We start from the raw sequence: 288358 nt of genomic DNA on the forward strand, positions 1-288358 counted from the left end.
GAAATCTCCAAGATTATGTCCTCGACAGGTTTCTGAGAGATGTAGACAAATTATGGCTAGAAAACAGATGCTGTTTACAAGGCTGGCAACAAAATGATTCAGCGTCTCATTCCAGCTCCCCAAAAAACATACTATCCTTTTAAGAAATTAAGGGTAAGGGGATTTTGGCAATGAACCTACTTCCCTAGAGTTGGATGAACTTGTGGTTTTATGTCTCTGCATCCAGTATGCAGGAAGTTGCAGGTAATTTTGCAAGCAAATGCTAACTAGTTTCACGCAAAGACTTCGGGTACACCTAGTATGCTCCGTGCCACAATCTTGAACCGTTACCACAATTCCGAACTATCCCTTTAAACAAGTTTTTGAAGAATGAGCATCAGATTGGTCCAGGGTTTTCAATTTAGGAGAGCAAAACAGGGCTATTGTTGAAGTAGGTATTGGGTCACCTTGTACACCCAATGGCCACAGCCAAGCCTCTCAGGAGTCTAACAGTGGAAACGATAAAAACATCAGTAAGTGGTTAAGAGCCCAGGGGCCCAGGTTCACAAAACCTTAAAGAAGACATGTTTTCTTAACTGCCATTTTTTTCTCCCCCTGTACTTTCTATAGTTAAGCAAAGTTGCTATTCCTCAAAGGTTCTTGGAAATGTTCTTGCGCTATTTATGTTTCTCCTTAAACAAAAAGTGTTTTGTGAATCAAGGCCCTGGCTCCTCCGTGTTTGATCGGGGTGCAGTGAGGAGGGTGGGGTGGGAACTCTCCCTATATGTGTGATGCACACTGATATATTGCCTCTCTCTGTTCTGGGTATACAAAACCACTGTTTACTAATATCATTGTCATGATAATAAATACTCCTACACGCCTCTGTTCTAACACGTTGCTTTAGTGACGTTTTTTCTCTCTTTCCTCCAGGCTCTGCGGGTAATGGCTAAGATCATGAGGGAATGCTGGTATGCCAACGGAGCCGCCCGCCTCACTGCGCTACGCATCAAGAAGACTCTTTCCCAGCTCAGCCAATCAGAGGGCATCAAGATGTAGACACACTTTCTCTTATTATATTATTCATAATCTTATTATTTTATTATTACCATCATTAGTTCTCGCTCCGCTGTTCCTCCTCTTGGTTTGAAAGGAGAGGCGGCTCGGTGAAGTTTTACTCTGATATTCCCCGACCACTCCCTAAATGCCGGCATCGTTTCCTCGTCGCCCCACCAACCGGCGCGTGGATGTATTTCCTGTGTCACGGAGGTGATGGATGGATCTGGTGGAGGGATGTTTGCCAGTGCAAACCCCACCCCCCTGTCCTCAAGATTGGTGGGATCACTTCCTCCAGTGCTCGTGAATTACCTATCAGGGTGATTACAGACCGACGTAGTCCCACCCTGCCACAGACCCATCTCTCAATGCTGTTCTGCGGAAATCAGAGGAAAGGAAACAACGACCCATAAGAAAAACCCCAAGGTTGCATGACTGCTGGTCATAACATTCAGGTGACAATGCCTCCATTCCAACAACAAATGTTCTGCCACTGGGCGAGGTAGCTTGGACTCGACGAGAACCGCCCAAGAAAAAGACTGAACGAACTATAGTTTGTTTATTTTTTTACCATCTGGTACTTAAAAACGAGCATATTAATTGAGTTATTATTTGTGTTTTTTCCCATGGAGAGATGCTGGTGTGCTGTTGGACTCATCTCTCCAGAGAATGTTGCATCTTTTTTTAGTATTTCTTTCTCTTCTCCCTAGGTATCACGGTACAGGGGGTCTACAGGTCAGTTTAACTTATTGGTTTTTGTTTGCAAACAGAATGGACATGAGCTCATTCAGTCTTGGCCAACATGCTATGGCATATGCAATATAGATAAAATGTATCTATTTTATATACTCTGCTCTGCTACTACTATGACAACAACAGCTCGACAGTCGCCATCATGCCTTCCGAGCCAGGTGATAACCTGAAAGTGCCACTGCTTTAAACCTACCCCCCTTCTTCCCCTCTCATGTCAGTTACTGTGTGAGGGTGGGTGGGTGTTGGTGTGGGTGGGTGGGTGGGTGTGTAAGATCACATGGAGACTTGACAGAAGCCCTCCCAGAGCTGTAGGAGCAGCAGGGAGTGTTCCTCCTCCTATGCACATGAAAGGACACATGTGGCCTTGCCACACTGCCAGGGGCAGCCACAATACCACCTCTCTGGTGCCATCTACCCACCCCCCTCTCCCCCCCGCTGCCAGCCACCCTCATCAAAACAGCAACAAGGGATGTATTTTTACCCTCGCTCTCTCTCTCTCTCTCTGCTGTATGGGAGAGCTCTCTGGACTATAGAAACTGAATACCAGACTGATAGTGGGGCTAGTACCCACAGGACTACACAGGTCACCTCCAAAGTGGCTTTAAGGAGAAAGAAAAAACAGCGCAAGCATTACTGAAGTTGCCCTATAAACATGCATTGTTGGATTCTACTTTTTTTGGGGTTGTTTCAGAGTGTGTGACGGCACACATTTGTTTTAAATGTCTCTTTAAAGAAAAACAAGGTGAGGTACATTCATTTAAATATAGCAAATGGATATTTACTAAGCCATAGGTTTTCCCTTTTTTGTGCAACTTTTTCTACTACTACAAGAATGTACATTTACGGATAAAAATGATCTGTAACATTATGTAAACTGCTTCACATTTCAGCTTAGCAAATCTTAAGGGACCAATGGAGAGAGGCAGGATTGCTTTTGTTTTGTGAAAAGTAAGATGATAAATAATAACTATTAGAAAGTAGGGTCAATATTCTATATAAAGAAAACAAGTAAATATCGCACCAGATTTAAAGCTGCAATATGTAACTTTTTGGGTGACCCGTCAAAATTCACATAGAAATGTGAATTATAGATCTGTCATTCTCATTTGGAAGCAAGTCTAAGAATCGGTAGATCTGTTCTATGTGTGTTATTTCTGTGCTTCCTGTTTTTAAGTTTCGTTTTTGCTTTACTTTTGGTTTTGTGCACCAGCTTCAAACAGCCGAAAATACACTATTTTTGGTTATGGAAAATTTCAAGTGTTTTTGGTACAATGATTCTCTAAACTATACTTGCTTGTTTGGTCACACAAACTGAAATTAGGCTAACTATTAGAATTTTAGCATCCAGGAAGTGGCAGAGTGTTTTCTGCATAGTGCATCTTTAACAATTGTATGTTTTTGTTTGTATTGTAAGGTGCCCTATTGCCACACACCTAAACCTGCAAGCTGCATATTTATACAAATTTGGATAGTGCTTGTTTTGGTATGTTCAGTTTCCACAGTCTTGATGTCACTGCAGCTTATTGCTCTATTTCAGCAAACTAAGCAAAACCTCATATTGGAGCATGTGCGAAAAATATATAATATTTTTTTTAATGAAATATTGTGTTGTCAATTCTCACAAAAAATAAACAGAACCCCAAAAGATATGAGTTTTTGGCAATAAGTGCACTTCTTCTGACCTAACTGCACGTGAACCTGTGTGGCAATAAGGTTGTCTTTGTTCTTTTATTATTCCTTTGGATTTCTCTACAGTCTGCTGTTTGGATGCATTGTATTTATCTATGGGACACTGTGCTGCTACAAAATGTCTGCCTCTGTTCAGAAACCAAGATGAGGTCAGAGATGCTCTGAGAGAGCCCCGATTGGATGTACATAACATATCCCACATGCCTCTTATTAGATCTGTGCCATGATGTTTTTGTCTCTACATGATTCACCATTGGTGTTCCCCAAGGGTGAGTGCTGGGATCTCTGTCTGTCTCTCTCTCTGTCTGTCTGTCTGTCTCTCTCTCTCTCTCTGTCTCTCTCTCTGTCTCTGTGTCTCTCTGTCTCTCTATCTGTCTCTCTCTGTCTGTCTCTCTCTGTCTGTCTCTCTCTCTCTGTGTCTCTCTCTGTCTCTCTGTGTCTCTCTCTGTGTCTCTCTCTGTCTCTCTGTGTCTCTCTCTGTGTCTCTCTCTGTGTCTCTCTCTGTGTCTCTCTCTGTCTCTCTCTGTCTCTCTGTCTGTCTCTCTCTCTGTCTCTCTCTCTCTCTCGGTCTGTCTCTCTCTCTCTCGGTCTGTCTCTCTCTCTCTCGGTCTGTCTCTCTCTCTCTCGGTCTGTCTCTCTCTCTCTCGGTCTGTCTCTCTCTCTCGGTCTGTCTCTCTCTCTCGGTCTGTCTCTCTCTCTCTCGGTCTGTCTCTCTCTGTCTCTCTCTCGGTCTGTCTCTCTCTCTCTCGGTCTGTCTCTCTCTCTCTCGGTCTGTCTCTCTCTCTCTCGGTCTGTCTCTCTCTCTCTCGGTCTGTCTCTCTCTCTCTCTCGGTCTGTCTCTCTCTCTCTCGGTCTGTCTCTCTCTCTCTCGGTCTGTCTCTCTCTCTCTCGTCTGTCTCTCTCTCTCTCTCTCGGTCTGTCTCTCTCTCTCTCGGTCTGTCTCTCTCTCTCTCGGTCTGTCTCTCTCTCTCTCGGTCTGTCTCTCTCTCTCTCGGTCTGTCTCTCTCTCTCTCGGTCTGTCTCTCTCTCTCTCGGTCTGTCTCTCTCTCTCTCGGTCTGTCTCTCTCTCTCTCGGTCTGTCTCTCTCTCTCTCGGTCTGTCTCTCTCTCTCTCTCTCTGTCTCTCTCTCTCTTTCTGTCTCTCTCTTTCTGTCTCTCTCTTTCTGTCTCTCTCTCTCTCTTTGTCTCTCTCTCTCTCTCTCTCTCTCTTTCTGTCTCTCTTCTGTCTCTCTCTCTTTCTGTCTCTGTCTGATGCATCAGGTCAATCTTCATCCTGGAGAGAAATGCTGAAGTAGCATTTTCTTATTATTTCTGATTAGGTGTGCTTCAGGAAATGAAGATCTTTACATTGTGTTGAACCTTGGAGATTGATTGTATGCTGTGCCATATAGTGATCTTAGTGATCTCTGCTACATACTGAATATGTTCATTGGAAGATTGAAGTTATTGGAAATGAATGGACAGAGGGTGGGAAATGGTGTATATATCCAACTATTGATGTAGGATCTTAATTTGATCACCCCGTTGCAGGAATACATGCCTGTAAATCATCAGGACATGTTAAACTTGTGTATTTGAGGTCTAAAAAGACATCTGAAGTTTACAATTTTCACTTACAAAAGAATGTAACAACCCCTACAAAAATGTCCATTATTTATAATCCACGTAATAACTCACATTTCCTGTTGCTACAGGATTATTTTCCTTCTGTAGCGAACTGGTTACATTTTAAGATCCTACATCTTGTATATCTGGCTGGAAGCTCTGTCCTGCACAGTTGGTCAGTAAAAAATAGTTTGAACAAAAAGGAAGTGAAAGCTATCCCTAATATTAAGAGAGTAACAGATATCGCTGCTATGACACATGTTGAACAAATGGAAGGGGGAAAAAAGCAGAAACGTCATCATGCTGAATTAGGTCCCCGTGCGTGTACATAATGCTAGATCTTAGAGCTTGTGTTTGTGGCAAGGTCAACTCCATTCTCTGGGACATAACAACAACAACACTCAAACAGCAGCAGTTCAGCTGACTACTTCACTATCTATGCCTCCGTTGTCTACACTGGGCGAACGTTCATTCTGTGTCCGGACACATTTCTGTCTTAAAATCACCAGCAGCCTTTCTTTTCGTTTCTAAAATCAAAGGTGACTTATTCTTACATTAAGTGTAAAAAAAACATGACATATCCAGGTATTCCCCTCTCAGTGATATGCAGGTAATTTTTCCTGGCCATACCAGCTTACAAGTTAAAAGAAACAACGACAACAACCATACCGTTGCACCTCTGGTTTTATCATAAAAATAGGGTGACAGTCGCGGCTTTTGGGGTGGTCTAGAGTGGAAAAGTGGGGTTTTAGGTCTCGAAGCGCATTTAGTTTGCCTAGGGGCCCCCCCCTCCAAAAAAAAATTTCTGTGCCTCCTTTCTGCTCATCTATTTCCACCCAAACACAGAAAGGAGAGACAAGCCAGGATGTCCCAGGCAGCAGACTGCCAGCGGCCATCTTTGTTGCACCAGTTATGAGGGTTGAAGGGGTGGGTGTTTGCTGTATGTGCCCTTTTGTGACCCAAATGACCCATATGATCTGGTAATTTTATCACTGGCAGACGAATGGTGTAGAGGGCACTGCTGGATATGCAGTCTGCTCAGACAGAAACTGACAAACAGTACTGTTGCTCCAAGCAAGGAGCAACACTAATGGTTGCTATTTTGATTTGATTTAATTTGTTTTAAATTAATTATTTGATTTATTGTGTGATCTATTTGAGGCCAGGGAGATATGCAAATGATGACCCCCCCCCCCCCCCCCCCAAAACAAATGGAAGCACTGAGATTAAACTGACGTGAATGTATAAACTCAAATGGTTCTACCTTTCCCGAGAGAGGCCGCAAACCGGAGCACAATTTGCATAATTCCTTCAAAGGTCATGCATATGCCCAGTTGGCATGCAAAACCACAACACACGGGTTCCTCTTATAGTTATGCAATTTTTTTGGTCAACGTGGTCCCTTTCTTCGCTTTCCATTTTTCTCTCCTGTCCTATTTGGGCACTGTTTTACTGGTCTCTATCTAGGCTACTATCTGGACCTTTTTTGCAGTACTGTGGTTCAGTAGCGTCAGCAAGCACAGGCATCATCATTCTGGAGACATTTTTAGACTGCCAATTAATGCCCAAGGGAAAGAAAGCAATGGTTTGGGTCACAAAAGGGTCCTGCTTGCTAAATAAAAAGCCAATAGTGGTGCTCTCCACGGGTTCTATGTGGCTGCTGTAGTGAGACCGTTGTGTAAAAGAAGGCTTTATCATGTTTTATTTGGTGCCTAAGTTAGACTATTCTCTCTTCTGTAATTTTTCCACCTAGAATGACGAGCTGCATGTGATTGTGTTCCAATGTATGCATCACTTGATTTATAAATAAACAAAAAAAGCTGGAAAAAAATATGAAGTGTAATTAACAGGATATTAGGTCATTCAAATCTAAAGAAAATACCTCCTGAAGACCAATGTGTTTTTACCTCAATGTATATATTCGATTTGTTTACGCCTAGTTTGAATTTTTTTTGTTTCTATGAAATGCTAATTTGAAGAATACACATTTGTCAATGGTACTTTTTTTGTCAATGGTATTGTGTTTTGTGGTGTTCAGTATATTCCTCTATTTACCATTATCACTTATTGACTTCTGTTCTGTCTCAAATGTAAATGCTTTACCAACGTCAAAACCTTAGTCTTTTCCAAGCCCCTCTGAGCTGTGTTTAAAAATGTCTTGTTCTTTTTAAGTGGTCAAAAAGGAGGCTGCAAGGAGTGACCGGTTTCAGAATCGCCTGTGCCCCCTTCTGATTATTTCTAATGCATATGTATTGACTTTTTTTTAATAGTGTGCACCGAAGAATGAACGATCAACATAGGATAGCTTATGTTAAGTTCTAACATAGTTGGAGTACAAAGTGGTGTGAATAAAATACATTTCTGTAAGACCATGGTTTTGTTTGTGGTGTTGGATTCACATTCACAGGCTGTGTAAGGAATGAGCCATGTGTTTAATTTCTGATGGGGGGGTTCTGGTGTGCCAGTACATGAGGATTAGACCTTCCTATCAAACAGAATGGAATAGACACTCTTGGTTTTGGCTGAAGGCTAGCCTGTAGCCCAGGGCTCTCCAACCCTGTTCCCAGAGAGCTAGCCACCTGTAGGTTTTTAGCTCCAATCCCAGTTGTAACTAACCTGAATACTCTTATCAACCAGCTAATCATTAGCATCAGATGTGCTAGATTATGGTTCGGAGTGAGAAAATATAGGACAGTAGCTCTTCAGGAACAGCTCTGCATGTAGCCTATGGCCTTGCTGGTGAACATGTAGAATGTACAAAAAAAATGCTGGGCCAGCGTACTGTTATCTACCTTTTAAAACATTGTTTTAGTGTATTGCTGCCTGTGAGGGGTATACTACAAAGCAGGATCAATATTCAGAAATGTTTGTTTTTTTATTAAAATGTTTTTTTTTATAGATCATCTTGAAATGGCCATGGTCTAATTGACTCAACAACCAAAAACACATCTAAGTTTAGATTTCTTAATGAACCATAAAATCAATAGTTATTTCTGTTTGTTTATCAAAGCTAGCTGGCTAACTCATTGATCCGGCTATATATTATATCACTCTGGTATTAATCAGATGTTATTTACTTGGAGGTGATTTGCTATCAATCAATACTTTCGGGTACTTCAAATAATTCAACACAATTGGTGTTCACCATGTAATTTCGAGCTAAATAACTGGTACTTTCTGTACTGTTCTGCTCTGCAGTGTCGGGTTTTGAGGCACCATCAGAAATAATTTGTTCTGACAGAGGAAGAAATAATTGCTGTCAAGTCTTCGTTGTACTTGTGTATGGAAGCCATCTGTCAATAGTCTCCCACTTAGATTGTCTAATATAAAATAACAACTTTCTCATTACAAATTGAGCAACAATATCTGTGTACATACCGATTGGATATAGTGGCTAACGCCACTGCCACGAAGCTAGCACCAGTTAGCTGTGAGCCAGGCACATCTCCCGGTTAGCAAACTAAATTCCACAATACCCCTTTCACCATCTGGCTTGGATTCTCTGTCGACACGGCGCCCCGCCGCACCACCACGACTGTGCCTTCATCCGGTCTCCGTCGGAGCAGACGCTACTAACTTTAAACGCCTTGTCGCAAGCGTAGTGGGGCTTCCCTGTTCCATCTACTGCTGCCCCCTGGACACTATGATCACTTGGCTACATAGCTGATGCCTGCTGGACTGTCCATTAATCACGGTACTCCACTCTGTTTATTTTTTATCTGTCGGCCCCAGCCGTGAACTCGGCCTCTGTGTGTAGTTAATCCGACCCTCTCTGCCTAGTCATCGCCATTTTACCTGCTGCTGTTGTGTTAGCTGATTAGCTGTTGTTGTCTCACCTGCTAGTTTTAGCTAGCTCTCCCAATCAACACCTGTGATTACTTTATGCCTCGCTGTATGTCTCTAATGTCAATATGTCTTGTATACTGTTGTTCAGGTTAGTTATCATTGTTTTCGTTTACAATGGACCCCTAGTTCCACTCCTCATACCTCTGATGCCTCCTTTGTCCCACCTCCCACACATGTTGTGGCCTCACCCATTACAACCAGCATGTCCAGAGATACAACCTCTCTTATCATCACCCAGTGCCTGGGCTTACCTCCGATGTACCTGCACCCCACCATACCCCTGTCTGCACATTATGCCCTGAATCTATTCTACCATGCCCAGAAATCTGCTCCTTTTATTCTTTGTCCCCAACGCTCTAGGCGACCAGTTTTGATAGCCTTTAGTCGCACCCTCATTCTACTCCTCCTCTATTCCACGGGTGATGTGGAGGTAAACCAAGGACCTGCATGTCCCCAGGCATCCTCATTTGTTGACTTCTGTGATCGAAAAAGCCTTTGTTTCATGCATGTCAACATCAGAATTCTCCTCCCTAAGTTTGTTTTAGTCACTGCTTTAGCACACTCTGCCAACCCTGATGTCCTTGCTGTGTCTGAATTCTGGCTTAGGAAGGCCACCAAAAATTCTGAGATTTCCATACCCAACTATAACATTTTCCATCAAGATAGAACTGCCATAGGGGGAGGAGTTGTAGTCTACTGCAGAGAGAGCCTGCAAAGTAATGTCATACTTTCCAGGTCCATACCCAAACAGTTCGAACTACTAATTAAAACAATTACTCTCTCCAGAAATAAGTCTCTCACTGTTGCCGCCTGCTACCGACCCCCCTCAGCTCCCAGCTGTGCCCTGGACACCATTTGTGAATTGATCGCCCCCCCCCCCATCTAGCTTCAGAGTTTGTTCTGTTAGGTGACCTAAACTGGGATATGCTTAACACCCCGGCAGTCCTACAATCTAAGCTAGATGCCCTCAATCTCACACAAATCATCAAGGAACCCACCAGGTACAACCCTAAATCTGTAAACAAGGGCACCCTCATAGACGTTATCCTGACCAACTGGCCCTCCAAATACACCTCCGCTGTCTTCAATCAGGATCTCAGCGATCACTGCCTCATTGCCTGTATCCACTACGGGTCCGCAGTCAAACGACCACCCCTAATCACTGTCAAACGCTCCCTAAAACACTTCTGCGAGCAGGGCTTTCTAATCGACCTGGCCCGGGTATCCTGGAAGGATATTGACCTCATCCCGCCAGTTGAGGATGCCTGGTCATTTTTTTAAAGTAACTTCCTCACCATCTTAGATAAGCATGCTCCGTTAAAAAAATGCAGAACTAAGAACAGATTTAGCCCCTGGTTCACTCCAGACCTGACTGCCCTCGATCAGCACAAAAACATTCTGTGGCGGACTGCAATAGCAGCGAATAGTCCCCGCGATATGCAACTGTTCAGGGAAGTCAGGCACCAATACACGCAGTGAGTCAGGAAAGAAAAGGTCAGCTTTTTCAAGCAGAAATTTGCATCCTATAGCTCTAACTCCAAAAAGTTCTGGGACACTATAAAGTCCATGGAGTACATGAGCACCTCCTCCCAGCTGTCCACTGCACTGAGGCTAGGTAACACGGTCACCACCGATAAATCCATAATAATCGCAAACTTCAACAAGCATTTTTCGGGGGACAAAATGGCGCCGTAGAGAGAACACGGTGTTTCAGCGAGCTCTCGTGGCATTCGTAAATTTATATTCTTACATTAATCTCCTAGCTTGAAAAAGTGGTAGAATTGGCTAAATAAGTTACCATATAATGAGTCTTGACGACTATTTTGCAAAAATCTCCGACAACATGCCCAATAGAACTACTAAGAAGTCGACCAAAACCACCACCCCTGTGGATGTGCATGAGGAGCTAGCTAACGTTAGCGAAGCTAACACCATTGCGGACCCGGGCACAATGGACCTGATGATTCAAAAGATGACTGATAACATTACTAAAGTGATCGATGCTAAGATAAGAACGGTCTTGGAAGCAATAGCAGGCCATTCAGCTGAAATACAGAGCGTTGTGAAACGTGTTGTTGAGGCGGAAGGAAGAATTGCTGCAGTGGAAACTTCAACTACATCTATGGACGCTAAGATAAAAGCACTTGAGAAACAGGTGCGCGAAATGGCGGAGCACATTGACGACTTGGATAATCGAGGACGCAGATGCAATATTCGTGTTGTGGGACTCCCGGAAAATTCTGAAGGGACACGTTCAGTAAAATTCTTTGAGGAATGGATCCCTGGCTACCTACAAATGGACACTAAGGCTGGTCATGTGAAGCTGGACAGAGCCCATCGCTCTCAAGCACCGATACCGGGCCCCAATCAACGCCCACGGCCGGTGGTTATAAAGTTCCACAACTTCACCGACAAGCAGCGCGTCATGGTAGTCGGCTCTGATGGTAGTCAACATAAAGGTCCAAAGGTCTCATTCTTCAATGATTATTCCACAGCGGTTGTACGAAGACGCAAAGCGTTTGATGAGGCGAAGGCTCGACTCAGGAGAATGAAGATGGACTACGCACTGTTGTACCCGGCCACATTGAAGATTATGGTCAACGGATCACCTAAAAAGCTCTACACACCTGAAGAGGCTGCTGCGTTTATTGACTCTCTCGGGTAAATAACTTTAAGCTGCACCTCCACAGCATTGAATAACTTTGCTTATTTTTGGTTGAATCTGATCACGAAACAGTGGTGTGAGTCCCCACGTACTCCGGCTCAGTAATATTCGTAACTTTATTATTTTTCTTGCTAAAGTAATAGCCGCTATAGCTCAGGCTGAGATATGTGTGAATCCATATTGGTGCCCAGGCTTGGTTTTAGGTGGAAGAGCCTCAATCTTCTTCTATTGATTTTCTTTTCCATATATATAAAGGATGAGGCTATTGAGCGGCAATGCGGACTTAAGAGTCTACATTGGAGAGTTGAAATCCCCTGCATGTTAGCTAGTGGGAAAACCCCCTTTTGGATTTTTACATGTTTAATTTTTGGGTTTAGTATAGTTCGAGTTAAGGGTTCATATTTTTTGTTTATGCTCAGTGAGATAGAGGAGAGTTCAACACATGGAAAAAGGTACCACCCCACTTTTACAGTAGGATCCAGTCTGAATATTGAATGGTCAAGATACAATGGCAGATAACAGACTGCGTGTATGTACGTGGAACGTTAGAGGGAGCCATAACCCCATTAAGAGGAAGAAAGTATTGTCTTTTTTGAAAAAATAAAATATTGATATTGCCCTGTTGCAAGAAACCCATTTGGATGATAAGGAGCACCTGAAATTACAACAAGGAGGGTTTGGTCAAGTGTTTTTCTCATCATTTACATCCAGAAGTAGAGGTGTAGCAATTCTGGTGAAAAAGAACTTACCACTTAAGGTCTTGAATTGTGTGAAAGATAAATTTGGTCGCTTTGTTATAATTAATGGTACTTTACAAGGGCAGAACATTTCCATAATGAACATTTACTTCCCCCCTGCTCACCCCCCTGATTTCCTCACTAAGGCATTTCTAGACTTTTCAGAATTAAACTCGGACACTGCAGTGGTTGGAGGAGATTTTAACTGCTTGTTGAACCCCCTTATTGATAAGTTTCCCAGCGGTATAGCTTCACTCTCTCCTCAAGCTAAGTCACTTAAAGCTATTTGTGATGATCTGGGGTATGCGGATGTCTGGAGAGCTTTCCATCCCTCCAACAGAGAGTTCACTTTTTTCTCTGCACCTCATGGATGTCAGACTAGAATAGATTATTTTTTTATGCCCAAGACGTCTTTGCAGTCTGTTTTATCTGCTAGGATAGGAAGCATAGTCATATCTGATCATGCTGAGGTGATCCTGGACATAAAACTCAACGGGGCATTCAATCGGTCAAGACATTGGAGGTTGAACACAACCATTCGTAAAGACCATACATTCACATCATACTTTATAACAGAGTTTAAAGCATTTTTCTCTATTAACTCTCAATCAACAGATAACCCCTCGCTCCTTTGGGAGACCTGTAAAGCGTATGCCAGGGGTCTGATTATGTCATACACAGCTACTAAGAGACGGAAAAAGCGGGAAAAGCAAAAAATGTTCGAGGGTGAATTGCGAACTAAAGAGAAGGACTACATTAAAACGCCCACTCCTGCCCTATTAAAGGAAATATCAGTCATTAGATCAACGTTAGACTCTCTCCTAACACAGGACGCTGAAAAGAAAATGAGATTTGTCAGGCAAAAGCTATATGAACATGGCGATAAGCCAGGAAAGTACTTGGCATACCTAGCTAAAAAGAGGGCTGACTCTCAGTCAATTGCTACTATTACTGATTCTGATGGTAATCATTTATATGAAAATAAATTGATAAGTGACTCATTTAAGACATTTTATACAAACCTTTATGCCTCAGAACTGCCAGAGGATGCACCCAAATTAATGGAGAACTTCTTTGGTAAGATTGAGCTCCCTACTATCTCCGAAGAACAGAGGTCCCTCCTTAATGCCCCTATTACCAAGGAAGAGATAATGTTCGCAATTAAGAATCTGCAAAATGGTAAGGCCCCAGGACCAGACGGGTTTTGTAGTGAGTTCTATAAAGAGTTCCATGGCCTGATCCTTGAGCCATTGCGTGATATGTTTAACCACTCATTTTCAAATGACCAACTCCCTCAAACGCTGAGAGAAGCCAACATTTCACTTATTCTCAAAAAGGGAAAATGTCCAGAGTCTTGTTCCTCGTACAGACCAATTTCCCTTCTGAATGTGGATAGAAAATTGCTTTCTAAAATTCTAGCCACAAGATTAGAGGACTCATTGCCACTAATTGTGAAAGGAGACCAAACTGGCTTCATTAGGGGCCGTAAGTCATGCAACAACGTCAGGCGGCTTCTTAATGTAATTCAAGCCTACCAACAAAGTGCTGTAGATGGTCTTGTGCTCTCCCTAGATGCTGAGAAAGCATTTGATCGTGTGGAGTGGTCTTACCTATTATTTGCTCTAAATAAATTTGGTGTAGGGGACAACTTTATAAAATGGGTGAAAGTTTTGTATGATGATCCTCAGGCTGCTGTCCTTACTAATGGGCTACGGTCAAATAGCTTCTCTATACACAGAGGTACCAGACAGGGCTGTCCTTTATCCCCCCTCCTCTTTGCACTCGTTATGGAACCACTGGCCGAGGCCATCAGGTTAACGCCTGCTATACAGGGGCTGCTCATTGGTGATGTTCACCATAAAATAAACTTGTATGCTGATGATGTCCTGATATTCATCTCTAGTCCCAAGACTTCAATTACATCTCTTATTAATATAATTGAATTATTCAGTGAATTCTCAGGCTACAAGATTAACCTAACTAAGTCAGAGGCTATGCCACTTGGTAGCCTACACTCTGTACCTAATACTTCTCCCCCCTTCCCTTTTAAATGGTCTCCCTCAGGTTTCATGTATCTGGGTATATTTGTAACTCCTAAATTCCAGCTAATGTACAAAGCCAATTTTGTTCCCTTGTTTGATACAATAAGACAGGATCTGGAGCGCTGGAACTCTCTCCCCATTTCTTGGTTGGGTAGAATATCCCTCCTGAAAATGAACGTTTTACCTAGACTACTTTACCCAATCCAAATGATCCCAGTATTACTCTCCAATAAGGTAATAAAGGATGTAAATGGATGGCTAAGTTCCTTTATATGGAGTAAACGCAAGCCAAGACTTAAGATGGCAATATTGCAGCTGCCAAGTTCTATGGGCGGCTTGGACCTGCCCAATATCAAGTTCTATCAATGGTGTGCCCACCTTTGTTATATTTCTGACTGGATCACAAATGATGACTCCTCTATTTGGTTAGACATTGAGACTTCTTTTCAAAATACCCCTTACAGGATCTTTTATTTTTCAGAAGTTTCAAGTCTGTAGAAGAACACTGCAATAATCCAGTTACACTTAACACACTCAAAGTATGGAGGTCAGTTCAACGCTTCCTGGGAAGGTCCAAACTAACCTCTGCTCTTACCCCAATTCTTAACAACCCAGATTTCAGTCCAGGATTGCTGGATGCTGGCTTTAAACTTATGGCTTAATAAGGGCATACGCAGGCTAAACGACTTATTTGCTGACAAGATTTTGTTGTCATTTGAGCAGATGGTCGAGAAATATCGACTCCCAAAGCAGGACTTTTTCCGCTTCCTACAAGTAAGACATTATATTCTGGAGAGCACCACCTTAATTGGTAACCCTGATATGTCTGTCATTGAAAGAATGCTTTTTTTCCCACAAAGGAAAATGTCTGTAAGTCTGTTTTATGATACTTTAAGGTCCTTTTCTGCTGTCAACACACAGAGGGTGAAACAAGTGTGGGAGAAAGAATTGTCTGTTACTATTGACGAAGAGATGTGGGAGGACATTTGGAGATATGCAAAAACAATATCTATATGTAACCGTACTAGAGCAATCGAATTAAGAATAATACACAGATTGCATATATCCCCAAATCGCAGACATGCTTTTTACATTTTTTACATTTAAGTCATTTAGCAGACGCTCTTATCCAGAGCGACTTACAAATTGGTGCGTTCACCTTATGACATCCAGTGGAACAGCCACTTTACAATAGTGCATCTAAATCTTTTAAGGGGGGGTGAGAAGGACTACTTTATCCTATCCTAGGTATTCCTTAAAGAGGTGGGGTTTCAGGTGTCTCCGGAAGGTGGTGGTTGACTCCGCTGTCCTGGCGTCGTGAGGGAGTTTGTTCCACCATTGGGGGGCCAGAGCAGCGAACAGTTTTGACTGGGCTGAGCGGGAACTGTACTTCCTCAGTGGTAGGGAGGCGAGCAGGCCAGAGGTGGATGAACGCAGTGCCCTTGTTTGGGTGTAGGGCCTGATCAGAGCCTGGAGGTACTGAGGTGCCGTTCCCCTCACAGCTCCGTAGGCAAGCACCATGGTCTTGTAGCGGATGCGAGCTTCAACTGGAAGCCAGTGGAGAGAGCGGAGGAGCGGGGTGACGTGAGAGAACTTGGGAAGGTTGAACACCAGACGGGCTGCGGCGTTCTGGATGAGTTGTAGGGGTTTAATGGCACAGGCAGGGAGCCCAGCCAACAGCGAGTTGCAGTAATCCAGACGGGAGATGACAAGTGCCTGGATTAGGACCTGCGCCGCTTCCTGTGTGAGGCAGGGTCGTACTCTGCGGATGTTGTAGAGCATGAACCTACAGGAACGGGCCACCGCCTTGATGTTAGTTGAGAACGACAGGGTGTTGTCCAGGATCACGCCAAGGTTCTTAGCGCTCTGGGAGGAGGACACAATGGAGTTGTCAACCGTGATGGCGAGATCATGGAACGGGCAGTCCTTCCCCGGGAGGAAGAGCAGCTCCGTCTTGCCGAGGTTCAGCTTGAGGTGGTGATCCGTCATCCACACTGATATGTCTGCCAGACATGCAGAGATGCGATTCGCCACCTGGTCATCAGAAGGGGGAAAGGAGAAGATTAATTGTGTGTCGTCTGCATAGCAATGATAGGAGAGACCATGTGAGGTTATGACAGAGCCAAGTGACTTGGTGTATAGCGAGAATAGGAGAGGGCCTAGAACAGAGCCCTGGGGGACGCCAGTGGCTTTTAGCCCCACTTCCTCTTCCCCTCAGTGTCTTAAATGCAAAACTAATACAGGCACCCTAACACATTGTTTATGGTCATGTACCAAAATACAAAGATACTGGTCTGGTGTTCTGCAAGAAATTGAAAAGATCCTAGGGGTTGATCTAGAATTGGACCCAGTTTCTTTACTGTTAGGTCTCCCTAGTAGGCATGTTACTTCTGTCTGTAAAAGGAGGCTTTACAACATCCTTACCTTCGCAGCGAGGAAAAACATCCTTTTACAGTGGATTAGTGATAAGGTTCCTTCTATTAAAGACTGGCATAAGATACTATTTGAATGGGTGGCTCTGGAATATCTGACATGTACATTGCATTCTAAAACAGACCAGTTCTACAAAGTATGGGAACCTTATCTAAATTACCTAGAACCTGAGGTATCAGCTATTATGCTGCAAGGATTCTCTTAGAATGGCGGGGATCTATGTATTTCAGAACTACACTGTACGTTCCATGTGTGGAACCTAACCTCTTGGTTTAAACTGAGCTTTTTTGTTTAATTTCTGTTTGTAAGTTTGTTTAAAATGTATGTATTGAGGGACGCAATGATGGTGATGGGGTGAGAGAAGCACAGAGCGGGGAGAGGAAAATGGTGTACGTATGTATGGGTGTGTATATGTGTGTGCGTGCGTGCATGTATGCATATGTGTGTGTATATGCATGGGTATATGTATATGTGTGTATGTATGTGTATGTATGTGTATGTATATGCATGGGTATATGTATATGTGTGTATGTATGGGTATGTATGTATGTGTGTGTATATGCATGGGTATATGTGTGTATGTATGTGTATGTATGTATGTATGTGTATATATATGCACGTAGATATGGGTAAGTGGGGGCTGTTTTTCTTTTTGTTCTGTGTGCTTTGTCTCTGTTGTTGTATCTCTTAATATGGGTGAAAATTGTGAAATTTCAATAAAAATACTGTTACAAAAACAAGCATTTTTCAACGGCTGGCCATGCCTTCCTCCTGGCTATTCCAACCTCGGCCAACAGCTCCACCCCCCCCCCCCCCCCCCCCCTTGCAGCTACTCGCCCAAGCCTCTCCAGCTTCTCCTTTACCCAAATCCAGATAGCAGATGTTCTGAAAGAGCTGCAAAACCTGGACCCGTACAAATCAGCTGGGCTTGACAATCTGGACCCTCTATTTCTGAAACTATCCGCCGCCATTGTCGCAACCCCTATTACCAGCCTGTTCAACCTCTCTTTCATATCATCTGAGATCCCCAAGGACTGGAAAGCTGCCGCGGTCATCCCCCTCTTCAAAGGGGGAGACACCCGGGACCCAAACTGTTACAGACCTATATCCATCCTGCCCTGCCTATCTAAGGTCTTCGAAAGCCAAGTCAACAAACAGACCACTGACCATCTCGAATCCCACCGTACCTTCTCCGCTGTGCAATCTGGTTTCCGAGCCGGTCACGGGTGCACCTCAGCCACGCTAAAGGTACTAAACGAAATCATAACCGCCATCGATAAAAGACAGTACTGTTCAGCCGTCTTCATCGACCTGTCCAAGGCTTTCGACTCTGTCAATCAACATATTCTTATCGGCAGACTCAGTAGCCTCGGTTTTTCTAATGACTGCCTTGCCTGGTTCTCCAACTATTTTGCAGACAGAGTTCAGTGTGTCAAATCAGAGGGCATGTTGTCCGGTCCTCTGGCAGTCTCTATGGGGGTGCCACAGGGTTCAATTCTCAGGCCGACTCTTTTCTCTGTATATATCAATGATGTTGCTCTTGCTGCGGGCGATTCCCTGAACCACCTCTACGCAGACAACACCATTCTGTATACTTCTGGCCCTTCCTTGGACACTGCTATCTAACCTCTACATGAGCTTCAATGACATACAACACTCCTTCCGTGGCCTCCCAACTGCTCTTAAACGCTAGTAAAACCAAATGCGTGCTTTTCAACCATTCGCTGCCTGCACCCGCACACCCGACTAGCATCACCACCCTGGATGGTTCCGACCTAGAACATGTGGACATCTATAAGTACCTAGGTGTCTGGCTAGACTGTAAACTCTCCTTCCAGACTCATATCAAACATCTCCAATCCAAAATCAAATCTAGAATAGGCTTTCTATTTCGCAACAAAGCATCCTTCACTCACGCCTCCAAACTTACCCTAGTAAAACTGACTATCCTACCGATCCTCGACTTCGGCGATGTCATCTACAAAATGGCTTCCAATACTCTACTCAGCAAACCGGATGCAGTTTATCACAGTGCCATCCGCTTTGTTACTAAAGCAATTATACCACCCACCACTGCGACCTGTATGCTCTAGTCGGCTGGCCCTCGCTACATATTCGTCGCCAGACCCACTGGCTCCAGATCATCTACAAGTCCATGCTAGGTAAAGCTCCGCCTTATCTCAGGTCACTGGTCACGATGGCAACACTCACCCGTAGCATGCGCTCCAGCAGGTGTGTCTCACTGATCATCCCTAAAGCCAACACCTCATTTGGCCGCCTTCCAGTTCTCTGCTGCCTGTGACTGGAACGAATTGCAAAAATCGTTGATGTTGGAGACTTTATTCTCCCTCACCAACTTTAAACATCTGCTATCTGAGCAGCTAACCGATCGCTGCAGCTGTACATAGTCCATCGGTAAATAGCCCACCCAATTTACCTACCTCATCCCCATACTGTTTTTATTTACTTACTTTTCTGGTCTTTTGCACACCAGTATCTCTACCTGCACATGACCATCTGATAATTTATCACTCCAGTGTTAATCTGCTAAATTGTAATTATTCGCCTACCTCCTCATGCCTTTTGCACACAATGTATATAGACTCTTTTTTTTTATTTAAAAAGAAAAAAATTCTACTGTGTTATTGACTTGTTTATTGTTTACTCCATGTGTAACTCTGTGTTGCATAGCACTGTAAACAGACAGCTTTATCTTGGCCAGGTCGCAGTTGTAAATGAGAACTTGTTCTCAACTAGCCTACCTGGTTAAATAAAGGTGAAATAAAATAAACATACTGAGATATATCTTTATCATAATTAGATATAGATGTTTCAATAGTTTGAAGGTTTTTATTGGTCCACCATTAGAATTGAATCCTTTGGTATCGATCTCTCTACCATTGGCTCTCCCGGCCCCAATATCTAATTTGAGGCAACATTGATAGTGAAGTGTTTTAAGATGTCTAGGCAGGCAGTGCTCAGTTAGGCTTATACACTATCTATTTGCCCCTCATTGATTTTTGTGACACTGACAATTATGGGCAGCTACTCTCGGCAAGCCCACTAGAAACCAAAGGGGCCAAACACAAACTGGCGATGGAAATGGGCTGCCCCCCGATGCTCAGTTGGCTGCTGCATCCTAGTGGATAGTTCAGATCCTCTTATTTGTTCTTTCTATCTGCCCTCTCTCTCGATGCACATGAAGTACAGAGTAGTGTACAGATACATTTTTCTCAAGAGGAAAGATGCTGTTCATTTCAGAGCTGAGCATTCATGGGTAAAATAATGTGAGCGTCGATCCACTGCCATGCGAATCGAGGATTTACAAGTGTCTGAATGCTGTTGCAAATTCTAGCATAAATGACATTTATTTACCCCATGGGTTGAACATTATAGAATGTTACTATGATGCAGTATATTGACATACTGTATCTAAAACGTTTGACATGATGTGCTTTCGATGCATAATACCCATTGTACCAGTGTTGTATGAGGTGCAGTACAGTTCCGAGAAGCAGCCTTCGTGCAACTCCACTAGGGCCTCATTCTCATTGTAGGAGAGCTATGTAGTCTGAAGGTTTCCTCCACCATAATCCCTGGTGTTTTATAATAGCTAATGATGTGCACACCGCTCTATCCTCTTTGTTTTATGTGTGGAGACGCTGGGGAGCTCCCAAGGCCTCTCGGAGCAAAAGGGTCAATAGCCAAAATGAGGAAATCGATGGGCTGAATCGCAAACTATGCTGCCTACACCCCCGCACCACGGTCTCGCCGCTACGCAGACATTTAACTGTGGTGCTGGAGCTCAGACCAAGCTGAAGACTTGTCCATACAGAATGGGTAAAGGCTTGAATAAAAGAACCGTAACAACAGCCGCACAGTAAAGAAAGAAATTCCACAGACGTGGGCGGTGTCTCGATAATGTAAATGACGTTTCCTCATTTACATGGATGTAGATTAACTGGATTGGTGATAGCAAATACTGTAGCTTGTGTAGGCATTCTCCACCATATTGCTTTCACCTTGCAGTGTTTTACAGCTCAATGCAGGTTAAGGAGAGGAGACGAGGAGAAGAAGCAGCTTAAGACTGAGATGCAACCATTGAATGTTTAATAGACTTGGCTAGTAGATTCCAGTCAATACTGCCTGCCTCTATTGACACTCAAGCTGCCTGACGTGAACCAATCTCCTGATAGCTGCATGGTGGTAATGGAAAATAACTCCTAAAAAATTACTCATTAGCAGCGCATGTCACACCACACATAATACATGCACTGAGTGCACAAAACAGTAAGAAGACATGCTCTTTCCATAACAACTTTCACCTGGTCAGTCTATTATCCCTTATTGATGTTACTTCAATCAGTGTAGATGAAAGGGAGGAGATGGGTTAAAGACGGATTTTTAAGCCTTCAGACAATTTGAGACGTGGATTGTGTTTGTGTGCCGTTCAGATGGTGAATGGTCAAGACAAAAATTGTATTTCTTTATTTCACCTTTATTTAACCAGGTAGTCCAGTTGAGAACAAGTTCTCATTTGCAACTGCGACCTGGCCAAGATAAAGAAAATCAGTTCGACACAAACAACAACACAGAGTTACACATGGAATAAAGTGCCTTTGAATGAGGTATGGTAGGAGATGCCAGGCTCACCGGTTTGTGTCAATAAATGCAACGCTGCTGGGTTTTTTTTCAAGCTCAACAGTTTCCTGTGTGTATCAAGACTGGTCCTCCACCCAAAGGACAAATAGCCATCTTGACACAACTGTGGGAAGCATTGGAGTCGACATGGGCCAGCATCCCTGTGGAATGCTTTCAACACCGTGTGGAGTCCATACCCTGACATTGAGGCTGTTCTGATGACAAAGGAAGAGTGGGGGGGTGCAACTCAATATTAGGATGGTGTTCCTAATGTTGGGCATAGTCAGTGTATGTACACGATACTTCATGTATAATGGAATTGCAGTGATTGGCTGATTCTCCGTACACAAAATCACACACTCACAGAGCCCATTCTAAATGTCTCAAAACAGTCACACTTTTTGCTGCAGTATATAGAAATTGTCAGTGATTTATTTTCTCTGTTCTCCCCTTTTTTAGCAGTATAAATGCAGGAGCTGGAGAAGGGAAGAACATGCTGACAAGAAGTAGAACAGCAACTCAAGAGTCGGGCAGCATGTAGATGTTGTGTCCTTGAGTGCAGGTAACAGAACAGATGCATCATTTAATAGTCAAGCGGAATGGAGCGGATCCAGAAATATTTTATACAGGTAACTGGTTTTGTGAACCTTGTGTTTTTAAGCTTACCGTATCAGTATGTAAAATCCAAAGTTTGATTCACACTATTGATTTTTACAGATATGTAAATGTGCATTTCATCTACACATTAAATAAAAAGACCGATGCTGTGTTTTATGAAGATAAAGAAAATGCAAGCAGGTGTCACATCTCACCATTAATAAAACCACCAGAGGAGGGAGCTGTTGCCCACCAATTCAGCTTCTGAGCCACTGCTGTGTTCGACGGGGTCGACGAGTTTCTTTCTTTGTTCCCATCTTCTGCATTCCGCTGTGATGTGCTCCTTTACACGTATCTTATCCACAAGCCCCAGCTGACAAAATGCTTTCAAACAGGATATGAAAATTGGCATTTTAACAGAAGAAGTTGCGTCTAGGGGACCTACAAAGGAATCATGCATAACCCAGGATACAAACATCCGGGGGGTAGTAATGTGAATTTGAATTACCTTCTACGTGTCATGGTGAAATTTAGTACATATTGGAATGTTTTGCTGCCTAATCAACCATACTTCTTACCAAATAGCATATTAATTGTACAAAGTATATCAGTGTCAAACCTATGCAGACTGAAGATGGAAAACAAATTAAAATGTTTAGATCAGAGGGGCACAAATGTCAAGCAGCAAGATACTGTCGTTCTTCCATCATAACTCGATATTAGATTGAGGATTGAGATGTTTTGAAAGTGAATTCTTATTGGCAGTTATATAGACTCATCTTGGGGCGGCAGATAGCGTTGGGCCAGTAACCAAAAGGTTGCTGGATCGAATCCCTGAGCTGACAAGGTACAAATCTGGACAAGGCAAGTTTAACCCACTGTTCCCCGTTAGACCATCATTGTAAATAAGAATTTGTTCTTAACTGACTTGCCTAGTAAAGGTTAAATAAATAAAATAACAAATATTGTCTGGCATCCAATCCACAAAATAAAGTACCATATATTACATCTGTACCATTTTGGTGATGATACAATTTTCATACAAACTCTATTGGACCTGAGGTAAGTCTTGTCATCAATGCAAGCCAACAGTTTTCTCCAGTTGATTAATATTTAACATTAAGTCAACCATAGATGTGGCTCATTTCCCGTTGAATAAATAATATGTGCACAAAAGACAGATCTCCATGACTATAAGCTGGCATTTACCAGTCCCCTTAGTAATTCCTTCCATTGACGACTGACTTGATCACTGACTGTTGAGAAGTCACTAAAGAGGCGAGAGAAATAAAGACAATGTGAAGGTGGGAGAGGAGATTCATCCAAGTTTGCTTTCGGCCACACAGCCTATTCAGATCTGTAGGATCAGCACTGCTGAGCCTCAAGTAGACAGGGAGGTTGGGTGGGCATTGTAGGAGCATTAAGACAGAGCCTGTCAATTTGCTGTGGCCCAGAGAGAATGCCTGGTCCCTCCCCTGGTGTTCCAATCATATATTTATTCTCTAATCCACATCAAATGTTGTTAGGCATTTGAGGGTAATTAAGGATAATCAATTTAGCCTCCCGGAAACATGTGCCCATTTTAGCAAGCCTCCCTAGGAATTAACACCCATTTGCACACACTCGGGATGGGATGAGGAATTAAATGTGCTAAAGTCTGTTATGATAATAGCACAACTCCCTGTTGTTACTGTTCCTCCATTGCCAGGCTTTGATATTTCACTAATTAAAGTGAGATCCACAGAAGATAAATTCCTGGTTTTACCTCAGCGGAAACTTCATATTATTATTTTTCCACTGAAAAATAGATTAATTGAGATTACATTTCAAGTGGTTTTAACAGAAATTTTTTGTAAAAATCTTAGTGCAGTGTTATTTTAATGGCTCCTCAGATCATCCTCAAAAAGGCATATGTACACGTAGGGGGACGTCTAACCAAAACAAGACGTGTGCGTGCTTGCTTGCAATTATTATGTAATACTAACCAATTAAATCCAAGCAGATCACACTGGTACCAACCAATCAGCTAAAGACATGCACATCCTCTGTAGTGGTCGAACAACCTCACTACTGAACCTCACAATGAGGGGTCAGACACTATGTTGCACCATGGCCATTACACTAATCACAGCTTGATGACCTAATATACTAAAAAAAACACCAGGAATTTTCTTCAGCAAACATCATGAGGCTACAATATATGTAAAAGTCATCTTTATACAACAGTGACCCTGGAGCAGATGCAGGCTTTTGTATTTGTGTGACCTATATTCCCTCCCCTCTGATTAATACCTGTGTGTGTGTGTGTGTGTGCGTGTGTGCGCACGTGTTTAGCTGTTCAATCTGTCTGTTTTCCCTTCCTGCTGGCTGCCCTAAGTATATTTCCTACATTTCTTCACAGAGCGCTGCATCGCCATGTTAACACGGAGATAATCTCCCCCATCTCTTACCACCTGGACGTGGTGGTGGTGCGGGTGTTGCCAGGCAGGAAATCACCATATCAGAAGTAGTGTACTCTGCACGCTCCCTCTGACGCTCTGGTGCCAGATGAGTGATGCATGGTGGTGCTCAGCGTCACTGACTCCTCTACAAACGGACAGAGGACCCTATGAGGCTGTTGACAGGCGGTGGCGGGAGTCGTGCAGCAGCCGTACCATCCCAATGCTGCATAGCCTCTTAAACTATGTGCAGTGCCTTCAGAAAGTATTCACACCCCTTGAGTTTTTACACATTGTGTTGTGTTACAGCCTGAATTTAAAATGTATCAAAGTTAGATTTCTTTGTCACTGGCCTACACACAATACCCCATAATATCAAAGTGGAATTATATTTTAAGAAATGTTTACAAATTAATACAAAATGAAAAGCTGAAATGTCTTCACTCATTAAGTGTTCAAACCCTTTTATAGCAAGCCTAAATAAGTTCAGGAGTCAAACATTGCATAACAAGTCACAAGAGTTGCATGTGTGCAATAATGGCGTTTAACATGATTTTTGAATGACTACCTCATCTCTATGCCCCACAAATGCAGTTATCTGTAAGGTCCCTCAATCTCCCAGAGAAGTACCTATTGATAGATACATTGAATATCCTGTTGAGCATGGGGAAGTTATTAATTACGCTTTAGATGGTGTATCAATACACCCAGTCACTACAAAGATACAGGTGTCCTTCCTAACTCAGTTGTCGGAGAAGAAGGAAACCAACCGTTCAGGGATTTCAACATGAGGCCAACTACAACATTGTAGTTACTCCCCAATACTAACCTAATTGACAGTGAAAAGGATGCCGGTACAGAACAAACATATTCTAAAACATGCATCCTATTTGCAACAAGGCACTAAAGTAAAACACAACAAAAAATGTGGCAAAGAAATGAACTTTATGTCCTGAATGAGAAGCATTATATTTGGGCCAAATCCAACACAACACATCACTGAGTACCACTCTTCATATTTTCAAGCATGCTGGTGGCTGCATCATGTTATGGGTATGCTTATCATTGGCAAGGACTAGGGAGTTTTTTAGGATAAAAAGAAACGGAATAGAGCTAAGCACAGACAAAATCCTAGTGGAGAACCTGGTTCAGTCTACTTTCCAACAGAAATTGGGAGACAAATTAATCTTTCCGCAGGACAATAACCTAAAACACAAGGCCAAACTATACACTGGAGTTGCTTGCCTTGACGACAATGAATGTTCCTGAGTGACCTAATTACAGTTTTGACTGTAAAATCTATGACAAGACTTGAAAACAATGATCAACAACCAACTCGACAGAGCTTGGAGAATTGTAAAAATTATAATGTGCAAATATTGTACATTCCAGGTGTGCAAAGATCTTCGAGACTTACCCAGAAAGACTCATAGCTGTAATCGCTGCCAAAAGTGATTCAAACATGTTTTGACTCATGGGTGTGAATACTAATGTAAATGAGATATTTCTCTATTTAATTTTCAATTCATTTAGCAAAAATTTCTAAAAACATGTTTTCACTTTGTCATTATGGGGTATTGTGTGTCCATTTTAAATTCAGGCTGTAACACAACAAAACGTGGAATAAGTCAAGGGGTATGAATACTTTCTGAAGGCACAGTAGGTGGCATGGTGTCTGTTTGATCCTTGGATGGAAGACCAAGATGCTGCTGGAAGTGGTGTTGGAAGGCCAGTAGGGGGCAGTCTCCCCCCTGGTCTATGGAGACCCCAATGCTTCAGGGCAGTGGTACACCATCAGTGAGCAATAGGGATGTGTTAGTGGCCTGGTTGTAGCCGTGTGGTTATACAGTAAGTCCAGAGGTATTTTCAAGTTTCATGTTTTATTATTATATTATTAGTCGTACGTACGGTATAAGCATGGTATACAACGTCCAATGAAATGCTTACTTGCAGGTTCCCTGTCGACAATGCAACAACAATAAGAAATATGAAAAGATACGAAGAGTAAATGTCTCAGCAGAATGGAATAAACATTGTAGCATAAGTATAATACAGGAAGGCCCAATTTATGGTCCAATATTTCCATGTATACTGGGGATGGGGGGTTGGGGGACAGTGTATGAACTGAGCAATATAATAAGAGTCTGGTAGCAGCAGTTGTGATGTGTGTGTATCATGAGTGTGTGTAGGTGTGTGCATTAGTGAGTGTACTAAAGGTGTGGAAAATCAGAGCAGGTGGTCAATCCAGTTCAAGTGTTCGGCAGTCTGATGGCTTGTACTGTCGATAGAAACGGTCTCTGAGCCTGTTGGTATCAGAACTCATGCTCCGATACCATCTGCCCGACGGTAAGGGAGAGAATAGCTCGTGGCTGGGGCATGTGGGGTCCTTGATGATGCTGCATGCCTTCCTCAGGCACCGGTTCAAGTAGATGTCCTGGATGGGTGGGAGCATGGTCTTAGTGATGTACTGAGCCGTTCTTACCATCCGCGAGGAGCTTATAACTCATGACTCTCTCTACTGCAGTCTCGTCGATGTGGATTGGGACATGTTCCCTTCCTGCTTCCTGAACAATCAGCTCCTTTGATTTGCTGAGGTTGAGGCTGAGGTTGTTGTCATAACACCATAATGCCAGTTCACTTAACTCCCCCCTATAGGCTGACTCGTTGTTGTTGGTTATCAGGCCTACAACCGTAGTGTCATCAGCAAACTTGATGATGGAGGTGGTGTCGTGCAAAGACACACAGTTTTGGGTAAACGGGGAGTACAGCAGAGGACTGAGGACACACCCCTGTTAATCCCTGTGTTAATGGTCAGTGTGAAGGAGGTGTTTTTCCCAATCCTCACCACCTGTGGTCTGTCTGTCAGGAAGTCCAGCATCCAGTTGCAGAGGGTGGTGTCCAGACCCAGGGCTCTGAGATTGGTGTTGACCTTGGTGGGAACAATAGTGTTGAATGCTGAACTGTAGTCAATGAACAGCATTCTCAGGTAGGTGTTCCTCTTGTCCAGGTGTGTTACGGCCGTGTGTTGAGCGATGGAAATGGCATCTTCCATGTGGAGCGCTAGGCAAATTGTAGTGGGTCCAGTGTGTCTGGCATGCTGGCTTTGATGTGGGCCACGACCAGCCTCTCGAAGCACTTCTTGGTGGCCAAGGTGAGCGCGACGGGGCGGTAGTCATTTGTCACCTTGTTTTTCCTGGGCACTGGGACGATGGTGGTCTCCTTAAAGCAGGTGGGGACTACAGCCTGGGACAGAGACAGGTTGAAGATGTCAGAGAAGACGCCCACCAGCTGATCAGCACACACTCTGAGGATGCGGCCAGGGATGCCATCTGGGCCAGCGGTTTTGAGTATTCGCTCAGAGTTTTCCTCACGTCAGCCTCGGAGAGGGAAAGCGCTTGGTCATCCGGAGCAGCGAGAGTCTTCCTGGATGCGTTGAAGCGAGCCAAGAATGTGTTAAGCTCGTCTGGGAGGGAGGCTTCGGTGGGTACCGCACAGCTGGATTTGCCTTTGTAGTCTGTGAGCTCTGTAGTCCTTGCCACGTGCGATGCTCGTCTTGGGTTGTTGAACGTCAATTCAAGTTTGAGTCTGTATTGTCTATTTGAGTCACTTATGTCTTGTGGTAGAATTGTTCAAGGCTAGCATTGGTGGGTTGTTGCGGTGGCAGTAGCTCACAATGTGTAAACCTGTCAGTGAGAGCCATGTTAATATCTCCCATGAGACTGTGGCCCTAGCACCAGGCAGCATCCCTTTTCACTAACCAGATGTATTATGACTTATGGCCCTGGAGTAGAGCTGTAATAACACTTAATTCAATATTGTCTTTGGCAACATCAGGATGCTCCTGGTTGTTTATAGAAAACAATTAGACGCCATGTTGTATTTATACAACTGAAGTCACTTATGAAGACAGAAGCTTTAGCGTTACAAATCAGTTTGGTTTACCACAGCAACCCATCGGCCCTCGAGGTGATAAATTGTTTTAACAGGAGGGCTCCTTTGAGGTTTAAGGTTTGGAAGGAGGCAGGAGAGAGTTTACAGTTTTCTGGTTTTGTGCTCTATGTGGTGCTCAAGCGCTGTGTGGTGCTTCGTTGAAGGCCCTTCGGCCATGTTAAATCATCCAAATGACTTCAGAATGACACTGGCCCCCAGAGCGTGGCAGAATCTCATTAAGATGGGAATCCAAAGACACAATTGCACTGTGTGTGTGCGTGCACGTGCGCGTGCGTGCGTGTGTGTGTGTGTCTAAGTGTGAATCTCTGTGTGTGAGTTTGACTAAGAGCTCACACAAGGGTGTGCTGTGCTTGCGTAATGAGGCTAAGAGAAATTAGTCTGAAATGAACCAGGGCAATGAGCAAATTTAAGAGCAGATATACTGTATTTGGCGGCGTGCTGACATTCGCAAATTGCAGAGGGCATGATTGGTCGATCGAACTACCGATGTGTCACAGGCTCACGAAGTGGAATAATAACTCAAATAGCACTTTTCTATGTAATGCAATATCCTCACATCATTTTCACCTATGAAATATGAGAATATGGTTCATTTGAAAGTAGCGAGATAGGCCCTGCCCGGTTCAGACAGCTTGCGTTAATAGCATTCCCTGAGTAAATGTCTCTCCATTGTTATGTAAAATCGAAGGCAAATTCACTCATAAAAAAAACAGTGATGGCCCAAAGCTCCAACTGAATCGCTAACTGTGACCTTTTGGGGTGTAGGAGAAGTGACAGTAATACTGATATCTTGCAGGACTCATGAAAAAAAAAGACTGGGTTATAATCCGATGGATGGCGGGAAGAGTGGGTGGCGAGAGTCAACCCAGCGAGACAGAGACTGATGCCAGGAAAACGGCATGTAAACACATATAGAGAGCACTGATAGGTTGATTCTGTTATCTTGCCAAGCAAATACCCTCACCAGATTGCATGTGTGTGCCAAATCACATGACATTTCATCGTCATGTATGGATATGAAAATGTCATGCTAGGGGCAATAAACCGTATTAAAAACAGCACTAGATTGAAGGGTTCTCTAGGCACTACAAGACAAGTTGAAACAGAGAATGAAATGCCAAACAGTTCAACATGTTAGTATAGACAGCCGTGCTGAAGAAAACAACAGGCCTGCTATTATACTTCTACTATTTTATTGATCATTGCCTTTAAGAGCACTAAGATGTGTTTTTTTTCTGCTTTAATAACCTATACGATACAACAAAGATGATAATAACAGCGATTTAGCACCATTAAAGTGGACAACAACATAATTTTGAAGTTCCACTAATGGCCAGTGGCCGCTGTCCACTGGCCATTAGTGGAACTTCAAAATTATGTTGTTGTCCACTCACCACTGACGGAATCTCTGAGGATAAATGGTAGTAGGCTTATCCAGGAGTCAAGAAGTCTGGAAGGGGAAGGCTAAAATGCTCCCTTACTTACTGTTTGTTACATCAGGGACTCAAACAGTAGCTCCCATGGTGCAGAGGCAAGCACCCAATGTACTATAAAAGCCCAGGCCACTAAGTAGAACCAGTACACCATTCACATAGTGTGTAACAGTAGGCCTGGGCCTATTCTCCCTATCTCAAGAATCATCATTATGCATGAAGCCCAGCATGCCAACAAGCACACTTCCCAACACCAAGAGGAAACACAGGGATAATCCCACTGCTGCCACCAGTGTAGCAAGAAAGAGAGACAGGGAGCTGCAGTGGGGACTCGAACCGTAGCTCCTATGGCGCAGTCACAATACAAAAAAAGTGCAATGCCTACGTAATGTACAATAGAGCAGTGTCTCAGTCCTCTGTAGCATGGCCAGATAGTGACTAGTAGTACTGCTGATGTGTTGTGCCAGCATCTCCCATTCGTGTTCTTGGTCTGTCTCTGCTCTCAGGGGTGCTGTCCAACATTTAGCTTCCATTTACAGTCGCCTTATTCACCACACTGTGGGTTTAGGGGAGGATTGGTTATAGCGGCTTTAATGACCTTTGAGTGGTTTTTATTTCTGCTCGATTTCTCCTGCTTGTTCAACGCAATGGGACGTTGTTGAATTAATCATGACGGGCATCTCTAGTAAGAATCCCATCTCTCGACAGACCATTTGCTCACACATGTAAGCATTATCACCATGACGATGATAATATTACATGTTTCAGCTGAAATGCCAACTTGGTAATATGTCTAGGATCATGATTCATGTGTACTGTGTAATATGTCGAGCCCAGACATTAATAACACATAATGCATATTGCATTGCCTATTTCTGTTTGAGCAATTAATGTAGCTAGCCTTTTTAATAGGCCTAGTCTTTGCAGTGGGACTATCACAACTTGAAACTTTGCAAGTGTAATATCATCTAGGCCAACACAATTCCCTCCAAGACACAGTTCCAATGTCCTTGAAATGTACCATCCGCATAAATGACAGAGAGAAAATTCTACTTACCAGAACAGCATTTGCATAAATCCAAGCCTTTCTTCTCATTCTTTCAGCAACTAAACTGACACATAAATACTGTGAGTTAAACTTATTTGATGTGACAAACACACAGAATGCTGATATCACACTGTGCCTGCTTCTTTACACTGTCCTGTTGGTTGAGTAAAGGTGTACACTACAGACCTAGCCTGGAACCCAAACGGAGCATATCAGTTTGGATTACAAGCCACAAACACCTAGCCTGGTCTCATATCTGTTTGTGCTTTTGCCTACTTCATTGTCAAGCCAAACATGTTTTGCATGCCAATTTCACAAGGAGTTGGCAAGAGAGCAGAAACAGACTGGCACCCTGGCTAGTCATGTGGTAGACTGGCACCCAGGCTAGTCATGTGGTAGACTGGTACCCAGGCTAATAACAACCCACAACAAATAAATGCCTTGGCTTTTGTGGGGCAGAGGTAATGCCAGTGCGTCATGGTCATACCTTGTTTTGTTATGAGCATGGTCTCAAATCCCAGAGGTACATGAATCACTAGCAGATTAGTAATCCTTAATAATCTATACATTGATCACATTTAAGGGGCACCTGGTTTTTGGATTACCCCAGCTGGCACCCCTAAAATGAGGTGGGATTTCTGGCAGTGTGGAACAGATGAAAAGGGTAAAGCGAAGGTTGGCAGATGGTTGGATTTCAGGCAGGCAGTGCCCACTGGGCCCCTTGGCAGGAGGTGGGAGGTTGGTATGAATTCAGCTCACTGTAACCTTTCAAAGCTAATGAGGGTGGACACGCTGGCATGGGATTGTGTTGACGTGCTGGCATGGGGTTGTGGGAAAAACATCCTCCCACCTATAGAGTGAAGGGGTAGACCATGATGTAGGTAGCCTCACATGCCAGGATTCTAGACTCTGATATAGACACACTGCTGTTGAAAGACACTAACATATACAGTGCAGTTGGAAAGTATTCAGACCACTTGACTTTTCACACATTTTGTTAGCCTTAATCTAAAATGGATTTTTTTTAAATATCCCTCATCAATCTACACACAATACCCCATAATGACAAAGCAAAAACTGAAATATTACATTTACACAAGTATACAGACCCTTTACTCAGTACTTTGTTGAAGCACCTTTGGCAGCGATCACAGCCTTGAGTCTTCTTGGGTATGAAGCTACAAGCTTGGCACACCCGTATTTGGGGAGTTTCTCCCATTCTTCTCTGCAGATCCTCTGTCAGATTGGATGGGGAGTGTTGCTGCACTGCTATTTTCAGGTCTCTCCAGAGATGTTTGATCGGTTTCAAGTCCGGGCTCTGGCTGGGCCACTCAAGGACATTCAGAGACTTGTCCCGAAGCCACTCCTGTGTTGTCTTGGCTGTGTGCTTAGGGTTGTTGTTCTATTGGAAGGTGAATTTTCGCCCCAGTCTGAGGTCCTGAGCGCTCTGGAGCAGGTTTTCATCAAGGATCTCTCTGTACTTTGATCTGTTCATCCGCCCCTCAATCCTAACTAGTCTCCCTGTCCCTGCCGCTGAAAAATATCGCTACAGCATGATGCTGCCACCAAAATGCTTCACCGTAGGGATGGTGCCAGGTATCCTCTAGATGTGACGCTTGGCATTCATGCCAAATAATTCATTCTTTGTTTCATCAGACCAGATATAATCTTGTTTCTCATGATCTGAGAGTGCTTTAGGTGATGCTTAGCAAACTCCAAGCGGGCTGACGTGCCTTTTACTGAGGAGTGGCTTCCGTCTGGCTACTCTACCACAAAGGCCTGATTGGTGGAATGTTGCAGAGATGGTTGTCCTTCAGGAAGGTCTAGGAAGAGTCTTGGTGGTTCCAAACTTCTTCCATTTAAGAACGATGGAGGCCACTGTGTTCTTGGGGACCTTCAATGCTGCAGAAATGTTTTTGTACCCTTCCCCAGATCTGAGCAGCGACACAATCCTGTCTCGGAGCTCTACGGACAATTCCTTCGACCTCATGGCTTGGTTTTTTCTCTGCACTGTCAACTGTGGGACCTTATATAGACAGGTGTATACCTTTCAAGATCATGTCCAATCAATTGAATTTACCACATGTAGACTCGAATCAAGTTGTAGAAACATCTCAAGGATGGTCAATGGGATCAGGATGGACCTGAGCTCAATTTCGAGTCTCATAGTCAAGGGTCTGAATACTTACGTAAATAAGGTATTTCGGATTTTTATTTTTAATACATTTGCAGAAAATTCTACAAACCTGTTTTCGCTTAGTCATTATGGGGTATTGTGTGTAGATTGATTGTTTTTGTTTTTTAATAATCCATTTTAGAATAAGGCTCTCGCGTAACAAAGTGGAAAAAGTCAAGGGGTCTGAATACATTCTGAATGCACTGTATTGGACACATTAAGAATACATTCACAAGCCCCCTGGGTGACTGTATTAACCTACATCCCTGTTCTCACATGTAGTCTATGTATAGGCCTAATACATGACATTCCAGTCCCTCTTTGCTGGTTGACAGCTACAGTGGGGCAAAAAAGTATTTAGTCAGCCACCAATTGTGCAAGTTCTCCCACTTAAAAAGATGAGAGAGGCCTGTAATTTTCATCATAGGTACACTTCAACTATGACAGACAAAATGAGAAAAAAAATCCAGAAAATCACATTGAGGGTTTTTTAATGAATTTATTTGCAAATTGAATGGGGCAGAAACAATAGCTGGTAGAACAAAGCAAAATATAATACCTTGTAACTAGGGACAAACTAACTGATATCTTCGATAGAAGGTGTGAGTGGTCAAATTGCTAATATTGTATTTCACACTGTTATCAACATGCTCATTAAGCACTAGCGCAGAGATAAGGGCAAGTCGAGATGAAAAATGGCGTAATCAAATGCCTTTCGTGTGTTCAGACTTGTTTAATTTGTTTTATGTTAATCCTTTCTGCAATGGCTTTGGTGATGACATAGGCTACCTAACTAAAGAAGAGGTGTATTACTCCCAGACAATGGTGTAAATTACTTAAGTAAAAATACTTAAAGTACTACTTAAGTCATTTTTTTGTGGTATCTGTACTTTACTATTCATATTTGAGAACTTTCATTTCACTATATTCCTAAAGAAAATAATGTACTTTCTACTCCATACATTTTCCCTGACACCCAAATGTAACTTCTTACATTTTGAATGCTTAGAGGGACAGGAAAATTGTCAAATTCACGCTCTTAAAGAGAAAATCTCTGGTCATCCCTACTGCATCTGATCTGGAGGACACACTAAACACAAATGCTTCATTTGTAAATTAATTCTGAGTGTTGGAGTGTGCCCTTTACTAACTGTAAATATATATATATTTTTAAGAAAATCATACTGTCTGGTTTGCTTAATATAAGGGATTTGAAATGTTGTATTCTTTTACTTTTGATATTTAAGTATATTTTAGCAATTAAATTTACTTTTGATACTTAAGTATATTTAAAACCAAAGACTTATATTCAAGTAGTATTTTACTGGGTGACTTTCACTTTTACTTGAGTCGTTTTCTATTACTGTGTATCTTTACTTTTACTCAAGTATGACAATTGGGTAATTTTTCCACCACTATTCCCAGATAATAGTCTGTCAAAGCACTCATCTGTGGAAATAACCTGACCCACAAGAAAGTTGAGCATGCTCCTTTTTGTCTAATACTAAAAACTAAACAAATTAACTTATTTTGGCTGAGAAATGCACAGAGGATGCAGAAGAGAATAGGATTGCATTGTTCAGCAGAATCACGTGCCCCTGTCAATGAAAACAACAGTAAACATGTTGTCCCACACGAATGATGCAGCGCCCCCTTTGGACCAATTGAGATATCGCTTGTGACTAATACATGCCAGTTAATTACTATAGCTCCCGACTGGGGCAAATTAGTGTAAATGCCGGATCTCTATGGTAAGACCCATTATTCAACCAAGTTTCGTCAAAATCGGCCCAGTGCTGTCAGAGATATCGCGGGTGACTAAGGTACAAACGGAGGAACAGAGACAAATCCACAGTCCCCTCCCCGATTTCATCGTGGGGGATCAACTAAAGCCATTAATTAAGGGGAAGGGAGAGCTAGGGAAGGGATGGGGGCACACAGGGGTGTTTATAGATTTGTTTGTGGTAGTATAATCTGTGTGCGTGCGCCAAATCAGTACACAGCAGAAACACCATCTGTTTCCTCAGAGGCTAGGACTCAAATTTGGTCCAGATCGGCACGAGACAGCTGCTTATTGCAGGACTGGTGGGCTGTCTCCCGTAGCTCGTCAACCAGTAGGATTTCTGAATTTAAAAACCTCTCTCACCGACTACGAAAGCGGGATCCCGAACATGATGATGAGAGAAGATGCGAACTAATATCGTTGAGAGAGTAAAGTATTTTACATGCTTTTATCTGTATTCAATAACTGCTTTAATTTCCGAGAATTGATAACGTTTTACAGGACTGAAATGGATGAGGAGAGCCTATCACAAAACTGCATTCATGTGTTAATGCTGAAATCATCCTGGATGCTTTGAAGGCTGCTACGACTGTGGTTCATCAATCCTCCTGCATCGATGAAGCGCTTGCAACGGCTGAAGACAAACGAAATTAATTGCATGGTCATTATTTGATATCAAAAATAGGTGAGCCTGCCGCGTTTTTATGTTCATTAATAGGCCATTTGTGTCGAATTGTGGGTTTGATTTTGTCCATTGAGAATGTACTTGCTGCAGTAACGGACAGTTATACAAAACCTTGTGACATTGTTATATTTAGGATAAAGTCATATGTAACCAAACGTTACATTTGTTAAAGTAGGCCTAGTCTATGTATTCAGGCTTTCATATTTTACGTGTTTGTTTGTCATTAGCCAATATACATACTTCTCCGCCAGTTTTATAAATGCATTATAGAAGTCTAGCAAATTATTTGATAGTAAATGAATATGTTTTATATAAAGTAAACTTATAAACTTGCGCTGATTCAGATTAACTTAACTTTTTATTCAGGAACGGCCTTTTATTGCTATTTGAGTTCTGAGAATAAATTCCTTATCATAAACTAGCTATCCAAGGTGAATGGATAAGGGATAGCCACCATTAGTTTAGTAGCATCGATTTTCCACAGGTGTCTGGACTCCAAATGTAGCCTATTTCTTTTATATGAGAATAGTTATCTCTTATATCACACTACAGAGGCCAATATTAAACTAGGCAGATCTATTCAGAGACACGGTCCACAAGCGAAATCTATTGGAAAATTAGATTTCCTCATTTTGAAACGCGCTTTACTGTCTACCAACAGGGAGTCCGTATACATTTTGGCCTTGACGAGTTGCCGTTAAAATGGGAGACAACATGTCCAAAAGATTGAAATTAGTGTCGGCTACGGAAGCGGAGATGGAGGAAAGATCTTTTATCAACCCGTACCCCGACTGGGACCAAGGAGTCTTCACATCTTCCAATTCAGGAATGGACAGTGACTGCAACGAGCCTTTCGGCGAAAATGGAAAGGTAAGACCCCCTTTGTTAACATTTATTTGCCATAAGTAGCTACTGTATCTGGCTAAATTGTAACGTAGCTGTTATGATTCACTTGCGCATGCCACAAGCGCATCTTTAACATTCTGAAGAGCTCTAACTCAGACAAAGTGCAGTATTAGACAACTCTAGCCCCATTGTGACTGCTATTAGTCAGTAAACACCACATTACTCAGTAATAACAGTCACTCAGACCATTCCTGCACAGAGCCCACACTACTCTGACACATTATTAGCCTGAAGACCCAACGACGTTGAATTGCTTAGAATTCTATGTTGGGCAGAAATGAGCGTTTCGATAAGGAAACTTTCCTCTCGCGACCTCTACAAGCCAGAATGCTAAATAAAATATACTTTACAGGTTGTCTGTGTGGTTTGTCTTTTTGCAGGTATGAATGTGAGACAAAATATCCACAGAGTAGTGTAATCAACCAGACCTTCAGTATGCTGGTTTGTATGTCGTTTGCATTTCCGTTTTTTATTTTCAACACGGATGCAATTCCAATCCCAGGTGACAAACCCTTGCACAATATGGTCGAGTCTAACAGCAAACACTTCCAGCTAATTACGAGGAAACATGCTTAGGTCTACTACATTTGGCTATTGTTTACATATTTTGTCCATCACATGCAATTTGTCAACAGATTGAAAATACAAGCTGACAGAACTCTTTACCGGCGCTACCAAAAGGACCAACAGTGTCCACAGCATTGTGGACACTGTAGAGTAAGTGTACATATAATTTTATTTAACATTCTGCTTTGTAGCTAGAGACATTTGCATCTTTCTTACTGCGACTTTGTTTAGACTGATTTCCATGGAGCAACCATGGTAACAGTGTGACGGTTTGCCAATGGACAAGTGTGCTTAATCCTGTAATTTATGAGCTGTGACCTGGGTGTCACGCTGTTCAGAGGTTTTGGTGCTGAAATTGGCGATCGGCTGTCATTGTTTTGTTGTGCGCTAATGGTGCTATGTTTACTTGTGCGCTGTGTTAATGGCACAACATTTGACCTGTAGCCGTTCCCAATATGACAGATGGCCTCATGGTAGTGCCATCCCACTTCTCACACCAATGCAGCAAATCCCTGGTCCCGTGGAGGAAAGAGTGGTCTGGAGGAAAGGGCTTTTAGAGATGATCTAGACAATTAGCAAGGCTGGTGTAGGTCTATGGCCCTTATACAGTGATGGATTGAATTGTGACATATTGAACTGCAGCTCCCCCTAGGAAAAGTAATTGCATCTAACTGCTAATGAGGCCTTTCGTGTGGATCTGTTTTGGCAGTGGGGTACAATTATGACTCAAGAAACTGTTGTCATTGCCGGCTCCGGCCAGTATTGTGGCTAATCATTTAATGCCCTCTCAGCCTTTATACTCATTAGTATCGTGGCAAGGAAACAAAGCACAAAGCTCGTTTTACTTTTTTAGAAAACAGCCCTAATGTTGGTAACAAAGTTAATTATGTTTCATACAGAGTCACATTTATTTATTTTCCAAGCTATAGCACACAATATTTTACATACAGCAGGTTTTTAAAGGACAAAAGAGTTTGATCTGCATCGTGTTTTCACTTTTGCCATGGAAGAAATATTGCGAAACTGGTATCGTCACAGCCTTGAAATCTATGACATAATGGTCATAACACATCATGTAGTCACGTGACCTAGCCTTGGAGACTAATCATTTTGTCATGCAAGACCACAACTCGGTGGCCTTGTGGTTATGTGTCCGCCCTGAGATTGAAAGGTTGGAAGTTCGTTCCCCGATGCGGCAATGCTTGGCACTCGGGGGTGTACTTGTACATCAAGTTCCCACAAGCTACAGAAACAGGAGAGTGCCTGCTCCTATAAGTTGTGCCGGCTCGCACAAGCCAAGGCTACTTACTTCCAAGACAAAAATAGAGGAGACTGTAGGCCATTTGGTCTCCATCTTTTTGCTATTTTCATTAATACCCAGTGGTTTCCCAAGCCATTTTGTGTTGTGAGTTGTGACCCTCCCCCTAAAGCCTTTTAGAATTTCCCTCTGGCCCTCTCTGTCCAGCACAATGCTTCTTGCCACGGTCACCTAGTCATAAGCCTCCACAGCCTCAAACCTGCCTGTCTAATGACTTGGCCTTTAGGCTGCTGCTAGCTAGTCTGGAGCCCTGGACTGAATTGAGATCATTCACAAGTGTGACAGGAGATACCAGGGATAATGTCATGCTCAGCAGCTCATGCATTCGATTCATAGAGGTTGAGTCCTTACCTCTCAACCTTGATGCTGTTATGGGGATTGACAAATAGGTTCTGCACTTTGAGTGGATAGCCTGCCCTAATACACTGAGACCCGGCCTGACATCATATCTCTTTTCCTGCTCCTGAGAGGCTTGGCTACTGTAGTCTGGTCCTCAGGCCAACATTTTGTTGGGTTACATCAATCAAACAGAGAGGGAAATATCAGGGGACACGGTAAAAGAGCCAGAGGGATCGTCAGTCACCTGTGCAGTTAAAATAAGTTATGTTCTTAACTTAATTCCTCAGTTGGTGTTGTGTGTTTACTCACTGTCAGCAACAGTACCTAGACCCCGGGGGAGAGAAAGGCAGAAGGCTCCATAAAATAACCTAATAAACCAGAATTACACTTCACCCCTCCTCTCTTAGGCGCTCTCTTTCTCTCACTCACTCACTCACTCACTCACTCACTCACTCACTCACTCACTCACTCACTCACTCACTCACTCACTCACTCACTCCACTCACTTGTCTGGCCCAGGGCTACCTGCAGAGTGGGTCGTGGTTTGGATGAGATTGAGGTGGCAACCAGGGAGCAATGAAAGTTCCCACACAGCCCTAGAGAAAGTCATTTTTATATTGTAATTGAGGTGTTCAGGTCAAGGAACATTTGGTGCCAACATGGCTTGTATGAAAAATGTATTTCTATACGGAACAAAACTATAAACGCAACATGTAAAGTGTTGGTCCCATGTTTTATGAGCTGAAATAAAAGATCCAAGAAATGTTCCATATGCACAAAATATTTATTTCTCTCAATTGCACACATTTGTTTACATCCCTGTTAGTGAGAATTTCTCCCTTGCCAAGGTAATCCATCCACCTGACAGGTGTGGCACATCAAGAAGCTAATTAAACAGCATGATCATTACACATGTGCACATTGTGCTGGGGACAACAAAAGGCCACTCTAAAATGTGCAGTTTTGTCACACAACACAATGCCACAGATGTCTCAAGTTTTGACAGAGTGTGCGCATGCCGACTGCAGAAATGTCCTCCAGAGCTGTTGCCAGAGACTTTAATGTTAATTGCGCTACCATAATCCGCCTCCAATGTCAATTTAAAGAATTTGGCAGTGCGTCCAACCGGCCTCACAACCCAGGACCTCCACATCCAGCTTCTTCAACTGTGTGATGGTCTGAGACCAGCCAACCGTCTCAGGGAAGATTATCTGCGTACTCGTCGTCTTCACCAGGGTCTTGACCTGACTACAGTTTGGTGTTGTAACCGACTTTAGTGGGCAAATGTTCACCTTTTGAGGGCCACTGGAACGCTGGCGAATTATCCTCCTTTACGGATGAATCCCAGTTTCAACTGTACCGGGCAGATGGCAGACCGTATGTATGGCGTTGTGTGGGCGAGCGGTTTGCTGATGTCAACGCTGTGAACAGAGTGACTCATGGTGGCGGATATGGTATGGGCAGGCATAAATGCATTTGAATGCACAGAGATAGCGTGACGAGAGCAACAGCCTAATGAACTCTGCGATGAAGGTGTGTTGAGCTGCATGAGGCAAAAGGTGGTCACACCAGATACTGACTGGTTTTCTGATCCACACCTCTACTTTTTTTAAGGTATCTGTGACAAACAGATGCATATCTGACAAACCGATGCATATCTGTATTCCCAGTCATGTGAAATCTATAGATTAGGGCCTAATGAATGTACATTTCATTATATGAACTGTAACTCAGTAAAATCTTTAATTGTTGCATGTTGAGTTTTTATATTTTAGTTCAGTATACATTATAAACTGAGTCTGAAATTCAGAAAGAGTAGCTACTAGTTTTTAATGTTAGGCTTTGCATTGAGAAAAGCTGCAGCTAGGAAGCAGGTCTGAAAGGAGGAAAGCACAAAGCAGGAGTTTGTGTGCTATAAAGTGGACGATCATCCAGCGGCCAAACGTGAAGCTCTTTAGCCGTGATTTATGACCTAACAACCTCTTACAGTCAATCTTTATTCTGGGCAACTTACCTGCCTCCTATAACTCTTTTGGAGAATTTGACAAAATAGGTTCTCCTCGGCTGTATTTTTCCCTTCCCTCCATAAAGCAAACCGATTTGATCCTTCACCTCAAGTGTTTTGATTGTTTTGATTAAATTGTTTTTTTTTCTCCATCAAGATACCCCATAATGACAAAGCAAATTTTAGAAGAAAAAAAAAATATATATATATAAAAAAACGGAAATCACATTTACATAAGTATTCAGACCCTTTATTCTGTACTTTGTTGAAGGACCTTTGGCAGCGACTACAGCCTCGAGTCTTCTTGGGTATGACTCTACAAGCTTGGCACACCTGTATTTGGGGAGTTTCTCCCATTCTTCTCTGCAGATCCTCTGTCAGGTTGGATGGGGAGTGTCGCTGCACAGCTATTTTCAAGTTTCTCCAGGAATGTTTGATTGGGTTCAAGTCCGGGCTCTGGCTGGGCCATTCAAGGAGATTCAGAGACTTGTCCCGAAGCCACTCCTGCATTGTCTTTGCTGTGTGTTTAGATTCATTGTCTTGTTGGAAGATTAACCTTCACCCCAGTCTGAGGTCCTGAGCGCTCTGGAGACGGTTTTCATCAAGGATCTCTCTGTACTTTGCTTCGTTCACCTGTCCTCGTTCCTGATTAGTCTCCCAGTCCCTGCCGCTGAAAAACATCCCCACCTCATGACGCTGCCACCACCATGTTTCACTGTAGGGATGTTGCCAGGTTTCCTCCGGATGTTTACGCTTGGCATTCAGACCAAAGATTTCAATCTTGGTTTCAACATACCAGAGAATCTTGTTTGGGCAAACTCCAAGCGGGCTGTCATGTGCCTTTTACTGAGGAGTGGCTTCCGTCTGGCCACTCTACCATAAAGCCCTGATTGGTGGAGTGCTGCAGAGATGGTTGTCCTTCTGGAAGGTTCTCCCATCTCCACAGAGGAACTCTAGAGCTCTGTCAGAGAGCCCATTGGGTTCTTGCTCACCTCCCTGACCAAGGCCCTTCTCCCCTGATTGCTCCGTTTGGCCAGGCGGCCAGCTCTAGGAAGAGTCTTGGTGGTTCCAAACTTCTTCCATTTAAGAATGATGGAGGCCACTGTGTTCTTGGGGACCTTCAATGCTGTAGACATTTTTTGGTACCCTTCCCCAGATCTGTGCCTCGACACAATCCTGTCTCGGAGCTCTGTGGACACTTCCTTTGACCTCATGGCTTGATTTTTGCTCTGACATGCACTGTCAACTGTGGGACCTTTTTATATAGACAGGTGTGTGCCTTTCAAGATAATGTCCAATCAATTGAATTTACCACAGGTGGACTCCAATGAAGTTGTAGAAACATCTCAAGGATGATCAATGGAAACAGGATGCACCTGAGCTCAATTTCGAGTCTCCTAGCAAAGGGTCTGAATACTTATGTAAATAAGGTACCGTTGTTTTTAATTTTGAATACATTTGCAAAAATGACTAAACCTGTTTTTGCTTTGTCATGGGGTATTGTGTGTACATTGATGAGGAGAGCTTTTAATACATTTTAGAATCAGGCTGTAGCGTGAGCTATCCATTTTAACAACACATCAGCTCTCCGGCAGAATACACTGCAGCATGCAATACAGTAGCACTTCTCACAGCCCCACCCTCTCTCTCCCTCCTATTGTTATGTTAAACAGTGAATGTTTGTTTCACTGTTGAGCACTCCCTCTCCATGCCTGGCTGCAGTGGGAATTGTGAACTCCAGCACAATGTTCCTAGTGGTTAGTAGTCAGGCCCGCTGTGCTCCATAAGCCTATGCTTTCAGTAATATGAGCTGGTCCTTTAAATTGATCTCAATTGTTTGTTTTGCATAACATAGGCCATGTGCCCCCTTGTCCTACAGTGTATATTGTTGATTGGAAATTGGTCCCAAGAGAATGGACGGCATATCCATGATCAAACAAGGGGGTTGGCCTTACCCTTTTTATGTGCAGAACGAATCATAAGGCCATGTTCAAGGCCTGCATTAGATCAGACAAATAGTACTCTTTGTGAATATGATTGGTTGTTGTCAAAATTAAATCCTCATAGATTAGATTTTGTTATCCCTGGATTAACTTTACATCAAGGTTGTGTGTCACTGTCTAAGATGCTTAAACACGGTAGCGCTGCCTTTAGCATTGGGGCACACACTTAACCCAGGCTTAGTTTAGCCTCCGTTCTGACTCTGTCCATGGTGCTAGCAGAATTAGGCTATATTATGTAGTCTTAGACTACACATACAGGCAGGTTACTATTGTCTTGGTTGTATGTGGTATTGACACTGAATAGAAAGTTCTTGGCTGTGTCTGTGGTCTGTCTGGCTGTGCGTTAGGCGTGGGCGGTATACCGTGTGGGGTATTTGGAAAAAGCCACGGGATGGTTTTTCAATACCTTCAATATCGTCAACTATTACTTTGACGTTTTTCTATACATGTGAATATTTGTAGCTACTTTTAAGTTATTACCTGCAGTGAACTTAGGAGATAAAGCAGATTGCGTTCTTCATTTTACCTGTCACATTTATTTTAAATCATGTAGTTTCCATAGTTCCCCAGAACAGTTGAGCCAATCACGTGTTTGTTTGTAAATAGCATAATGGGAGAAAGTGAGCTGGTGAGTCCATAGTGTTTTCTATATCTATCGGCGAGTCTCTGTTGTGCGGTGCACATGAGGGGATGATGTTACTACTAAATATTTGCCATCAGATCTCTTCTAATGGCTTTCCAACTGAAGTCAGGGCTCTGGATGAGTTGCAATCTTGTGCTTCCTACTAGCATTCCCCCCCCCCCCTCTGTTCTTCTCACCTCCATGTACACATGCTGCTCTTCCTTCAGAAAAGCGTGCGTCAACTTAGTTGATTTGCCCAATTTCTCTCGTTCACTTTTGCTTGTAAATGTCCACACTCACCGAAAATGACATTCGGTAGCTACTCGCTATGCTTGTTTAACTTTCTGAACTGGATTTGCCTGCCTTTGCAATTAGTTTTCCGTCAAGATAGAACTACCAAAGGAGTTGCAATCTACTGCAGAGAGAGCCTGCAGAGTTCTGTCATACTATCCAGGTCTGTGCCCAAACAGTTTGAGTTTCTACTTTTAAAAATCCACCTTTCCAGAAATAAGTCTCTCACTGTTGCCGCTTGTTATAGACCCCCCTCAGCCCCCAGCTGTGCCCTGGACACCATATGTGAATTGATTGCCCCCCATTTATCATCAGAGTTCATACTGTTAGGTGACCTAAACTGGGATATGCTTAACACCCCGGCCGTCCTACATTCTAAACTAGATGCCCTCAATCTCACACAAATTATCAAGGAATCTACCAGCTACAACCCTAAATCCGTAAACCTGGGCACCCTCATAGATATCATCCTGACCAATTTGTCCTCTAAATACACCTCTGCATCACTGATCTCAGCAATCACTGCCTCATTGCCTGCATCCGTAATGGGTCAGCGGTCAAATGACCACCCCTCATCACTGTCATACGCTCCCTAAAACACTTCAGCAAGTAGGCCTTTCTAATCGACCTGGCCTGGGTATCCTGGAAGGACATTGACCTCATTCCGTCAGTAGAGGATGCCTAGTTGTTCTTTAAAAGTGCTTTTCTCACCGTATTAAATAAGCATGCCCCATTAAAAAAATGTAGAACTAAAACAGATGTAGTCCTTGGTTCACTCCAGACTTGACTGCCCTTGACCAGCATAAAAACATCCTGTGGCATACTGAATTAGCATCGAATAGCCCCCATAAAACTTTTCAGGGAAGTCAAAAACCAATCTACACAGTCAGTTAGGAAAACAAAGGCTAGTTTTTTTCAAACAAATTTGCATCCTGTAGCACTAATTCCAAAAAGTTTTGGGACACTGAATAAGAGCACCTCCTCTTCTAGCAGCCCACTGCACTGAGGTTAGGAAACACTGTCACAACCGATAATCAAGAATTTTATTAAGCATTTCTTCTACGGCTGGCCATGTTTTCCACTTGGCTACCCCTACCCCGGCCAACAGCTCTGCACCCCCGCAGCTACTTGCCCAAGCCCCCTGCTTCTCCTTCACCCAAATCCAGATCTTCTGAAAGAGCTACAAAATCTGGACCCCTACAAATCAGCTGGATTAGGCAATCTGCACCCTCTCTTTCTAAAATGATCCGCCAAAATTGTTGCAACCCCTATTACTAACCTGTTCAACCTCTCTTTCGTATCGTCTGAGATCCCTAAAGATTGGAAAGCTGCCGTGGTCATCCCCCTCTTCAAAGGGGGAGACACTCTAGACCCAAACTGTTGCAGACCTACAGTGAGGGGGAAAAGTATTTGATCCCCTGCTGATTTTGTACATTTGCCCACTGACAAAGAAATGATCAGGCTATAACTTTAATGGTAGGTTTATTTGAACAGTGAGAGACAGAATAACAACAAAAAAATCCAGAAAAACCCATGTCAAAAATGTTATAAATTGATTTGCATTGATGGGCAAATGTACAAAATCAGCAGGGGATCAAATACTTTTTTCCCTCACTGTATATCCATCCTGCCCTGCCTTTCTAAAGTCTTCGAAACCAAGTTAACAAACAGATCACCGACCATTTACAATCCCACTGTACCTTCTCCACTATGCAATCTGGTTTTCGAGCTGGTCATGGGTGCACCTCAGCCACGCTCAAGGTCCTAAACGATATCATAACCACCATTGACAAAAGACAGTACTGTGCAGCAGTCTTCATCAACCTGGCCAATGCTTTCGACGTTGTCAACCACCGTATTCTTATCGGGAGACTCAATAGCCTTGGTTTCTCAAATGACTGCCTCGCCTGGTTCACTAACTACTTCTCAAATCGAATCAAAATCAAATCAAATTTTATTTGTCACATACACATGGTTAGCAGATGTTAATGCGAGTGTAGCGAAATGCTTGTGCTTCTAGTTCCGACAATGCAGTAATAACCAACAAGTAATCTAACTAACAATTCCAAAACTACTGTCTTATACACAGTGTAACGGGATAAAGAATATGTACATAAGGATATATGAATGAGTGATGGTACAGAGCAGCATAGGCAAGATACAGTAGATGGTATTGAGTACAGTATATACATATGAGATGAGTATGTAAACAAAGTGGCATAGTTAAAGTGGCTAGTGATACATGTATTACATAAGGATGCAGTCGATGATATAGAGTACAGTATATACGTATGCATATGAGATGAATAATGTAGGGTAAGTAACATTATATAAGGTAGCATTGTTTAAAGTGGCTCGTGATATATTTACATAATTTCCCATTATTAAAGTGGCTGGAGTTGTGTCAGTGTGTTGGCAGCAGCCACTCAATGTTAGTGGTGGCTGTTTAACAGTCTGATGGCCTTGAGATAGAAGCTGTTTTTCAGTCTCTCGGTCCCAGCTTTGATGCACCTGTACGGACCTCTCCTTCTGGATGATAGCGGGGTGAACAGGCAGTGGCTCGGGTGGTTGATGTCCTTGATGATCTTTATGGCCTTCCTGTAACATCGGGTGGTGTAGGTGTCCTGGAGGGCAGGTAGTTTGCCCCCGGTGATGCGTTGTGCAGACCTCACTACCCTCTGGAGAGCCTTACGGTTGAGGGTGGAGCAGTTGCCGTACCAGGCGGTGATACAGCCCGCCAGGATGCTCTCGATTGTGCATCTGTAGAAGTTTGTGAGTGCTTTTGGTGACAAGCCGAATTTCTTCAGCCTCCTGAGGTTGAAGAGGCGGTGCTGCGCCTTCTTCACGATGCTGTCTGTATGAGTGGACCAATTCAGTTTGTCTGTGATGTGTATGCCGAGGAACTTAAAACTTGCTACCCTCTCCACTACTGTTCCATCGATGTGGATAGGGGGGTGTTCCCTCTGCTGTTTCCTGAAGTCCACAATCATCTCCTTAGTTTTGTTGACGTTGAGTGTGAGGTTATTTTCCTGACACCACACTCCGAGGGCCCTCACCTCCTCCCTGTAGGCCGTCTCGTCGTTGTTGGTAATCAAGCCTACCACTGTTGTGTCGTCCGCAAACTTGATGATTGAGTTGGAGGCGTGCGTGGCCACGCAGTCGTGGGTGAACAGGGAGTACAGGAGAGGGCTCAGAACGCACCCTTGTGGGGCCCCAGTGTTGAGGATCTGCGGGGAGGAGATGTTGTTGCCTACCCTCACCACCTGGGGGCGGCCCGTCCGGAAGTCCAGTACCCAGTTGCACAGGGCGGGGTCGAGACCCAGGGTCCCAGGGTCGAGCTTGATGACGAGCTTGGAGAGTACTATGGTGTTGAATGCCGAGCTGTAGTCGATGAACAGCATTCTCACATAGGTATTCCTCTTGTCCAGATGGGTTAGGGCAGTGTGCAGTGTGGTTGAGATTGCATCGTCTGTGGACGTATTTGGGCGGTAAGCAAATTGGAGTGGGTCTAGGGTGTCAGATAGGGTGGAGGTGATATGGTCCTTGACTAGTCTCTCAAAGCACTTCATGATGACGGAAGTGAGTGCTACGGGGCGGTAGTCGTTTAGCTCAGTTTCCTTAGCTTTCTTGGGAACAGGAACAATGGTGGCCCTCTTGAAGCATGTGGGAACAGCAGACTGGTATAGGGATTGTTTGAATATGTCCGTAAACACACCGGCCAGCTGGTCTGCGCATGCACTGAGGGCGCGGCTGGGGATGCCGTCTGGGCCTGCAGCCTTGCGAGGGTTAACACGTTTAAATGTCTTACTCACCTCGGCTGCAGTGAAGGAGAGACCGCATGTTTTCGTTGCAGGCCGTGTCAGTGGCACTGTATTGTCCTCAAAGCAGGCAAAAAAGTTATTTAGTCTGCCTGGGAGCAAGACATCCTGGTCCGTGACTGGGCTGGATTTCTTCTTGTAGTCCGTGATTGACTGTAGACCCTGCCACATGCCTCTTGTGCCTGAGCCATTGAATTGAGATTCTACTTTGTCTCTGTACTGATGCTTAGCTTGTTTGATAGCCTTGCGGAGGGAATAGCTGCACTGTTTGTATTCGGTCATGTTACCAGTCACCTTGCCCTGATTAAAAGCAGTGGTTCGCGCTTTCAGTTTCACGCGAATGCTGCCATCAATCCACGGTTTCTGGTTAGGGAATGTTTTAATCGTTGCTATGGGAACGACATCTTCAACGCACGTTCTAATGAACTCGCACACCGAATCAGCGTATTCGTCAATATTGTTATCTGACGCAATATGAAACATATCCCAGTCCACGTGATGGAAGCAGTCTTGGAGTGTGGAGTCAGCTTGGTCGGACCAGCGTTGGACAGACCTCAGCGTGGGAGCCTCTTGTTTTAGTTTCTGTCTGTAGGCAGGGATCAACAAAATGGAGTCGTGGTCAGCTTTTCCGAAAGGGGGGCGGGGCAGGGCCTTATATGCGTCGCGGAAGTTAGAGTAACAATGATCCAAGGTTTTTCCACCCCTGGTTGCGCAATCGATATGTTGATTAAATTTAGGGAGTCTTGTTTTCAGATTAGCCTTGTTAAAATCCCCAGCTACAATGAATGCAGCCTCCGGATAAATGGTTTCCAGTTTGCAAAGAGTCAAATAAAGTTAGTTCAGAGCCATCGATGTGTCTGCTTGGGGGGAGGGGGGGGTATATACGGCTGTGATTATAATCGAAGAGAATTCTCTTGGTAGATAATGCGGTCTACATTTGATTGTGAGGAATTCTAAATCAGGTGAACAGAAGGATTTGAGTTCCTGTATGTTTCTTTCATCACACCATGTCTCGTTAGCCATAAGGCATACGCCCCCGCCCCTCTTCTTACCAGAAAGATGTTTGTTTCTGGTCAGGTTTGTAGGCCTCCTTGCTCGTACACGCTTTTTCAGTTCTGCCCACATATTTTCTATAGGATTGAGGTCAGGGCTTTGTGACGGCCACTCCCAATACCTTGACTTGACAATACCTTAAGCCATTTTGCCACAACTTTGGAAGTATGCTTCCAAGCTTTAACTTCTTGACTGATGTCTTGAGATGTTTCTTCAATATATCCACAAAATTTCCCTGCCTCATGATGCCATCTATTTTGTGAAATGCACCAGTCCCTTCTGCAGCAAAGCACCCCCACAACATGATGCTGCCACCCCCCATGCTTCACGGTTGGGATGGTGTTCTTCGGCTTGCAAGCCTCCCCATTTTTCCTCCAAACATAACGATGGTCATCATGGCCAAACAGTTCTATTTTTGTTTCATCAGACCAGACGACATTCTCCAAAAAGTACACTCTTTGTCCCCATGTGCAGTTGCAAACCGTAGTCTGGCTTTTTTATGGTGGTTTTGGAGCAGTGGCTTCTTCCTTGCTGAGCAGCCTTTCATTTTATGTCAATATAGGACTCGTTTTACTGTGGATAAAGAAACTTTTGTACCAGTTTCCTCCAGCATTTTCACGATGTCCTTTGCTGTTGTTCTGGGATTGATTTGCACTTTTCGCACCAAATAATGTTCATCTATAGGAGACAGAAAGCGTCTCCTTCCTGAGTGTTATGACGGCTACGTGGTCCCATGGTGTTTATACTTGCGTACTATTGTTTTTACAGATGAACGTGGTACCTTCAGGCATTTGTAAATTGCTCCCACGGATGAGCCAGACTTGCAGAGGTCTACAAGATTTTTTCCTGAGGTCTTGGCTGATTTCTTTTGATTTTCCCATGATGTCAAGCAAAGAGGCACTGAGTTTGAAGGTAGGCCTTGAAATACATCCACAGGTACACCTCCAATTGACTCAAATTATGTCAGTTAGCCTATCAGAAGCTTTTAAAGACATTACATAATTTTCTGGAATTTTCCAAGCCGGTTAAAGACACAGTCAACTTAGTGTATGTACATTTCTAACCCACTGGTATTGTGATACAGTGAAATAATCTGTCTGCAAACAATTGTTGGAAAATGTACTTGTGTCATGCACAAAGTAGATGTCCTAACCGACTTGCCAAACTATGGTTTGTTAACAAGAAATTTGTGGAGTGGTTGAAAAGAGTTTTAACATCTCTGGGATAAAAGCTAGAGAAAATGCAGAGTGCCAAATCCAAATAAATTACTATAAAATCATACTTTCATGAAATCACACATGCAAGATAAAAAAAATTAAAGCTACACTTATTGTGAATCCAGCCAACATGTCATATTTCAAAAAGGCTTTTCGGCAAAAGCAAACAATGCTATTATATGAGGATAGCACCATAGTAAACAAAGAGAAGCATATTTCAACCCTGCAGGCACGACACAAAACGCAGGAATAAAAATATAATTAATGCCTTACCTTTGACGAGCTTATTTTGTTGGCACTCCAATATGTCCCATAAACATCACAAATGGTCTTTTTGTTCGATTAATTCCGTCAATATATATCCAAAATGTCAATTTATTTGGCGCGTTTGATCCAGAAAAACACCGGTTCCATCTTGCGCAACGTGACTACAAAATATCTCAAAAGTTGCCTGTAAACTTTGCCAAAACATTTCAAACTACTTTTGTAATACAACTCTAGGTATTTTTTAACGTAAATAATCGTTCAAATTGAAGACTGGATGATCTGTGTTCAATACAGGAGGAAAACAGCTAGCTTTCTGGTCACTCGCCTCTATCTAAAAGTACACTTTAAGTTACCCTCATTCAAGATGGCCGTACTTCTTCATTACACAAAGGAAAAACCTCAACCAATTTCTAAAGACTGTTGACATCCAGTGGAAGCGAAAGGAACTGCAAGAAGGTCCCTTAGAAATCTGGATTCCCATTGAAAAGAGAGTGACCTCAAAAAGAACATCTAAATGGTTTGTCCTCTGGGTTTTGCCTGCTAAATAAGTTCTGTTATACTCACAGACATGATTCAAACAGTTTTAGAAACGCCAGTGTTTTCTATCCAAATCTACTAATAATATGCATATCTTATCTTCTGGGGATGAGTAGCAGGCAGTTGAATTTGGGCATACATTTCATCCGGATGTGAAAATACTGCCCCCTGTCACCAAGAAGTTAATGACTCCAACCTAAGTGTATGTAAACTTTTGACTTCAACTGTAGGTGTCTGTTTAGACTGTAAACTCTCCTTCCAGACTCACATTAAGCACCCCCAATCCAAAACTAAATCTAGAAACGGCTTCCTATTTCGCACCTACGCTTCCTTCACTCATGTTGCCAAACATACCCTCGTAAAACTGGCTATCCTACCGGTCCTTGACTTCGGCGCTGTCCTTTTCAAAATAGCCTCCAACACTCTACTCAGCAAACTGGATGTAGTCGATCGCAGTGCCATCCGTTTTGTCACCAAAGCCCCATATACTACCCACCACTGTGACCTGTATCCTCTCGTTTGCTGGCCCTCGCTGCATATTCGTTGCCAAACCCGCTGGCTCCAGGTCATCTATAAGTCTTTGCTAGGTAAAGCCCCGCCTTATCTCCGCTCACTGCTCACCATAGCAACACCTACCCATAGCACACTCTCCAGCAGTTATATTTCACTTGTCATACCCCAAAGCCAACCCCTCCTTTGGCTGCCTTTCCTCCTAGTTTTCTGCTGCCAATGACTGGAACGAATTGCAAAAATCACTGAAGCTGGAGACTTCGATCTCCCTCACTAACTTTAAGCATCAGCTGTCAGAGCAGCTTACCGATTACTGCACCTGTCCACATCCCATCTGTAAATAGCCCACCCAACTACCTCATCCCCATATTGATATATATATTTTTTGTTGCTCTCTTGCACCCCAGTATCTCTACTTGCACATCTATCACTCCAGTGTTAATGCTAAATTGTATTTATTTCACCACTATGGCCTATTTATTGCTTTACCTCCCTAATCTTACTACATCTGCACACACTGTATATTGATTTTTCTATTGTGTTATTGACTGTACGTTTGTTTATCCCATGTGTAACTCTGTGTTTTTGTCGCACTGCTTTGCTTTATCTTGGCCAGGTCGCAGTTATAAATGATAACTTGTTCTCAACTGGCCTACAAACTTAAATGTATTATTATTTTTAAAATCTTTTTAGCATTTAGCTAAAAGCGTCTATGTGATATCACTTAGTTTGTGCTAATCTTGTTAGCATTCTGGTAATAGAGGCCCAATGAGCTTTTCTTGCGTTTATGGCGCCACCTTGTGTGCTTTGACTGTCATACCTTAAATCCTGATATGAGAGAAGGACGGTATGAAAATCTGGATAACTCCCAAGCCTACTGTGTGTTTCTGTCCATTTCTGTCTCTGTCCTCCTGGCTTCTGGGGCTTCTTCAAGGCCTCACCCTCATCCATCTGGCTCTCCACTATATCCTCTCAGAGATGGAACCATCTTTCACACAGACATGTCTGCTTCTAGAACCAACCCTTTTCCTGCTTCCCCATCTTCTCAAGCTCTGTTGATATCACAGTTTGACCTAGTCGTTGATGTTGTGGCAGCAGCGGCCTCCAGCCATTTTGATTGAGGTAGTATTGACACTTGCTTGATGTTTTGTTTTCTCTGCTTCAGTTCATACAGGATTCCCTTCATTCAGAAGTTTAGACCTGGACATCGCTCTTATACATATCTATTCATCAGTGTTGGGGTTTGGTGCCTCGGGCTCTAAACTTCTCCCTTTCTTTCACCTCAATATTGACGCTTTAGGGTTATTTTTATACTGTAAATCCATTCAAATAAAGTTGTCAACTCATCATTTGACATCTAAAACAATGAACAGTAAAATAATAAGCTTGGTTAAGAGAAAAGCTATTTATTACAGTGTCTTGCACAAAGCCAAGCATGTCAAAGTGATGGCCTATTTGAGGCGTTCGTTAGCATAATACTGATGTTGTTCATGGCCTTGAGTCAAATCTAACAGACACGCTCTAAATAAACACAAGATAAAGAGTAAAGCTTGACTGATCCTGATTCATCAGAATAAACATATTTTATAGGGGCTTAGACTAGGCTATACGCTAAGCCCAAATTAAATCAATGAAGGCTGAATATGGAGGGAAAGGCAGGATGGCCTACATTGGGTGAAGACTCCTGTGAAATTTAAATGGTAGTTTATTTTGCAAGAGGTAGGCTATTTCACAACAGGATTAGTCCATAATGTTGCATGATCGGTGGTTAGGCTATTAGCTGGCCAAAAGTAGGCTACATGAAAAGTGCAATACTGTTAATTACAGTCTCTAGTGTTAGTGAACAATAGGTAATTTAAAGAAATAAAACAGGCTATATACAGTAGCGAGGCTACATACAGACACTGGTTAGTCAGGCTGATTGAGGTAGTATGTACATGAATGTATAGTTAGTGACTATGCGTATATGATAAACAGAGTAGCAGCAGCGTAAAAGAGGGGTTGGGGGTAGAGGTCGACCGATTATGATTTTTCAACACCGATATCGATTATTGGAGGACAAAAACCCCCACTTATTTTAACTTAATATAATGCATCAATAAAATCAATTTAGTCTCAAATAAATAATGAAATGTTCGATTTGGTTTAAATAATGCAAAAACAGAGTGTTGGAGAAGAAAGGGAAAGTGCAATATGTGCCATGTTAAAAAGCTAATGTTTAACTTCCTTGCTCAGAACATATGAAAGCTGGTGGTTCCTTTTAACGTGAGTCTTCAATATTCCCAGGTAAGAAGTTTTAGGTTGTAGTTATTATAGGACTATTTCTCTCTATAAAATTTGTATTTCATATACCTTTGACTATTGGATGTTCTAATAGGTATTTTAGTATCGTCAGCCTCTGGAGTTGATAGGCTTGAAGTCATAAACGGCGCAATGCTTGAAGCACAGCAAAGAGCTGCTGGCAAATGCAGGAAAGGGCTTGTTTGAATGAATGCTTACGAGCCTGTTGCTGCCTACCACCGCTCAGTCAGACTGCTCTATCAAATCATAGACTTAATTATAATAACATACAGAATACGAGCCTTAGGTCATTAATATGGTCAAATCCAGAAACTATAATTTTGAAAACAAAACGTTTATTTTTCAGTGAAATACGGAACCGTTCGGTATTTTATCTAACGGGTGGCATCCCTAAGTCTAAATATTGCTGTTACATCGCACAACCTTCAATGTTATGTCATAATTATGTACAATTCTAGCAAATTAATTACGGTCTTTGTTAGGAAAAAATGGTCTTCACACAGTTCGCAACGAGCCAGGCGGCCCAAACTGCTGCAAATACCCTGACTCTGCTTGCACTGAACGCAAGAGAAGTGAAACAATTTCCCTAGTTAAAAGAAATTCATATTAGCAGGCAATATTAACTAAATATGCAGGTTTAAAAATATATACTTGTATATTGATTTTAAGAAAGGCATTGTTGTTTATGGTTAGGTACATTGGTGCAACGACAGTGCTTTTTTCGCGAATGCGCTTGTTAAATCACCCATTTGGCGAAGTAGGCTGTGATTCAATGATAAATTAACAGGCACCGCATCGATTATATGCAACGCAGGACAAGCTAGATAAACTAGTAATATCATCAACCATGTGTAGTTAACTAGTGATTATGTTAAGATTGATTGTTTTTTATAAGATAAGTTTAATGCTAGCTAGCACCTTAACGTGGCTCTTTGCCAAATGGCAAATGGCAATCTTATCATTGATGAGAATGTCTCAGATGACAACCGAACTGACATCATATTCATTAAGTACCACCGCATATGTTCAATTGGTCGGATTACCAGAATATAGTTAATTTCCCCCCCACCTTCTGATGTTCCCAAAGTCTCTATGGTTTTCAAATGTAACATCAGTAGGGTAGAGAGAGGAAAAAGGGGGGAAGAGGTATTTATGACTGTCATAAACCTACCCCCCAGGCCAACGTCATGACACCAGTGACTGATGTGGTGTACTCCTCAATGCCATCGGAAGAATCCCGGAACATGTTCCAGTCTGTGATAGCAAAACACTCCTGTAGTTTAGCATCTGCTTCATCTGACCACTTTTTTTATAGCCTGAGTCACAGGTGCTTCCTGCTTTCATTTTTGCTTGTAAGCAGGAATCAGGAGAATAGAGTTGTGGTCAGATTGACCAAATGGAGGGCAAGGGAGAGCTTTGTATGCGTCTCTGTGTGTGGAGTGCAGGTGATCTAGAATTTTATTTCACCTCTGGTTGCACATTTAACATGTTGATAGAAATTTGTTAGAACTGATTTAAGTTTGCCTGCATTAAAGTCTCCGGCCACTAGGAGCGCCGCCTCTGGATGAGTGGTTTCCTGTTTTCTTATTTTCTTATACAGCTGACTGAGTGCGGTCTTAGTGCCAGCATCTGTCTGTGGTGGTAAATTAACAGCCACGAAGAGTATAGCTGAACTCTCTAGGCAAGTAGTGTGGCCTGCAATTAATCACAATATACTCTACTTCAGGCGAGCAAAATCTAGAGACTTCCTTAGATTTCGTGCACCAGCTGTTGTTTACAGCTTACAGGAGTGTGCTGTTCTATCTTGCCGGTGCAGCATATATCCCGCTAGCTGAATATCCAAGTCGTCATTCAGCCACGTTTCCGTGAAACATAGGATATTACAGTTTTTGATGTCCCGTTGGTAGGATATTCCTGATCGTACCTCGTCTAATTTATTGTCCAATAATTGCACGTTGGCGAGTAGTATTGACGGTAATGGCAGCTTTCCCAGTCGCCTTCTTCGGGTCCTGACCAGGCATCTGACTCTTTGTCCTCTGTACCTGTGTCACTTCCTCTTGCAAATAACGGGGATGTCGGCCCTGTGGAGTGTTTGGAGAATGTCTTGTGCATCGTCCTTGTTGTAGGAAAAATATTTGTCTAATCCGAGGTGAGTGAACGCTGTCCTGATATCTAGAAGCTCTTTTTTGCCATAAGATACGTTTGCAGAAACATGTACGAAATATGTTGCCAATAATGCGAAGAAAACCACATAATAGCACAATTGGTTGGGCGCCGTAAAACTGCTGCCATTTCTTACGGCGCCATTTTAGTCCTGTGTAGAGTGCCGTATTTCGGATGGGACGTTAAACAAGTATCCTGGCTCTCTGTGGTCACTAAAGATCCAATGGCACTTATTGTAAGAGTAGGGGTGTTAACCCTGGTGTCCTGGCTAAATTCCTAATCTGGCCCTCATACCATCATAGCCACCTAATCATGCACAGCTTCCTATTGGCTTATTCATCTCCTCTCCTCTGTACCTATTCCCCAGGCCGTGTTCTCAGTCACATTTTAACTGGTCATTTTATTTTTATAAAGATGTCTGTTTGGGCCAAATTTAAGGCCAGTCCAGATTGGACCAAATCTGAACCGGATGTGGATGAGATTCCCTAAAAACACGCCACTTCAATGCAGCTATGACCTTTTCGTAGCGGGTTAGGAGATCATACGCAGCATGTCAAAAGAATTTGGTTAAGTTTAGGAAAAGGGTTAGGATAAGAATAGATACTCTCCTAACCTACTACAAGAAGTCACTTGCATAGAAGTAGTGTGTTTTATTTTAAGGGAGTCCCATCCGTGGACGTTGAAATCAAGGCCGGTCCGGTAGCCATCAACAAGTAAAAAAGGTGCGTCTGGGGGGATTTCTTTCTAAATGCTCACTGACAATTCATTCAGTACTTTGAGAGTCACAACTTCTATGTGCTTAATGTAAAGCAGCTGTTGACATTCACCCCCTCCACTCTTTAAAGGGAGAATCCATATGTTTTGCATAAATGCAAATAGTCATGTCTATGAAGTAATAGCCAGGGCCCAGTTTCTCAATAGCGATGGAACTTATTACAAGTGTTTTAACAACGCATGCGCTTTACAAAACAACACGTAGGGAGAACTTTCAATAAGTGAGTCGCTAGAGCATGTGTCGATACTGATAGCCCCGAAAGGCAGCGCTGCTCTCGGATCAGCATTTTCCATTTAAAATCTTACCTTAATGTTAGAGCCTGATAACAGATCAGCTCCTAGAGGGAAATGATCACCTATGGTTGTAAATATTGAGGCAGCTTGTTCTAATGCTTAGGCTATGCACTATCAATTACTTGACACATCATTGCACACATCATTAGGCCTACACATCATGAAATTGAGACTAATTTCGGGTAGCAGCCTAGCTAAATAGAACTCAATTGAACATGAAATTGATTCCAATATGATTGAAATACAGTACCAGTCAAAAGTTCTGACACCTACTCATTCAAGGGCTTTCTTTATTTTTACTATTTTCTACATTGTAGAATATTAGTGAAGACATAAAAACGATGAAATAACACATATGGAATCATGTAGTAACTAAAAGTGTTAAATCAATTAAAATATATTTTTATATTTTAGATTCTTCAAAGTAGCCACCCTTTTCCTTGATGACAGCTTTGCAAACGTTTGGCATTCTCACAACCATCTTCATGAGGAATGCGTTCCAACAGTCTTGAAGGAGTTCCCACGTATGCTGAGCACTGCTGGCTGATTTTCCTTCCTCTGTGGTCCAACTCATGCGATCCAACTTATCCCAAACCATCTCAATTGGGTTGAGGTCGGGTGATTGTGGAGGCCATGTCATCTGATGCAGCACTTCATCACTTTCCTTCTTGGTCAAATAGCCTTTACACAGCCTGGAAATGAGTTTGGGGTCATTGTCCTGTTGAAAAATAAATGATATTCCTACAAACCATATGGGAAGCTGTATCGCTGCAGAATGCTGTGGTAGCCATGCTGGTTAAGTGTGCCTTGAATTCTAAATTAATCAGACAGTGTCACCAGCAAATTGCCCCCCCACACCATCAAACCTCCATGCTTCATGGTGGAAACCACACGTCAACGCGGTTGGAACCAAATATCTCAAATTTGGACTCATCAGACCAAAGGACAGATTTCCACTGGTCTAAAGTCTATTGCTCGTGTTTCTTGGCCCAAGCAAGTCTTTTCTTATTATTGGTGTCCTTTAGTAGTGCTTTCTTTGCTTCAATTCGACCACGAAGTCCTGATCCACACAGTCTCCTCTGAACAGTTGATGTTGAGATGTGTCTGTTACTTGAGCTCTGTGATGAATTTATTTGGGCTGCAATTTCTGAGGATGGTAACTCTAATGAACTTAGCCAGTTTCATCATAGCGCTTGATGACTTTTGTGACTGCACTTGAAGAAACTTTAAACGTTCTTAAAATGTTTCAGATTGACTGACCTTCATGTCTTAAAGTAATGATGGACTGTAATTTCTCTCTGCTTATTTGATCAGTTCTTGCCATAATATGGACTTGGTCTTTTACCAAATAGGGCTATCTTCTACCACCAAATAGGGCTATCTTTTACCACCTCTACCTTATCACAACACAACTGATTGGCTCAAAAGCATTAAGAAAGAAAGAAATTCCACAAATTAATTTTTAACAAGGCACACATGTTAATTGACATGCATTCCAGGTGACTGGAAGCTGGTTGAGAGAATGCCAAGAGTGTGCAAAGCTGTCATCAAGGCAAAGGGTGTCTACTTTATTATTTTGCTTACTACATGATACCATGTGTTATTTCATAGTTTTGATGTCTTCACTATTATTCTACAATGTAGAAAATAGTAAAAATGTTTTTTTTTTAACTGAGTAGGTGTCCACATTTTTTGACTGGTACTGTATATAGGCCTATGTAGACTACTCTATTTTTCTTTCAATCTCCGTTAACCCAGAACAAAAATCTTCCGTAATTTGGTCAGAAATTCGTGTACCACTTTGTCTCCGTAGTCTGACCACGAGAGATTGCACTGTTGTAGCCTCTAATGGCATTTGCATTATGACAGTCCAAGAAAGTCTGTATTGACTTAGCTGTCGATGCTGAGCTGTTCTTTTACCGTCTCAAACCAGTGGAGCAGTGAAATTGAAAATGCATTCAGGATATGCATCACAAGAGAATTGCTGAGGTGGCCTATTTAAAAAAATATATACAAGACGACCCGCTAAGGCAGATTGTAGCTCTGGGGTGCTGGATGGAGGCCATCAGAGTTACCCAAGCTGTCACTCTGTCTTTTTGGCCTGGGAAAGGGAGCTGTCTTTTGGTGTTTGTGTGTTGTTTTGTGAATTGAAGGTGTGTCCCTTCGTTCCTTATTTCCAACCAATGGATTGTGTGACTGAGCATATACAGTTGAAGTCGGACGTTTACATACACCTTAGCCAACTACATTTAAACTCAGTTTTTCACAATTCCTGACATTTAATCCGAGTAAAAAATCCCTGTTTTAGGTCAAGTTAGGATCACCACTTTTTTTTAAGAATGTGAAATGTCAGAATGATAGTAGAGATTTATTTCAGCTTTTATTTCTTTCATCACATGCCCAGTGGGTCAGAAGTTCACATACACTCAATTAGTATTTGGTAGCATTGCCTTTTAAATGGTTTAACTTGGGTCAAACATTTCGGGTAGCCTTCCACAAGCTTCCCACAATAAATTGGGTGAATTTTGGCCCATTCGTCCTGACAGAGCTGGTGTAACTGAGTCAGGTTTCTAGGCCTCCTTGCTCGCACATGCTTTTTCAGTTCTTGTCACACATTTTCTATAGGATAGAGGTCAGGGCTTTGATGGCCACTCCAATACCTTGACTTTGTTATCCTTAAGCCATTTTACCACAACTTTGGAAGTGTGCTTGGGGTCATTGTCCATTTGGAAGACCCATTTGAGACCAAGCTTTAACTTCCTGACTGATGTCTTGAGATGTTGCTTCAATATATTCACATAATGTTCCTCCCTCATGATGCCATCTATTTTGTGACGTGCACCAGTCCCTCCTTCAGCAAAGCACCCCCACAACATGATGCTGCCACTCCACGTGCTTCACGGTTGGGATGGTGTTCTTCGGCTTGCAAGCATTCTAATTTTTCCTCCAAACATAACGATTGTCTTTATGGCCAAACAGTTCTATATTTGTTTTGTCAGACCAGAGGACATTTCTCCAAAAAGTACACTCTTTGTCTCTATGTGCAGTGTCAAACTGTAGTCTGGCTCTTTAATGGCGGTTTTGGAGCAGTGGCTTCTTCCTTGCTGAGCAGCCTTTCAGGTTATGTCGATATAGGACTCGTTTTACTGTGGATATAGAAACTTTTGTACTCGTTTCTTCCAGCATCTTCACAAGATCCTTTGTTGTTGTTCTGGGATTGATTTGCACTTTTCGCACCAAAGTATTTTCATTTCTTGGAGAAAGAACATGTCTCCTTCCTCAGCGGTATAATGGCTGCGTGGTCCCATGGTGTTTATACTTGCGTACTGTTTGTACAGATGAACGTGGTACCTTCAGGCATTTGTAAATTGCTCCCAAGGATGAACCAGACTAGTGGTGGTCTTGGGTGATTTCTTCTGATTTTTTTCCCCATGATGTCAAGCAAAGAGGCACTGAGTTTGAAGGTAGGCCTTGAAATACATCCACAGGTACACTTGCAATAGGCTAATTGACATCATTTGAGTCTATCAGAAGCTTCTAAAGCCATGACATAATGTTCTGGAATTTTCCAAGCTGTTTAAAGGCACAGCCAACTTAGTGTGTCTAAACTGTCTGACCCACTGGAATTGTGATACAGTGAAATAAACTGTCTGTAAACAATTGTTGGAAAAATGACTTGCGCCATGCACAAAGTATATGTCCTAACCGACTTGCCAAAACTATAGTTTGTTAACAAGAAATGTGTGACGTGGTTGAAACACTTAGGTTGGAGTCACTAAAACTAGTTTATGTGAACTTCCGACTTCAACTGTATGTGTGTAAGGGAGCAGCTGTCTGTGTGCCCAGTCTGTGCACGTCTCCCACCCTAAGCCCTTGTTCAGTAGAGCAGAACAGCGGTACGGTGTAAAGCCTAGGTGTGTACGTGTGTGCTTTGGTGCGCGCACATTCTGGCTCAGAGCAGAGGTGTGTGTCTCATCAGCATCCCCCCCCACACACACACACAGAGTCCTGCCACAGAAGTTCGTAATCACCATGGGATCTCACTGCTTTGGCTCTTTGGCTTTGACAAAGCGGCACTGTCTGATCCCAGTCTTCTCATAGGGCTTTATGGCCTATGCCCCTCAAACTCAACTCTGGACCTCAGTGTTTTTTTCGTTGTTCCCCTCCAATCAAGGACTGATTTTAGACCTGTGACACCAGGTGGATGCAACTTAATTAGCAGTTAGAACAGAAAAACAGCAGGCTCCAGACCTTGTAGGGTAAGAGTTGAATGCTTATGTCTCTCTGCTATTTGCAGGTGTTACAGAATATCACTCAGGCCTACACCCTCCACTCTATACCGGTACCCCCTGTATATAGCCTCAGTATTGTTTTTATTGTGTTACTTTTTTTAAACTTTAGTTTATTTTGTAAATATTTTCTAAACTATTTCTTGAACTGCATTGTTGGTTAAGGGCTTGTAAGTCAGCAACTTGCCCACCTGAGTGCTTTGTATTGGGGATCACAAGCTATAAATGCAATGGTGCATATCTCTTCACAATTCCATGGCTCTCGACTTCCTTTCAAGACTATAACACTGGCTCTGGCTCGCAAGCTCTTTTCAAAACTCTAGTTTGACTTTAAACCCCATTCCAGCACCCTAGTCTAACCCTAGCCGTTGATGTGATTTTAACATAGGCCTACCTGGATTTAGTTGTCCTTTTAGGTCTGGCCTCCTCCGAGCGGTTTGTGTTTTACAAGGACTGTCCGTACCAATTTGTGTACCATTGTCTCCCTTGTATGCGGTTTCATGGACTGGAACTGGAAGATATGGTGTGGTCATGTGTTCTACCCTCCTCCTCTATCCCGCCACAGATCAGCGAGGTGTTCCAGAAGAAGGTGCAGAACAAGATCAAGGACCTGCTGCAGCAGATGGAGGAGGGCCTGAAGACGGCCGACCCCCACGACTTCTCCACCTATACGGGCTGGACAGGTCAGTGAGCAGTGGCCAGACTGATCTTCAGTTATGATTTAGAGACCTCGATTGGATTGAAGGTGAGAGACGGTTAATCATGTCTCAAGGGTAGAAAAACTAACCTCTGACTCCTACTCAGACTCCAGTCACCCAAGTCATAGACAGTTCTCTCTGCTATCGCGCGGTACCGGAGCGCCAAGTCTAGATCCAAAAAGGCTCCTTAACAGCTTCTACCCTTAAGCCATAAGACTTCTGAACAACAATCAAATGGCCACCCATACTATTTACATTGACCCCCCCCCCCCCTCTGATTTTACACTGCTGCTACTCAATGTTTATTATCTATGCATAGTTACTTTACCCCTACCTACATGTACAAATTACCTCGACTAACCTGTACCCCACACATTGACTCGGTACTGGTACCCCCTGTATTTAGTCTCGGTATTGTTATTTTGCGTTTACTTTTTATTACATTATTTCTTTTACTTTAGTTTATTTAGTAAATATTTTCCTAACTATTTTCCTAACTATTTGTTGAACTGCATTGTTGGTTAAGGGCTTGTATTCGGCTCATGTGACAAATACAATTTGATTTGATTTAGGGTTATAACCCACTGTTTGATCTAAGGGTGAAGGATGTTGACATGGAGAGGCTTGAATGTCGAAATGTTCATAAACACAGTACCAACAACGACGAGGCGGCCTACAGGGAGGAGGTGAGGGCCCTCGCAGTGTGGTGTCAGGAAAATAACCTCACAATCACAAAAGGAGATGATCGTGGACTTCAGGAAACAGCAGAGGGAGCACCCCCCTATCCACAGTTCCTCGGCGTACACATCACGGACAAACTGAATTGGTCCACTCACACAGACAGCATGGTGAAGAAGGCGCAGCAGAGCCTCTTCAACCTCAGGAGGCTGAAGAAATTTGGCATGTCAGAAAAAGCACTCACAAACTTTTACAGATGCACAATCGAGAGCATCCTGTCGGGCTGTATCACCACCTGGTACAGCAACTGCTCCGCCCACAACCGTAAGGCTCTCCAGAGGGTAGTGAGGTCTGCACAACGCATCACCGGGGGCAAACTACCTGCCCTCCAGGACACCTACACCACCCGATGTCACAGGAAGGCCATAAAGATCATCAAGGATAACAACCACCCGAGCCACTGCCTGTTCACCCTGCTATCATCCAGAAGGCGAGGTCAGTACAGGTGCATCAAAGCAGGGACCGAGAGACTGAAAAACAGCTTCTATCTCAAGGCCATCAGATTGTTAAACAGCCACCACTAACATTGAGTGGCTGCTGCCAACATACTGACTCGACTCCAGACACTTTAATAAAGGAAAAATTGATGTAAAAAATGTATCACTAGCCACTTTAAACAATGCCACTTTTATATGTTTACATACCCTACATTAATCATCTCATATGGATATACTGTACTCGATACCATCTACTGCATCTTGCCTATGCCGTTCTGTACCATCACTCATTCATATATTTTTATGTACATATTCTTTATCCCTTTACACTTGTGTGTGTATAAGGGAGCAGTTGTGAAATTGTTAGGTTAGATTACTCGTTGGTTATTACTGCATTGTCGGAACTAGAAGCACAAGCATTTCGCTACACTCGCATTAACATCTGCTAACCATGTGACTTGATGTATTTGATGTATATGATTTGACTCCCAGTGCACTGCTATTATTGCTAAATATTGGAAGCAGGCATTTGTGGACCATAGCCTCTGGGTGCATGGCCTGGTTGACTATGGATGATGTCAGCCCTGGGCCGTTCCACTTAACATGAACAGCCCATCTTGAGGGTTATGGTAACGACATTGTTACGGTAGTGACATGTGGTAATGACATGGCAAATGTACAGTTACGGTAATGACACAAGACAGATGTGGCAATGGTTTGTGACAGCTGCTGTGTAGGCGTTGTTGTGACCATTTTATCTAAGCCTTGGGTCTAGGGGAAGTGATACTCGCTGGATACTCATCCAAAGTGCTATCCCTGTGAATTTTTGTTTTGTATCTAGCCTAAGATGTATTTATTGCTCCAGTGAGTGAGATGTTTTGATTAAGTGGACTGTCAGAATGCCTCTTTAGACCTACATATTAGACGGCTAACGGGACACAATTTGACCAGCCAAAGTGAACTGTAGTTGAAAGTTAAATTCTCAGCACAGAAATACCCCATGCCTTCCCTTACCCTGTTTAGCACTCCTGCTACTAAAACGTCTCCTATTATGATCGTGTTTGGAATTTGTCCACAACTGTGTTCAGATAGCTACTGCATCAACCTCTAAACCGATTTGATCAATTATATCCTATGCCAGTTATGAACGAGATTTATTTTCCCCGTCTATAGGTATCGCCCTTCTCTACCTGCAGTTGCACCGGGTGACCTGCGAGGCCTCCCACCTCCAGAGGGCACTGGACTATGTGAAGAGGACCCTGAGGATCCTGAACGGTCGCAAGGTCACCTTCCTGTGTGGGGATGCAGGGCCACTGGCCGTGGCTGCTGTGGTGCACCACCGCCTCAAGAACCAGACAGAGAGTCAGGAGTGCCTCACCAAGTAGGGAGCTTTTAAAAACTCTCCGACTGCAGTAGAAATATTGTTATTCTTTTTGAAGCTCCTTTCTTTAATACTGGATTTGTTGTTGGCATGAAGACCAGAACCTCCTGGCCTTTCAGCCTATAAGTACCCGCTAGAGATCGTGGCTGGGTCCACCTTTAGCATATGCATCAGATGCATATCAACCCGCAAGGTGCGCAAACATAAGCACCACCACTTGATAAATAGTGCATAAACTATTATAAAGGATTAATTGCATGAAGAAATATCAAATTCCTTGCATCTGTCACTTACAAGATGTGCCCATCTCTTCATGTACAATTTGATAACTGATACCCTAATATTGGCACTTGTCCGATTATTGTCAATTTCGATTGGCCGGCTTTGCGGGCTGAGACGCATTAGCACCTGGTTGGGTACCAACATCCTAGAGCACATTGTCTTAGCGGGTTAGGTTGGGAGTAGGTGTGAAAAAAATCAGGTTAAAATACTTTTCTGTTTGTGATTTCAAAATTCTGACAAACGAGCAGTGTAAAATACAAACATTTAGGAAAAGTCAGAGAAGGAGCAGGACGTGGCTTATTTTCTTTGACAAAGTCAAATGGCCTATGGCGGTTCTAGTGTTAACTTGCTGATCTCTTTCTCCCTACCTCCTCCTTAATTTTCTTCACGCTCTCCAACCTTCTCACACTGTCTTTCTCTCTCCAATACTCTTTTACTGTCTTTACCTTTTTTCACAATCTTTGTTTTCTCTCCTTTTACTCTCTCTAGCAGTTTCTCACTTGGTCATTTTGACTATCCACTCTTTTTTTCTCAGGTGCACTGTGTTCTTCATCAAGAACCATTCAGTTAATCCCTACACTATCCAACATGTCAATTGTCTCTAAATTATTTTCATTCGCAAATCTCTGCTTATCACAAATGTCTCTCCCATGGTCTGGGGCTGGAGTGGTGTGTGTAATGTTGAGTGGCGTAATAGGTTGTAGCTAAACCTATTGGCCCCTGCCTGCCTCTAGTACTCTATCTAGTTTTGTTAGCATGCTGATGGAACTAACAGTGGAGCTCACAGCAAGGGGCTGATTAAATGTCTGAACCTTATTACACACACACACAGACACTCCCTACTACTCACAAAGGCCCCAACAAAGGCCCTCCTGCTGTCATCAAAGCAGTCTGAGCCCTGAGCCTACATGTTTTTACATAAAATGCATTCGGAAAGTATTCAGACCCCTTGACTTTTTCAACATTTTGTTAACAGCCAAACAGCTTTTAATCATTTTTAGCAAATGTTTTCAAAATTACATTTACATATTCAGACCCTTTACTCAGTATTTTGTTGAACCACCTTTGGCAGCGATTACAGCCTCGAGTCATCTAGGGTATGCGCTTGGCAAACCTGTATTCATCTACACCTGCAATAACATCTGCTAAACATGTGACAAATAAAATGTTATTTATATTTGGGGAGTTTCTCCCAGATCCTCTAAAGCTCTGTCAGGTTGGATGGGGAGCATCACTGCACAGCTGTTTTCAGGTCTCTCCAGAGATGTTATATCGGGTTCAATTCTGGGCTCTGGCTGGGCCATTCAAGGACATTGAGATACTTGCCTCGAAGCCACTCCTGCATTGTCTTGGCAGTGTGCTTAGGGTCGTTGTCCTGTTGGAAGGTGAACCTTCGCCCCCAGTCTCAGGTACTAAGTGCTCTGGAGCAGGTTTTTATCAAGGATCTCTCTGTACTTTTGCTTCGTTCACCTTTCCTCATTCCTGACTAATCTCCCAGACCCTGCCGCTGAAAAACATCCCCACAGCATGATGCTGCCACCACCATGCTTCACTTCACAGTAGGGACGGTGCCAGGTTTCCTCCAGATGTGACGCTTGGCATTCCAGACAAAGAGTTCAGTCTTGGTTTTGTCAGATCAGAGAATCTTATTCATGGTTTGAGAGTCTAGGTGCCTTTTGGCAAACACCAAGCGGGTTGTCATGTGCCTTTTTACTTAGGCGTGGCTTTCTGGAGCGGCAGGTAGCCTAGTGGTTAGATTGTTGGGCCAGTAACCGAAAGATTGCTGGATTGAATCCCTGAACTGACACGGTAAATGTCTGTCGTTCTGCCCCAGGGCAAGGCAGTTAACCCACTGTTCCCTGGGTGCTGAAGATGTGGATGTTGATTTAAGGCAGCACCTATATGATTTAGAGGGGTTGGACTAAATGCGGAAGACACATTTCAGTTGAAGGCATTCAGTTGGCCACTCAATCATAAAGGCCTGATTGGTGGAGTGCTGCAGAGATGGTTGTCCTTCTGGAAGGTTCTCCCATCTCCACAGATTAACTCTGGAGCTCTGTCAGATTGACCATCGGGTACTTGGTCACTTTCCTGTCCAAGGCCCTTCCCCCCGATTGCTCAGTTTGGCTGGGCGGGCAGCTCTAGGAAGAGTCTTGGTGGTTCCAAACTTCTTCCATTTAAGAATGATGTAGGCCACTGTATTATTGGGGACCTTCAATGCTGCAGAAAATGTTTGGTGCCCTTCCCCAGATATGTGCCCCGACACAATCCTGTGCTGGAGCTCTCCGGACAATTCTTTCGACCTCATGGCTTGGTTTTTGCTCTGACCTGCACTGTCAACTGTGGGACCTTATATAGACAGATGTGTGCCTTTCCAAATCATGTTCAATCAATTTAAATTGACCACATGTGGACTCCAAGTTGTAGAAACATCTCAAGGATGATCAATGGAAACAGGATGCATTTGAGCTCAATTTTGAGTCTCATAGCAAAGGGTCTGAAAACTTATGTGAATAAGGTATTTCTGTTTTTAATTTTTAATACATTTGCAAAAATGTCTAAACTTGTTTTCGCTTTGTCATCATAGGGTACTGTGTGTAGATTGCATTCGGAATACTTTCCGAATTCACTGTACATAGGATCCAATTTAATATAATTAGGGACTGTGACTCAATCCACCTCTCTGTTTTGGCCGTCTTTCAAATGTGTTTGATTTTCTTTTGTACATTTATTACGGAAATAGTTCTGTTTGTACATGTTTTTCCTGCGTATTTTGTGTGTGATTGCCTGTGTGTGCCTGTCTAACTCTGTGTTAACATGTGTCTACCCTCCCCCAGGTTGCTCCAGCTGCAGCGTGGAGTGGTGTCTGCGGACTCTGAGATGCCCGATGAGCTGCTGTACGGACGGGCCGGCTACCTGTACGCCCTGCTCTATGTCAACAAGGAGATAGGACCCGACACTGTGGATGAGACCACCATCGCCAGGGTTAGAGCAACAAGCACGCTCGTCCGCATGTACAGTACACACAGTGCACGGGACCACCATGTCAATTATAGCGCAACAACACACGTCATCTCTAACACGGCATAAACATTCTGGTTAGCAACCGGGGAAAAAAACGACCAAGTCAAATCATAATTTACTAATTTGCAAAGCACAGAGGGGACAGTATCTAATATATGCTCTGGCTGCTGTCCAGTACTCGTGTGGTGTATGTGTATATTCACGTGTGTGTGTGTGTGTGTGTGTGCGAGCACTGTGTAGCGTAGGAGTGGGTATTCTCCAACCCCATTCCGTTCCCCTGTCTTTCTGGTAGACAGATGGTTATTGGAGCAGCGATGGAACACCTTCCCTGTAGAGCTGTATTTCACAGGTGTAACGGAGAAAAATGTCCCCAGTCACAAAAATATGCACAGTCAAAGCATAGTTTAACTATCCTCTTCCCCCTGGAGGAAAAGCTTACAGTGGATACAGCTGGGACTTTTCCACTACGCCTATACTACTGTACTTGGAAACATTGGCCTCATTTGAATCCCATTGGCCTAAATTTACCGTTTGCCTTTCAAGGATCAAATCTTTTATCTGAACCTTAATTGCTAATCCTTAGAAGTTCCGTTCCTCTAGGGCTCCAATGCCTCTGTCTTCCACTACATTAACAGCTCATTAGGAAAGATCTGTATGCTGCTCGCTCTCTCTCTCTCTCTCTCTCTCTCCCTCTACCACTACCGCCCTCTCTGTCTGTCATCTATATTTTCCCACTCTTTCTCTTTTCTCCTTCTCTCTCTTCTCTCTCCCTCAGTCTTTTTCCTTTTTCATCTCTATCGATCTCTCGCTCACTCTCTCGCTCACTCTCACTGTGCAGGTTCAAGATGATCCTATTCTTAGCCCCGGTAGAGAGCCCCAGTGCAGGCTAGAGGGTAGGCATCCCTTCATGCTCCATCAGGATGGGGAGTGAAGGTTCTTGCGAGGGCCAGGCCCGTAGGGTTTAGGGTAGGCCGGGATGCATGGATCACCTGAGCTTGTGCCCACTGCCCGCGTCACCCTCCCATCAATTCACCAGTTACTGTCTGACTGTGCCCCCGTCATTCCCCTATATCAATTCACTGGTTAGTGTGTGACCTCTAGGGATGACCTTATTTGGTCGATAGGTAGTTGGTCGACCAAGATTTCTTTAGTCGAGCAGTGTATATATTGTACAAAACACCTGTCTGATTCGTGCCTGTCTGAGTGCACTAGTCATTGCGGAGGCTGTGGAGATGGCACAGTCCGTCACTAAGACGTGTGCTACTGAAATTGTATATGGTTAAATTATGTAAGGGCTATGGTGCAAAAATGTGTTATATTATTTCATAACAAATGCACTTTCTCCCCCGTTGGATAGGGGTTAAAGTGCGCTGTTGAATTGGCGTCTTTTCCTAGACCATGTTGCTATGTGGATAATAGCAAAGTTAACCAGCATGTTGGTGTTGAGAACAATGCGGCGGAGGCCGCGGCGGCATTAGGAGACGAGAAAACAGCCCTTGCCTTATTGTCTAAGAAAAGTGAAGAGAGAGGAAATCTCAACTTAGATCTATAATCAATAGCCTAACTGTTAAATGTGCCTGGCTTTGTAAATCATCGATATACAGAACCAGTCAAAAGTTTAGACACACCAACTCATTCAAGGGTTTTTCTTTATTTTTTACTATTTTCTGCATTGTGGAATAATAGTGAAGACATCAAAACTATGAAATAACACATTTTGAATCATGTAGTAACCAAAAAGGTGTTTAACAAATCAAAATATATTTTTTATTTGGAATTCTTCAAAGTTGCCACCCTTTGCCTTGATGACAGCTTTGCACACTCTTGGCATTCTCTCAACCAGCTTCATGAGGTAGTCACCTGGAATGCATTTCAATTAACAGGTGTGCCTTGTTAAAAGTTAATTTGTAGAATTTCTTTCCATAATGCGTTTGAGCCAATCAGTTGTGTGGTGACAAGGTAGGGGTGGTATACAGAAGATGGACTTATTTGTTAAAAGATCAAGTCCATGATATGGCAAGAACAGCTCAAATAAGCAAAGAGAAACAACAGTTCATCATTACTTTAAGACATGAAGGTCAGTCAATCTGGAAAATTTCAAGAACTTTTAAAGTTTCTATAAGTGCAGTCGCAAAAACCATCAAGCGCTATGATGAAACTGGCTCTCATGAGGACCGCCACAGGAAAGGAAAACGTAGAGTTACTTCTGTTGCAGAGGATAATTTCATTAGTTACCAGCCCCAGAAATCGGCAAATAACTGCACCTCAGATTGCACCTCACAGAGTTCAAGTAACAGACACTTCTCAACATCAACTGTTCAGAGGAGAATGCGTGAATCAGGCCTTCATGGTCGAAGTGCTGCAAAGAACCACTACTAAAGGACACCAATAAGAAGAGACTTGATTGGAAACACGAGCAGTGAGCATTAGACCGGTGGAAATCTGTCCTTTGGTCTGATGAGTCCAAATGTGAGATTTTTGGTTCCAACTGCCATGTCTTTGTGAAACGCAGAGTAGGTGAACGGATGATCTTCGCACGTGTGGTTCCCACCTTTAAACATGGAGGAGAAGGTGTGGGGGTGCTTTGCTGTTGACACTGTCAGTGATTTTATTTAGAATTCAAGGAAAATTTAACCAGCATGGCTACCACAGCGTTCTGCAGCGACACGCCATCCCATCTGGTTTGCACTTAGTGGGACTATCTGTTTTTGAACAGGACAGGCTGTGTAAGGGCTATTTGACCAAGAAGGAGAGTGATGGAGTAATGCATCAGATGACCTGGCCTCCACAATCACCCGACCTCAACCCAATTGAGATGGTTTGGGATGAGTTGGACCGCAGAGTGAAGGAAAAACAGCCAAAAAGTGCTCAGCATATGTGGGAACTCCTTCAAAACTGTTGGAAAAGCATTCCAGGTGAGTACCTCATGAAGCTGGTTGAGAGAATGCAAAGCTGTCATCAAGGCAAAGGGTGGCTACTTTTAAGACTCTTTTAACATTTTATTTTGATTTGTTTAAACACTTTTTGGGGTTACTACATGATTCCATATGTGTTATTTCATAGTTTTCAACAACAAAAAATCACTATTCTACAATGTATCAAATAGTAAAAATAAAGAAAAACCCTTGAATGAGTAGGCGTCCAAACTTTTGACTGATACTATATCTACAGAAATAAGACAGATCCTGCTTCTGTTGCCTGTTGGAGTGTTTGTTTTAATAGCCTACCTACTGTGTGCACCAAGCCTCGCAACCAAAACATGAGAAACAATTTCACATTTGTCTGTTTTTAATCTTTGCTATGCTGTAATAAAGGTAATAAACACTTTTTTGTTGTTGTTGTTAGAACAGCCTCAGGTATGTTTTTATTACTTATATAGTGTTTACACTTTCAAATTGTCCCAAAAATTATATTTCTCATTATTGTTATACTTATTATGATCATCACTCTAATAATAAGTTATGTCATTATCATTAGTAGGCTTAGTAGGCTCGAATCTTACCGTATCTTACTTTGACCTATATTTCAATACTTATATAGGCTACTGTATCAATCAGTCAATCATTTGTTAATGTCATCACACAGCATACAAGTCATTCATGATTGGAAATGCAATCAAGCATATTCGTTTTTAAAATAACTTGACAGCATTTGTTTTAACAGCACCTGTTTGGTACACATAATATGCATGCAGTGCTGGCTCCTTTCCCCCTTTTTCTTGATCTCCAGTATTTTCCACAACTAGTCCAATTTATTCCACACATCTGATATTCCCTTTACCTCCTGTGCAAACAGTAAACATTCCCCCATTTCGAGTTTCTATGTCACTTCCTCTGCATCCATTTTGCTGTCTCGTGTTTGTAGTTTGTTATAACCAATTTATTGATGTGATTACTATGCTATAGGTCAGGCACTATTGGTTACATGCATGCAATGCATACATTTGTCACATAAAGAGAGCAAAGGGAATAAGGAATGTTTTCCCTAAACAAATGAGGAATTTTGGTAACATAACTTTTCAGTCAGAAATGCGGGTAATTCTGTTACAGCTTCAGCAACACGGACAGCGCAATAAACACTGTTGATGTTCTGTGGTTGTAGCTGCAGCAGGAGACAGCCCCAGTGTCCACGTACTGTATATCAATTCACCAGTTAGTGCACTGTAACCCACAGAGAGATTTCAGAACCTCCACCCTTGTGCATGAGCTGAAGCAGGTATCTATATGTTTTTTTGTTCTACCATTACTTATCGCACAGTTTTGCACGTGTTATGTGGATTTCTTGCACTTGCATGCACAGTCACACTCATCCCATCCCTGTGCTTTGTCATACTGTTGGTTTCCTTGCATCCTCCAAACGAAGATGGATTTCCTCCAGCCCTATAAATACAGTATAGTAGTTGAATCCCCACTGCAGAACACAACTGGGAGAGTGAATTTATTCACTACCGCACCTGTCATCTCCAGCATACCAACTAAGCAATGCTACAGTACACCGTTGACAAATGGCCTGCACATTTCTGGGGCCCCGATCGGACAGGTATATTATTAGGACAAATATAGGAATAAAGTTGTCAGGAATTTAGTTTTAATATTTGTATTTTATGTTTTTGGGCAGGCACAGCCCTGCAATTCGTCACAGCATCATGGGGTTAGATGAGGTGCCTGTCAAGGAGAATGTGTGTTTTATATTCAGACACACACCCTTCATGGGTTACAAAACTGTGACTTTGATAGCTGCTCTTTTGGCTGGTTAATACTACTTGTTTCTATTTTTGAAAGTTTTTATATTCAGTTTATGGTGCTTTGTGTAAAATGAATGATCTGCTGGTTCTGTTTCAGTTATGAGATGGGTTTTCTTCTGCAGTATGAAAGGGCAAATATACAATCTGCTGACTGGCTGTTCTCGACGTGTCTCCAGTTCCCTCTTGTTGTTTTCTCACGCTCCTTTTTTTGTGTTTGAACATTCCTTCATTTCATTCTGCAGTTGACAGCTTTGTGACGAGGGAGTCTGAGCTTACAGGGAAAAAGAGCAGCGTTTTGTTTTTCAAATGTTTTATTTTGCACTTTGCACATCGCCATACACCTACTCTTGTGACATCCATTTTGGAAAAACAACAGAATGAGGGGAAAAGGTGGAAAGGTTCCTTTGCTTCCAAGGCGCCACCCCGTCTTAGAAAGAAGACACACACTTGATAATGTTCATGAGTCACACACATGTCCATGCACGCACGCACACCTACCACCCCCTCTCTATCTCTATTCCAAAATGTTCTGGTCTGTTTTTTTGCCTTCACTTTTTGCCTCTAGCCAAACGAGAGCTTACTTAACTAATCCCATTTTGCCATAGCTGTACAGCAACACGAAATTAAGACCCAGACAGACACAGCTCCTATCTCTCAGACCACATAGACTAGAGCAGTGTGTCAATCTAGTCACAACAATTTTTCCCTGTGACATCTTCCCAAACAGCTGTGGGCGTTTGTTTGATGTGCTAGGCTGTGATTTAATTAGTTCTATAAACAAATTAATTCACAGTAAATTACATAGCCTTCCCTGTGGGTGAAACAATTTGATGGCTTATGAATGAGGCCCCGTGAATTAATGTGTTGTGTGTGTTTTAGTGGCGAGGGATTTGGAGAGTTACAATGGTGTGAATGAGAGGAGTTGTGATTGGATGGAGATTGGTTGAGGGACTTTAAGGTTGGTTTTGAATGGAGGTTAGTTGAGACAAAAAAATTTAAAACCTTTATTTATACAGGTTTTTCTCGTTGAGATAACGTCTCTTTTTTAAGAGAGACCTGGTCCAATAGCAGCAGGGGGAACAAAGTTTCAGACAAAACAACTTACATACACTAACACAACACTAATCAAAACTATAGACACACATACAACAATTACATTATAAAAAAACACAAATGTCACGACAAAAATAAAGCTATCCTGAAGACAATTACACTCTTCTATGATATTTACATCAATCAAGTGTTTAAACTCCACCAACGTGAGTTTACCTACCCTACATTACTCATCTCATATGTATATACTGTACTCTATACCATCTACTGCATCTTGCCATCTTTATGTAATACATGTATCACTAGCCACTTTAAACAATGCCACTTTTATATGTTTACATACCCTACATTACTCATCTCATACAGTGGGGCAAAAAAAGTATTTCATCAGCCACCAATTGTGCAAGTTCTCCTACTTATAATTTGCAAATAAATTCATTAAAAATCCTACAATGTGATTTTCTGGATTTGTTTTCTCATTTTGTCTGTCATAGTTGAAGTGTACCTATGATGTAAATTACAGGCCTCTCGTCTTTTTAAGTGGGAGAACTTGCACAATTGCTGGCTGACTAAATACTTTTTTGCCCCACTGTATATACTGTACTCTATACCATCTACTACATCTTGCCTATGCCGTTCTGTACCATCACTCATTCATATATTTTTATGTAGATATTCTTCATCCCTTTACACTTGTGTGTGTATAAGGTAGTTGTTGTGAAATTGTTAGGTTAGATTACTTGTTGGTTATTACGGCATTGTCGGAACTAGAAGCACAAGCATTTCGCTACACTCGCATTAACATCTGCTAACCATGTTCAGGAGAGAATTCCAGGACCACGGAGCTGAGTAACTAAAACTATTTCTACCGTGACCTGTTCTAATTCTTGGTACTGTTTAAAGCAAATGTGAATGGGACCGTAGTGGATATTTATTTACTGACCTGATTAAAAAATTTTAAAAAATAAAAAAGAGTAAGTGGCATTTTACCCAGTATGGCCTTATAAATCAGTGTTTACTGGTGTTTAAGCCTACGCAAGGTCAATGACAACCAGCCAACGGCTCTGTAGAGATCACAATGATGTGTTAGACATTTTTGATTGGTAATGAACCTGAGGGCTGCATGATATACTAAATCAAGTGCTCTCAGGGTAGTGGCTGAGGCCTGCGTATATACAGTTGAAGTCGGAAGTTTACATACACTTAGGTTGGAGTCATTAAAACTCGTTTTTCAAACACTCCACAAATTTGTTAACAAACTATAGTTTGGCAAGTCGGTTAGGACATCTACTTTGTGCATGACACAAGTACATTTTCCAACAGATTATTTAACATATAATTCACTGTGTCACAGATAATGAACTTTATCACAATTCCAGTGGGTCAGAAGTTTGCATAAACTAATGTTGACTGTGCCTTTCAACAGCTTGGAAAATTACAGAAAATTATGTCATGGCTTTAGAAGCTTCTGAAAGGCTAATTGACAACATTTGAGTCAATTGTAGGTGTACCTGTGGATGTATTTCAAGGCCTACCTTCAAACTCAGTGCCTCTTTGCTTGACATCATGGGAAAATCAAAAGAAATCAGCTAAGACCTCAGAAAAAACATTGTAGACCTCCACAAGTCTGGTTCATCCTTGGGAGCAATTTCCAAACGCCTGAAGGTACCACGTTCATCAGTACGAACAATAGTACGCAAGTATAAACCCCATGGGACCACGCAGCCGTCATACCACTCAGGAAGGAGACTCTTTCTGTCTCCTAGAGATGAACGTACTTTGGTGCAAAAAGTGCAAATCAATCCCAGAACAACGGACATTGTGAAGATGCTTGTGGACACAGGTACATTAGTATCTATTTCCACAGTAAAACGAGTCCTATATCGACATTACCTGAAAGGCCACTCAGCAAGTAAGAGGCCCTGCTCCAAAACCACTATAAAAAAGCCATACTACGGTTTGCAACTGCACATGGGGACGAAGAGTGTACTTTTTGGAGAAATGTCCTCTGGTCTGATGAAACAAAAATAGAACTGTTTGGTCATAATGACCATCGTTATGTTTGGAGGAAAAATGGGGAGGCTTGCAAGCCGAAGAACACCATCCTAACCGTGAAGCATGGGGGTAGCAGCATCATGTTGTGGAGGTGCTTTGCTGCAGGAGGGACTGGTGCACTTCACAAAATAGATGGCGACATGAGAAAGGAAAATTATGCAAATATATTGAAGCAACATCTCAAGACATCAGTCAGGAATTTAAAGTTTGGTCGCAAATGGGTCTTCCAATTGGACAATGACCCCAAGCATATTTCCAAAGTTGTGGCAAAATGGCTTAAGGACAAAGTCAAGATATTGGGAGTGGCCATCACAAAGCCATGACCTCAATCCTATAGAACATTTGTGGGCAGAACTGAAAAAGCGTGTGCAAGCAAGGAGGCCTACAAACCTGGCTCAGTTACACCAGCTCTGTCAGGAGGAATGGGCCAAAATTCACCAAACTTATTGTGGGAAGATTGTGGAAGACTACCCAAACGTTTGACCCAAGTGAAACAATTTAAAGGCAATACTACCAAATACTAATTGAGTGTATGTAAACTTCTGACCCACTGGGAATGTGATGAAGGAAATAAAAGCTGAAATAAATCATTCTCTCTACTATTATTCTGACATTTCACATTCTTTAAACAAAGTGGTGATCCTAACTGACCTAAAACGGGACATTTTTACTCGGATTAAATGTCAGAAATTGTGAAAAACTGAATTTAAATGTATTTGGCTAAGGTGTATGCAAACTTACGACTTCCAAGTGTGTGTTTGTGTGTGTGTGTGTGTATATATAGGGGCGGCAGGGTAGCGGCAGGGTAGCCTAGTGGTTAGAGCGTTGGACTAGTAAATTTAAAAAAATATATATATACACTGCTTTAAAAAAAAAGGGAACACTAAAATAACACATCCTAGATCTGAATTAATGAAATATTCAGGCCTCCACGTGGCTGTATGACCTCCCTACAACGCCTGGGCATGCTCCTGATGAGGTGGCGGATGGTCTCCTGAGGGATCTCCTCCCAGACCTGGACTAAAGCATCCGCCAACTCCTGGACAGTCTGTGGTGCAATGTGGCGTTGGTGGATGGAGCGAGACATGATGTCCCAGATGTGCTCAATTGGATTCAGGTCTGGGGAATGGGCGGGCCAGTCCATAGCATCAATACCTTCCTCTTGCAGGAACTGCTGACGCACTCCAGCCACATGAGGTCTAGCATTGTCTTGCAGTAGGAGGAACCCAGGGCCAACCACACCAGCATATGGTCTCACAAGGGGTCTGAGGATCTCATCTCGGTACCTAATGGCAGTCAGGCTACCTCTGGCGAGCACATGGAGGGCTGTGCGGACCCCAAAGAAACACACCATGACTGACCCACCGCCAAACCGGTCATGCTGGAGGATGTTGCAAGTAGCAGAACGTTCTCCACGGCGTCTCCAGACTCACGTCTGTCACGTGCTCAGTGTGAACCTGCTTTCATCTGTGAAGATCACAGGGCGCCAGTGGCGAATTTGCCAATCTTGGTGTTCTCTGGCAAATGCCAAACGTCCTGCACGATGTTTGGCTGTAAGCACAACCCCCACCTGTGGACGTCGGACCCTCATACCACCCTCATGGAGTCTGTTTCTGACCATTTGAGCAGACACATGCACATTTGTGGCCTGCTGGAGGTCATTTTGCAGGGCTCTGGCAGTGCTCCTCCTTGCACAAAGGCGGAGGTAGCGGTCCTGCTGCTGGGTTTTTGCCCTCCTACGGCCTCCTCCACGTCTCCTGATGTACTGGCCTGTCTCCTGGTAGCGCCTCCATGCTCTGGACACTACGCTGACAGACACAGCAAACCTTCTTGCCACATCTCGCATTGATGTGCCATCCTGGATGAGCTGCACTACCTGAGCCACTTGTGTGGGTTGTAGACTCCGTCTCATGCTACCACTAGAGTGAAAGCACCGCCAGCATTCAAAAGTGACCAAAACATCAGCCAGGAAGCATAGGAACTGAGAAGTGGTCTGTGGTCCCCAACTGCAGAACCACTCCTTTATTGGGGGTGTCTTGCTAAATGCCTATAATTTCCACCTGTTGTCTATTCCATTTGCACAACAGCATGTGAAATTTATTGTCAATCAGTGTTGCTTCCTAAGTGGACAGTTTGATTTCACAGAAGTGTGATTGACTTGGAGTTACATTTTGTTGTTTAAGTATTCCCTTTATTTTTTGGAGCAGTGTATATACCAGTAATGTACATCGTACCAGCTCCTTCCTGGCCTCCAGAGAAAAGCTGGTATTGAATCGAGGTTGTTTGAGACTGTAAGGTTTTTATTTATGAAGGATCCACATTAGCTGCTCCCAAGGCAGCATCTACTATTCCTGGGGTCCAGCAACATTAAGACAGTTACATACAGTTTAAAATAAGACATTTACATTTCATAACACTTATCACAACACATTAAGATTGGTAATTAATGGAGTTTGGTTGGGAGACTATGGATCGTAATGAATGGAGGTTGCTTGGGAGACTATGGTTGACAGTAATGCCTTGATTGTGGATCTAGGAACCTGTGATTGCACAGTACTTGTCTCTCTGGTCATTCTTGCGACAGACCTGAACAGACCTATTCCTAAGGTTCTACGTTGATGGAACAATCTAATGGTGCTGGAGCTATATTATAGTCATCGCTATTTGCTGGTCAGTGTAGTACCCTATTAGAAGTTCTGTCATTATTAAGTTTGGTTAGTGATGACCATTGAGCTCTCGGTCCCTCCTCTCCAGTGTAGCCCTGCCTGCCTCTCTCCTGCCTCACTGACACAGCCCTTCCCAGGGGACCTAGGGGGAGATCAGAGAGCTGAGTGTGGTTGCCACAGAGCAGAAATGGCCCTGAGTCTGCAGTTTCCCCCTTTGCAGCCCCCAGTTCACCGTCTCCAGGGATACGACTGTGCGGGAGGAAGGGAGGGTGTCGGGAGAGAGAGAGAGAGAGAGTACTGCAGCAGCCCTTCCCTTTATGACAAGGTGGATGTACGACGAGCACACACACACACACACACACACACACACACGCTCACTCCTAGGCCCTATAATATCGGTATTTTTTTTGTTGTTGCCTGATTCTGTTTTTCCCCAATGCCCTTTTCTTCGTTTTGTTTTTCTAGGTTTCTGTTTTCTTCAGGTTTTCACTCTCAAAATATTTTTTATTGGAAAACAAATGCTTTTCCACAACAATGGTTAAACCACAAAAGGAGACCACTTTTGAGGTCTGTGTGTAGTTACCCTTAAATTCAACTGGGCACGAGCCAGAGAACGTTGTTTGGTTAGCAGTGTTAGTTGATTTCCTACTTATTTCAATACATTGTTTTTATATTGTTGAATTCCGTTTTAATGTCTGGATTCCATGACGCCATCTGGGTTTTCCGCAACACAGATTGTATAAGGCCCTGCACTCCCATAGATCCATACTGCCACCACAGTGCTCCAGCAACACATCCCTCCCTCCCTCTATAGAAACAGATCTATACTGCAGCTTATCCATAGCTCAGCAGCTCCCTGGCCAACAGCTCCAGTTCACTTAAAGGAAATCCATATCACACCCGTTTTCTCCTTTCAAAAGAAGACAGAATCTCATTTGAATAAGGGGGGGGGGGTGTAGAGGCTGTGTGTGTAGAGGAGGTGTGTGTGTGTCCAGTCACTTGTGGGCAGAGACTTTAACGCGGGGAGACTTAAAACCGTCCTACCTCACTTCCACCAACACGTCTCCTGTGCCACTAGCGGAGCAGAAACTCTACACCACTTTTATTCTACCCAGAGAAAAGCACACAAGGCCCTCCCTCATCCTCCCTTCGGCAAATCTGACCAGGAACCCATTCTTCTGCTTCCTGCTTACAAACAAGATCTCAAACAGGAAGCACCAGTGATGCGCTCAATGCGGAAGTGGTCGGATGAAGCAGACGCGAGGCTACAAGACTGTTTTGCTAGTACACACTGGGATATGCTCTGGGATTAATTCAATAGCATTGAGGAGTTTCCCCCGAGTCATCATCTTCATCAATAAATGCACAGACAATGTTGTCACCACAGTGACTATAAGAACGTATCCATCCAAAAACAGGGAATATCCACGCTGGACCAAAGGCTAGAGTTACTGTTTACAAGGATCGGGACACGGACATGGACGCATACAAGAAAGCTCGCTATGACCTCCGAGACATCAAACATGCAAAAAGACAAAATAGGAGGTGGAATCCTATTACATCGGCGGCGTATGCTTGTCGTATATGGCAGGGCTCCAGGACGATAACTGATTACAAAGGGAAACCCAGGAATGAGTTGTCCAACGACGCAGAACTCTCAAACGAGTTAAATGCATTTTATGCTCGCTTCGAGAAATATAAGACAGTTAAAAAGTCCCTATTTTTCCAAATGACTGTGATCTCGCTCTCTGGGCCCATGTGAGCAAAACATTTGAACAGGTTTACAATCACAAGGCCGCATGGAATACCAGGCCACTTTCTCAAAGCATGCGCAGACCAGCTGGCAAGTGTCTTCACAGACATTTTAAATCTATCCTTGACCCAGTCTGTAATTCCAACAGGTTTCAAGTTGACCACTATTGTCCCCATTCCCAAGACATTCATGGTAACCTGCCTAAATGACTATCCCCCTGTAGCACTCACATCTATAATTATGAAGTGCTTTGAAAGGCTGGTCATGGCACACACCAACACCATCCTACACCCACTCCAATTCGCATACTGCCCCAACAGATCCACAGATGACGCAATCTCAATTGAACTTCACACTGCCCTTTCTCACCTGGACAATAACTGAGAATGCTGTTCATAGACTACAGCTCAGAGTTTAACACCATACTCCCCTCCAAGCTCTTCACCAAGCTACGGACCCTAGGACTCAACCCCTCCCTCTGCAACTGGATCCTGGACTTCCTGAGGGCCAGCCCCAGGTGGTGAGGGTAGGCAACATCACCTCTGCCACGCTGACCCTCAACACGGGGGCTCCTCAGGGGTGTGTACTTAGTCCTCTCCTGTACTCCCTGTTCACTCACGACTGTTGGGCCCAAAAAATGGCCAGACTCCAGCCACTCAAGCCGTAGACTGCTCAGTCTGATACCATCCGGCAAACGGTACCAGAGCGTCGGCTCTTGGACCAACAGGCGCCGAGACAGCTTCTACCCCCAAGCCATAAAACTGCTAAATAGCCAGACTGCTAAATAGTCAATTAATGGTACCCAAATTACCTACACTGACTCTGTCTTGTACTGACCCTATGCACACTCACTAGACTATATATATACAAACAATTTACTCAAACACACTACATTGACACTCCCACACACACACACGCAGAATGACACAACACACATACATACACATTACACACACACACTTTTACACTAATTTCCTGCTCTGTTCTTTATTTTATGTGTCCTGATGCCTGGTCACTTTACCCTGCCTTCAGTATCTACCTCAAATACCTCGTACCTCTGCACATTGATCTGGTACTGGTGCTCCCTGTATATATATATATATATATATATATATATATCTCTTCTTGTGTATTTTATATCTCTTATATTTTTTATTTTTTGAAACTCTGCATTGTTGAGAAGGGCTTGTAAAAGCAAGCATTTTACGGTAAAGTCTACCAGTTGTATTTGGACGATTGTGACAAGTACAATTGTGTGTGTGTGTGTGTGTGTGTGGGGAAAGCATTTTAACTCGCTTGTGTAAATGCCAGGCTACCTTTTATTCGACCTTTTTACAGAACCCCTCCAAAATGATACGGTGGATGAAACCCCCCTGTCAGTTAAGTGTCTAATACGCCAAGCCACCTGGCAAAGAGACGTAAATACTGCAGTTGCATGTTCATTAAACCTATAATGATATGAGTCAGTTATTATGCAAAGCCATGTCTTTTATCTGCTTTACAATCATTAGTCATCATCGTGAAATCCCCACCCTGATCAGTAAGAAGTACAAATCACATTATATTGGTTACATACACGTGTTTAACAGATGTTACTGCGGGTGTAGCGAAATACTTGTGTTTCTAGCTCCAACAGTAAGGTAATATCTAACAAGAAATATCGAACAATTTCACAACAATACACACAAATCTAATGGAATTAAGAATATATAAATATTTGGACGAGCAACGTCGGAGCGGCATAGACTAAGATACAGTAGAATAGAATACAGTATAGACATATGAGATGAGTAATGCAAAATATGTAAATATTATTCAAGTGACTAGTGTTCCATTATTAAAGGAGCCAGGGATTTCAAGTCTATGTATACAGGGCAGCAGCCTCTAAGGTGCTAGTGATGGCTATTTAACAGTCTGATGGCCTTGAGATAAAGAGGTTTTTCAGTCTCTCTGTCCCAGCTTTGATGTACCTGTACTGACCTCGCCTTCTGGATGATAGCGGGGTGAACAGACAGTGACTCGGGTGGCTGATGTCCTTGATGATATTTTTGGCCTTCCTGTGACGTCGGGTGCTGTAGGTATTCTGGAGGGCAGGTAGTTTGATGCGTTGTGCAGACTGCACCACCCTCTGGAGAGCCGTGTGGGTGCGGGCGGTGCAGTTGCCGTACCAGGCGGTGATACAGCCCGACAGGATGCTCTCAATTGTGCATCTGTAAAAGTTTGTGGGTTTTAGGGGCCAAGCCAAATTTCTTCAGCCTCGTGAGGTTGAAGAGGCGCTGTTGCTCCTTCTTCACCACACTGTCTGTGTGAGTGGACCATTTCAGTTTGTCAGTGACGTGTTCGCCGAGGAACTTGAAGCTTTCCACCTTCTCCACTGCGAGTCCATCGATGTGGATAGGGGGGTGCTGGCATTAGGTGTCTGGCTGTGGGGGGAAAGGGCTTCATCCCAGGATGTGTGTGTGTGTGTCAGCCCAGAATGTGAGGGAGGGAGTTATTTTAAAGTGCTCTACTCTACAGAGTTTAGACTCCCTGTGTGTGAGAGAGAGAGAGAAACACCAGGACATGTCTGTCTGCTGCCTGCCTGCGTCCCCCCTGTTCTGTTCAATCTGCTTCTCAACGGGTACTAGTGCATACCAATGCGCATGCTCACGTGTGTTCACACTCTCTTTATTTCTCAACCTCAAGTCTGCATACTAACGGCAGGGTAGAGGGAGCAGAGATCTGTCAAATCACATTTTCATTCTGTCTCTCCGTCTCTCTCTTGGAGATATCAATCAATTCAGGGGTTTAATTGCACTCCCATGGAGAGACTGGCGTGTTCAATTCAACAGACAGGAATGCAAATGAGAATTGACCCGTTGAACTTTGCTGTTTATTAGTTACGGTAGTTATTGTCTTTGGACAGGGTCTCGCATGCATATACAGTATCTCTTCCAAACCTATTGAAACAGACGAGAGGGAGGCTAACCCACTTCCTGTTGGTGTCTTTGCAGGTTGTGACGGCCATCTTGGAGTCGGGGAAGAACATGGCCAAAGAGGAGAAGAAGGCGGAGAAGTGCCCACTGCTCTACGAGTGGCACAAGAAGCAGTACGTTGGCGCTGCCCATGGCCTGGCGGGCATCTACTGTATGCTGATGCAGGTGAGTTAAACACATTATCTTTAAACATTCTTTACTATGTGATATCGATCAGTGAGTAGATTTGACTGCTGTCTGATTAATGCATATTACAAGATATTACAGTATAGCATACAAAGCATTGTAGTAAGTCTCTTTGACCATGTTTCTAATAATATATCATTTATTTACCGTTTTTTTTCTTAAGGGAGTTGCTCCTACTCCGATATCAGATCTTTTCATTCTGATGCTCCGAAATGCGGAAGACACATTTCAGTTGAATGCGTTCAGTTGTACAACTGACTAGGTATCCCCATTTCCCTGTCCGTGAGTCTGCAGGTTTTCACAGTATCTGCCGGGAATTTGGGACTCATGCTAAAATTGCTGGTTCCTAGTTGGCTTACATCCATGTTTTGCTTCAGCGAGATGCTGTTTACGATCATGATGTGTAATCTAAATTCACCCAGGAGATGGATTAGCCCTCACCTGAGTTGGTTAATCATTTATCACAGGAAATAAAATAAGATAAATTATTCAGGATCCAAACAACATCCCATAATGAGATCCTGGAGTGGCATCAACCTCCTACGCTCCCATTACCACGGTGAATTAATATGGATTAATATGCTTTTTAATGATCAGTGTTCTTTGATTTTATGGCAGGTGCGGGTGTACCTCGATACATTTTTATATTTTAGGGGAAAATAACCTATTGAAAATCATTTGTGAGTTGTTTTGTTTCCCCATGGTGCTTGTAACACTGATGTGCCTCTTTAGTTAAATTAGTCAGGGAGGAGAAGTTTTATGATGGAATTAAAAAATATATTTCTGCACAAGATTTTGTTATATGTGCACAAAACATTAGGAACAACTTTGCTTTCCATGACATAGACTGACCAGGAGCAAGCTATTATCCCTTATTGATGTCGCTTGTTAAATCCACCTCAATCATTGTAGATGAAGGAAACCGGTTAAAGAAGGCTTTTTAAGCCTTGAGACAATTGAGACATGGATTGTATATGTGTGCCATTCAGAGATGGAATGGACAAGACTAAATTATTTAAGTGTCTTTGAACGGGATATGGTAGTAGGTGCCAGGCGCACCTGTTTGAGTGTGTCAAGAACTGCAACGCTGCTGGGTTTCTCACGCTCAACAGTTTCCCATGTGTATCAAGAATGGTCCACCACCCAAAGGACATCCAGACAACTTGACACAACTGTGGGAAGCGTTGGAGTTAACATGGGCCAGCATCCCTGTGGAAAGCTTTTGACACCTTGTAGAGTCCATGCCCCGACGAATTGAGGCTGTTCTGAGGGCCAAATGGGGTGCAAGTCAATATTAGGAAAGCGTTCCTAATGTTTTGTGCACTCTGAGTATATAATGTAGGTGTTACCACTACACCACGGCTCTGCACATGCAGAGTAACTATGTAGGTTAAGGTTACCCTTTACATTAGCCTAACTTTTTATCTAGTTTCTCTGCAGCTATTTGGTAACTAGAATGTCATTACTCAGTTGTACAATGAAAGATATATACAAAATAGGCTAATTACTGTGTGTTTACAATGTAATTACCCAACCAATAAATTAAACGTCCATGTAACTCAATGGTATCTATGACAAAATGTAAGGCAAGGAGGGCTTACAAGCCACCATAGAAGATTCCATTATGACACCAGCCACCTATGGAGGCTAGCTAGTCCCAATCACAATCTTCACCCATTAGTATTGGAGGCTTCCAGAGGCTGTCAGAGGCCATGGGACCATGTGGTGGATATGTAATCTGCTTCTCTGAGAGTTTTTAAAGGCCAGAGTGGAGGAAAGTAGCTTATCTTTGATCCCCAGTGGAGAGTAGTCAGCGTTCTCTCTCTGCTAGGGCATGTGCTTCTCTTTTAGAAATGCTTCGATGATCCTCCTGTAGTGCTGGCACTATCAGCATGCCTCTCCTCCTCTCTTGGGATTGGCTGGCCATGCATCATCTGTCTCTGGGGAGGAGGGCGGTGATTGGGAGTAATGATGCCGCCCACAACCAGTTCCCAGGTTGCACTTAGATCTATAATATATGGCATTTAGCAGACCCTTTTATCCAAAGCCACCTACAGTCATGTGCATCCATTTTAAAGATGGATGGCAATCCAAGTTGCAAGCGTCATGCTCTACCAACTGAGCCATACAGGACGGCTCTACTGGTAATCATTAACTAGCAACGGACCTGCCATGTTGCTTTCAACTATCAGTAGAAGGGAAGGAAGCGAGGAGAGGAAGCCACGTTAGACTATTGAAATGCTCCCGATGACTGGAGCCACAGGGCTCTGCACTCCCACCTCTTCCCCCTTTCAAACTCTATTGGTCTATGACACACACACACACACACACACCGTTGGCGTTTACAGCTTTGCAAATATTTGAGACCCACACGACCCTCATTAAAACATGAACAGAGGAAGGACTGCCACCAGCCAAACTAGGAAACGCATGTAAACAACCGCAGGCCTGGGAATTGTGTGTGTGTGTGTACAATTTGTACTAGCACTGACTTTGCTGATAGCTACTTAATGAGGAAGATATTGGCTTACTATGACTGCGGTTGTCTCTCTTTGCTACCTTAAGATCAATGCATCTAACTGTGAGTCACTCGATAAGAGTGTCTGCTAAATTACAAAGATGTGTGTGTGTAGGCGTACACTAGTACGCCTGTTTGTGTGTTCGTTCGTGTGAGTATTTCTCCCCCGAGCATTTACAAGGGGCTTAGACACGTCTTATTTGGAACTTATGAAAGTTTGTTTCCATCTATCTATCGATCACTCTTTGAAATGTGAAAGCACAGCCGTGGGAAGTAGGGGTGTTGAGGGTGCTGCAGCACCCCCTGATACCCCCCCCCCCACTCCCTGATACCCCCCCTCATATATTAACGAGGGACCAGAGCATCTCTGCCACTCCTGATACCCCCTCATATATTAACGAGGGACCAGAGCATCTCTGCCACTACCTGATACCCCCCTCATATATTAACTCTCTGCCTCTCCCTGATACCCCCTCATATATTAACGAGGGACCAGAGCATCTCTGCCACTACCTGATACCCCCTCATATATTAACGAGGACCAGAGCATCTCTGCCACTACCTGATACCCCCTCCTCATATATTAACGAGGGACCAGAGTATCTCTGCCACTACCTGATACCCCCCTCCTCATATATTAACGAGGGACCAGAGCATCTCTGCCACTCCCTGATACCCCCTCCTCATATATTAACGAGGGACCAGAGCATCTCTGCCACTCCCTCTCCTCATATCCCAGAGCATCTCTGCCACTCCCCCCCCTCCTCATATATTAACGAGGGACCAGAGCATCTCTGCCACTCCCTGATACCCCCTCCTCATATATTAACGAGGGACCAGAGCATCTCTGCCACTACCTGATACTCCCCCTCCCTCCTCATATATTAACGAGGGACCAGAGCATCTCTGCCACTACCTGATACTCCCCCCCTCGCCCTCATATATTAACGAGGGACCAGAGCATCTCTGCCACTACCTGATACTCCCCCCCTCGCCTCATATATTAAGGGACCAGAGCATCTCTGCCACTACCTGGGATGAAATGTTGTCCCCTGTTGCACAACTGAAAGCTCATATAGATTTAGCCTTGTAACAACTCCAATCTGGCATTGGCGTACCCGTCCCCACGAGAACACTGCCCAGCAAATGTCCCCGATAGCGGTCTGGACCGAACCCAACAGGAAATGTATTTAGTAATCCCCAAGCTGTTGGACTACCTCCATTTAGGCCTGTGTTTCTCGCTCTAAAAGGTTACATTTCAACATGTTTTTTCCAACTCACTCTCAGGGCACACAGTTATCAATGGATACAACTTGATTCCTTTTTGTGTTCGATGATAACCACTACCATTTGCGCTCTGTGTGTGTGTGTGTGTGTGTGTGTGTGTGTGTGTGTGTGTGTGTGTGTGTGTGTGCCCAGCTGCTTTGAGTAAATAGATTGTGTATATGCATTATCTTCCCTGTGTGTTAGAGCAATGCAGTGTGTGTGTGTGTGTGTGTGTGTGTGCGTGCATGTGTGTGAGCATGTGTGTATAAGTGCGGTGCGTCATTGTGACGCACGTGGACATGCTCTGCTACACCTATACTCAGACATAACACACACACACCCATCTTCCACTCATCCATCCTTCCTTTATTTCTCTCCTCTTCCCTCCAATTAGTAACAGTAGCAGTAACAGTTCTTTCTCTCCTCTTCCCTCCGATTAGTAACAGTAACAGTAGCAGTAACAGTTCTTTCTCTCCTCTTCCCTCCGATTAGTAACAGTAGCTCTCTCTCCTCCCTCGCTCCTGCTTCATCCTTTTTCCTCCTCTCCTTTCTGTCTAATGTCTAACAGACGCTCTCTCCTTTCTGTCTGATCTCCCTCGCTTTAACATTCTCTAACGGTGGTCTTCTCTCCTCCATCCTTCCTTCTCTGGCTGTCATTTTCTTTAGCAGCAGTTATCTCCCTCTTCCTCTCTTTCCGGCTGTAATATTCTTTAATTGCAGTCCTCGCTCCTTCTTCCTCGCCTTCCTTCCTCCTCCTCCTCCTCCTCTCTGACAGTATTCATATCCAACAGCTCCCTCCCTCCCTGTCTCTGGCTGTATTATTATCTAACAGCAGTCTTCTCTCCCGCAGGCCATGTTTCTCAGCATGGTCTTTCTTTTCTTTTCTTTCTCTCGAGCCAAATCAAAAGATTGTCCTTGTCATAAATTCTCTCTGACACTTGCCTCTAATTCATCTCTCTCCGTGCAGTAAAACATCAAGTGCATATTCAACACGGCTGAGTGCTATTTGGGATAATGACTGTTGAGTCAGGGATTTCTATTTGAGTTGACTGGATTCTTCTAAGTTTAGTTAGTCTCTTAATGAAACCCAGTATAAATGGCCCGCATTTAAAATGGCTGATGGTCTCTCATAAATGTAACATCTGACAAACCAGCTGCATGTAAAGCTGAAGTGCAATGCTTGGGATGTTTCAGACCAGGTGATATGTTGTGTATTAACTGTTCATCGCGATAAGGATGATTGTGATATGCATATCAACAGATTTCAGCATACTGTGTTATCAGATGTCGGTATTCCACAGTAGTTACACCACCCGTCTTCATGTCACTTGAACTTGTGCCTCCATATTGTTACCATGATATTTCTACAAAGGATGTGGATATGGATTTTATTTACTTGGTACCTAATATCTCTCTCCCCTCTCCTCTCTCTCTCTCTCGGTCTCTCCCTCTCTCTCTCTCTCTCTTTTGTTATCTCTCTCGTTCTCTCTCTCTTTCATTCCCTCTTTTTTTTTTCTCTCTCCCCCTATCTCTTTCTCTTGGTCTTTTTTCTTTCTGTGTCTCTCCCTTGCTCGACCTCTCTCAGCCCAGTGCTAAGGTGAACCAGGAAGTCCTATCTGAGTTGGTGCGGCCCAGTGTGGACTACGTCCGCCACAAAAAGTTCCGCTCTGGGAACTACCCGTCGTCGCTAAGCAACGAGACGGACCGGCTGGTGCACTGGTGCCACGGGGCGCCAGGAGTGGTGCACATGCTCATCATGGCACACAAGGTGAGGGACACACACCGTAGTAATGTCTCTTCAAGTAGATCTGAAAGGATTTTGGATTGAAACACTCGACACCACTCTCTCTCTCCTCTCTAGCACAGCTCTCTAAACCTCATGAATACACTCTCACGATATTAGGGCTCGTTTGTTTTCCTAATATCAATATCACGTTAACTAACCCCATGAGTTCCATTATAGCACTCAGCTACTCTCCCATACAGAGGACTGAGAGATAGCAGTGAACCAGGCCCTCTCCTCTAATGCCTCCAACTCTGCCACTCTCAAATAATTGCATGGAATCACCCAGGAAAGATAATTAAATCTATAGCTGGAGGTAACGAACTTAACAGCTCTCGCTGCATCTCAATGCTACGTGGCTCGTCGCCTAGGAGAAATACACAACTCACAGTGACGCCTAGTGGATATCAGGTGCACTGTAGGACCAAGGCCCCTTTTCTTAAAGCGTCTCACAGTAGGATGCATGATATTATACGGACAGTGGAGGCCTGGTCCCAGATCAGCACTAGGATCACTACGGGCCCCGGTGTCACATTTTGATTACCGACTGAATTTAAACAAGCACTACATCCCAGCTTTGACATGCTAGTCCGCTGGTTTAATACCACAGTCAATTTCAAGAGGTCTAATTGAGTAATGGGCTGTTTTTCTGCTGTGCTCAGCATATGGCCTCTTACAAGCTGACTCTCACTGCAGGTCTGAAAACGCACACCTTCTCCCTTTGAAATGACTAATAGAAGGAGCAAAAGAAGGAATGGAGATTATGTGGTGAGCATTTTGAGCATACGTTGTGTGAGGAGAGGAGATTTCCCCGGATAAACGCTTCATCTCTTGACAAACAACATGTATTTCATCAGTCATAGTGTGGCATGAATACACACACTCACTTTCAGGGGGGAGCACACACACACTCACTCACTCACTCAGTGCAGGGTCATTTCATGTCTCTTTGGTCCATTAACTTCATGAAGGAATACAATGTGAGTATCACCTGTATTCAGGTTCCTACCTTCTAGGGAGTTTTTCCTAGCCGATGTGCATCTGCATTGCTTTCTCTTTAGGGTTTTAGGCTTGGTATCTGTAAAGCACTGATACAAATGATGAGCTAAAATGGGCTTGATGAAATACAGTTCATTGATTTGATACTGTATCTCTGGCTATTTCAGTCTCCCTATGTAATGTAAGGGCAATTGATTAGGTGTACATGAAGAACATTACAAATTTCTAAATAGCAGGGCAAGATGAAAGTACTCTAATACCACGTTTCTTACATCGATCCCCACACATGTGTGTGTGTGTGTGTGTGTGTGTGTGTGGGGGGAAGTTGGGGTTTGGATTTCAGATGGGTTTTGGGATTGGCCATGAGTCTAATGTCATGTCTCCCCTTTCCTCCCTCCCTCCAGGTGTTTAAGGATGAGAAGTACCTGAAGGATGCTGTGGAGTGTGGGGAGGTGATCTGGCAGAGAGGCCTGCTGAGGAAAGGTTACGGTATTTGTCACGGCACGGCGGGCAACGCCTACTCCTTCCTCACCCTTTACCAGCTCACCCAGGAGAAGAAGTACCTCTACCGCGCCTGCAAGGTAACACTGGGGGGGGTGTGTGTGTGTGTGTGAGAGGAGGGGCTGTGGAGCTCCTGGTTGCTCCAGCAGTGTTGTCCTCCTTCAGATCTTCTTCCTCTTTTTGAATGAGATGGGAAGGAAGGATTCGCTCACACATGCAGTACAGTGTAGGCAGCCTGCCCTAAACAAGCCTGCTAAAGACACGACTACACTCTGTGACACAAAAGTCTTTATCGTGACATGTATTGTACCATTGGCCAATATTGAAGGCCATTCTTACTGACAAATAATCAGTATATGATGAATCATTCAGTCGGATTTCATTCATTGCTTTCTTGGTTTTATGTCTGCGTTGTCGCTTGCTTGCATCGATATGTATTCTCTCGTGTGAAATCCAGTTGTCAGTGAATGACCTTGTCATTAAATTTGGATCAATTCATTTGTGCATTCATTTATCCGATCCTCAGGATTTTAGAATTACTGCATGCATGGTTCACATATTTATTTATTTATCCAATTATGGTAACATACAGTATAGTCTATTGTCTTTCATGTTCAACCCTATGTTCTGATAATCACATTGGTCCTCATTTTTTCCCAGTTTGCTGAGTGGTGTCTGGACTACGGAACCCACGGCTGCAGAATCCCAGACAGACCGTACTCTCTGTTTGAAGGTGAAACTTTTATTTAAACCCCTTAAGCAGACAAAAACATCCCCAGAATACGTGACATTTTCCGCCTTCTTTTCTTCCCATTCAATCAATGTAATAACCACTCTGTAATTTACGAGAAAATGCAGACTGAATTTGCTTTACATATGTACAGTACCAGTCAAAAGTTTGGACACCTACTCATTCAAGGGTTTTTCTTTATTTTTACTATGTCCGCTATTATTCTACAATGTAGAAGACATCAAAACTATGGAATCATGTAGTAACCAAAAAAGTCTTAAACAAATCAGTTAACAAGTGCTCAGCATATGTGGGAACTCCTTCAAGACTGTTGGACCGGCTGAAGCATGACGTGGGGTGGGTGCCTGCCGAGCCCACCAAGACAAGAAGACCTCTCGAGCTAGCTACGGCGTGGAAGCCCGACGAGCTAGCAGAGGCACCCCTGGGTCCATCGGCGACGGCACCCGGACCCGACATCACCAACCAAAACAAAAAAAAACTCCCTGATGCTTCTTTTAGTGGTGTCAGCATTCTGTAAGGACCGACGCTGGAGACGAGAAGCAGGTAGAGGGAGTGAACATTTTAATGAAACAACGGACATGAAACAGAACAGGAACAGCCTTTGGACAGGGGAACAATACCGACGTCAATGCTGACACAGGGAATAAATGGAGGAGCACATAGATATAGAGGGGGTAATCAACAAGATAATGGACTCCAGGTGAGTCCAATATAGCTCAGCTGCGTGTAATGGTGGTGACAGGTGTGCGTAATGAAGGGCAGCCTTGCACAAGAGGGAGAGTGGGAGCAGGCATGACAATCTGAGTGTTGGAATGTGCCCCTCTCTCAGTAGATTTAAAAAAGAAAAGTTAATCATGCCATCTGGTTTGCTTAATATAAGGAATTTGATGTATTACATATACTTGAACTTTTTACTTTAATTCAAGTATGACAATTGTGTACTTTTTCCACCACTAGACTCATCCCTCATTCAGTGTAGTAAAAGAGGGAGATAGGAGAGGAGACTCTGTACCTGTCTGTTAATGAGATTTGAGGAGCCCTGCTCTCTCATTGCTAATACAACTGAGAGATAGACCAACTACTGGACATTTTACACACAATTAACACATTCCGTTAGCAATTCTAATGTTCCGTGGCATGTTAAATGATTTGATAATATATTTAGGAAAAGAAGTGCACTCTTAAACGACTTCTGCACTATCATGTTTAATGAGCTAGTGAGGCTTTTGCTCTTACCTCTCTGAACCTTCCTGAGACTTAAAGCTCTCTGCCTCACTGTGACTGGGTGATAATTGACTTAAGACTTTAATCATCATTTTTTTTCTATAATTATAATCTGATAAATATTGTGTGGGGTGTGAAGTCAACTTTGATAACTTTAGCAGCTGGTCAGGAAAGGCTGATCTTACATCATAAAACCTGTCAATGGGCACAGTCCAAATAATCTGAGTGGCAATTACAGTGCCTTCGGTAAGAGTTCAGACGTCAGACCCCTTGACTTTTTCCACATTTCGTTAGATTACAGCCTTATTCTAAAATGGATTAAATAAATAGAAATCTTCAGCAATCTACACACAAATACACCATAATGACAAAGCGAAAACAGGTTTTCATACAAAAATACTTTATTTACATAAGTATTCAGACCCTTTGCTATGAGACTCAAGCTCAAGTGCATCCTGTTTCCATTGATCATCCTTAAAACGATTCTCAATTTTAGAATAAAGCTGTAACGTAACAAAATATGGAAAAGGTTGAAGGGTCTGAATACTCTCCAAAGGCACTGTAGGTTACCTTTAGTTTGGCAATGACTGGCCTCTATTTGGTTCTGCCATTGGTCCACTGGTGAGGTTTCCCTATGCCAGCTTTGTCCCCCCATCCCACCCACATGTTGTGTGCAGCCACATGAAACGTCTTGCCTGGCGTTTTACCGCCACATCTCCATGGCAACCAGCTGCTGCCCACGTCCGAGTAGATTTGTGGGCTGTGATTGGTTGGTCTTGACCCCCTTTGTCTCCCCCTCTCTCACACACACAGACAAACACGTACGCTCCCTTTTCCCATCCCTGCCTGAATTAATCTTCCACTGATAAACAGTCTGGTAAAAAATATTGCAGCAGTTTAATTTTATTAGTAATATATGGGCCCATGTTGGCTCTACAACCTAGAATATTGAATGTTCATGTCTTGAATGTAATAACAGAATACATGTAATATTTCACATTACTGTTGTACCCACAGTGTTACAAGTACATTTTCAGCTCTTTGAACTATTTCAAAGAGATTTGAGAAGGTTTTGTTCATTCACGATGATAAATAACTCCATGACGAACATTTACGGTGAGTGATTTGTAAGCCAAGCTTTCATGTATATTGGGTTGTATGGTTGGGCGGTATCCTGATTTCCGTGCCATCATACCGTGCCTGTGCCATCCTGGGATAGACAGTATTACCTGTTAGTGCAGACAGGTGGCGCCAAAATAAATTAGGATGCAAACATCTACCAGAATGCTAACAAGTACTAAGGAATCCCCATAGTGGACGAGTGCATGAAAAATTGACTACCAAGACAGACAACCCAGCTCATAAGGTTATGCAAGTACAGTACCAGTCAAAAGTTTGGACACACCTTCTCATTCAAGGGTTTTTCTTTATTTTTACTATTTTCTACATTGTAGAATAATAGTGAAGACATCAAAACTATGAAATAACACATATGGAATCATGTAAGCAAAAAAGTGTTAAACAAATCAAAATATATTTGAGATTCTTCAAAGTAGCCACCCTTTACCTTGATGACAGCTTTGCACACTCTTTGCATTCTCTCAACCAGCTTCATGAGGAACTCCGTTTGCATAACGCACAAAACAAATATTACGCAGCAGGGCTCTTAATCCAGGAGGGGATTGTCTCTGCTGCTGTTACCAAGAAGCTTGATATTGCAAGCTAACATTAGCCACTAATGCTAGGAAGTTGACAAAAAACCCAACTGGAGAGACTTATTTGGCACATCTTAGATAGTTAACTTAATAGTTATATACAGTGCATTCAGGAAAGTATTCAGACTCTTTCCCTTTTTCCACATTTTGTTACCTTACAGCCTTATTCTAAAACGCTCATTCTATACACAATTCCCCATTACAAATGTATATTACATTATTACATATTGCTTTTTACCTTATTTACATAAGTATTCAGACCCTTTGCTATAAGAATCAAAATTGAGTTCAGGTGCATCCTATTTCTATTGATCATCCTTGAGATGTTTCTTCAACTTGATTGGAGTCCACCTGTGGTAAATTCAATTGACTGGACATGATTTGGAAAGGCATGTACCTGTCAATATAAGGTCTCACAGTTGACAGTGCAGGTCAGAGCAAAAAACCAAGCCATGAGGTCGAAGGAATTGTCAGTAGAGCTCCGAGACAGGATTGTGTCAAGGCACAGATCTGGGGTAGGGTACCAAAACATTTCTGCACAATTGAAGGTCCCCAAGAGAACAGTGGCCTCCATCATTCTTAAATGGAAGAAGTTTGGAACCACCAAGGGTCTTCCTAGGGCCTTGGTCAGGGAGGTGACCGAGAACACGATGGTCACTCTGACAGAGCTCCAGAGTTCCTCTGTGGCGATAGGAGAACCTTCCAGAAGGGCAACCATCTCCGCAGCATTCCACCAACTGTTATGGAACAGTGGCCAGATGGAATCCATTCCTCCAGTAAAAGGCACATGACAGCCTGCTTGGATTTTGCCAAAAGGCACCTAAAGAACTCTCAGACCATGGTCTGATAAAAATATGATTGAACTCTTTGGCCTGAATGCCAAGCATCACGTCTGGAGGGAACCAGGCACCATCTCTACGGTGAAGCATGGTGGTGGCAGCATCATGCTGTGGGGATGTTTTTCAGTGGCAGGGACTGAGAGACTAGTCATGATTGAGGGAAAGATGAACGGCGCAAAGTACAGAGATCCTTGATGAAAACCTGCTCCAGAACGCTCAGGACCTCAGACTGGGGCGAAGGTTCACCTTCCAAAAGGACAACGAACCGAAGCACACTGCCAAGACAACGCAGGAGTGGCTTCGGGACAAGTCTCTGAATGTCCTTGAGTGGCCCAGCCAGAGCCCGGACTTGAACTTGATTGAACATTTCTGGAGAGACCTGAAAATAGCTGTGCAGTGACGCCCCCCATCCAACCTGACAGAGCTTGAGAGGATCTGCAAAGAAGAAGAATGGGAGAAACTCCTCAAATACAGGTGCGCCATGCTTGTAGCGTCATACCCAAGAAGACTCGAGGCTCTAATCTCTGCCAAAGGTGCTTCAACGAAGAACTGGGTAAAGGGTCTGAATACTTATGTAAATGTGGTATTTCAGTTTTGTATTTTTACAAGTGTAACTTGATCACCCCACTTAAGTTGCGCTGCAGGAGTGACTCACCTCACAAATGAAAAATAATCGAACAGGCGAAGCGATTAACGCGATCTGCTTTACCTATTACCTAATGCACAAGTTGACTGCAGGTATTTATTTCAAATGTACACATTTTAATTTATTGAACTGTATTGGAAATTCAGTGGGTATTTCAGAATACCCTGGCATACAGTATACGGGCCAACCCTAGGTTGTACTGTCTCTGCTTGCAATGAGAGCCTAGTTTCTTTCTCCATCCTCACTCACAGCAAATTTGTGTTTCAACGTTATAGATTTCTTGTGTATTTGACTGTTGTAAATTGTGAAATAATTCAGCATTAGCTGCTGTTGATGCCATGTACTGTCGTCTTATTGAATTTGAAATACACCATTCTCTCTCTTCCAGGTATGGCCGGGGCTATCCACTACCTGTCAGATTTGACCCAGCCTGAGTCTTCCTGCTTCCCTGCATTTGAACTTTAACCTTTGGGTCGTAGACGGACCTCGTCCCCCTTCCATTCTGAACATTTGGGAGAGTGCGATGAGCAGGGCTCTTGGATGAGGGGGTTTGGGGTGTGATGGACCCCTGGCGTCTTGACGAAGGGAACCCTCAGCCCAGAACTGCAGCCTGGGGAGGGATGTTGTCCCCTGCTCCAGTTTTTCAGACACATGGACGGAGGAAAAACACCCCAAAGCCCTAGGCCTTTAACTCTGTAAACGCTGTGTGTGTTGGGGTTTTGTTGTGAATGGGAAGAAAATGCTGTTTTGTTCGTGGATCTTTGCCTCTGCATGCCTATCCAGATCTCCTTCTCTGTATGTGATCTCTAATCCTTGTCCCACACCAGTTTGTAGTGCTACTCCCTCTTCCCTAGAGACTAATTATCTTTGCATGGGGACATCAGAAAACATGTATTAGCCTTGGAATGTGCGTGTCAGTCAAATGTTCATGTCTAACAGTAAATTAGCGTGGCTTTTTTGTGTGTCACCGTGTTTTGTCCCATTTTCCATTTCGTTAATGTGCTGAAGAGAGGATTTTGTTCAATGCCGCTTTGACCTTTTCGCGTGGATATTGTTTCCCTCAGGCGAACAGCGTTACATTATGAATGTTGTACAACAAACCGGGCTTCAATTGCTGTCTTACCGAGTGATTACAGTACAATGTCTTAAATAAAATGCATTCTTACCTTCCTTTAGAGGACTGACTGCTTAGGTTTGGTTTTTAGGGGTGGAAAACATTGGTCAATAGTCAAAGTGGTGCATCTCAATATGAGGTACCGAACAGATGGCTTTATTTAACATATGAGGAGGAGGAAGTCTTATAACGGGGGTTTGGCCAATTAGTGTTCTTTAGAAAGCCACCTCAGGCCAATGTGAGTGTTACATAAGCATGAATTACTCCCACCTATCACTTCCAAGTTAGGACTGCCATTGCCTGGAGTTATCTGTACTGTTAAGTCACCCAAAGCTAACATTCTGGGATGACTCGGTGTTTGAGTATTTATCTGCAGTGGTGGAGAAATGTGGCTTCTGGCTGATTTTATGTAAGAATACAAGCAAGAGAGGAGGATACCATTCTATAGAATGTCTAGGCAGTGTCTCATTCATTTGGTCTACATTTTATCTGAGGGGAACAGTTTTCCTTCCCAGATGATAATATTTTCATTCAACAGATATGACATCCAAGTATAAAACCTTCAATCTCAAAGCACGACTGAACAGTGAGAAGTCCGTCACAGACAACTTTAAAGGGAATAAATGAACACTAACTTCTATCGGAAGGAAACTTTATTAACCATATCATGGATGGATCATTTCTATTTTTTTTGTCATGTAAAATGCCGAAAACCAACCGTCTTGGTACAACAGTAAAAGCACATCCTAACTCTACAAATGACATTTTAAACCTTGGTTGCATAGTTAAATGATCAAATAGAGACATGTCATATTAGCCAAACGTATACACATCATCCAATAGTAACACTTACCATAAATTAGATCTCCCTCCTTGGTTCTGCTGTAATAGTGTCTACGTACCCCAGTTTGCCGGCTAACATCTACAAGGACATTCCATGTCAATGACAGTTGTATCGTTAACACTGGGTGGTTAGTTCGATCTGTTTTAACAGATGGTAATGTCTCATATCTTGCCCAGAAAATAGTCATTTCCACATGATTGCCTTTGTGGAGGGGTTGAGTGCCTTTGTGGAGGGGTTGAGTGCCTGATCCACTCTGACAAATAAGTGTAAACAGAAGAACGTACCTTCACCCAAATGGTCAGTGCCAGCTTGAGGACCTGGTCAACCATTGGGACATGGGACCTCTACTACACATGCACATTCTACATGTGAGCTTGATAGCTTGTTTACGTGAAAGCAAACAATTTTTTTTATTCTCCAAAATGCAAAAGGGTTTCAGATTCATACATGAAAACCATTTTTACCACAGTAAGGGTGTATGTACAGTGCTGTACCTACCTACGCAGAACCAGTTGGTCGTTAGCATTCTAACGGGAGATGTTTAAATGGCGAACAGATGGTACATCGTGTTTGAGGAACTAGGTTACTGAAAGAGTGCAGCTAGCTTTTGTGACTACCACTACTTTGTCTAGAGATTATTGCAGCACAGAAATTGAGAATCCGTTAAGTAAGCAGTTTCACTGGGATGGGCCATCGGTCAGAAAAGCTTCCCATATGCAAAATGTTATCCAGTTGCAACCTGCGTGTGTGAAACAAACATATCGTTTTGGGTTAATCCTCATTGTGGTTGAGCTCCTTACTGTACAAACTGAAGTCGATCTGAACCATGGCTGAACTTCTACGGGGATCACATCTCGCTTCGAGTGGAAGTGGATGCTTAGAGAATATGGCGTAGGTAGAGTTGTGGTAGGTTTCACCGTACCCATGCAGTCACTGACAAATTGTCATTTGAAACCACTTGTCTTGGTCTCAATTGGGGGTCCGTCTGGTTGATTTGATTCTACATTTACATTTTAGTCAGTTAGCAGACGCTCTTATCCAGAGCGACTTACAGTAGGGAGTGCATACAGTTTCCTACATTTTTTTATACTGGTCCCCCATAGGAATCGAACCCACAACCCTGGTGTTGCAAGCGCCATGCTCTACCAACTGAACTACACATTCCCTGCCAGTTTGTGATGTCCCGATCCAGAGCGCCGAATCGCCACTGTCAGCACCACAGGAATTCACACACGCATCCATAATGTGAATGAAACATTCCAAACAAATCGGCCTCTCATAATTACCACTCTCTCCAGCGCACATAATAGGTCCGATAAATCCAGGTCGGTTTCCTTTCCCTTCACAGCAAATGGGCACAATTTGCACAACGCATCCTGACAAGTGTTTATTGTCTATTTAAAATTTTCTCAGTGTTAGGCGAACACAGCCAGCTTCAGAGAGAAGCCCAATTATTCAGCCTCATAATTGAAAAGTCTTTGAACCTTTTAAGCCATTTAAACGCCTTTTGTTTTCAACTTCTCCAAGGTGTCTTTCAACTCAAATTTGATATTGCTCCTGTACAGTTTAGATAGTGGTTGGTCTTATGCCCTTGGTCCTGGATCAGCTTCTCAACCCTAATGTTTACTTGAATCGATATTCATCTTAAAGCAATGTGCTGATCTTGGGTAAGCTTTCGTCATCGACTTCCACAGTTTGGTGTCTGTGGCATGAACCCCCATCTACAGGACTCTGTGAGCGACTCAGTACATATCACAGTCACAGACCATGCCCATCAAGATGGCATTGCCAGCAGAAGAGACTGCGGTGGATAGTTATGCTTTTGTGAAAAAAGTGGGCAAGATGGAGGAGGGTGAATGACAGTGAAATCCAAGCCATGGAGATACGGAGATAAATTCAGCCCGTCTTTGTCCAGAAGACCACCGCCTGCGGCACAGGTCCCCAGAAGGCAGTTTGTCTCTAAAGGTGGTTGTCTGTATCTTGTCCCTAGGACTTGGGCTGATGGTGAAGGTATAACAGTGGCAGACAGACTGTAGATGTCCCCTCCTCTCCTTGTCCTGTCAGTTCTGCTCGTGATGAGGTCACCATGAAGGAGAAGAAACGGAGGGGACGCCAATGGTCTCCGTCAATGACGCCGCAGACACCGGCAGCCTTTACCTCTTCTCTGGTGTCCGGAACACCTGTTCGTAGGGCGGGGGTGGGTGGTTGCAGTACGAGGGCGGTGGAGGGTAGGCGCTCATGTGGGCAGGGCCGAGCTGGATGGGGTAGGTGGGGGTGAGGGGTGATGTCATGACGCCAGGGTCGCCGTAGCCCACCATGCCAGGTTGCTGGGATACTGCATGGGGAAGACAGAGAGACCACTGTTAATCATCTTTTTACAAGCGTTTGGTACAAATATACATTCTGTGAACAAAAGTGTGTGTGTGTGTGTGTGTGTGTGTGTGTGTGTGTGTGTGTGTGTGTGTGTGTGTGTGTGTGTGTGTGTGTGTGTGTGTGTGTGTGTGTGTGTGTGTGTGTGTGTGTGTGTGTGTGTGTGTGTGTGTGTGTGTGTGTGTGTGTGTGTGTGTGTGTGTGTGTGTGTGTGTGTGTGTGTGTGTGTGTGTGTGTGTGTGTGTGTGTGTAAAATGTGGAACTACTTAATGTGTGTGGGTCTGGTGATTGCATGCTCATTTGCATTTCCTGTTTCCTTAAAGAAACAACAGTGCACCAGGCACTACTATAATCTCTGCCATTACAATCAAACTTTGCTGTACAAAAAGCTGTCTTTTGATTGTTTTCAAAATGGAGAAGCATAATGGCAGCCCAATCATCTGTGCCACTACTTGAAAGTCTATTTCTGAACCGATTGAAAATAACACAGGATTCAATTTGGAAACCCACTCTGAGTGAACACTTAAAATGTGTTTTCCCATGTTCCCTGATATAAACATGAAAGGAATAAGCCATGTTAATAGGTTTATTGATGCTTTGTGATGCACAACAACCCAGTGAGAGTGAAAACAAAAGAAATGACAGTGTTCTCCCTCATGTTCAATTCTCCAGTGCCTGGAACTCCATAGCCATCGAACCCAAGAATGAAATTAAACGTCCATATATTATTGGAGCACTGAATACAATTTTCTGCATGACTGAATGATATAATGAACGATCCCATTTATTTTTGCCCTTTCAAATAGCTTTCGTTGGGAAAGCTGGCAGTATGATTAGGTGCCCTACTTTTCAGTCCGAATAGCAGTTTGAAGTCTGTTGGAAAAGTTTGGGAGTCAAAAGGCCAGTGACTGTGGAGCTCGCTGATTCGCTTAACATTTCTACTAACTTCTCAACTCAACAAAGCCCTGAATTCTGGAAACATCTATCTTTCATTAACTTCATCCACTCTTCTACTCATCCTCCCTCCTCTAATCTTCTGTGTAAAGCAGATAGAGGGGTTGAAGCATAAAACGTTTCACGGTAACGAAAGAGTGTGCGGTTCTCCTACTCTCAGTGACTCCTGAGGGGGCACCGATAACAACGAGCAACACATTGTGCTGCTACACCGGCAGGCCAAGGTGGAGGACGGGTTCTGTTCCTCTCTGGATAGATCCAGGAGAAACCTAGAGGCCTTTCTAACCTGGGTCAATCAGGATTTACAGCTACAAGGTCCATGCGCCCCTTTATGTTTATCCCATGTGTAACTCTGTGTTGTTGTTTTATTGTCGCACTGCTTTGCTTTATCTTGGCCAGGTCACAGGTCACTAGCCTACCTGGTTAAATAAAGGTGAAATAAAAAATATCGTACATGATTTGAAGCAGCCTCAATAAACACACTTTCAATGACAGAGCCCCTACGAAAGCACCATCTCTCGCTCTTTCATTTCTATACCAGGTGGTTAACTAGGGAATGAAAGGTGGTGGTAAAAAAAGACAAGCTACAGTACAAGCAGGTTGGTAGGACCCCCTCCGGGTAAAGCGCGGCGAGCTCATTTTGAATGTGCAAATTAAATGTCACCAGATGTCTTTCCTACGGGTCATTCTGCAACAGCTGGAAGTTCAGAGGTCATATTGCTGGCATCCTATTTGTTTACAGTCGACTTAGTTCTGAATAAGCAGAAAAAGAGAAGTGAAGGAAACTGCTGTGACTGGAGTTTTGCCATCAGTGGGATTTAGTCTGGGGAAAAGGCCAACTAATAGTGATGATGATTTGTTCAAGTTGACCAGAGTCAGCGATATTTATACACTACTTCTGAGATGTTGTGTGAGGTGATTTTCTACCTTGGTGACAACTAATTCAACTCATTTGTGGGATAAGGGTGGCAGTTGTCTTGAGATTGGGTGCAATCGGTCGGATGAAAGGTTTATGAAGCGGAAGGTTTGGAACTCACTTCTAAACACTCCCATCACACTGCGAAAACAACAAACCAAACACTTCTCTGATGTGAAAGGACAGATCCACCACCAACCATCTCTCTATTTAAACTGCAGGCATTGCATCATTGGTTGTCATCATTAATAGAGGAGGGTAATGGAGAATAACAAAAAATATACATGATTGTAAGATGGTCTGACACTAGGGAAGCATTTTCTCTTTCATCCTCCTTCTAAACAGCTCAAAGCCTCCACTGACACAGGAAGCAATACATCAACTATCTATGACAAACATCCCACACACTTTTCCCACAACTAAGAATACAACAGGTGTAGACCTTACAGGGAAATGCTTACTTACAGGCTCTAACCAACAGTGCAAAAAAAGGTGTTAGGTGAACAATAGTTAAGTAAATAAATAAAACAGACAAAAGGCTGTGAAAAATAACAGTAGCAAGGCTACATACAGTAGCGAGGCTACATACAGTAGCGGGGCTACATACAGTAGCGAGGCTATATACAGTAGCGAGGCTACATACAGTAGCGAGGCTATACAGTAGCAAGGCTACATACAGTAGCGAGGCTATACAGTAGCGAGGCTATATACAGTAGCGAGGCTATATACAGTAGCGAGGCTATAACAGTAGCGAGGCTATATACAGTAGCGAGGCTACATACAGGCACCGGTTAGTCGGGCTGATTTGAGGTAATATGTACATGTAGATATGGTTAAAGTGACTATGCATATATGATGAACAGAGAGAAGCAGTAGTGTAAAAGAGGGGTTGGGGGGGCACACAATGCAAATAGTCCAGGTAGCCATTTAATTACCTGTTCAGGAATCTTATGGCTCGGGGGTAAAAACTGTTGAGAAGCCTTTTTGTCCTAGACAGCTTAGCCCCAGTGATGTACTGGGCCGTACGCACTACCCTCTGAAGTGCCTTGCGGTCGGAGGCCGAGCAATTGCCGTACCAGGCAGTGATGCTCTCAATGTTGCAGCTGTAGAACCTTTTGAGGATCTGAGGACCTATGCCAAATCTTTTTAGTTTTCTGAGGGGGAATAGGCTTGTCGTGCCCTCTTCACGACTGTCTTGGTGTGATGTGGACACCAAGGAACTTGAAGCTCTCAATGGTCACACAAGTATGTTGTTTTTGGTTTTACTATCCTTCGGACAAGTGGAGACATTTTGCAGGTTCCCACAAGGAAAAAGGCTATTTTAGGCTTAGGGGTTAGGGTTTCAATTAACACATTGGTATGTATGCATTAAGGAATCAATTGTTTGGTCCCCACAAGGTTAGTTAAGCAAACGTCTATGTGAGTGCATGCGTGTCTGTGTCTCGGCCACGTGCACAGGTTTGCAGTGCATGGCCTCCAGATTGTGGGCCTGGCAAAGACTAGGGCAAACGAGTTGGTTAGGTACTACTCTGTTTCAGCTGTAATGGGCAGCCTAGCTGTTTGGAGAAGGAAGTGCTTTCTGACCTTTTGAGTGTCCATGTATACATACCAATGTGTAAAGTTGCCATGGAAATTGAAAATAAGTACTAGGAGAAAATACAAGTCTCTCTACAACCCATGCTGCCAAGTTTTTTTGTGTGTGTGTGTGTGTGTGTGTGTGTGTGTGTGTGTGTGTGTGTGTGTGTGTGTGTGTGTGTGTGTGTGTGTGTGTGTGTGTGTGTGTGTGTGTGTGTGTGTGTGTGTGTGTGTGTGTGTGTGTGTGTGTGTGTGTGTGTGTGTGTGTGTGTGTGTGTGTGTGTGTGTGTGTGTGTGTGTGTGTGTGTGTGTGTGTGTGTGTGTGTGTGTGTGTGTGTGTGTGTGTGTGTGTGTGTGTGTGTGTGTGTGTGTGTGTGTGTGTGTGTGTGTGTGTGTGTGTGTGTGTGTGTGTGTGTGTGTGTGTGTGTGTGTGTGTGTGTGTGTGTGTGTGTGTGTGTGTGTGTGTGTGTGTGTGTGTGTGTGTGTGTGTGTGTGTGTGTGTGTGTGTGTGTGTGTGTGTGTGTGTGTGTGTGTGTGTGTGTGTGTGTCAATTCCAAACACACTGAGGAAGCAACAACACACCAAACACTTTTCTGACATGAAAGAACGCATCCACCACACTGGCTCTATTTCAACTTCACTGCGGGCATTGCGTCATTGAAGAAGAGGGTAATGGAGAATAACAACAGATATACAGTGCCTTCAGAAACAATTCACACCCTTCAACTTGTTCCCCATTTTGTTATCAAAAAATGTTAGATAATTAAATTCTTAGTACAGACACCTACATTCAACACAAACAAACCATTACCAAGACATTTTGCCTACAGTACATGTACAGTGCCTTTAGAATGTATTCACAACCCTTGACATGTTTTGTTGTGTTACAGCCTGAATTTAAAATAGATGAAATGGAGATTGTGTGTGACTGGCCTACACACAATACCCCATAATGTCAAAGTGGAATTGTATTTTTTGAATTTTTTTACAAATCCATTAAAAATGAAAAGCTGAAATGTCTGGAGTGAATAAGTATACAACCCCTTTGTTATGGCAAGCCTAAATAAGTTCAGGAGTAAAAATGTGCTTAACAGGTCACATGATAAGTTGCATGGACTCACTCCATGTGCAATAATAGTATTTAACATGATTTTTTTAATGACTACCTCATCTCTGTACACCACACGTACAATTATCTGTAAGGTTCTCCGTTGAGCAGTACATTTGAAACACATATTCAACCACAAAGACCAGGGAGGTTTTCCAATGTCTCGCAAAGAAGGGCACCTATTGGTAGATGGGTAATAAAAAAAGAAGACATTGTATATCTCTTTGAGCATGGTGAAGTTATTAATTACCCTTTGGATGGTGTATCAATACACTCAGTCACTACAAAGATACAGGCCTCCTTCCTAACACAGTTGCCGGAGAGGAAGGAAACCACTCAGGGATTTCACTATGACGCCAATGGTGACTTCAGTGTTGTGGAGTAACTACAATGTTATTGATCCATCCTCAGTTTTCTCCTATCACAGCCATTAAACTCTGTAACTGTTGTAACCTAAATGTCAGACTGAAAAGGAAGCCTGTACAGAATAAAAATATACCAAAACACACATCCTGTTTGCAGTAAGGCAAACTGCAAAAAATGTGGCAAAGAAATTAACTTTATGTCCTTCATAAACATTGTTGTTTGGGGCAAATCTAACACAACATCATGTTCTAAGTATGCTTGTCATTGGCAAGGACTGTGTAGTTTTTAGGATGAAAATAAACTGAATAGAGCTAAGCACTGGCAAAAAAAACTAAAGAAAATCTGCTTCCGTTTGCTTTCCTGTAGACACTGGAAGACAAATTCACCTTTCAGCAGGACAATAACCTAAACCACAAGGCCAAATAGACACTGTAGTTGCTTACCAAGACAACATTGAATGTTCCTGAGTGGCCTAGTTACAGTTTTGACTTAAATTCTGCTTGAAAATCTATGGCAAGGCTTGAAAACGGCTGTCTAGCAATGCTAAAAAAAAAAAAATGAAAACTTGACAGAGCTTGAAGAATTTTTTAAATAATGTGCAAATATTGTACAATCCAGGTGTGCAATGCTCTTAGAGACTTACCCAGAAAGACTCATAGCTGTAATCACTGCCAAAGGTGATTCTAACATGTATTGGGGTGTGAGTACTTATGTAAATTTGATATTCCATATTTAATTTGAAATAAATTAGCAAACATTTATAAAAACATGTTTTCACAATCATTATGAGATATTTTGTGTACATGGGTGGGAGAAAAATGTATTTAATCCATTTCTAATTCAGGCTGTAACACAAAATGTGGAATAAGTCAAGGGTACATATACAATCATATACAATGCCTTCTGAAAGTAAGACGGTCTGACACTAGGACAGCAGTTTCTCTTTCAGCCTCCTCCTAAACAGCTCACAGCCCCCACTGTGTTCTGACACAGGAAGCAACACATGAAATATTTATGACAAACATCCCACACACTGTTCCCACAACTAAGAGACAACACTGACATCAAGTGTGTGTTCTTTGGAGTTTTTATTATCCTTGTAGGGGCCAGACCTCACAAGGATAGTAAAACAAGGAAAATGGGGCCTTTTTATCGGTCCTCACAAAGAAAAAGTATATTTTAGGCTTAGGGGTTAAGGTTAGCTTAAGGGAAAATAGGACTTTGAATGCGAATCAATGGTTTGGTCCCCATAAGGTTAGTGTGTATGTGTGAGCATGTGTACGTGTCTCCAGATTGTGGGCCTGCCAAAGACTAAGGCAAACCAGTTGTCTAGGTACTGCTCTGCTTCAGCGGTCGTGGGCAGCCGAGCTGTTTGGAGGAGAAGATGCTTTCTGTACCCTTGAGTGTCTATGCATACAGGGACCTTTGAAATGTTTGGATCCTTTTTTTAATGTACTTGATTGGTGGATTCAAATAAAGTATTTAAAATGTGCGTGTGTATCCTGGTGAACACCAACATTCTGCGATGCATTGTGCAGCATGAACACATGCCAATGTGTAAAGTTGCCATGGGAATTGAAATGAAGTACTAGGAGAAAATAACAGTCGGTCTCCAACCCATGCTGCAGAGTTCGCAATCAGCAGCCTTGGAAACTAAAACCATACACATTCATTTAGCCTAAATACACAAACACGACTGGTGACACAACACACTTCTGTGTTGTCTCTGTACTGCTTTATTTTTGTGTTGCTAACTTGGCTACCTGCCAAACGCTTTCACTTTATACTCTTAATAACTGTTTTTAAGAAGTTTACCAAGGTCTTAGTTTTGTCCTCACTACATTTTTTTATTCTCCTTTTAAACTCCTGACACGTTATCTGGACATAGATCTGCAGGACCTCCTCCGGCCAGAAGAAAAGAACGCTAAATTACATGATGCCCTCTCATTGCAATCGCTGTACACTTAATATAAAGGAGAACTATCACCTTCTGGTGAGGATAGTCGAGATGCAAGCTTGGCTTCAGACGCAATCGTTAGACAAGGGCAATTTAAGAGTAGGAACGGATGATACAGCGTCTGTGCCACCAGTAAATACAGGCAGTAGTGTTAATCCCCCAGCACAGTCCCCGCAGCCGGACAATTTTCTCATGGCTTCTGGAAAGAAATGCTTTCGGTATTTAAAAAAATATATATTATTTGACCGTTTTTCCCATTTAGCCTTCTGGCCTATTCTACCCCACCCACCCACACCCACACAGAGCTGGGTATATTATCACCTGTAGCACTGTGAAGGCCAGTAAAGCTGTCACTGCAGATATCTCAGTGGGGTAATTGGCACTTAGAATCGGTCTCCTTCAATGACATCTTCATCAGAATGAAACCTTTTGAATTCTCAAATCCAATGATATTCCAATGCTGATAGATCTATTTGTCTTGTTCGACATGGCAAAACAACAGGCTTACTATCAGCATATTCCACCAACAAAACAACATTGTACAAAGTTGCACGTACATTAAGGGCTTCAGACTAAATCCATTTATAACCCATATATCTAAGGGATAAAAACCCCTAAACAAAGCGCAAGTGTAAATTACTTTTGAAAGTCAAGTGCTGTGTGATGTTGGCACGTGTGTCTCTTAGTCTACTGACCTGGCGTGGATACGGGCTGCCTGGTGAAGGAGACGTTGAAGGCAGGCTCGTCGCTGAGGGGCAAGGGGTACATGCGCCTACGGATGAAGAAGCCTGCACCGCAGCAGAACAGCACCCCCATCATCAGCATCAGCCTGGCGAGAGAGAGTTAGTTCAAGATCTTTTGATAAGCACAGATCCTGGATGCACTGTGACCTCCATTGACCAAAGTGTCTGAGGTCATAAGGTCATACAGTAACATCCCTAACAGACACCGCTGCTGAACCAATTGGAGCCACCGATCAGCCGTGAGGGCGAGAGCAGTGGAGGGTGAATAAACGTAAACACTGTACTCCCTTTTATATTTTGCACCTTTTACAGAAAATGCATTTTTCACTGTAACTTGTAACTTTTTTTCATTGCGACCGGCAATGAGAGTTTGCCCACATTTCATTGGGATTATAGTGGGCCAGCCAGAGATTTAAATCTCAGAACAGAAAGGGGAGGAAATGTGACGAGCATCCCAAAAAGTCCAGTAGTAATCTCCTTAAAAGACTGCACAAAAAGACCCTATGAATTACTTACTTTAACAGCTTAGTTAGGAGCCACTGTAACTTCTCAATTGAGAGAGAGGATATTGAGGCAGTGCAGATGAATTGTAAACCACATATCACCATCAATCTTGAAGATTTAAATGACTTGTCAACGCCGCAGCCAGACAGCTTTTTGTCTGATCAGACAAAACGGTAAAGCAGCAGCGTGATTTAGCAGCGGAATTAGTACATCACATATACCTAAAACCTCCATCTGAAAAAGGGTAAAAAGACATGATTAGGGAACATGTGCAATTACACCTGTGTAATATACACTGCTCAAAAAAATAAAGGGAACACTAAAATAACACATCCTAGATCTGAATGAATGAAATATTCTTATTAAATACTTTTTTCTTTACATAGTTGAATGTGCTGACAACAAAATCACACAAAAATGATCAATGGAAATCAAATTTATCAACCCATGGAGGTCTGGATTTGGAGTCACACTCAAAATTAAAGTGGAAAACCACACTACAGGCTGATCCAACTTTGATGTAATGTCCTTAAAACAAGTCAAAATGAGGCTCAGTAGTGTGTGTGGCCTCCACGTGCCTGTATGACCTCCCTACAACGCCTGGGCATGCTCCTGATGAGGTGGCGGATGGTCTCCTGAGGGATTTCCTCCCAGACCTGGACTAAAGCATCCGCCAACTCCTGGACAGTCTGTGGTGCAACATGGCGTTGGTGGATGGAGCGAGACATGATGTCCCAGATGTGCTCAATTGGATTCAGGTCTGGGGAACGGGCGGGCCAGTCCATAGCATCAATGCCTTCGTCTTGCAGGAACTGCTGACACACTCCAGCCACATGAGGTCTAGCATTGTCTTGCATTAGGAGGAACCCAGGGCCAACCGCACCAGCATATGGTCTCACAAGGGGTCTGAGGATCTCATCTCGGTACCTAATGGCAGTCAGGCTACCTCTGGCGAGCACATGGAGGGCTGTGCGGCCCCCCAAAGAAATGCCACCCCACACCATGACTGACCCACTGCCAAACCGGTCATGCTGGAGGATGTTGCAGGCAGCAGAACGTTCTCCACGGCGTCTCCAGACTCTGTCACATCTGTCACGTGCTCAGTGTGAACCTGCTTTCATCTGTGAAGAGCACAGGGCGCCAGTGGCGAATTTGCCAATCTTGGTGTTCTCTGGCAAATGCCAAACGTCCTGCACAGTGTTGGGCTGTAAGCACAACCCCCACCTGTGGACGTCGGGCCCTCATACCACCCTCATGGAGTCTGTTTCTGACCGTTTGAGCAGACACATGCACATTTGTGGCCTGCTGGAGGTCATTTTGCAGGGCTCTGGCAGTGCTCCTCCTGCTCCTCCTTGCACAAAGGCGGAGGTAGCGGTCCTGCTGCTGGGTTGTTGCCCTCCTACGGGCTCCTCCACGTCTCCTGATGTACTGGCCTGTCTCCTGGTAGCACCTCCATGCTCTGGACACTACGCTGACAGACACAGCAAACCTTCTTGCCACAGCTCGCATTGATGTTCCATCCTGGATGAGCTGCACTACCTGAGCTACTTGTGTGGGTTGTAGACTCCGTCTCATGCTACCACTAGAGTGAAAGCACCGCCAGCATTCAAAAGTGACCAAAATATCAGCCAGGAAGCATAGGAACTGAGAAGTGGTCTGTGGTCACCACCTGCAGAACCACTCCTTTATTGGGGGTGTCTTGCTAATTTCCTATAATTTCCACTTGTTGTCTATTCCATTTGCACAACAGCATGTGAAATGTATTGTCAATCAGTGTTGCTTCCTAAGTGGACAGTTTGATTTCACAGAAGTGTGATTGACTTGGAGTTACATTTTGTTGTTTAAGTGTTCCCTTTATTTTTTTGAGCAGTGTACATTTGAGGAACCTGAGTAGACGGGGTACTATACATGATATCAGGAATAGTCAAAATCATCCTGCTTCCTTCCGACAGGATACCAACTCAAACCCAAGAAATAGTTCCATTAACACACACACACACAATATACAGTTGAAGTCAGAAGTTTACATACAATTTAGCCAAATACATTCAAACTCAGTTTTCACAATTCCTGACATTTAATCCTAGTAGAAATTGTGTATTGATACACCATTCAAAGTGTAATTAATAACTTCACCATGCTCAAAGGGATATTCAATGTCTGCAATAGGTGCCCTTCTTTGCTAGACATTGGAAAGCGTCCCTGGTCTTTGTGGTTGAATCAGTGTTTGAAATTCAGTGCTCGACTTAGGGACCTTACAGATCATTATATGTGTGGGGTACAGAGATGAGGTGGTAGTCATTTTTTAAAAATCATGTCAAACACAGAGTGAGGCCATGCAACTTATGTGACTTTAAAGGATCTAACCCTTTTTTTTCAATTTTCGCCTAAAATGACATTCCCAAATCTAACTGACTGCAGCATGGATATGCATATTCTTGATACCATTTGAAAGGAAACACTTTGAAGTTAGATCTGGTAAAATATAATTACAAACAAAAAAGCATGTGTCTTGAAATGTTTGTTTTTTCATCATCTTTGAAATGCAAGAGAAAGGCCATAATACAATTGTGCAGTTTAGGCACAATTTAGATTTTGGCCACTAGATGGCAGCAGTGTGTGTGCAAAGTTTCAGATTGATCCAGTGAAACATACCGATACTGTACAATATTTTGTATCAAGTCTGCCCAAATGTGCCAAATTGGTCAATTGATACATAACTATAGGAGAACATACAAAGATTATAGGGTAATACGAACATTTTAAGAATGTCATACATGACGGGTCATTAGCTTATACACTAACTTTCACACATCTACTGTAGATGGCTGGGTGGGGTGGGTGTGGAACCATAGACAGCAGGGGTTCAAACTCAGTTCCTAGATTTGAATATAAAAATCAAAGCAAGATTACTGAATGTAAGTACATTATTTACCTTCAGATGTGAATGTATCAAACCAGATGCCGTGATCATTTTGTTGTTTCACTGTAATAGCTACTGCAAGAATTTAAGCTTTCTGCCCAAGACATGTTTATGTCCTGGGAAATTTTGTTGTTACTTACAATGTCATGCTAATCACATTAACCCACGTTAGCTCAACCGTCCCGGTATAGGGACACCGATCACGTAGAGATTAAGCACATTTTTTATCATGAATTTATTTAGGCTAGCCATAAGAAAGTGATTGAAATTGAATACTTATTGACTCAAGACATTTCAGCCTAAAATGTATTAATTGTGTGTAGGCCAGTGACACAAAATCTCAATGTAATCCATTTTAAATTCAGGCTGTAACACAACAACAAAACATCTATGGTTATGAATACTTTCTGAAGGCAAACATTGTTTCTAAATATTGGAGTGAAACAAGCTTATATTTTGGGTTCTGATGGGGTACGACAGTTGAACTAAGCTCATAAGGAATTTATAAGTCACATTTAATTAATTCAGCGTACATTTAATTAATTCAGAAGTCCAAAAATGGATAAAGCACCTGCAGATTGCCCCTTTAAACGCAATACTGCACTATATGTGTCAATAAAACCATGAGTTTCTTAATCGTGCTTACAGTTATTCTGAATGGAAATAGTGTCTCAGCACAACAAGCGTGCTCTATACGAGCCACAATCAGTGGTTTGCTGTGAATTCATTTGAAGGAAGGGAATCTGAAGCATCAGCATAATCAAGAAGTATATACTGCATGTCCTTCCTGGAAGCAATAGGATCACACTGTGCTGAGCTTTCACAATACACCGGATTGAACCAAATCCACTCAGTTTGTTCTGTATTGATTACCTTTAGAGTTCTAGTTGTAGCAAGTCATGTCCCAATGAGCACAGCAAAACTCACAGCTTAGGCCAAATTGTTTAATTATTCACATTGAAGCACAAACAAGAACCCCCAACCCAAGAGATTCATCAAAATATGAATACTATAAGGTCTTACAAAGAGCCATCTACAGAAATAACAATCTATATATGTCTCTGAAAGGATCATTTCCACTCATGGCACAGTGCACATGTCTTTTGATGCAAGCATGTTGTTAAATTAGGGGGCCATTACACCTAGTTTGTTTGGAGCTTAAATGATGTTCGTTTGGACAGGTGTGAACACTTTATCCACCCTCAGGTGTGCACCAAACATGCACCATGGTTCACGCTAAAAAAGGTTGGTGGTGCAGTTCGCTGTATTATTGGTCGTTTGACTGAGTAACTTGATATCTGATGCAGATAAGGGTCTCCCCTATTCTCTGCACGTAGCAGTTAATACAGCTGCTATTGCTATAGTAATATGAAGATTGGGACACAAGTAATGTTCACCTCCGGATCAAAGATGGATTTACCGTGAGCATTTTCGTCCAATAAATAAATGACTCGTATTAACATACGTGGTATTGTTTAGGTATTTAATTTGTTTGACATTTGGCAACATGTATGAACTCACTGGAAAATAGATTGAACAACAAAAACAATGATGTGTGTGGGTGTATGAGGACTGATACATCTGACAAAGTTCTGGCTCACTTCAAGATGTAATAAAGCATTTTGAAAGGAGCATTATGGCTGCGTTTAGACAGACAGCCCAATTCTGATCTTTTTTTCCCACTAATTGGTCTTTTGACCAATCAGATCAGCTCTGAAAAAGTTCTGATGTAATTAGTCAAAAAAACAGTTAGTGAAAAAAAAGATCAGAATTGGGCTGGCTGTCTAAACGCTGCCTGGGTGTCTACTTGTGTTCATTGAAAAGATGGGTTTTTATTATCAATGGTTAATATTGTATGAATTCACTGGAAAATAGATTGAGCAACAAGGAAGTCAGATAACCTAGGAGTTGCAAGGGTGTGTATGAAGACGTGAAAGCACACAACTGATAAATGTTCTGTCTCACTTCCTCAGTTGATTGAAATGCAATCTGAGATTCAAACAATAACCAACCACTTTTTTGGTAAACAGCTTTCTGTAGAAATGCAACGACTCTAATAGGCTTTGGTTGCAAGGAATGACCATCCTTGATTTTTTTTTAAATTATACTTTTAACCACCATGTTTTGAAGCTATGCAATGTTTGTTTAAAATTATATTGGGGTTTTGGAGTAGGACTGTTAAACTTAAGCATTTCTAAGTTATATTCTTCAAGCATAAATGGCTATAAACCATTAATTTAAAATGAATAAAATTGATGTACTCATCTCGGATGAACCATATGAGTATGACAGGAACCGTGTGCACTGTTATGCTACAGATGTACATTTAAGCTGGGTGTCATGTCAGTTCAACAGTTCTTTATCATCGTAAATAATACAACAAGGAAACTCTGGAATTAAATTCAGATAACAAAAAAATCCTGGCTGGACTCGAGTGCCTTCATTGTAGCTGGAGTTTTTTTCCTAACCTAAATAACAAACCAATAAAACAGCAAATCATTAACCCAACAATATATTAGAAAAGCTGTGGAGTTACTGTGGAAAGTCAACCCCATCTTGACAAGAAGCTGAGAGGAGTGAAGACTTCATTTGTAAAAGGTGAGTGATGCAGAGTGCTGTTCAAGAGGAAGTTCTTTCCATCTAAACATGTCTATTTTACGTGACAAAAATATTTTTCAAACTTCCATCAATATGGATTGATGTCAGGTCTAATTCCTTGCAAGCATTCTCTGCATCCTCTATCTTTCAGATGATACTGACAGCGTTGGCAGCCTGTGCCTTTCTGCTGTAATGTTCTCTGGGTATGGAACACCGAGAGTTGATGAACAAGCAGCTTTTACACCATGTTACTCAGAGCATTGTGACCACAGTGGACGGTGAGGGATGTGTTCTGTCTATTTATGGTGCATTTGGCTGTGCATAGCTGCATAGTTCCTCATTTTGTATTGTTTTTTTTGAATAATGGCTTTCAACTTTCAATTGAGAACTACCAAAGTGATTGCTAATACTAGGGTTGCAAAGGCAGGGTATATTACTGGAATTCAAAAAAAAAAATCTCCCCAATTTCATGGCATCCAATTGGTAGTTATAGTCTTGTCTCATCGCTGCAGCTCCCGTACGGACTCGGGAGAGGCGAAGATCAAGAGCCATGCATCCCCCAAAACACAACCCAACCAAGCCGCACTGCTTCTTGACACAATACATGTTACCAAATGTGTCAGCTAGAGATGATGTGCAGGAGCTAGCAGAGATTTGTAGTTTTCCATGATGTTTACTTTGATGCTAATTAGAATGTTCAAATCTGAGAGTAAATAGAGCCGAATATCTCAGAGAGATGTAAATGGTTATCAAAACGTCACGCCAGGGTAAGACTACACAAAACACAGTCCATATTTTATGTGTTTCTAAAATCCCTCATGGGAAAAATGATTGTGATTGTAACCATTTCCCTGTTTGACTGCTAGGTTTTATGGGTATTATGAGACCTCCACAGTGGGTAAATAAGTGTGATGTTTCCTTAGCTTTAAAAGGGGAAATCTGTGATTGGTACATCCATTTTTGTACTTTTAAATTAATGATATACAGTTCCAGTCAAATGTTTGGACACATCTACTAATTCATTTCTACATTGTAGAATAATAGTGAAGACATCAAAACTATGAAATAACACATATGGACTCATGTAGTAACCAAAAAAGTGTTAAACAAATCAAAACATTTTATATAAGTAGCCACCCTTTGCCTTGATGGCAGCTTTGCACACTCTTGGCATGTTGATTGAAATGCATTCCAGGTGACTACGTCATGAAGTTGGTTGAGAGAATGCCAAGAGTGTGCAAAGCTGTCATCAAGGCAAAGGGTGGCTACTTTGAAGAATCTCAAATATATTTGGATTTGTTTAACACTTTTTTCGTTACTACAGTTGGATCTGCTAGTTAACGAGCAGAACCTTGAGCTCATGCAATGGAAAGCATTCTCAGGGTCTATTCCAAAAACTCAATCGCATCCCGTGCCAAGTACAACGTCTATCTATTCTGCAAAAAAATCATTATGGAATAGGAGCCGTTTCCAGAAAAATATTATTTCTTCCTTTGAATGACAAAGGGTTCAAATACAAAAGGGACTCTGATTTACTAAACACTGAAAAAGGAGAGATACACACAGAGAATCTTCGACGTAGAGTACCATGTCGATCAACTGGCCACATTCTCCCAAACACCTGTGGCGCTGGGAGAGTACAGTGCCACCAACAACAACTGCCACTCAGTGAAGCAGACAGTGCGGCTAGAGGAGAGGACAGAGAGACAGAGCACCTGGCAGACCAGCGTCTCCTCCTCCCTGACCATACCCACCTCCATAAAAGGAGGGATACCAATAATCTCTGCTACAGCTAATGTCGCCGTCACATCTGAGAAAACCCACACCAACGGCAACTCTGTGACTGAAACCGTCAGCCACCGTCAGCCGCTGTCCCAGCCAACCATCACTGTACGGTGAAAATGGCAGGAAAAAAGTATAAGATTGAAATCCCATTCACCGCACACCTGGCTAAAGAGTACACTGACGGCACTGTCCATACCACCACAGTGACGGGCGTCTACCGAGGTCTACAGGTGGGGGGGATTGCAATCCCCAGCCCTATGCTGCCTAGGTAGCAGGCAGTTGATACGTCCACTGTAACAGCAGGGCATATGCAGAGAAGCCTGTGTCTATCAACAATGTGTGTGACAATCTTTGTGTTTTGATCTACCAACTGACAGACAGGAATTTGTGGAGTGGTTGAAAAACGAGTTCTAAAGACTTCAAGCTAAGTGTAATGTAAACGTCCAACTTCAACTGTACTTATGAATGCTAGTGAGACATCCCTGACAGTGTACTGTCATTAGTGACATTTGTCAGGAGTGAAGTGTAACAAGTAACCCCTGTTCACTTTCCTCATCATCCTCTCACTGTTTGAGAATGACATTCAGCTTGCCACTGACTTTATATAGTCTGCTTGCCTTGACACTATCAGAATAAGCACCCATGTTATCCACAGATCCACAGACAAGGTCAGGTGTCCATTACATTGAGAGGGGGAGCGAGGACATTACCCTCCACGTTGGCCTTGAGAATCTCGCAATTGAGTTGACACCAGCCGTGACCCACAAGCTCCGTGAAAGGTAACTAGGCAGTCGCTGATCAAAACCCTTCAGCCAAGGCTGCTAGAGCACCATGAAACCATGGTTTTGTTTACATGGTGAGTAGCGGTTCCATGTTCTGTTTTCGCAGTTGGATTGCGAAAGCAAAGCAGTGATGCCACACGGCTCAGCTGGAAAAACAAAGGCTGATGAAGGAGAGAATAAGTGACCCTAGACTCTTGTAACTCAAGAGGTTGTTATGGCTAATTGCACCACTAACATGCATTAATCTTTGAAAAGAGAGGCCTATTTCATGCTTAATTGCATGTCCCACAATAGGCGTATAAGACAATGCCTGACAGGATCGTGCCCAGTGCGCTGCATTTCTCTTTCTGGGTCCCTAACGGTTTCATGATGTCCTTGTCCTCAGCACGCCATTGTTTCGGGTCACAAGCTCTTCGCCTCAACACATCAGCTTCCCGTTGACTCGAGAGCTTAACTACAACATACTCAATGCTCAGTATTGACCAGCCTATACCACTCCACACAGACACAGTTCCTCTAAGCCTTACTACAAGGTTCCTGTTCTTCATTACCAGCCAAGGGCCACTTCACAAAACACCTTGTTTAGAGAGGTCACAGGGGCGATGGTCGCAGGGGATTATCTGTATGCAAACACCGCAGTCATCTCTGGAGTGGGGTATTGATTTGGCTGCCTGACCCCCTGAACCCTTGAGTTGGGGCCCTGAATACCAATAGCGACAGATGTAGCCTTGGGACTCTCATGGAGGGAAGGAGGGGAGTTAGAGGGGGAGGGAAGAGTAAATGTCGATCCATTGGAAAGGACAGTCTGGTGGGTAGGACTCACCAGAAGTACCATAGCCGCTGGATGGAGAGGGCTCGGACGCAGCAGCGCGTGCCACAGCAGTCCTCGTACGAGCGGCATCTGAAATGAGACACAAAGCAGCCTTGACGAAACACATTTCTTCTAGTCACATGTAGAAACAGAGTGGAATGTGTCATGTACAGTAAACCCAAACCATATCGGCATTTCTTTTAATTTCCATTCCATCTCTATTTTTGACCAGGCAGCTTCAGTGTTGAATCTTGAAATGACAGCACACCTTACAAGACATGGTTCATGTATTGCATTAAAAAGTGGCCACATAAAAACAACTTCGATTTCAACAAGCCTCCAGGAGCCTCCAGTATATAATTGTTAGATGATGTAAATGTAAATGTAAATGTTAACAGACGCGTCAGTATCTTAACTCCATGGGCCGTTGTCCATTTCTCCACACAGAGACATGTAATGGAGTCACGCAGCGAGGCCAGCAGCAGTCATCTTCCTCTCTCCTGATGCTACACTCCACCCAATTAGCCCGTGCTGACCGAGGCCAGTGTTTTACAATGTCCTGGCTGTCTGGGGAGCGAGCTGGTGACAGTACTGCGGCCAGCGACTATGCCACAGTGTCCCCTAGATGAGAGAGGTCACGGGTGTGAAGGCTTAGAGGGCTCAGCACGGGGACATATTTCACCATCGATTCAACAAGAGGCGTAGAGACAGCAGAGAGCCTAGTGAGTCTGGTACCTCGGGCGTAATGTGGAGACAGATTCATTCTTTGAAAATAGCATAATAGTTTCAGAATGGCTTCTTGAGTGTAGCAGTATTTAATCTGATTCTGCTTTACTGTAATGAAAAGTTAAGGAATAGGTTAGAGATTTGGTGGTTTAAATTGTTTGGTTATTTTTAGAATGTGCCCACTTATGTCATAATGTCAGGAGTATACGAGCAAAAGATTGCGATCCAATTGTGATCAGATCTGTAGCTGTGAGCACTTCTGGACAAGGACATGAATGTGTCAATGTTGTGAAGGCGAATGGGTCCCTAAATGTGACCGCTTTTCAGACATGTCTATTTCAAAAACTATGAAGAGACACTTTTGAACACCTTGTGGCCGCAAAGCATTGTTGTCCAAATGATTTGTAATCGAATCTAAAAGCGTAGTTTCAATACCAGGCATAGACACGGCCTTTTGGAGCTCCCGAGTGGCGCAGCGTCTAAGGCACTGCATCTCAGTGCTAGAGGCGTCACTACAGACCCTGGTTCGATCCCGGGCTGTATCACAACCGGTCGTGATGGGGAGTCCCATAAGGGTGGCGCACAATTGGCCCAGCGTCGTCTGTGTTAGGCCGGGGCAGGCCATCATTGTAAATAAGAATTTGTTCTTAACTGACTTACCTAGTCAAATAAATATATATACATACATACATACATACATATATATATATATATAAAACAAAATAATGCAGAGAGGCCTGTAACTGTAGCATGAGCACCCTTGATGTCTGACAATACCATACGTTCCATAAATAAAGTACCATTTTTCAAAACAGCTTTTGAACCTCTGAAGATACCAAAAACGTACTCATTACTATCTCCTATCAAATTATACATTCCGTTGCCCTCTGATGCTACCTGGCTGAAAGTAGGTGATTGGAGCTGCCAATACTGCATGTTTGAATTATTCAGTGTTCCTCAATTAAGTGATGCCCCCATAGATTTGGGGTGCGATTCTGTTCCAGCGCTGATGCAGTAGCCAGCTGCAAGCCTTCCAAACTCTACAAATGAGTCATGGCACCAAGCAGAACTATATGAATACTGCTCTAAAGATTCCTTTTTCATCCCTGCCGTACACTCAGTGATGAATGCCTTTGTTCTTTATGTTTTCATCACGTAGCTTTTTCACTCACTCCATTCCGAGGCCAGAGACTCCTTATCTGACCTTTTCCGTTTCTATAACAAAGTCGAGTATCTCTTCGAAAAGACAGAATACTTTTTCGAGTTTATTCTCTCTCTGCGGCTCAACATTTGTCTGACCAGTCTTATCAGTTAACTTCCTCACCCTTGACTCAAAGTTTTTGTGCAATGTAACTTTCTAAGTTCTAATTTCCAAAGTAGGCCATATGGAACATATCAACTATGGATATCTGAGTCAGACTGCAGCACATACTTCACAAAGTCCCATAGGGGCGACCAAGGAATACATGTTTTATTGATCATCACAGGTTTGATGTCCAGGCTACAATGTATACAATTGAAGAATCTAAATTCCTATAGAAACAACGAATGAATTGAAATTGTGGCTGGCATGACTTATAACCTACCTCAGTCACAAAAGGAGAATAATTTCACTGTACTGTTTACACCCTGTATCCTGTGCACTAAACTTCGATTTGACATACAGTTGAGGTCGGAAGTTTACATACACTTAGGTTGGAGTCATTAAAACTTGTTTTTCAACCACTCCACAAATTTCTTGTTAACAAACTATAGTTTTGGCAAGTCGGTTAGGCCATCTAATTTGCGCAGGACAAGTAATTTTTCCAACAAAGACAGGCCGCTCAGCAAGGAAGAAACCGCTGCTCCAAAACCGCCATAAAAAAGCCAGATTACGGTTTGCAACTGCACATGGGGACAAACATCAAACTTTTTGGAGAAATGTCCTCTGGTCTGATGAAACAAAAATAGAACTGTTTGGCATAATGACCATCGTTATATTTGGAGGAAAAAGGGGGAGGCCAAGGTATTGGAGTGGCCATCACTGACCTCAATCCTATAGAAATTTGTGGGAAGAACTGAAAAACCATGTGCGAGCAAGGAGGCTTACAAACCTGACTCAGTTACACCAGCTCTGTCAGGAGGAATGGGACAAAATTCATCCAACTTACTGTGGGAAGCTTGTGGAAGGCTATCTGAAACATTTGACCCAAGTTAAACAATTTAAAGGCAATGCTACCAAATACTAATCGAGTGTATGTAACCTTCTGAGCCACTGGGAATATGATGAAAGAAATAAAAGCTGAAATAAATCATTCTCTCAACTATTATTCTGACATTTCACATTCTTAAAATAAAGTGGTGATCCTAACTGACCTAAGACAGGGAATTTTTTAGTAAGACTAAATGTCAGGAATTGTGAAAAACTAAGTTGAAATATATTTGCCTAAGGTGTATGTAAACTTCTGACTTCAACTGTAAGTGCATCAAGGACAACATCCCCACAGTGACCTACGTACATATCCCAACCAGAAGCCATGGACAATATATGCACCAAGGTAAAGGCTAGAGCTGCTGCTTTCAAGGAGCCGGACACTAATCCGGATGCTTATAAGAAATCCTTCTACGGCCTCCGACGAACCATTGTACAGGAAAAGCTTAAATACAGGACTAATAACGAATCCTAGCACACCGGCTCTGACGCTCGTCAGATATGGCAGGAATTGCAAACTATCATGGCTTACAAGGGGAAACCCAGCCGCGAGTTGCCCAGTGACGCATCCCCGCTTGGTATGGTAACTGCTTGGCATCTGACCGTAAGGTACTAAAGAGGGTAGTGCATACTGCCAAGTACGCACATACAGGACCTCTACACCAGGCGGTGTCAGAAGAAGGCCCAGAAATTGTAAAAGACTCCACCCAAGTCATAGACTGTGCTCTATGCTACCACACGGCAAGCGTTACCGGAGCACCAAGTCTGGGACCAAAAGGCTCCTTAACAGCTTCTACCCCCAAGCAATAAGAATGCTGAACAGTTAACCAAAATGGTTACCCTGACTATTTGCATTTACCCTCATTTTATTTGCACTGCTGCTACTCTTTATTATCTATTGCCTAGTCACTTTCACCTCTACCTATACGCTCGACCTCATCTTTACTAGATGCTGTTCTTCCACTAACCTCATTGCAACTCCCCTCCAAGTCTCCGACCACTACCTTGTATCCTTTTCCCTCTCGCTCTCATCCAACACTTCCCACACTGCCCCTACTCGGATGGTATCGCGCCGTCCCAACCTTCGCTCTCTCTCCCCCGCTACTCTCTCCTCTTCCATCCTATCATCTCTTCCCTCTGCTCAAACCTTCTCCAACCTATCTCCTGATTCTGCCTCCTCAACCCTCCTCTCCTCCCTTTCTGCATCCTTTGACTCTCTATGTCCCCTATCCTCCAGGCCGGCTCGGTCCTCCCCTCCCGCTCCGTGGCTCGACGACTCATTGCGAGCTCACAGAACAGGGCTCCGGGCAGCCGAGCGGAAATGGAGGAAAACTCGCCTCCCTGCGGACCTGGCATCCTTTCACTCCCTCCTCTCTACATTTTCCTCTTCTCTCTCTGCTGCTAAAGCCACTTTCTACCACTCTAAATTCCAAGCATCTGCCTCTAAACCTAGGAAGCTCTTTGCCACCTTCTCCTCCCTCCTGAATCCTCCTCCCCCTCCCCCTCCTCCCTCTCTGCAGATGACTTCGTCAACCATTTTGAAAAGAAGGTCGACGACATCTGATCCTCGTTTGCTAAGTCAAACGACACCGCTGGTTCTGCTCACACTGCCCTACCCTGTGCTCTGACCTCTTTCTCCCCTCTCTCTCCAGATGAAATCTCGCGTCTTGTGACGGCCGGCCGCCCAACAACCTGCCCGCTTGACCCTATCCCCTCCTCTCTTCTCCAGACCATTTCCGGAGACCTTCTCCCTTACCTCACCTCGCTCATCAACTCATCCCTGACCGCTGGCTACGTCCCTTCCGTCTTCAAGAGAGCGAGAGTTGCACCCCTTCTGAAAAACCTACACTCGATCCCTCCGATGTCAACAACTACAGACCAGTATCCCTTCTTTCTTTTCTCTCCAAAACTCTTGAACGTGCCGTCCTTGGCCAGCTCTCCCGCTATCTCTCTCAGAATGACCTTCTTGATCCAAATCAGTCAGGTTTCAAGACTAGTCATTCAACTGAGACTGCTCTTCTCTGTATCACGGAGGCGCTCCGCACTGCTAAAGTTAACTCTCTCTCCTCTGCTCTCATCCTTCTAGACCTATCGGCTGCCTTCGATACTGTGAACCATCAGATCCTCCTCTCCACCCTCTCCGAGTTGGGCATCTCCGGCGCGGCCCACGCTTGGATTGCGTCCTACCTGACAGGTCGCTCCTACCAGGTGGCGTGGCGAGAATCTGTCTCCTCACCACGTGCTCTCACCACTGGCGTCCCCCAGGCTCTGTTCTAGGCCCTCTCCTATTCTCGCTATACACCAAGTCACTTGGCTCTGTCATAACCTCACATGGTCTCTCCTATCATTGCTATGCAGACGACACACAATTAATCTTCTCCTTTCCCCCTTCTGACGACCAGGTGGCGAATCGCATCTCTGCATGTCTGGCAGACATATCAGTGTGGATGACGGATCATCACCTCAAGCTGAACCTCGGCAAGACGGAGCTGCTCTTCCTCCCGGGGAAGGACTGCCCGTTCCATGATCTCGCCATCACGGTTGACAACTCCATTGTGTCCTCCTCCCAGAGCGCTAAGAACCTTGGCGTGATCCTGGACAACACCCTGTCGTTCTCAAATAACATTCAAGGCGGTGGCCCGTTCCTGTAGGTTCATGCTCTACAACATCCGCAGAGTACGACCCTGCCTCACACAGGAAGCGGCGCAGGTCCTAATCCAGGCACTTGTCATCTCCCGTCTGGATTACTGCAACTCGTTGTTGGCTGGGCTCCCTGCCTGTGCCATTAAACCCCTACAGCTCATCCAGAACGCCGCAGCCCGTCTGGTGTTCAACCTTCCCAAGTTCTCTCACGTCACCCCGCTCCTCCGCTCTCTCCACTGGCTTCCAGTTGAAGCTCGCATCCGCTACAAGACCATGGTGCTTGCCTACGGAGCTGTGAGGGGAACGGCACCTCAGTACCTCCAGGCTCTGATCAGGCCCTACACCCAAACAAGGGCACTGCGTTCATCCACCTCTGGCCTGCTCGCCTCCCTACCACTGAGGAAGTACAGTTCCCGTTCAGCCCAGTCAAAACTGTTCGCTGCTCTGGCCCCCCAATGGTGGAACAAACTCCCTCACGACGCCAGGACAGCGGAGTCAATCACCACCTTCCGGAGACACCTGAAACCCCACCTCTTTAAGGAATACCTAGGATAGGATAAAGTAATCCCTCTCACCCCCCTTAAAAGATTTAGATGCACTACTGTTCCACTGGATGTCATAAGGTGAATGCACCAATTTGTAAGTCGCTCTGGATAAGAGCGTCTGCTAAATGACTTAAATGTAAATGTAATGTAAATGTAAAGTCTACACCTGTTGTATTTGGCGCATGTGGCAAATAATATTTTACTTGATTCAACATAACACGAGAGATAATGACGGTCGGCCTCCTGGCAGTTCAGACAAATTGTTTCATACATCCTTCTCTAGCAGTCAGATGAAAACATCAACGGATTCTCTAATACTGTCACCATGCTCACAAAAAGCAGCCAAAACCAAGGGGTGAGTTTATTCCCAATGACAGGCTCTGTATCCTCACACAGCCTCTGTTGTTTACAAAGCATCTGTCAGCGCTCCTGCCACCGGGAAATACGAGGCCTGGTGAGAATATTATCAAGTGCTTATTATCAACAGAGCATCTGGTTCACATTAATAACTGACCTCCTGGGTCACTTTAGCTTTCACTGCCTTTAGAAGGGGTGGGGGGGGGGGACGCTGACTTGTCACATTTACACAAACTTCTCTGCCCTTGTCACCTCAGTTACCCTCTCTGGTCCTGTCACCAACATCGCCTCTCTGGACCTTTCAACCCAGTCACCCTTCTGTTATCTGCATCACCCCTCTGCCCCAGTCGCTACGTCACCGCTCTTCTGATGTCACCCACATCACCCATCTACATCAGTGGTTTCCAAACCTCTCCTCTGAGACATTTCACAATTTGGTTGTAGCCCTAAACCAGCTCACCTGATTAAAGTAGTCAAAGGGCTTGATAATGACTTGACAAGTTGAATCAGGTGTGAGATCTCTGAAATACATGGAACGGCTGGGGGTCCCCGATGAGGTTTGAAAACCCCTGACCTACTCCTCAAAGAGGTAGGCCTAGATAGTTGGTATGCTATGTAAAGCAGACCAGGGGGGAAAACACAGGATGTTGTGCCTTTGTAATAAATAAGCGTGTGGCGGTCATGACATTTTGTCAGCCGGTGATGGTCAAGCAAATAACTGCTGGTCTCACAGTAATTGACCATTAATGAACATAAAACACATTTAGCATAGCCCACTGACGCAGACCATCAACATTTTAAAAAGTCTAATAAATCCATTTAATATAGCCTACATCATCACAATAAATCCATTACTTACACGTCTAAAGAAACATGATATGAAGAAAATGTAGTCTATTTCAGAAGAACATAATAGCGTACTCAGACATTATGTTAGGCCCTGATCTGAATATGCCATATGGCTATGGGATACACGAGTTCATTTAGCAGACAAGATTTGCTTTGAATTCTGTGGCATTATTTTATATTATTTTATAGTATGAAGAATAAAATTGAACTTGGCTGAATAAAATAGAAAGGATATTTTCTACAAAAGATTTCAAAGGGAGGAGGCACATGCGGCTATTTTGTGTTGAGCGGTTAGCAAAGAAACAGGTCCTCCTATCTGCTTAATTTAGAGTTATTTATGCAACTTTAGATATGATACAAACATTGGCTATGTTTTGATTTGTAATACATTCTAAGGCTGCATGATGCGACTCTAATGATGACTTGAAACAAGTTGCATGAAAGGCGTGAGCTCTGCTTTTTTTGCGCAGGCCGTACACACTTCATCAGTCTCTCACTCACAATTTAACAAGCACTTGATAATATTCTCACCAGGCCTCGAATTTCCCGGTGACATCCCCCTTGAGTGGCCGATGTGCCCTTGGGCTGAATATAATCATTATTATATTATATTATATTATATTATAATTCCCTTCTTCCGGCTGACAATCGCCGTGCTTCGAAACACCTACCTCTCACTCACATGGATCTCTCAGATATCTCGATTCTTATTAGTTATTTGAAAAAGTCCAAAAATGCATGGGCTCTTTCTTGCCTTGCTGCACACGCTGGAAATCATTCACAAGTGATATTGTCACCCATCAGATTATTCTTAATTTAATTTAGTCTTTACATATAATAAATAATATACTGTATGTGTGAAATTAGTTTTGATTTAGAATGGACCATTATCTTGCACCTGTTTCGGAACAGGGGCAAAAAAAAGATGTCATCTATGCACTTAAATAGCGAATGGAGGACACTTTTCCTGTGGTTCATTTTTCATGCCAGCCAGCCAGCTAGGCTATACTCCTGTTGTAAAGCGAAGCAATGTGCTTAACAGTAGGAAAGTTGAGAAATAAGACCATCAAAACTGTGTTGTCTCATGCAATTACATAGCCTATGGAAATGTCGCGCAACATGAGCTCATAGGCTCTCATGAAGTGCTTGATTTGATTTTCGCTTACATTTGCATTGATGTCAGAATGACAATGGAGTGCTGATCACCAGGCAGTTAGCAATTTTGGTAGGCTACTAATGACCATCAGCAGCATCAGAGCTTGGAGAAGCCTAGGTGCCATGACTAAATGGTCACGTGGAATTTGACTGCCATCATGACTGGTGAGCGCGGGTGTGGCTGTAATATGGTCACCACAACAGCCCTAGTAATGGATCTTACAAATCCTACATTGGCATCAATGCATTATTTACACACAAACTCAAGTTACATGCATCATGTTTCTCAAGTTGGGATGTAGCCCTTACAGCACAGTTGGTGGTTAGAACCTTGAATATTAAATGTAACCCCACATTGCCATCATTTAAAATGATAACTTGTTCTCCACTGACCTTCCAGTTTACATTTAATCAGATAATAAAACGCCTGCCTTGACTTCCTCCCAGACAAAAGGGGAAAAGTGCTGGCTTAGGGTTTTCATAGAGTGATTAAAGCCAGAGGACACCGGGGCACTTACATGACTATGATGTGGAAAGTAGAAATTCTGGAAACTATCATTGGGTGAAGCTCCCGATAAAGCTGAAAGAATAGAGATGTGTGAGGCTTTATGAATCTACAGCTTATGGTGGATAACCCTGAGGGGAGAGGTCTCTTACCGTTGTCATGCTTGGTATTGTTCTCACTGGCAGGGGGATAGAGAAGGTCAGAGGCAGGGTGAATCGATAGATTCAGCGGGAGAAAGTGCAAAACCTTTATTAGACACCCATCTATCCCCCTGCCCGCATGACAAAACACACAGACCAAATCTGTCATCAGTGGACTGGCTATCCTGACCCTCCCCAGGGCCAGGTCAGGAGATGCAGCCTGGAGCTGTTTGGAATGCACCCCTCACTCCCACTTTCTTCTCTCCTTTACCTCTTCTCCTCATCCACAGAACAGTATGGCCCTATAGACTTATCTCCAGGCCTTTATGGTGGCATTACCTGATAAGACGGTGATTAAGATACACAAGTGACAATTTGTGCAAACACGCACAGAGAAAAGAGTCAGAGAGACAAATTGTGTGTGTGTGTGTGTGTGTCAGCATGCGTGTTTGTTCTTGTTCTGTTAACAATCCAAACTCCACAGCTGTAGACTCCCATGGCACCTCACACAATCCCACCTCATATTTAATCAATGGTACCTTGTGTGTATTCAACGCCAGAGACACGATTGCTCACAAATGGAGTGCGGTACCCCGAGATAAAGCAGGGCTGAACGGTTGCAACGCTTTCCTCCTGGTGAGCTCATGAACTTGACGAAATGACAAGTCGGCTACATCAAAGACCGATTTGCTTTAGAGGTTTACTCCACTGGTAGGTGCCTAAGACATTGACTGAAACGGCATTCTATTCCCTATATAGTGCATTACTTTTGCCCAGAGCCCTATGGGCCTTGGTCAAAAGTAGTGCACTACTGTATATAGGGAATAGGGTGCCATGTGGGACGCAGCCAGTCATCAAAGTGAACCCAGGAGTAAAGAGAGCACAATTAATCCCCGTTACCAGGGAAACTGATGAGGAAACTGGTTATAAACAAGACTTTGTTCTCAGTATTTGGAAAAATAGGTTTGTAAACAAGCACGAAATAAAAGTATACGGTAAGATATAACGTCGCCCATGGGCTTTGAAATTCTTAACCAGTCCTTAAAAATGAAATACCTTCCACTTCATTTCAACACATAGATATGACATTAAGGACCAGTGGAATTAACCTCCGGAGGAGATATTAACATAGTCAATGAGCCATGTAAAAGGGAGACACTGACAATGACATTAGGAGAGCCAAATAGAATGTGGGAACAATGGCCATACAAATTGAAGCAATGCAATCAGAGCTGTAGGGTAATGACACATAATACTGGTGCATGGTGGGAGACAGCTCACCATTTGATGAAGTCAGAGGACCATTTTTGGTGGAATGAATTCTGTTCAACTGAGGAACATTTTTTAAAAGATTTTCTATGAGTAAAAAGAAAGAGTAGTGTTATATCAAAACAAGTCCACACCCCTGGCCATGTTTTGTAGCTGCAGTTATACACCACAATCCAAAATGAATGGAACATTTTTCTGATTTATGGTGCTTATCTTTTCCATTCATTTGGGGTTGAACCATATAGCTAGATCTACACAAGCGATGGCCTGGGTCATCTTGACATTTGAAGCCTGAAAAACTTCTGGAGAGTAATGCCTCTTTAGACAGGCAGGAAAAGTGGCCATCCCCTAAATCAGACTCAAACTGCAGTGTTGCCAGGTTAGGCTGAACTGAGTCGAGGAGCAGTTACCCTCTTCTGTGGTCCACTCTCTGAGATAGCTCCAATAACGTCCACCAAAGTAGAATTAAGCTCTTTATGCCTTGGTCAGAGTCCCAGACACCCTCACTAACAGTCAAAATGGCTTTTTCTAAGGAAAGCCTCTGGGGAAATGATTTTCTTCTGTCTGCCATGGTTATTTTAGTAGGACATTTCAAGTGTTGAATGTATGAAGTCAACGGTCGATTCAAGCAATTCTTGCAAAGAGCTGTGGCACATACAGTCCCTTCAGAAAGTATTCACACCCCTTGACTTTTTTAAAATGTCGTTGTTACAAAGTGGGATTCAAATGGAAAAATGACATATAATGTGTTGCATGGACTCTGTGTGCAATAATTGTGTTTTAACATGATTTTTGAATGACTACCTCATCTCTGTACGCCACACATACAGTTATCTGTATGGTCCCTCATTCAAGTAGTGGATTTTAAACACAAATCCAACCAAAGACCAGGGAGGTTTCCAGTGCCTCGCAAAGAGGGGCACCTATTAGAAGATGAGTCAAAAATGAAAATAACGAGCAGACATTGAATATCCCTTTGAGCATGGTGAGGTTACACTTTGGATGGTGTATCAATACACACAGTCACTACAAAGATACAGGCGTCCTACCCAACTCAGTTGCCGGAGAGGAAGGAAACCGCTCAGGGATTTCACCATGAGGCCAATGGTGAAATAGTTCCAGAGTTTAGGAGAAAATGTTGTTGATCCATCTTCAGTTGTAGTTACCCCACAATACTAACCTAATTGACAAGTGAAAAGTAAGCCTGTACAGAATTAAAAAAATATTCAAAAAAATGCATTCTGTTTGCAACAAGGTACTAAAGTAAAACTACAATAGAGTGTCCTGAATACACATTGTTATGTTTGTTGCAAATCCAAATCAACACATTGCTGAGTACCACTCTCCATATTTTTAAGCACAGTGGTGGCTGCATCATGTTATGGGTATGCTTGTAATCGTTAAGGACTGGAGGGGGAGGGTTTCAGGATAACAAAATGTACGGAGGAAAACCAGGTTCAGTCTGCTTTCCACCAGACACTGGGAGATTAATTCACTTTTCAGCAGGACAGTAACAATGCCAAATCAACACTGGAATTACTTACCAAGAAGAGAGTGAATGTTCCTGAATTGCTGAGTTTAAGTTTTGACCTGAAAATGGTTGTCTAGCAATGATCAACAACCAACTTGACAGAGTATGAAGAACTTTGATTATTTTCTAATAGGCAAATGTTTCACAATCCAGGTTTAGAAAGCACTTAGACACTTCCCCAGAACGACTCACAGCTGTAATTGCAGCCAAAGGTGATTCTACCATGTATTGTTTTTATTTAACCTTTATCTAACTAGGCAAGTCATTTAAGAACACATATTTTTATTTACAATGACATGTATTGACTCAGGGGTTGAATACTTATTCCATATATATTAGTGTTCTTTTTTCCATGAATTCTTTACAAATGTTGGAATTTTTCTTTCACTTTGTCAAAACAACAACAACAATTAAATCAATTTTAATCCCACAAAGTCAAGGGGTGTGAATACTTTCTGAAGGCACTGTCACCATTCTTTTTCATAAACTAAAGGGCAATTCCACAGTAACAAAATTATACTGAGACCACTAAAATGTATGGCAAACAAAAAACGCTGATTTCGAAGTTTAACACACCATACAACTATATGCCAATGACTGCTTTGAACAATTGACACAGTAAAAAAATACATGAAACTGTGGAGATGCAAAGTTTGGTAAGAGAATTACTCTAAAATAGATGTTTTATTCTGTTACCAAAATTTGTATTTACACAGTTCTTCCTGTAAATGTGTTTTTGTCAATTTTTCAGTCACAATTGTTGAAAGTAGTCCTTGTACATAGAGTTCTATAGTTTGTTAAACTTTAAAGTCATTGGTTTTTGTTTGGTATACACTTTAAAGTGAAACCTGAGTCTCAGCGTAATTCCGTTACCATGGAATTACCCATAACAAGTACTATCCACACATTTCTAACCAACCGAAGACAATGAACACCCTTTTGAGCGTTTCAAACAAAGCCTGACGTCTGAATATAACAGGCTAATGTTCTTACTCAGCAAGAGTGCAACGTAAGAGAGATCTCTGCTATGACCTAAAGCCATTTTAAAGGCCAGGGCCTGGAAAGCCTTGCTCTGCAACAACCTCTTTCTGCTTTGAGTAAGTGTGAAGATGTCAAAGGCTTTGGGATTCTGTGCTGGGTATCCCACTGGAAGAATGCCTCCACTGCCCAGCAACCCTTTTTCCAAATATGCAGTGTAACTGTGTTCGATTTACATCATAGGTTCTGAATAGTGCACTATGCTTTTAGGAATAACAGATAGGTGTCAATAGGGTATCAAAGTACTCAGTAGTAAACTATTGGAACCATCAAAGGAACTGAAACATTCACTTACTGTGTATTTGGTAAAGAACAAATCTATTAGAATCAGTTATAGGAATGATATTGTCCCGTACAGATGATAAAATTCTCCTTGGGTTTGAGGGAGACCCGGTGCTGTCTGTGTCTCCATCAGGATTGACAGGTGGTCTTGTGACTGATGAGGCGCAGTCACAAGACCACCTGTCAATCCTGATGGAGACACAGACAGCACCGGGTCTCCCTCAAACCCAAGGAGAATTTTATCATCTGTACGGGACAATATCATTCCTATAACTGATTCTAATAGATTTGTTGACGTGTGTTTACACAGACGTCACCTTGCTCTGTGGAGAAACTGGGTGGGTTTGTTGAGCCTCACAGTAACACAGCAAATAGAGGAACAAACATAAACCTATTTCTGGAGACGGAGGTAACATACATAATGTATGATATCCCTCTTATCCTAAATTGAGTTTGCACGTTTTGCTGTACTCTTGTGGGTAACATTTTTGAGCTCATCAAAATACTGTGAATGGTCTGGTACTTCATCCGAGTATAGCTTAGCCTAATATTGCCCACTCTAATTGTCTATGCATTGATGGCTAATTAGCTGCTAGTGCTAGCAGTAGTATTTGGTATTTTATTAGGATCCCCAATAGCTGTTGCAAAAGATGACAAAAACATGGCATAATACAGAATAGACAAGAACTACTCAAGGACAGAACTACATCCATTTTTTTTAAAGGCACACGTAGCCAAATATCAATACATACACACAAACCTTCTATGTCAAATAGGAGAGAGGTGTTGCTTTATCTGTTTTTTTAAACCAGATTTGCTGTTCATTTAAGCAATAAGAGATGTAACAGAGTTCCATGCAATAATGGTTCTATATAATACTGTATGCTTTTTGGAATTTGTTCTGGATTTGGGGACTGTGAAAAGACCCCTGGTGGCATGTCTGATGGTGTAAGAGTGTGTGTGTGTGTGTGTGTGTGTCAGAGAAGTGTGTAAATTGACTATGCAAACAATTTGGGATTTTCCACACATGAATGTTTCCTATAAAAATAAGTGATACATATGCATTACACATTATGTTACACATACGCATTACACATACTGTAAGTATCTGTTAAGTACTTTATTCAATGCCCTTGTGAAGTAGTGAATTAATGTGGGTGACTTGTAGGCTTAAAAAATACACATTGTAGTCCTGCATGGAATGAGCTTGCTGTTGAAAATAAGCCACTGTTGTGAAGTGGATCATTACAAACTAATGATAACCTTTAAACAGACTGCGTTTAATTGCACTCTGTCATTAGTGGCAAACAATAGATGACCTTTTGTTTGAAGAGCAGACACCAATTAGTCATTTTCATATAGGTCATCTATTTTCCATCTTCAACACACTGTTTATTTTGTTGTCACAAAGATGGATTCTATTTGACGAAAACATGGAACTTCTGCCCAATGTCACTCTCTAAAGTCTATTTCTCTCCACAGTTCGAATAACACCATAATGGTCCTACTTAGAACTCAAGATTGTGAAGTTTGTTCCCACTTTATGTATCCATTACATACTGTTGATGAGAATTCCATCCCTAGGATGGAAGAAAAACATTTAGAAAGGCCAACTAAGCCAGAGTAACTTAATACCCTGCCCGAAAAGAGATACATACACATTTTAAAAGAGAATTAAACATTAAGAATTGAATAAGTGCATTGCATAAACAACCTCCTAATTCGAGGTCAAAGTCTTCCATACAAATGTTGTCTGAAAATCAATTTGGGTGAAAAATAACCAAATTGCAAAGTGACTCCAAAAGCCAAAACCCACATAAACAGTGTCTATATGGAGTTAGAGCTGTTAGGGTGACCATATTATAAACCCAGTCATTGTGCAATCGTGTGCAAATACAGAGTTGACAGGCCACTATTTAAAAAGAGGATCCCAGCTTTCTCATGCATATTTATTACTCAATTCTTAAAATATAGCACATTAATCTGCTTTCCAAACAGTGTAGGGGGCTATAACGGTCCTCTAATACAGGACTATTCGTAATGTGATGAGCGGAATGGATAGTCATATTTTAGGCTAATAATATACCTCAATCACTGTTAGCAAAAAAAGCTGTTCAATGCATGGCTGAGCGTGTATAGTGTAGAGTATTTTTATTTGATTTAACTAGGCAAGTCAGTTAAGAACAAATTCTTATTTTCAAAGACGGCCTACTCCGGCAAAACCCTCGATTTACCTGGATGAAGTTGGGCCAATCGTGAGCCGTCCTATGGGACTCCCGATCACGGCCGGTTGTGACACATCCTGGGAACGAACCAGGGTCTTTAGTGACGCCTCCAGCACGGCAATGCAGTGCCTTAGAAAGCTGCGCCACTTGGGAGGCCTGGTTTGTTCACAGGCTGGCTATAGTCCTAGGCTATTTCAGGCTATTTTTATAAACACATTTCATGCAATTCTACTACACATCTACTACACATTATATGACTGGTACTTTTTACCCCTTTTTTCCATTATATCCAATTGGTAGTTACAGTCTTGTCCCGTCGCTGCAACTCAGTCATGCGTCCTCTGAAACACGACCCTGCCAAGCCGCACTGCTTCTTGACACACTACTTACTTAACCCGGAAGCCAGTTGCACCTGTGTGTCGAAGGAAACACTGTAAAGCTGACGCCCGAAATCAGCTTGCAGGTGCCTGGTCTGCCACAAGGAGTCACTACAGCGGGATGGGACAAGGAAATCCCAGCTGGCCAAACACTCCTCTAACCAGGACAATGATGGGCCAATTGTGCACCACCTCATAGGTCTCCCGGTCACAGCCGGCTGTGACACAGACTGGAATCGAACCAGGGGCTGTAGTGACGCCTCAAGCACTGCAATGCAGTACCTTAGACTGCTGCGCCATTCGGGAGGACTGTTAGAATTTCTTTTAAAACAACAAATTACAGTACTCTGCTGGCACTGACAAAGAGATAAATAAAAAACTACATTGTCCATACAATAGGCCTACGAGAAGGGGAGACACAAATAGAATGTGAGTCATTCTAAACTGGAGGAGGAAATTATTGTCCAAAAACTAACTTTTAAGTAGCACTGACCCAACAATTATAAATAGTGAATATGTGCAGTGCGCACTCACCAGGGATATTGCCAATGCTCTCTGCTGGTGCAAATAAGATGGGCTATTCAGTTGTTTGCTCAATTAAGTTGATCATTTTGATTCTAAAAGACAAAAGTATTTTCATCGTCATCTCTTTACAGCAATAACCATTTGCTTTACAAACTATGTTCTCCCCTCGATTGTATTTTAAAATATTGCGCTATGCATGGTTTGGCCTCCCTCTATTTTTCACAGACAGTCACAACTCAACAATAATCTGCCAAAATTGCACGGGCTGCCTTTCCTTCCAACTGTAGGCAATGTGATTCAAAATTATATATATATTTTTTAAGAAGCCAATGATCATCTGTGACCAAATCTATCTTAAGTAGCCTATTTTGAAAGATTGTATTTATGTATAGACAGGAGTAAGCTAATTAGCCTACACAATTTTGGCAATATACTTTGGGGAAAGCTCCCACAGCCTTCTGGAAGTGCCGCCTATGCTCGCATATTAAATAACGTAACCGCCCATAACCTCCATTAATTATTATATATTTTTGTGGACCCTTCTAAATCAAAAGTAATTCCACACAATATATTAGTAGGCTATATGTAAAGACCAGATTCAATTAAGAATAGTCTGATGGGTAAGAATATTATCAAGTGCTTGTCAAATTGTGAATAAGAGACTGATGAAGTGTGTGCAGCCTTTCATGATACTTTTGTCAAATCATTATCAGCCGCATCACGCAGCCTTAGAATGTATAAAACATATCTAAACATATAGCCTAACTTTTGTATCACAACTAAAGTTGCACAAATGACAAGGTGGAAAAATGACCCAATTGTCATACTTGAGTAAAAGTAATGATACCTTAATAGAAAATGACTAGTCAATGAGAGAAGTGAAAACTAAGGAAGATTTTTATTAATCTAAAAAGGCACAACCTAGATTCAAGTCAGTTGAACATGTTCTAACTCCAACCTTGTGAAAGTGACAAACTGACAGGTTTTCATCTTAGTAAAAAAAAAAACTTGATATTGAAGGAGTGCCTTTGATTTGAAGGCCTGCACATGCACAGTTCAGCGGGAGACAACCTTTAGACCCGATGACGTAATTCTGCGCACGCGCTTAGCTAACCAACGTCGCCATGACATTGCCTACAAGTCTGACGGGAGTTTTCTATTGGAGAAGCAGTTTCAGCCTATCATCTTCCTACTCTGTCTTTGCTCTCGTCACTAGAGGCAATGCAGCAGATGCTAAAGAAGGCTGCCAGGCCGACAGGACTTCATTTGGGTGGAGGCAGAGGAGTGCATTGAAATGGCTGTCTTCTCTGTGAACCTTCCTTGTCTGATCCTTTCATCTTTCTCTTCTATCACACAGAAGGGTGAGAAAGATGAAAAGAGCAGGCACGGGAGAGGTGCGTTTCAGTGCACTTCTCTGCCTCAGTCTCATGATATACACTGAATGTACAAAACATTAGGAACACCAGCTCTTTTTACAAAAGACTGACCAGGTGAAAGCTATGATCCCTTATTGATGTCACTTGTTAAATTCACTTCAAACGCAGTGTAGATGAAGGGGTGTCCCATTATTTTTATTTCTACTTTGCACATTCTTCCATTGCAAAACTACCATTCCAGTGTTTTACTTGCTATATTGTATTTACTTTGCCACCATGGCCTTTTTTGCCTTTACCCCCTTCTCACCTAATTTGCTCACATTGTATATAGACTTGTTTTTTTTTTACTGTATTATTGACTGTATGTTTGTTTTACTCCATGTGTAACTCTGTGTCGTTGTATGTGTCGAACTGCTTTGCTTTATCTTGGCCAGGTCGCAATTGTAAATGAGAACTTGTTCTCAACTTGCTTACCTGGTTAAATAAAGGTGAAATAAAAAAATAAAAATTTTTTTTTTTTTTTAAATAACGGTTTTGTACACTCAGTGTATATATCTCAGTGTGCACCTATATAGCTAATGTTGCCCTTTCCTTCCCTGCTCTCAGCTTCCACAACCAATATCGATATCATAACAAACATCAATGGGAATGCTGTCCCGTACAGTGTCCCTAAGAACACAAACATATTTACACATACAGTACAAATGCCCATCAATAATAAAAGCACACAATATATATACACACATTCATTAAGGGAACTGATTCCATATACAGCATAATCCCTAATTGATTTGCTTTGGTTACCGGTACCATATTCATGTCAATTTACACACTTAGTTTATACCACATGTACCCGTAGGCTGCCACATTCACCCATAGATTTTCCTGTATAGGAAATACAGAGAAATCATATTTATCACACAGGATTTTCTAATAATAAAATTGGTATGTAGAGAAAAAGAAACAAAAAGGTGGGCCTACACCCTCAACCCAACATGTCTTCACAACACCCTGCAATCCCCCCCTTCCCACCCTGCCTAGCAAGACAGGTTAGTTGTCAGTCCACACCCCCTCATCTCTGTATCTAGAGGCAAGTATATTTGTCCAGGCCTCAATTGTTCCTTGACTAGCACCATTCCTTATTGCACTATTGGACTGAGCCAACATCTTTTTTTTGCGGCAGTGCTGCCTGCCCGCAGTGATCATCTCTGATTGGGAGATTCAAGGAGCTGTCATTGTTAAGTAAAATAGAATATTTACATTCATGCACTTTGAAATATATATATATGTTTTACTTTGTCCCATTTATCTGCAAGGCACTCCCACATCATGTGAAGGAATATGCCTACCTGATTTAGGGGACACAGTGAACAGCTGGGGACAGTTTCATCGTAAAACCTTTCCTTGGTGTCAAATACAGTCTGAACAAATTTAAAAGGTATCAATTGATGGTTCGGATTATGGGATGCCAAGGTCATATTTTTCCATATTCTGTTCCAGTTAAAGGGTTGCTCAGATTCACTTACAGTGGGGCAAAAAAGTATTTAGTCAGCCACCAATTGTGCAAGTTCTCCCACTTAAAAAGATGAGAGAGGCCTGTAATTTTCATCATAGGTACACTTCAACTATGACAGATTAAATGAGAAAAAAACGAGAGAAAAAAACACACCGCCCGGGCAAAGAAGGAGTGGCTTCGTAAGAAGCATTTCAAGGTCCTGGAGTGGCCTAGCCAGTCTCCAGATCTCAACCCCATAGAAAATCTTTGGAGGGAGTTGAAAGTCCGTGTTTTGCCCAGCAACAGCCCCAAAACATCACTGCTCTAGAGGAGATCTGCATGGAGGAATGGGCCAAAATACCAGCAACAGTGTGTGAAAACCTTGTGAAGACTTACAGAAAACGTTTGACCTCTGTCATTGCCAACAAAGGGTATATAACAAAGTATTGAGATAAACTTTTGTTATTGACCAAATACTTATTTTGCACCATAATTTGCAAATAAATTCAATAAAAATCCTACATGTGATTTTCTGGATTTTTTTTCTCATTTTGTCTGTCATAGTTGAAGTGTACTTATGATGAAAATTACAGGCCTCTCTCATCTCTTTAAGTTGGAGAACTTGCACAATTGGTGGCTGACTAAATACTTTTTTGCCCCACTGTATGTAGATCTGTGAACCATCATTTTTTTTTTTAACTCAGAATATGAGCTTTCCAAAAGTTGTTCATATATAATAGAGATCAGTCCTTTCGGGAGCCCAGATTATTTATAAATCATCATTGCATGGTTCGGTAGTGTGTTTCCCAATGGACTCCATTGAACAGCATAGCTGACATAAATTGTAAATATATTCAAAAGGAGTTGCCTGGTAATGTTATGCGTCTTTTAAATCTTGGAATGTTCTCAAACCATCCATGATATCGGCAAGCGTATGGATTCTACATTTGGACCATTTGGGGTATGCAAAAGGCCACCCTCCAAATCGCAAGGCATTATTGTGAAATAATGGAGTATGTTTCTCAATTTTATGCCAAATAGAAGTTGTGTGAGCAATAATAGATGCAAAGCGTTGTTTACATTTAAGGGATATATCAGTGAAGACCCTATTTCTTTAAATACACTCAGTCAGGGGGTGGAAAAATCATGTCTAAACCAATTTAGGATGAAGCGAAATGCTAGTGCCTGAAATACAGTTTAGAGTTTGTTACGGATAGTCCTACGTCTTTCTCTCTTTGTAAGTTGGTTCATTTTATCCGGAATCTTTCACCTTAAATTGAAACCGCACCAGGAATTTGATCCCAATAGCCAGAAGGGAGAGATATGGGAAACATTGAATTCAGCCGTGGCAATACATTTTGACAATAGATATTCTGCAGGTTAAAGCAACTGGGATGTTAGTCCATCTACTGAGGTCCAATTTCATTCATTTGAGAGTTAGGAAATATATCTACTCCGAAATATTTAAAATGGGAAACTATTGGGATTCCATAAGTAGAGATGGAGTCCTCCGTCGGGGTCTTGAGAGGCAGAAGGGCTGATTTGGTTAGATTCATTTTATAATTTAAGATTAAGCTGAATTTATCTATGATCTTCAATGCGTTTGGGAGCAATTGAGATCCATTATGTAGATATGGTAAAATATTGTCTGCGTATAATGAGATGAAGTGATCAGAAGATTTGAGGGAAATGTGTTATTTCTTTTGATTGATGAATTGCCTGGGCTTCCATGAAAAAGAAAAATAGCAAAGGAAAAAAATGTGATTATCTTGTCTGCTGCGTCTAGTAATTATGAACGGAGCAAAGCAGATCTTTCCTGTTATAACTATGGCTGAGGGATTGGCATGTTAGTATTTTAAACATGTGAAATTGGAATCAATTCCCATATGTTCCAAAAGAGACCAGAGATATGGCCATTCTAGTCTATCAAAAGCTTTTTCTGTGTTGAGAGACAAAACAGCCCAAGGAGTTGTTTCTGATGAAGCATTTACGATATGTGATAGTCGACGGAGGTTATCCAAAGATAAACCTTTAACAAACCCACTTTTGTCCACGTGGACCAATTTGGGCAAATAAGTCTTGAGATGGGGCAACAACATTTTGCAAAACAGTTTAAAATCTGTGCTTATCAAAGAAGGGGCGATAGTGAGAACACTGGGTGGCATCCTTACCTTTTTGAATAAAAGCTAAATTAGTGCTGTATTCACATCTCTCCCAAATTAACCTTTGTGAATTGCTGTGTTAATAATTTCAAACAATAGTGGACCTAATTGATTCAAACATTTCAAATAGACCTCAAGAGGAATACTGTCCCATCCAGGAGATTTGCCTATAAAAGAGTCATTCTTCATTATTTTAGAAAGGACTTACTCTGGCTTGGTGTGGATTTACAATCAGAGGTGTACAGTTTCTTATAGAGGCGGGAGAATCTGATACATTTGGGTTCTGATACTAATTCCCCCGTTTCAGATTCAATAGTTGCGATATCAGCTAATTGATCATTACTGTGTAGCTTGTTGGCCAGTAAAAGACTGGGACGATTACCGTGAAAGTAGTTAGTTGAGTCCAACTATGGATGGCAAATTCTGCTCTCCGTCTTATCAATAAATTAAGGTGTCTCGACTTTAGAAAGAGTAATAGCTACCTGGTCTGGAACAAAAAACGTTTGTTGAGAACGTTAGAAAGCAGTTAACATTTCCAATTCTGATATCTTCTTTAATTGTTATTTATTCAACCCAGATGCAAATTAAGTATAATTATTGTATAAAAACCTTTGGTGGCATTCCACAGAATATGGGGGTCATTGACTGAATTATTATGGATCATTATTAATTAATTTAATTAAATGTCAAATTTATCACAGAATGTAGGATTTTTGGGGTAATGAAATGATGAAATCTCTTTTGGGAGATTCTGACATAGTTGGCAGTAGCAAGCGTGATGATCAGACAAGCCCATGTTGAATTTCTAATTTCTTAATGTTTGAAAATGTAGGTGTATATAATATAACATTGATCCGGGAGAATGTTCTATGTCTGTTTGAGTAGAATGTGTACTCTTTTGCTTTCAGTTTATTTGCTCCTCAGGCATCAATGACGTTGTAAATCAGAGCATATACATTGGCTGTGTGTGGATAGTGAACTAAGCAAACAAAGAAACGTCCTCTCACTGTCAACTGCGTTTACTTTCAGCAAACTTAACATGTGTAAATATTTATATGAACATAACAAGATTCAACAACTGAGGCATAAACTGAACAAGTTCCACAGACATGTGACTAACATAAATGGAATAGTGTGTCCCTGAACAAAGGGGGGGAATGAAAATCAAAAGTAACAGTCAATATCTGGTGTGGCCACCAGCTGCATTAAGTACTGCAGTGCATCTCCTCCTCATGGACTGCACCAGATTTGCCAGTTCTTGCTGTGAGATGTTACCCCACTCTTCCACCAAAGCACCTGCAAGATCCCAGACATTCCTGGGGGGAATGGCCCTAGCCCTCACCCTCCGTTCCAACAGGTCCCAGACGTGCTCAATGGGATTGAGATCCGGGCTCTTCGCTGGCCATGGCAAAACACTGACATTCCTGTCTTGCAGGAAATCACGCACAGAACGAGCAGTACGGCTGATGGCATTATCATGCTGGAGGATCATGTCAGGATGAGCCTGGAGGAAGGGTACCACATGAGGGAGGAGGATGTCTTCCCTGTAACGCACAGGGTTGAGATTGCCTGCAATGACAACAAGCTCAGTCCGATGACTGTTAGTGTCTTAACGTCACCACCCCAGACCATGACGGACCCTCCACCTCGATCCCGCTCCAGTGTACAGGCCTAGGTGTAACGCTCATTGCTTCAACGATAAACGCGTATCCGACCATCACCCCTGGTGACACAAACCGTGACTCGTTAGTGAAGAGCACTTTTTGCCAGTCCTGTCTGGTCCAGCGACGGTGGGTTTGTGCCCATAGGCAACATTGTTGCCGGTGATGTCTGGTGAGGACCTGCCTTACAACAGACCTACAAGCCCTCAGTCCAGCCTCTCTCAGCCTATTGCGGACAGTTTGAACACTGATGGAGGGATTGTGCGTTCCTGGTGTAACTCGGGCAGTTGTTGTTGCCATCCTGTACCTGTCCCGGAGGTGTGATGTTCGGATGTAGCGATCCTGTGCAGGTATTGTTACACGTGGTCTGCCACTGCGAGGATGATCAGCTGTCCGTCCTGTCTCCCTGTAGCTCTGTCCTAGGCGTCTCACAGTACAGACATTGCAATTTATTTCCCTGGCCACATCTGCAGTCCTCATGCCTCCTTGCCTAAGGCACGTTCACACAGATGAGCAAGGACCCTGGGCATCTTTTTTTTGTGTTTTTCAGAGTCAGTAGAAAGGCCTCTTTAGTGTTGTCGTGACGTTGAATTAGTTAATGTGATGACTGCTGTTCATCGAATGATTAAAGTTTCTAATTGCGTGATTAACTGAATAAAGCAATTATTAACTCAACCTGGGGCACCATGGGAAAACTAGTTTTTATTGAGTTTCTATTTCCCAAATTAACTCAAAGAATATCAGAATATCGATTTTACAACAGCCGCGAATTAACCAGTTGCCTCTACCAATCTCGTTCTGAAAGTCGTATAGCCCGTGAATCTGCACGGACCCGGGTCTCACCAATGAATTCGTACCATACCAATCTTAGTTGAATATTTGTTTACTAAAAAGCTAAAATGATTTTAAAAAGTACACATAGACAAAACACATTATAGGCTATTGATTAGAACTTAGTATTATGGGCCAACACACTATGGCGCGTGTTATCCACAATGGGGATTTCAAAAGAGAGAGAAAAAAGAAAGTACACAAGAGAAATATACATTTGGGTGAATTTGTCAGCTATGCTATTCTAACCCTAGCCTTGCCCCAAACTGCCACTCTTATGGGTCAGAATATAATGATCTAATTACGTGGGGATGATCTCCGAGGAATCTCTGCGTAGGCCTTCAGCTATTCGATGATGCACTACTCCGGCGCACCTCTCTGAGCGTCCTCCCGATGTCAGTGTCCTTTTTGGCTTAGGAGTCTGTTCCCTCACCCTTTGCTCTGGAAGGGGTTTTCTGAGGACAGACACCTCTGTAGCTCAGAGCTCACAGCATAGGAATGAAACCCTTTAGATACCACGATTTGATGGGAGATGGAGGCTAGGTGGTTTGACTTGAATTCACCCGCTTAGACACAGCTACTCATCCGTAGCTTGGGTAGAAAAGGTTTTCTTTGTCCTCAAACTTGCGTTGCGTTCTGGGTTCGTTGACTTTTTAGACCTTGCTGCAGCTTGGGTCACGTAGTCTTGTCTGTAAATTCTATACTCACAGGTTTCATACCCTTGGGTCAGAAGTGGGCGTAACCGCCTTTAGGGCAATTCTCTGGGCGTACCAAGTTAATGAGGCACGGTCTAGATTTTATTCAAATCCAATTTTAGTCAACTAACTTAACATTTCATCTTCCCCAAAACATTCTTTTTGATTTGGATATCTTCCATACAACGTACAATGTATAAACATCAAACATCTACTAGGAAAACTCTTCACATTACAATGTTTTCGTAATAACGTCATCTATTAACCTTTAATAACAAAACAAAAATTACATACATTTTCATATTCCATCTCTCGTCATGACCACCATTGTGGCTGACGGAAACCATTGTTCCAAAGTCCCTTTATTTCATATTTAATGTTCTGAGGCTGATTCTCCATAGTAACAGGACAAAGGAATTTGTCTGTGGCCTGAGATTTACCAGGGGCGTGAGGGGTCATAAAACCCCCTACATCTTCAGACCCCTAGATCTCACCTCGTCCGTTGGGGTTGAGAGATAATCTGTAGGGTTGTGGTCTCCTGTAACCTGACCTGGTCAGGACAGTCATGACAGTGTCCTAAGTTTTCATAACTGTGACCTTAATTGCATACCGTCTGTAAGCTGTTAGTGTCTTAACGACCGTTCCACAGCCCCGCATGTCCAAAATGGCATTCAGGAATTAAGTTAATTCCAACAATTTGCTATTCAGAGAATCAAAAAATGTACGATCATATGAATTTGGAAACATGTGAAACATGTTCTTTACATTATGGATGCATTTAAGGAAAGTGATTCTGCCTTCTCGGTCTTAGCCTTTACCAAGGATGGTGATTTTGAGTTTCTTATGTATCATTATGATTACACCCTTAGTTTTGTTTAGAGCTGATTAAAAAGCAGCCAGTTTGAACAAATGGTTCTGTATTCTATGTGGATAATTTTGGAGCAGGTGTGTGACTTGGAGCATTGCTAAATCAATATGGTTTCTTGCTTGGATATCAAGAAAGCTGGAACGTTTGATAGAACAATTTAGGCCTTTCAAATTCCAAGAGATTAGCGAGCGGTGTCATTGTTTATCAGAAAGGAATGCTATATTAATGATATCAATTGTTATATTTCATGTTGATAACCCCATGGATGTGCAAAAAAAAGCAGGACCCACAGGGAAACCCACCCATTGGTCGTTCTCCACCCAGAAAACCCTCCCTGTAAAGTGTGGTCCTATGTTTCATCAGCTGAAATAAAAGATTCCAGAAATGTTCCATACATACACAAAATGTATTTCTCTCAAATTTGCTGCACAAATTTGTTTACATCCCTGTTAGTGAGCATTTTTCCTTGCCATGATAAATCATCCACCTGACAGGTGTCGCATATCAAGAAGCTGACTAAAGAGCATGATCATTACACAGGTGCACCTTGTGCTGGGGACAATAAAAGGCCACTAAAATGTGCAGTTTTGTGACACAACACAATGCCACAGATGTCTCAAGTTGAGGGAGCAATTGGCATGCTGATTGCAGTGTCTACCAGAGCTGTTGCCAGAGAATTCAATGTTTCTCTAAAAGCCACCTTCAACGTTGTTTTAAAGAATTTGGCAATACGTCCAACTGGCCTTACAACAGCAAACAACGTGCATGACGTTGTGTGGGCGAGCAGTTTGCTGAGGTCAACATTGGCGGTGGGGTTATGGTACGGGCATACATAAGCTACAGACAACAAACACAATTGCATTTTATCGATGGCAATTTTTGTGCCAAAAAAATATCGTAACGAGAACCTGAGACCCATTTAGGCCCAAGTTATTGTCTGTAGTTTTTTAAAATTAGTATACGTTTGTTTTAAAACTATGAAGGTGTGGCATTTCTAATGAATTATTTATTTTTCAAGGTATCTGTGACCAACAGATGCATATCTGTATTCCCAGTCATGTGTAATCCATAAATTAGGGCCTTTTGAATTTATTTCAATTGACTGATTTCCTCATATGAACTGTAAAATCAATGAAATTTTTGCATGTTGCAAAAGTGTGACACAACTCTGGCCCCCGAAGACTGGAGTTGCCCTCCCCGGTATGAAGAGTCTCATATAGACGCTCCAGCAGACTCCTCTTCTTAATAAACTAAGCTTCTACACTATTCTATCCTCGATTCCCCTCTGAGGTACACCTGCTGTGCAGACAGAAACAAAGTAAAATTTGATGCCTCCCGCGACAGCCTTCGGAAGATTTTCTTATGAAAATGGTCCTCTAGCTACAGTACATTGATAAGGTATACTATGAGTTATGTCAGGCAGGCCTATGTTATAAAGCCATTGTAATTGGAGGGCTGGTGTGTGTGTGTGTGTGTGTGTGTGTGTGTGTGTGTGTGTGTGTGTGACGAGACACTCAGAGCGGCAATTGATGGGGTTGGAAAGTGGCGCAGTGACTGGCTCCAGACAGACATGTATGTACGGTCTCATTTGTAATCCGCTGGTTCCTGTCACGCGTGGCGATGGTCGGATATGAATAAGGGAACAAGAGAAAAATGAGAGAAACCCGAAAGGGAGATGAAGTAATTTACGAGCCAGCACAGTCAATCCAAGGTCCTCTCTAATCATTAAACCCAGGATTTTACCCCAATGCAAATGTTAAATCTGAAAGGGGGGGAGTAAAGGAGACAGAGACATGACAAAGAGAGGGAGAGAAGTAGACAGGCATGTGACTAGGAGAGAGAGAGGGACTGGGGAGAGACAGACCGAGAGTCAGGAGAATGAGCGCAAAACTAGTCATCAGAAAACAGAAAAGAAAAAGAGTGGAAAAACCCCCAAGCTCATAAACCTGTAATAAGTCAATTTCACTTCCGTCTTTTCATTTCACTTCCGTCTCTTCGCAGCAATTCAGATTTCATTCTTCAAAAGGTTCCCTGAACATTTGATGAGGTTTCTGTGAATTAGGAATGTTGGAAACATTCTCCAGCTTCCTCCCTCTTTCCTTCCTGCCCTTACTCTGATTTATTGGTCTTGTGAATAAAATCTAACACAGCAGAACCAGCCATAGAAGTCAGTGAAGACAGTTTCTCACATTAAAAGTTGCACGTTAAAAACACTTGCTCCAAGAGTACAGGTTGGGTACATTACTTCCCTGGCTGTCACACTCAATTGGCAATGAACATTTTCCATAACAGTGGGAGAGAAATGTGGCAGTCATCATCAGGACATTAGGGTTGATATCAGGGACCAGCCGGGAGCCACACTTCACCCCATCGTCCTCTGTTTGTTCACAACAAAGTATTTTAGGTGGTGGGTCGAAGCCGGAAAACTAGAAGTTTATCGATCCCCGTTGGGGTCGCCTTCAATTCTTGCACATTTTCGCATAAAAGTATATTTCAACAGTGTCTGCTCGGGTACATTTTCCAAACTTGGAACCTATCAGAACTCCCGTACATACTGCTCGTGACAAATATCGCCAATGGCCTACTTCCATCTACGACGTTAACAGTCTCGTGTGAAAACACGAGCTGCTGTCCGATGAAGGGGAACAGATATAGTTAGCTACCAAAGACTGAAATCAGATACATATGTTTGAGTGCACTTGACATATGCAGAATGTAATACGAATTGTTTTGATCGCATGAAGAGGCAATTCCGTTGACCATTTTGCCAATTTATTGAAAGCTAGCCAATGTTAGACTAGCCTAGCAAGCTGCTATAAATGTTAATGTGTTTCATTAGCCATCTCAATGAATTCAACATTTTTACCATGTTTTGGTATGATTATACAGTGGGGCAAAAAAGTACCACCAATTGTGCAAGTTCTCCCACTTAAAAAGATGAGGCCTGTAATTTTCATCATAAGTACACTTCAACTATGACAGTCAAAATGAGAAGAAAAAAAATCCAGAAAATCACATTGTAGGATTTTTAATGAATTTATTTGCAAATTATGGTGGAAAACAAGTATTTGGTCACCTACAAACAAGCAAGATTTCTGGCTCTCACAGACCTGTAACTTCTTCTTTAAGAGGCTCCTCTGTCCTCCACTCGTTACCTGTATTAAAGGCAGTTGGGAAATGAATGTTTGATTTTCAAATATCAGTAATGTGAGTATATTTAGGTGACTTAAAATGTTTCCTACTAACTTCAAGGATGACGGTGTCAAAAACTTGCCAATCCATTCATTATTCTACTAACTAGGACAGAAGTGTCAGACATGTTTTCCATAATGTACGTTTCAGAAAGTATTCACACCCCTTTACTTTTTCCACATTTTGTTGAATTCAAAATGGATTAAATTGAGATTGTGTCACTGATCTACACCCCCCATAATGTGAAAGTGTAATTTTGTTTGCAGAATAAAAAAGATTGGTAGATATATATATATTTTTTAAATCTGATGTTGAATATCCCTTTGAGCATGGTGAAGTTATTAATTACACTTTGGATGGTGTATCAATACACCCAGTCACTACAAAGATACAGGCGTCCTTTCTAACATAGTTGCCGGAGAGGAAGGAAACTGCTCAGGGATTTCACCATGACGCCAATGGTTATTTTAAAACAGTTAGAGATCATATTTCCAAGCATGGTAGTGGCTGCATCATGTTATGGGTATACTTGTCATTGGCAAGGGCTAGGGAGTTAAGAAAAACAGACCAGTACGAAAAAAAGTATGGAAATGTATAAACTCATGACTAAGTCGCTCTAAATAAGATCGTCTGCTAAATGACTATAATGTAAATGTAAATAGAGCTAATCACAGGCAAAATCCTAGAGAAAAACCTGGTTCAGTCTGCTTTCCACCAGACACTGGGAGACAAATTCACCTTTCAGCAGGACAGTAACCTAAAATACAAGGCCAAATATACACTGGAGTTGCTTTGAATGTTCCTGAATGGCCAAGTTACAGTTCACTTAAATCTTCATAAAAATCTATGGCAAGACTTGAAAATGGCTGTCTAGCGATGATCAACAACTAACTTGACAAAGCTTGAAGAATGAAAAATAATAATAAAATGGGCAAATATTGTATAATCTTAGAGACTTACTCCAAAACCAAGGCGTTTCTGACATGTATATTCTCAGGGGGGGGGTGAACACTTTTCTAATCAAGATACAGTATATTAGTGTTGTATTTTTGGTATTAATGTTTAATAAATGTTAGAATCATTCTTCCACTTTGACATTAGACTATCTTGTGTAGATCATGGATCAAAAATGACAATTAAATACATTTTAATTCTTCGTAGCACAACAAAATGTGGAGGGGTGTGAATACTTTAAGGTACTGTACATTCGAACGAAGAACACGATCAAACGGTGTTTCACCATTTATTGAGTACAGGGACAAATAGCAAAGTTGTCTCAGGCAGAATCTAAGTATAATGTAACCTACCAATCAATTATTGGAACAGTGACCCATTTTCTTGTTTTCGCTTTGTACTCCAACACTTTTGAAATTATACAATGACTATAAGGTTAACGTGCAGACTGACAGCTTTAATGTGAGGGTATTTTCATCCATATCTGGTGAACCATTTAGAAATTACAGCACTTTTTGTACATAGTCCCTCCATTTTAGGGGAACAAAAGTATTGGGGCAAATGAACTTATACTGAACAAAAAAGTATGTAAAGTGTTGGAATAAAGAGCTGAAATAAAAGATCCCAGAAATATTCCATACACTCAAAAATCGTATTTCTCTCAAGTCTTTTGTTTACATCCCTGTTACTGAGCATTTCTCCTTTGCCAAGATAATCTATCCACCTGACAGGTGTGGCACATCAAGAAGCTGATTAAACAGCATGATCATTACACAGGTGATATGTGTAGTATTTGATCCCATATTCCTAGCACGCAATGATTACATCAAGCTTGTGACTACAAACCTTTGAATGCATTTGCTGTTTGTTTTGGGTGTGTTTCAGACTATTTAGTGCCCAATAGAAGTTACTGATAAATAATGTATTGTATCATTTTGGAGTCACTTTATTGTAAATAAGAATATAATGTGTTTCTAAACATATCTATATTAATTTGGGTGCTAATTTGGGTGCTATGGATAGTTCTCGATGAATAGTCATCACACCCAAGACATGCTAACCTCTCACGATTCCAATAACAGGGGTTAGCATTTGGGGGGGGGGGGGGGGGGGGGATTAGGATATTTTTGCGTCTAACGTTCTCACTCATCATTATTCAGGACTCATTCAGGACTATCCGTAATCATGGTAGCATCCACATTAACGTACTGTATCATTGTGTCATTACAAATCCTAAGTGCTGGAGTACAGAGCCAAAAGATGGAAAAAAATGCTTCACTGGCCCAATAATTAAGGAGGACACTGCATATCAAGTGCTGTGGAGGGCACAATATTACAATGTTGCAGTCCAGAAATTAGCTCTTATCCATCTATGCCAAAAGCCTGGGCCTCTGATGGAGTCTGTAGATCTGTCATCAACACATGCTTCAGTATTTCCGCTTCAATGATACTACATTGAATTTCGTCTTCGAGATGCTCAAACAAGCACTTGCATCTGTAGTTGGTGTTCTTCAACTCTAAAATGCACTAGACTGTAAGACAAAACCCACAAAGAAAAGACAAAAGGCAAATACATATGTGGTCTTTGTCTAAATAGTGACGGCAGGGCTAGTTCAAACTGCACGTCTTGGTGAATAGATCATTGGAGACAAAAGTGAGAGACAATGATTAAAGATGCTCAAACAAGCATCTGTAGTGGCTCTTCTTACATTCTAAAATGCACTAGATCAGGGGTATTCAACTTTTACCCTTCAAGGTACAAGGTCTGGAGCCTGCTCGTTCTGGTCTATCTGATCATTAATTGCAAGCACCTGGTGTCCCAGGTCTAAAACCAGTCCCTGAGAGGGGAACAATTAAAAAACGCAGTGGAATGGGCTTCGAGGTCCAGAGTTGAATTTGAGGGCACTAGACTGTGTAAGACTAAACCCACAAAGAAAAGACAACAGGCAAAAATGCATGTGGTCCCAATGTCTAAATAGTGATAGTTGAAAATGCAGTCGAATGGTTCTTCTCACAGGTGAGTAAATGACCCCATGCTTGGTGAATAGCACTTGGTTGATCTCTGGGAGCAGGATACAGGAGAGTTGAATAGATCCTGTCATACAAAAGTGAGAGACAAGAATTAATCAAATAAATCGCAGCAAAAGGAATGTAGTGTGCAAGCTAGAAAATGAATATCCTGACAGTCTGAGGCAGGGTGATCTGCAATCATCCTATTTCACTTATTGACAGGGATAAAATGTGGCATTTCTTATTTGTTATGAATGAAATTGGTGGGTCCTGCTTTGATGACTGTATTAGATTTACACTACTTGTCCTATCGGTTTTTGTGATATTACATTATTACTTGGATTAAACTAATAGCTAAAACACTCCTTGTCCCTGAATGACATGCTAGCGATACAGCCATCTTCGAGCTAGCTACCAACATATCTACTTGTAACTAGCAAGCTAGCTACGTTACCAAGGTTGCTGTTTTCTAAGTTGGGAGTCATTTTACAGCATCACGTTTCTATAACTAAATATAGAAACGTGAAATTAGATTACAAAAAATATATATACTTTACCTGATAGCAGTTTGTTGGACAGAGATCGAGATGTCACCAGCTGTCTACTACCTTAGATATGGATAAAGTGATTGGCAGACGTGATCAGCAGAGATAGTACACTAGACTAGATTTTTTTTTTACAGTTTAGTACTACGTGGCGTTTGCCTGTCCAGCTAGTGAACATAAAAATATTTGAAAAATTTGCAATCCAACAAACGGAAATGTGTTTAGAAGAAATAAATACACATGATGTAAAAACCAGCTCCTCCCTTCGACAGAGATCTGGCGAACTAAAGCAGATAGCTTGCTACAGCTCACCACCTATTTGGGCTGGGGTGGGAATGAGCAGGCACGTGTGTGTGTGTCTGTGTATCAAGTTAACTTTAATTAGCCCTACATCCAGGATAGATATGCTTACTTGCAGGTTCCTGCAACAATGAAACAACAATTTGAAACAAAAGATAAGAATACAAACAATGTAAATGGATCAGTAGATTAGAATTCAATTTTTAGCACAAGTATAATAAAGGAAGGTACAAATTATATGATTTACATGTGTTTTGGGGAAAGGGGGGATTTGGGGGGCCAGTGTTTAAGTTGTGTAGTATTTAGCTATAATAAATAAGAGTCCGGTAGCAGCAGTTATGATGTGTGTGTGTGTGTAGCATGAATGTATATGCCCACGTGTGGGTGAGTGTATGTATGTGTGGGTGTGTAAATGAATGAGTGCATGTGTGCTAAGGTACGGAGAGTCAGTGCAGGCGGTCAAGTCCAGTTAAACTGTTCTGATGGCTTGTAGATAGAAACTGTCTCTAAGCCTGTTGGTAACAGACCTCATGCTCCGATACCGTCTGCCCAATAGTAAGGGATTGAACAGCTCGTGGTTGGGGTGTGTATGGTCCTTGATGCTGCGAGACTTCCTCAGGCACTATTTCAAGTAGATGTTCGGGATGGGTGTGCACACGGACCTGTGATGTACTGGGCCGTCTTCACCACCCGCTGGAGGGCCTTGTGGTCGTGGATGGAGCATTTCCTGTACCAGGCTGTGATGCAACCGGTCAGGCTGCTTTTGATGGTGCAGCGGTAGTATTTGGAGAGGACCCAGGGTGGCATGCGACATTTCTTCAGCCACCTTAGGAAGTATAGATGCTGTTGCGCCATCTCGACAGGAGTGGCGGTGTTGTTGGTCCATGTCAAGTCGTTGTTGATGTGGACGCCAAGTAACATAAAACAGCTGACTTCACTGCAGCCCCGTTGATGTAGATTGGGGCATGTTCCCTCCTCTGCTTCCTGAAGTCAACAATCAAACTCATTTGTTTTGCTGACATTGAGGGAGAGGTTGTTGTCCTGGCACCACAATGCCAGTTCACTTACTTCCTCCCTATAGGCCGACTTGTCGTTGTTGGTTATCAGGCCTACAACGTGGTGTTGTTAGCAAACTTGGAGTTGGTGTCGTGCAAAGCCACGCAGTCGTGGGTGAATAGGTAGTACTGCAGTGTGCTGAGGACACGCCCCTGTGTAAAGAGTCAGTGTGGAGGAGGTGGTGTTCCCGATCCTCACAGCCTGTGGTCTGCCCATCAGGAATGTGTGTGTGTGTGTGTGCTCGTGTGACAGTGATTATAAAAGAGATAAGCGTCCGACACCCCTCCCAGTCTCACATATACTTCCTTTGCGTCACTCAAACGGATGGGCACGTTTTCCCAATACCGCAACAGCCCCTCACTTCATTACTGCCGAACAAAACTCAGCCACATTATCATTCCGTGCCAGGGCTACGGCTTGCCACATCCCCGGAACATCACGCTCTACGCGATCGGTAGCATTACATCCAGATGAATCAGATGATTAGCACTACGTTCGGGTGAAAAGCACGCCGCTATCTATAATTGGTTCCTGCCCAGTGAACTTCTGCCTGGCCACCTGGGGGGGGGGGGGACGACGACCTGCATCTTAACGCCAGAGCACAAGGCTCTTGCTGTGGGTGAATCCCTTCCAGAGCCTGCAGTTAATCAGGAGCTCTGGGGCCCCTGATGAGCTGCTCTCTAACCAGGGCTGGGACTCCACTGTTTCCTCATGTAAAGAATCTGGACGATAACCACTAGCAGGTAGCCTAGTGGTTAGAGCATTGGGATTGAATCCCTGAGCTGACAAGGTAAAAATCTGTCGTTCTGCCCCTGAGCAAGGCAGTTAACCCACTATTCCCCGGGCGCCACAGCCATGGATGTCGATTAAGGCAGCCACCTGCACCTCTGATTCAGGGTTAAATGCAGAAAACACATTTCAGGTATAGGCATTCCGTTGTACAACTGACTAGGTATCCTCTTTCCCCAGTAGATATACAGTAAACTGCCAAAATAAAGGAAACACCAATATTAAGTGTCTTAGATTCTACAAATGTTGGGAATTCCACTGGAGGGATGCGACACCATTCTTCCACAAGAAATTCCATAATTTGGCGTTTTGTTAATGGTGGAAAATGCAGTGTCAAGGGCTGCTCCAGAATCTCCCATAAGTGTTCAATTGGGTTGAGATCTGGTGACACACACACACGGCAGGTAGCCTAGCGATTGACACGATTCTAAGCATGCTGAGATGTTAATTGCTTAATTAACTCAAGAACCACACCCGTGTGGAAGCACCTGCTTTCAATATACTTTGTATCCCTCCTTTACTCAAGTGCTTCCTTTATTTTGGCAGTTACTTGTAGTTTGCCCTGTATATGATGATGGTAGTGGAGTTTCACTGATCGCACAGCAAAGGACTCTTCGCTTCCTGTGCCCTATCATGGATAACTGCTGGAAATCACAGATAACTCCTGTGCTCTAACTGCTGGAAATAGTTTGGTTCCTGCCAATGCCACAGTATGCAGGGAGAAGGAGGATGTCAAATGCTGGTTGTCTTCCATTACCTAGGTGATCTCTTCATCGAGGCGCACGCTCTCCTTTTAATGAACAACGGCCGACGCTGGTAGTTACCAGCGAGGGAGAATGGATGGGCAGCTTAAGCCGGGGAGAAGTCCTGTGGGTCTGAATTAAGGCCCTGGTCAGAGGGAATACAAGATGTCTAGGCTCACTGGAGTGTGACATTCAGCTGCAAAAGCAGGATGACCCATTGTGAAAAGGCCAGTCTCCCACAAACAGTATACGTACTGTATACAAACAGTACGGTAAGCCTTGACAAAGACACTTGTGTACACTCGTGGATGAGACGATTGCCTCAACAGACACTGTGCTTCTTCTGAAAAGAAGTGTTAATACGAAAAATTGATTTTTAGTGATAAGACGCTATCATTTGACTGTACACAACGTTCAAAAGTTTGGGGTCACTTCGAAATGTCCTTGTTTTTGAAAGAAAAGCACATTTATTGTCCATTAAAATAACATCAGAAATACAGTGTAGACATTGTTAATGTTGGAAATTACTATTATAGTTGGAAATGGCAGATTTTTTAGGGAATATCTACATAGGCATACAGAGGCCCATTATGAGCAACAGTCACTCCTGTGTTCCAATGGCACGTTGTGTTAGCTAATCCGGGTTGGGTTGGAGCGAGCCGGTCGCATCCGCGCTTCGGTCTGCAGGTTGTATAACTTTTTCATTACATTTCATTTCATTTCATTATAGTACAACGGTCTGATTTGTCTAATCTTAGCAATTTCTTCTTAGCTAGCTACATAGTCGTCGTTGTATCAAAGATAATTGCGTAATTATCGTATTTCGTCGTCTCCTATCTGCCCAACACGTTCACCGTCTACCGTAGCACTGTAGTAACTATCACACTCAACTGAACGACTTGATTAGTGTAGTGTTAGCTAGCTACATAGTTGTCTTTGCTGTCTTCGTATCCAAGATAATTGTGTAGCTTAGAGTATGGAGTCTTAGAGTGATAATTGCGTTATTATCGTATTTCGTCGTCCTCCTATCTGCCTAGCAGCTAGCCAGCTAGCATACGTTCACCGGCTACCGTAGCACTGTAGTAACTATCACACTCAACTGAACGACTTGATTAGTGTAGTATTAGCTAGCTACATAGTTGTCTTTGCTGTCTTCGTATCCAAGATAATTGTGTAGTTTAGAGTGTGTAGTCTTAGAGTGATTATCTTAATTCACCGAGGTTAGCTAGCCAGCTATTTTGTCGTCCTTAACGTAGGAGACACTCCTAGCTAGCCAATAGCCAGCTAACGCCTACTGAATAGAACTTTCGCATTCCGGTCGCATTCCGCTTCGCTCCACAGGTAGTATCACATTTTCATTTCATTTCATTACAGTCCCAACGGTGTGATTTGTTTGATCGTAGCTAGCTACATAGCTAGCTATATAGCCGTCTTTGTTTCAAAGATAATTGTGTAGTCTAGAGCGATTTTCTAGGTTAGCTAGCCTGCTATTGTCGTTCTCCTAACGCAACGTAACGTAACCAACACTGCTAGCTAGCCAGCTAGCTCCCGAAAAGCAGCATTGTAGAAACTTCACACTCAACGGTACGACTTGATTAGGGTAGTGTCAACAACGCAGCTAGCCTACCCCAGCAGTACTGTATCATTTTAATCATTTTAGTCAATTAGATTCTTGCTACGTAAGCTTAACTTTCTGAACATTCGAGACGTGTAGTCCACTTGTCATTCCAATCTCCTCTGCATTAGCGTAGCTTCTTCTCTAGCATGTCAACTATGTGTCTGTCTATCCCTGTTCTCTCCTCTCTGCACAGACCATACAAACGCTCCACACCGCATGGCCGCGGCCACCCTAATCTGGTGGTCCCAGCGCGCATGACCCACGTGGAGTTCCAGGTCTCCGGTAGCCTCTGGAACTGCCGATCTGCGGCCAACAAGGCAGAGTTCATCTCAGCCTATGCCTCCCTCCAGTCCCTCGACTTCTTGGCTCTGACGGAAACATGGATCACCACAGACAACACCGCTACTCCTACTGCTCTCTCTTCGTCCGCCCACGTGCTCTCGCACACCCCGAGAGCTTCTGGTCAGCGGGGTGGTGGCACCGGGATCCTCATCTCTCCCAAGTGGTCATTCTCTCTTTCTCCCCTTACCCATCTGTCTATCGCCTCCTTTGAATTCCATGCTGTCACAGTTACTAGCCCTTTCAAGCTTAACATCCTTATCATTTATCGCCCTCCAGGTTCCCTCGGAGAGTTCATCAATGAGCTTGATGCCTTGATAAGCTCCTTTCCTGAGGACGGCTCACCTCTCACAGTTCTGGGCGACTTTAACCTCCCCACGTCTACCTTTGACTCATTCCTCTCTGCCTCCTTCTTTCCACTCCTCTCCTCTTTTGACCTCACCCTCTCACCTTCCCCCCTACTCACAAGGCAGGCAATACGCTCGACCTCATCTTTACTAGATGCTGTTCCTCCACTAACCTCATTGCAACTCCCCTCCAAGTCTCCGACCACTACCTTGTATCCTTTTCCCTCTCGCTCTCATCCAACACTTCCCACACTGCCCCTACTCGGATGGTATCGCGCCGTCCCAACCTTCGCTCTCTCTCCCCGCTACTCTCTCCTCTTCCATCCTATCATCTCTTCCCTCTGCTCAAACCTTCTCCAACCTATCTCCTGATTCTGCCTCCTCAACCCTCCTCTCCTCCCTTTCTACATCCTTTGACTCTCTATGTCCCCTATCCTCCAGGCCGGCTCGGTCCTCCCCTCCCGCTCCGTGGCTCGACGACTCATTGCGAGCTCACAGAACAGGGCTCCGGGCAGCCGAGCGGAAATGGAGGAAAACTCGCCTCCCTGCGGACCTGGCATCCTTTCACTCCCTCCTCTCTACATTTTCCTCCTCTGTCTCTGCTGCTAAAGCCACTTTCTACCACTCTAAATTCCAAGCATCTGCCTCTAACCCTAGGAAGCTCTTTGCCACCTTCTCCTGCCTCTTGAATCCTCCTCCCCCTCCCCCCCTCCTCCCTCTCTGCAGATGACTTCGTCAACCATTTTGAAAAGAAGGTCGACGACATCCGATCCTCGTTTGCTAAGTCAAACGACACCGCTGGTTCTGCTCACACTGCCCTACCCTGTGCTCTGACCTCTTTCTCCCCTCTCTCCAGATGACATCTCGCGTCTTGTGACGGCCGGCCGCCCAACAACCTGCCCGCTTGACCCTATCCCCTCCTCTCTTCTCCAGACCATCTCCGGTGACCTTCTCCCTTACCTCACCTCGCTCATCAACTCATCCCTGACCGCTGGCTACGTCCCTCCTGTCTTCAAGAGAGCGAGAGTTGCACCCCTTCTGAAAAAACCTACACTCGATCCCTCCGATGTCAACAACTACAGACCAGTATCCCTTCTTTCTTTTCTCTCCAAAACTCTTGAACGTGCCGTCCTTGGCCAGCTCTCCCGCTATCTCTCTCAGAATGACCTTCTTGATCCAAATCAGTCAGGTTTCAAGACTAGTCATTCAACTGAGACTGCTCTTCTCTGTATCACGGAGGCGCTCCGCACTGCTAAAGCTAACTCTCTCTCCTCTGCTCTCATCCTTCTAGACCTATCGGCTGCCTTCGATACTGTGAACCATCAGATCCTCCTCTCCACCCTCTCCGAGTTGGGCATCTCCGGCGCGGCCCACGCTTGGATTGCGTCCTACCTGACAGGTCGCTCCTACCAGGTGGCGTGGCGAGAATCTGTCTCCTCACCACGTGCTCTCACCACTGGTGTCCCCCAGGCTCTGTTCTAGGCCCTCTCCTATTCTCGCTATACACCAAGTCACTTGGCTCTGTCATAACCTCACATGGTCTCTCCTATCATTGCTATGCAGACGACACACAATTAATCTTCTCCTTTCCCCCTTCTGACGACCAGGTGGCGAATCGCATCTCTGCATGTCTGGCAGACATATCAGTGAGGATGACGGATCATCACCTCAAGCTGAACCTCGGCAAGACGGAGCTGCTCTTCCTCCCGGGGAAGGACTGCCCGTTCCATGATCTCGCCATCAAGGTTGACAACTCCATTGTGTCCTCGTCCCAGAGCGCTAAGAACCTTGGCGTGATCCTGGACAACACCCTGTCGTTCTCAAATAACATCAAGGTGGTGGCCCGTTCCTGTAGGTTCATGCTCTACAACATCCGCAGAGTACGACCCTGCCTCACACAGGAAGCGGCGCAGGTCCTAATCCAGGCACTTGTCATCTCCCGTCTGGATTACTGCAACTCGCTGTTGGCTGGGCTCCCTGCCTGTGCCATTAAACCCCTACAACTCATCCAGAACGCCGCAGCCCGTCTGGTGTTCAACCTTCCCAAGTTCTCTCACGTCACCCCGCTCCTCCGCTCTCTCCACTGGCTTCCAGTTGAAGCTCGCATCCGCTACAAGACCATGGTGCTTGCCTACGGAGCTGTGAGGGGAACGGCACCTCAGTACCTCCAGGCTCTGATCAGGCCCTACACCCAAACAAGGGCACTGCGTTCATCCACCTCTGGCCTGCTCGCCTCCCTACCACTGAGGAAGTACAGTTCCCGCTCAGCCCAGTCAAAACTGTTCGCTGCTCTGGCCCCGCAATGGTGGAACAAACTCCCTCACGACGCCAGGACAGCGGAGTCAATCACCACCTTCCGGAGACACCTGAAACCCCACCTCTTTAAGGAATACCTAGGATAGGATAAAGTAATCCTTCTCCCCCCCTCCCTCCCCCCTTAAAAGAACTAGATGCACTATTGTAAAGTGGCTGTTCCACTGGATGTCATAAGGTGAAAGCACCAATTTGTAAGTCGCTCTGGATAAGAGCGTCTGCTAAATGACTTAAATGTAAATGTAAATGTTAATCATTTTAAAAGGCTGATTGATCATTAGAAAACCCTTATGCAATTATGTTCGCACAGCTGAAAACTGTTGTGCTGATTTAAGAAGCAATAAAAACTGTCCTTCTTAAGACTAGCTGAGTATCTGGAGCATCAGCATTTGTGGGTTCGATTACAGGATCAAAATGGCCAGAAACAAAGACCTTTCTTCTGAAACTTGTCAGTCAATTCTTGTTCTGAGAATTGAAGGCTATTCCATGCGAGAAATTGATCTCGTACAACGCTGTGTACACTCCCTTCACAGAACAGCGTAAACTGGCTCTAACCAGAATAGAAAGAGGAGTGGGAGGCCCCGGTGCACAACTTAGCAAGAGGACAAGTACATTTGAGTGTCTAGTTTGAGAAACAGACGCCTCAAGTTCTCAACTGGCAGCTTCATTAAATAGCACCCGCAAAACACCAGTCTCAACGTCAACAGTGAAGAGGCAACTCCGGGATGCTGGCCTTCTAGGCAGTTGCAAAGACAAAGCCATATCTCAGACTGGCCAATAAAAATAAAAGATTAAGATGGGCAAAAGAACAGACGCTGGACAGAAGAACTCTGCCTAGAAGGCCAGCATCCCAGAGTCGCCTCTTCACTGTTGACGTTGAGACGGGTGCAATGCCAAGATAATCCATCTACCTGACAGGTGTGGCATATCAAGAAGCTGATTAAATAGCATGATCATTACAAAGGTGCACCTTGTGCTGGGTACAATAAAAGGCCACCCTGAAATGTGCAGTTGTCACAACACAATGCCACAGAATTTTAAAAAAATGTAATCGGACATTGTACGCCATGTTGTGGCAGGTAGAAGGTTGTACTTACATAAAGTAGATGGGGTATCCACCTTCAAAATACCAGCAAGACTTCTTGGCCTCTATACACTGCAAGAGGGAGAGAAAATAAGTCAGTCCATGCATTCTCTTTTTTTTTAACACTCTCCCTTACCCCAACACAGACCATTTATCCCACAAAGTATGACCTGACATTGGGTTCAGTACATCACCAAGAGCGGTACTTTGCTGAGGCCCTGAGGCCAAGACGCTTTTGCCGTTTGACAGGAACAAATTACCCGAAAACCTCTCTCGGAACAGCAGAAGTCTGTCAAAATACATCCCTATCCAGAGTACGAGAGGTTCTCCACAACTTCCTGGGGTGGTTGCTCGGAGAGAGCCTTTCTTAAATGGGCCTCAAACAACCTCTTCACTTACAGACCAGGTAACATGGCAACAAATCAAAAAAGGTCCTGGGAATGGACCACAGCGGTTTGACTGGAGACTGACCAGGTGGACTGGAAGTTTGGAATGGAACAGAGATTTCAAATAGCCACGAACCTCGTTCTTCTCAGAAATGGACTATTCTATGCATCTCTGCTGGCTCTTTCTCAACTGTAAAAAAATAAAATCTCCTTGCCACCTCTCCTGCCCTTGAACTGATCTGAAAGACTTGACCAGTTTCTACCATGTTGTTTTCACCCTTCATGTCCTTTCCGGTCAGCGCAGATGAAGGAAGGAGAGGACAGTCTGCAGAAATTGATAGAGCCTCAGTCTTATGCTTGTGGAGCTGGGTTGGACGGTATACCGGGGTATTTGGAAAAAGCTACAGGATGGGTTTTCAATAGCGTCAAAACTATTTTTGTTTTTCAATACATTTGAATATTTTTTTAAGTTAAAACCTGCAGTCAACTTGTGCAATACATTAGGAGATAAAGCAGATGGCGGTCAACATTTCACAGTTCACATTATGAAGCTTACAGGCTGACTCCACCACTTGCGTTGCGTGCGTGAGCACTGCAAAAGAAATGTAGAAATCTACATGATTAAATTATTGCACCCACACTGCTCGCACGTGTAAACAAGCGTCTGTGTTGCCAAGGGCTAAAATAGAAGTATTTCCTATTTCAGACTCAGATTGGGCTGCAAGTCATGCCTCTCCCATCTCCTCACTGGTTTATAGAAGCAGGTACCCACCTGGGTGATTGAAAGACGAACTGTGTTGCCGGTCGTCGTGATAATACTATGAAAGTTTAGATGCCAATCACCATATAAGTTCAAAGATGAAAAAGCCTGGAAGGAGGAGAGATGACTAGAAACTGTTGACCGTTTTATGTGTGGATTAATTGTCGGAGTAGAGGACCAATGTTTATATCCCAGGACAAATTAGCTAGCAAGTGCAAGCTAGCTAGCTAAATTGCCATATGTGTTTAATGCTTTTCGACCTTTCCCCAAATTAATATACACTGCTCAAAAAAATAAAGGGAACACTAAAATAACACATCCTAGATCTGAATGAATGAAATATTCTTATTAAATACTTTTTTCTGACAACAAAATCACACAAATTATCAAATTATCAATGGAAATAAAATGTATCAACCCATGGAGGTCTGGATTTGGAGTCACACTCAAAATTAAAGTGGAAAACCACACTACAGGCTGATCCAACTTTGATGTAATGTCCATAAAACAAGTCAAAATTAGGTTCAGTAGTGTGTGTGTCCTCCACATGCCTGTATGACATCCCTACAACGCCTGGGCATGCTCCTGATGAGGTGGTGGATGGTCTCCTGAGGGATCTCCTCCCAGACCTGGACTTAAGCATCCGCCAACTCCTGGACAGTCTGTGATGCAACGTGGCGTTGGTGGATGGAGCGAGACATGATGTCCCAGATGTGCTCAATTGGATTCAGGTCTGGGGAACGGGCGGGCCAGTCCATAGCATCAATGCCTTCCTCTTGCAGGAACTGCTGACACACTCCAGCCACATGAGGTCTAGCATTGTCTTGCATTAGGAGGAACCAAGAGCCAACCACACCAGCATATGGTCTCGCAAGAGGTCTGAGGATCTCATCTCGGTACCTAATGGCAGTCAGGCTACCTCTGGCGAGCACATGGAGGGCTGTGCGGCCCCCCAAAGAAATGCCACCCCACACCATGACTGACCCACCGCCAAACCGGTCATGCTGGAAGATGATGCAGGCAGCAGAACGTTCTCCACAGCGTCTCCAGACTCTCACATCTGTCACATGTGCTCAGTGTGAACCTGCTTTCATCTGTGAAGATCACAGGGCGCCAGTGGCGAATTTGCCAATCTTGGTGTTCTCTGACAAATGACAAACGTCCTGCACGGTGTTGGGCTGTAAGCACAACCCCCACCTGTGGACGTCGGGCCCTCATACCACCCTCATGGAGTCTGTTTCTGACCGTTTGAGCAGACACCTGCACATTTGTGGCCTGCTGGAGGTCATTTTGCAGGGCTCCTCCTGCTCCTCCTTGCACAAAGGCGGAGGTAGCGGTCCTGCTGGGTTGTTGCCCTCCTCCACGTCTCCTGATGTACTGGCCTGTCTCCTGGTAGCGCCTCCATGCTCTGGACACTACGCTGACAGACACAGCAAACCTTCTTGCCACATCTCGCATTGATGTGCCATCCTGGATGAGCTGCACTACCTGAGCCACTTGTGTGGGTTGTAGACTCCGTCTCATGCCACCACGAGAGTGAAAGCACCGCCAGCATTCAAAAGTGACCAAAACATCAGCCAGGAAGCATAGGAACTGAGAAGGGGTCTGTGGTCCCCACCTGCAGAACCACTCATTTATTGGGGGTGTCTTGCTAAATGCCTATCATTTCCACTTGTTGTCTATTCCATTTGCACAACAGCATGTGACATTTATTGTCAATCAGTGTTGCTTCCTAAGTGGACAGTTTGATTTCACAGAAGTGTGATTGACTTGGAGTTATTGTGTTGTTTAAGTGTTCCCTTTATTTTTTTGAGCAGTGTAATTGGTTCAGAGTTTGTTTTGATATTTTAACCTGCGTGTCGTGATCTCGTTTGGTGTGGTGGGGACAAAATACATTTATGCACAATGAGTGCAGCCGGTTTGGGTTCCGTGTTACTCCAGAACAGTTGAGACAGTCACGTGCTGGTTTGTAATAGCACAATGGGAGACAGCGGAAGCTGGAGAGTCCGTAGCGTTCTACATCTATCCGCGAGTTGTAGCGTAACACATGAGGTGAAGAAGTCAGTGCTGCAACCTTAGCGAAGTTGTTGCAAACTTAGCGACGTTGTCGCTATATGTAGCGAGTATTCAGACCCCTCTAGCAATACATTTTCAAAAAAAGCGACTAGCGACAAATCTAGCGACTTTTTCTGGTGTTATTGGAGACTGAGACTGACGTGATAGCACGTATCGTTCTTACTCTTCTCAACGTCTTACTCTTCTCAACGAGCAGCGGGTGCTGCGGTGGTCCCCCCAAGTACTCACAGGCGGCCCAGCCCTCACGCTGCAGTCAGAGCAGGAGATGTTCACCCCTCCTCGTCCAGACTGCAAATGAATCGTGCATGCGGAAAGCCACCACTGGCTGATCCCGCCCTGGCCTACATTTTTTTTTTTTTTTTTACAATTAACCTGAATTAGGGCCAGACTAGTTACCATAATTTTCTCACACTGCCATTGGCAGTTTTTCTATTGTCTCTTTTTGGTCCATTTAGATTGTTAATGTAAATTGTATACAAAAAATATTTTTTGAAATGTTATGGTTAAAAATGTTAATGTTTTACTGTGACTTGCTGTAGGCTCCTAAGTGGACCATAAGGTTAAAAACAAATTAAGAAAACTAAACAAAAACTTTTTTTAAACGAAGTAACTCTACCAGTGTCTCTTTTGCCGATCCCAAGCCCGGATAAAGGAGGAGGGTTGGAATTGTGACATAATTTTTTTTTTTTAAATCGACAGAAGAAATTTCATTCGTAGTTCTAAACATATTTAGGGTGTTTTTAATCACTTTTTCCTCTCTCCTAAAGTGTCCATCAAAATGTCATTGCCAATTGTGCAAATGAGGTGATGTCATTTAGAATCTTCTAGCGACTTTTAGGACAGACAATAGCTATCTCTAGACTAACATATGGTGCTCTATCTTTATATCTTGACTGTAAAATAAGCAAGGAGATTGACCAGATGCTTTTCAACTTTCTTTGGAGAAACCGTACCCATTACATTAGGAAAACTGTTGTAATGAACACTTATGAGAATGGTGGGCTGAATTTTCTGGATTTTACTACTTTAAATAATACTTTCAAGATCAATTGGATAAAGCAATTCCTAAGAAGACCCACTTCTATCTGGAATTGTATTCCTCATCATGTCTTCTCTACTTTTGGTGGCCTTAACTTCATGTTGTTTTGCAATTATAATATTGACAAAGTTCCAGTGAAACTTTCTGCTTTTCATCGGCAGGTTTTCTTGTCATGGTCCTTAATTTATAAACACAATTTTTCTCCACACAGATATTATATATGGAATAATTGGGATATATTGTATAAAAATACCTCTCTGTTTTTAGAATATTGGTTCAGAAATAATATCCTATTGGTGAGCCAACTGGTAAATGCAGAGGGTTTTTTACTCAGTTATAAAGAATTCTTATCACTTTACAAGGTCCCTGTAACACCTAAAGATTTTGCAATTGTTTTAGATGCCATTCCCTCAGGTGTTGCTATGTTATTCAGGAACATGTCAAGACCTGACCCTCAGAACCTACCTTCTATTGACCCTGTTGACTCATCAGTAGGAAAGATTTGTTTCTCTTTTGGTCCATTCAACAACAGAGCGATACGATCTTTGTTTCAGCAGGATGTTGTATCTATACCTTATGTCATGCCTTATTGGAATGGATTTATTGATAATATCTGTTGGAAAAAGTTTGGATGTTGCCACAAACATACCTACTTGTTAACAAAATTAAGGAAGTTTCCTTTAAAATTATTCATAAATATTATCCTGCCAACCACTATATGAAGAAGTTTAAGGAAAACATCAACTCAAATTGTTCCTTTTGTAACGACCACCCAGAAACAGTTGTGCATCTTTTTTGGCATTGTATGCATGTAAGAAAACTGTGGCAAGACATCAGTAGGTTTATAATTGAACACATTTATGAAGATTTTACACTATTGTGGAGAGATGTACTGTTTGGATTCTTTACATACAATAGAAATAAGCGGAATCATTTTTATGTAATTAATTTCATTATTCTTTTGGCCAAATTTCATATACACAAATGTAAATTTACAAACAGAAAACCACATTTTCGTACCCTACAAAAAGAAATTGAACTGTATTTTAAGACGGTTAAATGCTCTACTAACAAAAAAGCTGTTAGAATTGTAAGTATATGCATGTCCCTTAAGGTCCTTGTGTAATTGTAATGTGATATTGTACCCCCTAGCTCGATTGTCCATTGTTTGTAATCTATGTATGCTTGTGTTCCCTCATGTGCTTTATGTATTGATTTGTTGTTAATTAAAAAAAAATAAAAAAAAAGGACAGCCAATAGCTACTTTCCTTACTGAGGAGTTGGCAACAATGGATAAAGTTACACTTGTATGCAATTCACTACTAAATGTTTGCTATCCGTTAACTTACAATGGCTTTCTCAAAGAGCTCTGGATAAGTTTATTTTTTTCCCCTGCGCTTCCTACTAGCGTTTTTTCCCCCTCCATGTACACATGCTGCTCTTCCTTCAGAAAACTATTCATCACAACTTCATTCATTTGGTTATCTTGCTTGTAAATGTACTCACTCACTGAAAATGACTTTCGGTGGCGTCTAGCTATACTTGTAAAACTTGATGAGCTGTTAACATTTAGCTAACAGCGTCTGTGATTTCGCTATTAGTTTGTGCTAATTCTGTTAGCATTTCTTGCGTTTTTAGTGCGCTATGCTTGTAATACCGTACATTTCCGGGATCAGAGAAGGACGGTAAGACAATATGAAAATCTGGATACCGCCCATGCCTATTGGAGACACTATATAAGGCCTTCCTTCTAAACTAAATCTGCAGTTATTTCAGGCTTCATCCATGCTTTCAATAACCTCCATTCTCTGTCAACCTAGTGCTAGACGAATCAGCATATGCTCTGGGCTTCACCATTTAAAATATTATGTTCTCGGTCTAATTGGATAAGAATTCGAGACGGTCTTACGATAAAGAGCATACCAACAAACCCATTTCAGAGCAGCGGGCTGTCTGCCTGCATCCCATTACGCCGGGTTTCGTTCATCTGGGCAGGACTGTCATTTAATAATCAATACGCCTTCCGGCTACACTACGCAGCTGCCGCCAACTGCCCTCTATCTAAATGCAGACCGAAGCCCGTCTTAGAAAAAAAGATGATGGAAAGGAGAGAGAGCGAGAAGGGAATATGTCCTAGACTAAACTGTGAGTCTGTTATGCACAAGGCCAGGCGTAGCCTCAAATGCTTTATGTGCAAGTAATGCTTTTCATTAAAAAATGAGACACTGAAGCTTCTAAAGATAAATGAAACAGCTCTGCTCACATATGAAAACATGTTGGTTATTCATGCAGTACTGTAACTGGGATGCTTTTCAGTGTCAAGATGATCTGTTTGCCCATGAGCAAATGAACACATTTTATCCCTGTATGTTAACCCATGCAAATAGTCTTGCTGTTTTGAATCATACATACTGGTTCTTTCCTAGACAGCCGTGGCTTTGTGCAACACACAATGCCGTCCTCCGCCGAAGCCTCAGGAAAGGTTTGCAGCTGTGTCCTTGAAAAGGGAGTCTTTGATTTGAATAATTACGTGTTGTCAGAGTCATTTATATGATACCACCTTGTCAAGGACATGTTGCAAAGCTGTTCACTCTGCCTTTCCGTAATTCTCCTCGACTTTCACAGATTTGGCAAGCTCTGTGTGTTGTCTAAATAAAACAAATGGATGCCCCTTATTTGCTCTTCCGTGTAACTTTGAGTAAGCCCCCATTCACTGTATAGTAATATAATTCATATAAAAGGCTATAAAATGGGTATCATGTGGGTATACCTGGGCTGCATCTCAATAGTCTAATGCGGCTTGCACAGAATTGGCACCCATGCCCTACTGCTCTCACCTGCCCAGTCCTGGAAAAAGATGAGGAGAGGCTCCACTTTAGTTCAGACTATTGAGATTCTGTAGTTCAGACTATTGAGATTCATCCACAGACAAAGCTCATTGAGGTGAGAGTTGAAGTAAACAAGACAATGAAGCCTGGTCTGTCTTCTGAGAAGTGTGGTTGACGGGTTGGGGAAAGGTCATGGGCACGTAATTAACAGTTCCCATCAGTGGAGACCTTTTCTGCTGCACCACGCCAGTAGCACACCAGCCATGAGGGGCAGGTTGGGGTGATATTTTCTCCCCAGGAATCCCTTTTGTGGTTTGTGCCATGGGCCCAAAAAAGGGAAGGGTTGAGGGGGGTGTTTTCACACAATGCGTGCCCACTGAGGGCACAATGGATGGGGGTTCAACCCCTAAACATAACCTTAGTATGTTTCCTGGCTCTTGAGACCAGAGAAGGGGGACAGTCACGAGGGAGTTTGGGTCATACAGACTAGGGCCATACAATGGAGCATTTGTCAATGTGTTGGCTGTTGGGATGGACAATATGGGGACGCCCTGGCAGGAAGAGGGACGCCATGGTTGAGACAACCACCCAGCCTGTCTGTTTGTGGGACCAACTTACCCACATTGACACTGCCAACAGCAGGGTCCACAGCCATGTATTGTAGTATCAGGAATTGACAGACTCCAGATATCCAGGCCAGCCTCAGAGCAAACCAGAACAACTAGTCTCCCACCCCACTGACAAGCTTCATTAAAACAAGGGAGTTTACAAATGTATTCTCAGACCAGCAGAGCGACAGTTGAAGGGACAACTGAATGAGTGACCGCTATGCAACCGCAAACTGTGGCGTCCTGCTCAGATTTGTCCCAGATAGGCAGGACATTGGAAGGACATGTTGTTTTTTTGTTTTTTTAACTCCCTCTTTACAAATCAGCCTCAGACATTTTAAACCATTTAACGTGACAGAATACTCCAGAGATTTTATTCACCCACAGTTTACGCAGGCCACCAGACAGCACCCCCCATGTTGGCTGGTTTTATGTAAGGTAACAGTGGGGAAATCCACCACAGTGTATCACAAAAGGCAATTTACATCGAAACATTATTGGATTACTAGATGATTTTAAACTCCTGCATTAATCCGACCTGTGTGTATTCATTACTCATGTCATGTTTCTGTAGCTGGGTTATAAAGCAGACAATGAAGGTGTATCCCTAATGGTAAAGCTTCTACTTAATCTATTAGATTATAATGGTCAACCTGATTCTATACCGTGTGGCTCACAGTGAGCCTAACATAGTAGTGTAGTGTTTAGCTTGTGATAAAACACCTTTTAAAATGTAGCCATGCATGACCTTGCATTGTTCCGAATACCATTTTCCCAGTTTTTGCACATGTTAGTTGAAAAACAGAATATGTATAGTTACATTAGCCTCTTAAAATAATTTTGAATTGCTCATTTTACTGCAGCACTGTTTGAGGAAGTATAACTTCACTGCCACAGATGACAATTCTCATTAGAGGAAAACCACACATTAACATGTTTAGCTCATTTGATATGAGAAAGGAAACAGATGAAACACGCTTCCAGTCCAATGCTCCCCCCCAGACCCCACCACCTCCCTCCCTTGCACAAGTGGCTCGATAATGTCAAACCACAGGGATGTCGATTCCATTAGTGAACACAAACAACCCCAGAAAGGATCATTGCACAGCGGCTATCCAGCGTGGCGGGTGTGCCGGGAGCTGACGCTAATCCCTCAAAATACTTTCTCCTCAGATTAGCTCGGCTAGCCCACCACGTCACCGCGTTTAGCCGGAAGCCTCTCTGTGTTTAGGCCTAAGAAACTACTGAGGAGCCAGATGTAAAGCCCCACTTAAAAGACTAAGTAAAGTAAAGCAGAAAAGGGCTGGACAAACGTTCATGTTTGAAGTTCAACAGGACAGGGGAATATGAAAGAGTATGGTTTGACAGAGACTTTTTTTTATTCCAGTGTTTTAAATTCAAGGGGATTCTTGAAGCTGAATGGTGAATAACAGCATGCAAGAAAATAATGAGACTTGTGTTACATTTAAAATCCTTTGAAATATCCACACCTGTGTCTGTGTTTGAGTGTGACAGACAGAGAACCAGAGGCGGTGGATGTTTGATCTCAGAAAGTCAAAGTCATTTCCCTAATACATTGTTAATACACAGTCTGATACAACAAAAACTGCAAGTAAGCACCACGAGTCCAGAATCATGTCATTGGGTGCACTTACCCTTGCAATACTAAAACTTTCAAAAAGGAGGTTCTCAAACATCACTACGCAAAAATAAAGGCAATACAATTTAGCAATTCAGCAAGCGGATCAGTTTAATTTAAGATCATTGATTGGATATTGAATGAAAACAGACAGATACATTGTTGATCATACGCAGGTTAAAATTCAAATGAACCAACTTCTCTGCTTTTAAAAAACAGCCTGTGGCATCAATATGAGTCAGAAACATTCATTCCAGTGTCAAAATTAAAGTAAAGTAAAAAATGAAGACTGGTACTTGCCTACTACAAATATAGCCATAGCTCTGGCAGCAAATATCAAAACATATCAGCAAGCATTCAGCAACGTACAAAGCTGGTTGCATAGTAACGTATCATCACCTGCCTGAATCTATTCTGTAGTTAGCCCCTCTATTAGCATATCAATTACTTTCAAACTAGAGAAAGATATTTTTCCCCTCGCTATATGTTTATTGAGTGATGATATTTCATTCACAGGCTACGTACAAAACCTGGTGGATGTGTTGTTCAACAGCATCGTGGGAACCCCCTACCATATCAAGAGCTGTTCCAGAAGACTGAAGCAGTGGCCAGACACTAGTCCCGCTTCAGAGTAATGGAGGACACTTGAATCAGGTTGGTCACAGTTGATCTAGTCAAAATACTATCGGTCCTGGAATTCACCTTACCACCATTGATAATGTAATCAGTGCTGTGCATATATGTGCATCATGTCTGTTGTAAGGAGATGCCCCCTTCCACTGTGCCAATGGACTACTTTTGGGCCCGAGTGAGTAATGCCAACCAGTCAGTGCCATGCTGGCACGTGCCCCTTGTGAATTAGCATCTATGATTGGCCATGTTCCACTGTGTATTTACTGATGGCTTCCTTGACTGAATGGTGTCGGTCTTTCCCCTTTATGCCCCTCCGTGATATAGGAGCCAAAGTTAGGCTCCTTCATGACCAATATCAGTGACGAGACTGGCCTGGATCTGCTCTACACTCCCATGCCCATCACGCATTGGCAAACACCTCCGAAGGGACAAAAGGTGATTATTAATAACACAGTACATCAGAAGTGTTAAGCAATATCACCCTTTCATTACACGTCATTCATCAACTCTCATTTTTATACAGATGGGCAAAATATATGCTTTTGAAATGGAGTCCTCTGACTGAAAGACCGGTTGATACTGATGTCTGAATAGGGAGAGACCTTGCACTCAGCCGAAAAACTATACAAGACACTTTTTATCGCCTTTTGTTATTTAATTAAAATGGTACCGTCGATGTTATAATAGAAGAACACCGCTTTTACAGTATTATGTGGATTGTTTATTCTACATGGAACTGTTACACTTGGAAGTTGTCAAAAAACTGTTTAGAATATCTACACAAGTTCAGCAATTGCAACTCTTTTCATATTACTTTGGAGCAGGGGTGAAAGTAGATTTCCTTTCTTACCAGTATGAGATTGTCACGCCCTGACGTTAGAGAGCCTTATGTCTCTATTTGGTTTGGTCAGGGTGTGATTTGGGGTGGGTATTCTATGTTTTGTTTTCTATGATTGTGTTTCTATGTTTTGGCTGGGTATGGTTCTCAATCAGGGACAGCTGTCTATCGTTGTCTCTGATTGGGAACCATACTTAGGTAGCCCTTTTTCCTCCTTTCGTTGTGGGTAGTTAACTTTGTTTGTGGCACTAATGCCCTGTAAGCTTCACGGTTTTTTCGTTTGTTGGTGACATTTTGAAATAAAAAGCCAAATGCACCTGTGGAACGGTCGTTAAGACACTAACAGCTTACAGACGGTAGGCAATTAAGGTCACAGTTATGAAAACTTAGGACAATAAAGAGGTTTTTTCTATCTCTGAAAAACACCAAATGAAAGAGGCCCATGGTCCCTGCTCATCTGTGTGAACATGCCTTAGGCAAGGCGGCATGAGGACTGCAGATGTGGCCAGGGAAATAAATTGCAAAGTCCATACTGTAAGATGCCTAAGACAGCGCTACAGGGAGACAGGACGGACAGCAGATCGACCTCAGTGGCAGACCACGTGTAACAACACCTGCACAGGATCGGTACATCCGAACATCACACCTGCGGGACAGGTATATGATGGCAACAACAACTGCACGAGTTACACCAGGAAAGAAAAATCCCTCTATCAGTGCTCTGACTGTCCACTGAGGGCTTGTAGGCCTGTTGTAAGGCAGGTCCTCACCACACATCACGGGTAACAACGTCGCCTATTGGCATAAGCCCATCGTCACTGGACCGGCAAAAAGTGCTCTTCACTGACGAGTCGCGTTTTTGTCTCAACAGGGGTGATGGTCAGATTCACGTTTATCGTCAAAGGAATGAGCGTTACACCGAGGCCTGTACTCTGGAGCGGGATCGATATGGAGGGGGTGGGTCCGTCATGGTCTGGGGCGGTGTGTCACAGCATCATCGGACGATGCTTGTTGTCATTGCAGGCAATCTCAATGCTGTGCGTTACAGGGAAGACTGCCTCCTCCCTCATGTAGTACCCTTCCTGCAGGCTCATTCTGACATGACGCTCCAGCGTGACAATGCCACCAGCTATACTGCTTGTTCTGTGCCTGATTTCCTGCAAGACAAGAATGTCAGTGTTCTGCCATGGCCAGCGAAGAGCCCAGATCTCAATCCCATTGAGCAGGTCTGGGACTTGTTGGATCAGAGGGTAAGGGCTAGGGCCATTCCCCGCAGAAATGTCTGGGAACTTGCAGGTGCCTTGGTTAAAGAACGGGGTAACATCCCACAGCAAGAACTGGCAAATCTGGTGCAGTCCATGAGGAGATGCACTGCAGTACTTAATGCAGCTGGTGGCCACACCAGATACTGACTCTTACTTTTGATTTTGACCCCCCCCCCTTTGTTCAAGGACACATTATTCCATTTCTGTTAGTCACATGTCTGTGGAACTTGTTCAGTTCATCTCAGTTGTTGAATCTTGTTATGTTCATACAAATATTTACACATGTTAAGTTTGCTGAAAATAAACGCAGTTGACAGCGAGAGGACGTTTCTTTTTTTGCTGAGTTTATAATATGACGCCCATCTAACCTGGACATCATATTGTGGCACTGACCCAAGGATGAAGACAGTGAATATGCACACTCACCGGGGATATGGCCTTTGTTCTCCACTGGTGCTAATAATATAGGCTACTGTTCGCTCAATTAAGTTAATAATTTTGATCAAGACAGATTGGAGTCTTGTCATTCACATCTCTTTACAGCAATAGCCATTTGTTTTCCACAATTTGTATTTTAAAATATTATATGCCTGGCTGGTTCTCTCTGCTTTTCACTGACAGTTAAAACTCCACAATTATCCATTTGTTATTTGCAGCACGTGCTGCCCAAATTGCGGACCCTTCCAACTGTAGGCTAAAACAGTCGTGAAAAACAACTCAGTTTTTGTAAGACAATGATCCTCTGTGGCCAAATCATGCTTTCTGGTGTAGTAGCCTATTTTGAATGGTTTTATTTATTTCTGTAGACAGGAGTAAGACAATTAGGCTATATAATTTTGTAGTCTGTGGTTGTGAGGCCGGTTGAACATACTGCCAAATTCTCTATAATGATGGAGGCGGCTTATGGTAGAGAAATTCCTGCAGTCCTGCAGTTGATATGCCCCACCTGTCATGGATGGATTAACTTGGCAAGGGGGACATGTTCACTAACAGGGAGGTGTACAAATTGGAGAGAAATACATTTTTTTGTGCATATGGACAATTTCTGGGAAGTGTTATTTCAGCTCACAAAACATGGGATGAGGATGGGCTCGTAGTATTGGCTGGAATTGTTACAAACACATGGAAACCATGTTTGGCTCCGTTTCATAAATTGCATTCCAGCCATTACAATGAGCCTGTCCTCCTATAGCTCCTCCCACCAGCCTCCTCTGATGTTGCGTTTATATTTTTGTTCAGTATAGATGGAAAGAAAGTCATTAGCCACTGGAGACAGCTGGAGTTGTTTATATTTGATAGGTAAGCTACTTTTTTTCCTCTCTCTGCTGGTGATCCAACATTCTGGAAAACAGTTAATGCACTGAAGTGTACAAATGCATCTTCTTCCCTGCCTAAGCAACTTCCGTCTAAGTCATCTAAACTGGGAAGAGGGGATAAGTGATGCTCTTAAGCATAATTTTATCTCGGCAGGTTTTTTTATTTGGTTTAATTGAGCCTGGTCAGTTATTCGATTTCTCTTCTCTCTGCCAGCCTCTAGCTGACTCTAGGGTGAACCCTGACTCTACGGTGAACTGTATGGATAAAAGGCAACATTGACCTGTGAAAGGCCTTCGATGCTGTTGATCACTCACTGCTAATGCAGAGGCTTTCCTCAAATTGGCCTAGGCCAGGCTGCATGTAACTGGATTAAAAATCACTTTAGATACACATTCAGTTGTATCTACTGATGGTGTTAAATAGAATTTTCTGGACATAAATAAAACTGTCCTGCAGGGATCAATTCTGGGTCCTGTACTTTTCACATGAACAATATTGACTTCTGTCCAAAAATGTTTACCTGTCCTTGTATGCAGATGATACTGTTGTATGTTATTGCCCTCACGGTTGACTAGGTTCGAGCTGAACTACAGTCTGCCTTAATTGTACTACAGAAAAACTTTGACCTGAAATTAGTATTGGATGCAGGTAAAATTAAGTACATGTTGTTCTCTAAAGCGCATAAAAATAACTGATGATTTAAACCTATGTACTTTGGATGGGGTCCCTATTGATCGTATCTCTGCTTACAAATATCTGGACATCTGGAAAGAAGACAAGTGGTCTTTATATAAAAAAGCATATTGAGGAGTTAGTTAAGCGGAGAATAAAAATGGCCTTCTATAGAAATAGGTAATGCCTCTCGCAAAATAGTAGAAAGCAGATTATTCAGTCAACGTTCCTGTCAGTCCTAGACTATGGCGACATCCATTTGAAAGCAAATGCCACTTCATTAAAGTCGTATGATGCAGTTTATAATAGTGCCCTTCCCTTTTGTGTAATGGGCGACAGTTTTAGTATTCATCACTGCATTCTCTACCAGAAAGTTGGTTGGCCCTCTGATGTCATTTAGGTTGATACATTGCTATGTTTTCATGTATAAAGCCCTTTATACTAACACCCACTGTACTGAACATCATTACTTAAAACTTTAGCCTTTGAGTTACCACACCCGGTTTCAGGGATGGCCAACTCTGGAAATTCCTTTTGGTCTCCGAGTTAACTAAAAGCCGATTTACCTTGCATCATATTTGTAGAACAATATTCAAAATGTTCTTAAAATTGGATGTTTTGGTACCTTGTAGGGCAATTCAGCAAGTTGATTGAGGGTGGCAATTAGCCTAGTGTTTAAGAGCGTTGGGCCAGTAACCGGAAGGTCGCTGGTTTGTATCCCTGAGTTGACTAGGGGAAAAATCTCGATGTGCCCTTGATTAACCCTAATTGCTCCTGTAAGTCACTCTGGATAAGAGTTTCTGCTAAAATGTCAAATGATTGAGGATCTTATTACTGATGTGTTTGTTTTTTATGACAGTTTCTTTCTGCTTGCATTTTGTATTTATATTTCAATGTTAGTATTTTTTCGTAATCCAGGGCTCATCTGTAAAAAGAGACCTTGGTCTCAGGATAACTCCCTGAAAATAAAGGCTTCAATAAAATAAGTGTTGACATACTTTCTTCATAAGCATGTCAATATGATATTTACAGCATAAAATGTTGTCTTTGTAACAAACACACATTGATTTTGTGGATAAATATGTACACTCAAACTGGGCAATGTCTGGGCACTGTCCACATGTAGTCTACACCTTTTGTAGGAATATTAGCTAGTCGTTATGGGATTTGTCCCCTGGGAAAGATCTAACAGCGGACATCAGGAGAGACAAAAATAGACAGTTATAGAATATTGTGTTGTAGTACAGCGATCTCCAGACTTGGCATTCAACTCACGGTTGACAACATTTCAATGGTAACCTGCATTTACATAATGTGATGAAACGTTAAAATGAAGTTGCATGCTTCTTTCATAGCAAGATGTTGTAGAACTATAGTAGTGTCTTATAAAAACATATTCCAGCCACTGGCTCTTGCCATAACTGATTTAACAGAGAAATATCAGCTAGACAGCTGATTTCTCCAAGCTATGCTCGCTAGCTGCTGTCAGCTTGGCTAAACACAAGGTCAGGCTTTAGCATACACAAAGAACTCAATTAGGTGACCATCTTAAGATGGCGAATCGTTCTCTCCATATTGCAGGATTCCCCAACTGGTGGCCCTTTTTACCTAAAAGACTGTAAAAACACCAGGAAATCAGCTCTAAGTGATTTTGATTTCTACGTATAAGAGACACTGATCGTATACAAATGCAAGGTTTGAGAAATGATTGTTTTATTCAAATATTGCGTGTGTTTGGGCATCTTGCTGTCAAATTATTGCACTACTGCCTTTTTTGTGATTGAATGGCAAAATGCACACCCAAGAAACACCCACATCAAACCACACCCAAGAAACACCCACATCAAACCACACCCAAGACAACTCTCGTTTGCCTTCAGTCATGTCCGATAGCACTTCTTAATGAGGATGAATGAAAAACAAGGCCAAAATCAGGAAGTGCACTCACCCTTTAAAGGCATGCTAAATATAATGACAAAATAATTACGCTCAGACAGGCCGCATCCACTAAGCCTCGAAACGAACTTCTCATTAAATGGGTGACTGCACAGAGCAATGCCTGTCTAACACATATAGGGAGTATGGTGGCCTAAAAAGGTCAAACGGATGGAGGACAAAAATATATTTTGTCACATACAACAGATAGGTGTGTTGTGTTACAGGGTCAGCCATAGTAGTATGGTGCCCCTGGAGCAAATTAGGGTGAAGTGCTTTGCTCAAGGGCACAGTGACACATTTTTCACCTTGTCAGCTCAGGTATTGGAGCCAGCAACCTGGCCCTACGCTCTAACTGCTAGGCTACCAAATCTTATACATCGAGACATGTACACTCGATTTCAGCTCAAATCAATGTTCATTGGTCGCATACACAGATGTTATCGTAGGTGCAGCGAAATGCTTGTTTCTAGCTCCAACAATGCAGTAATACACACATCATCCAAAAAGTTTAAAACAAATAATATCAGAAAGAGCAACATTAGAGTCCGGAACAAACAAACAATATAAATGAATAATGGTATGTATAGACAGCATATGAATAGGAAAAGGTATGTACAGCAGTAGTTACATAGGATGAGCCATAACCAGAATACAGTATATACAGTGCATTCGTTAAGTATTCAGACCCCTTCCCTTTTTCGACATTTTGTTATGTTACAGCCTTATTCTAAAATGGATTACCCCATATTTAAAATCGTATTTACATAAGTATTCAGACCCTTTGCTATGAGACTCGAAATTGAGCATCCTGTTTCCGTCAATCATCCTTGAGATGTTTCTACAACTTGAATGAGTCCACCTATTGTGAATTCAATTGTTTGGACATGATTTGGAAAGGCACACACCTGTCTATATAAGGTTGACAGTTGACAGTGCTTGTCAGAGCAAAAGCAAAGCCATGAGGTTGAAGAAATTGTCAATAGAACTCCGCGACAGGATTGTGTCAAGGCACAGATCTGGGGAAGGGTACCAAAACATTTCTACAGCATTGAAGGTCCCCAAAACACAGTGGCCTCCATAATTTTTAAATGGAAGAAGTTTGGAACCACCAAGACTTCTTAGAGCTGGCCGCCCAGCCAAACTGTGACCAAGAACCCGATGGTCGTTCGGAAAGAGCTCCAGAGTTCCTCTGTGGAGATGGGAGACCCTTCCAGAAGGACATCCATCTCTGCAGCATATTACCAATCAGGTCTTTATGGAAGAGAGGCCAGACAGAAGGCAACTCATTCAAAAAGGCCCCTAAAGGACTCTCAGACCATAAGAAACAAGATTCTCTGGTCTGAGAAAACCAAGATTGAACTCTTTGGCCTGAATGCCAAGCATCACATCTGGAGGAAACCTGGCACCATCCCTACGGTGAAGCATGGTGGTGGAAGCATCAAGCTGTGGGGATGTTTTTCAGCGGCAGGGACTGGAAGACTAGTCAGGATGGAGGGAAAGATGAACAGAGAAAGTACAGAGAGATCCTTGATGAAAACCTGCTCCAAGTCTCTGAATGTCCTTGAGTGGTCCAGCCAGAGCCCGGACTTGAACCCAATTGAACATCTCTGGAGAGATCTGAAAATAGCTGTGCAGCGACACTCCCCGTCCAACCTGACAGAGCTTGAGGATATGCAGAGAAGAAATGGGAGAAACTACCAAAATACAGGTGAGGTGTGCTAAGCTTGTAGCGTCATAGGGGCGGCAGGTAGCCTAGTGGTTAGAGCGTTAAACTAGTAACCGAAAGGATGCAAGATTGAATCCCTGAGCTGACAAGGTAAAAAAATAACAAAAAATCTGTCATTCTGCCCCTGAACAAGGCAGTTAACCCACTGTTCCTAGGCTGTCATTGAAAGTAAGAATGTGTTCTTATTAACTGACTTGCCTAGTTAAAATATAAATAAAATAAAAAACAAGAATCGAGGCTACATTATAATCACTGCCAAAGGTGCTTCAACAAAGTATTGAGTCTGAATACTTACGTAAATGTGATTTCAGTTTTGTTCATCATTAATTTGCTAAATTTTCAAAAAAACGTTTTTTTGTCGTTGTTGGGTATTGTGTGTAGATTGATAAGGGGAAAAAAACATTGAGTCAATCTTAGAATAAGGCTGTAATGTAATAAAATGTGGAAAAAGTCAGGGGGTCTGAATGCTTTCCGAATGCACTGTACATAGGAAGTGGGTAGAACAGTATGTAAACATTATTAAAGTGACCAGTGTTCAATGACAGTCTCTGAGGTGCAGGGTAGAGTACCTGGTGGTAGCCAGCTACTAACAGTGACTAAGGTTCAGGCCAGGGTACTGGGAGGAGGCCGGCTATTGGTGACTGTTTAACAGTCTAATGTCCTGGAGATAGAAGCGGAGTTAATGCAGTGCATTAACGAAAGTTCACAAAACATAAACATAACAGCATCTTACACAAAGAGGAGCCCATAGGCAGTCTATCTATACTACAGCTCTTATCCATCCCTCTCCCAGTTACAGAGCTGCCAGCTAAGCACAAATGGAAGAGAGAGAGAGAAAGCGAGAAGAGAGGAGAGAGAAAGGGAGGTTAATGCAATCGTTGGCAAGCTGCACCCCAGGTGGAACGTGAATCCTAGGCCTCCGAGCATGGCGAGGCAGACTCTAATCACAGGGTCACTGAACCGCAATCCATACATTAAACCTCCACAGAACCATACATTAAACCTCCATCTCCAAAGAAGCTTCTGGTCACATAACTGCTGGAGAGCCTTCCGCTGCCAGCGAGCCGGCCCTTGGCCGGATGAGGACATGACACGTTACATTATAACCAGTCTCTCTCGCTGTCAAAAGGTGGCTATGTATAACAGGGTTGGTTTAGTTTCCACTTGACACTGCAGAAGGATGGTTTATGTATTCCTATTGGTTGGTTGAATTTACACTGAACAAAAATATAAAAATGCAACGTGTGTTGGTCCCATATTTCATGAGATGAAATAAATCCCCAAAATGTTTGATATGCACAAAAAACATATTCCTCTCAAATGTTGTGCACAAATTTGTTTACATCCCCGTTAGTGAGCATTTCTCTTTTGCCAAGATAATCCATCCACCGGAGATGTGTGGCATATCATGATTAAACAGCATAATAATTTCACCGGTGCACCGGTGCTACAGACAATAAAAGGCCACTAAAATGGGAAGTTGTGTCCTTCAACACAAATGTCACAGATGTCTCATGTTTTGAGGGAGTGTGAAACTGGCATGGTGACTACAGGAATGTCCACCAGAGCTGTTGCTAGAGAAAGTAATGTTAATTTCTCTACCATAAGCTGCCTCCAATGTAGTTTTAAGTGCATGATCTGTGTAGTAATATTATTTGTATCTAAGTTCCACTTGCATTGCTAGTTACAGCCTAAGCTAACATTGAACCTAGCTAGTTGGCTAGCTTTAGCTACCAGCAAATTCATACAGGGTAGTAACGTTATGAGTTGGGATTATGATTCATTGTTTAGCTAGCTACATGTCTAAACAAAAGACTCCACTATGCAAGTAAACATTTAACTTATTTTCTGTAATAAAGAATAGAAATTAAAGACGTTTTCAGCTATATGATATGGTTATTATTTGAACTAGCTAGCCAGCTAACTTAACATTAGCTAGCTTGCTAACAAGCTAGAAACAAACCAAAACATTGTTTACAAAGTTACTTTTAGTTGCCTGGTTTGCTAGATTGACATTAACTAAATTCATTTTTAAACAGATGGGTTTAGTGATGTTAAAATACACCATTTGTGCTATTTTGGACTACCAGGCTGTCGATGCCATGCAGCCTATCATTTGTGTGTTAATACTTTTTCATAACGACAACGACAAGCTTGATGTCGGACGACAATAGAATGTCATAATGTCACTGCTACACTGCAAATAAACCAGTCTTTAGTCTTGAAATCTTTGGTTGTTTAGTACACTACCATACTCTCTCTGTTTAGCACATGGCCTCACATGTGAATCCTTAAAGAGATGGGTGGGGCTAAGGCTTAAGAGGGTGTGAACGATGCTGAATGGGTGTAGACAAGGAGGGTGGCCCAAAACAGGGGGGCCATTTTCTCCAAAGTGGAGTTACAAGTCTATTAACTTTCAAAGCAGAATTACTTTCCCATTGTTCCTCAACTGTAGTGTAGCTCTAAATCTCTACTTTTATCCAATGTAAGAAAAAACACAATTTAAAATGTTGATAAATAAGACCGAATCGAGCCGGTCAGTCACATGTGTATGGTACTTGAGATATTGGGGCATCCTAGGATGTGCTTTTCTATGTTATTGCTGTAAGAGTGAGTTGGCTTGCATACTCCAATTGTAATGGTCGCATTAACTGAATTAGCAGGGAGCTATTTCCATGCTAACAGACAAATCACGAATCTACAGCAATCAACATACTGTTGTCCTGCACACGTATTGCGTTTCCTTTTGTCTATCGTCAGGTACCTATACCTGCATTTATTATATTTTGTACTATTTTTGTCTTTGATTACAAAATACCCAGTCTGACATTGACATGCAAGCGATGAATCACGACTCTACAGACATCAACATACGGTTGTCCTGCACATCTAATGTGCTACCTAGTTTTTATTTATTTTATTTTACCTTTATTTTACTAGGCAAATCAGTTAAGAACAAATTCTTATTTTCAATGACGGCCTAGGAACAGTGGGTTAACTGCCTCGTAAGAATAAACACCAATCAACTGGGATCGCTGGCTGGACAGTCCTGTAATTTAAAAAAACAATGCAAGAGAGTTACAAAGTACGATTAAATCTGTTACACTGTTGACTTCTCTGGACAGCTATTACATATGCCCAAGAAAATCATCTGATCTGCCTTTCCAACCATGCACCCAAATATTTCAGTATTACTAGTTAAGCAGACCACTTCTGGATCTTCTTCATGAGCAAGCAAAGCCTAGTAATTGCAGCCTAGGCTAGAATCAAATAAGTAGTAGCTTTTCAGTGGTAATCATGTATTTCTTATACACGATTTTACACTTTTTGGGACGTTGGACAAAAAGACAAAGGATATCCAAATTATACTGTAGCCTACAGTGCATGTCATCTGAGGAAGGGGGGGCAAAAAAACACCATATTCACCAAAAATGATATAAATGACAATTAAAATAATAATTTTAGCCAAATGTAGAGCGTTATCCCATAAAAAGCCAGTTTGACAACATCGGCTTTTCTATTACCAACTAAAGGACTGCTCACCTCTAAAAATATCCAAAACGTCAGGACTATCCAAGGGAGTAGATTCTTCATCACTACTTGCCGAATTATAAACTCCGTTTTTTGAAAGGAAAGATGGAAGAAGAAAAAAAGTCCTTATCACAATGTCGATTTCATATAGCGCTACAAAACGTTGAGCAGCTTCCCGTATCACACAAAGCAAAGCATTCGACCTACAAGCCTTCGAGTAGCCCCGCTGTCAATGCGGGATAGGATTAGGGAGCAGTGACAGCCCAATGTCGGCTTGAGTCCCTGTTAGGTCAGTGGCATTGTTTCCGCGACTAGATAACCTCAAAGAAAATGCATGAGAAGTGCTTCTTTTGAAGCAAAACTGCCCCAAAGAAAGATAATATTAGCGGTAGGAACAACTAATCCACTCCCCTTTTCGCTGATTAAACTGCCCGAAGATTCTGCTAAGGTGACTCAAATAAGGTGAATCAAAAGGTTGCCTGTTGGGAAATTAGAATACTAATTAAATACGATATCTACTGTTGCCTAGTCCTAAAATTTGATATATACAATATGGTAACTAATATGAATAATCAGATTATCTGACATCTCTTGGAAGTGCAGTAGCCTAGTATAGTAGAGAGATCCTACAGTCTATTTTAGGTTTACAATGCAACCAGGACTGTCAAAGGAGGAGGAAGGGGGGCACAGCACTGTATCATACATTGTCCCAAAAGGACTAATGCAGTAAAAACCACACAAGAATCCAATCCAAAGTGACCAGAGTGCTTGTCTTTACGATCCTATGTGATTATTATGATGAATATACACTGAGTATACAAAACATTAACAATAATGGCTCTTTCCATTATGGTGAATCCAGATGAAAGCTATGATCCCTTATATATGCCACTTGTTAAATCCACTTTAAGGGGAGACAGGTTAAAGAAGGATTTTTAAGCCTTGAGACATGGACTGTGTATGTGTGCCATTCATAGAGTGAATGGGCACAACAAAACATTGAAGTGCCTTTGAACAGGGTATGGTAGTAGGTGCAAGGCGCACCGGTTTGTGTCAAGAACTGCAACGCTGCTGAGTTTTTCCACGCTCAACAGTTTCCCGTGTGTATCAAGAATGGTCCACCACCCAAATGACATACAGACAACTTGACACAAATGTGGGAAGCATTGGAGTCAACATGGGCCAGCATCACTGTGGAACGCTTGACACCTTGTAGAGACCATGCCCTGATGAATTGGGTGTACAAACACTTGTTTTAACTCCCCTCCATCTAGATTTACATGGTAATTTCATTTTCCAGAGTTTATTTTGCTAGTAGTTGAACAGTTGCAAGTAGACTACTTACAATGGGTACACTGTAGCCTACCTACTTATAGTTTTAGTGGCACTTTATATAAAAGGGACCATTCTTCTGTTCTGTTCTACGGTTGCAGAATAAGAACAAAATACTTATTTCTTGTCTCTCACATACAGGCACAGTCTAGCAACCTGAAAGTAAAAATAGTTTTCAAAAGAGAGAAAAAAAGACAGGTGAAAGCAGAGGTTTTTTTTCTCCCCCTGGTGTATTCACCAATGTCCGTTGTCATGGAAGCAGTGTTCAACTAAAACAAAAGAAAAGAGAGTGGCAATGATGCTGTTTCACAACACACCTCGGGTTTAATTGGCCTGTCTTTGTAATGACTGAGGATCATTGGCTGTGATAAACGGACTCCATCTTGCCTTCAACCACTTTGTCGGCTTGACAATGCCTTGTAATTCGAATGATGTCTGAGGTAGCCTAACTAGTACAAGGAAGAAACCTTAAATTATTAGTAATGTGTGATTGGATGGGATAGCCTTGTCCTAAAAATGTTCTCTTCGACTGATCTTATCAGGAGCGTGAAACATATACAAATACATAAGACTTTAAAATCCATATAATTATACAGAACACTTAATTGTTTCTTTATGGCTGTGTTTACACAGGCAGCCCAATTGTCATAATTTGCCCAATATATACCAAAAGAGCTGATCTGATTTGTCAAAAGACCTGTTTAAAAAAAAAATGTAATGGGCTGCCACTGTGTTGTGCATATACATTTAAATACATAGTCCTGTTTACAACATAAACATGGGAATCATGTTTGTTTAGACTTTTTTAAATCACAGCAATGTTCAAAACTGGAATATCTTATATTTCACAGTTATGGCTGAACGACGACATGAATAACATACAGCTGGAGGGTGTTACGCTTTTTCAGGATAGAACAGAGGCCTCTGGTAAGACAAGGGTTGATGGTCTATTTATATTTGTAAAAAACAGCTGGTACAAGAAATCTAAGGAAGTCTCAAGGTTTTGCTCGCCTGAGGTAGAGTATCTCATGATAAGCTGTAGACCACACTATTTACCAAGAGAGTTCATCTATACTCTTCGTAGCTGTCAGTTTACCGCCACAAACCAATGCTGGCACTAAGACCGCACTCAATATGAGCTGTATAAGGCCATAAGCAAACAGGAAAATGCTCAGCCAGCGGCACTCATAGTGGCCGAGGACTTTAATGCAGGGAAACTTCATTCCATTTTAACCTCATTTCTACCAGCATGTTAAATGTGCAACCACCTTTACTCCACACACAGAGATGCGTACAAAGTTCTCCCCTCGCCCTCCATTAGGCATATCTGACCATAATTCTATCCTCCCAATTCCTGTTTACAAGCCAAAACTAAAGCAGGAAGCACCAGTGACTCGGCCATTAAAAAAGTGGTCAGATGAAGCAGATGCTAAGCTACAGGACTGTTTTGTTAGCACAGACTGGAATATGTTCCGGGATTCTTCCGATGGCATTGAGGAGTCCACCACATCAGTCATTGGCTTCATCAATAAGTGCATTGATGATGTCGTCCACACAGTGACCGTATGTACACACCCCAACCAGAAGCCATGGATTACAGGCAACGTCTGCACTGAGCTAAAGGGCAGAGTAGCCGCTTTCAAGGAAGCTTATAAGAAATCACCCTATGCCCTACGACGAACCATCAAACAGGCAAAGCATCAATACAGGCCTAAGATAGAATCATACTACCCCGGCTCCGATGCTCGTCGGATGTTTATTTATTTAATTTAATTTAATTTAACTAGGCAAATCAGTTAAGAACAAATTCTTATTTACAATGACGGCCTACCAAAAGGCCTCCTGCAGGGAACGGGGTCTGGGATTAAAATAAATAAATAAATAAATACAATGTAAATGTCATGTATACTCCTGCTCCGGCCTCTAGGTCATCAGGCTGCTGATGATCCCGCACATCTGTCACGATCGTCTCGTGCACCTGCACCTCATGACAATCACCTGGACTCCATCACCTCCTTGATTATCTTCCCTATATCTGTCACTCCCCTTGGTTCTTTCCTCAGGTGCTATTGACTCTGTTTTCATGTCAGTGCGTTGTTTGCATTTTGTGTTCATTGTTCCGTTTATTTATTAAAACACTCACTTCCTGAAATTGCTTCCCGACTCTCAGAGAATCATTACAGTAAATATAGGTCAAAACACACATCACAACACTACATAAAGAGAGATCTAAGACAACAACATAGCATGGTAGCAACACAACATGGTAGCAGCCCAAAACATGGCACAAACATGATTTGGCACAGACAACAGCACAATGGGAAAGAAAGTAGAGACCACAATACATCACACGAAGCAACCTCAACTGTCAGTAAGAATGTCCATGATTGAGTCTTTGAATGAAGAGATTGAGATAAAACTGTCCAGCAGCTCGTTCCAGTCGCTAGCTGCAGCGAACTGAAAAGAGGAGCGACCCAGGGATGTGTGTGCTTTGGGGACCTTTAACAGAATGTGACTGGCAGAACTGGGTGTTGTATATCTCATATAGGGCGAGTAAGGCCTAAGAGGTTTTTATAAATAAGCATCAAACAGTGGGTCTTGCGATGGGTAAACAGAGATGACCAGTTTACAGAGGAGTATAGAGTGCAGTGATGTGTCCTATAAGGAGCATTTGTGGCAAATCTGATAGCCGAATGGTAAAGAAATGGTGGCAGGGCTTGCAAACTATTACAGACTACAAAGGGAAGCACAGCCGCGAGCTGCCCAGTGACATGGGCCTACCAGACGAGCTAAATTACTTCCTTGCTCGCTTCGAGTCAAGTAACACTGAAATGTGCATGAGAGCATCAGCTGTTCCGGACGACTATGTTATCACGCTCTCCGTAGCTGATGTGAGTAAGACCTTTAAAACAGGTCAACATTCACAAGGCCGCAGTGTCAGACGGATTACCAGGACGTGTACTCCGAACATGCGGTGACCAACTGTCAAGGGTCTTCACTAACATTTTCAACCTGTCTGTAATAGCAACATGTTTCAAGCAGACCACCATAGTCCCTGTGCCCAAGAACACTAAGGTAACATACCTAAATTACTACCGACCCGTAGCACTCACATCTGTAGCCATGAAGTGCTTTGAAAGGCTGACATGGCTCACATCAACACAATCATCCCAGAAACCCTAGACCCACTCCAATTTGCATACTGCCCCAACAAATCCAGATGATGCAATCTATATTGCCCTCAACACCTGGACAAAAGGAACACCTATGTGAGAATGATATTCATTGACTACAGCTCAGCGTTCAACACCATAGTGCCCTCAAAGCTCACTAAGCTAAGAACCCTGGGACTAAACACCTCTGCAACTGGATCCTGGACTTCCTGACAGGCCGCCCCCCAGGTGGTAAGGGTAGGTAACAATACACCCGCCCCACTGATCCTCAACATGGGGGGCCTCTTAGGGGTGCGTGCTCAGTCCCCTCCTGTACTCCCTGTTCAAACATGACTGCAAGGCCTGACATGACTCCAACACCATCAGCAAGTTTTCTGATGACCCAACAGTGGTAGGCCTGATCAACGACAACAATGAGACAGCCTATAGGGAGGAGGTCAGAGACCTGATAGTGTGGTGCCAGGACAACAACCTCTCCCTCAATGTGATCAAGACAAAGGAGATGATTGTGGACTACAGGAAAAGGAGGACCGAGCACACCCCCATTCTCATCGACAAACTATCATGGTCCAAACACACTAAGACAGTCGTGAAGAGGACACAACAAAGCCTATTCCCCCTCGGGAGATTGACAAGATTTGGCATGGGTCCTCAGATCCTCAAAAGGTTCTTCAGCTGCACCATCGAGAGTATCCTGACGGGTTGCATCACTGCCTGGTATGGCAACAGCTCGGCTTTCGACCGCAAGGCACTAGAGAGGGTAGTGCGTATGGCCCAGGACATTACTGGGGCCAAGCTTCCTGCCATCCAGGACCTCTATACCGGGCGGTGTCAGAGGAAGGCACTAAATATTGTCAAAGACTTCAGTCACCCTGTTCTCTCTGCTACTGCATGGCAAGCGGTACCGGAGCGCCAAGTCTTGGTCCAAAAGGCTTCTTAGCAGCTTCTATCCTCGAGCCATATGACTCCTGAACAGCTAATCAAAGGGCTACCCAGACTCCTCTTTTACGCTGCTGCTACTCTATTATCTATGCATAGTCACTTTAACTCTAACTACATATTACCTCAATTACCTTGACTAATCTGTGCCCCCTGCACATTGACTCTGTACCGGTACCCCCTGCACATTGACTCTGTACCGGTACCCCCTGCACATTGACTCTGTGCCGGTACCCCCTGCACATTGACTCTGTACTGGTACCCCCTGTACATTGACTCTGTACCGGTACCCCCTGTATATCGCCTCGCTTGTTATTTTACTGCTGCTGTTTAATTATTTGTTACTTTATTTTCTATTTTTTTTAACTTATCAATTGTTTTACTTAACACTTATTTTTCTTAAATCTGCATTGTTGGTTGAGTGCTTGTAAGTAAGCATTCACTGTAAGGTTTACACCTGTTGTATTTGGTGCATGTGACAAATAAAATGTGATTTGGTATGGTGTTGTCACGCTCTGACCTTAGATATCTCTGTTTTCTTTATATTTTGGTTAGGTCAGGGTGTGACGAGGGTGGGTATGCTAGTTTTTGTATTGTCTAGGGTCTTTGTGTGTCTAGGCGTTTTGTAGGTCTAGGTATGTGTATGTCTATGGTGGCCTGATATGGTTCCCAATCAGAGGCAGCTGTTTATCGTTGTTTAGGTAGCCATTTTCCCTTTTGTGTTCGTGGGTTTTTGTCTATGTGTAGTTGCCTGTCAGCACTCATTTGTATAGTGTCATTTTGGTTAGTTTGTTCAGTGTTCATTCTTAATATAATAATGTACGCATACCACGCTGCGCCTTGGTCCGATCCATACGACGAACGTGACAGGTGGAGGCCTACAGCCTAATATACAGCACATAATCAGTGCCTTTTTTGACAGGACCACTTGCGGTGAGCAATAAAAGCCTTGCAACACAAACACATTCAAATCAACTAGCAGGACAACCGGCATGCTCATTTGGAAACCGTAAATGCCAAAATAGGAGAATGATGACCTGCAAGTCTAAAGAGTGGCTTGACAGATTCCCTGTCAAAGTACTTAGACTGCATACAGCTCCAACCCTTTTTTCCCACATCAGTTTCCTTCTCTCGTTATACTGTCATGTGGTAATTGTTACTTATTGTACAATTGCTGTCTGAAATCAGGCTGCATTAATGCCATTTAATGGCCCTCGTGAGTTCTGAAACCAGTGAAGGGCATCTCTGCAGCCATTTGCAATATGTTTGCTGCTATATTCCAGAGCGAAAGCTTGAGCTTTTCTTGACATGTACAACACACTCCACCGTTTCTCCACCTCAAAGAGGATAGTAAAAATTGTGCTCACGTTGTCTTCCCACACAATCAGAGTCTGGATATCATGAATTGGGTCATACATTTTCTGCCAGGACAATCAGAATTTGTAAGCAGATTTGTTTTTACGTAACATGAAAACCTCTACATTTTTCAATTCATCCATTTAAATTCTTAAATGGATTAAGTTCTTCTACAATGTGATGACCCATCCACATTTGGACAGTAACAATCACGCTCTGGGTATCTATGCAAGGAGCAATTCGGAAAGAATCGTCCAATAATTTTATCTAGAAGCTTCTCACATAGGATTTGTTCTAGCCTAAAAACTCATGTAATAACTTGTGATTTTAGATGGAAAGCTGTGTAGATGGAAAGCTGTGTAGATGGAAAGCTGTGGCATCCTCCAATACAGGAGAGCGATTTGGCCTCAAAGTGAACTTTGTCAGTCAAGCAATTTTGAGAACACTGGTTTCCGTCTTGTCTTACTGAATTATAGATGATACCTACTGTCAGGTCTTACAAACAGATGCTGCATTTAAAACATTTTTTTTTTTGCAATGCTTTTCCCAAGCTTTCTCCTATGGCAAAGTCTTGGCATCAGTGCATCTTATTCTCATTAACACCGTGCAAAGCCAGACTAAAGTCAGAATAAATTATCTTAAATCCAGTGCTTGAAATGGAGTCATTCTATAACCTTTGAATTATGAAATGAATATAACTAATTACATCTGCAATCAGTGGGTTCTATAAGATTCACCATTGAAGCTGCGGTTAAAACATGTCTTCTGAGACTAATATTGACTGGGAGAGACTTAGACTCAGACACGCATTCAAATCTAGCGAAATTGACACAAATCCTCGCAGTGCCCTAAACCCCTTATCTTTCAAGCATCCCCGCTCAGAGCTGATCATCTCATTTGAGGAGACTGTCGTTCCTCTCCCTCCTGGCGGTGAGAGTAAACCGTGCTCAGATCCAGCACCCATGCTGCATAGCCTGGGATCCGAGCCTCCTCCCTACAGCAGGAGGAAATCACAGTGGTGTGGAAAAGTGTGCCTGCTTATCAACCGTTACCGTGGAGGGATGCTTTAATAAAGGGGAGAGAGCATTGTGGCCTTAGACTCTCATTATGGAACGAGAGTTGTCTTTATACATGATTTGGAAGGGGGGGGGGTTGCAGCAGGGGTCGAAGGGAAGGATAGGGGATAGGGGTAGAGAGAGAAAGCCTTCCTTAAAGGCTTGTTATACAGAAGCTTTTGTACCCCACTAATAAGGACGATCCATTATAATGAACACATCGGTCGGAGAAGTCCCATGAGATAAACACTGAAGTCGACACTCTGTACAATGTGGTGAAATCAGGCTACTATTTGTTGAGGAGTTGGTGAAATTGGGTTATTGACCAGGAAAGGTCAGTGGAAGAGCAGGGACAAAGGATATCGACATTAGCCGCAGAAAACTAGCTAATGACAACATCCATCCTATAGATTCGTGTCGATACATAATGGGGGGGGTAGGCTATAGTGTCGCTGTTGCTCTGTTGTCAACATAGCCAACTACACCTAACCCCATCGTTAGGATAGTGTGGAGGAACATAGCACAGGATAAGCATGTGATATACAGGGCATAGAAAAGATGTGCCTTGCTATAACAATGAGGAAACAGCGGCAGGGTGATTAGATATCCACTCACCACGTTACCCTCACATTTCCCAATCATCCCCCTGTGTTCGATAGCATCATTCCACACAGCCCCCATCATATTAGATCAGTATCACTGTATCCATTCACTCCAGGGAGTCAGGTGTGTTCTCTGTCTCTCTAATATTGCCAGGCATCTGGGGACTACCTGCAGGGCTGCATTGGGATGAAAATGAGCGATAGCAGCCTTCCTCCGTACCCGTCGCTGTGCTCCTGCTGTCACACAACCAATTACAGGCTAGAACAAGACCTCGACCTCGCCCTGGAAAACCTCCAACCTCGGAATTATCACAAAAGGCATGCATCCTAACGTGAAATGTGCAAAACTCAAAACTTTGCTCAAATCTCCCACTGACTGGGTTTGCATGGGTATAATCTAAGAATCCATAACCAAATATTAAATGTCTGTCAAGAGACTAACACGTGGATCATGTTAGATTGAGTCTGACAGCCATAACCATCATAGGAAATATTTGCTAATAAGGGTAATCTTAAAAAGTACACAACAACAACCATCAAACTAAGCCCTGATTAACCCCAGGGGTCCTGGACCTTGCTTGGAGGCGGGCGTTGCTTGTGTACATTGGGCCTTAGCCCATTTGTTAGAATATAAATCCCCCTCCACCCACCCCTTGATCTACCATTTTTAGATACAGGAACATCAGCTTCTCCTGGAATGACAAAAGACTGCCCAAATTATAGTTCACTGGAGAGGTCGATCCTCATTGGTGGCCTATGCTCCTCATGCAGCAATGGGTCCCGAGTACGATTTTTTTTCTCTAATAGTCCAAAATCCATCTATTCCAGAAATAAATCCTGAGTAAAATCTGGTCAGTTGATTTGCCTAGCCAGGAGTAGATCTGACTTTTCCCCAGTAGAGGTGAAGAGACTTTTGGTAGTGGGGTCATATTTGATGTTGGGAGGTTGACATCTGGGAAGTGAGTATAAGGGAACCATAAACAGCTCAAAATGAACTTTGAGCTGAGCCCAGTCTGAAACAGTGGGCCAAGCTCACCAAGGAGTCAGCAGGGAGAATCTACAAATTCAATTTCACTCTCATCATTTGCTCCAAATGACATCAATTCAGTCAAACATCCTAGTGTTCTACACTGTAATTGGGGGAGAAGTCCTGACTCCCTTCACTTTGTACAGTTCGCTTAATTCTCTGTGTCACATCATCCTACCGTGAGTGATGTTACTCTATCTTATTACAGTACATGACATATCCCATCTGTAGTCTGTCTTCTGGCCAGTGGTATGGTACGGTGCACATTTTAGGATACCCTCAATCTGAGTATCATCTGTGGCGAGGGTACGAGATAGCTTGTGTCGCCTTCTGGTCCGCCTTGCTACAGCACTGAATGCAGACAGTCAGCCTCAAAGGCAACAATTATCCCCCCATTGAGCCAGTGATGAGGCCCCCTAGTTGTATCAAAGGCGACAGGCTGAGTTGTGTAGTCAACTCTGTGGGGTACAACCAGGGACATCCCGCAGTCCTGCCATTGTGCAACACCAGTTCGATTCACCAGCATGTGGAACTAAACAGTCTGGAGAATTTAGCACGAGGCAGACTGTTTCAGACCTTTCAGAGTGATATCTCTAGTTGTCATGGCAATGGGTAAGAAATTGTAAAGTAGAGAGGAAAACACACAGGCATAGAATGTGTTGCTGCATTTATGATGATGAAAGCAGAATTGGAACCCAGCCATACTAGAGTATGGGGACACAGAGTGAAGACTGATGTTTTGGGACATGTTTTGGGAACACAACACAACAGTGTCTGCCATGAACACTAGGTCAGACTAAGAACTATACTAAAGACATCAGACCACTGCCTTCTCTTGTCTTGGCCCTCTTTTATATGCTGAAGGGGTTTCGAACTAAGCCGAAGGCTATTCTTATAATGCAAATAGGGCCTTTATGAATCTGGTGCAAGTCAAGCTAGTTTTCCCTGCAAACTATGTTGTCTGGGGCCGGCTCTAGTCTTTTGGGGGCCCTAAGTGAGATTTGGTTGGGGCCCCCCACCTCGCGGCAAAACATTTGTAGCCCCCCTCTTGACGGCGGAGAGAAATACATACACAAGTTCATTTCTGTCAATTCTACATATTTTTGCCATGGAGCAGAGAGAAAATGTTGCAATTTTAAAACAAATGTAATGCAAGTCTACTCATTTGGCCATGGAGCAATGAGAAAAAATGTGCCGTTTTACAGCCAACTTCCTGCAATTCTAATCACTTTGCCATGGGGTAGATTGACGTTTTTGCCGTTTTAAAGCCAATTTCCTACAATTCTACACACTTTGACATGATTTATGCCATGTTAATATGATGTCTGAGTGAGAATCACTTACAAAATCAATGGGGGCCCACTGGAGGCCAGGGCCCCTGGGTAACTGCCCTCCGTGCATGGTCTTTATTCGACTATGAATATTACAAGTTTAGATAGCTGGTTAGACTAACTACCAATCTAAAAATGTACATGGCTAATAGTCAGCTAATTGACCCTTCACTAAGCCCCTCCACAGATTTTTGAACAACCAATTGCTGCACTCCAATCGATAGTAATTGTCATCTAGTCCGACACCTCTGACAAGCTCATATTTGAAACACATGAAAGTCAATGAGGGAAACATATTTGAAAGTCAAACAAAAACATATTGTTTAAATGGTTAAATAATTGAAGAATGCACCAGGGGTACTTTCTACTGTGATTCCTGAAATGCAAAGCCTGGAGTATTTTTCAAATCCAAAATTACACTTTTGTTACATTGTTTGTTAGCTATCGCTCAGTATCATTGATGACTAAATGTTGTTAACGCTAGCTAGCTGCTTAATATAATTTGTTTTCTCAAAATGTATGTTAGCTAGCTAAGTTAGCCATGTTATTAACTCCCTAGCAGCTGGGGGCCCTATGCGACCACTTATGTTGCTTATGCCTGGAGCCGGCCCTGACAAAGTCAAATGAACAAAACCCTGGGATATCAAGAAGGGATATCAACAACAATAATAACAGATGGCTTAATGCATTTGGACACATTTCATTGTGTAATAGGGCTCCCGTGGTGCAGCGGTCTAAGGCACTGCATCTCAGTGCTAAAGGCGTCATTACAGACCCTGGTTCGATTCCAGGCTGTATCACAACCGGCTGTGATTGGGAGTCCCATAGGGCGGCGCACAATTGGCCCAGCGTCGTTAGGGTACGGCCAGGGTAGGCCGTCATTGTAAATAAGAATGTATTCTTAACTGACTTGCCTAGTTAAATAAATAATTGATTAAATGTGAACTAAAAGGGCTGTGGTGTTGTTTTGAAGAATTGTTTACTTAGAAAACCGGTGCTGCATTTGGAAGACAGAGAGAAAGAACTGAGTTCTGCCCATTGAAATGGACTCGGTGGTTTGCTGCAATTTTAATTTGGTTGGGTGATTGAATTGCAGGAGCATCAACACAGACAGTGCTAATGGGAAAAACAGGACTAGAGAGAAAGCACAGAGAAAGCACTCCCTTCATCTTTCATTGTCTCCCATTTCAGTTGTTATCCCGACCGAATAACAATGATTTGGTAGTTATGGGTTATAACTCTCAGTCAATGTGTTGTTACCAGAGAGCTTGGCCATATCATGGAGCCACTTCACTAAAATCTGCAAAGAGCTGGCACAGAGACATGGAAAACATAAAGTCCAATCGAAAAGCAAAGGAAGGAAATACATGCCAGCTACTGATTGATAATAGTGATGACCCATCATTTGGTTCTATTTCTAGAGGGTTTTCGATTAGTAGTCCTATAGTGTTTTCTACTAGTCATTTCCAGGTCCAATGACAAGGACAGATTGGATTTAGTAGAACCTGTCCTAGCCAGTTCTTTCCACAGTGATTACATGTCACATACTTTCCCCTTGCGATGAAACCCTTTTCCACCAGTTTCCAAGGAAATGTACTATATTTCAATGTAAATATCACAACCCACCCACACAATTTCCTTCTGTAAGCCTGTGCTATTGGCCTCAGACAATAGACACTGCAGACATAGGATAGATACAGTCTGAACATTGTGATAGGCTATGCTGCCCTCTACAGGACAATATTTTCAGTGACATTGAAAAATAATTGTTCAGGTGAAATGTCAGCAATCTCAGTAGCCTAAAGATGATCCCTCTACTTGTTTCCTTGCCTTCATCCACACTGATGTGAAAGAACTGTACCACTTTGACCAACTGGGTTTGAACCTGGTCCGTCTGTGCACCACAAGACAGTGTCAACCAACTGAGCAAAAGCCTAGGGATTTTTTTCAGGGGAGCTAACGCAAGTCTTCAGGTCTCAGGCAAGGTTACTCATTCAAGCATAGTTCAGCGAACCACCAGTGCTACAAAACCTACAAATAGTCATGCACCAGATTGCTTTCTTCCATATTCTTCCACATCAGTGCAGATGAACCTAGTCAATTACAGAATACAGCACCAACCTGTTCTCTGAATGTGAACTACTTGACAGCCCTGCCATACTTCCCATCAACATGCATCAGTTACTCAAAATGAACTGGAACGGCAGCCAGAGAGACAGTTAATATGGGGGTGCGTGTCTTCGAATGTAGACTATAGCCGTTGGGGGGGGAAGCTCGTCAGGCAGTCGGTCACAATTATTCTGCTCCATGTTCATTGTGTAATTGGTGCTATGCTTCATTAACGACAGCATTTGGACAGGTGTATTTCTATGACCTCACCAGTCCCCTCTGTATGGTTATAATGAGAGGTGCATAATACACACTGCTCTGGCACAACAAGAGAAATCCCCACACTGAATTACAACAATGATTGGCTGACCCCTGAATTAACGTTGAAGTTCAGAACTAGGCTTAATATTATGCATCAGCTAAATATACAGTAGGTCTACAGCACATGATAATGGAGTTTGAGGGATGGGTTAACTTTGAGACGAACTGTGTTGAATAGGCCTAATTAGGTAGGACTGCCACCATGCGTTGTCAAAAATGTTTAGGCTCAAATAAGTTAGCACCTCCATAGTGAAATCAAACAACAACTTTGATTAACAACATGATTAAACTAATTATACTACCCATTTGTCATGAAACACTTTCCAGTCAGTCAGTACTTCTAATCCTCTGGAAACATCAATTAAGACGCTCAACACCTGGTGAATTTAAATAAGTATACCATCTTTGAAATATTTAGACATTTAAATCTCAATTAACACAACAGGCCTGGTAGAAACTCAACTGCAACATTTCTCTGACAAGTTAATTGAGATGTCTCATTGGGCACATCTAAATATTTTATATTTTGATTTGAGTGCCAGTTTTTGCTATTTCATAGTAGGCCGACATTTCTAAATAGTAGGCTACAATATTATAAGCCAATAAAGTCATTACAAATAACCATATACTTGGAATAGGCATATTTCAAGAAGCTAGACCACATTTTACAACCAGACCAAATAAGAAGGCTCATATAGTCATATATTATTTCATTGCACTCACCACAGAGCTGTGTTCCATAGCTGTTCATCACCTCCCTCAGACTGGCAACATCAGGCTGGAGTGAATATCTTCCTCCCAAAGAAATAGCCTCCAATCTATCATGTTTTATATCGTGTCAAACAAGTCTGGCGGCTACAGTGCATCCTTCTTTCATTCCTTTAAGTAATTACTCATTAGAAATGGCTAGACAGGTGAATGCCATGAGGTGAAAGCCTTGCGTTCACCTGTACAATCATGTGTCATCAGCGATTACTTCAAGGAAGGGAGGAAAGATGCACTTTAAGGAATTTGAACAGCTCATGTGTAGCCAGGTCTCAGATTTGTGAGCCAACATGGTCATTTAGCGGTCATTTGGCAGAAAACAGTGAATAGATCCCTTCCTTATTGCGTTCCTGACAAATATAATGTATCATTCTCCACCCAGACCCAAAGGCATGAGTTCCTCAATGGACTGAGGAACTACTGGTTGTAAACAAATTGCTGGCTCAATAACTTCTTCATTAAGAGAATGGTCTTGGAGGGTGGTAGTAAAAAGAACACCCACTGGAAAGCCAACCCTCGCCAGAAGTGGAGAGGGAGAGAAAGAGGAGAGGACTGACAAGGCCAGAGAAGTCTACTTAACTGCTGTATATGAAAGGCTAATAGAGTGCCACAGTATGAGTTGTAATACCCAGAAAACCTGGTGTGACGGTTTGACAACCGTGTAAATCTCTCTAGGACAAGGTGACTTTTATCAATATATTCATTCACCTGTATTTACCCCCCAAAAATGAAATGCTAATTATCTGCTAATGTGGCTATTCTTATTTTAATTTAACTTTTATTTAACTAGGCAAGTCAGTTAAGAACAAATTCTTATTTACAATGACAGGCTACTTGGGAACAGTGGGTTAACTGCCTTGTCAGCTCGGGGATTCGATCCAGCAACCTTTCGGTTACTGGCCCAATGCTCTAACCACTAGGTTACCTGCCACCCCTTCAAATCGTCCACTGTCATGATGATCTGGATGAGACTGCAGAATCGAGGCAAAGGTAAGAACTCTGGATTAACGTATAAATTGGCTACATTTCTTTAAAATGGACAATTCCGTCAACGGTCTTGTGCAAATTTTAAATTGACACAATACCTGTTAGCAAAGGTATCAGCTAGAAATGACGTGCAGGAGCTAGCACAGATTTAGTTGTCTTCCACGATTTCTACTTTTATGCTAATTAGCATGTCAAGCCAGGGTAAGACCACACGAAACACAGCCCATATTTTTACGTGTTTCTAAAATCCTTTATGGGAATAATGAATAGTGGAAAAACGATTAGAACCGTTTCTCTGTTTGGCCGCTAGGTTTTATGTGTATTATGACCTCGACTGAGGGGCATCACACTGATGCTTGGCAAATAGCCTGCCCTTTCCCTCACCCCCACCCAGCGGACACAGTTGCCAGTGTGTCCACGCAGATGTATCATACACACACACACTACATGTCATCTCCTCTGAAATAAATGTCTTCATTCAAGGCCACAACACAAAAACCAAATCATACTCAAAAAAGGTTTAGAGACTTATCTTTATTTACAGTATCAGGACATTCATGTACACATTTGTTCCCATAATAAGGAGCCTCTCGTTTGATATACAGTAATTACTATTGGGAGTTAGGAAAGAAAAACAAGTGCCTTCTGCAAAAACAAGTCAATTATTTGCAATTATTGCCGAAGAGATTGAAACCCATGGGATGTTCCCAGTTCTGGGTCAAACGTGTGCAAGGGCTTTTTAAACAGTATTATTTAGAGATACACTCCCAAAGCAACAGAACGTTTGTTTCACATACATAGAATTAACCCTCTCTACCCCCGTTCCCATTTTAGAGGATATCTATAACCTTAAACAAAACACCTTAAGAAAAGAGATGGCCTGACGAAACATGGACAAAAAACTGAAGGGAAAAAAAAGATGCAATTGCATTTATGGCCCAAGTTATTGCTAATTCTCCAAGCATGGCACCAAAGAAGAAGAAAACAAAACAAAGTATCACAACAAGGCTTAGGGCCAGATTCAATCAGATCGGCCGAAACCCACGTTTTGACATTGTCGGAGGTGGAACCGCGTTAGAGCTGTCAAATCCACAACGGATCCCGGCATTATACCTAAAGCGCACATCGCCATTGGCTGCACAGAGTCACATTGAGAGAAATCCCATGCAGCCTTGTTTACGAGTTCGAACACTGGAATGTGAGACGTAATCTACACTTCGATTAGGCGGATAGAAATCCTCATTATTTTGCTCATTGATTTTCCATTCGAGTGTCATTATTTCTATATCGCCTACACTTTCTCGTCCTGAACTTTAATGCAAGTGGGATGGCTGTGGTTTCGTGACAATGATCACAAGAGCAGCTCTGATTTGACAGCTCCAACGCAGTTCCACTTCCGACACCGCCAAAACATCAGCTCTGCGGGTATCGGATATGGGTTAACGCTTGATCTGACTGAATCTAGGCCTTAGTCTGGAGTAACGATTCCCCATGTATAGTAAAGCAGCATCAACATAAGACAAAAAACAACAGGAAAAAAAATATTTAAAAAATAAAGAGTTTGGCTTACGAGTTCAGACCATGAGGTGGGTTAAAAAGTGTCATATTTATTCTGGTTTGTAAGTGCGACATTTTGTACCGCTTTCACCTAGATGTAAGAGCAGGCGTTCTCCACTATGGTTCCTAGCGAGCTACTGGGTGGTGAAGGCTTTCGCTCCAAGCCATCATTCATTTACCTGATTTTACTAACCAACCAATTAGGGCTGTGATCGGCTGAATTAGCTGGTGTGTTAGTGAACGGCAGGAGGGAGACCCAACACAACCAGTACCTCTCCAGGACCGAAGCGAAGACCCTTGTGTAAAGGTTGAGATGTCTGTGTGTGTGTCTGTGGGTCTGTGTCCTTTAGTATATGAACTCCCCAGGGACCTCTTGGAGGGCGCTAAAGGGCTCCTCGAACTTGAAGCGCTTGGAGATAGCCTTTTGGTCGGGGTTTATGACCTCCTTGTCCGTTGACTGGCGACACTGGCCCAGTGTGTAAGCTGCCACCACGACCAGCTCCTCTGTTACAGGCCCTTCCTTCTCCTCTTCCCTGATGGGGCTCTCAGGGCTGGCTGGCTCCGAGGGGCACTTGGTTGGGCCGATAGTCTCTTTCACCGCTGTTGTCGCCTCTGCCTCCTTTTTCTCTTTTGGCTGGAGCCACTGGTGCTGCAGGCACTCTTCTGCTGTGGCACGGTTCCTGTTGGGAGAAAGGAGAGTTTGAGGCCAGGGAATCAATGGGAATATCCACCTTCTTCGCTGGCTTGGTGGGTTTCAGCAAGCATGGCACATGCAACGCCAAGGCTGTGGGTTTGATTGCCCAAGGCACCTATTTTATGACATATATACAGTGCCTTCGGAAAGCATTTAGACCCCTCGTTCTAAATGTTACGTTACAGCCTTATTTTAAAATGCGTCTTTAGGTGCCTTTTGGAAAATTCTAAGCGGGCTGTCATGTGCCTTTTACTGAGGAGTGGCTTCCGTCTGGCCACAACCATAAAGGCTTGATTGGTGGAGTGCTGCCGAGATGGGAGAACCTTCCAGAAGGACAACCATCTCCACAGAGGAACTCTGGAGCTCTTTCAGATTGACCATGGGGTTCTTGAACACCTCCCTGACCAAGGCCCTTCTCCCCCGATTGCTCAGTTTGGCCGGGCAGCCAGCTCTATGAAGTGTCTTGGTGGTTCCAAACTTCTTCCATTTAAGAATGATGGAGGCCACTGTGTTCTTGGGGACCTTCAATGCAGCAGACATTTTTTAGTACCCTTCCCCAGATCTGTGCCTCAAAACAATCCTGTCTCGGAGCGCTACGAACAATTCCTTCAACACCATGGCTTGGTTTTTGCTCTGACATGCACTCTCAACTGTGGGACCTTATATAGACAGGTATGTGCCTTTCCAAATCATGTCCAATCAACTGGATGTACCACAGGTGGAATCCAATCAAGTTGTAGAAACACCTCAAGGATGATCAATGGAAACAGGATGCACTTGAGCTCAATCTCGAGTCTCATAGCAACGGGTCTGAATACTTATGTAAATAATGTATTTTTGTTTTATATTTTCAATGAATTTGCAAAAATGTTTTTGCTTTGTCATTTGTCATTATGGGGTATTGAGAGGAGGATTTTTTTTATGTATTCCATTTTAGAATAAGGCTGTAACGTAACAAAATGTGGAAAGGTCAAGAGGTATGAATACTTTCCGAATGCACTGTACACTGAACATAAATATAAATGCAACATGTAAAGTGTAAAGAGCCTAGAAATGTTCCATTAGCACAAAAAAGCGGAATTTTGAACACAAGTTTGTTTACATCCCTGTTACTGAGCATTTCTCATTTGCCAAGATAATACAGGTGTGGCATGGCATATCAATAAGTTGATTAAACACCATGATCATTACACAGCTGCACCTTGTGCTGGGGACAATAAAAGGCCACTAAAATGCCACAGATGTCTCAAGTTTTGCTATTGGCATGCTGACTGCAGGAATGTCCACCAGAGCTGTTGCCATAGAATGTATTTATTTCAATTGAACTGTAACTCAGTAAAAATGTTTAAATTGTTGCATTTATATTTGTATTCATTCTTAGGGCTTTAAAGAGTCATTACTCACTGGGGTTCTTTGATGAGCAGGGCTTTGATGAAGGTAATGGCGGCCTGGTCTACATGCTCCAGCTCCTCCTCCTGGTAGCTGATGTTGATCTGGGAGATGTTGAGGAATGTCTCCTGCTTGTCCTCTCCCAGGAAGGGAGATATGCCCGTCAGCATCACATAGGCCAGCACACCAATACTCCTGTCAGCCATTTACAGTGACAGACGGTTAGACAGCCACGGGAAATAAGTTCCAGATTTTCTCTAAGATAAAGTCAGAACTTTACATGTGCATAATGGAACAGTGCTGTTCTCTTTCATGTGTGAAGTTTTCCATTTTCTATCCTTTTTTCAAATAATCTTTTGGATAATTCAATCACAAGCCATACAACGTACTGCTGCACTAAGTTACAGCACAGTGAAATGCCACTTACCACATATCTGTCGCTGTGCTAATCGGCTCGTAATTCAGGATTTCTGGAGCTGCAAAACATTTGGTCTTTATTTAATTTGGGTGAACTATCCCTTTAAAGATTTTGGACATGTTGAGTGCAGTGACCATGATGTCCATAACAAAATGGCGTGTGCTGCACTACTTACCCACATACTCCGGGGTCCCCATGATCTCCCTGAGCTCCTGACTGCTGCTCACCATCCTGGACAGACCAAAGTCCACGATCTTGATGTCCCCCAGAAGAGCATCGCTGGTCAACAGAATGTTCTGGGGCTGGAGAGGAAGAAAGAAAAACACGGCAGCCTCAGAGGAGGTCCAGTGTGGCTAACTTGCGTGTGTTTGGTACTGCGTCTAAACAGCGATATTAAAGCTGGATTCCATCTTTAAAGGGATAGGGCAACATTCTGGCAATTAAGCTTTTTTGCTAGTTAGCAACGTCCTTCAAACTGCACGCATACCTCCCAAAAAATTGGTATCCGCGAGTTCATCCGTCTCTGGGTAAGCAGAAGGAAAGAAAATGGCCAAAATGTCACACTATCCCTTTAACCACAAGGTGGACGATGTGATCACATGCATATAACAAGAACGTTGGTAAAGCGTGTAGCAGGGGGTCAGGGACTGACCTTGAGGTCCAGGTGCACCATGTTGTTCCTGTGGAGGAAAGAAACTCCCTCCAGGATCTGTCTCATCAACCTCTTCACGTCCTCCTCTTTGAAGGCCTCGTCCCGCTCCGCCACACACTGGTTAAAGATCTCTCCTCCTGCTGCACTGTGGACACACACACACACACACACACTGGTTAAAGATCTCTCCTCCTGCTGCACTGTGGACACACACACACACACACACACACACACACAGGTTAAAGATCTCTCCTCCTGCTGCACTGTGGACACACACACACACACACACACACACACACACACACTGGTTAAAGATCTCTCCTCCTGCTGCACTGTGGACACACACCAACCGGTTAAAGATCTCATCTTTTCCATACAAACACACAACCAAGTCGAAACCGTAATAGTAGTATTTTACAAGCTGCTTGCTTTTCGGATTTGACAGGCTGGCTATATGCTGGTGTGCATTGGATGTAAAACCACACATCTTATCAGTACAAACATTCAAACCTTTCATTTTGCAATTCACTACTCTCTCTCTGTCACTAACATATCAACCTCAACCAGTGGTTTGCTATATTCTTTGGGAGTCTGTGATAGCCTGTCCTCAATGACCAATCACTGAATGATTGATGACTGTGATTACTGTGTTTCTCCTGTCTGGTGGTGGTGGGTATGCTGCCTTCCAGCTAGGTCTGGTCTCCTGTCTGGTGGTGGGTATGCTGCCTTCCAGCTAGGTCTGGTCTCCTGTCTGGTGGTGGTGGGTATGCTGCCTTCCAGCTAGGTCTGGTCACCTGTCTGGTGGTGGGTATGCTGCCTTCCAGCTAGGTCTGGTCTCCTGTCTGGTGGTGGTGGGTATGCTGCCTTCCAGCTAGGTCTGGTCTCCTGTCTGGTGGTGGGAGTAAGCTGCCTTCCAGCTAGGTCTGGTCTCCTGTCTGGTGGTGGGAGTAAGCTGCCTTCCAGCTAGGTCTGGTCTCCTGTCTGGTGGTGGGGTAAGCTGCCTTCCAGCTAGGTCTGGTCTCCTGTCTGGTGGTGGTGGGTATGCTGCCTTCCAGCTAGGTCTGGTCTCCTGTCTGGTGGTGGGAGTAAGCTGCCTTCCAGCTAGGTCTGGTCTCCTGTCTGGTGGTGGGGGTATGCTGCCTTCCAGCTAGGTCTGGTCTCCTGTCTGGGTGGTGGTGGGTATGCTGCCTTCCAGCTAGGTCTGGTCTCCTGTCTGGTGGTGGTGGGTAAGCTGCCTTCCAGCTAGGTCTGGTCACCTGTCTGGTGGTGGTGAGTAAGCTGCCTTCCAGCTAGGTCTGGTCTCCTGTCTGGTGGTGGTGGGTATGCTGCCTTCCAGCTAGGTCTGGTCTCCTGTCTGGTGGTGGTGGGTAAGCTGCCTTCCAGCTAGGTCTGGTCTCCTGTCTGGTGGTGGTGGGTATGCTGCCTTCCAGCTAGGTCTGGTCTCCTGTCTGGTGGTGGTGGGTAAGCTGCCTTCCAGCTAGGTCTGGTCTCCTGTCTGGTGGTGGGAGTAAGCTGCCTTCCAGCTAGGTCTGGTCTCCTGTCTGGTGGTGGTGGGTATGCTGCCTTCCAGCTAGGTCTGGTCTCCTGTCTGGTGGTGGTGGGTATGCTGCCTTCCAGCTAGGTCTGGTCTCCTGTCTGGTGGTGGTGGGTAAGCTGCCTTCCAGCTAGGTCTGGTCTCCTGTCTGGTGGTGGGAGTAAGCTGCCTTCCAGCTAGGTCTGGTCTCCTGTCTGGTGGTGGTGGGTATGCTGCCTTCCAGCTAGGTCTGGTCACCTGTCTGGTGGTGGTGGGTAAGCTGCCTTCCAGCTAGGTCTGGTCTCCTGTCTGGTGGTGGGTATGCTGCCTTCCAGCTAGGTCTGGTCTCCTGTCTGGTGGTGGGTATGCTGCCTTCCAGCTAGGTCTGGTCTCCTGTCTGGTGGTGGTGGGTATGCTGCCTTCCAGCTAGGTCTGGTCTCCTGTCTGGTGGTGGTGGGTATGCTGCCTTCCAGCTAGGTCTGGTCACCTGTCTGGTGGTGGGTATGCTGCCTTCCAGCTAGGTCTGGTCTCCTGTCTGGTGGTGGTGGGTATGCTGCCTTCCAGCTAGGTCTGGTCTCCTGTCTGGTGGTGGGAGTAAGCTGCCTTCCAGCTAGGTCTGGTCTCCTGTCTGGTGGTGGGAGTAAGCTGCCTTCCAGCTAGGTCTGGTCTCCTGTCTGGTGGTGGGAGTAAGCTGCCTTCCAGCTAGGTCTGGTCTCCTGTCTGGTGGTGGTGGGTATGCTGCCTTCCAGCTAGGTCTGGTCACCTGTCTGGTGGTGGGAGTAAGCTGCCTTCCAGCTAGGTCTGGTCTCCTGTCTGGTGGTGGGAGTAAGCTGCCTTCCAGCTAGGTCTGGTCTCCTGTCTGGTGGTGGGAGTAAGCTGCCTTCCAGCTAGGTCTGGTCTCCTGTCTGGTGGTGGGAGTAAGCTGCCTTCCAGCTAGGTCTGGTCTCCTGTCTGGTGGTGGGGGTATGCTGCCTTCCAGCTAGGTCTGGTCTCCTGTCTGGTGGTGGGAGTAAGCTGCCTTCCAGCTAGGTCTGGTCTCCTGTCTGGTGGTGGGAGTAAGCTGCCTTCCAGCTAGGTCTGGTCTCCTGTCTGGTGGTGGTGGGTAAGCTGCCTTCCAGCTAGGTCTGGTCTCCTGTCTGGTGGTGGTGGGTATGCTGCCTTCCAGCTAGGTCTGGTCACCTGTCTGGTGGTGGTGGGTATGCTGCCTTCCAGCTAGGTCTGGTCTCCTGTCTGGTGGTGGGTATGCTGCCTTCCAGCTAGGTCTGGTCTCCTGTCTGGTGGTGGTGGGTATGCTGCCTTCCAGCTAGGTCTGGTCTCCTGTCTGGTGGTGGGAGTAAGCTGCCTTCCAGCTAGGTCTGGTCTCCTGTCTGGTGGTGGTGGGTATGCTGCCTTCCAGCTAGGTCTGGTCTCCTGTCTGGTGGTGGGAGTAAGCTGCCTTCCAGCTAGGTCTGGTCTCCTGTCTGGTGGTGGGAGTAAGCTGCCTTCCAGCTAGGTCTGGTCTCCTGTCTGGTGGTGGGAGTAAGCTGCCTTCCAGCTAGGTCTGGTCTCCTGTCTGGTGGTGGTGGGTATGCTGCCTTCCAGCTAGGTCTGGTCTCCTGTCTGGTGGTGGGTATGCTGCCTTCCAGCTAGGTCTGGTCTCCTGTCTGGTGGTGGGTATGCTGCCTTCCAGCTAGGTCTGGTCTCCTGTCTGGTGGTGGTGGGTATGCTGCCTTCCAGCTAGGTCTGGTCTCCTGTCTGGTGGTGGGTATGCTGCCTTCCAGCTAGGTCTGGTCACCTGTCTGGTGGTGGTGGGTATGCTGCCTTCCAGCTAGGTCTGGTCTCCTGTCTGGTGGTGGGAGTAAGCTGCCTTCCAGCTAGGTCTGGTCTCCTGTCTGGTGGTGGGAGTAAGCTGCCTTCCAGCTAGGTCTGGTCACCTGTCTGGTGGTGGTGGGTAAGCTGCCTTCCAGCTAGGTCTGGTCTCCTGTCTGGTGGTGGGAGTAAGCTGCCTTCCAGCTAGGTCTGGTCTCCTGTCTGGTGGTGGGAGTAAGCTGCCTTCCAGCTAGGTCTGGTCACCTGTCTGGTGGTGGGGGTTATACTGCCTTACAGCTAGGTCTGGTCACATGTCTGGTGGTGGTGGGTATGCTGCCTTCCAGCTAGGTCTGGTCTCCTGTCTGGTGGTGGGAGTAAGCTGCCTTCCAGCTAGGTCTGGTCACCTGTCTGGTGGTGGTGGGTAAGCTGCCTTCCAGCTAGGTCTGGTCTCCTGTCTGGTGGTGGTGGGTATGCTGCCTTCCAGCTAGGTCTGGTCTCCTGTCTGGTGGTGGGGGTTATACTGCCTTACAGCTAGGTCTGGTCACCTGTCTGGTGGTGGTGGGTATGCTGCCTTCCAGCTAGGTCTGGTCTCCTGTCTGGTGGTGGGGGTTATACTGCCTTACAGCTAGGTCTGGACAGTAGCTTTACCTGTACAGCTATTTGACATTCCAGGGTTGAGGTGGAACATTTTACTGTTATTCCACCACCTGGGTGATTTTGCCCCGGGCGAAGCTAGCTGTTGAGTGATCCACTCCTGGCATTGACATAGACAACCCTTCATAATGATATATGGCCACTGTTAATGAGGAGAGACCCTTTTTAAGAGTCTGTTTCCCTCTGTAGCCAGCCATAGACAGTGATAAGTCCTACTAGTTCACCAGACAAGGTCATGGGTCTCCTCTCTTGGCTTCGGAGGCGCCGTGTGTGTGTGGCTTAAAGCAATGGCACACTGTTCCAAAACTTCTCCGGGGGATGTCAAAACGACTTGAACTTGAGTCTATTCCAGTATCCCCCATGGGAGACAGATATTGTATCTAGATCAAGGGAGTGTGTGGAAGGCTCCATCTCGCTAGAGGGATTGGTTCTAACATAGCACACTAATTAGGGATAGTGCACTACAATAACACTATTGACACGGTTTGATTCACCACATGATCACACGATTGTGATTTGTGAATAATATGATGAATATTTCACAACACAGTACGCCACAAAGTTAATGTGAAAATATCTAATATAGTTAATATAACTAAATGACATGGAACGGAAACAGCTTGCCTTTTAAAATCACTGGCAGTTCTTAGTGACTGAGGGATAATACTTTATTTTACAGTCCTATTTCAGATGGTTATTACAAAGAACGGTGTCTTATGTCTATTTCCTAGTACTTACGAAGCACTGCTTCAATTCATCCCAACAAATGTAAAAGGTCATTATTAGGTAACCATTGTGCACATCATATCATGTGGCTAAGTAAATACCAGGCAAGCAACAGACTGTAAACTCAATACTATTTGAAAGTCTTGTGTTATCTCTCATAGTACCAGTTGTGTAAAGTACTTAAGTAAAAAAATACTTTAAAAGTACTACTTAAGCATTTTTGGGGGGAATCTGTACTTTACTATTTATTTTTTGGGACTATTTTTACTTCACTACATTCCTAAAGAAAATGTACTTTTTACTCCATACATTTTCCTTGACACCCAAAAGTACTTGTTACATTTTGAATGCTTAGTAGGACAGGAAAATGGTCCAATTCACACACTTATCCCTGGTCATCCTGACTGCCTTTTGATCTGGCAGACTCACTAAAGACATGCTTGGTAAATGATGTTGGAGTGCCCCAGGCTATCCTTAAAGAAAAATAATAATACAATAAAATGGTGCCATCCAGTTTGCTTAATATAAGACATTTGAAATGATTTATACTTTAACTTCAGATAATCAAGGATATTTCACCAATTACATTTAATTTTGATACTTAAGTATATTGAAAACCAAAGAGTTTTAGACATTTACTCAAGTAGTATTTTACTGGGTGACTTTCACTTTTACTTGAATCATTTTCTATTAAAAGGTATCTTTACCTTTACTCAAGTATTACAACTGGGTACTTTTTCCAGTCTTGAGTCTTGATGACATGAGGAACTAGCAGGGGAAAAAAACACCACCCTGTGCCCCTTTTCCACACGACACCTTATGTGACACGTGAAACTAACTTCATTTACTCCTGACCCGCAGTGACTGCCACCCAATTAAGTTGGAAAGCGAGACACGAGAAAGTTTGTTGAAAGACTGAGGCTTATCAAAAATAGACAAGGGCTCCCTTGAAGCCAACATGAATTGGGTCCTGTCTGGGTAGGGAGGGAGTTTCAGAAGTTGTTTTGGTTCTAAGGCTGAAAATCCAGCGCTTGCCCCATGCCAGGTTGAAAACACAGAAAGGTGGATCAGAGGGACAGACTTTGGTCAGCTGAGTGGTAGGCTTCATGTAGACCCTGCAGTACTGTATTGTCACATGGGTCTAAACTCACGGTATGTGGTTGTGGGTTATGCTGTATTATATTTTCTCAGGTGGTGTAGCTGTACGCTGCGTTGCTCTGTGGTGTTGCGCTGTGCACATTATGGAATTACTAGTAATCCTATTTCTCTGGAGCGGTTGTTGTGCTAGTACTATGTTGCTCCTCGGCTGCACCTGGGATGACATGTCCAGTGGCTAAGCCTGGGTGGGGTCTGTCTATGTCGGTCTGTCTACCCAGTCTCATCCCTCTCCGAGTATAGGATCCATCATCCAACAATTGGCCAAACCAGTCACAGAGAGCGAGCGAGAGAGAGAGAGGCCCCATCGAAAATCAGTGATGACTCCAGTCAATGTACTCTGCAAAGGGCAGACAGCTGAGAGAGAAAGCCAACAACCTCTCCTCATTCATTATCTTTATTATCTTCCAGACAGGTGAGTCACATAGTGAGCCCACGCCTGCACATCTGAGTGTACAGTAATGTCCTTGAGTGATATTAAAACACATGGGCCATGTCTCAATACGTGGAGGATGAAAGTCCTTTCCTCAGGTCTTTTTCTTCATTAACACTTGATAGGTGAATAGGATTCCGCTATATTGCTTCCAGCCCTCATGTCCTGCCAAATCAGCTATCGTGGAGGTAAGAAAACAAGGTAGTTTAAAAGGGCAACTCCACCACTTTTCAACCTCATTTTCCTTATCTCCAGCGCAATACCTGTGTCAACATATGTGAAAAATGCCATATTATATATGAAGTTAAAAAGTCCATAGTCAAAAGTTAAAAAGTGCTTTTTCAAACACAGATCAGCGGTGAGGTGGGGAGCAAGAAAAATACCCTCCCTTGGGCTCGAAACTCGCTGCAGGTTTTGAAAATCAACGTTTTCTACTACTACCCTGTAAAAAAAAAACATTTTGTTTTACCACTGAGCTGTTTTCACATATGTAGACACTGGTTCGGTGCTGGAGATGAATGAGGTTGAAAAGTGGCAGAAATGCCCTTTAACTCGTGAGACACAGCATATAACTAACTCTCTAGCTGAGGGTGAAATGTGCTTTTCTGTTATGGTCTCTTAAGGCAATTCTGGAGAGATAATGCAAAAACCCCTGCAGTTTCACTGCCTCACCATCGGGTGTCAGTCAAAGGTAGAGGAGATGGGTAGAGGAGATACAGTAACCTGGTTTTAAGGTCTGACGGTAACAGAGTGGGATTAAACCTAAACAGAGGGAGACCTCCTTCCCAGGTCGAGGTCTGGTAAAGCACTCTGCTCCATATGGTCAGCCACGAACACCCCATGGAGCACTAACTAAAGGCAGCATCAGGAAAATCATGTTATCAGCTTTGTTTTCCCTCCAACTCAGTGGTTGCTAAATGTTTCAGCATTGTGACCCACTAATCAAATCATCACAGCTGAGTCTCAAACTACAACTGTGACTTGGTCCCAAGTCCTGACCCACCATTAGGGGAAACAAACTGCCCCAACTGCAAAAAAATAAATACAAATCTGGATATTTTCAACGTTAGTCACTTGGTACCAAACAGAGTGGATTCTGTTTGAACTTTGCGACCCGTATAATGCCGGACACCAGGGACGTCCAACGGGCAGAGGAAACTCAGACAACACGGCACAGAACCAAAGCGGTTTTTTAGGGGGGGACGGACAGTTTCTCAGAGCCTCCCCTTCTCTATACTCCACAGACACCGAGGACACGGAGGGCTCAAACTGGTTCCTCTGTTAGCATGGCCAGTAATTATAGCCTAGCGCTGAAAGTTTAGCCTCTTAGAGCCTCTAACCACTGAGTGCCCCAGGGGCGTCAGGGAAAATACATCTGCCGGATTCATAACTAGGTCATTGCTGTTTTGGATGATGAGAGCACGTCTGGCCAGTTGCTGCTGTACTGTTTTGGTGTAGTGGGACCGGGGATGAAACCCCCTTCTAATCCGAGGGGGCTCACACAAAGTGACATGAACTCTTAATGCCAAAGTGCCACACACATCACATGTACAAAAGAAACTATTGGAATGTAGCCTATTGCCCCATTTCAGAGAATATGAGAGTATTTCTGAGTATAATATCTCTAGGTTTTGGGCCCTTAGCTCTCAGTACAACAGGTCAATCATTGCTTAATCTGATCTGCAGAAAATGTAATGATGAATAGTATGTATTGGGATCAGTGGTTAATATGAAAGATAATAATTTTGATACCAATTTCCACGATACTAGTTTGTCAAACTATTTACGTGGATGGGATATCTTTGAACGTGACCTAAATCAGTGTTCAGTCGGAGCGGACAAAACATTTCCCGTGCCCTGGATTCATTCAATCAAAGAAAGATAGATCCCACTGATCCCCGACCCATTTCAGCGAAACTGAACACGGGAATCGTCCAGGCTGTTTCTATTTTTGTGGTGACCTGTTTTGTTTCACCACTCAAACAAAAAACAAAAGACTAGCCACTATGATCAATGGAGGATGAGAACGAGAGAGAAGAAGAAAGAGGATGGAAGGAGGAAGGTGAAGTGGGTTGGATTGAGTGACAAAACGATCAAGTGCCATCGGGCACTGTAGAGCTCAGTGTAGATTTGCTTGAGATGGGCTATCCCCCTTGCTCCGGAGATTAACCCTCCTCCATTGCTCTTATCCTCCCCTTCTCTGGGCTGGCAGCCACGGTCTGGGCCCTCATGTGCCACCATGGAGCACCACTGACATAATAAACTTCCATCTGGGGCCCAGGGAGCCCAATGAGGCTACATTCCTCCCTCACCCAGCCCCTCCCCTCTCCATCCTGCCTGGAAAAGAGCTTTGGAGCCCTCTTCCCCCAAACCATCTGCACCCCCCCCCCCTTTCCGCCTCATACTGTAATTGCATGAATAGCTCTCTTTAATTTCAGGCTGACCCTCATCAGAAGCCTCACCACCCCCTCCCTCTCCTCATTCCTCACGGAGCCTCAAAATATCCATCAGCTTAAAAATAAATATAAAAAAATAAGAGGAAAAAGGAAAAACACACTAAATCTATTACAATCAGGACTTTCTCTCCCTCAGTCTCCCTCCCTCCCAGTCTTCGTCTCCCCCTCTCATCATCCCCCCCCGTTTCCACTGATTCCACATGCCAGAACCTGAAACAGGCTAAATGCATTCCGCTCTACTTCCCTTCTGTATGAAAAAAATAAAAGAGCTCTATTATCCATATTGAATGGTGCTGACAGGGGCACTGCCAATCGCCAGGGAGGGATCGCTTCCTATCCTTCACTCAGCCCTCTTTTTTTGACAGGGTTATTGATGATATGGGGCCCCTCCTGGTCGTACAGAAGAGAGGGGGTAAAGGCAGGGGACGGGTTGTCAACTGAGGTCTGAACAGCAGATCAACCATGGGCTTGGGGGGGATTAAGACTAACGTAAGTGCAGCAGCAATTGAGGGATATTCTATTCTAAAAGATTACATTCTAATACACAAAAAATGTCATCCGCAAATGCTATACGCCGATACAGCTATGAAAAACGATCCCCCTCTTCTCAACGTAATACACATTAGGCTGAACGGTCCGGTCCCCCTCTTCTCAACGTAATACACATTAGGCTGAACGGTCCGGTCCCCCTCTTCTCAACGTAATACACATTAGGCTGAACGGTCCGGTCCCCCTCTTCTCAACGTAATATACATTAGGCTGAACGGTCCCCCTCTTCTCAACGTAATACACATTAGGCTGAACGGTCCGGTCCCCCTCTTCTCAACGTAATACACATTAGGCTGAACGGTCCCCCTCTTCTCAACGTAATACACATTAGGCTGAACGGTCCCCCTCTTCTCAACGTAATACACATTAGGCTGAACGGTCCCCCTCTTCTCAACGTAATACACATTAGGCTGAACGGTCCCCCTCTTCTCAACGTAATACACATTAGGCTGAACGGTCCCCCTCTTCTCAACGTAATACACATTAGGCTGAACGGTCCCCCTCTTCTCAACGTAATACACATTAGGCTGAACGGTCCCCCTCTTCTCAACGTAATACACATTAGGCTAATCCCCCTCTTCTCAACGTAATACATTAGGCTGAACGGTCCCCCTCTTCTCAACGTAATACACATTAGGCTGAACGGTCCCCCTCTTCTCAACGTAATACACATTAGGCTGAACGGTCCCCCTCTTCTCAACGTAATACACATTAGGCTGAACGGTCCCCCTCTTCTCTTCTCAACGTAATACACATTAGGCTGAACGGTCCCCCTCTTCTCAACGTAATACACATTAGGCTGAACGGTCCCCCTCTTCTCAACGTAATACACATTAGGCTGAACGGTCCCCCTCTTCTCAACGTAATACACATTAGGCTGAACGGTCCCCCTCTTCTCAACGTAATACACATTAGGCTGAACGGTCCCCCTCTTCTCAACATTAGGCTGAACGGTCCCCCTCTTCTCAACGTAATACACATTAGGCTGAACGGTCCCCCTCTTCTCAACGTAATACACATTAGGCTGAACGGTCCCCCTCTTCTCAACGTAATACACATTAGGCTGAACGGTCCCCCTCTTCTCAACGTAATACACATTAGGCTGAACGGTCCCCTTCTCTTCTTAGGCACGGTCCCCCTCTTCTCAACGTAATACACATTAGGCTGAACGGTCCCCCTCTTCTCAACGTAATACACATTAGGCTGAACGGTCCCCCTCTTCTCAACGTAATACACATTAGGCTGAACGGTCCCCCTCTTCTCAACGTAATCCCCCTCTTCTCACACATTAGGCTGAACGGTCCCCCTCTTCTCAACGTAATACACATTAGGCTGAACGGTCCCCCTCTTCTCAACGTAATACACATTAGGCTGAACGGTCCCCCTCTTCTCAACGTAATACACATTAGGCTGAACGGTCCCCCTCTTCTCAACGTAATACACATTAGGCTGAACGGTCCCCCTCTTCTCAACGTAATACACATTAGGCTGAACGGTCCCCCTCTTCTCAACGTAATACACATTAGGCTGAACGGTCCCCCTCTTCTCAACGTAATACACATTAGGCTGAACGGTCCCCCTCTTCTCAACGTAATACACATTAGGCTGAACGGTCCCCCTCTTCTCAACGTAATACACATTAGGCTGAACGGTCCCCCTCTTCTCAACGTAATACACATTAGGCTGAACGGTCCCCCTCTTCTCAACGTAATACACATTAGGCTGAACGGTCCCCCTCTTCTCAACGTAATACACATTAGGCTGAACGGTCCCCCTCTTTTCAACGTAATACACATTAGGCTGAACGGTCCCCCTCTTCTTAACGTAATACACATTAGGCTGAACGGTCCCCCTCTTCTCAACGTAATACACATTAGGCTGAATGATCCCCCTCTTCTCAACGTAATACACATTAGGCTGAACGATCAGTCTCAAAAGGAGAGTAGTAGGGCATCTCATCCTGTTAACATGCGCAATCTAATTTTCTATTCTAGGCTACTCCAGTATTTGTCCATTGAGTAGCCCCCACCACAGGGAGCATTACAGCCTTGTACAGGTGAGCAGTCGAGTCACAGAGGGGCTCCATATGGACTGGGGTGACTGTTAGCGGAGGTCAGCAGTGTGGTGCCCTTTGCATTAGCTTAGGATGCTAATCTAGCAGGCCAATCAATTATCTCCCTGCTAATGCTAACACCACTTCCATCCCCCAGGCTACTCCAGGCCACCACTTAAAGCTTCTTTTTGAGAGAGAGCGAGAGAGCGAGAGAGTCTGCTCTGCAGTAAACTTGTTCCCCAGGCCCGCTTAGCGTTTCATTAAGTAGAATAACATCCGTCTCTGCTGTTCTGAAACACAAGTGCACACACATACACATGCGCGCACACAGTGTGCCATTACAACCAGCAGCACAGTTACAATAATTGAATGAACACATTGGCGAGAGAGAGGAGAGCCAAGCTGCCCTGGGGGAGGAGAGGTGACCCCATGTTGAGTGAAGGGTCCAAGCCTCCTGAGCCAGCGAACAACATGTGGAAACATGGCAGGCTAGGGGAAAGTGCATGTCAATGGGCTCAATATGGGAGGGAAAGAGAGACACACACACACACACACACACACACACACACACACACACAAGTCCTGAGCAAACAGCGGTGGTGGGGTAGTTTCCATGGGCAGGCAGGCAGGAGGGAGTGCAGCTCTATGGGCTAGCTGCTGGGACCTCCCCCTTCACGCCAGTCTTCACACACACAAAGGGCACATGAGAACCAGGTCAGGTCACTCATTGGTCAACAGCACTGATCTCACTCTACCACTCAAACATACAGACGGCTGAAGAACTTTGGAATGTATTTTTTGATCAGCTGAAAGGATGGCACTGTTTTATCAAATCAGAATGAGGATTACTTCATTAACATGTTCAGATTTGACATCCAGCCAATATTATTACAATATTGTAAAAGCAAAAGGCCTAGCCTAAATCAAGGACTTTGACTTATCAGAGGTCGACACAGAAGTTAGTATTAGGTAGCTACAGTAGGCTAATAGTTTTTCTTCTACAGGGAGTTTGAATCCAAAAGAGACCAGTATGGATCCTGTCTGGGAAACCAATCAGCCAGTCAGTGTGATGGCACAGCAGCTAACTTCCCCTGAGTCCATGAGAATGCTCTCACCCCAACAACCCCAAAGTTCAATGTCTGCATGTGACAAAGGGGAAACCCAATCCGCCACGCAATGTGTCTGTGTCTGTGTGACCCGTCCAGTGCAGCAGAGAGGGGAGGGGGGATGGCACGTTGTTGAAATAGCCAGTGCTCACTGAGGCATGCGGAGTATCGCCCTGGGCTTTGGAACTGGATTACTACCCTCTATGGCCCACTATCCACTTCTCTGTCTCTCTCCCTCTCTTTATTCAGTGAGGCCTCCCCATCTCTATCCAGTGAGGCCTCTCTCTCTCCCTCCCCATCTCTATCCAGTGAGGCCTCTCTCTCTCCCTCCCCATCTCTATCCAGTGAGGCCTCTTTCCCTCCCCCTCTCTATCCAGTGAGGACGCTCTCTTCCTCCCTCTCTCTATCCAGTGAGTCCCCCCTCTCTCGCCCCTCTATCCAGTGAGGCCCCCCTCTCTCGACCCTCTATCCAGTGAGTCCTCCCTCTCTCGCCCCTCTATCCAGTGAGGCCCCCCTCTCTCGACCCTCTATCCAGTGAGTCCTCTCTCTCTCCCTCCCCATCTCTATCCAGTGAGGCCTCTCTCTCTCCCTCCCCATCTCTATCCAGTGAGGCCTCTCTCTCTCCCTCCCCATCTCTATCCAGTGAGGCCTCTCTCTCCCCTCCCCATCTCTATCCAGTGAGGCCTCTCTCCCCCTCCCCATCTCTATCCAGTGAAGCCTCTCTCCCCCTCCCCATCTCTATCCAGTGAGGCCTCTCTCTCTCCCTCCCCATCTCTATCCAGTGAGGCCTCTCTCTCTCCCTCCCCATCTCTATCCAGTGAGGCCTCTCTCCCCCTCCCCATCTCTATCCAGTGAAGCCTCTCTCCCCCTCCCCATCTCTATCCAGTGAGGCCTCTCTCTCTCCCTCCCCATCTCTATCCAGTGAGGCCTCTCTCTCTCTCTCTCACTCCCCATCTCTATCCAGAGAGGCCTCTCTCTCTCTCTCACTCCCCATCTCTATCCAGAGAGGCCTCTCTCTCTCCCTCCCCATCTCTATCCAGTGAGGCCTCTCTCGCTCTCCCTCCCCATCTCTATCCAGTGAGGCCCCTCTCCCTCTACCAAGTGAGGCCCCTCTCCCTCTACCCAGTGAGGCCCCTCTCCCTCTACCCAGTGAGGCCCCTCTCCCTCTACCCAGTGAGGCCCCTCTCCCTCTACCCAGTGAGGCCCCTCTCCCTCTACCCAGTGAGGCCCCTCTCCCTCTACCCAGTGAGGCCCCTCTCCCTCTACCCAGTGAGGCCCCTCTCCCTCTACCCAGTGAGGCCCCTCTCCCTCTACCCAGTGAGGCCCCTCTCCCTCCCTCCCTCCCTCCCTCTACCCAGTGAGGCCCCCTCCCTCCCTCCACCCAGTAAGGCCCCCTCCCTCCATCCAGTGACGCCTCACTCTCTCTCTCCCTCCCTATCTCTTTGCAGTGAGGCCTCTCTCTCTCCCTCCCCATCTCTTTCCAGTGAGGCCTCTCTCTCTCCCTCCCCATCTCTATCCAGTGAGGCCTCTCTCTCTCCCTCCCCATCTCTATCCAGCGAGGCCTCTCTCTCCCCTCCCCATCTCTATCCAGCGAGGCCTCTCTCTCCCTCCCCATCTCTATCCAGCGAGGCCTCTCTCTCCCTCCCCATCTCTATCCAGCGAGGCCTCTCTCTCCCTCCCCATCTCTATCCAGCGAGGCCTCTCTCTCCCCCTCTATCCAGTCCCCATCTCTATCCAGCGAGGCCTCTCTCTCCCCCGTCCCCATCTCTATCCAGCGAGGCCTCTCTCTCCCCCGTCCCCATCTCTATCCAGCGAGGCCTCTCTCTCCCCCGTCCCCATCTCTATCCAGTGAGGCCTCTCTCTCTCTCCCTCCCCATCTCTATCCAGTGAGGCCTCTCTCTCTCTCCCTCCCCATCTCTATCCAGTGAGGCCTCTCTCTCTCCTCCCCATCTCTATCCAGTGAGGCCTCTCTCTCTCTCCCCCATCTCTATCCAGTGAGGCCTCTCTCTCTCTCCCCCATCTCTATCCAGTGAGGCCTCTCTCTCTCTCCCCCCCATCTCTATCCAGTGAGGCCTCTCCCTCTCTCCCTCCCCATCTCTATCCAGTGAGGCCTCTCTCTCTCAGCTTTATTCTAGTTCTGTCGCTACCTCATGCAATTGTTCATTACTTTTTTTTTGTCCCATCCCTGTACTTATCTCCTCTCATTCTAGGGTTTCACCTCAGTCTCAATATTTAACAGCTTGCCATGGACCTGCTGCCTTTCAATAAACCATCAGGGTCACAGACTGTTTATTATTCACCAGTCAGTTAAGGTGGCATGCAGCTAAGAGATCAGTCTGCAGTGCCCGGGAGCATTTCCCGTACTTCCTGTGGGTCAAAGGTGATACGTCGTGTCGAGCTACCTTTTCCATGGCCTAAATAACACTTTGCATTAGATCACTAGCACATTACCTATCCTGCTTTTTCAGATCAGTGTAAAAGAAGGAGATGAAGCCATATCAGACTATTGAGATACTAACTGTGTGTAAAAAAATATGTGCATAAAAAGAGATTGTCGTCCATGTCTGAAGTGGACTAAAATGGAGGGTAGTCCTTCTCTCTCTTCTTCCTTGGCTGACCTTTTCAAGTCTACGCATCATACCGTTGAGTACGTGGCATTGTTCCTACAACTTCGATTTGACCAAAGTGCGACACTCACAACTGGAGGACGAGCACCATCTCGGCGGCCATCTCGTAGACCTGGTGCAGGTTGACCACCCGCTGGCTGGCCGTGGCGAGCTCCAGAACGGCCACCTCGTGGATGATCTCCAGCCTGCAGTCCTGGCCCTTCCTCCTCTTCCTCATGAACTTGGCGGCGTACTCCTGGCCTGTGCACTTCTCCACACACTTCCTGACCACCGCAAACTTCCCCCTGAGGAGAAGCACAGGCAGAGAGAAGAGGGTGCTGGGTGAAGATTTATATTTCACTGAAAAGTTGTTTCAGTACAGAGAATAAGGTAGGCTTTTCCAGACACTTTCTAGTCTAATGTCATCTACAATAGAGAAGGTTTATATATGCACCATTCAAGATATTCTAAAGCCTTTTAACTAGCTCTGTAACTATGGTAACTGAAGGCCGTTCATCACTTGGCATGACAAGTTGACTATATGACCTAGTTTCACTGACCCAATAGGGCAATACGGACTTTCTAACAATTCACAAGAATGACACAAAGCCACAAATGAATGTTAAGAGTTCAGTCTGGAGAAACTAAAGGAAGTCATCGCAGTGTCTCTCATTAGATCTGCATGATGTTACAAATCAAAATGACCCGATGAACAAGCAGTGGATTCACATACAAATGTGTACACACAGGCACCCTTTCATCTGTGAGAAGAGACGTGTGTGTGTGTGTGTGTGTGTGTGTGTGTGTGTGTGTGTGTGATGATGAGAGAGAGGTGTTGTAGTGATCCTGAGACCAGCACACTTAACGTTGGATCTGAACTTCCCTTTGTCTCCTTGGCATTTCTGCAGGATGAAGTCATCTCCCATCCCCAGAACCCAAGTTGGCCCTTTTTCTCACCGATACAGCCGTCTGCTTTGTGGCGCTGACCCAACTTTGAATGACTATGAAGGGGTAGGGGCCTGGACTGGTCTGGTGTGAAAAACACACAGCGAGCGGCTGTGTTTCAAATGGCAACCTATTCCCTTATGAGGTGCACTACTTTTGATTAGGGTCCATAAGTAGATCTGGTCAAAAGTATACAGGGAGCAGGGTGCCATTAGGGACAGAGTGTGTGTTGCCCGGGGGGCCTTGCAGAGAGAAAGCAGTGTATAAAGATGACACGCCAACATCAACTCCCCTCTCGGCTACCGAGAATGCAGCCAAATGCTCTAATACACTGAACCAATGGTCCCATTATTGTCTGACCTCATTGTAAGAGGATATGACAACACAACCTCAGGTTCTAAAATGTGTAGCAGAGACATTTAAATGCCAAGTAGAAACAGTGTAGGCTACAGGGATACCGTTTGCCTACTTTGTTTCCATGCAAAGGCAACATAACTTTTATTTACACTTTATAGTACAATGGTATTGACTTAACCTCTAAGGAGGAAGTATTTGCGGGACAAGGAAAGGTTCTTTGAAACAGAGGTTTGCAGTGGAAAAGTCCGAACTCTCCGGAGCCAGACAACTCTCTTATCAAACAGGTCTGAAGAATGATTTACCGGCCGAGGTGATTTGAGGCTGATAAACAGAGTTTTGTGAGTGATAACCATGCACGCACGCACGCACACACACGGATTTATGACTCACGCCGGAACATGGTGGCAGTTGAGAAAAGTCAGAGCGATTGACCTCTCTGGAAGTGCCAGAGCTGCCAAAGGGTGGAGAGTAAACATCCACCTAAACTTTATTCCCATGACCTTAGCTCCTCTCATCCAAGCCTTAGATTTTGAAAATCTGAACCACATATCACCTGGTCCTCCTCGTATCCACCCACCTTCATCCCTCCGTGCACACTCAGATAAATGGTGTAAGACCATGTTCAACATCTACCTTAAAGAAGACAGTGGCCTTGAAGGTTGAGCCTGGCAGCTGTCAAATATCTCAGGTTGTCCTTACTGTCAGATTGTGTAAGGGGGTGGGCACATCCTCCCAGTTCTCATGAAAGTAGTGTCAACTAGCCTGCATCATGTGCAACACAGCCATGACATGCGAGAGACTGGGCAGCAAAGAGGGACAGATCTGACTAGAAGTCCACCGATTAATCGGCATGGCCGATTAATTAGGGCCGATTTAAAGTTTTCATAACAATCGGTGATCGCCATTTTTGGACGCCGATTACATTGCACTGCGTGGCAGGCTGACCACCTGTTACGCGAGTGCAGCAAGGAGCCATGGTAAGGTGCTAGCTAGCATTAAACTGATCTTATAAAAACAATACATCTTAACATAACTACACATGGTTGATGATTTTACTAGTTTAACTAGCTTGTCCTGCGTTGCATATAATCGATGCGGTGCCTGTTAATTTATCATTGAATTACAGCCTACTTCACCAAACGGGTGATGATTTAACAAGCACATTCGCGAAAAAAAGCACCAATGTACCTAACCATTAAACATCAATGCCTTTCTTAAAATCAATACACAAGTATATATTTTTCAACCTGCATATTTAGTTCAAATAAATGAATGTTAGCAGGCAATATTAGCTCGGGAAATTGTTTCACTTCTCTTGCGTTCAGTGCAAGCAGAGTCAGGGTATATGCTGCAGTTTGGGCCGCCTGGCTCAAACATTTTGTTTTCGAAATGATAGTTTCCGGATTTGACCATATTAATGATCAAAGGCTCGTATGTGTGTTTATTATATTATAATTAAGTATATGATTTGATATTTGATAGAGCAGTCTGACTGAGCGGTGGTAGGCAGCAGCAGGCTCGTAAGCACTCATTCAAACAGCAGCTCTTAGCAATGCTGGGATGCAAAGCGCTGTTTATGACTTCAAGCCTATCAACTCCAGAGATTAGGCTGGCAATACTATAGTGCCTATAAGAACCTCCAATAGTCAAAGGGATATGAAATACAAATGGTAGAGAGAGAAATAGTCCTATAATTCCTATAATAACTACAACTTAAAACTTCTTATCTGGGAATATTGAAGACTCATGTTAAAAGGAACCACCAGCTTTCATATGTTCTCATGTTCTGAGCAAGGAACTTAAACGTTAGCTTTTTTACATGGCACATATTGCACTTCTACTTTCTTCTCCAAAACTTTGTTTTTGCATTATTTAAACCAAATTGAACATGTTTCATTATTTGAGACTAAATTGATTTTAATGTATTATATTAAGTAAAAATTAAAGTGTTCATTCAGTATTGTTGTAATTGTCATTATTACATACACACAAATATATATATATAAAATAAATAAATAGCCCGATTAATCAGTATCTGCTTTTTTTGGTCCTGTAATAAAATCGGTATCGGTATTGCCGTTGAAAAATCATAGTCTGTCGACCTCTAGATCAGACCCAAGAGAAAACACAAGCAAGAGACTAATGAGAAGTCCAGTTTAGTCATGCCTGCCTAACGCCACCATGCCGAGTGTCATTGTCATGTTGTCGGGGCAGGAGTGGAAGCAGACAGGAAGAAATTGCGTCTGGAGTTGGTTTTGCCCTCCAGAGAAACAGGCAGTAAATGTCTGCTGAGCGCCTTAGACTAGATTGGCATAGGAATTGTGACAGACAACTATGCCGTAGCTGGTCAAAACGATGCACTTCCTGATGTAATATGGTCAGTGTTTTTAGTCCTGTTTTGAGTCGTGAATATTCTAACACACCATCGAGAGAGAGAGAGAGAGAGAGCCTGGGCCTCGGGGGGGGGGGGGGGCTGATCTGAGCTCATGTGAGAGTCATGGGCCTGGAAGATTGTGCTGGGGCTCTAGGCTCTCCAGCTTTATTCCCTCTTGTCCTTACATTCTCAATCCCACTCTGTCCAGCCACGCACAGATTTACTACATACAGCTGCCTTTCCCTGGCAGAAACACTCACACAAGGAAGAAAAATGTAGAGACTGGGGGATGAAGAAAGAAAAAGCCATGCTCTTTGGCTTTGTGCTGAACTCATCAAGTCCACAGACTTGCCCTAATGCGTTGGGTCAGGCTAAATATCTGAGGAGTTTGAGGATGTGGCGGACAGAGGCGTTTGTTATTGTCTGAGGCCAGTGTGACAGGGCAGTGACAAAGTAAGAGCAACGTGACAAGGTCAGCGAGAACATGAACACGAGGCACGTAGAGGCAAGGAGAACCACTGACTCTGTATTTGTGAACACCTTGTCAACCATCCGAACCAGGAGGAAAGACGCACTTGGCAGCTGCAGGAAGGCACTTGACATTAGCTTGTGAAAATCCTTCGGGGGGAGGGGTCTCCTTATAGTCACAGCATCCAATGACAGGAATGCAGGGAGCAGACGTAATCTCTTGCATTCATAACATCTTAACGGGCTGCGTCTAATCAATCAAGTTCGGAGGAAATAGTTTGTGCTATAAGGAACCTTCCGGGCCTTTGAAACTAGCTAAAGAGCAGGTCTAATAGGCTTTCGCCACACTTGACTGCATGGCTGAGGCATTCCTTCATACCTCTGCCACCACCGATACTCTAATCCAGCCCCATGCTGTCGTAAGCTTGGTTTCCTAAAAACTTGAAAGCCCTGGAGCTCTGTACGGTCCAGAGGTGTGTTAAGCGAATTGTCTTATGTAAAAATAAAAAATGAATAAAAAAAACTGTGCTATAGATGAGGTGTTTGTGGTGTAACGTGGTGGCAGGGGTGCGAACCAGCCCTAGCCTAATGAAAACCCTCACAGCAGCCTCGTCCTGTCCCGTCTGGCCACTCACCCACTGAGAGTAATGATACTTTGGATCAGAGGCATTGGCATCAATCAACGCTGTGTGAAGTTCATCAAGTCGACCATGAATCTCTGCTATGCTTAGGGAGGGTGCTGGACAGGAGGTCTAGGCCTGCCTGGAATGTTCCATGGGTCATTCCAGAGACGACAAGTAGCCTATTTTGATTTATATTATAGCTGGGCAACTATCTGCATGGGATTGAGGAGAAAACAGAGTCTACCATCAATGCTAGCAGTGCACAATATACTAAATATTCCAAGTTCAGCTAGCACACACAAGCCATTGATTTAGGGCTTGTGTACATGCTTGCTGGAGAGACTGGGACTCTGGTACCTTTAAAACAGACCACAGCCTTTCTGCAGTCATGTCAGCACATTTCCAAAGCTTGTGTCCAAACACAGACAACACCCTGAAAGAGATGGCTTTCATGTGTGCAGACACCAGGGGTGACGGCTGGGTCAATGTAAAGGAACGGTTCGATTCAGAACAGATGGCTTTCATGTGTGCAGACACCAGGGGTGACGGCTGGGTCAATGTAAAGGAACGGTTCGATTCAGAACAGATGGCTTTCATGTGTGCAGACACCAGGGGTGACGGTTCTGGGTCAATGTAAATGTAAAGGAACGGTTCGATTCAGAACAGATGGCTTTCATGTGTGCAGACACCAGGGGTGACGGCTGGGTCAATGTAAAGGAACGGTTCGATTCAGAACAGATGGCTTTCATGTGTGCAGACACCAGGGGTGACGGCTGGGTCAATGTAAAGGAACGGTTCGATTCAGAACAGATGGCTTTCATGTGTGCAGACACCAGGGGTGACGGCTGGGTCAATGTAAAGGAACGGTTCGATTCAGAACAGATGGCTTTCATGTGTGCAGACACCAGGGGTGACGGCTGGGTCAATGTAAAGGAACGGTTCGATTCAGAACAGATGGCTTTCATGTGTAAAGGAACGGTTGCAGACACAGACACCAGGGGTGACGGCTGGGTCAATGTAAAGGAACGGTTCGATTCAGAACAGATGGCTTTCATGTGTGCAGACACCAGGGGTGACGGCTGGGTCAATGTAAAGGAACGGTTCGATTCAGAACAGATGGCTTTCATGTGTGCAGACACCAGGGGTGACGGCTGGGTCAATGTAAAGGAACGGTTCGATTCAGAACAGATGGCTTTCATGTGTGCAGACACCAGGGGTGACGGCTGGGTCAATGTAAAGGAACGGTTCGATTCAGAACAGATGGCTTTCATGTGTGCAGACACCAGGGGTGACGGCTGGTAAAGTCAATGTAAACCAGGAAATGTAAAGGAACGGTTCGATTCAGAACAGATGGCTTTCATGTGTGCAGACACCAGGGGTGACGGCTGGGTCAATGTAAAGGAACGGTTCGATTCAGAACAGATGGCTTGGCCGTTTATGCACAAAGACAAATGGCTCAAAACCACTGGACTTCGTCAAGAGGCAGTAAGTTTCCTTTTTAATTTTTTTATTATTTTTTTTACAAAAACTGTGAAACTAGTCTGAACGTGGCACTTCTGCTTTGGTCCATTTTAGCTTTTGGCTGAAGTTTCCTTATTTATAATTTATCACACCCAGGTTCCTGACCCATGCTCATTGAAATTAATGGACATCTTTTTTTTCCCATACACATTTTTGCAGTGGCAGGCGTCCAAGCAGAAGATTCATTTAATATAACAGGGCTATGCTGCAGGCGGTGTGCCAGAGCTGTTTGCATGCCAAGAGCTGAATGGTTCGTCTACTTTTTTATATGAAAAGATTCCACACAGTAGCCTCTCAGAAATTCTGAACAAGCCCTTGAGGGGGGAAAGTCAGCTCAATGCAAGTATGTAAGGTAACTTACGGGTTAAAAAAGGTGGAATGTTAGGAATCTAACTTCTCTTTTCTCAGTTGAGTGGCCAAACTGTACGTAGGGGGCTTGAGATAAAGCTGCTGACAGATCTCAACTGTCAGCTTTATTGAATTAACCTCAGCAAGATCGCCCCCTCTAAATGGCCTCTGCATAGGCCCAATTTTTGAGAGTGACACAGTTGGTATGGGTAGAGTGACACTTCATCAGGTGGCTGTAAATCTGATGGATGCTGACAGTAAATTAGAGTGGCTCTGACAGACCGATGCTTAAAGATGACGTGAGCCCACTTTGGCCTCTGGACTTTGACCACCTGTTAAACCATGGCACCAAAGTTGTTGCTATGTTGGTCGTACACTGATGGAGTGGCCAGGTCATCTAATTGGTAGGTGTCAAACTCTCAAGTCACTGTGTGTACGGTACAAACCTTCTGCGCGTCATCCCATTTCTGACACCAATGTGCCAAAGAAATTACAGACAATCAACACTTCACAGAGTGGTGCAGATGACATCGGCAATTTGGTGGCTTTAAGTTGAGAGGCCTTCCATTGTCGTCATTCGTCTCACAGATAACTGCAAAGCCTGAACAGATGGATTCATTCCGTCTGCAGTAGCAGACAAGTGGTCCACGCAGACTAAAGGAGCTCCCGTCTACCATCTGCAGCCACTCCTATAAAAAGGTTGAAAGGTATTACTTTAAACCCTCCCGCCAAAACTATTCTCATCAATGGAATCAGATCTAAACAGTGCAAAAAGAGAACGCAGCCCGAGCATATTGTGGCCAGTTTATAGCGTCTATAAAAATGCAGACAGGGTCTCCAAGTTGGCAGAGGCGTTGACAGGATACCAAAAGTCGGACTATAGCAGTGTCCTCAGATGGCAGAAAGAGAGAAGGCTCTAAGCCAGGGGATCCAGCCTGGCAGCAGGGCCGCTTCCTCCAGCTGTTGCCCATGGGAGAACGTGCCCGTGTTTTTAATGCATTTGAAGTATGTTGTGGAAATGGGTCCCTAGACGCACTACAAACAAAATCACTTTATATGGGAGGTATTTGTCCGCCTGCTCAGTTCGGTCAATATTATGGCAACCTGGTGCACTTTGGCTAATCAACTAGTTTTGTTCCAGCGTTTTGATTTATTTTTTAAAACAGGCTTGTAGTTTCGTCCGAGTGTCCAGAGTAAGAGCGGCCATCTCTCAAAGAGCTCCATTAATCATCAACGGGCGCACGGAGAGTGAGCCTCAAGCAATTATGTAGTGGCTGCTTTTGACAGGAGGAAAGCCTCATCACCATTAGAACAAAAAGCAAGGCAGAGCAAAGAGCTCCCTATTGACCGACCCCTCGTTTTCCCCCAATAAGAACAGGGCCTCTGAGCTCTTACCAGCGCATGGACTGAAACCAGAGGCATGTTTACTCTGCGTCTATGACATGAGGGAATAAGGAACTCTGACATGTGACCCCTATACGGAAAGGAGAGGGACAGAGAGAGAAAGAGTTTGCCTATTCACATACTCTTTGCACACAGGACATTTTCTGAATACCTTGGGAAAGGGCATTATTGCCTCATCACCATCCCCTAGGCGGCCTGTTTCAAAACCCCACCAGCTCAGGCTCCGTTCTACAGAGGTTAATGGCCCACAGAAGATGTGGTTCGCTCGCCACGCCTTTGTGGAGATGAATGATTTCCGTACTCGGGTTGGACTACATTGCCCGGCTTTTTTTCTCTCGCCACAGCTCAGTACATGTGAAAGGACATGACAAATTGAGTCTGCTGAGCGAGCAAGGAAACACGATAACGTGTAGCACCTCTAATCTGTGAGAGAGAAAATGGCTAGTGGTAATAGTTCATATGAAACAGATTAGGCCCGGTTGATGATGGAAACGTGTGATTCCATGGTGAGGTGTGTCACAGTTGTAGTCGGGGAGGGCCGTGACCCATAGGAAGTTCTATCAACTTAATTAGATTGCTTTGAAGGCGGGAGAGGAAGTATAGCATGACATACCCCCCTCCATGCGCTTCCCCTCATCTCATCTCCTGACACGAGAGTGAGGGATCTCACTGATGGGGTTCAATAACAAACTTGGCTTTCACATGTCCCCCCCCCTTTCTCCGCGGTTGGTTGTTTCCAAGGCGCTCAGCAGATGTTGCCACCGGCCCGGCCGCGAGACCCAAACAACGTGAAAAGCCAGGCCGATGATGTCATGGAATCCTGCCTGATTGTCAAGACACAGAGATCCTTTCTGTGAGAACCAGAGGGGGAGGTTTGGTTCAAAACATGAAGGGGAGGGGTTGGGACTGGGGAGTGTGGGTGAAAGGGACCCCACTGCACACATCCGACAGACACACAGGCTCATCCATAGAGAAGACCACCCCCCTACTAGGACCCTGAGAGCTATCCCAAGGAGGTGGATGCTGCATCACCGCCTGCTGTAACTGCAGTCTAATCCTTCAGGACGATTCCCAGGACAGCAACTAAATATGACACACTCTCAGTCAATTTTTGTTATCCCTTGATGAGACACTGAAGGCTCCACTGACCACTGGATTACTGTTGGCAAAACAGTTTTTCTTCACACATTTGGGGGAGAGAGTGGCGCAGCGGTCTAAAGCAATGATTTGCAGTGCTAGAGGCATCACTACAGACCCGGGTTCGATCCCGGGCTGTATCACAACCAGCCACAAGTGGTCCAGCGTCAATGTAAATAAGAATTAAGGGAAGGTTTGGCAGGGTAGTCCGTCATTGTAAATAAGAATGTTCTTCACTGACTTGCCTAGTTAAATAGATAAACAAAATATATACAGTTGAAGTGGGAAGTTTACATACAATTAGGTTGGAGTCTTTAAAACTCATTTCTCAACCACTCCACAAATTTCTTGTTAACAAACAATAGTTTTGGCAAGTCGGTTAGGACATCTACTTTGTGCATGACAAGTCATTTTTCCAACAATTGTTTACACAGATTATTTCACTGTATCACAATTCCAGTGAGTCAGAAGTTTACATACACTAAGTTGACTGCGCCATTAAAACAGTTGGAAAATTCCAGAAAATGATGTCATGGCTTTAGAAGTTTCTGATAAATGATGTCAATTAGCCTGAGTCAATTGTAGGTGTAGCTGTGGATGTATTTCAAGGACTACCTTCAAACTCAGTGTCTCTTTGCCGGACATCATGGGAAAATAAAAATAAATCAGCAAAGACCTCAGGAAAAAAAATTGGAGACCTCCACAAGTCCGGTTCATCTTCGGGTAACAATTTCCAAATGCCTGAAGGTACCACGTTCATCTGTACAAACAATAGTACGCAAGTATAAACATCATGGGACCATGCAGCCGTCATACCGCTCAAGAAGGAGATGCATTCTGTCTCCTAGAGATGAACGTACTTTGGTGCGAAAAGTGCAAGTCAATCCCAGAACAACAGCAAGGGACCTTGTGAAGATGCTGGAGGAAACAGGTACAAAAGTATCTATATCCACATTAAAACGAGTGCTATAATCGACATAACTTGAAAGGCCGCTCAGCAAGGAAGAAGCCACTGCTCCAAAACCACCGTAAAAAAAGCCAGACTACGGTTTGCAACTGCTCAATCCTATAGAAAATTTGTGGGCAGAACTGAAAAAACGTGTGCGAGCAAGGAGGCCTATAAACCTGACTCAATTACACCAGCTCTGTCAGGAGGAATGGGCCAAAATTCACCCAACTTAATGTGGGAAGCTTGTGGAAGGCTACCTGAAACGTTTGACCCAAGTTAAACAATTTAAAGGCAATGCTACCAAATACTAATCGAGTGTATGTAACCTTCTGATCCACTGGGAATATGATGAAATAAATAAAAGCTGAAATAAATCTCTACTATCATTCTGACATTTCACATTCTTAAAATAAAGTGGTGATCCTAACTGACCTAAGACAGGGAATGTTTACTATGATTAAATGTCAGGAATTATGAAAAATTGAGTTTAAATGTATTTGGCTAAGGTGTATGTAAACTTCTGACAGTATATGCATACAAATACATATATACAGTGGGGCAAAAAAGTATTTAGTCAGCCACCAATTGTGCAAGTTCTCCCACTTAAAAAGATGAGGCCTGTAATTTTCATCATAGGTACACTTCAACTACGACAAAATGAGGAAAACAAAATCCAGAAAATCACATTGTAGGATTTTTAAATGAATTTATTTGCAAATTATGGTGAAAATTACAGGCCTGTCATCTTTTTAAGTGGGAAAACTTGCACAATTGGTGGCTGACTAAATACTTTTTTGCCCCACTGTATGTGTGTGTCTGATGTGATATGTATGTACGTACGTATGTATGTATGTATGGATATATATATACACACAAAAATGGCGATATGAAAAGAAAAAACAAAAAAACACATTTCTGTCATACAGCCCTTTGTCATGTGTACAGGCTGTAACTTTGGCATAGGGCTGAAACTATGTGAAGAACTGAATACCCTTATGGATATTATAGGCCTAACCTACTTTTATTAATTAGAGCAGGCCTGGAAAGATCCAAAAGAGAGGAAGCGATGTGGAAATAAATGTGATGGATTTCACCAGAGAGAACAGTAGTGCTCGCACTACCCACTCTTTGTTCTCTATATTTAAAACAGTGGGTTATTTTGATTTCATTAGTATGCTGTCTGAGGCATGTGATTGTTCCTGTTATTAAACCAGCACTCTTTTAACAGTAACCATGGTAAGGAAAAGGCTTCAGACTTAAAAGCTCTAAATATTTAGTCTAGTTTAGTCTTTTTGTTTGTTTTTCCAAGGCTTTCTTTTACACCACCTATTAGCCCTGTTACGAACCTAGGCTAATTCCTTGAAATTTGTTGACAAACTAAACTACAAAAGGTTGCACACTTATACAACGAGTACAGCCTTCGAGCTACCTACAACATTACATGGCCAAAAGGTACTGTATGTGGACACCCCTTCAAATCAGTGGTTTCGGCTATTTCAGCCACAGCCATGAAATCCCATTAAAAAACAAACATTGGCAATAGAACGGTCCGTACTGAAGAACTCAGTGAATTTCAACGGGGCACAGTCATAGGATGCCACCTTCCCAATAAGTCAGTTCATAACATTTCTGCCCTGCCCTGTTATTGCGAAGTGAAAATGTCAGGAGCAACAACGGCTCAGCCGCGAATTGGACACACAAGCTCACAGAACGGGACTGCCGAGTGATGAAGCGCTTATCGCGTAATTTTTTTTTTGTTGCCTGTCCTCGGTTGTAAGACTCGCTACGGAGTTCCAAACTTCCTCTGGAAGCAACGCCAGCACAATAACTGTTCGTTAGGAGCTTCATGAAATGGGTTTCCATGGCCGAGCAGCCACACACAAGCCTAAGATCACCCTGCACAATAGCAAGCATCGGCTGGAGTGGTGTAAAGCTCGCCGCCATTGGACTCTGGGGCAGGGGAAATGCATTCTCTGGAGTGATGAATCACGCTTCACCATCTGACAGTCCAGCGGTTTAATCTGGGATTGGCGGATGCCAAGAGAACACTAGCTGCCCGAATGCATGGTGCCAACTGTAAAGTTTGGTGGAGGAAGAATAATGGCCTGGGGCTGTTTTCATGGTTCGGGCCTAGGCCCCTTAGTTCCAGGGAAGGGACATCTTAAGAATACAGCATACAGTTACATTCCAAATTTGTGGAAATAGTTTGGGGAAGGCCATTTCCTGTTTCAGCATGACAATGCCCCCGTATACAAAGCGAGGTCCATACAGAACAATTTCATGAATTGGAATTTGTTTAAAAAGTTGTTTTTCAACCACTCCAAATTTCTTGTTAACAAACTATAGTTTTGGCAAATCTACTTTATGCATGACAAGTCATTTATCCAACAATTGTTTACAGACAGATTTCACAAAACTGAGTTTAAACTTCTGACTTCAATTGTACATATTATTTCATCTACACTGTTCACAAGTGTATGCGTAGCCAGGGGATAAAATAATCCCGCCTCTCCCATCTCCTCATTGGTTTTTAGGAGCATATACCCACATGGTGATTTAAAGATAAAGCTATTTAAACCTGCGTGTCTGGATCGCGTCTGGATCGCGTCTGGATCAACTAGCAATGTCGCACGTGCATTCCCGGTCAAGCCAGCATGTAATCGTTCAACATCAGTGCCCGACCTCACTAATGCTCTTATGGCTGAATGGAAGCAAGTCCTCGCAGTAATGTTCCATCATCTAGTGGAAAGTCTTCCCAGAAGAGTGGAGGCTGTTATAGCAGCAAAGGGGGCCTGGTTTAGACCTTATCTGTCAGAAAGATATCAGTTTGTCTCTGTGGATGGTTTGACTTCTGACAAATCAACTGTAAACTTGTGTTCCTCAAGGTTCCGTTTAAGGACCACAATTGTTTTCACTATATATTTTACCTCTTGGTGATGTCATTCGGAAACATACTGTTAACTTTCACTGCTATGCGGACGATACATAGCTGTACATTTCGATGAAACATGGTGAAGCTCCAAAATTGCCCTCCTTGGAAGCCTATATTTCAGACAAAAGGAAGTGGATAGGGACAAATATTTTACTTTTAAACTCGGAAAAAACAGAGATGCTAGTTCTAGGTCCCAAGAAACAAAGAGATCTTCTGTTGGATCTAACAATTAATCTTGATGGTTGTACAGTCTTCTCAAATAAAAGGACCTCTGCGTTACTCTGGACCCTGATCTCTTTTGACGAACATATCAAGAATATTTCAAGGACAGCTTTTTTCCATCTTCGTAACATTGCAAAAATCAGAAACTTTTTGTCAAAAAATGATGCCGAAAAGTTAATCCATGCTTTTGTCACTTCTAGATTAGACTACTGCAAAGCTCTACATTCGGGCTAGGCGGATAAAGCACTAAATAAACTTGAGTTAGTGCTAAACACGGCTGCTAGAATCCCCAAAAATGTATCATATTACTCCAGTGCTAGCCTCTCTACACTGGCTTCCTGTTAAGACTAGGGCTGACTTCAAGGTTTTACTGCTAACCTACAAAGCATTACGGTTTGATCCTGCCGTAGCTACCTACGCATACACTACGGTCACAAGATGCAGGCCTCCTTACTGTCCCTAGAATTTCTAAGCAAACAGCTGGAGGCAAGGCTTTCTCCTATAGAGCTCCATTTTTATGGAATGATCTGCCTATCCATGTGAGAGACGCAGACTCGGACCCAACCTTTAAGTCTTTATTGAAGACTCATCTCTTCAGTGGGTCCTATGATTGAGTGTAGTCTGGCCCAGGCGTGCGAAGGTGAACGGAAAGGCACTGGAGCGACGAACCGCCCTTGCCGTCCCTGCCTGGCCAGTTCCCCTCTCTCCACTGGGATTCTCTGCCTCTGACCCTATTACGGGGGCTGAGACACTGGCTTACTGGTGCTATTCCATGCCGTCCATAGGAGGGGTGCGTCACTTGAGTGGGTTGAGTCACTGACATGATCTTCCTGTCCGGGTTGGCGCACCCAGTTTCAACATCTTGGCCATGTTCTGTAATAATCTCCACCCGGCACAGCCAGAGGAGGACTGGCCACCCCTCAGAGCCTGGTTCGGTTCCTCTCTAGGTTTCTTCCTAGGTTCTGGCCTTTCTAGGGAGTTTTCCCTAGCCACCGTGCTTCTACATCTGCAATGCTTGCTGTTTGGGGTTTTAGGCTGGGTCTCTATACAGCACTTTGCGACATCGGCTGATGTAGAAAGTGCTTTATAAATCTTAGCAGCGTCCACATACTTTTGGCCGTGTAGTGCATTTGCCCAGTGAATTCATTGGAACCTAGGCCTGAGACACAATTGAGCTATTTCAATACCACGTTGAAAACGGCAGCCCGAGTTCAACGCTCGACGATGAGCTCGTAACTAGAAAAGGAAATTCTTCCAAAATGACACGGGGGCTCTCTCTCTTTTTTTTTTTTTTACATGGCCAGGTCCTCTTACAGCTAATGGGGTTAATTTTGATGACTCACACATAGGCTAAGCCTTGGTTCTGGTGTTGAGCCATGCGGACAGGGAGTTTCCCCCAGAGCAGGAGGCCTGTGGAATTCTGTAGGGCTGGGCCAGCCACCGCTAGGCCGGCCACCGCTAGGCCCTGCAATTATCTACATGCAAGAGTATGAAAATCACAGGACCGCGGGGATCGCACTTCACACCACTGTGCTCAGTACAGAGGGATACAGACAGAATGTTCTCAGAGCTTTCGTCTTTCATGCTTTATCGTCAGTGTGCAAAAAAACACAGGCCTCTGTATATTTCTCTACGTCTGTAACTGCATTGAAAGAGCTACACTCAGTGATGGTAAAATACAGTAACTTTGTAGCAACATGCAGAAAACACTAAAACACAGGTGCCATGTGCACAACTCAAATCTAGTTCCAGGCTGAATTTACAGGTTCATAATCTCATGGCGGTTGGCGTACTAACAAAAAAGCAACCCAACCAAATGATATGAGAAATCTGGAATCTGGACAGCTTAGCAGAGTTATTAGTCAAGTGCTTACTTCAGCATTACAGCCAGATAACTTCATTAAATCACATTATTTACAGGAATTTGATACAAGGCCAACCCAAACAAACAGATTACATCTAAACTAGGCTCAGGCTAGAGCCTCAATTGAGGCATACAGACAGACAGCGATGGTAATTTAATGTCCCTGGTAAAAGTCTAATGGTCCAAATACCACTAGTGAAGCAAAGACACCGCCAAATCTAACAAATTGTGAACCGTCATTCAACTCCAGCTAACTCCATGACATCCATGCCTTATGTCAGGGTTCCCCAACCGGCAGCCCACAGGTCATTCTATTTGGCCCCCCAAGTTTTCTGAGCAAAATAATATACGGTGCATTCGGAAAGTATTGAGACCCTTTGACTTTTTCCACATTGTGTTACGTTACAGCCATATTCAAAAAATGTCATCTACATACAATAGCCCATAATGGCAATGCAAAAACTGGATTTTTGACATTTTTGCAAATGTGAAATATGTGAACAAACTGAAACCCTTTACTCAGTACTTTGTTGAAGCACCTTTGGCAGAGATCACAGCCTCAAGTCTTCTTGGGTATGACGCTACAAGCTTGGCACACCTGTATTTAGGGAGTTTCTCCCATTCTTCTCTGCAGATGCTCTCAATCTGTGTCAGGTTGGATGGGGAGTGTCGCGGCACAGCTATTTCCAGGTCTCTCCAGAGATGTTTGATCGGGTTCAAGTCCGGGTTCTGGCTGGGCCACTCAAGGACATTCAGAGACTTGTCCCGAAGCCACTCCTGCATTGTCTTGGCTGTGTGCTTAGAGTCGTCGTCCTGTTGGAAGGTGAACCTTCGCCCCAGTCTGAGGTCCTGAGCGCTCTGGAGTATGTTTTCATCAAGGATCTGTTGCTTTGTTCATCTTTCCCTCGATCCTGATTAGTCTCCCTGTCCCTGCTGCCCAAAAACATCCCCACAGCATGATGCTGCTACAATAGGGATGGTGCTAGGTTTCCTCCAGACATGGCGCTTGGCATTTAGGCCAAAGAGTTCAATCTTGGTTTCATCTGACCAGAGAATCTTGTTTCTCATGTTCTGAGTCCTTTAGGTGCCTTTTGGCAAACTCCAAGCAGGCTGCCATGTGTCTTTTACTGAGGAGTGGCTTCCGTCTGGTCACTCTACCATAAAGATCTGATTGGTGGAGTGCTGCTGAGATGGTGTTCCTTCTGGAAGGTTCTCCCATCTCCACAGAAGAACTCTGGAGCTCTGTCAGTGACCATCGGGTTCTTGGTCACCTCCCCGACCAAGGCCTTTCTCCCCGATTGCTTAGTTTGATTGGGCGGCCAGCTCTAGGAATAGTCTTGGGGGTTGCAAACTTCTTCCAATTAAGAATGATGGAGGCCACTGTGTTCTTGGGGACCTTCAACGCTGCAAAAATGTTTTGGTACCCTTCCCCAGATCTGTGCCTCGACACAATCCTGTCTCTGAGTTTTCTCTGACATGCACTGTCAGCTGTGGGAGCTTATATAGACAGGTGTGTGCCTTTCCAAATCATGTCTAATCGATTTAATTTACCACAGGTGAGCTCCAATCAAGTTGTAGAAACAATAATTATCAATGAAAACAGAATATTCCGGAGCTCAATTTTGAGTCTCATAGGAAAGGGTCTGTCTGAATACTTATGTAAAAAAAGGTATCTGTTTTTTATTTGTAATACAATTCCAAAAATGTCTAAAAACCCGTTTTCGCTTTGTCATTATTGGGTATCATGTGAAGACTGATGAGGAAAACATTTATTTAGTGCATTTAAAAATAAGGCTGTAACTTAACAAAATGTGGAAAATGGGAAGGGGTCTGAATACTTTCCGAATGCAATGTGTGTGTGTGTGTGTGTGTGTGTGTGTATATATATATATATATTTTTTTTTTGAAATTATCTCAGTGATTTTAATTTAAGAAATATGTTCCCAATTATTCCCACGCATAAGAGAGAGAAACGTGATCGCATAGAAATGTTTTAGTCAAACTTATCAGTTTGGTCTTCTTTCGTTCAATTTGTCGTCTACAAATGATTCGTAATTATGTGCTGGCAACCAGCCAATCAGATACCCTGAAGAGACGATCCTACAGACATTTTACATTCTTTGTTTGAGTATAGGTTGTCCACAATGGATAGTCATTAAGAAAAAAATGGATTAACAGTGAGGACATAGCAACACATGATTAGCTAGAGACGTTCCAATGATTGAGATGTGAAACGTATGTTTACCTTTAGGCCTAACAGGCCTCAATTTGCAGTTAAAAATGATCATCTAATATGTTAAAATTGACTCCTTTTTTCTTTTAAAATCTAAGAAACTAGGGTTCATAGTGGGTGTATTTGGGACGACGGATGCTTGTGACCAGTCACCAGAAGGCTACTTCCCTAGCAGCTGGTCACTGGGCAGTGCGCACAGTGATTTGACTCATATGTGGCTTAGCAAAACACTTTGAAGTGAGTGCCTTTAGCTAATCTCAGACGCAACGGCCGGTCATGCGACGCAAAGCCACATTCTGAATGTCCCTTTTATTCGCTAAAACATTAGAATCTCATACAAAGCTCAAATATCTTCTATAAAAAGGACAATGGCTTTGACGTTGAAGAGGGCTCACATACTTCTTATCGGTTTAATCAAATCTCAGAGGAGTTGAATATACTTGTCCTTGGGTGAACATGGTGCCATTTAGATGGTTGAGTATGGTGTTTGCAATGCCTAGTCTGACTGGTGCCCTTTAGAATGTGAGGTGGCAGAAGTTCCTATCCCAAGACTGTGGCAGGCATGTTCAGAGAGCTATGTGGATAAACAAGGCTGAGATATTCCACTCATAAAAACACACTGGAATCTCCCCTCTTTCTGTGTCAGTAAAGCAGAGACGAACCACGGAGACGGCTACCAAGAACAAAATGGACTAAAGCGATTAGGTACATCCATTTGAATTTAATAACCTTTTGACAGCATCCCTTTTGATTTAAACAAAACTTTCCAAACACGTTTGTCCAAGGGAAGAAGTGGTCAGAAAGTGACTTTTTGGACCTGAATGACAAAACATTCAAGAGTTAAAGGTGATCAAAGTTTATTCATTTGGAATAACCCGCCAAACCACGAGACATCCATGTCATCATCATTTAAAAGCTTGTCAAACTATCTGATAATTTTTTTTTTTTTTAAATAAGTCATTTTTAAACCTTTAACGTCAATTATCAAAACGCGTATAACTTCAGATTGATTTCAGAATCGCATAAGTTGTAGCTTAAACCTTATTTCACATCATCTGAGTTTGTGTTGTGCCTGCCATCAGTTGAGACAACATGCTCTTAAATACAGGGAGGGTGTCATTTCAATCATAGAATGAACCTATCCCTTCAGATGACTGCAGTCTGACTGAGCGGTGGTAGGCAGCAGCAGGCTTCATTCAAACCGCACATTCCTCTGTTAGCCAGCAGCTTTTCGCAATGCTTGAAGCACAGCACTGTTTATGACTTCAAGCCTATCAACTCCCAAGATTAGACTGGCAATACTATAGTGCCTATAAGAACATCTAATAGTCAAAGGTCTGTGAAATACAAATGGGAGAAATAGTCCTATAATAACTACAACCTAAAACTTCTTAACTGGGAATATTGAAGACTCATGTCAAAAGAAACCACCAGCTTTCATATGTTCTCATGTTCTGAGCAAGGAACTTAAACGTTAGCTTTTTTACATGGCACATATTGCACTTCTACTTTCTTCTCCAACACGGTATTTTTGCATTATTTAAGCCAAATTGAACATGTTTCATTATTTATTTCAGATTAAATTGATATTATTTATGTATTATATTAAGTTAAAATAAAAGTGTTCATTGTTCATTCAGTATCGTTGTAATTGTCATTATTACAAATATTAATATATATAAAATTCGGTATCTGCTTTTTTTGGTCCTCCAATAAATCGGTATCGGCGTTGAAAATCATAATCGGTCGACTTCTAGTGTGAATAATTTCTGAAGGCACTGTATATAGAAAAAATGTAAGTTTATGCATTTTTAGATAGATGTTAAAGGTAACAACAACAAAAAATGGCCAGAAATGATAAAGTAGTTTGATAACCCTGTTTGGAAACTTTTAAATGATATGAATCTGAACTGTTTATATTTTTTTATATTTTTATATTTTTGCGTCAACTTTGAACATTTCTCTCTCATGAATGTTTTGTCATTCAGGTCCAAAAAGTCACTTCTGAGCACTTCTACAATGGGCAAAAATATGTATGGAAGGTTTTGTTCAAATCAAATGGGGTTCTGTCAAAAAAGTGATTGAATACAAAATGGATTTACCCTAATTCGGGGGTGAAGTTTGGAGTTTCAAAGCACCAATGACAAAGTCTTGATGTATTTTTATTGCCGTCGCTGAGTGGAAAGGGCACAGTAGTGTATGCAGGCTATGCTGTAATTATCATGTGTTTCATCAAACTTTACAACATGGAGGGTGATGCATCTAAGTCACAGCTACAACTGAAGACAATTTGGCAATGGCTCTGTGTCAAGTCATAGGCCAATGCTTAGAGAAATGTAGATACTTAAGTAAAAAAGACCAATAGTGTGTTTGTAAAATGCATTCATTAGTACTGTAATGGTTATGATGTGGTCCCAAGACTAGGCCTAGTGAAGACTGCCTGAAAACAGAGGGAGAAAAAGCTCTTGAATGTTTCATTACAGAACCCATCTACTTACTTTAAGATTTAGCAGGCACATCACAAGGTGTGGCCGCCCACATTGCAGTTCAAACACTCATCAAAGATATGACTTGAGCACTGGTGGAAAAAGTACAACACTGTCATACTTGAGTAAAAGTAAAGATAGCTTCGAAAATCACTCAGGTAAAAGTGAAATGCACACAGTAAAATACTACTTGAGTAAAAGCCTAAAAGTATTTGGTTTTAAATATACTTAAGTATCAAAAGTAAATGGAATTGCTAAAATGTACTTAAGTATCAAAATTTAAAAAATAAATCATTTCAAATTCATTATATTGAGAAACCTGACAAACAATTGTATTATTATTTTTCTTTAAGGATAGCCTGGGGCACTCCAACATCATTTACAAACAAAGCATGTCTTTAGTGAGTCTGCCAGATCAAAAGGCAGTCAGGATGACCAGGGATAAGTGCGTGAATTGGACCATTTTCCTGTCCTACTAAGCATTCAAAATGTAACAAGTACTTTTGGGTGTCAAGGAAAATGTATGGAGTAAAAAGTACATTATTTTATTTAGGAATGTAGTGAAGTAAAAGTAGTAAAAATTATAAAATAGTAAAGTAAAGTGCAGATACCCCCCCAAAAAAACAACTCAAGTAGTACTTTAAAGTATTTTTACTTAAGTACTTTACACCACTGGACTTGAGTGACCTTTGCTGTGGAGAAAATGCAAGCCCACTACTATAGCAGCCATGCATACTTCAGCATTCTCAAACCAAACAACAACAAACAATGGAAGCATGATTTGGCAGCTGGAACCCTGTATTCATGGAAGAACATTGGAGTGCACCAATCATTGTTTGGTTCCAACCAAGTGCACTGCGACATTGGGGAATCCATTGAAAGGATTTGCATTAGCTTACACGGATGTGTACAATCCAAAATACATGTTGCAACTTTTAACTGCTGGACAACATCCCACAACGTTTCATTAAATGTAAATTCAATTAAAGGTGAACTTGTGGTGCAGACAAATGTCTACATAATGACAGCAGGGATGGAGATGTGGCAGTACGAAAGGCCAAAACCGTGATATTTGAATATGAATTAATCTAGAAATTGAACATTTTCCTTTATTATATTTTCAATATTTTCACAAGTATGGAAACAGTCATAGTAAGCAAAAAGGTTATTCAGGCTGACAGACAAACTCACAGACAACTTGACAAACTGGATGGATAGATGCCCCCCTGTATTACCCCAGTAATTATTAATTAAGCACGTATAGTACCTGCCAAGTTCTTTGCCCGGAATGATGGTGTAGTGGTCAGTGAATAGTTCATTCTTGATAGGAGTTTTGATTTCGGAGAGTAGCCCACATCGGTTCTGGTTTGGTTCGGCTGCCTGACCATAGTGGCAACGCGTACGGCTTCTTGTCTCGCTGGTCCGGGGACTATATTCAGGAATCATCGCGTCGATTCGGTTATACAGCTTGTTATCTCCTGTCACTTTTAAACAAACCTAACAGCTACTGCAACCAAACTTCCCTAGCTAATAGATGGCTAGTAAACGTTGCCTACAAAGTGACCACAAAAATAGCAGTACTTCGCTGCTTAGGAGTGATAAAATAAGACCGCATGCCTCACGGATATTTCAGATGAGAGAACTGTTACTTTCATGTTCAATTAAATTATGTCGAAGGGCGCAACAATGTATCAATATTTTCAACTCCACTAAATGTTTGTAACCGGGCGATCTGTTCTAACTTCGCTCGCTCATCAGTATGAACAACGGATGAATGAATACAAGTTTACCAGTCAGATACTTTGCTCTCTGTCACCATGGTAACACTCTTGATTGACAAGTAATTTGACCAAATAGGGTGGCGCATGCTACTTTACTACAAGCAGGGGGAAGGCTCTCCACATAAATAAGATCAGCCAACAGTTGGCGCAGTACCAGTGCAATGAGTCTTATTCAATTAAGTTAAATTTGCTTTAAATATCCCAACTAATCGGACACATCACTACCGTTAGCTCAATGAGAAAGGGAGAATTCCCAGTAAGATAATAACTAATATAATCAATTGATTGGGACTTTACATTAACCTTGTCTAACCTGTATCAGTTTTCATAGTATTGTTTCATAGTAAAATTCATTAGAATAATAGAAGAAAATAGAGTATAATATAATGGAATACTTTATTGTTCATCTTGCAATGGAAACAACTGTTATGTTCCCTCCACCCTCCAATACCCTACAGAAACACACCCACCACAACACATTAAAAACAATAGATTATATGGTGTCTTTTTTTGTCTATTTTAACTGAAGACTTGCACCTGAGTGAGTGGGTTTGCATAGCAGAACATGTATTTTGTAGAATCTGCAGTGTATATTAGAGTGCAGAGAATCAAATTCTCCCTCTTCTGGTGAAGGATAGTAGTGCAGAAGTGCACATACTGTAGTAACAGTGGTACTGGTAGTAAATGTAACCTTTATTTAACTAGGCAACTCAGTTAAGAACACATTTCTTATTCACAATGACGGCTTACCGTGGCCAAACCCAAACGACGCCGGGCCTGGATTCGAACCAGGGACTGTAGTGAAGCCTCTTGCACTGAGTAGTAGTAGTGCACTTATGCTGCACTGTGCTGTTTGTTGCTGGTGAGTGGTATGTAGTACCACAGTACGGGTCAGAATACCCATAAAACCTTGCGGTCAAACAATGTTTCTAATCATTTTCCCACCATTTATTTTTCCCATAGGGGATTTTAGACATCAAATAAGGGCTGTGTTTGGGGTAGTTTTTTTCAGCTGTGTAATGCTGTCCTCCTGTTTATTCTGGGGTTCGGACTGAATGCAGTATTGAATGTGCTGCACACAATTGACAGCAGCGACATGGACCAACAATTGACAAGGGTGTTGATATAGCTGTATTTAGGCATGGCTTCCTTGTATTGAGTCTGTATATTCATAATTCTACTGGAGATGACCTAGTATTTTATATTAAACCTACCTTACACATACATTTACATTTAAGTCATTTAGCAGACGCTCTTATCCAGAGCGACTTACAAATTGGTGCGTTCACCTTATGACATCCAGTGGAACTGCCACTTTACAATAGTGCATCTAAATCTTTTAAGGGGGGGTGAGAAGGATTACTTATCCTATCCTAGGTATTCCTTAAAGAGGTGGGGTTTCAGGTGTCTCCGGAAGGTGGTGATTGACTCCGCTATCCTGGCGTCGTGAGGGAGTTTGTTCCACCATTGGGGGGCCAGAGCAGCGAACAGTTTTGACTGGGCTGAGCGGGAACTGTACTTCCTCAGTGGTAGGGAGGCGAGCAGGCCAGAGGTGGATGAACGCAGTGCCCTTGTTTGGGTGTAGGGCCTGATCAGAGCCTGGAGGTACTGAGGTGCCGTTCCCCTCACAGCTCCGTAGGCAAGCACCATGGTCTTGTAGCGGATGCGAGCCTCAACTGGAAGCCAGTGGAGAGAGCGGAGGAGCGGGGTGACGTGAGAGAACTTGGGAAGGTTGAACACCAGATGGGCTGCGGCGTTCTGGATGAGCTGTAGGGGTTTAATGGCACAGGCAGGGAGCCCAGCCAACAGCGAGTTGCAGTAATCCAGACGGGAGATGACAAGTGCCTGGATTAGGACCTGCGCCGCTTCCTGTGTGAGGCAGGGTCGTACTCTGCGGATGTTGTAGAGCATGAACCTACAGGAACGGGCCACCGCCTTGATGTTATTTGAGAACGACAGGGTGTTGTCCAGGATCACGCCAAGGTTCTTAGCGCTCTGGGAGGAGGACACAATGGAGTTGTCAACCGTGATGGCGAGATCATGGAACGGGCAGTCCTTCCCGGGAGGAAGAGCAGCTCCGTCTTGCCGAGGTTCAGCTTGAGGTGATGATCCGTCATCCACACTGATATGTCTGCCAGACATGCAGAGATGCGATTCGCCACCTGGTCGTCAGAAGGGGGAAAGGAGAAGATTAATTGTGTGTCGTCTGCATAGCAATGATAGGAGAGACCATGTGAGGTTATGACAGAGCCAAGTGACTTGGTGTATAGCGAGAATAGGAGAGGACCTAGAACAGAGCCCTGGGGGACACCAGTGGTGAGAGCACGTGGTGAGGAGACGGATTCTCGCCACGCCACCTGGTAGCAGCGACCTGTCAGGTAGGACGCAATCCAAGCGTGGGCCGCGCCGGAGATGCCCAACTCGGAGAGGGTGGAGAGGAGGATCTGATGGTTCACAGTATCGAAGGCAGCCGATAGGTCTAGAAGGATGAGAGCAGAGGAGAGAGAGTTAGCTTTAGCAGTGCGGAGCGCCTCCGTGATACAGAGAAGAGCAGTCTCAGTTGAATGACTAGTCTTGAAACCTGACTGATTTGGATCAAGAAGGTCATTCTGAGAGAGATAGCGGGAGAGCTGGCCAAGGACGGCACGTTCAAGAGTTTTGGAGAGAAAAGAAAGAAGGGATACTGGTCTGTAGTTGTTGACATCGGAGGGATCGAGTGTAGGTTTTTTCAGAAGGGGTGCAACTCTCGCTCTCTTGAAGACGGAAGGGACGTAGCCAGCGGTCAGGGATGAGTTGATGAGCGAGGTGAGGTAAGGGAGAAGGTCTCCGGAAATGGTCTGGAGAAGAGAGGAGGGGATAGGGTCAAGCGGGCAGGTTGTTGGGCGGCCGGCCGTCACAAGACGCGAGATTTCATCTGGAGAGAGAGGGAGAAAAGAGGTCAGAGCACAGGGTAGGGCAGTGTGAGCAGAACCAGCGGTGTCGTTTGACTTAGCAAACGAGGATCGGATGTCGTCGACCTTCTTTTCAAAATGGTTGACGAAGTCATCTGCAGAGAGGGAGGAGGGGGGGGAGGGGGAGGAGGATTCAGGAGGGAGGAGAAGGTGGCAAAGAGCTTCCTAGGGTTAGAGGCAGATGCTTGGAATTTAGAGTGGTAGAAAGTGGCTTTAGCAGCAGAGACAGAAGAGGAAAATGTAGAGAGGAGGGAGTGAAAGGATGCCAGGTCCGCAGGGAGGCGAGTTTTCCTCCATTTCCGCTCGGCTGCCCGGAGCCCTGTTCTCCAGTTGTTTCTCTATTTGTAACTCAACCACCCCAAATGTTTTACATTTTGTGTTATTTTTGTTGGTCTAATTCCTAAAATGGAAAAGCAGAAGAATCTGTGCTCTCTCGGATAGTAACAATAGTTCACACTGTGCTCGTCGATGTCCCAGGTTTGTGGCATTGATGAATCAATCATTTAAGAAAATTATATATAGATTAAATATAGACCTCCAGCGGCTGAAAGAGAAAATTATCTGGTAAAATAAGGGTATGTTGCTAATATCATCTAGGTAGGTAGCCTAGTATTCATGGCACATTATAAAGTATTCTATTTATACTATATATTTTTGCTTTTTTTATATATATATTTCCCCGTTTTCTGCCCAATTTCGTAGTATCCAAATGGTAGTTACAGTCTTGTCTCATCACTGCAACTCCTGAACGGACTCAGGAGAGGCAAAGGTCGAGAGCCGTGCGTCCTCCGAAACACAACCCAACCAAGCCGCAATGCTTCTTGACACCATGCCCACTTAACCCGGAAGCCAACCGCAGCAATGTGTGGGAGGAAACACAGTGCACTGTGCCCCGGACTGCCACAGGAGTCGCTAGTGCGTGATGGGACAAGGACATCCCTGTCGGCCAAACCCTCCCCTAACCTGGACGAAGTTGGGCCAATTGTGCGCTGCCCCATGGGTCTCCCGGTCACGGCCGGCTGCAACAGAGCCTGGACTCGAACCCAGAATCTCTAGTAGCACAGCGATGCAGTGCCTCAGACCACTGTGCCACTTGGGAGGCACTTAAAGTATTCTGTACAAGACAAGACCAACTGCACAAATAAGCCAACAAATATTAGTAAAATAAAATATGGAACAGTAAATGACAATGTTCAATAGATCTTTTGTTTTGGATCAAGGTAGCTAGCTGACAGCAAAGGTGTCAGCTAGAGATGACTTGCAGACGCTTGTCTACTTTGATGCTAATTAGCATTTCTGAATCTGAGAGTAAATAGAGCTGATTATATTGATGAAAGTTCCCTTGTCCTAGAGAGATTTACATGGTTATCAAAACGTCATGCCAGGGTAAAGTCTATACGAAACACATACCTTATTTGAAGTGGTTCTAAAATCTCATATGGGAAAAATGTATGGTTAAAAAAAGATTGGAACCATTTCTGTGTAAAACCGCTAGGTTTTATGGCTATTATGACCCATCAACTGTGGGGCTCTATAGATTAGGAGCCTAGTTATCAAGGTCTCTAACATTCCTCTACCTTATCAGGCTCTTTAATCCTGAAGCTACTATGGTAACATTTGTACCACTGGCATTTTGGTTTTAGTGGCTCTGCCAATATCCATCTATTTCACTACATTGAGGTCAAACATATTCAAAGGGACTAGAGACAAAGGATTAATTACAAAGTGATTGTTTATTGACATTCGTGTACAGTGATATGAGTACATGGAGCGAAAGCACAGCCTGAGAATTTAGTGACCTGTCATCAAACCAAATTTGATCATGAAACATGTCTTTCAAAATGTCACAATTCTGAAAGACAAAGTCCTACAGGACAAGGAAAGTTAAAAAGGAGAGGACAAAGTACCAATTTCCATAAGAGGGAGCGTTTTATCAAGTCATATCAACAAGGTATAGATGCTAATGCTAATCAATATCGCAACCTTTCTGCCAGTTTTTGACTGATAATTGGAAGATCTACTGTTACCTTGCTGTTCCCAAGGGGATATAACATGAAAAATAAATAGGCAAATAAAAATATTAGATTTTTTTTAAATCACAAAAATAAGGTACTCAAACTGTAGTACAGTTAGATTGAATTATCGATGCATTATTTATTTGAATGCTCTGATCAAGCTCTGGTCTTAAATAGTTGAATAGTTAATGCACTTAAGCAACGTACATAGATCATTTAGAATAATTTAAGGGTAATATTGAATAATTTAAGAGCAATATTAATTTAATAAATATTCTCATATTATAGGGTCGATCATACCAAGTGATGACCAGGATATTCTATGGATAAAATTCTTCATAAAGCCAGTAAAAATAGACTACTGAATTACATATTTTTTAAAAATACAATGCTAGACAATTCAAACAAAATGACTTATTCTCTACATGACACATTTGTATGTCCCAAATGGCTGCCCAACCCCTATATAGTGCACTACTTTTGAGAGGGCCTGGTCAAAAGTAGTGTACTACATAGGGAAAAGGGTACCATTTGGTATGCAGACAGTCTCTGTGTCTTCGACCATTAAGGATGCGATTCCTACGTCAACAACTTGAATAAACAACAATTTTCACCAGTCAATACCAACATAGAAGATGGATAGATTGGGTTCCCACTAGATGGCCAAACTGCAAAATTGTCTATATCATAAAAATGTATGAAACAAAACATTTTTAAGGTTAGGGTTAGGCATAAGGTTAGCAGTGTGGATAAGGTTAGAGTCACGGTTAGGTTTAAAATCAGATTTTAAGAATAGAACTAGACAGGGCTCCTGACTTTGCAACTTGGCCAGATAGTGACGAAATAGAACGAGGAAGAGAAAGTGGTCAAGGTTACATTTACAGTGCAAAGGGAAGGAAGACAACACCAACATTTCCCCACAAATTCTAAATGAACAAAGCCATTTTGAAATAGAATTCAAAATCATGAAAAATATAAAAAAAGGTACTAAATGAAGGCATAAGTAACAAAAACTATGTACACATGGGGGGGGGGGGGGGGGGGCACATAAAAGTCCTGTTTTTGAAAGCATTTCAAATCCTATGCCATCATTATAAAAACACCTAAACAATACTGGACAATGTTTACCAAACAAAACATTCAAATTAGTTTTCCACCTTATGGTCCTAAAGAGAAACCATAATATTACATCACCCGCTTTGACAAAAAAAAAAAAATCAAAAAACATGATAGAAAAAAAACAACAGTACTTATGAAACAAAACTAACAAGAATCTTCTATGCTCCCTGAACATTTTTTTGTTTTTGTAGTAGCCCTGGTTCTTTCCATACAAATATTATACTATGATCATAGTACAACAGCTGTAGCTTCAATCATGGACAATCTACAGTATTTTACAGTATAACTAGGGGCCATTTAGGGCTGGTTTTCCTGAAACTGATGAATACTGGTTCAGGACTAAAAAGCACAGTCAATTGAGAATCTTCATTGAAATAGCTTTTTAGTCTAGACGCGGTATTCAAACTTTTTCAGCGGGGGACCCCTTTTTTCTTTCGTCAGAATTTCTGGCGACTCCACCCCACCCTAAATCTAATGACGCAACCTGAAAAACTGTCAATTTCGATTTTTACATAAACAAATAACCTTAAATTGATTATATTTTCATATTTTATCAAAATAATAAATTGACTTAATAAAATTAGATTTTTCTAATTATGTTTCTCCAAAAAACATTTACATGTTATTGTATGGGACAATATACAATCCTCATTTTCTTTCTCCCCAAAAAACCACGACTGCAATTCCCTCTGACTTTGAATACCACTGGTATAGGACTATGCCTCATCTGTGTTCTGGAAACTGCCATTTAGTGTACATCCTTTCAATGAAAATGTTAAAAACAAAGGACGAGACCCCAAGAATAATTGTCAACACTAGACCAGGACAGAAAGGGATGTTCAACATGATGTTACACTCCATCAAAGTTGCACAGTGCCTCACAGTACAGAATTGACCTCTATGGTTGAGATCTCCCAGTCAGCGTTTGGGCTTAAATGGCAAAGCCCATGGTTCGAATGACAAGGGTATTATTTATGGTGTGAGCTCAATGACACGGCAAGGCTGACAAGAGAACTCTCAGAGCTTAGCCTTTCACATTCTAATCTTAGCCTTGTACAAGTTACATCATCACCTGGGTCTCTACAGTTCCTCTCACTGTACAGGAACTGTGACTCTAATAAGCCTCCCACTGCCACGATGTGGCAAAAACCATTGCATCACTGCATTGGCGTCTCCAATAGTATGTGTGATTCATTAACACATAGCTGGTGTCACTGAGGCAATAACTCATGGAGGCATAGTACAGTATCTTTCTTGGGTGGGAGATTCAGACAACTGTGTGCAGTAAGTACATCCAGGCTGGGCATGGACTCAGAACAGTGAAAGAATTCCTAAAAAAGCACCTGTTCATCCACTCTGAGGAAAACAGTGATGCCCTTATGATGATAAAGCAATTGGTGAAACATGCATGAAACATGCTTTTTAAATGTAACAATGGGAATAAAAAATGTTTTGGTCTTGTCACTGAATGGTCGTGGGGAGTCAAGGTGATTTCAGGAAATGCTCTGCGATGATTGATCGGGCAAGATTAAGGTCTGGAGAGACTTACGATTTTTAGGGGGTCACCGCCGATGTCACTTCCTCTGATGTCAGAGGTGGCGGGCTGTGGGTGGCAGCCGGTGGAGCAAGCCCCTCCCCTGCATAGTGTCAGCCCCAGTCTTTGGAGCTGGAATAGTCTTATGGGGGAAGATTAAACTGATGAGACCATGAGGTGGACAAAGTGGGGGGGTCGTAGAACAGGCTGGAGCCAAGGTCTTCACTGTTGCATACATGTTGGTTTATGTACAATGTCTCAGATGAGTGATGCAGTGCATGCAAGTTTTAATACGTTTGATCCCTCTTTTTCAAACCCACTCCTCAGGTACGTATTGTAAGAAAACAACAACTGAGGATGCCATTTGTCCAGAGTTAATATTTGTACGTAAAAATAAAACAAGTTTGTTAGTAGGGTGCCAAAGGAAGTCAGTCAGTGGTCAGTGCCAGTGGTTAGTCTCACTCCAGGCCAAAGGTACTGGTCTCCTCCACAGCAATCAGCAGTTTCTCATACAGCATGGTGTAGGAGGGGTAAGGTGGAAGGTCCAGGCGGTTGAAGCATGTGTGAGCCCTGAAAGAGAGGAGAGGAACGAGTCTGAATGAGACCCCAATATGATATGATTGGTCTATTAATAACGTCCCATATGATGTGTTCATACCGTAAGTCCAGGGTTGTGGGTTTGATTCTTGCATGGGCCACATACACTATATAGGTGGTTAACTGTAAATCTGACTCGTGGAAATTGTTTCTCTCTTCCACCAATCATGAGAAAGCCCTAGGTTGAAATGTTATTAGCTAGCCATGCCATTCTCTTCTCCAACCTCAGCCTTATTTAGCTTCCTTACTGCTGACACTGTGCTTCCTACACAATGATAAACACTACCACTTCCTCTCCTCCACAGCGAAATGGGAGCCCTCTCCTTTCTGCTGACTTAGTTAGCTTTAAATGAGATCTTCTCCCGTTTGCCAAATAAATGTCCAATGCAGGTCTAACAAGGTGAAAAGGTATAAAGCAAATACTGTACAGGCATCAAATATAGCAGTGTTTGCAATGCAACCAATTCAGAGGGATCCATGAAAATTGGAATATGAAAATAGAAGTAGGCCTAGGGGGTGTGTAAGGATTCAGTACTATAGTTGGTACTCATTTCAACAAATTGAACTTCATATCACGTCTGGCACTAGTGAGTGACCATAATCACGTGTGTGTTCCAAACTCGGCAGCTTTAGACATCAGCGACACATAGTGTTGTAGAAGCAATGTATACTGTGTGACCTGGGTGGTGTTCATTATAAGGCACACGTAGCAAAACATTTTGCAATGGAAAATATACACAGGGATTTGTCATCAGATAGTAGGCTACATCCTGTTTCCCTCTGTTTGGTACCTACTGAACATGACCCAGCCACTTCTCCATCAACAACTCTTTTCACACAAGCAAGAAACCACATGCTAGTGGCGGTTATACGCTAGTAGAAAACACACTAATAGAAGTGACTTTTATGAACCTTTTGCTAGACCACGTACAATTTACTCATTCGTGTTGAAATGACGAATAGCGTTATCTGCTTCCAACGCAATTGTTTCATACTCTAGAAGATTGTCTAAACCAAATATCTTCACCAAGTTTGAGAACAAGGTGGGGGTGTGAGAGTGAGAAGTATTTTTCCCCACTGGTTATACCTCTCTGTAAAGCTGGCGAGCTGATTACAAGGTAGATCTCTAAATGTAATTGTTGAGTAAACACCAGCAACCGTTTCGTTCCTTCCCCATACGGGTAACGTAAGCCTTGATACCACACTCAACCAGCTGTCCATATGAAGAATATGTATAAAAAAAGAGAGGGAGAGAGATAGATAGAGAGCTGGTTACATCCGTCCTGTGGGTGAGAATAGAATGGTTGCACTATGAAAATGTTGGATTACATGACAACATCATGTGGTCTGAATGAGAGTGCCTCAGGTAAGGGAAGTAAAATCGGGAGATCGGGACTATGCCTGAAATGGGCAAATGCTTTTGTTTGAGTGACCACCTAATTTCCAATGACAGCTGACTGAGTGCATTTCTGTGGTGTTGATTTTGCGATTTGAGAATTGTCACTGGCAGATAAAATAGTATTAGTTTCAAAATAGATAATCTCATTGATGGAATGGTAAAAGCCAGTTTCTTTGTGACTTTTCTTTGTGTCCAGGACAAATAATTTGCTGCTGTATGGGGTCTCATGCACACACTAACAAACAAAAAACAAAAGCTGCCTTTCAGCCAGGAAAAAAAATGGACAAGGCCATTAACAATACCGAATAAGAAAGAACTGTCCCAAAGTTGGGATTGCAGTCTGTTCTATGTTCTCACGGAGGTCAAATTGGCTGTATTTACACAGGCAGCCCAATGCCGATCTTTTTCTACTAATTTGTCTTTTGACCAATCAGATTAGATGTAGCCTTACTCTCTCGACACCATTCTGTATACTTCTGGCCCTTCTTTGGACACTGTTAACAACCCTCCAGGCAAGCTTCAATGCCATACAACTCTCCTTCCGTGGCCTCCAATTGCTCTTAAATACAAGGAAAACTAAATGCATGCTCTTCAACCGATCGCTGCCTGCACCTGCCCGCCTGTCCAACATCACTACTCTGGACGGCTCTGACTTAGAATACGTGGACAACTACAAATACCTAGGTGTCTGGTTAGACTGTAAACTCTCCTTCCAGACCCACATCAAACATCTCCAATCCAAAGTTAAACCTAGAATTGGCTTCCTATTTCGCAACAAAGCATTCTTCACTCATGCTGCCAAACATACCCTTGTAAAACTGACCATCCTACCAATCCTCGACTTCGGCGATGTCATTTACAAAATAGCCTCCAACACTCTACTCAACAAATTGGATGCAGTCTATCACAGTGTCATCCGTTTTGTCACCAAAGCCCCATATACTACCCACCATTGCGACCCGTACGCTCTCGTTGGCTGGCCTTCGCTTCATACTCATCGCCAAACCCACTGGCTCCATGTCATCTACAAGACCCTGCTAGGTAAAGTCCCCCCTTATCTCAGCTCGCTGGTCACCATAGCATCACCCACCTGTAGCACGCGCTCCAGCAGGTATATCTCTCTGGTCACCCCCAAAACCAATTCTTTCTTTGGCCGCCTCTCCTTCCAGTTCTCTGCTGCCAATGACTGGAACGAACTACAAAAATCTCTGAAACTGGAAACACTTATCTCCCTCACCAGCTTTAAGCACAAGCTGTCAGAGCAGCGTACAGATTACTGCACCTGTACATAGCCCATCTATAATTTAGCCCAAACAACTACCTCTTTCCCTACTGTATTCATTTATTTATTTAGCTCCTTTGCACCCCATTATTTTTATTTCTACTTTGCACATTCTTCCACTGCAAATCTACCATTCCAGTGTTTTACTTGCTATATTGTATTTACTTCGCCACCATGGCCTTTTTTTTGCCTTTACCTCCCTTATCTCACCTCATTTGCTCACATCGTATATAGACTTGTTTCTACTGTATTATTGACTGTATGTTTGTTTTACTCCATGTGTAACACTGTGTCGTTTTATGTGTCGAACTGCTTTGCTTTATCTTGGCCAGGTCACAATTGTAAATGAGAACTTGTTCTCAACTTGCCTACCTGGTTAAATAAAGGTGAAATAAAATAAATAAATAAAAATAATAGCCCAGTCAGATAAGCTGCTGATATGTTTTTAAAAAGCAGACAGTTTTCTTTTAATTTCCTTAAAAAATATTCTCGCTACAATCCTTCCTATGAGGTGAAAGACTATTTATTTTGCTCAAATGTCTGTCCCTAAATAGGGCGTGGCTACCTGCTTTAATAATTCTAAATGGCCACATTTAGCATGTGTTTCCAATGGACCTTATAAGTGTGACAAGTTACAGTACATTTGACCCCAGAACTAGGTTTACTGTCCTATTTCCCAGTGTGCACAGAAGTCAATTCAATCTATTCCAAGTTGCTTCAATGTCATTTCATTCAAATGATGTGGAAGCAATGTTGATTCAACCAGTGTGTGGTTAGTGGAATGTCTTTCTGGATATTTTCATCTCCTTGTAGTGGAATAATTACATTAGTCAATGAAATTACCTCTTTATTCCAGAATAAAACACCCAAAACAGTGCACTCTGCCTCTAAGAATCATGAGTCTGGTTATGCCGTAGTGGTCAAAAAATACTTACAATGTAGTTTGCTTTTATTAAGAGTTGATACTAGTTGATTATAAGAATAAAACTTGTCCGGGAGAGATATGATTCTTATAAGAGGATTCAATTCCAAACAATATATTTATGAACATGTTGGTATATTTTCTATCCAGTACCTGGGTAGTGAGGTGACCTTGCCCCACTTTTCGATGCAGAAGCGTCGTAGGCCGTTGCTTCCCCGTAGGGCAGCGAAGCCTTCGTATGGAACGCTGGAGGTGCCCGTCACAAACTGTAGCAGCCGCAGTCTCTGCTCGTTGTTGAAGCGTTCCACCGCGCCCCAGAACCACCGCATCACTATGTGGCCATCATGGTAACCTGGGGAAGGAGTAATTAGGGTTCATTGGTGAGGTCAGTGTAGGTGTAACTGACTGGTACACAACCCTGGTTATCCTCACTGCTTTGTGTTCTGCATCAACCGTACACACATGTGGTTGCTACACACTGAGGGTGAAATGGATTGAGTCAACCCCTTACTTAGTGTTTGAGAAATGAGCTCATTAAGTCATTGTCATTACTATTAATACTGTGGACCGAGAAGCTAGCTCCCATTCTGAGAGCAAATGTAATGTTCTCCACTTTCTGTTCCATTTTGAAAGTTTTCACTTTAAATGACAAACTGCAATCTAAACAGGGCGCTGTTTGCTTTGGAGGCTGTGGTGAGAAGGGTCACTGCAGGCTTTTCAGTCCGGCTTGTGATCCAATCCATCCAGAGCAAACTGACGTCTTTGCCAAACGAAAGAGCAAACAGCTCCAATTGTGCAGATGATGAGTTTGGCCAATTAAGAGCTTAGCCATAATGAGAACCAGATGAGCAGCCTGGCAGCTGGAGCACGGCCTTCTGGGTGATTAATGAGCTATGGATGTTTATGGGCATTTCGGGACTTGCCGGACCCTCCGCCACATCTGTCTGTTCAAAGGAGGCAGCGGCGCTCATGATGTGGCCGTAATCAGTTACAGACGCACACTCTCTTATGTCAGGTGACATGGTGCGTATGCGCTAATGAGGCCGTGAGACGGATGTTCCGGCATGTTCTACTTGGCGTTGACCGCTCTGTGTCATTACTGCACTGTACCAGGTCTGTCAGTTGGAACATATAGACTCTAGTACTTTGTTATGCAGAAAGGGACACATTGGTTTATGCTTCCAAAAACGTAGGCTTTTACATTAAACAGCATGACTGTCAGTGACAGCTTTTCGACCATCACTTGGTCTTTTAGGGGAAAAACTCTTAGGGGAAAAAAGGTGCTATCAAGGTTCCAAATGTGTTCTTCGGCTGTGCCCATAGGAGAACCCTTTTTGTTTCCAGGTCGAAACCTTTTTGGGTTCCATGTAGAACCCTCTAGGAAAAGGGTTCTACATGGAACCCAATAGGGTTCTACCTGGAACCAAAAAGGGTTCTTCATATGGTTCTCCTATGGGGACAGCTGAAGAACACTTTTAGGTTCTTGATAGCAGCTTTTTTTCTCAGAGTCAATAGTACATGTTTTACTTTCGGGAAACAAAACATTTTCCTTGGACACTTCACAAGATGACTATCCCAGAACAGAAATAGAAGCACTCAGATATCTGCATTGATTTTTACTTTCTCACCTCCTCTGTACTCTGTGTTGGTCCTCCAGTCGTTTAGGTCGATCTCAGCCGTCCCTGCAATGACCAGCTCCAGCTCTCTGGCATCAAACACCGACACCAGACGAGAGTCTACCACCTGGGGCCAGAGGAGGGTTGGAGAGGGGATTAGGGATGTCAATAGATTGCCTGCTGTTCCACAAATGAATGGAATTCACTTGGCAATGGTGAGATGGAATAATGTCTCTGACACTTCCTCTAGAGACCATACCTTCCTTTGGCATTTACAGATCGAAAGGGACTGGATAGGTGTAAGCATCATGATAATGGGGAGGTTGCGCCATATTGCTTATACCCATCCTATTCTTTCAGATCTGCAAACACTGAGGGGTTAGTAGGGGTCAAAGGCCATGTGGGGTATTCTAGGTTTGTGCTGTACCTCATAGAAGCCTCGGACCAGGGCCTCAGTCTGCTGCACCACCCCGCGCTCTACCCTCCACTTGGCCATGCGCTCAATGTACTCCTTCTTGTTCTTCTCCGTCACCTGAAGGTTGGAGCCACCCGACTTTAGCTCCCGCTCCGTCACCTGACACAGGAAATGACAGACAGGAAATTATGTCAGAGAACTGTATTTATGAAGGGAGTGTGGTGTTGGGACCATTTTGGGCTAAAATAACTTTTGCTTCTTTGACCTCCCAACAAAAGATGTACCCGGGTGTGGTGGGCAGATGTTAACTTCGAAATGAAACTTTAAAGTGAATCTTCCAACACATTTCATTCTGTCCTGGGCAGAAGAATATAATAATTTATTGATAAAGTACTCCATTTCCCCAAGTTACAACATACTACAAAGTGCCAGGTCAGGCTAAGCAGAGACAGTCAAAGCCCTAGTGCCTCGTGGCCTACCTCATCCCTGAGACTGATCCCTGAGACTGACCCCTAACAGACTGACTCCTAACTGAGACTGACCTGGCCAAAGACCTCCTCATTGACGGTGAAGGTGAGGTCCAGGATGTCAGTGATGTCATTTTCCTTCATCCACTGGAGACTCTGATGGAACTCCTCATCCAGATACTCCAGATCACTCAGGTCTGTGGATCTGTGAGAACATTGACTGGTTGACTGATTGATATGATGTTACAGTAGAATTCATTTCAGTCGATGTGTAGCATGATGCAATGTTAGTACAGATACATTGTACAGGGAGAGGAGTGTGTGAGGTAATTGTACAGGAAGAGTTGTGAGTCGGGTAGATTGTGGCACAAGACGTGTGTGTGTAGGGTGAAGAGGGGTAATTGAGGTACAGAAGTAAGAATGTGTAGGCTAGATTATGGTACAGGTGTGTGTGTAGGGTGAAGAGGGGTAATTGAGGTACAGAAGTAAGAATGTGTAGGCTAGATTATGGTACAGGTGTGTGTGTGTGTAGGGTGAAGAGGGGTAATTGAGGTACAGAAGTAAGAATGTGTAGGCTAGATTATGGTACAGATGTGTGTGTGTGTAGGGTGAAGAGGGGTAATTGAGGTACAGAAGTAAGAATGTGTAGGCTAGATTATGGTACAGGTGTGTGTGTGTGTGTAGGGTGAAGAGGGGTAATTGAGGTACAGAAGTAAGAATGTGTAGGCTAGATTATGGTACAGGTGTGTGCGTGTGTGGGGGGTATATGGAAGCAAAAGGGTGGTCAATGCACTCACAGTCTGAGGAGGGCCTTGTAGAAGGGTCGTGTGAAGAAGGCATCCAGCAGATACTGGTGGATCAGGGCCAGGCCTAGAATACGCCCACTGAAGCGGAACCTAGGAAGGAAAGGAGACGAGGAGAGGAATCCACTTTAGACTATTGAGAGGTAGACCATGGTCTTGGACAGGACAAGCTGCATTGTCTTCGTCTTCCAAAGGTAAAAACTGTGGAAAAGCGCTATCAACAGGAAAGGGTATATTCTCAAGGAATGAAGGATGTTGTTGGTTAATGGTATAATTGACACTAATTTACTTTCAACTTGTGACTGGTAATTAATGACTCGGCAGAGTGCCATCTGCCAAGCTATAAACTTTACCCTCATTGGTTCAAGTCCAGCTTCCAATGACAGGCTAATTGGAATGCTATGGCAACCATTTTGTGTCCATGAAGTAGTTTAATTTCCGGTGACAATGAACGGAGCTCACAAGGCTGCATTTCCACTAAGAGTAAAACAGGGAATATCACAGGGTGTTGGCTACATTTCACAGCTTAAATCAGTTTCTCCTCTATAGGTTTAGTTTTTCAGTCTATGCTATTACACTAGTCATTTGCCTGAGTACACAAGTCATTTGCGCTGTTGAAAACTAACAATCCTTGTACTATTCCCCACTGCTTCAGGGTTGACACAGATGGTAAATACATCATACTGGTACATCATACCATGTTTACTAGAGTGTCATCATTATGTTTGTGTCAAGGGGAATATTAAACGATGCTTGGTTTTGCATGACTCCCCTAGTCCCACCAATAAAATGCTAACGAGCAATATTAACCCTAGACAATTTGATGACCTACACCAGTTGTACGGTGATCATAAACTCCTTGGCTAAAGATGCACAGAAACCAACTGTAAAACATCTGGTTTTATTTGTATTTTTATTCATTAATAGTCTCTTGGCTAAGCCTCCCTTAAATAAGAGATTCATATCTCATTGGCTGCATTTACTCAGGCAGCCCAACTCTGATATTTTTCCCAATTATTATAGGTCTCTCTTTAAGTAGTGTAGTGGTGTTTCTCTTGTCATGATGTGTGTTTTGTCCTGTATTTTTAGTTTTAATCCCCCATCCCCGCAGGAGGACATTTGCCTTTTGGTAAAACAAATGAGAATTTGTTCTTAACTGACTTGCCTAGTTAAATAAAGGTTAAATTAATCTGATTGGTCAATAACCAATTAGTGGCAAAATATCAGATTTGGGCTGCCTGTGTAAACACAGACAATAGATCACCTGGTTAAATACCTGTATAAAAAAGTAAAAATTACGATAATATGCTCTCTCAGGGTATCAGTCCTCACCATTCCAGATGGTTCTCAACGAAGGCAGACATGGGGCTGATCTGGACGGTGTAAGTGTCGTTGGCTGAGTACTCAAACAGGCCGTAGTAAGGGTTGAATAGCTCTTGGGACAACAAGAAGAAGAACTCCCTGGAGGGGCCGCTGTAGTCCAGCCTAGAGACGGGGGACATGGGGGATGTAGTTTTAAAAATACGGCAATGGGATCAATCCCACATGCACATGCTTCCATGCACATACATGCACAAACAAACACAAACACACGCTTACCCCTCCTCTCCCAGGAAGGTGATGTAGAGCTTGTTCCTCTGCAGCTCCTTGCGGGAGTAGGCCATCACCTGGTTGAAGGTGCCCTCCAACAGATGGTCTCTTCTGATGATCAGTCTGGGACAATAATTAAATGATTAGCAAACTACAGTTCCTGTACAGACATGCTTATCTCCTCTCATCACATCATCTTACTGGGTCTTATAGAGCTATTCAGAACATTTGAGATAGAAATTCAGACATAATCCACAATGCTACATGGTAGAGAATCATCTACTGTTTCTACAGTATCTCTAGCTGTAGTTTCTGCTTGCAACATCTTGCAATATCCTTGACATATAATTACCACCAGAGGGTGGGTATCAGCATATACACTCAAGTATGTGTCACACACACACACACACACACACACACACACACACACACACACACACACACACACACACACACACACACACACACACACACACACACACACACACACACACACACACACACACACACAGACACAGAGAGACTTACTTGATCTTCCCTGGCCCCTGGCCATAGCCCTTAGCTTCCAGCTTCCTGTAAAAGTTACGCAGTTTGGCTTCAAAGTCTCTGCGGTATGGAGCCGGAGCTCGGGCCCTCTGTAAGCCTGCCAACACACACAAACACACAAGCACACACACAGAGTGAGCGATAGCCATAATTGACATCTAAGCTAATACAACTGCAATCAATACCTTATACATACATAATTCATGGGCCTCAAGGCCCAGTGAAAAACACAGGCACTTATGGGCAGTTGTTAAGAGTTCAAAACCTTCCCCACTAGTGTAGCTGAGCCAATGATCATCCTTGTTGTTGTATTTTTTGGGGGTCACGTTTTGATGCCTGAAGCACTTCCACATCCCTAAGTGACCGTATTCACCATCTAATGGACAGTGTATATCCGACCGGCGGTGGAATATGCTGCCACAGTGATCCGTCAGTCAACTCATTTTTTGACATGACTTGAAGCTAGCCTGAGTTAGGCCAGCCTCAGTTCAACAGAGCAAGGGAGGAGAAAAGTACTACTCAGATGCATGCACCAATCTGGGCCTACCATCACTTCACACGCACTCGCAGGGAAAGTCTCTTCGCATGATTACATTTGACATTTTTGACCCTTAGCGCCGTGTCCTCCCACTTCAACGATCGTCTGTGAGCCTACACCAGACCTGCTCCTCAACTAAAATGGAACTGATCCACTGCAGGACTGAGCGTTTCTGTTGCAGTGCCGTCCCAGCCATGGTCCGCCTGCTGAACAGTTGACGATTAACATAACTTTCTGTTGTTTGCTGTATTTTAATTTGTATTGCCAATTGTAATATTCAAATGTAAGTTGTATTCACAATTAAGCATGTTGCTGACATTTGTACAATGTTCCGTTGAAAAAGCAGTCAAAAAAACTTCTCTCTCAACAAAGACCAACGGGAGAGAAAATGCAGCATCATTCCAATCCAGGTTTGCCTCCCTCCTGCTGTGGCCCTGCTCCCATTCATCCATTAATAGCTCCTCTGCTCTCATCAAAAATAATAAGCACCCCTGACACCTCCTCATGGCCTCTTAACGACTCTATCAGCTCATTAACGCTGCATGGCCATGCTCTAATGTAGCACAGCAGGGCCTTTCATGGGGAGTGATGATCGTATTGTGAGGATACTAGCTGTTAGCTGCTAGCCTAGCACCAAAGGTATTTACAACTAACCCAAGATATACTGAACAAAAATAGAAACACAACATGCAACAATTTCAACGATTTTACTGCGTTGCAGTTCATGTATGGAAATCGGTCCATTGAAATAAATGCATTAGGCCTTAATCTATGGATTTCACATGACTGGGCAGGGGTGCAGCCATGGGTGCCCCTGGGAGGACATAGGACCACCCACTGGGGAGCCAGGCCCTGCCAATCAGAATTATTTTTTTTCCCCACAAAAGGGCTTTATTACAGAGAGAGATACTCCTCAGTTTCAACAGCTGTCCGGGTGGCTGGTCTCAGACAATCCTGCAGGTAAAGAAGCCGGATGTGGAGGTTCTGGGCTGGTGTGGTTACACGTGATCTGCGGTTGTGAGGCCGGTTGGATGTACTGCCAAATTCTCTAAAAAGACTTTGAAGGTGGCTTATGGCAGAGAACATAAAATTCTATGGCAACAGTTCTGGTGGACATTCCTGTAGTCACCATGCTATTTGCACTCATCTCTTAAAACTTGAGACATCTGTGGCATTATGTTGTGTGACATTTTATTGGCCTTTTATTGTCCCCAGCACAAGTGGCACCTGTGTAATGATCATGCTGTTTAATCAGCTTCTTGATATACCACACCTGTCAGTTGGCAAAGGAGAAACACTCACTAACAGGGATGTAAACAAATGTGTGCACAAACATTTCCGAGAAATTAGATTTTTGTGAGGCATATGGAACATTTCTGGGATCTTGAACATGAAACATGTGTCCAACACTTTACATGTTGCAATTATATTTTTGTTTAGTATACTGTCGTTCATCTGTGTCGTTTTCAGTGGGAGCAAATTAAGGATAGTGGGCAAAGTCAAGGACGCGTAAGCGAGATCCTATTGGCGTGTTTTAGCATGTACAGTACAGTGGCAAGAAAAAGTATGTGAACCCTTTGGAATTACTTGGATTTCTGCATAAATTGGTCATCAAATTCGATCTGATCTTCATCTAAGTCACAACAATAGACAAACATAGTGTGCTTGAACTAATAATACACAAATTATTTAAAAAATATTGTCTATATTGAATACATCATTTAAACAGGTTGGAAGGTTGGAAAAATGATGTGAATCCCTTGAGTTTGCTATTCACAAGAAGCATTGTCTGATGTGAACCATGCCTCGAACAAAAGAGATCTGAGAAAACCTAAGATTAGGAATTGTTGACTTGCATAAAGCTGGAAAGGGTTACAAAAGTATCTCTAATAGCCTTGATGTTCATCAGTCCACGGTAAAACTAATTGTCTATAAAATGGAGAAAGTTCAGCACTGTTGCTACTCTCCATAGGAGTGGCCATCCTGCAAAGATGACTGCAAGAGCACAGCGCAGAATGCTTGATGAGGTTAAGAATAATCCTAGAGTGTCAGCTAAAGACTTACTGAAATCTCTGGAAAATGCAAACATTTTTGTTGACGAGTCTACGATACGTAAAACACTAAACAAGAATGGTGTTCATGGGAGGACACCAACGAAGAAGCAATTGTTGTCCAAAAAGAAATGTGAAGTTTGCAGAAGTGCACCTGGGTGCAAAATATTCTGTGGACAGATGATACTACAGTTGAGTTATTTGGAAGGAACACACAACACTATGTGTGGAGAAAAAAAGGCACAGCACACCAACATCAAAACCTCATCCCAACTGTAAAGTATTCTGGAGGGAGCATCATGGTTTTGGGGGCTGCTTTGCTGCTGCTATCATCAACGGAAAAATGAATTCCCAAGTTTATTAAGACATTTTGCAGGAGAATGATAGGCTATATGTCCACCAATTGAAGCAGAAGTCGGGTGATTCAACAGCACAACGACCCAAAACACAGAAGCTGTGTCACGCCTTGGTCATAGTGTTTTGTGTTTTCGTTATATATTTGGTCAGGCCAGGGTGTGACATGGGTTTATGTGTTGTGTTTAGTATTGGGGTTTTATAGGATTTGGGATTGCATATGATTAGGGGTGTGTCTAGTTAGGCTTGGCTGCCTGAGGCGGTTCTCAATCAGAGTCAGGTGATTCTCGTTGTCTCTGATTGGGAACCGTATTTAGGTAGCCTGGGTTTCGCTTTGTATTTGGTGGGTGATTGTTCCTGTCTCTGTGTAGTGTTCACCAGATAGGCTATAATAGGTTTCACGTTCCGTTTGTTGTTTTCGTATTTCAGTTATTTCATGTATCGTCATTTCATTCATTAATGACATGAGTAACCACCACGCTGCATTTCGGTCCTCTCTTTCGACAAACGAAGAACGTCGTTACAGAATCACCCACCCCACACAGACCGAGTGGCGTGGTAACAGGCAGCGACAGCAGGAGCAGCGAAGGGAGGACGTTATGGATAGCAGAGGCCGGGACTATACGACGTGGGAAGAAATAGACAGGTGGGCGGCCGACCCAGAGAGAGTGCCTGGGCCCGCCTGGGATTCGCTGGAACAGTGCGAAGAGGGCTATAGGCGAATGGAGTTGGAGAAACAGACACGGCGGCGCAGAGCGAAACCCGAAAGTCACCCCAAAAAATTTATTGGGGGTGGCTCAGAGGGAGAGTGGCTGAGTCAGGAGATAGACCTGAGCCAACTCTCCTTGTTTATCGTGAGGAGCCAAGGAGGAGACCAGAGCCGGTGTTAGAGGTGAGCGAAGCAGAGACTGTGAAGGAGTTAATGGGGAAAGTGGAGTGGAGAGTAATGAGGGAGTTGCTAGCTTGGTGCTATAGATACGATATTCGTCCGACGGATCGTGTCGGGGATTTGATAGGACCTGAGTTAGCGCTCCATACTCGTCCTGAGGTGCGTGTTAGTCGGCTGGTGAAGTTGGTGCCAGCCTCACGCACCAGGCCTCCTGTGCACATCCTTAGCCTTGCACGTCCTGTGCCAACACTGCTCTCAAGATCTCCAGTACGCCTTCACGGTCTAGCCCATCCTGTGCCACCTCCACACTCCAGTCCTCCGGTGGCAGCTCCCCGCACCAGGCTTCCTGTGCGTGTCCTCGGCCCAGTACCACTAGTGCCAGCACCACGCATCAGGCCTACAGTGCGCCTCGCCTCTACAGCGCTGCCGGAGTCTCCCGCCTGTTCAGCTCTTCCAGAGCCTTCCTCCTCTACAGCGCTGCCGGAGTCTCCCGCCTGTTCAGCGCAGCCAGAGCCTGTCTCCTCTCCTGCGCTGCCGGAGTCTCCCGCCTGTTCAGCGCTTCCAGAGCCTTCCTCCTCTACAGCGCTGCCGGAGTCTCCCGCCTGTTCAGAGCTTCCAGAGCCTTCCGCCTCTACAGCGCTGCTGGAGCCTCCTGCCTGTTCGGAACAGCCTGAGCTGCCAGTCTGCAGGGAGCTGTCAGTCTGCAAGGTGCTGTCAGTCTGCATGAAGCAGCCAGAGCTGTCAGTCTGCAAGGAGCTACCAGTCTGCAAGGAGCTGCCAGTCTGCAAGGTGCTGCCAGCCTGCATGGAGCAATCAGAGCTGCCAGTCTGCATGAAGCAGCCAGAGCTGTCAGTCTGCATGAAGCAGCCAGAGATGTCAGTCTGCAAAGAGCTGCCAGTCTGCAAGGAGCTGTCAGTCTGCAGGGAGCTGTCAGTCTGCAGGGAGCTGTCAGCCTGCAGGGAGCTGTCAGCCTGCATGGAGCAGCCAGAGCTGTCAGTCTGCAAGGATCTGTCAGTCTGCAAGGAGCTGTCAGTCTGCAGGGAGCTGTCAGCCTGCATGGAGCAGCCAGAGCTGTCAGTCTGCATAGAGCAGCTAGATCTGCCAGTCAGCCATGATCTTCTAGATCTGCCAGACAACCAGTCTCTTCCAGATCTGCCAGTCAACCAGTCTCTTCCAGATCTGCCAGTCAACCAGAATCTTCCAGATCTGCTAGTCAACCAGAATCTTCCAGATCTGCCAGCCAGCCAGGATCTACCGGAGCCTACTACCTGCCTGAGCTTCATCTCAGTACTGGGCTTCCTCTCAGTACTGGGCTTCCCCTCAGTCCCGAGCTGCCCCTCAGTCCCGAGCTGCCCCTCAGTCCCGAGCTGCCCCTCAGTCTCGAGTTGCCCCTCAGTCCCGAGCTGCCTCAGTCCCGAGCTGCCCCTCAGTCCCGAGCTGCCCCTCAGTCCCGAGCTGCCCCTCAGTCCCGAGCTGTCCCTCAGTCCCGAGATGCCCCTCAGTCACGAGCTGCTCCTCAGTTCTGTGGGGTTCTGGGTGAGGACTATTAGGCCATGGTCGGCGGCGAGGGTGGATTATCCCAGGACGCGAAGGGGAGGAACTAGGACATTAATGAAGTGGGGTCCACGTCCCGAGCCGGAGCCGCCACCATGGACAGACGCCCACCCGGACCCTCCCTATGGGGAGCCCTATGGCTCTCCCTATGGTTTTGAGGTGCGTCCGGGAGTCCGCACCTTAGGGGGGGGGGGTTCTGTCACGCCTTGGTCATAGTGTTTTGTGTTTTCGTTATATATTTGGTCAGGCCAGGGTGTGACATGGGTTTATGTGTTGTGTTTAGTATTGGGGTTTTATAGGATTTGGGATTGCATATGATTAGGGGTGTGTCTAGTTAGGCTTGGCTGCCTGAGGCGGTTCTCAATCAGAGTCAGGTGATTCTCGTTGTCTCTGATTGGGAACCGTATTTAGGTAGCCTGGGTTTCGCTTTGTATTTGGTGGGTGATTGTTCCTGTCTCTGTGTAGTGTTCACCAGATAGGCTGTAATAGGTTTCACGTTCCGTTTGTTGTTTTCGTATTTCAGTTATTTCATGTATCGTCATTTCATTCATTAAAGACATGAGTAACCACCACGCTGCATTTCGGTCCTCTCTTTCGACAAACGAAGAACGTTGTTACAAGCTGTCATTATGTGCTCCCTCTCTGGCCTCTAGGTCACCAGGCTGCTCGTTATGGTGCACACCTGTCACCATCATTACGCACACCTTGGTTCCTTCCCCAGGCATCATTGTTTCTGTTTCAGGTTCATGTCTGTGCGTTGTTCGTGTTTCGTTTATTGATTCACCCGATTGAGATGCTGTGGCATGACCTCAAGAGAGCAGTTCACACCAGGCATCCCAAGAATATTGCTGAAATTAAACAGTTTTGTATAATGGAATGGTCCAAAATTCCTCCTGACCGTTGTGCAGGTCTGACTACAGAAAACATTTGGTTGAGGAGGTCAACCAGTTACTAAACCCAAGGGTTCACATACCTTTTCATTCCTGCACTGTGAATGTTTACACTGTGTGTTCAATAAAGACATGAAAAAGTATAATTGTTTATGTGTTATTAGTTTAAGCAGACTGTGTTTGTCTATTGCTGTGACCTAGATGAAGATCAGATAAAATTTATGCAGAAATCCAGTTATTTCCAAAGGGTTCACATATTTTTACTTGCCACTGTATCTGCACATTTCAAATAAGGAACACTCTGTGAAGCGTGTATGTGCAATAACTCAATTCGCCCTTGCACTACCTGTAATATATTTTTTTAATTTAGCAAAGCTCCACGTCTACAAAACTTAGTGAACTCTGTTCGAAACAGATTCCAGCTTTGGGAACAGAGAACTGTATTGCGATCTGGCTTTTCTTCGATGAGAAAATCAGCAGAATATCGGCCCAGTTCCACCTCGCTCAATACTCTCCCACTGCCGGCCACTGGGCTTCCTCTATTGCTCTATGGTGTGATATTTAAGCAATAAGGGCCAAGGGGTTGTGGTCAATATACCATGGCTAAGGGCTGTTCTTATGCATGATGCAAACCGGAGTGCCTAGATACCACAAACCCCCAAGGTGCCTTATTGCTATTAGAAAATGGTTACCAAGGTAATTAGAGCAGTAAAAATACATGTTTTGTCATACCTGTGGTATACGGTCTGATATACTACGGCAGTCAGCCAATCAGCATTCATGGCTCGAACCACTCAGTTTATAATGGATTCTATTTCACAGTGTAATTATTAATTCATAACTGGCGCTAGGAGCCCACAGTATGGTCTGACTGATATTTCATAGCCAGTGTAATTATGGGTATGTTATCTTTGTAAAGGTTGAGGATAGAATGTTGACACCATCAACCCAATTGCTTATTTAAATCACTCATTGTGGTTTGCATTGAGTGGTGCTTGGGCTTCATAATAGCTACTGTTCAAGAGGTGACTGGTTGTTTCCCTTAATGGGACTAATTCATAAGTGGCACTTGTTATGACTTGATTTCATGTGGTTCTAAGGATCCTGATTGGCTTAGGTCCTTAGTGCAGTCCGAGTGGTTACCCTCACTTAAATAAATGATGCCTATTCAGACATGGTTTGGGTTATTAAGTTAGGAGGGATTGGTGGTGACCCATGAGGCTAGAGCCCTGTACTTGGTTAGCATACATGAGAGCTGATTGGCTGGTCAGTGAAGTTAAAAGTAAGGGAAGTCCCACCTGGGGAGTTTTGTGGCGAGGATCCAGGTGAGCAGCGGGGCGAGAAGCTGTACCCCGGGTGAAAGGAGTGGGGTGGAACATAGGACATGATTTCCTCCTCAAACAAGCTGCAGGGGAGAGAGATTGACAGGGAGGGAGGGAGATAGGGAGAGAGAGAGAGGGAAAGTGAGGGAGAGAGATTGACAGGGAGGGAGGGAGATAGGGAGAGAGGGAAAGAGAGAGAGGGAAAGTGAGGGAGAGAGATTGACAGGGAGGGAGGGAGATAGGGAGAGAGAGAGAGGGAAAGTGAGGGAGAGAGATTGACAGGGAGGGAGGGAGATAGGGAGAGAGGGAGAGAGAGAGAGGGAAAGTGAGGGAGAGAGATTGACAGGGAGGGAGGGAGATAGGGAGAGAGGGAGAGAGAGAGAGGGAAAGTGAGGGAGAGAGATTGACAGGGAGGGAGGGAGATAAGGAGAGAGGGAAAGAGAGAGAGGGAAAGTGAGGGAGAGAGATTGACAGGGAGGGAGGGAGATAAGGAGAGAGGGAAAGAGAGAGAGGGAAAGTGAGGGAGAGAGAGCGTTAAAGGGATAGTTTACAAATTCGAAATGGTCCAAATGTATCAAGTCTTTATTCCATTCCATTTCATGAAGGAAATTATCCCTGCATTTTATACAGAAAACTGCGTGTCGATCATGTAGATTACAGGGTTTGCTCTCCTCACAAACATGGTAGACAGACTGTAACAAATACCAATTCTGTCAGGCTGGGTCTGTGAACTATAAACCAATCAAATTACGGCTGCTGGCTGGTCTGTGGACTATAAACCAATCACATTACGCCTGCTGGCTGCTGGTTTTGGGCATGGGTATATAGGCCTAAAGTAATACAGTGTGCCCATGTGAAGGGTGTAATCGGATTGACTGTGAGACAGACAGTGAATGAGCCGTGGGACAAGATGCTCTGGATTTACTGTAATCTAGCCAGCGTCCGGCCAGCGGAGCCCCGCAGAACCAGCCAAAACAACCATCTAGTATCAACAACAACAGGGTAAACAAGACTACCTCAGTAGAATGACCAGGTCAGCATCACAAGACAGCTTCTCCACCCCCTGTGAACCTTCCGTCTTGATGTAGTGGATCTTCTCCCTGATTGGTTGACAGAGTGAGGGCAGTCAAACATCCAGCCAAATTGTGACCGTAGAATTCTAAGGTTCTATCGGCAACAAGAGGATTCTGAGACTGGCTTTAAACAAAAGCTCACTGTACTGCCCTCCAATTATGAGAGCCTGCCTGTTCACACTGACTCTGTTAATACTAAGAACTTCACCCTTACACAGGAAACTGGATCCCTTGTAGTCACACTTACAAACTACAACATAAAGGCTTTATAGGGCATTCATAAAATACGGAGTATATATATATATATAAGGAATATATATAGTTCACAAATAATTTATAAACCAAGTCATAGTACATAAAAAGTGATATAAAAAGGTTATTACCGAACGTATTTGTTCACAACGTAAACACATAAAAATACAAACTCATGAAACAATTCATAAAGCAACAATAAGTCTTGCAAAAGATATAATATATAGAGGATCACCTTAGTACATGGTTCCTGGCCAGGCTCGGCTGGCGCTCTTGAAGCATCTCAAAGATGTTTGGCTGGCGAAGGAACGCCACTATCTTGTCATTGTAAGCTGTGTTGAGGGGGAGACAGAGGGGCATTTATTGAGATGACTCATGTATTGGAGGCAGCTCTGCAGACTGGTCACTAGCTGGTAAAGTCACAAAGTCAGAAAATCTGATTTGAAACTTAACCCTGACCTTAATCCCTTAACCACACTGCTAACCCTAACCTTCAATGCTGGAAACCTGATATATTTTTACGATATAGACCATTTTTACTTTGCAGTTGGCCCACGTTAAGTTCTGCCTCCAGGGCAAGATTCATGACAACAAAGGTGAACCTGGACAGAGGGCAGGAAAGTGATGCGCAACACTATCTCTATCTATGATGGTTAAAACAAAGTGACCTTTCTGTCAAATGGCGCTCATCAGACAGAGAAACTGGGGAGACAGAAGACGTGATGAAGTTAGCTCTGGTCCAGGGTGTTATATGCAGCTTGCTGATGATGAGGTTCAGAATTAACAAGCTGCATTTAAGTCCTTGGACCAGTGCAAGAGTATGAGGGTCGTGCTGAGATACTTCCTTTGGGTTATTGCTATTCACACAAATTGTGTTAGCACTCTGTGGTTCCGGATAACTTCAAAAGATAACAGTAACTTTATAGTGTGGCTAATTATTCAAAATCCACCAAACAGATGACAGAGTGCAGGCAAGACGACTGGTCGCACATCTTGTCCTCCATACGAGAACATGTTCAGAGAAAATGTCACGCTGTCGTTGCTCAACACATATCTGGATAACTTACTGCATGTCCAAGTGAACACAACTACCCCACTGAACCCATTTCCGATGGAAGACGGCTATCCGGTTAAAACCGCCCATCACTCTGTCCTAGTCCTGACATGACTGAGGAGAGGAGAGGCATTCTGTGGCACTCTGGGCTTTGTAATCACAGCGAGCGCTGTGCAGCTCAACAGCACCAGTGGAGATGTTACGGATGCGGGAGGATGAGAGGGAACCATAGACCTACATGAGGGGAATGAGGAGGAATATACATTCCTACGGCAAGCCAGCGTGTCTTTAAGTGCCACGCCAGCTGTGGTGGCTAGGGCCGTGCCTGTGGCCTGGCTGATTCAGGAACCATTTTCAGGGTCATTTGGACAGAGAGAAAAAGAAGGAGTGTCTCAGGGGATGTGATAGAGTCACACAATCATTGTCCTCAGCAATGAGACTCTCTGTTGAGACAAGCTGTATGCTTCTGGTTTGGCCCTCACTAGAAACACTTGGGGTGGATCAGTTGGTAGGAGGGTTGGGCTCTTGCATAGATCACCGACACTGAATACACGTGACGTCAAGACCATTTGGATGAAAGTCTGCTAAATGCCTAAACACAAACAGACAAAATATGTGTGACTATGATGGAGCACGAGGGTCCAAGTTATGTCAAAGTTACCGCCACAGCTGAACAATATTGACTCTGCTGCAGCACTTACATGGTGCACCTAACGGTGTGGAGTCGGGGTGGTACTGGCTACGTATGGCGGCTACCAGGCTGTTCCCAGGTCTGTGAATCAGGGAAGCTACTCGACTCCGGGACACATCAGACGCCTGGGACAGACACCACAAAGATCATCATCACTGTGATCCTCGTCGTCATAATCTCAATCGTCAGCTCATAGAAGACATTAGATGAGTCTACTATTGACTCCATTGGTAATGACAAATAGACCATTCAATTCCATTCCAAGAGGATTCTCTCACCTCTCCAGCACTGTAGCTGCGCAGTCTCTGCAGGTGCTGCCTGTGGGTCAGATGGTTGGGCAGACGGCCGTTCTGTAAGGGGATCCTGGGGTCAATGAAGGTTGTCGCCCTGCTGTTGTGGTCCACGAAAAACGACTGGAAAGAAGAGGAAAACAGAGATTTACATGAACAGGACTTGAGACGAAGTATCCAGAGGAAACCCACAACCATGGTACCTAAAGTTCCATCACACTTCACCATGGCTCAAGTATCTTTCCACTGTGGCTAGACATTATAAGGTGGACTCCTGACTTCAGATAACTCAAGCTTCTTATTGACATCAATAATGGAATCATACAATCAGAATCTCTCGGAATTCTTAGTTTCATCATTTATCATTTCAGGACTAAGCTCCATCGCTCAACACTAACTACAACCTAACTATAAGTGCATAGACGTATGTTGGATAAGTGAGCAGACCTTTACCTTGCCCTGTGGGTCTGTTTTGATCTCCCAGCCTCGGGGCAGCTCTAGTTGTGTGTCGGCAAACTTGTTGAGGAAAATCACCAGGTCTCTGTTGTGCTGGTAGCGCTCAAAGTTGCGCGCGTCCCGCCTGACCTTCAGGATCATGTGCTTCAGACAGGTACTGTTGGTGAATATCCGGTAGGCACCCTGGGATCGCCACACAGAGAACACATTACATTGCAGGACGTGGCGTGGTGTGGTTATACTGTGACAGTGGGGGGAAAAGACCCAATTTACTGGCTTGCAATGCTACTGAACGCTATTGGAGTCATTGTGCACAGAAGGCGCAACCAACGCTCTCTCCACGCAAACATACCAGGCTTTGTTACATAAACACGTATGCTTTTAGACACCCCCCTCAACTGAAATAGAATGTCACAGAATCCGCAAACAAAGTTATCTGATCGAGTGTATTTAGTAGTAATACACATTATTTGACCTTTCCATCTGATCAACTATCTATAAACTCCTTTCAACCCAGGGGAAGAACTTCTCCCTCTCTGCCTCTCTCTGTCAGTTGACAGGTCACGTCCCCACCTCTGTAACGGCTTCCCTTGCTTTGGCAGGAAGTTGCAGCGAGCTCCGACTCCCAACGGTCGATAGATCAATAACCAGACTCTATTAATAGATCGGCCATCGGTATGGAACAACGCCGTGTCGACCCAACCGCAACCGCTGGGCTTAGTTTGATGAGGTCATGACCGTGAGAGGACCGTGAAGTCACTGTTGGTGGTAATAAGCACCGTTTACCAAGGCAACAGCAGGGTCATATTATCTGGAAATAGACCTGAAGTTCTCAGGGATATGACCTGTCCTGTCCTGTGCTGTGCTCTGAGGGAAGATGGTGAACGGGGGAAACTCCACTGAACAAAAATATAAACGTAACCTGTAAAGTGTTGGTCTCATGTTTTATGAGCTGAAATAAAAGATCCCAGAAATTTTCCAAACGCACAAAAAGCTTATTTGTCTCAAATTTGCTGCACAAATTTGTTTACAACCCTGTTAGTGAGCATTTCTCCTTAGCCAATAAAATCCATCCACCTGACAGGTGTGGCATATCAAGATGCTGATTAAACGTCATGATCATTACACAGCTGCACCTTGTGCTGGGGACAATAAAAGGACACTCTAAAATGTGCAGTTTTGTCTAAATTTTTGAGTGAGCATGCAATTGGCATGCTGACTGCTGGAATGTCCACCAGAGCTGTTGCCAGAGTATTTCATGTTAATTTCTCTACCATAAGCCGCCTCTAACATTGTTTTAGAGAATTTGGCAGTACGTCCAACCGGACTCACAACCACCGACCACGTGTATGACGTTGTGTGGGTGAGTGGTTTGCTGATGTCAATGTTGTGAACAGAGTTCCCCATGGTGGGGTTATGGTATGGGCTGAAATAAGCTATGGACAATGAAAACAATTGCATTTTATCAATGCCAATTTGAATGCAGAGATACCGTGACGAGATCCTGAGGCCCATTATCGTGCCATTCACTCGCAGCCATCACCCCATGTTTCAGTATTATAATTCAGAGCCCCATGTAAGGATCTGTACACAATTCCAAGAAGCTGAAAATGTACTAGTTCTTCTATGGCCTGCATACTCACCAGACATGTCAACCACTGAGCATGTTTGGGATGCTCTGGATCAACGTGCACGACAGTGTGTTCCAGTTCCTGCCAATATCCAGAAACTTTGCACAGCCACAGTCACCAACTCTATGCAAAAGAGATGTGTTGCACTGCATTTGGCAAATGGTGGTCACACTAGATACGGACTGGTTTTCTAATCCACGTCACTTCCCTTTTTTTTAAGGGTATCTGTGACCAACAGATGCATATCTGTATTCCCACTAGTAAAATCCATAGATTACGGCCTAATGAATGTATTTCAATTGACTTATTTACTTATATGAACTGTAACTCAGAATAGGTTCTTGTGATAGGGCAACAAGGTCAGTGTTAACATGTGCTGTGTCAGTGGTAGGATCAGAGGTAAGACAGAGGTGAACTGTGTATTTCAACAGAGACCAACATACTGTAGGAATCCAGCACCAGTTTGCCAAGTGTTTACACACTGTAGCAAAGTTTGATTTATTCAGAAAGGAAATGAATCACTGGTAGGTTATCAAAGTCAAAACAGAGGTTAAATAAAAGTTCAACTGACAGTCAAACATTACATCCAAACACCTAAACCATCAAAGGACTATTCCTATTTGAACAGCACTTACGTAGTTGGCGTGTAGGACCGTGAAGAACTCAGGGTGGGTGATGAACTTAACGGCAGGGCACTGGAGGAGCAGGGTGATCTTCTGGTTGCTGACAGGGGATGAGGGGCCCTCTCTCCTTGGCTCTGCACACAAAAGTAGGCAATGCGTGTCTAGATATTGAATAATATATGTACAATATGCATGTATTACATTGATCATGTTAATACCTTATTAACGCCATGGTGGTCGAGCATGAAGCTTGCAATGGGTCATGGGTCTGATTTGAATGGAGCCACTCATACGAAAAGGTATGCATACACTATTGTAAGCGTCAACTAAATGGCATATTCCATGATGGTTTAGGTAGAGGAGTGAGATACACACCAATGACCTGTGGTGGAGAGTCTGTTTCCGTTTCCGTGCTGACACTTCTCTCCAACCTCCGTCCACCACACTCATCCTCCGTCGCCATGGTCCTCTGGATGTTCTGGTACCTGGAAAGGAACAGGGAGTGACATCACTGTACGTCAGTGCACCGACGAGGCGCCTTATTGCGTCGAGGCGCTTTCACGGTCAACTCTGTTGACTTGATCTGCTACTGCACACACTCGAGCAGTAAAAGTAGAAATTAATCTATACAGTACTGCAGCTTGGCACCTTTTTGTCCTTGATAAACTAAACGTTATACTTTCAAGATGCAACCCAGGTCAAAGACGGCATCCACCATTCTTAAAGCTGTAATCCATAGCAGTGGAACTGCCAGGTCCGTTTGCGATATAACTGGGTCATTTCGCATCTCTTATTCTTCATTTATTGGTCAGTGGGTGTCCCTTGTGGCATACAATTAGGTCAGTGTGTGGAAGCAGAAATTAGTTTATTTCTGAAGGTGTGTGTTCTGAATCTAATGTGGGCAAATCACTCTGGAGCATTAAAGACATGGGGGCCCTCAGCAACTGGGAGCCAAACGATGGCTTCATTGCATCTTTACAGATTTAAATCTGTGTGTGTTAGTGAGGTATAGAAAAACAGAGAATGAAAAAGAGCGATTGTCAAATGGGAATTTAGATGGGAATTTAGGATGCATGCCCAGGCATGTCCACTAGATGGTAGCACTGCACAAACATAAGAGTAAACTGACGGCTTACCACAGAGGGGATATCGCATGAAAAGTAGTTACAGAGCACATCACTGAGAATCCAACTGGTCGTCACATCGTATGACTAAGAGATATTCAATCATGCATGATCCATTCTGACCATTTTATGCACTGAAGTAGATCCCCCTTTCTTTATTACACTCCCCTATCTCCTCTCTCCATCCCCTCATCCCCCCTTCTCCGGTGCTTCAGGATGCCCATGGCCAGGAAGAATGTGTACAAACACTAATCTGTTCCCTGTGCTGTGGGATTACTAAATAGAACATGAAATGTCTTGGCACTTATTTATTTACCTATTTTAACATTGCAGTTGGGGCAGCGGCCAGTTGTGAGTGAATGTATCGATGTCCTCCATGTGCTTGTGTATGCTGGACTGATGCTTTTCAATGTGCATGATGATGAATGCGCATGTGTACGGTGATGCCAAAGGGAAGGACATTAAAGTTCTATTCCGTTTTATTCTCCCAACCCCACCTCCTGTTGAGCTGCTCCATCTGCTGGGTGGAGCTGGAGCGTTGGATGCCGTTACACTTGGAGGCGGCGTGCGTGGGCCTCCGCCAGGTGGTGGTGCGGTTCACATGGTCCACGTAGAAGACACGTCCGTGGCTGTCGATGCGCGCCTCCCAGTCTGCACACACACAGGAAGTACAGCGAGAGGGAGGGGGACACAGAGAGGGAGATGTGATTGTAATACGACACCCAATTAAGAATGACAGAAAAAGAAAGGAGAGGAATTGAAGGGAAAGGAAGTTGAAAGGGGTTTGATTAAGAGGCGGAGTAGTAGCAAAAGGGAAAGCTGGAGACAGGAAAGAGGAGTAAGGATGGAATGGGAGGTTTGCTTTGGGAGATGATTGAAGCTGACAAGGGGTTATTGTCTGCTGTGGTCAGCTGGCTTTGGGATCAAAGTAATCTCACGGAGGTCGATATTGTATTAAGCAACTAGCTATATGCTTCACACCCCACGACATTCAGAAAGGTTGCTAACATCAGACAGGAGTTGGACGCCTAAAGGTGCATGCACAGTACATCCCTGCATGAATGGACCCTCAGTAAATGGTAAACACATGAGCTTAAAGTCATTAACTACGTCCCAAATTGTACCCTATTCCCTATATAGTGCACTACTTTTAACGAGAGTCCTATGGGCCCAGGTAAAAAGTAGTGCACTATATAGGGAATAGGGTTCCATTTGGAATGCAGGCCTTGTCAGCTTTGGCAGTCCCTATAGGAATTACACATACATACTGTACATCCACAGCAACAGAGGACCCTTTTGCCCACAGATTTACACATTAATAGTGAAGGTGACCGAGAGCCAAAGTGACACTTCACCAGCGTGCCTGATGACACATACTGGTAACCATGAAGTGAAAATACAAGGGATCCTTCCTGACTTCTTAAAAATATGATTGAGATCCTGTGTTTAAAACTTGGAAGTGCTTCTAAATGGCATCTGTTGTTTGTGAGACAGGGCTGATGACTAGCTATGATGCCATTAATGAGGTCTACAGTTGTAGCCAAGGACCAGCACGTAAAGTAATCTCCCAAAACCACTTAAGCTTCCGTCCCAACAAATCCATTTAGCCTGCTGTACATCTTCCTCCTTTCTGTCATTCCCTTTCCCTGTCTTTCCTCTCTCTCTTCTTGAAACCTTCAGGGTATTCCGAAGCTGGGCCTCACCCCGGCCAAATCTCTTTCCCTTCTCCTCCCTCTGTTTAATCATCATCTGTCTCTCTGTAGCAGGGCACGGCAGTGGGTGGGGCACGGCAGTGGGCGGGCGGGGCATGGCAGTGGGCGGGGCACCGCAGTTGGCGGGGCACAGCAGTGGGTGGGGAATCGTGGTGATGGGATTCACTCTGGGATTAGAAACCTGCTGGCTTTCACAACACATGGCACGGAGTGAGGGAGAGAGAGAGAGAGAGAGATCATCTCATCTGACACCCACCCACCCAGGAAGTGGATTATAACCCACTAAATGCACAGCAGTACAGCCTGCTAGTCGAAGCAGCAGAAAATATCCTCACTCCAAAATCAAGGCAAAGGTATTGAAATGGAACGTATCGCTCATGAGACGATGTTGCATCAGTTGTATACTACTGTATTCAGACTGGCAGAATCATGGGTAGTGTAGTCAGTGCTGTGGCAAGCAGACAGGGAGAGAAACAGAGAAACATGCATACAGGATATTATTACTGTGGAGGGAGTTACTTTGAGTCAGCGTGGAGAGATGTGGGTATTATCACTGCACTGCAGAGTAGAGCTGAATATTCAAGCCTATTTGGGGATGTGGATGTGTCTACTTGAGGCTGTAAGGTGCTTACGTTAGATATGATGGCTTTGGGAGATGCACGATTGAGAGGCAGTTACTGTCAGAGATAGTCTGTAGTTTGGTACTGTTTTGAAGAATGTGTTTGTGTGTGTGTGTGTGTGCGCACATTCACGTGTCCTAAATACTAACACAGTATGTCTGTGAGCTGTGAGCATATAAACAACATCTCCTGATAGAAATATACCTCCTAGCAGCAGCTCCTCTCCATCCCTGCTCTGCTTATTCTAATGAGCTGGAATAGAGTCCCTCTTGGTGCAGCAGCACTATATTTGTGGCTGTCAGATCTCTCCCCGGTAACTCTCCACTGATTTGGTTTTTGGAGGCTATTTTTAGCCATTTCATAGTAAAAACCAAAGCTCAGCAGGGCTTCTGCTGGTGTGACATTGCACCAAATTCCAATATCAACACAGAGAAAGACCAACCGAAAAACAGGATGAATTCTCTGCTCACAGGGGAAGAGAAACTTGAGTAAACAAAATAAAAAATGAAAAGCAATGTAAAAAGGAAGATTATTATTATTATATTTCATCGTATTTTTTTCTATTGTGAATACTTTCCATTTTGCTGCAATTTAACTTACAGAAGAGTTCACAAGGAACCATCTATGTTAGACATTTTCCAGAGCCAGTCACATTCATCTCTTCTCCAGGGTTCATGGAACTTGTAGTCCAACAGACCTTAGCGTGAGGCGAACCCAACAGCCTCCACTAGTATCAGACGCCCTGCTGATATAAATATAGACTGCCTCTCCCGCTCTGCCTCTCTAGGGCCTGTCACTATAGAAACGGTGGTGGCGAGGGCTGTGGTGCCTGATGTGTGAGATGGTTAGATGTACAGCACCCCAGGATGCCACATAGTAGCATATACTGTAGTACCACCTAGAAACCCAATCTGGCAAAACCTTGGACATAAAACACGCCAGGTCTCATGACTTCAGTGGGACCTGGGCGACCAGAAATGACTGTTCTAGATGGTCAAATCACCATGGCGTGAATGGTCGTACAGACAACACCAAGGATGGATCAATGTACTGATAGACAGAGAGATGGATAGGTACCACCAGAGTGGTGTGTCCCTCGCCATTGGAGAGATGTTAAGAGAAATGGCTACATGCACATCGATGAATGCGACACACATATCAAAGCCCGCGGGCGCGTGCACACACAGACACACGACTCCGGGGTAAGAGTAAGGGTGGTGAAGGATGTTGGAAGTCTTACTTGGAGGCAACGGTTCATCAACAGTTGGATAATGGTGGGTGTCAGGTCGCAAAGCAGGAGGATGACCGCATGGCAAGTAACTATCTCCTATATAGACATGGGAGGAGAAACACAGGGGAACCTGTGAGCTAACAGAGGTGGGAAATGGAGGTTGGTGAACGTAGACACGTGTCCCATATATCAGCTCACATCGGATATATGTCAGGGGACGAGAAATTGGAGGAGAAAATGCAGTTTCAGTGTTATTGAGAGATTTTGTTGCCAGGTTGGAGACCTGCTTTCGCCGGGTTGACCCCAGGTAAATAAGTCAGGAGGTAGAAAAGTAAATGCCTGTGCAGAATGGATGCCACTGAAACTTAATGATGGCGCATGGTATTTCTAGGGCACTCTACCCAGCCTAGAGGGACCACAAAGTAAACTCCACCTTACAGTGACCAGAGAGAGTGAGTGAAAGAGAGAGAGTGAGGGATTGAGATAGAGAGACACATTGTGGGGGTGGTGTGGGCGTGACTTTTTTCAGTTCAGAAAGTGCAGTGTGTGTGGCTGCTACTGTATGGCCCGATAAAATCTGTTTTATTTCTGGCCTGATTCCTTATTGATTTATCTCCCTTTGGTTTTTCCAGGTTAAATATTTTACTCTCAAAATCATACACATTTTTTTTTTGTATTTTAATTTTTTTTTTATTTACCCCTTTTTTCTCCCCAATTTAGTGGGGAGAAGATTTGGTAGTAACAGTCTTGTCTCATCGCTGCAACTCCCGTACGGACTCGGGAGAGGCGAAGGTCGAGAGCCGTGTGTCCTCCGAAACACGACCCAACCAAGCCACAGTGCTTCTTGAAACAATGCCCGCTTAACCCGGAAGCCAGCCACACCAATGTGTCCGAGGAAACACCGTACACCTGGCAACCGTGTCACCGTGCATGCGCCCGGCCCGCCACAGGAGTCGCTAGAGACCACTGCACCACTTGGAGTCGCTAGAGACCACTGCACCACTTGGGAGGCCTCAAAATCATATGTTTTTAATAGAAAAACAACAACATTTTAGGTTCTAAGTTCACAACTATGTTTAAACCACATCAGGAGAACCTTTAACGGGTTACTCTTTAATGCAAGTGCGCACCAGGAAGAGACCGCTGTTTGGTTAAGCGGTGTTGCTGTAGTGCTCATGTGATTGCAGAGTTTGCAAAAGAAATGTCCACTGGATTGCTGCAAATAATCATGTTATCATTCTGCCAGGTAGGCATAGGATACTTTGTAGTTACTATTTAATTGAGAAGGCTTTTGGGAAAGCCTTTCCATCTTTACGAGAAGAAGGTTGTCATTAGCATCATACCGCTAACGGCTACACAGAGTGTATACACGCCCACAAGCACACAGACAGCTGCATTCCTGCGCCGTTTCAGAAAACTGCATAAAAATAGGCATTTTGTTCCTGTCTTATGATTCACTTGGGCAAATGAATGCATGTTATATTACGTTGAAAAGATCTAGTTGATTTCATATTAAGTTCACTACATTTTTGAACATTCTTCAATTCCATTTGAATGTTTTGGATTCCGTGATTCTGTCCTCATTCTCTGCAACGGGGATTCTATAAGGCCCTGATACTGTTCCGTGTGTGTGTCTAGCTATTGTACTGTGTCTGTGTGTGTGTTATTGCACAGAGTGGGCGCTGCTATTTAGAATGTCAGGTAAATGGCAGCGGAAGCTCCCAGTGCTGTACACTAACAGGAGTGACTGTTAGCGTGGAGAATCAGTGGGGACTGACTTGGTTCTGCTTGGCCGGGTTAGTACAGGAGTGACTGTTAGCGTGGAGAATCAGTGGGGACTGACTTGGTTCTGCTTGGCCGGGTTAGTACAGGAGTGACTGTTAGCGTGGAGAATCAGTGGGGACTGACTTGGTTCTGCTTGGCCGGGTTAGTACAGTAGTGACTGTGAGCGTGGTGGATCAGTGGAGACTGACTTGGTTCTGCTTGGCCGGGTTTGTACAGGAGTGACTGTGAGCGTGGTGGATCAGTGGGGACTGACTTGGTTCTGCTTGGCCGGGTTTGTACTGAGTACGTTGTAGCTGCAGGTACCTGCACGCCTTCCACCCACCCACCCCTTCTCTCAGTATTCAGCAGGGTGTGTGGTGAGCATACTGTGTGTCTGTGTTTGTGTAGGATTTATCTCCCACCGTATCGTATCTCCGTCCATAAAGAGGTACTGTACTGTCAGCCCTCAGAGAGAGGAGGAGAGCAGAGAAAACGTCAAACAACCGTCAAGACAAATTACAGATATAAAACCGCCACATGCCCCCCCCCGACCCCCCGCCCCCCAACATCACCCATTTTCTCCAACAATGATAACAATAGTCAGTTACCTAGGTGACAGAAGTTCTGAACATTTTTCATTAGCAATTCTAATTAAGGAAGAATGACTTTGAAGTGTACGTGAGATGAAAGGAGAAAGGTATAAAACGCAGGCAGGAGTCTCGCCGTGTGCTGATCGAGCCATTAAATGGGGCCTTCATTTTTTTAGCTCTGATTTGTGACCTACATTGCGTATCGTGTCTAATGAGAGTCAACGTGTAAAAAACAGAACACTTGTAGGAAAGCTTTGGAGAACACAGCAGTTCAAGTTGAAAGAAGACCATGCATTTTCAGTGTATACCCTAAAAACAGCCAACAGACATAACGACCCCTTGAAGGGGGTTGCTCAGCAGCAGCAATGTCACCGTGAACAATGTAAATGAAGCTGAATTGTGGGCTCGCTTGAACAGAACTGTTTCAAATTCAAACGCAATCTGTAACCTGCACTGATTATCTTCCTTGGTCCTTATTCTCTCACTATTCCCTCATTTTGTCCTTACTTCAAAACAACCCAGCCTCAAACGGTTGGGCATCCACTTTGTGTAGCAGTGTTTTCACCCAGTAACTGAACAGGTAACTTGACCGGTAACTGAACAGGTAACTGAACCAGTAGCTGAACCAGTAACTTGACCGGTAACTGAACCGGTAGCTGAACCGGTAACTTGACCGGTAACTGAACCGGTAACTTGACCGGTAACTTGACCGGTAACTGAACCGGTAACTTGACCGGTAGCTGAACCGGTAACTTGACCGGCAACTGAAACGGTAACTGAACCGGTAAATTGACAGGTAACTTGACCGGTAGCTGAACCGGTAACTTGACCGGTAACTTGACCGGTAACTGAACCGGTAGCTGAACCGGTAGCTGAACCGGTAGCTGAACCGGTAACTGAACCGGTAACTTGACCGGTAACTGAACCGCAACTGAACCGTAACTTGACCGTAACTGAACCGGAAACTGAACCGGTAACTGAACCAGAAGCTGGACCAGTAACTTGACCAGTAACTGAACCGGTAGCTGAACCGGTAACTTGACCGGTAACTTGACCGGTAACTGAACCGGTAGCTGAACCGGTAGCTGAACCGGTAGCTGAACCGGTAACTGAACCGGTAACTGAACCGGTAACTTGACTGGTAACTGAACCGGTAACTGAACCGGTAACTTGACCGGTAACTGAACCGGAAACTGAACCGGTAACTGAACCAGAAGCTGGACCAGTAACTTGACCAGTAACTGAACCGGTAGCTGAACCGGTAACTTGACCGGTAACTTGACCGGTAACTGAACCGTTAGCTGAACCAGCAACTGAACTAATAACTGAATCAGTAGCATACCCACTAACTGAACCAGTAACTTAATTAGTACCTGAACCAGTACCTGAGCCAGTAACTTAACCAATAACTGAACCAGTAACTGAACCAGTAACTGAACCAATAACTGAACCAATAACTGAACCAGTAACTGAACCAGTAACTGAACCAATAACTGAACCAATAACTGAATCAGTAGCTGACCCAGTAACTGATCCAGTAACTGACCCAGTAACTGAGCCAGTAACTTAACCAGTAACTTAACCAGTAGCTGAACTAATAACTGAACCAGTAACTGAACCAGTAGCTGAACTAATAACTCAACCAGTAACTGGACCACCATTTCAGTCAAAGCCAAATCAAAAACAAAAATAGAAACAAAGAACATAGATAACAAAACAACATGGCAGCAGCAAAGCAGATTATGACCAAAAACAAAAGCCTGGTACCATATGGCAACCAGGAACCTAAACCCAATGCCAAAGCGCTACCATGAGTTTGACCGCATTGTTTGTGTGACCTAACCACCCCATGCTGACCCCTCTCCTCTGAGGCCACCGTCACCTTTGACCCCTGTCCAGGAGGCCTGATGTGTGTGTGTGATGTGTGATGTATGTGTGTGGGGAAGACACACACACAAGGGTCATCACAACAGACACAAAGACTGTTGTGAAATTGGGGGTAAAACGCACAACAGCGGGGGTATGTGTTTCCCATTGCCTCCTTTCTCGACCCACGGTGCACTGCCCTTTTAAAGGGCAAAACAATGATAATCACAATCATGGGTGATGGTTCGGTTGGCATTCACTCGATACACGGCAGTGGGGGTTGGGGGAAGATTATTACAGCGACACTGACAGTGCTCATGCACCTGAATGTGGGGGAAGAAACAACAGGGCTCCCTGTGCAACACACTAATGGGCAGCCAGGCCTGTTAACAGACCTCTCCTGTGCTCTCTCTATCAATAGACTATGGTGAGGTGAGGAGGAGGCCTTGTTTCTTAAAATAAGGTTCTGTGTATAGTAAGCTATAATTATTGTGGTGGGCTGCGATGCTGTGCAGTTGTTGTACAGTGTAATCATCACAAGGCAAGAATGTAGAGTAGTCATGCAAAAATAGAAACCTTTTGAATGGAGAGTGTCGTTTTCATTTGTTATTCTGGGTATGTTTTTATCACGTTTGCTAAGGTTGACCTGGTCTCAGGTTCTGAACAGGGTAAATACACATTTACCAGGTGTATAAGTTAGCAAGTGACTATGAAGAGCATCTCACCTCCTACTGTCCTATCGCTAGGCCCGGCCACCGGCGACTCCCCGCTCTCCCCTCTCGTCCCCTCCTCCGTCTCCTCCCTCCATTCTGCTGTCGTCCCATCGCCGCCAGGCTCCCTGGTGTCGGGGCTCTGGATGGAGTCAGGCACCGACTCAAAGGCGCTGTTCTCCTCCTCTTCCTCCTCTTCGTCCTGCGAGGAGAAGACGGTGCTCTCTGAGAGGCGTGTGCTGTCCACCGACGACAGCCGCGTGTGGCTGCAGGGGCGGTTGCGCCCCTCGTAGCCAGAGTTGCTGTAGCAGGAGGTGCTGTAACAACTGGTGCTGTAACAAGACGTGCTGTAGCAGGAGTTGTCGCACAACTCACACTCGCTCCCCCTCACTCCCCGGCCGCTTCCGCCCACTTCCGCCTCTTCGTTCTCCAGGCGTGGGTGCAGCGTCCTCCCTCCCCTCTCCCCTCCATCCAGGAGCTGGTTGAGTTCTGACAGGCGCTCGATGGACAGACTGCGGGGGAGAGTCCTACTACGACAGCAGGGGGCTGTGCACTCACGCACCTGGGAGGGGGACGCCAGGGATTGGGACGCGTCTCCCTCCTCCTCCTCCTCCTCCCCTTCCCCTTCCTCCCCATCCTTGGAGGTGGGTTTGAAAGTCGGCTCCTCGGTAGAAGACCTTCCCTCCTCCTCCCCCTCTTCCTCCTCCCCGCTGCCCTGCCGTTGGTGTGCTGAAGGCAGGCTGTGGAGGAGGTGGTGGATGCGGATGTAGTGGGTGCGTGGTGTCTCGGGATCGCCACACGATGAGGCGATCACTGTCTCCAGCTCCGAGACGGGCAGCGAGCAGGGCCTGTTCTTGCGCCGCAGGGCGCTCCGCATTGGAGGGGAGGCGCGGGCTGGGCAGCAACAGTCAACCCTCCTCGGTTTGGCTTCCACCACCACCACCTGCTGTCCCTCCTCTTCCACTACCTCCTCAGCCGGCACAGGCCCCGTGGCTCCTTCCAACGGCTCCTCCACAGCAGTGGTAGGTTCCTCACTGTCCAACTCCATCTCCACACCCTCAGGTTTAGGCTGCACCTGGGCCTCCCCCTCCTCAGACAGGGCTTGAGCCTCCTGGGCTCCAGTCTCCTCCTCCTCCTCTCTCTCCTCCACCAATTGTTCAGTTGAAACCTGCTCTTCTATCCCAGGCTGTGGCTCTGAAGAAGATACCTGCACCTCCCTAACTGTACTCTCCTTCATCTCAACCAGGGTGACCTGCTCCTCCACACCCTCCTCCTCCATGACATCGTCCCCAGGATGGGCCTCCTCTGTGAGGGAGACATAATTGAGAGTGGTGGAGGGCTCCGGGTCCTCCAAGTCTGGGGCTCCATCCAGGGGGAGTTCAGGTGTGTCGGGCCCCATGCTCAATGTGTCTTCGGCAGGGATCTCTGCTGGGGCGACTGGGTCCACCTGGTTTACCTCCAACTGGTCAGGGTCAGGGACCACAGGGCACTCCATGACGAGGGAGATGTCCTCGTCATCTGAAATGAGAGAGAACCATAAGTCACCTTACTGTCTTAGAATGGTGACTTGGGCACCCAATAAAATAAATTGCTGACAAAGAGAAATTGCACTGTGGATTTCCTTTATGTGTAATTGTTGAATAGTGGCATTGGCATAGTACAGGGATTTCTAACACAAATGTGTTGGACTTTTAATCAGGATAATAATAGTACATGGAATGAATCAACAGTAATATTGTTCACATTAATATCCACTGTGATCAATGTTCTTGACTATATCATGTGGGACATAAAAAATGACTGGGTCTTATCGTGGTTATTTCAATTTGATCATTGAGTCAAAAGGGACATAAATGTGATCTCGGTCCTGATGTAAAAGAAGGTAAGGGTTCAAAGAAGGAAGTGCTTGTGACCTGGGTGAATTGAGGACATCATCTCAAATCTGAACTGCAGCTGTCCACTAACATGATCCGTCGGCAGCCTGCGGCCAAGAGAGTAGCTCACCACACGGTCCCTATGAGTGAGTGAGACAGTGAGTGAGTGAGTGAGTGAGTGAGTGAGTGAGTGAGAGAGAGAGAGTGAGAGAGAGGAGAGAGAGAGAGAGAGAGAGAGAGAGAGAGAGAGAGAGAGAGCAAAAAAAGACATGAGGAAAGAGAGATAAAAGGGGCGATAATACAAAAGTTAGAGAAAACGCAAGCGAAGTAGAAAGAGACATTTAAAAGGACAATACCAGTCAAGATTTTTACTATTTTCTACATTGTAGAATAATAGTGAAGACCTCAAAACTATGAAATAACACATATGGAATCATGTAGTAACCATAAAAGTGTTAAACAAATTCTTCTTGATGACAGCTTTGCACACTCTTGGCATTCTCTCAACCAGCTTCGTGGGGTAGTCACCTGGAAGGCCTTGTTAAAAGTCAATTTGTGGAATTTCTTTCCTTCTTAATGTGTTTGAGCCAATCAGTTATATTGGGACAAGGTAGGGGTGGTATACAGAAGATAGCTCTATTTGGTAAAAGACCAAGTCCATATTATAGCAAGAACAGCTTAAATAAACAAAGAGAAACGACAGTCCATCATTACTTTAAGCCATGAAGGTCAGTCAATACGAAACATTTCAAGAACTTTGACAGTTTCTTCAAGTGCTGTCGCAAAAACCATCAAGTGCTATGATGAAACTGGCTCTCATGAGGACCGCCACAGAAAAGGAAGACCAAGAGTTACTTCTGCTGCAGAGGATAAGTTCATTAGAGTTAACTGTACCTCAGATTGCAGCCCAAATAAATGCTTCACAGAGTTCAAGTAACAGACACATCTCAACATCAACTGTTCAGTGGAGACTGCGTGAATCAGGCCTTCATGGTTGAATTGTTGCAAAAGAACTCAACTACTAAAGGACACCAATAATAAGAAGAAACTTGCTTGGGCCAAGAAACACGAGCAATGGACATTAGACCGGTGGAAATCTGTCCTTTGGTCTGATGAGTCTAAATTTGAGATTTTTGGTTCTAAACACTGTGTCTTTGTGAGACGCAGTGTAGGTGAACAGATGATCTCCGCATGTGTGGTTCCCACTGTGAAGAATGGAGGAGGAGGTGTGATGGTGTGTGTGGGGGGGGGGGGGGCTTTGCTGGTGACACTGTCTGTGATTTATATAGAATTCAAGGCACACTTAACCAGCATGTCTACCAAAGCATTCTGCAACGATACGCCATCCCATCTGCTTTGTGCTTAGTAGGACAGTGACCCAAAACATACCTCCAGGCTGTGTAAGGGCTATTTGACCAAGAAGGAGAGTGATGAATACCTGTGTCAGATGACCTGGCCTCCACAATCACCCGACCTCAACCCAATTGAGATGGTTTGGGATGAGTCGGACCTCAGAGTGAAGGAAAACAGCCAACAAGTGCTCAGCAAATGTGGGAACTCCTTCAAGACTGTTGGAAAAGCCTTCCTTATGAATCTGGTTGAGAGAATTCCAAGAGCGTGCAAAGCTGTCATCAAGGCAAAGGGTGGCTACTTTGAGGAATCGGAAATATTAAATATATTTTGATTTGTTTAACACTTTATTTGGTTACTCCATGATCCCATATGTGTTATTTCATAGTTTTGATGTCTTCATTATTATTCTACAATGCAGAAAATAGTTAAAAAAACAAAAAAAACTCTTGAATGAGTAGGTGTGTCCAAACTTTTGACTGGTACTATACAGTATATACATAACATTCCATACAACCAACATGCAAACTGACATAAGGCTGTCCACACAGGGAACATGGATCCCGAGCAGGGTCTGATCGCTAATGGCCCAGTAGGCCTGAGTGTGTGGAAGTGGCTGTGGTCAGGTCAGGTGACCTACCCGATGGCGTGTTTCTCCAGTAGCCTCTGCACCGGCATGGACAGCTTGCCCAGGAAACGTTTGATGATGGGCCGGCTCTTAGCAAACTTGTCCTTCACCTCGATCTCCAGCACGTCCGTAGGCAGAGACACAAAGCTGAAGCGCTGCAGACAGAAATAGTGAGAGGAGAGAAGAGGAGAGGAGAGGAGAGGAGAGGAGAGAAGAGGAGAGGAGAGGAGAGGAGAGGAGAGGAGAGGAGAGGAGAGGAGAGGAGAGGAGAAAGGTATATTATGTCAGTGCCCATGGGCTTACTGATAACATCACTTGATTGGTTACACTCTATTATACATTAATGCCATTTACTGGGTATTTATTCCAAGGAATTATATGGTAAATCAGGTACTGACATCATAATGACATGATAACTTCTATGTGTGTTTCTGTCACGCCTGCTCCCGCACTTCCCCCCTGTCGCTCGAGGGCGCCGGTTGGCGGTGACGTCGTGTCCGTGGCCCGACAGCGATGAAACAGGGTTGCCTAAGCTGGCTCGTCGGGCTGTCATGCCCTAGCTGGCTCGAGGTTTCTTGCCCCGGTTGGCTCAGAACGCGCCCATCCCACTTCAGGCCTCAGCCGGATCGTCAAGTTTTTACGCCCAGCCAGCTCCTCAGGCTGCTATGCCTCCGCCAGCTCTGCCTGTTCGTCGGGGTTTCACACCCAGCCGGCTAGTTCAGCGCCCGTGCCTAAGCCTGGACGTAGGGCTTGCCCACGTGGAACGCCAGGTGGTGCCCCTAGAGGGGGGCGGTGGGGTACTGTCACGCCTGCTCCCGCACTTCCCCCCTGGCACTCGAGGGCACCAGGCTCCCCAGCATTGCGCACTCCTGCCATCATCATTACGCACACCTGCCTTCCCCCGTCACGCGCATCAGCGATTATTGGACTCACCTGGACTCAATCATCTCTGTCATTACCTTTCCTATATCTTTCTGGTTCCCAGCCCTGCTCCTGCAATGATTGTCTTATGTCCTTATATACCCATGTGCTGACGCTGGTCCTGTCTGGTTTCATGTCTGTTCCCAATTAAATGTTTGACTCCCCGTACCTGCTTCTCAACCCTGGCGGCGGTCCTTACAGGTCTCTTTATGATTCATTTATACACACCATTAATATCATTCAGACTTGTTTTTCATGACCATTCATGGTGTTATTAATAGATCTATTAGGAATAGCAGGAGACAGTGCATCTTTGTTAGGCATGGCTTCTCATTGATGAAACCTTCAAAAACACATTAGCTTTTAATTATTCTCTTGATGACAGCTATTTTACGCTGAAATAAAGAGCCTTTATCAAGGTCAAAACGGCAGCATTGCCTTCTCCGATTTAGCCAAAATCTCTATAGTTACTTAATTACACTGTTCCCTGATTACTATACCTATTATGACAATACTCTAAATATATATATATATATATATATATATTTTAATATTAAAGGACAATGGAACGTATAGAAATCTTCTTATGGAGTTTAGAGCTTGGATTAAGTAATCAATGTATGATAAAATTGGATCTTGAAGGATAAGATCTTGAAATGTGCATTCCCTCGCTCTTTCCCTTACTGCCTTTATCTCTTTCTCTCCTTCCTTCACTCCCTTTTTCTATATTCCCCTCCTCCCTTCCTCTCCCAAACTCTCTCTCTCCCCCTCCTTCCCTCAATCCATTTCTACATCTCCTTCCTTGCCTTTCTCTCCTTCCCTCACGCTCTTTTTTCTTTGGCTCTCTCTGTCGCTCAGTTCCTCTCCATGTCTGGGCTGTCTCTGCTGCTGTCTGTGGTGCTGAATGAACCAAGGCCAGCGGCAGCAGAAACTGAGCGCTGTCCAAGGTGCTTAAACACCCTCTCCCTCAGCCAAGAATCAGAGAGAGAGAGTGCCTTGAACTCCATCCAAACGCTAGAGAGACCGGAGGAGCATCCTGCCCAGTGAACAAACCAGATAAAAGGCACCAGCTCTGCAGCTGCAGTAACTAACTGGCGTTTCATTGTACAGCTTTGGTGGATTTGAAATGTACATAGGAGATGTAACGTGTGTGTGCAGTGTCCCAGAGCACGGGTAACCATTGGGTATACTATAACAGGGTGTGTGATGTGTAGTCCTCTGTGAAAGTGGATTTGCTGTGGTGCGTTCAATCAGTTACAGGTCAGTAGAAGAAAAAATGTCCTTGGCGTGGAGGACGGTTGGATGGGAGCACCTTGTAAGTGACCGCCTGACCGGTTCATGGTTCCAGGGCACTGTTCCACAACTAGCCTGCTATCACATTTCAGCTGCAGTGCCAAAGTGGAATACGCTGCTTTGGTTGGTCTGCTTTCTTCCGCGCTTGAGTTGCCACTCGCACTAAAAACAACAACGAAGCCACTGATTCCTCCATGCACTGGCCTAGTTAATGTCCCTCATCCCCCCCCCCCCTCTGCACCACCCCTTAAAATCCAATCTGTAGCAGCTGAATGTAATTTGCACCCAGCAGTGTCTCTCCCTTTCCCTCCGCCCCACGGCTTTGTCATCCTCAGCGCTCCGTTTTAATTGAATTGAAAAGTACAGCTCTTTCCTGTGTCGGAGAAGATAGAGACAGAAAGAAACATACACATAGTTCCACAAGCACACTATGCACTGAGCAAGAAGAGGCTTCATAGCCCATGTGAGAATGTTTTAGCCTGAGACTCCTTTCTCTGTGTGTTTGACCAATAACCACTACACAAACAAACAAGACAGCTGCAGGCCCAGCAAAATAGATGCTGGGACTATTCAAGGAAAAACGAAGACAGACAAATTAAGGAAGGAATAGGATAGAAGCAAAACTCAACCCATGTTTGCCTCAGTGTACTATCTGATGTGCAGGCTTCTTGTTTTCCCGATGATGGTAAATAAATAAATAAGAGAGCTATAGATTTAAATGACAGTAAAGTAGAGCGAATTGTGTGTCGTGACTCGTGAGTCATGACGATGCCTGCATACATGCAAATCCATTTCCCATCCAGCTCTGCATTCCTCTGGCCTGCAGCCATCTGGGAGACTACTGCAGTGACTAAGCTAAGCACAGCACCTACTGTACAGTACAGTAAAGATGGTTGGCTGGCTATGTAATAGCCTCAGGCGCAAACAGTTCTGTAGTATTATCGAGCCATACTGCTGATCCAGAGATGCTAAGCTAAGCTAACCTACCAGAAAACAAAAACATCCCTCTGTAGGTTCACAACATTGTTTGTTGTCACTTAAAGCCCAGCCAGGGTGGTTAACCATTAAGATGGATCCCCTCAAGTAAACCTCTCTTCCTAATTTACAAGGTGCTGTGGAGGAACTGAGGAGTAACGAAAACATGCTCCGTGCTAGCTATCATTAGCCTACAGCCTCGCACAAACACATAAAGGGTAAACAAACCAAGCCACTTGAGAGAATACAAAAGTGTTTGCTGTGTTCGAGTGCCAGGAGCGAGGGAAATGCTTTGGTGGGATGCACAGAGTGAGTCATTCTCCCAGTTCCAAGCCGTCATACCACTTCTCGACTTTAATAAAGCAAAGTGTTAGCATACTGAGTGTTCGTGTAGCTTCCCTGATTAGCCTGATTAGCGGGAGTGGCTGTCTCCCTCAGGTTCAGAGAGCAACACTGTCCCACAGTGGGGGGAAACGGAACGCACTCAGTGGTCGCAGTGATAATATAATCGTGTTAGCCAAATAGTAGCAGCACACTCCAGAAAATGCTAGGTCAGGGGCCGTTGCACTATTCTGAATGAATCCCAAATTAAAGCCAACTCCTAGAGCCAGCAGTTACATTATACATTGTATATACAAAAGTATGTGGTCACCCCTTCAAATGAGTGGATTTGTCTATTTCAGCAACACCCATTGCTGACAGGTATGTAAAATTGAGCACACAGCCATGCAATCTTCATAGACAAACATTGACAGTAGAATGGCCTTACTGAAGAGCTCAGTGACTTTCAACGTGGCACCATCATAGGATGCCACATTTCCAACAAGTGAGTTCCTCAAATTTCTGCCCTGCTAGAGCTGCTCCAGTTCAATAGCTGTTCCCGAGTGGCGCAGCGGTCTAAGGCACTGCATCTCAGTGCAGGAGCTGTCACTACAGTCCCTGGTTTGAATCCAGGCTGTATCATATCCGGCCATGATTGAGAGTCCCATAGGGCAGCGCACAATTAGCCCAGCGTCGTCCGGGGTAGGTCGTCATTGTAAGAATAAGAATTTGTTCTTAACTGACTTGCCTAGTTAAATAAAGGTTAAATAAAAAAAATGTAAGTCCTGTTATTGTGAAGTGGAAATGTCTAGGAGCAACAACGACTCTAAGTTATAGGTCACACAAGCTCACAGAACATTACCGCTAAGTGCTGAAGCGCATAGCGTGTAAACACTCACTACTGAGTTCCAAACTGCCTCTGGAAGCAAAGTCAGCACAAGATCTGTTTGTCGGGGGCTTCGTGAAATGGGCTTCCATAGCTGAGCACCAGCACACAAGCCTAAGATCACCATGCGCAATGCCAAGTGTTGGCTGGAGTGGTGTAAAGCTCACCGCCATTGGACTCTGGAGCAATGGAAATGTGTTCTCTGGTGATGATTCACGCTTCACCATCTGGCAGTCCGATGGACGAATCTGAGAACGCTACCTGCCCCAGTGCCAACTGTAAAGTTTGGTGGAGGAGGAATAATGGTCTGGGGCTGTTTTTCATGGTTCTGGCTAAGCCCCTTAGTTCCAGTGAAGAGATATATGTACTAACGCATTATAGATGATTCTGTGCTTCCAACTTTGTGGCAACAGTTTGGGGAAGGCCCTTTGCTATTTCAGCATGACAATGCCCCCGTGCACAAAGCAAAGTCCATACAGAAATGTTTTTTCGAGATTGGTGTGAAAGAAATTGACTGGCCGGGCACAGAGCCCTGACCTCAACCCTATCGAACACCTAATGCTCATGGCTGAATGGAAGCAAGTCCCTGCAGCCATGTTCCAACATCTAGTGGAAATCTGTCCCAGAAGAGTGGAGGCAGTTATAGCAGCAAAGGGAGGACCAACAACATATTAATGCCCATGATTTTGGAATGAGATGTTTGATGAGCAGGTGTCCACATACTTTTGGTAACGTAGTGTTCCTTACTCATAGGAAGAAAATGGAACAGAGTTAAACATGTAATACAGATACAGGTCCAAACCAGGAAGGACAACAAAAAAACTGCACACAATGGTGACATTTAGAAGTATTTCTGACCTTCTAACCTCTCTTAGCTGACAATATCACCAGACACTACTCAGCAAACTGGGAACATTGACAGAACATTAGCTAAGATTCCCTTTTAAGTTCTAGTTAGGGATTTAACTAGCAGTATTACGATGACATCCCAAAAACATTCAGTTTTTCTATACGTTAAAAAATATCTATTTTTTGACTGAAATATCCTCAGAATGTTCTCCTAACATTCACTAAAATGTCGTGCACAACGTCTTTACCAACCACCACAGATAACACAACGTAGGTGATATAGAGACATGGCATTTTCATTTCATTATTAAGACATTTGTACAGAATTTAATTACACAAACACAACTGTATTTTTTTTACACTTTATGTTCACAATCTGGGGTTTAAACCTGCAATGATTGGCTCCCAAGCCAGGTCTTTTATCCTCTGCGTCACCATGGAAGATCTCTTAAATCGTATTTTTTCAGTATATAGCCATGGCAGTATGGTCAATCAGTAATTCCATGCTTCCTTTTTAGCCTTCTTAGACATAACCAACCCAGGGAAATACTGGTAACTGAGTTATTCACCGTCACCTCACCCATCCTCTTCATATGCTGCTTACTTCTGGGTCCATATTTACAAAGTATCCAAGACTATGAGCACTGATCTAGGATCAGATCATGAAAAATAAGCCAAGGGGGACCTTATCAAAAGTCAACACGTATGAATTATATCAGGTGTGTTTTTCAAAGTTGAACAGTCAATTTCTATACAAGTTTAATTTTTTACATTTGGTCTAAATTCTGCATTCGACTGGAATAATACATCTGGACAAAACGAAGACATCCTCTCTTTTAGTAGAGTATACTGTATCTAAGCCTCAATTTCATTTTCTTTGGGGGGGGTGAAAGAATAGTTGGGATTGAACCTGCAATCTCCAGATCTGTAGTGAGATTATTAGCCTTCTGTGCCGGCAGGGGATAACTGTGGCGGGAACACCTTTTTTGAGCTGTTGAAATGCTCCCATTCTCTTCATATGCTGTCTACTTCTAACACTTTATGATTTTCTTTCATCATCACGTGTTGAAAGTCTAAGAAGGTCAAAAAGGTGGCACGGATTTCCTGATTGACCATACCGGCATGGCTACTCTCTCTCTCTCTCTTCTCTCTCTCTCTCCCTCTCTCGCTCTCTTCTCTCTCTCTCTCTCTCTCCCTCTCTCTCTCTCTCTCTCTCTCTCTCTCTCTCTCTCTCTCTCTTCTCTCTCTCTCTCTCTCTCTCTCTCTCTCTCTCCCTCTCTCTCTCTCTCTCTCTCTCTCTCTCTCTCTCTCTCTCTCTCTCTCTCTCTCTCTCTCTCTCTCTCTCTCTCTCTCTCTCCTCTCTCTCTCTCTCTCTCTCTCTCTTCTCTCTCTCTCTCTCTCTCTTCTCTCTCTCTCTCTCTCTCTCTCTCTCTCTCTCTCTCTCTTCTCTCTCTCTCTCTCTCCCTCTCTCTCTCTCTCTCTCTCTCTCTCTCTCTCTCTCTCTCTCTCTCTCTCTCTCTCTCTCTCTCTCTCTCTCTCTCTCTCTCTCTCTCTCTCTCTCTCTCTCTCTCTCTCTCTCTCTCTCTCTCTCTCTCTCTCTCCCTCTCCCTCCCCCTCTCTCTCTCAGAGAGAAGAACGTGTAAATCCGAAACCACAGGTAACTGCGTAAAAACGAGAGAGTCGAGAGCTTCAATTCACAGACACTGTGCAGCATACACCTATCTAACTGTCACGAGTATCCATAGTAAACAGTCGTGTTTGTTATGATCACTATGTAGCCCTTGTGAATTATCGTTGTGTGTTCCTTTTGACTCACCTTTACGTGTCCTACGGGAGCCACCGTACCTGCCTCCTGTTATGCTGGCTCACGAAGAACGCGAGGAGAGTTTGCTCACTACGTACTGAGCAACAATAGCAGAAATCATCAACCGAGTGCCTCCAAATGGATGAACCATTTCTCCCGTCCAGCCATTAACATTCCCGTGGTGTTCGGTGAGTCAGTGTGTGGCAATACTCAGAAGGCATGAACGGCATGCTCTGTGCCTCATCAGGGGTTTGATGATGAAATGCCTCGTGCAGAGTCCGACAGGCCTGCTTAGTCAAGCGCTAAGGTAGCCACAGCTACAGTACGTGCCCAGTCCCGCCTCAGGAGGTACCAAATATGCCAGGCGGAATAGAGTGTGACAGGGGCTAAATACTACGGCGCGGCCAGAGTGAGAAAGATTAGCCTGGGCCAGGGAGAGGTCACGGGCTTGATTCATGACTGGGCCATCAGGACTGCATCACATTTTAAGCACTTCCCAAAAGACACAACATGGAGAGATGGTATAGGACATTGCTATAAGAGGGTGATATAGCCACACAGATTGAAATGTACTATATGTATATCCTACACGCTGTACATGAAATATACAGCACAGCAAACCAGTTTTATGGCATCATCAATGCTTACTGTTCCACTTCACAGGGCATAACATGCAACTTTTTCTCCTTCAAATATGCACAAATGACTTCCTTAACACATTCACGGAAATGTGCCTGCTAAATCAATTATTCACACTGTGTGTGTGTTCCCTGCCTTTAAGTGCAGTGACCGAACGGGAGAGAGAGAGGAGAATGACAGATCTCACATTACAACTGCATTGTTGGTGCATTAAACCTTGGAGGAAAGGACACCCATCTGCACCACAGCTTGTGAGAGGCTACTCTTCATAGCCTCACCAGCAACAACCCATGAAAGGGAATAGACCCTTGACTCATGTCAGGTTGCCCATTTGTGTCCTAAAATCTATTAACCCTAAAAGGGAGGTCATTGGTATGTAGCAGAGTTGGGTTTTGCTCCCTTCCACAGAAACTTGTACGACACCATTAACCCTTCAAGTCCCTATCACCATGGAGACACCATGGAGACCACATGAGCTGCTGTAAAGCATCAGTGTTACTGCACAGTCTGTCTGTCTGTCTGTCTGTCTGTCTGTCTGTCTGTCTGTCTGTCTGTCTGTCTGTCTGTCTGTCTGTCTGTCTCTGTCTCTCTCTCTCTCTCTCTCTCTTTCTGTCTCTCTGTCTCTCTCTCTGTCTCTCTCTCTCTTTCTGTCTCTCTGTCTCTCTCTCTGTCTCTCTCTCTCTTTCTGTCTCTCTGTCTCTCTCTCTCTGTCTCTCTCTCTCTTTCTGTCTCTCTGTCTCTCTCTCTCTGTCTCTCTCTCTCTTTCTGTCTCTCTGTCTCTCTCTCTCTGTCTCTCTCCCTCTCTCTCTGAGCGGGTGTGAGTTATGGCCACATGTATGACATGGCAGGCAGTATATTTCATTGGCGCCAGGGCTGTAAATCCTAAAGGACATTTATGGCTGTGGAGATGACCCCGACAGGAAGTGGGAGAGTGTGTAACAGTGATGACAGGAAAGCTCCACTAGTCCAGCATAGTCTGCAGTGCAGAAAGACAAATTCGATATGAAATTGGTCCACAAAAGCATGATCCAAATTAGTCTACTGGGGAAGGAGCTCCAAGGTATACAGATGACGATTCCAAATGAGTCCACTCACTGAGAATTTCATCTATGGTACAGAAGGAAGTGGGTCGTTGGTGTGCATATAGCCAGCATGGGAGCACTGTATTGATGTTATAGTTACAGTCTGTGGGGAGATAGCAGATGTCACTGACATGGCCCCCATGGAACCAATTCACTGAAGGGAATCAAAAAGGGATGGGGATATCTTTCCCATTCCTCTTGCACCGACCAGGGTTCCCGTATTTCCATCAGAGTTCATCTCTTCGCCTCTGCTCTCCGCCTCTTGAACACTCATTTGTTCCATCTCTCGCTCTCTCCCCCATCTCTCTCTCCCCCATCTCTCTCCCCATCTCTCTCTCCCCCATCTCTCTCTCCCCCATCTCTCTCCCCATCTCTCTCTCCCCCATCTCTCTCTCCCCA

At 43.8% G+C, this 288358-nt stretch overlaps 5 protein-coding genes and 1 pseudogene across 11 annotated transcripts in view; 3 read left to right on the forward strand and 3 right to left on the reverse strand.

Annotated features, from left to right (window-relative positions):
- LOC115130252 (TGF-beta receptor type-1-like) overlaps nt 1-2043 on the forward strand; it is a 53964-nt gene extending 51921 nt beyond the window's left edge. For all 3 annotated transcript variants that reach the window (XM_029661185.2, XM_029661184.2, XM_065019443.1), the window contains exon 9: nt 913-2043. In XM_029661185.2, coding sequence (XP_029517045.1) covers nt 913-1038 — 126 coding nt within the window. In that variant the 3' untranslated portion in view covers nt 1039-2043. The remainder of the gene's footprint in view (nt 1-912) is intronic.
- Nucleotides 2044-35166: 33123 nt separating this feature from the next.
- On the forward strand, nt 35167-96239 carry lancl2 (LanC lantibiotic synthetase component C-like 2 (bacterial)). 5 transcript variants are annotated; one of them, XM_065019444.1, is made up of 11 exons: nt 35167-35556; nt 36218-36426; nt 49247-49390; nt 61396-61513; nt 63877-64084; nt 67204-67351; nt 82655-82801; nt 88192-88374; nt 89793-89969; nt 90550-90622; nt 95453-96239. In XM_065019444.1, exons 2-11 carry the CDS (start codon nt 36259-36261, stop codon nt 95527-95529), a joined length of 1443 nt encoding a protein of 480 aa, XP_064875516.1. In that variant the 5' UTR covers nt 35167-35556; nt 36218-36258; the 3' UTR covers nt 95530-96239. The 5 variants fall into 5 exon arrangements, with proteins under 5 accessions (XP_064875516.1, XP_029517046.1, XP_064875518.1 ...); XM_065019446.1 differs by lacking the exon at nt 35167-35556 and adding an exon at nt 37098-37179 and having other exon boundaries at nt 36334-36426; XM_029661186.2 differs by lacking the exon at nt 49247-49390 and having other exon boundaries at nt 35180-35556.
- A 574-nt stretch (nt 96240-96813) lies between these two features.
- On the reverse strand, nt 96814-178986 carry LOC115130254 (WW domain binding protein VOPP1-like). Its single transcript, XM_029661190.2, has 5 exons — nt 178419-178986; nt 157164-157222; nt 116427-116504; nt 106964-107097; nt 96814-99357 (listed from the first exon to the last, which is right to left on the reverse strand). The coding sequence occupies exons 1-5, from the start codon at nt 178467-178469 to the stop codon at nt 99176-99178; spliced, it is 504 nt and encodes a 167-aa protein (XP_029517050.1). The 5' UTR covers nt 178470-178986; the 3' UTR covers nt 96814-99175.
- LOC135572130 (natterin-3-like) lies at nt 114576-115093 on the forward strand (annotated as a pseudogene).
- A 14932-nt stretch (nt 178987-193918) lies between the features above and the next one.
- Nucleotides 193919-234799, reverse strand: LOC115130255 (serine/threonine-protein kinase 17A-like). The gene is made up of 7 exons (XM_029661191.2): nt 234283-234799; nt 213245-213457; nt 198114-198258; nt 197637-197763; nt 197471-197519; nt 197059-197238; nt 193919-195640 (listed from the first exon to the last, which is right to left on the reverse strand). The coding sequence occupies exons 1-7, from the start codon at nt 234459-234461 to the stop codon at nt 195307-195309; spliced, it is 1227 nt and encodes a 408-aa protein (XP_029517051.1). The 5' UTR covers nt 234462-234799; the 3' UTR covers nt 193919-195306.
- Nucleotides 234800-239461: 4662 nt separating this feature from the next.
- The window catches only part of LOC115131058 (E3 ubiquitin-protein ligase HECW1), a 73501-nt gene continuing 24604 nt past the window's right edge, over nt 239462-288358 (reverse strand). The window contains exons 6-26 of the mRNA XM_065019449.1: nt 279202-279344; nt 277251-277351; nt 275353-276855; nt 267342-267495; nt 266096-266205; nt 265733-265854; nt 263464-263649; nt 262999-263133; nt 262731-262845; nt 261211-261307; nt 260667-260750; nt 259627-259733; nt 252035-252149; nt 251516-251629; nt 251249-251401; nt 249911-250009; nt 249189-249318; nt 248659-248805; nt 248244-248358; nt 246769-246967; nt 239462-242985 (exon numbers count right to left, since the gene is read on the reverse strand). Coding sequence (XP_064875521.1) covers nt 242874-242985; nt 246769-246967; nt 248244-248358; nt 248659-248805; nt 249189-249318; nt 249911-250009; nt 251249-251401; nt 251516-251629; nt 252035-252149; nt 259627-259733; nt 260667-260750; nt 261211-261307; nt 262731-262845; nt 262999-263133; nt 263464-263649; nt 265733-265854; nt 266096-266205; nt 267342-267495; nt 275353-276855; nt 277251-277351; nt 279202-279344 — 4041 coding nt within the window. The 3' untranslated portion in view covers nt 239462-242873. The remainder of the gene's footprint in view (nt 242986-246768; nt 246968-248243; nt 248359-248658; nt 248806-249188; nt 249319-249910; nt 250010-251248; nt 251402-251515; nt 251630-252034; nt 252150-259626; nt 259734-260666; nt 260751-261210; nt 261308-262730; nt 262846-262998; nt 263134-263463; nt 263650-265732; nt 265855-266095; nt 266206-267341; nt 267496-275352; nt 276856-277250; nt 277352-279201; nt 279345-288358) is intronic.

The sequence above is a fragment of the Oncorhynchus nerka genome, linkage group LG6, assembly GCF_034236695.1.
Source record: "Oncorhynchus nerka isolate Pitt River linkage group LG6, Oner_Uvic_2.0, whole genome shotgun sequence".
NCBI lineage: Eukaryota > Metazoa > Chordata > Actinopteri > Salmoniformes > Salmonidae > Oncorhynchus > Oncorhynchus nerka.

Excerpts from the sequence above, each read along its gene's own strand:
- LOC115130254 (XM_029661190.2), bottom strand. The coding sequence starts at position 178,469 with ATGAAGAATCTACTCCCTTGGATAGTCCTGACGTTTTGGATATTTTTA. Across the intron at positions 107,098-116,426 it reads CAGCGGCTATGGTACTTCTG|GCTGATGCTGATGATGGGGG; the intron begins GTGAGTCCTACC and ends CTCTCTCGCCAG. Across the intron at positions 99,358-106,963 it reads GCAGCCCGTATCCACGCCAG|TATCCCAGCAACCTGGCATG; the intron begins GTCAGTAGACTA and ends TTCCCCATGCAG.
- lancl2 (XM_065019444.1), top strand. The coding sequence starts at position 36,259 with ATGGGAGACAACATGTCCAAAAGATTGAAATTAGTGTCGGCTACGGAA. Across the intron at positions 49,391-61,395 it reads AAGAGGCACTGAGTTTGAAG|ATCAGCGAGGTGTTCCAGAA; the intron begins GTAGGCCTTGAA and ends ATCCCGCCACAG. Across the intron at positions 67,352-82,654 it reads ATGAGACCACCATCGCCAGG|GTTGTGACGGCCATCTTGGA; the intron begins GTTAGAGCAACA and ends GTGTCTTTGCAG.
- LOC115130255 (XM_029661191.2), bottom strand. The coding sequence starts at position 234,461 with ATGATTCCTGAATATAGTCCCCGGACCAGCGAGACAAGAAGCCGTACG. Across the intron at positions 213,458-234,282 it reads CCGGGCAAAGAACTTGGCAG|GGGGAAGTTTGCGGTGGTCA; the intron begins GTACTATACGTG and ends GCTTCTCCTCAG. Across the intron at positions 198,259-213,244 it reads ATGGTGCTCGTCCTCCAGTT|TGCAGCAGGAGGAGAGATCT; the intron begins GTGAGTGTCGCA and ends GTGTGTCCACAG.